General features: G+C 33.9%; 1 protein-coding gene and 1 pseudogene across 1 annotated transcript; both read left to right on the top strand.

The window, feature by feature from the left end:
• The first annotated feature begins 58326 nt into the window (after positions 1-58326).
• On the top strand, positions 58327-255009 carry COL11A1 (collagen type XI alpha 1 chain). The gene is made up of 68 exons (XM_032619652.1): positions 58327-58879; positions 79186-79353; positions 84008-84221; positions 87315-87477; positions 122370-122498; positions 128119-128235; positions 128843-128932; positions 130882-131136; positions 131890-131952; positions 133321-133362; positions 134323-134385; positions 135049-135123; positions 137967-138050; positions 140142-140198; positions 143542-143595; positions 146367-146420; positions 146539-146592; positions 146785-146838; positions 148047-148100; positions 148218-148262; positions 149453-149506; positions 149950-149994; positions 150246-150299; positions 150771-150808; positions 150879-150885; positions 155197-155250; positions 156351-156395; positions 158492-158545; positions 158626-158670; positions 162678-162731; positions 164329-164436; positions 167390-167443; positions 172678-172731; positions 172865-172909; positions 173043-173096; positions 173212-173256; positions 174763-174816; positions 181502-181555; positions 186160-186213; positions 188896-189003; positions 189397-189486; positions 189744-189797; positions 201209-201316; positions 205396-205503; positions 206432-206485; positions 207596-207649; positions 208148-208255; positions 212699-212752; positions 214226-214279; positions 215512-215565; positions 221740-221793; positions 222395-222502; positions 222796-222849; positions 223481-223534; positions 224561-224614; positions 233652-233705; positions 233843-233950; positions 234423-234476; positions 241211-241264; positions 242152-242259; positions 242752-242805; positions 242910-242945; positions 243040-243093; positions 244605-244854; positions 247759-247871; positions 249313-249381; positions 251797-252030; positions 253301-255009. The coding sequence occupies exons 1-68, from the start codon at positions 58774-58776 to the stop codon at positions 253445-253447; spliced, it is 5418 nt and encodes a 1805-aa protein (XP_032475543.1). The 5' UTR covers positions 58327-58773; the 3' UTR covers positions 253448-255009.
• LOC116758918 lies at positions 66252-66834 on the top strand (annotated as a pseudogene).
• Positions 255010-288358: the final 33349 nt, after the last annotated feature.

The following is a 288358-nucleotide window of genomic DNA, read 5'->3' as shown; positions in this document are numbered from 1 at the left end:
AGACTATAATGGAATTAAATTAAAAAATCAATAACATAAAGATATCAGGAAAAATCCCCAAATATTTGGAAAGTAATCAACATTCCAAAAAATACAAGGGTCAAAGAAGAAGTCCCAAGAAGAATTTTTAAAAGTATTTTGTATTAAATGAAAATGAAAATACAATTTATGAAAATTTGTGAGGTACAGCAGAATCACAGAATCTTTAAGGATGTGGTGCTTACAGGAAAGTTTAAGGCATTAAATGTATATTTTAGAAAATAAACTCTTACTTAAAGAATCTACAGAAAGAAGAGAAAATTAAACCTAAAACTAACAAGATAAAAGAAAATTTTAAAAAGATCGAAAATCAATGAAATTAAAACCACAAAGAAATAGAGAAAAACAACAAAACCAAAACTCATTTTTTTTTACACTCATCAGGACTTTTTATTCTTTCTGTTCAATTTCTATTTTTTAACATCTTTATTGGAGTATAATAGCCTTACAATGGTTTGTTAGTTTCTGCTTTATAACAAAGTGAATCAGCTATACATATACATATATTCCCATATCTCCTCCCTCTTGTGTCTCCCTCCGACCCTCCCTATTCCACCCATCTAAGTGGTCACACTGTGCAATGCAGCTGCTTTCCACTAGCTATCAATTTTACATTTGGTAGTGTTTATAAGTCAATGCCACTCTCTCACTTCATCCCAGCTTACCCATCTCACTTCCCATGTCCTCAAGTCCATTCTCTACATCTGTGTCTTTATTCCTGTCCTGCTGCTAGGTTCTTCAGAACCAATTTTTTTTTTGGGGGGGATTCCATATATATGTGTTAGCATATGGTATTTTTCTCTGTCTTACTTACTTCACTCTGTATGACAGACACTAGGTCTATCCACCTCACTACAAATAACTCAATTTTGTTTCTTTTTATGGCTGAGTAATATTCCATTGTATATATGTGCCACATCTTCTTTATCCATTTATCTATTGATGGACACTTAGGTTGCTTCCATGTCCTGGCTATTGTAAATAGTGCTGCAATGAACATTGTGGTACATGACTCTTTTTGAATTATGGTTTTCTCAGGATATATGCCCAGTAGTGGGATTGCTGGTTGTATGGTAGTTCAATTTTTAGTTTTTTGAGGAAGCTCCATACTGTTCTCCATAGTGGCTGTATCCATTTACATTCACACCAACAGTGCAAGAAGGTTCCCTTTTCTCCACACCCTCTCCAGCATTTATTGTTTGTAGAGATTTTGATGATGATTCTGACTGGTGTGAGGTGATACCACATTGTAGTTTTGATTCGCATTTCTCTAATGATTAGTGATGTTGAGCATCCTTTCATGTGTTTGTTGGCAATCTGTATACCTTCCCTGGAGAAATGTCTGTTTAGGTCGTCTGCCCATTTTTGGATTGGGTTGTTTGTTTTTATGATATTGAGATGCATGAGCTGCTTGTAAATTTTGGAGATTAATCCTTTGTCAGTTGCTTCATTTGCAAATATTTTCTCCCATTCTGAGGGTTGTCCTTACGTCTTGTTTATGTTTTCCTTTGCTGTGCAAAAGCTTTTAAGTTTCATTAGGTCCCATTTGTTTATTTTTGTTTTTATTTCCATTTATCTAGGAGGTGGGTCAAAAAGGATCTTGATGTGATTTATGTCATAGAGTGTTATGCCTATGCTTTCCTCTAAGAGTTTTGTAGTGTCCAATCTTACATTTAGGTCTTTAATCCTTTTTGAGTTTATTTTTGTGTATGGTGTTAGGGAGTGTTCTAATTTCATTCTTTTTCATGTAGCTGTCCAGTTTTCCCAGCACCACTTATTGAAGAGGCTGTCTTTTCTCCATTGTATATTCTTGCCTCCTTTATCAAAGATAAGGTGACCATATGTGCATGGGCTTATCCCTGGGCTTTCAATCCTGGTCCATTGATATATTTTTCTGTTTTTGTGCCAGTAACACACTGCCTTGATTACTGTAGCTTTGTGGTATAGTCTGAAGTCCAGGAGGCTGATTCCTCCAGCTCCATTTTTCTTTTTCAAAATTGCTTTGGCTATTCAGGATCTTTCATGTTTCTATACAAATTGTGAAATTTTTTGTTCTAGTTCTGTGATAAATGCCATTGGTAGTTTGATAGGAATTGCACTGAATCTGTAGATTGCTTTAGGTAGTATAGTCATTTTCACAATGTTGATTCTTCCAATCCAAGAACATGGTATATTTCTCCATCTGTTTTCTAATTTGGATACCTTTTTTTTTGTGGTACATGGACCTCTCAATGTTGTGGCCTCTCCTGTTGTGGAGCACAGGCTCTGGACGTGCAGGCTCAGCGACCATGGCTCGTGGGCCCAGCCACTCTGCGGCATGTGAGATCTTCCCAGACTGGGGCACTAACCAGTGTCCCCTTCATCGGCAGGTGGACTCTCAATGACTGCACCACCAGAGAAGCCCTGGATACCTTTTATTTCTTTTTCTTCTCTGATTGCTGTGGCCAAAACTTCCAAAATTGTGTTGAATAATAGTGGTGAGAGTGGGCAACCTTGTCTTCTTCCTGATCTTAGTGGAAATGGTTGCAGTTTATCACCATTGAGAACAATGTTAGCTGTGGGTTTCTCATACATGGCCTTTATTATGTTGAGGAAAGTTCCCTCTATGCCTACTTTCTGGAGGGATTTTATCATAAATGGGTGTTGAATTTTATCAAAAGCTTTTTCTACATCTATTAGGTTGATCATATGGTTTTTCTCCTTCAGTTTGTTAATATGGTATATCACATTGATTGACTTGCATATATTGAAGAATCCTTGCATTCTTGGGATAAACCCTACTTAATCATTGTGTATGATCCTTTTCATGTGCTATTGGATTCTGTTTGCTAGTATTTTGTTAAGGATTTTTGCATCTATGTTTATCAGTGATATTGGCCTGTAGTTTTCTTTTTTTGTGACATCTTGTCTGGTTTTGGTATCAGGGTGATGGTGGTCTTGTAGAATGAGTTTGGGAGTGTTCCTTTTTCTGCTGTATTTTGGAAGAGTTTGAGAAGGATAGGTGTTAGCTCTTCTCTAAATGTTTGACAGAATTCGTCTGTGAAGCCATCTGGTCCTGGGTTTTGTTTGTTGGAAGATTTTTAATCACAGTTTCAATTTCAGTGTTTGTGATTGGTCTGTTTATATTTTCTGTTTCTTCCTGGTTCAGTGCTTTTCTAAGAAAAAGCACAACCTTATTTTCTAAGAATTTGTCCATTTCTTCCAGGTTGTCCATTTTATTGGCATACAGTTTCTTGTAGTAATCTCTCATGATCTTTTGTATTTCTGCAGTGTCAGTTGTTCCCTCTCTGTTTTCATTTCTAATTTTATTGATTTCAGTCTTCTCCCTTTTTTTCTTGATGAGTCTGGTTAATGGTTATCAATTTTGTTTATCTTCTTAAAGAACCAGTTTTCACTTTTATTGATCTCCGCTATTGTTTCCTTCATTTATTTCTGATCTAATCTTTATGATTTCTTTCCTTCTGCTAACTTTAGGGAATTTTTGTTCTTCTTTCTCTAACTGCTTCAGTTGTAAGACTAAGTTGCTTATTTGAGATGTTTCTTGAGGTAGGATTGTATTGCTATAAACTTCCCTCTTATAACTGCTTTTGCTGCATCCCATAGGTTTTTGGTTGTGGTGTTTTTCATTGTCATTTTTCTCTAGGTGTTTTTTGATTTCCTCTTTGATTTCTTCAGTGATCTATTGGTTATTTAGTAGTGCATTGCTTAGCCTCCATGTATTTGTATTTTTTATAGACTTTTCCTGTAATTGATATCTAGTTTCATAGGGTTGTGGTCGGAAAAGATACTTGATACGATTTCAATTTTCTTAAATTTACCAAGGCTTGATTTGTCACCCAGGATATGATTTATGCTAGAGAATGTTCCATGAGCACTTGAGAAGAAAGTGTGTTCTGTTGTTTTTGGATGGAATGTACTATAAATATCAATTAAGTCCATCTTGTTTAATGTACCATCTAAAGCTTGTGTTTCCTTATTTATTTTCATTTTGGATGGTTTGTCCATTGGTGAAAGTGTGGTGTTAAAGTCCCCTACTATGATTGTGTTACTGTTGATTTCCCCTTTTATGGCGGTTAACATTTGCCTCATGTATTGAGGTGCTCCTATTTTGGGTGCATAGATATTTACAATTGTTATATCATCTTCTTGGATTGATCCCTTGATCATTATGTAGTGTCCTTCTTTGTCTTTTGTAATATTCTTTATTTTAAAGTCTATTTTGTCTGATATGAGAATTGCCATGCCAGCTTTCTTTTAATTTCCATTTGCATGGAATATCTTTTTCCATCCCCTCACTTTCACTCTGTGTGTGTCCCTAGGTTTGAACTGGGTCTCTTTTAGACAGCATATAGATGGCTCTTGTTTTTGTATCCATTCAGCCAGTCTATGTCTTTTGGTTGGAGCATTTAATCCATTTACATTTAAGGTAATTATTGATATGTATGTACCTATTATCATTTTCCTAATTGTTTTGGGTTTATTGTAGGTCTTTTCCTTGTCTTGTGTTTCCTGCCTAGAGGAGTTCCTTTAGCATTTGTTGTAAAGCTGGTATGATGGTGCTGAATTCTCTTGGGTTTTGCTTGTCCATAAAGTTTTTAATTTCTCTGTTGAATCTGAATGAGATCCTTGCTGGGTAGAGTAATCTTCTTTGTAGGTTTTTCCCTTTCATCACTTTAAATATACCCTGCTGCTCCCTTCTGGCTTGCAGAGTTTCTGCTGAAAGATCAGCTGTTTACTTTATGGGGATTCCCTTGTATATTATTTTTTTGTTTTTCCCTTGTTGCTTTTAATATTTTTTCCTTGTATTTAATTTTTGATAGTTTGATTAATATGTGTATTGGCAGGTTTCTCCTTGGATTTATCCTTTATGGGACTCTCTGCCCTTCTTGGACTTTATTGACTATTTCCTTTGCCATATTAGGGACGTTTTCAACTATAATCTGTTCAAATATTTTCTCAGACCCTTCTTTTTCTATTCTTCTTCTGGGACCCCTATAATTCGAATGTTGGTGCATTTAATGTTGTCCCAGAAGTCTCTGAGACTCCTCAATTCTTTTCATTCTTTTTTCTTTATTCTGCTCTGTGGTATTTATTTCCACTATTCTATCTTCAAGGTCATTTATTCATCCTTCTGCCTCAGTTATTCTGCTATTGATCCCTTCTACAGGATTTTTAATTTCATGTATTGTGTTATTCATCATTGTTTGTTTGCTCTTTGGTTCTTCTAGGTCCTTGTTAAATGGTTCTTGTAATTTCTCCATTCTATTTCCAAGATTTTGGATCATCTTTACTATCATTACTCTGAATTCTTTTTCAGGTAGACTGCCTATTTACTGTTCATTTGTTTGGTCTGATGGTTTTTTTACCTTGTTCCTTCATCTGCTCCGTTTTTTCTGTCTTCTCCTTTTGCTTAACTTACTGTGTTTGGGGTCTCCTTTTCACAGGTTGCAGGTCAGCCATTCCCGTTGTTTTTGGTGTCTGCCCCCAGTGGGTGGGGTTGCTTCAGTTGGTTGTGTAGGCCTCCTGGTGGAGGGGACTGGTGCCCATGTTCTGGTGGATGAGGCTGTATCTTGTCTTTCTGGTGGACAGGACTGCATCCAGAGGTGTGTTTTGGGGGTGTCTCTGACCTTATTATGATTTTAGGCAGCCTCTCTGCTAATGGGTAGGCTTGTGTTCCTGTCTTGCTAGTTGTTTGGCATAGGGTATCCAGCACTGGAGTTTGGTGTTCGTTGAGTGGAGCTGGGTCTTAGTGTTGAGATGGAGATCTATGGGAGAGCTTTTGCTGTTTGACATTACGTGGAGCCAGGAGGTCTCTGGTGGACCAATGTCCTGAACTCAGCCTTCCCACCTCAGAGGCACAGGCCTGACATGCAGCTGGAGCACCAAGACCCTGTCAGCCACATGGCTCAGAAGAAAAGGGAGGAAAAAATAAAGAAAGAAAGAAGGGAAAAAAGAAAGAAAGAGAGAGAGAGATAAAGAGAGAGAGAAGAAAGAGAGAAAGAAAGAAAATAAGTTATTAAAATTTTAAAAATTATTAAAATAAACAAATTAAAAATTAATTTTAAAAAAGAAAGAAGGAAAGAAAGAAAGAAGAGATCAATCAAACCAAAAAACAAATCCACTAATGATAGCAAGCACTAAAAACTATAGAAAAAAAAAAAAGACACACAGTCTTTAGGACAAATGGTAAAAGCAAAGCTATACAGGCAAAATACACAAAGAAGCATACACATACACACTCACAGAAAGAGAAGATGGAAAAAAAAAAATATATATATATATATATAAATGTATTTAAAAAAAGGAAGAGAGCAGCCAAGTCAATAAACAAATGTGCCAATGGTAAAAAAACTCTAAATACTAAACTAATATAAACATAAATCAAAAACAAATTAGATGCGGAAGGCAAACCCCAAGTCTACAGTTGCTCCCAAAATCCACCGCTTCAATTTTGGGATGATTCGTTGTCTATTCAGGTATTCCAGAGATGCAGGGTACATCAAGTTGATTGTGGATATTTAATCTGCTTCTCCTGAGGCTGCTGGGAGAGATTTCACTTTCTCTTCTTTGTTCGCACAGCTCCTGGGGTTCAGCTTTGGATTTGGCCCCACCTGCGTGTAGGTCGCCTGAGGGCGTCTGTTCTTTGCTCAGACAGGACGGGGTTAAAGGAGCAGCTGATTTGGGGGCTCTGGCTAACTCAGGCTGGGGGGAGGGAGGGGTACGGAATGTGGGGCAAGCCTGCGGCAGCAGAGACTAGCATAACATTGCAACAGCCTGAGACGCGTCGTGTGTTCTCCTGGGGAAGGTGTCCCTGGATCATGAGACCCTGGCAGTGGCGGGCTGCACAGGGTCTCAGGAGGGGAGCTGTGGATAGTGACCTGTGCTTGCACACAGGCTTCTTGGTGGCTGCAGCAGCAACCTTAGTGTTTCATGCTTGTCTCTGGTGTCCGCACTGATAGCCACGGCTCATGCCCTTCTCTGGAGGTCATTTAGGTGATGCTTTGAATCCCCTCTACTCGCTCACCCCGAAACAATGGTCTCTTGATTCTTCTGCATGTCCTGACATTTTCCTGGACTCCCTCCTGGCCAGCTGTGGCACACTAGCCCCCTTCAGGCTGTGTTCATGCAGCCAACCCCAGTCCTCCCCCTGGGATCTGACCTCCATTGCCAGATCCTCAGCTCCCGACCTCCATCCGCGCTGGCAGGTGAGCAGATAAGCCTCTAGGGCTGATGAGTGCTGGTCAGCACCAATCCTCTGTCAGGAATCTCTCCGCTTTGCCCTCAGCACCCCTGTTGCTGTGCTCTCCTCCATGGCTCCAAAGCTTCCCCACCACCACCCCCCCGTCTCTGCCAGTGAAGGGGCTTCCTATTGTGTGGAAACTTTTCCTCCTTCACAGCTCCCTCCCAGAGGTACAGGTCCCATCCCTGTTCTTTTGTCTATGTTTTTTCTTGGATTTTTTTGCCCTACCCAGGTACGTGGGGAATTTCTTGACTTTTGGGAAGTCTGAGATCTTCTGCCAGCATTCAGTAGGTGTTCTGTAGGAGTTGTTCCACATGTAGATGTGTTTCTTATGTATTTGTGGGGAGGAAGGTGATCTCCACGTATTACTCCTCTGCCGTCTTGAATGTCTCTCCAAAAGTCAATTTTTTGAAAAAATTAATGAAATTGATAAATTTATAGCTAGACTAACCAAGAGAAAAATACATAAATTACCAATATCAAAAATTAAAATGGGTCATCCTTACTGATCCCATGATATTAAAAGATGATAGAAGAATACTTCAAAAAATTCAATGCCCACAAATTTGATAACTTAGACAAAATAGCCTAATTTTTTATAAGACTAAATATTCACTTAAGGAGAAATAGATATGCTGAACAGCCTTATGTCTATTTTAAAAATCGAGTCAATAATATTAAATCTTTTTTTAAAAAAAGAAAATAAAAAGAAAAGCACTAGACTCAGTTGGTTTTACTGGCAAATTCAACCAAATATTTAAAAGAAAAATAATACTAATTCTCCACAATATCTTCCAGAAAATAGAAGCTATGGGACACTTCCTGACTAATTTTATGTTAATATTATCATAATACCAAAATCAGATAAAGACATAAGAATAAAAGAAAACTACAGACCAATATCCCTCAGGAACATGGAGGAAAATATCCTGAACAAAATATTATCAATTTAATCCAGCAATAAATAAAAAGGATAATAACTCATGACCAGTAGGGTCATTTCAGGAATGAAAGACTGATCTAATATTTTCACATCAATCAGTATAATTTATTATACTAACAAAGTTAATAATAACTAGTAGTTAATATTCAACACACATTCATAAAAAACAAAACTCTCAAAAAACTAGGAACTGAAGGGAGCTTGCTTTCCCTAATAAAGGGTATATTTGAAAAACCTACAGCTAACATGATACTTATTGGTTAGGACTAAACACTTTTTCCTCTAAGATCAAGCACAAAGTAACATATCTGATCTTACGAATCCTATTCAACATCATATTGGTCATTCTAGCTGGTGTGACAAAGAAATAAAAACAAAAAAATAAGAAATAAAAGAAGACAAAGAAAAAATATGCAGCTTGTAAAGAAAGAAAGAAAATTGCTGTATATATGCAGATGAGATAATTGCTTTTGTAGAATATCTACAAATATAATCCTGGAATTAGTAGCGAAAAGGCATTCAAGATTGCAGGATACAAGCTTAATATACAAATGGCAATTGTTTTCGATATACCAGCAATAAAAAATTTTACTTTGAAATTAAAATAAGCAATACCACTTACTATAGCATCTCCTCCTTCCCCGCAAAAGTACTTTTCTACAAAAATAAACTGTGTACTGAAAACTACAAAACTGTCATGAAAAACATCAAAGGAAATCTAAATAAAGATATTTCAGGTTCATGAATTACAAAAATCAATACTGTTTTGAGGCCAATTCTTCCCAAATTTAGGGTCCTGTTATGCCCTAATAGGATGTTCTATGAGATTTTGAAAACAAGTTAGTACTAAAAAATAGAGTTTTATTTTAATTCTATCAAAGCAGCATTTCATGACTTGAGTTGCAGTTATCTTTATTCTGTCTCTTGCTCCTTTTTAGAATATTGGGGATCTTGAGAATGAACTTAGCATTACCTCTTTTATTATTCTCTATTGTCACCTTGCAAACATGGCTAAGCCAGAGGTATCAGTATCAGCAAATGTGTTTTTCAATTTGGGAAGGATTCAGATGAGTTACCTTTCAATTTGGGAAGGATTCAGATGAGTTACTGTCAGTTTTTCTTTTTCCACGATTAAGTAGGCTCATTTTGTAAATGTCTCTGGATCAATGTTAAAGTCATCTTGAGGTTGGCTCAAAACAATTCCAGCTACCTCCTAACAAAGTCTTCCACTGCTGACCCTGAATCCAAATATGTTAGAAGCCAATATTTCTTTTTAAGGATTTTATTTTCTATAAAATCACCATAATGCTTCTTAAAATACTGACCTGCTTTAAAAGGCCATTAGATTTCATAATATAATTTGTGAGATGTGTGGGGTCATCCCAAATGCATGTTCCAAACAAAGTTTTCCAGGAATGATGACAATCTTACTTAAGAATATTTTGCCCTTAGGCAGGTTGCCTTCTACCAAAGGATGCCTATTTAATTGATTGATGCCAGATGATTCTTCAGAAGAAAATGAGTTGTCTTCTTGCTGGGTTAAGCACTCTGGATTTCCTAAAAGGTTCTGGGGATGACTGGTTTTAACTCCTATCAGAAAAGGAAAGTCCTGAAGTTTTGCTCTATCTTTTACTAAGGAACGAGTTATGAAAAATACCTCAATATGGGGCTTCCCTGGTGGCGCAGTGGTTGGGAGTCTGCCTGCTGATGCAGGGGACACGGGTTCGTACCCCGGTCTGGGAAGATCCCACATGCCGCAGAGTGGCTGGGCCTGTGAGCCGTGGCCGCTGAGCCTGTGCATCCGGAGCCTGTGCTCCGCAACGGGAGAGGCCACAACAGTGAGAGAGGCCCGCGTACGGCAAAAAAAAAAAAAAAAAAAACCTCAATATGGAACTCTTTTTGAAAGGAAGCCAGAGTGGAAAAGGTAATAATTTGGTTTCCCTGTACTTTGTTCATCAGTATAAGTGGGCATTTTCACCTATGGCTATTTCTTTGGGTTACAGAACAGGTACATAGAAAATACTCAGTATTATAGATATATACATGTGTGTATTGTGTGTGTCTGTGTCTGTGTGTATATATATATATATATATATATATATATATATACAACAATGAGAATAAACAAACTACAATTATATGCAATAACAATGGTGACTCACAAATACATTGTTGAGTGAAAGAAGTATATACAAATTAATATATACTGTATGATACCATTTCTATAAAGTTAAAAAATAGGTGAAAGTGATTTAGTCTTGAGGGAGGGTAATGATCAGAAGGGTCACCAGAGGGCATTCTCACAAAGGAACAATCAGTTTTCCTAATGTTACAATTTTTTTATCTGAGTTCTGGTTTCATGGATTAGCTCATTTTGTAAAAATTTTTGGAGCTGTATTTTTTTTGGTTTGTATTGTACATATGCTATATTTTAATTTTAAAGAATTACAGAAAGTTCCACCGCTTTTAAATCTACCAGTATCATTTGCTAAATGTAAAAGTTGCAAAATTCTAAATGCTTTTGTTGGCATTGTGCCAACGAGAAAATTAAGATGATTGTAAGATTATTCACATTCCCTATTTTAGCTTTACTCCAGCAATTACTAACATACACAAGAAACTTAATAAGTGGGAGAATTATTTAGAATACTAACTTAGGTTATACATTTATTGATTGTGCAAATTTGGAGGAAAACAACATGAATTAATACAACTGAAGATTTAGTGTGATTTTCTTTTCCTGTTTTGTAAAAACACAAAAACACATGAAAAATTTCTGTAAGTATTGTCTCCACGTGAAGAGTGGGAGCTCATTTGTTTAAAAAATAAATTGGTGTTTATTCCTAATGTAAAAAATCAGTGAATCTGTTAAACTTAAGCATGACAATTATCAAAAGAAAATAGTATATTATTGTTTTAGTATCTATGTAAAATGGGGTTTCAAATAAACTATTTTAAATCATACTAAAATTAACTACATTAATGTATTAAAGTAATGCCCCCTAGCATCATATTATAAGAAGTTTAGAATCTTTGGTCTTAAGAAACCTGTCTTCAAAACGTTTCTGCAATTTGTCCACTTCTCCCATTTCATTGCTATCAATGTAGTCCAAGCTTCCATAATCTTTCACCTAGATATTTACTATAGCCTCCACATCGTCTTCCCTATTTCTATCCCTACCGTCCTGGCATTCTATTCCCAACAAAGTAGCCAGAGTGATTTTGTTAAAACATAATGATGTCACTGCCCTGATCAAAATTCTCCGTGGCATTCCATCTTGCCCAGATTAAAAATCAAAGTACTTGTTATAGCCCTCGAGATCTCATGGTTCTCTCCACACCAGCCACATGGTTGATTGCCTTGCTGTTTCTCTAACCTGTGATACACATTCTTGCCTCAAGGACTTTGCACTTACTGGACTCACATTATTTGCATGCTCCCTCACTTCCTCCTTGTTTTAAATATACTTTCTCAATGAGGCTTTCCCTTACCATGCCATCTGAAATTTCATAAACATACCCCATTTCATAACTGTCTTTCCAGATTTATTTTTCCTCTGTAGTTGTTTCATTATTTAATATAATACATATCTTATTTACCTTGTTCATTTCTGTTCCCTCTTCTAGAAAGAAAACTCCAGATAGGAAGGGGCTTGTGTCAGTTTTCTTTATAACTATATCACCCGTGCCTAAGTCCTAGCCCTTAGTAGGTATTTGAATGAAATTTACAGAACATTTGAAAGGATACCTAGGAGTATTTTGTTAAATATAAACACTTTAGGCCATTTTTAACTTTTGAAAAATTATACCCAGAACTTCCAAGTACTCAGTGTAAGAAAAAAATAAAAAGAGGGCTTCCCTGGTGGCGCAGTGGTTGAGAGTCTGCCTGCCGATGCAGGGGACACGAGTTTGAGCCCCGGTCCGGGAAGATCCCTCATGCTGCAGAGCGTCTAGGCCCGTGAGCCATGGCCGCTGAGCCTGCGCGTCCGGAGCCTGTGCTCCGCAATGGGAGAGGCCACAACGGTAAGAGGCCCACGTACCAAGAAAAAGTAAATTAATTAATTAAATAAAAAGAGAACACTTCAAAAAAATACTAGAACTTAGGCTGTGAAGATAGATTTCTAGCATGAGAAAGACCACCAAAAATTAAAGTTACAGACTTCCAGTTTCCATATGTAAGGGGCTTGGAAGTCCATCCTAACAACAAGTAAGAAGTTTGAAAAACCTAAAAGTCAATAACTCTTCTTACATTCACCAGAGAAGCAAGATCGCAGGGCAAACTGCTAAGTCCCAAACTGGAGAGACAGGCGGACACAGAGAATCACAACTTGAGCAGAAACCAACGTGTAGAAACCCCAGCAGGAACCAATACCAGGATAGGAAAACCTAAACTGTAATTGATGAATTGCTGGAGGCTCAGTGTGGCAAATTCTGAGAGACAAAAACTCCAGGGGGATCCAGTCGTAAAACCCACACTTTGTGATTTTTAGCTCCAGGCGTTCTACCAGGTTCTCACCGTGAATGTCAGAAAGAAATCTACTCATGTTTCTGGGAGGGGGAGGGGAAAAGGAGCCATGCTGAAACACACATGTTTTTCTTAATAAGGTCTGCCCCCAGGAGAAACTGTATTACCAGAACCTAACCTGTTGGGGTTTTAGCAGGGCCTAACTGGCCACCCACCCGGGGGAAGAGCAATGTGTTAGATTGGTTATCCACTTGGATTTTATAATCCTTCCAGGACAATGGCAGAGGTTAAAGTGGAGAAGAAAAGACCTAAAGTAATGGCAAAATCTTTGATAATCGGGGTACATAACAGCAAAACAACAAGGAAGGGCAGAAGATCAAATAAATAAAACGTCAAATACCTCAAATGTGCATGAGTTTTTATACAATGATGGAGAAATAATAATTTCCAAGCAGTGGTTGAGAAACAAAGAGAAAATGAACATTACCTCCTGGCTCTAAAGCGTGTGGAAAGGTCTGAGACAATTTCAGTCAGGCAAAGAGAAATATATATTCTGTGGAGAGCTTGAGAATGAAGGAGGGCTCCTTTATCATGGCAATAGGGTTCATGAGAGCACAGTGTGAAGACGGTGAAGGGGAGGAGCTCTTGGAGGTCATGCAAGGACATGTTTTATGTTCATAGGTGACCTTGAGTACTGACTGGAAAATGAGGAGGGAATACAGGAATAGGAAGTGCAGACTGCCTGCAACACTTTCTAAGAAACAGTCTTTATGGTCCCTTAGTGTATGGGGGTATCAGTGGCAAGGTCTCTAAAAGTCTCAGGAAAGACAAATGCTTACTTTTTTAAAGCCTTCTTTATACTTATGGTTGATCTGTTGACCATGAGAAGTAAACACGTGTCAGCTTGGGGTGTTTGGGGAAAGCTTTTTTTTCTTGATAGAACAGAACTTGCTGACTTCCAGGCTGAGTTCCAGCACTTAATTGTGGACATGAGGGAAAGATCTTGACCTCATTCACTGAACTGTTGACCTAATGTCAATAGCCATATACCTTCAGAATTCTTACTATGTGATTAAAAACAAAACAAACAAACAAATAAAACCCACCTTTCTTTAAGGGGTTGTAGTTTGGTTTTCTTTTACTTGTAATCTGAGGCAATTCTATCTGATGTAACTTCCATGCTCTTTTCAAGAGGAATTAATTGTTCCCCTCTTTATACTTTTTCACTACATTTAATTTCTTTTCACACCTATCTTGTAATAGTTGTACAATGTGTTGTTATTTGTCTTCCTCCCACATAGACCAGACATTCTTTGAAGGCACAGAAGCCATTATATTTACATTTGTGTTGTAAGCCTATCTCACAGTATCTCATCCATGATAAGAAGTCAATAGTTATGTTGAATAATGGATGAATTGTGAATATACTGGAGACTTATAGTTTTATCTGGCCAAGAATCACTTCTGGGAACTGTCTTTGCTCTCATACATACATGGCCACTGTGAAACTCTTTCTGCTAAATAAAATAATCTTGAGCCCAGGTCACAAAGGACTGATTTAGAAATGGGGTTTTCCATACTACCGTGCCAATCACAGTCTTTTTCTGGGCATTTGGAATACAGAATTGAGAGGAAAGAACATGTGGAATCATGGAAGCAGAACCATACTATTGACAGTATCTCAGTGGAAGAACTCATGAATTTGTTTAGCTAAGTACCAGAATTTACTCTAATTCCCATGTCCCCTAATGCTTGGCTGATCAATTTCTCCTTGGCTTCAGAGAGATAATAATGAACACTTTCAAATAATTTCCTTTGTGGCCTAACCTAACCAGAGGAGATTCCTATTTCTCACAACCAAATGAAATTTAGTAATTAGGAAACAATGAGATACAGGCTGGATATTGAGGAAGGGTACAATTTCAATATCTGGTAGATATTAGGCATGGTAGATATGAGAGAACATTATTAGGACAAACCTGAAATAAAACATTTTAAGGATTATATCACAAGAGGTGGGGTCAGGTGAAAAGTGTAAAATACAAGCTTAGTTCACATTGTGTAGGGAATTGAATGCAAGTCTCTATTTAATATTACTTCTTAGGAGGGCAGAGCACTCACAACACCCAGTTCTTTGATAGATAAGCAAACTCCTATATGACCCTATAAGCAACTATCACAAAACCAGAGGGCTTGCCAGGGATTAAGCCAGAAATAGAACTCAAAAAATTGAGCTACAAGTCCCACTCTCTAACCATTAGCACCATTCCCTTCCTTCAGTACATTCAGTGTGAAATAGTTTTTTGGTTTCTTTGCATGCTTGCAGTCAACTGAAGTAGGGTGGAAAAAATTAAAAACAGGTCATGCACTAAAAATGCATTTTTTCTTCCATTTAAGGACCTTGAAATTAAAAAGAATAATTTAAGAAATTTCATGGAAATTACAAACACAAAATGTAGTTTCCTACTATCAGCTCTACTTTTTTTTTTGTCCTGGAGCTCTTAAAAAGTAAGTGTAAAGGGCTTCCCTGGTGGCATAGTGGTTGAGTCTGCCTGCCGATGCAGGGGACACGGGTTCGTGACCTGGTCCGAGAAGATCCCACATTCCGCAGAGCCACTGGGCCCGTGAGTCATGGCTGCTGAGCCTGAGCGTCCAGAGCCTGTGCTCCGCAATGGGAGAGGCTACAACAGTGAGAGGCCCGCGTACTGCAAAAAATAATTAATAATAATAAGTGTAAAAATTTTTTATCCATACATGAAATTAGACTATTTTTCATCTCTTTGAGAAATGGCACTTTTTAGAGAGGGACTATTAATAAGGAGCTATTTTCTTTAGATTCTCTGGTCAGGCAAACTTTGACAGGGCAAGATTATCAAAAAGATGAAACTGACATATTTTAAGTTATATCAGACTATTAATTTATATATATTTTTTATTTTTCCAGAGTAAAGGTAAATTAGAATTTTTACAAGCAGAGAATTCAAAGGTAAAGGCAGTTTGGTGTCTAGAGGTTTAGTAATTCATGAAAGAGCCTCTTTTTTCCCCTTTCATTTCCTGTTTTTGAACTCCTTCCACTAGCACCATTCAAGCAAAGAGTAATACTGTGCTTCAGCACAAATGGCTAAAAGTGACATTAATTATTTTATTTATTTACTTTTTGTTTGTTTGGGCGGTCTGCCTGCAGACAGTGGGACTTGGCAAGCTGTATTCCCTTGCAGATGTGCTAACTTTAATTTTTTTCTGACAAGAGATGATAGTTTTAATAACACTGACTTAAATTAGACAGGAGATTTGACTCCTGGAGCACTAATTGAAAATATGTCTGACTCAAGGCTAAGCATTCAAAATAAAATTCTCTGTGGTCATATATTTATCACATTTTGAATACTTAGGTGGAAAACAAGTGATTAAGTACATATTTTAGAATTTTAACAAAATACCAACGTACCAAAAAAATTCATTTTGTTGTTCAGAAAGATTGTTCTAGTTTAAAATACTCTTCATTACATATGGCTGCTTTTATTATTAAAATATGTATCATGTGTCTGTAAATATGTTTATACTAATACTAAATAAGATCAAGAGTTTTGTTAATAGGAAACTGTAATGAATTCACTTTTTGGAAAATAATGAAGTCATTTCAAACTAAATATTTTCATCCCAAAAGGACTTAGTATAGAACAAAAGGACTTTTGATTGAAAAATAAAGAGTATAAAATGTAAATTTAACAATCATAAATAGTAATATTCAGCAAGTCCTGAACTTGAAAAGGGTCATTCTAGGGTAAGGCCCTTGATTTCCCAGAGTTCATACCTAGAGTAATTTACGTTGGTGTTTCAAACCCCACACTCTTCCTCACCTCAGACCAGATGAGCTTTCAAACCTTTGAATTCCTCTTTCATAATTTCAGCTCTTCATGGTGCTTTGAAATGCATATTTTCCATAGATAGAGTATTAGTCACAAAGAAAGGAGTCAGTTTTGTTTCACAATCAAAATTTTTCCCCCATATTTAGGTTGTCCCATAATAACTGATCTTTGAAACAATAGAACAGGATTTCTAGATTCACTTCATCCTGGGTGGAATTTTCCATAACCCTTTACCTGCTTAGATTCTGTAGTTTTTGGTAACAACTTCTACATTGTTAATTTTAGGTCTTACGCATTCATAAGGACAGATTAAATTTTCAGATTGAATACTTTTTCCATTGAAATGTATAATTTTATAATATTTTCTTCAATGACCACTTTTTTTTTTTTTTTTTGGCAGTACGCGGGCCTCTCACTGTTGTGGCCTCTCCTGTTGCAAAGCACAGGCTCAGCGGCCATGGCTCACGGGCCCAGCCGCTCCGCAGCATGTGGGATCTTCCCGGACCGGGGCACGAACCCGTGTCCCCTGCATCGGCAGGCAGACTCTCAACCACTGCGCCACCAGGGAAGCCCCAATGATCATTTCTGTCAAGCATTTTCTGAAAATAATAAAATTAATTTGCCAAGCAGGAAATCAAGAAACTGTGAACTCGTTAATGACAAACATTTGTTTTCCCACTCTTTTTATTTCTAGGATGTAACTCAATGTGTATGGGAAACCCGCAGTCAAAGTTTGTTGAATGCATAAATAAACAACACATTTTCTTAAAGTACCTATAATTTTTTTAAATAAACATTTTAAAGAATGTAGCATTTGACCATCACTGCTCTGGTTGCTACTGAAAACATAAAAGAAAATACAATTTCACAGAACATAAAATTTCAACAAGAAAATCCACATACCAATGAAATTAATTTTGGTGTTGAAAGAGACTGATATTGTAAAATGCTCTTCACTGCATATTGTTTCACAGAACATCAGATTTAAAAAGAATATTGAAGATTTTAAAAATTCAATGAACTTATTATTATAAATGAGGAACTGAGTATAGATTAGTTAATGGTGTTACCTGAATTCAATTAGATAATAACATACATTTGTGAAGTTGGTTTAGAATCTAAATCTCTTTAAACCATGTTAGTGAACTTTCTAGAATGGGAAAAATTCTTCCCTTTCATAGAATCTAGCAAAGCAAGTATAAAATTATTTCAGATACACACATACACACACACACACAAGAAAAATAAATTCCTTTTAATTAAATTGTAATTTCCTAGTGACTGTATAAGAAAAAAACCTTTAAGGAAATATAGTTACTTTTAGTTAAATCATATTTTACTCATGTCTATAAATCAAACTTGCCAAAGCAAATATGAGAGAGAGAGCACCTTTATTCCTTAATTCCATTAAAAGATAATGATGATATTGGTGGATCCAGCTAGAAATGAATTGTACATGCATGAGTACATATCATGTCTCTCCTACCAGTCTCCAGCACCGTTTAAAGCTTGTTTTCCATTTCTCAAACAAATATTAGCAAAAGGGATGGGAGAAGTCCATGATGTCACAGTACACAGGTTAACTTCAGATTTTCCTTAAATGTAGTTAGGAAGTACTGACATCAGTTATTAACCTGGAGATGTATTCTGACCTAAAGGAAAAAGATGACCTCAAGTTACACCATTAGAATATAGTAAATCTTTAAAAATATACTCATGTAAATGACTAGTACTTTTCTGGAAAATATGATTAAAATTCCTCAGATTTGCTCGTCTTATTCAAGAAACTGTACCTCTCTTAGCCTGAATCTACAGGGGAAGACTTGACTTTGAATGAGTTCTTTGAATGTCTTATAAACATAGTTTCATTCTGCTTTGTCCCTGAAGGATTAGATGAGATTTAATCATTCCAAGTATTAATTTTCTAATAAAATTTAAAATTTTTTACCTAAAATTTATTATTTATTTAATATATAGTTGTCTATGTGTTTTCAAATCACTGGTAGTAATTTAAAGGGTGTTTGATACAGTTTATCCAGAGTCAGTATTCTTTCACATGCACTCACATTGTTAGCTCCTCATTTAAGTTGCAACTAGTATGTTCTGTCACAAAGTAGTTAATAAAAGTTGTTATGAAATAGTTTATTTTGTTTTTTTTTTTAGATTATAGAACTTTGGAGATACATAGTGATCTTGTTTTATTATGTTTGAAGCTTAACATAATCAAGATGATTTGATAACCCAAAGTTCTCAAGTCTTGCAGTAGTGATCTTATATTTAAATATTCAAAAACAAAGACAAGTACTACAATTTTCCTTGCAAGTACAATGGAAAGGTAAAACCAATTCTCCAATATCTTTGGAATGGATGGGGTGGAGTGTGGGTGGGACACTTCCTTAATCTAGTCAGTCCAGTCTTAACCTCTTTTCTGAAGTTTCTTGTATTCTCAGTCCTGTGACTTTCACCCCATCTAGCTTATTTTTCCACACTTGATACTATCTGCTTGTTTGTTATGATCAGCAATTTCCTAAGGAATACTGGGTTTTGCAAATGAAAGGTGAATAAAAGATATTCTTGTTGTTTTAAAGTTCTGGAACTAGTCTCTGCCTGCCATCATGTTGCTGAGGCCTCCACAGTTTCCTGTTTCAGGTGTCAATCCCAGCCCCAATTCTGTACCCAACAGACATCTGTGGAAGACCTCCTACCTCATTTCTGTGGATTTATTAAGGAGACCAAATTAACTCTATGCCTAATCTTCTTTGATCTAAATTATGTCCAGGGGGCCTTGCCTTTCAAAGGTAAACTTGATCTTTATTGTTTTTTTCCTTAAGAAAGGATATGTAATTTTATCAACAAACCTGTAAACTTATCAACCAGTACTTTCCTTATTAGATCATAAATATAGTTAGTTTAATGGGGGGTAGAAAGTTATGGAGAGTTTATAATAATCAGCAACTACTAATTTGAGATAATGGCAAAAATTAAAAGAAAGTAAATGTTAAAAATAACCAGAATTATAACTTAAGTACATTGAAAGAGACTGTGGTCCATTAATTTGCATTCTTTCCATACTACGTCCAAATATTTTTAGAGATACATTTGTTAAACTAGTGCTTAATGATCTCTAGCAAATCTTTCATAATTTTTGATGTATTCTAATGCTTCAAAACTCTTATGTAAAATTTCCTCTAAATTAAAATCTCTTGTTTTATCTTATAGTTGGTGAAAATGAAGAACAATTGATCACCAACATTGATTTATGGATCTATAGACCACTTAATCCTTTAGAAATTTGCATTTACTGAGTAGATTAGATTAGAAATGGGTTTCTGTTAATATTTTTTTCACATACAGACTGAAAACTTATCATTTAACCAATTACTTTCTTGTCTGTGTTTATAGAATATTCACCTGGTTTATGAATCCTGATGAATTCTGTTTAGGATGATCTGTTTATATATATATATATATATATATATATATATATATATATATTTGCTTATATTATTACCTATAGGTAGAAAATTAGAATGCTACTGTACAGGCTATCAACATTATTAAGAGTTAAACACTAACAAATATTCTACTATGTTATAAATTAAAATGGAAATTCCCCAAGGACTAGAAAATTTTGCTTTTTTTGCTCACTGATGTATCTCAAGCTCCTGGAATAATTCCTGTTACAAGTATAAATTTACCGTTATAAAGTTTCATAAATTTTAATTTATAAAAACTGCTTATAAATGAAGAGAAAGATCCAATGTCTCAGAGAAACTGGGCGATAGATGCAAGTGGGAAAAATTTCCAAATTCAAAATATAGATGATAAATATGTCAACGCCAGTGTTTATCAAATTTACTTCTAACAGAAGATTTTTAAATGAAAACAATAATGAGTTACTTTTTTTTGCCACCGATATGGTAAAGAATCTTAACAGAAGCCTGGCCATAGGCCATAGCCACTTTTGCTATATAATGAACTGGGCTCTCTCTTACACAATTGGTGGTAGTTTCCCTATTTTTCACATCTGGAGGACATTTTGGTAATAATATAACAAAAGATTATTAAATGCTCTTGCCCTTTGATCTATGACTTACCGTTTTAAAAGTGCATTTTGACGATATTTTATAAAATTGAAAAAAGAAATAATCATTACTCAATAAAATATGGATTAAATAAATCCTGACACACTGGAACAATGGAATAATATGCAGTAATTAAAATGTTATTGAAGAAAAATATGCCATGTCTTGAGAAAACATTATTTTGATAAGTTAAAAAATAGCTTAGAACAGTATGTACAACATGTTTCAAAATTTATCTAAAAATAAGTTATAGCTTGAAATATACACACGAGTAGAAACAGAATTCTAAGGAATACACTAAAAAGTTAATCGTATATAGAGTGTAAAATTATAGGTGATTTTTATTTTATTGTGTGTTTTTTCTATGATAAATAAGTATTGATTTTATAATCAGTAAACTTGTTATTTTGAGTTTTAGGATAGATGCGGGGCAACTAAATAAAAATACTATCAAAATTGGGTAAAATTTAATGCAGTGCAAAGTGTAAAAGAAAAATCATGAGCAGTCAAATTATTTTCCTTGACTATAAAGTAATAAGGGCTCTTGAATGTCCTACAAAAGAGAAAAGTGAGTTATTTTGTGGCATGAGTTTCGTCACAAGGAAAAAAGAAATTGTTGTTTCCAAATAAATCGAACATTAGTGGTTTTAGTGAAAAAAACCTAAGATCCTCAGGTTATTGGAGCACATTATTGGAGTTTATGGAGATGATAAATGTTTTCATTTTAAATTGGCATTTAAAATATCTTCATTTGTTTGAGTAAATATAGAATAAAACAAAACCTTTATTCAGATTCCTATCTGTTGAAAAGACGTATTTTGCTAAAATCAAGTTTGTTCATCATGTTACATTATCCTGACCAAATTTTGCTCTTGTTTCTTTGGAATCCTCCAGTTCCCTTTCTAGGGAAAATAGTTCACCTGAAATATTATAGCTGAGTTACACAGAGGGTGTTCCTCTTACCCCATTTTCAGAGTGACAAGCTAATCACAGCTAATTCTTAAGTAACAGTCATCTGAAAATCTTAAGTTAGCTTTATAATTCTGAGGAATTATTATTTTATCTATGGAGAGTTAATAATCACTTCCATGGTGCATAGCACTTAGTAATTTTGTATTGTTTGGCTTCTGTGCAGTTCTTGCAATTAGGGAGCATTTATTCTAGTAGGGCGATGTAAACATGGATATAGATATACAGATTACATATACATATTAAGTAAATTATTTTAGATATATTCTGAGCTATACATTTGAATGCTAATATGAATACATGGAAAACATAATGTGGATATTGGAGTCCAGTTCAGCAGAAAGGTCTCCTGAGTACCATGGATTCTGTTCTATTATAAAGTTTCTGAAGAAGCTTGTCAAAAATTTGGAATGACAGTACCTTGCTATTCCAGTGGAAAAGTCATTTTCATTTCCAGGAAATGCAGCACAAATTGTCTTTTTTCCATATGCTACAATATTTAGTATTATAACACCTAAGGACATTCTGTGGACAGATTTTAAAAAACACAATCACTTTTGCTGAAACTATCCAAAATGTAGAATTTGTCTTTTAGAAAACAATCACCTGTATAATCTCTAAATATTAATCTGATGTGAAACAACCTGGTCTTTTATCTATTTATTTTTATAAATTTATTTAGTTTTAAACTTTTGGCTGTGTTGGGTCTTCGTTGCTGTGTGCGGGCTTTCTCTAGTTGCAGCAAGCGGGGGCTACTCTTCGTTGTGGTTCACGGGCTTCTCATTGTCATGGCTTCTCTTGTTGCAGAGCATGGGCTCTAGGCACGCAGGTTTCAGTAGTTGTGACTTGCGGGCTCTAGAGCTCAGACTCAGTGGTTGTGGAGCATGGGCTCAGTTGCTCCCGGCATGTGGGATCTTCCTGGGCCAGGGGTTGAACCCGTGTCCCTTGCATTGGCAGGCAGATTCTTAACCACTGCGCCACCAGGGAAGCCCCCAACCTGGTCTTTTAAATCTGTACTTTTCAAGATGAGAAACCTATATGCTTGCTATTTCTGTGTGTGTATGTATGTCTAAGAGAAAGAGAAGAGAGTTGATTTTGTTGATGTATTTCTAATATATAGATAGGTATAATAACATTTTTTTTTTGCTTTACCAAAGGCAAATTATTTTATGTACAATTAATCACTCTTTTTTTTAATATAGCAGGTTCTTATTAGTTATCTATTTTATACATATTAGTGTATATATATCAATCCCAATCTCCCATTTCATCCCACCCCCCACACACACACTTTCTCCCCTTGGTGTCCATATGTTTGCTCTCTACTATATGTGGAATCTAGAAACATGGTACAGATGAACCAATTCGCAAGGCAGAAATAACATTTTTACCCTGAAAGTGTAAGCTAAATATATCCTTTCTGCATAAGAAGTTTTTTAAAGATTAAATATTACTTTTTAAAAAATTAAGCAGAATTTCATTATGGAAATATATACAGATGAAGTAGGTGTGAAATAATGAAATATAATATTCTGAAAAATGGAGCTTATAAATACAAAATTATAAACTAAATGTCAAAGACCTTGCTTATGTACACTTTCAGCTCTTTTTCAGATTCATTCTTTTTTATTTTTATTATCTTTACAACATATTATCAGTTACACTGATATTATGCATTTAAATAAAATTTTCATTCTCCCTAACTTCAGTGTGCATTTAAGCATACAATTTGAATGATCTTACTAAATATTTTCCAGAAGCCCTTTCTCTAGCTGTTCAAAGTTCTCTCAACTCTCCCTATATATTCCTTATAAATACCTAAATTAGTTTTTTAATCTTTGTGGATTTATTGTACCAAAAATCTGTTTTCTCTATAGTGTGAAACTTTCTCCAGGTTTGCAATATCTGCATTTCACAATTGCAACTCTAGGAAATCACTCTGACAATTGCAAAAGTTGACTCTGCTCCAGTGAATAAACTTGGGATCAAATATTATTCTGCACACCAGAAACATCCTCAAATTTGTGAGAAAATACAGTAACTGACAATCTAATTATAACATATTTATTTAGTATATAAAGCCCTAAGAGAAAAGGTATTATTTTCCTTGTGTTTTTAAAATTTATCTTCATTTACTTCATTATTATATTTCACTTGCTTTTTTGTTGTCTAAGTTTTGTTTCTAATTGGAAAATCTAGGCTTATTTTTACATGAGAGATACACAAATTCTGTGCATTTTTTTTCCCCAAGATGTATCTCATGGGGTCTTTCCTGCCTGTATCGCAAACCTGTCTACAATTTTTATCACTATTATTTGCCTAAACTTGCTGGTGGTTTTACTCTCCTCCAGATATGAATAAGCTGTGGATTTCATATCTTCAGAAAACCTAAGATATTCGATAAAAAAAACATTAGAATTCATAAAGCACTTCTGTATTGACAAAAGTTCTGTATGGAATTGAGAGAAAATCCCATTCACATGGCAACAATTCCTACCACTGCTACACTAATTCAAACTCTTAGGACTCTTGTTCCTATTCTGTTCCTACTCCTACTTCTCTTAACACCGCCACCAAGAGGCTACTACTAGTACAACCATTACTATTGGACCATGACAATAATAAACCCCAAGCGGTGGACATGTTGATAAATAGGAGAAGGCTCTATGAAGAAAACAAAACAACATCTGAAAGCTTGAGTTAAAGACGTACTATATTATTATTTAGATTAAAAAAATGAATTTTGCAAAAGAAATCTATACATGCTAAATTAATTTAAGATTTATTGAATTCTACAATTTCAATCAAACTTGAACAAAATGATCCTGAAGTTTATCTGGAAGAATAGAAAAGTTGTTTTACTTGAGGAAGTATGATGGAGACTTACTTCACATGCTATTACAATGGAGTGTTTATTCATGCATTCGTGAAATGTCTAATGAACTCCCTACTCAGTGATGGACATTCATGACACAGCAGCAGACAGGAAAAGTTTCTCCCTTCATGAAGCTTGCAATCTGATTGAAAATATCAAAAACAGACTAGTAAACACATAAGTGGATGATAACTCCTGATTATGATAATTTCTGTGAAGTATCAATATATTGTAGAACCCAAAATAGACAGAATGACCAGGAAATGTCTTTTTGAGGAAGTGACATTTGAACAGAGACTCCAAGATGAGAATCAGTCAGTGCTTTGCACAGATGAAAGAACAATATTCCTAGTTCAAGGTGCACGACTCAGGCAAGTCTTTTAATTTCTCTGTCCTGTTCTTCACCTGAAAAATGGGGATACTATAGTATCTACATTATAGAAGAATTAGGAAAATGAATTATTCTGTGTCAAGTACATAAAACAGTGCCATAAATACAGTAAATATTCAATGAATGTTGACAAGTTTTGATAATACCTGAAACTTAAGTAAAAATGAATAGAGATGAACAGAAAATCTAACCGAAAAGAAATAAGGATAATAATCATATTTTATATAAAATTTATTCTCATTAACAATCCAAAAATAAATGGGAGTCATTTAATTTTCTTCATTACACACATTTAAAATCATTCTATTTAAACAATATAAAAGAGTAGACTTACAGAACTAACAACCAATAACTTTAATTTCAAATATTGTCAGAATGACTGAATGTGTTTATCTTAAGATCTTGGGGTAATTTGTATTTTTTAAATGAATTTAATGCTTATAAAGATATAGTGGAAACCAAGGAAATCCAGTTATTGGAACATGTAGGCAGGAAATGGGAAATCTGGGTTCCATTATGAAGTTTCCCACTCAGTTTCTCTGCCTACCACCTTGACAATCATTGAGGCTTTCATTTTCTTATACATAGAAAAAAGCAACAAAAAAAGAACATTTAAAAACTGGTAGGGGCTTCCCTGGTGGCGCAGTGGTTGGGAGTCCGCCTGCCGATGCAGGGGACACGGGTTCGTGCCCCGGTCCGGGAGGATCCCACATGCCGCGGAGCGGCTGGGCCCGTGGGCCATGGCCGCTGGGCCTGCGCGTCTGGAGTCTGTGCTCCGCAACGGGAGAGGCCGCGACAGTGAGAGGCCTGCGTACCGCAAAACAAACAAACAAACAAAAAAAAACAACAAAAAAACTGGTAACATTTCTCAGTATGAAATATTTTTGAATACCTCAAATCTGCATTTGTGTCTGAGTTATCAGTAAGTGGTTTTTATGATTCTCTAAAAAGAATGATGATATGTATATTTAGGGAAACTATAATAGGCTAATGTTTTCATGTGAGTTGAACAAATAAATGCCAACATGTTACAAGGAATGCTGATATCATTGGAGACTGATTTTGATATTTTGCCTTTGAAATTTCTAAAATAATGATAATAATAGGCATATAATAATAATGATAATACTAATGATACATTTCCTCTTCTGTTACACCTGAGAAATCAAAAACACCAAAAGGAAGATACATGCAACTTCTATATCATTTGGGATTTCCAAGATTTCCTGGATTTCTAAGGATCCAGAATGAGGCCTTATTGGATCCCCTGTGAAAAATCACATGCCCTTTGCAAGATTTCTGCCAATCTAACACCCAGAAAACAGCTCCTTCTTCCCAGTGACAACCTGTATCCGATGATGCAGCCGAAGTGTAAATAACACACTCTCCCAATTCCAAGCAATTTTTAAGGTCCAGCCCAGCTCCAAAGCTCCCTGGATTGTAGTTTAACAACTCTGTTAGCCCGTCTTGCTCTCTTCACTCTTCTCTAAGTGTTTATCTTGAAGGCAGCCTTCAATGAACATTGTACAAGCAAATCTCTATTTAAATCTGTTTCCTGGAAACCTTACCTAAGAGGCCCAATGTAAGAAGTGGTTCAAGGAAGCAGGAACTATAATGGGATATTGGAATTGAATCATCAGTTGGTCATTTGGCAGGAAGACTCCATTACTGATGGAAGATAAAGCATGATTAACCTCTGGTGCCATGTAAATGTGCAATTGTTAAAACTTTCATTTGTGATAAACTGGGATGGGGTACTGATGAAAGCAAATATACTAGCAGATGCAATATCTCAGACACATCGGAAGCTCAAGGAAAATAAGAATTATGAAATTGGATGGCTGCTAATGAAGGTAGTTGATATATGAGAGAAATAAAAGGAAATTTGAAGTATGAGATGATTAGTCACCAAATAAATTCTATGTACAAAAGCCAGAAGGTCACTTTGGTAGTCAATAAAGTTCTTTTATTTTTTGCAAGTGTATTGCAGAAAAAACTGAGCATCAGGTCCAACACATAATTATAACTGAGCTCTAGAGGAGGTTGAATATTCAACCTGGAAGAGTCTGGTATACCAACCAGAGCCCTGACTGGAGAAATGTGAGGTCCTGTGACATAGGATGAGTATCTCTGACTCAATGTTTCAGAAAATCTTGAATCCTCAGGCTCCTCTGAACTTTTGGGTATATAGAATTTTCTCAGTCTGTTATGTTCTACTCTAGCATACCTCTTTTCTTGAAGATGATGCAGAGATCTCCACTTTCAAGAAAACACGCACACTGCTGTGCACCATAACATAACTCTTTTGACCCAGTCAGGAAGTGCTGGCCCTGCTAAAAGAGGAAAGAGATGATACCCTGTTGAAGTGGCTGCAAGACCTTGTACAGTCATGAGTTCCCATAGTGGAAGGGGTACAATGTAATCAACTTGTCACCAAATGGCTGGTTAGTTTCCTTGAAAGATAATTTTATATTGGAAGTTCAGCACTGACCATGCTTTTGACTGGATATCATCACTGTTGGTAATTTTATCTGTATTTTTTTCTTTTTGATCTCTTTGCATGGAGTAAGGGGAGGGTTAGGTTTTAGTGTTTGGGTCCTCAGGCTCCAGGACTGTCCAGTTCTTGGCCATTCCCTGAAACCCTGCTGCTCACTATGGCGGTGGCCAAGTGGCTTCATCCAGATCTTCTGCAGCAGCTGCCTTGTCGTCCTCAGGCACCGGTTCCGTGTCAGCTTCAACTGGCCCATGTTAGTGGGAGCCCACATTATTCGACCTATGCATGGCCTCCATTTCTGTTATTGTAGTGCTTCTGTTATTGTGTTCCTTGTGCCAACACTGGGGTAGCCAATCATAGATGTTGGCTTTTGCCAACTCGGCAAGTCATTTGTCTAATTAATTTGGTGTTCCTTTCACTGATATTCTAAAACCACAGGGACTTCTGGGTACTTGTGCTGCTTGCTCCACAGCCTAGATTTACCGAAGATAATGTTCCTACTCTAAGCCCTATCTAAAACGAGCAGTCTTTTGTATCACCCAGTAAATAGACCAGAACAGCATTCATAAGTGTGAAATATGCTACCTCTAAAACTTTAAGAGGTCTACCAAATGTTATCCTTCCTTTTTAGTGGTGGAAGGTGTAAGATGCAATATATATATATTTTCCTTTGGAGGACATGTCTAGACGTGAAACAGACAACTGGATCCCTAAAATCTTCACTGAAAGGGCAGGTCCTGAATCTTCGTATGTTTTATCTCCTATTTTCTGTAGCACATTGTGGTCATTTAGTTTAACATGATGTCATCAATATAGGGGACCAGTGTGATATTCAGCGGAATGGTCAGATGGTACAAGATCCTCTGGCTATATTATGACAGAAGGCAGGAGAGTTAACATATCCCTGGAGCTATTAATATATACTACTTTCTGTCTCAAATGAATTTGAAATGTTTCTAATCCTCTTTCCTGATAGGGATGGAAAGAATGGATTCACCAGATCAATGACTGCATACCATGTATCTGAGACCATGTTAATCTGCTGTCATAAAAATGTCACATCTTAAACAGGAGCTGCGGGAGTGGGTGAATTTGTATTCTCCTCCAGGATCTGATTACATCCTTTATGTCTTTAAGGGTGGCTCAAATATCTGCTACCACTTCACCCCCACTGCCATGATGTAGTGTTTTTGTTTTACAATCTTGACTGGGAGAGTGTTAGTTTTGGAGTCTTTGACTTAGCTTTTCCTACTATAATAGCTCTTATACCACAAATACAGATAAAATTACTGTCACTGATGATATCCAATCAAAAGCATGGTCAATGCTGAGCCTCTGATATAAAATTATCTTTCAAGGAAACCAACCAGCCACTTGGTGATAAGTTGATAATACTATACCCCTTCCATTGTGGGAGTGGCAGTGATTCATCTTGACTATGTTAAGTCATATCCATAGGAATGAGTTTGTCTTTCCTGCCTACATGGTCTCAGCTAGATTATGGAGTGTTTGATCTGCCAACAAAGTATATGTAACATTATAATAGAAATGTAAAAGGAATTCATTTTATAGCAGCAAAGGAAGTATAGCAATGAATGCATAATGGAATCCACTAGTTCTATCATGTTGCATTACTCAGAAGTCGTTGGCTTGAGAGGGTGATGGAGTCTTTTGAAGTTAACAACTGAGGAACCAACTTGGAGATGCTACTCTGCATGGATTGAGCACCATCTTTAAAAATACATTATATACACTAAGTCAACAACTAGTGTATAATTCTGTGTCACCTGTAGGTAGAATACTTGCGTATGGAATGGAAACTAAGGGCAAAAGTAGAAATGGTTCCACTTACCATTACCACTCCAATTACCACTTACTATACAGGAACCTACCTGGGAATTTGTGCTTCCTGGCCTGATAACCCTGAGCATTAGGATTAGATACCCTAGTTTCCAGAGAGGCACTGCTTCCAACAACGTTCACAGAAAAAGTCCCATAAACTAAACTACAGCTCCTGCCATGTCACTTGTCTCCTCCTTCTAAGAGACCAGAAGGTAAGAAAAGGGTTAACATTTTGTCAGAGATAAATTGATTCTTATTAAGAGAAGGTAGGGCTGCTGCTATGCAGTGGGGAAGGAAGAACATATTTGACATCAGGCGATCCACTAGGCTGTCTCTTGGCACCCCTTTGCTCTATCTCCATTATGAATAGACAAGCATATCAACCATGGCGTAAGAAGGGCATGATGCTAAGGGGATCAGAACCCACAGGGATGAGTGTCTGGATTATGACACCAGGTAAGCCACCTAGTCCAGCAAAATGGGTAGTAAAGAAAGAAGAAAATGAATTCCAACCTGAGACAATGTGCAGCACAGTAGTTTTCTCTAATAAAACATACTTAAAATGTTAAAAAGTCCTGGAGGAGCTCTTTCTAGAACTTATATAAAGAGAGTACATTTAAGTTGCTCAAGAGATGGGTTGTAGAAGATGCTATAGTGCATCACATAGGTAACCCCTTTAGGACTGAGACACTCGGTCTCTAAGTTGTGGGGAGTGCGCTCAGCTGAGTGACTGCTTAGAAATTGAACTTTGATGAGCCACACTAGTGTATATACATGTGTATAAACATTGTGCATATATAAGTCTTAGTATATACTTTTGTATTCTGTATTAAATATATTAAAATATGTAAAAATTAAATTTGGAAAAAATAGATTGAAAGAGACTAAATGTAGAGTAAATCTTATTTATTATTATTTCTTAATGATTAATTTCCTTCTTATATTTTTTCAGCTTTATTGGAGGTATACTTAATATTAAAAAAATTGCACATGTTTAATATAAACATAACCTCCAAAATAGTTCTTGTGTCCTTTTGTTTTGGTGTGTGTGTGTGTGTGTGTGTGTGTGTGTGTGTGGTTAGAACACAACATGAGATCTACCCTCTCAATAAGTTAGATGCACAAAACCATGATGGTAACTAAAGGCACTATGTTATCCAGGAGATCTCTAGAACTTATTTATCTCATATAGTTGTAATGTTATACCAATTGAACAACAACTCCCCCTTGCCCTGTTTCCCCAGTTCCTGTCAATCACCATTCTATTCTCTGCTTCTATAAGTTTGATCATTTCAGATACCTCACATAAGTGGAATCATGCAGCATTTTTCCTTCTATGACTAATTTATTTCACTTACCATAATGTCTTTTAGGTTCACCCATGTGGTCCAAATAGTAGGATATCTTTCTTTTGTTAGTGCTGAATTGTATTCCATTGTATGTATATATCACATTTTCTTTATCTATTCATCTGTCAATGGACTTTTTGTGTCGTTTCTACATCTTGGCTATTATGAGTAATGCAGCAATGAACATAAGAGGCATCTCTTTGAAATTCTAATTTGAAGTCCTTTGGATATATTCTAAGAAGAGAAATTGCTAGGTCATATGATAGTTCTATTTTTAATCTTTTGAGGAACCTCCATACTATTTTCCATAGTGGCTAAACAATTTTACATTTTCACAAATAGTGTACAAGAGTTTAAATTTCTACACATCCTTGCCAACACTTCTTATCATTTTTTTTTCTTTTCTGATAATAGCCATCCTAACAGGTGTGAGGTGAAATCTCATTGTGGTTTTGATTTGCACCTCTCTAATGATTAGTGATGTTGAGCACCATTTCTGTACCTGATAGCCATTGTATATTTTCTTTGAAGAAATGTCCATTCAAGTCCTTTGTCAAATTTTAGATCAGGATATTTGGTTTTTTGCCATTGAGTTGTAGGAAGAGTTCCATATATGTGTTGGGAATTAATTCCTTGTCAGATATACAGTTTGAAAACATTTCCTCCTATTCTGTAGGCCCTTGTGGTTCTTAGTATGATTGCAAACACTCTCAGCAATAACCATTTATTTCGTCATTGGAAATTTGAGGAAAAAATGTTTATTACTTACAAGTTCTGGAAATTACACACCACACCTTGTGCCACTTAGGGAGGTCACAGGTAGAGCGAAAGAGAGAGAAAGAGTGTGTAAGCCTGGGGTCTGCTTCTATTTGGGTCGAGGGTGGGAGCCTAGTGTTTCATGGGTTCTCTATTGATAAATTTAAAATATAAGAATGGGAATTTAAAGTGCAGGAAGAGAAAAAAAAAAAGGAGCCCAAATGTTTAGTTATCTAAACCTACCAGTATCTATTAAAAAAAAAGAGAGACCTCGGGGGTGTGGTGTTCAGCCTGGCTTTATACTTAATTTTGTGGCATAAAGGGGCTGGCATCAAGTGAACAGGCAAGAAGAATTAATGACTGGATGAAGGAGAGGAGGTGGGAGACGGTAGAGCTGAAGGATCCTCAGCAATAGGAGACGGAGGACAAGCTGCAATTTCACTCATGCCTGACATTGATGGCACAGGTTCTGGTTCCTTGCTGGATTCAGTTCTATCAACCCTTTTGAAAAAATGATCCAGTGATGTCTGGGGAGTAGCTCTTTTCTTCTCATGATAGATGACACGGTAGCACTGGATTGCATTCTGAACGGCTACTGTAACCTTCATATACCATTGTACGTTTGGGTGCTGTGCTTCAAAAACTAACAGTGCCTTCTAAATAAAGAAAATCTCCTTGCCATTTCCTGCATCATGAATTGCTTCAGTTCTTCAGTTACTGTAATTTCTCAAAGCATTTCAGGAAGTTACTGGGCAGCTATGCATCTGCACTCACTGCCTCGCCACTTACTTTTATGTTGTGCAGGTTGGCTCTAGCCTTGAACCGATGAAACTAGTCATGGCTGACATTAAAAGATGCACCCTCTGATTCTTCGCCGAGTTTCTTCTTCAAGTCTTCATAAAGGCTTTTAACTTTCTCTTGGATCAACATTAAGCTGGGAAGGACTCGACGATGATACTGATCCTGCATCCACATACTGAGAGGTTTCTCCATTTCCATCCCTTTTCCACGCTTCTTCAATATTATTGTCAACATCATTGGCACAGCAAATTTCAAATGTTCCATGATCTTGTACTTGTTCTTTAGAATCGTGCCAATGGTTGAATAATTCACGTTATAAGAATGAGTGATGTCTACCATCTTTTCGCCTCGCTCCACTTTCTCAGTTATTTTCACTTTTGTTTCCATCGTTATCGCTTGGTGCTTCTTAGCAGTACCAGCTACATCACCAGTGCTTTTATGCTTTCTTCTGGACATCCTGGGCTTAAAACAAAGATACTGTTCTACTGTTCTCTATACAGTACTGCACAGTAAAGTATGCAAAAGCACAACCACTTATAGAGAATGCACGCACGTGAAAATGTATGCTAGACACGTGAAATAACTTAATGTGATTGGACTTGCGAACATACGTTCGCATAATTGAAAGTTCACAACTTGAAGGTTCATATGTAGGGGAGTTAATGTACTGATTCAATCTCCTTACTTTGTATTGTTCTGTTCATATTTCCTATGTCAAGATTCAGTCATAGTAGGTTGTATGTTTCTAGGAATTTATCAATTCCTTCTAGGTTATACAGTTTGTTGGCATATAATTATTCATAGTGTTCTTTTATTTTTCCATATATATTTGTAGCATCAGTTGTAATTTCTCCTTTTATTTATAATTTTACTTATTTGAGTTTTTTCTTAGTCTCATTTATTTTTTCTAATGCCTTTCTAGTCTGTATGTCATTTATTTCTGCTCTAATCTTTACTATTTCTTTCTTTTTACTAACTTTGGGCTTAATTTGTTCTTTTTCTAGTTCATTGAAGTGCAAAGTTAAATTGTTTACTTAAGATCTTTTTCCTTTCTTAATGTAAGCATTTAGCATTATAAACTCTCAGTTACTTTTGCTGTTGTTTTCATCTTAATTTGTCTCAAAATATTTTTAGTTTCCCTTTTGATATTTTCTTTGACCCATTGATTTTTCAGGAATGTGTTAATTTCCACATATTTGTGATTTTTCCAATTTTCCTTCTGTTACTGATTTCTAGTTTCATGACATTGTGGTTGGAAAAAATACTTGATATGATTTCCATCTTCTTAAACTTTTTAAGACTTATTTTGTGAACTAACATGTGATCTATCCTGGAAAATGTTCTGTGTGCACTTGAGGAGAATGTGTATTATGCTGTTTTGGGGTGGAATGATCTGCATATGTGTTAGGTTCATTTGGTCTATCATGTTGCTCAAGTCTGCCATTTCCTTATTGATTTTTTTTTCTGTATGATCTATACATTGTTGAGTGTGAAATATTGAAGTCTCATTCAATAATATATATAATTCTATTACAATACAATAATACATTAAAATAATGCATTGAAAATAATACAATAATAATACTATTATTATATTACTGTTTATTTCTTCCTTCAGTTCCTTTAATATTTGCTTTATATATTTAGATGCTCTGATATTGGGTGCATATATACTTATAATTTTTATGTTTTCCCAATGAATTGACTCTGTTATCATTATATAATGATCTTCTTTGTCTCTTGTGACAGTTTTTGACTTAAAATCTACTTTGTTTGATATAAATACAGCCACCCCTGTTCTCTTTAGATTACCATTTGCATGGAATACCTTTTTCCATACCTTAACTTTAGCCTATGTGTGTCCTTAAATCTAATATGAGTCTTTTGTATACAGCATTTGGTTGAATCTTGATTTTTATCCATTCTACTACTTTACGTCTTTTGATTAGGGCATCTAATTCATTTATATTTAAAGTAATTATTGATAGCTAAGGACTAACTACTGACATTTTGTTTATTGCTTTATGTCTGTTTTGTAGTTCTTTTGGTCCTTTCTTCCACTCCTTACTGTCTTCATTTGTGATTTGGTAATGTTTTTGTAGAGATATGCTTTGATTTTTTCTCTCAATCTTTTGTGTATTTACTGTAAGTTTTTTCTTGTGATTACCATGTAAAGAGGTTCTAGACTCAACTCCAATGTGTCTGTGTGTGTCACAATTCTCTGACACCAGCTAAAAGTTCTAAAATTCAACTTAATTTTAGCACTATTTAGCCAGAGATTGCATCAAATTCCACAGGTTAAGAGCTGAGTCCTACAAGACTGCCCCCTCCCTTATGCCAGTTGAGATGCTAGTCATAACTCCAGGTTATCACCTATGCTTTTGATAACAGGCTATAGATTGAGGGTTCCAGTGACCCCCATCCTTGGGTTTAATTAATTTGCTAGAGAGGCTCACAGAACTTACAGAAACATACTGCTTACTGGATCACTGGCTTATTATAAAATAATACTCAGGAATAGCAATGGAAGAGGTGCACAAGGTATAGGGAAAGAGTGTGAAGCTTTTATGCCCTATCTGGATGTACCACTTTCCCAGGTTCTCCACATGTTCACCAACCTGGAAGCTCTGCACACCTTATCCTTTTGGGTTTTTATGGAGCTTCATTACATAGACATGGTTGATTAAATCATTGGCTATTGGTGATTGAACTCAACCTTCAGCCTCTCCCCATCTCTGCAGGTTAGGGGTGGGACTGAAAGTTCCAACCCTTAAATCACTTGATTGTCTCCACTGGCAATCAACCCCATCCTTAAGTGAGTTCCAAAAGTCACCTCATGAACATAGCAAAAAACACCTTTATGGTGCTCGTCCCTTAGGAAATTCCAAGATATTTAGAAGCCCTGTGCCAGAAATAGGGATGAAGACCAAATATATGTTTTTTTGATATAAATCACAATATTACACATGGGAGTTAAATAAATCATCTTATATTTAGAACAGTCTTTTTTTAAATCAATAGCAACTTAATTTTACTCACATACAAAACTCCAGATTTCTATTCCCCAAACATACTTTATGTTACTGATGTCACTATTTACATATTTTTATATTGTGTATCCATTAACTAGTTCTTGTTGTTATAGATTTTCTTTTTTAAAAAAAATATTTATTTATTTATTTGGCTGCATTGGGTCTTAGTTGCAGCATGCAAGATCTTTAGTTGCGGCATGTGAACTCTTAGTTGCAGCATGTGGGATCTAGTTGACCAGGGTTTGAACCCAGACCCCCTGCATTGGGAGCATAGAGTCTTAATCACTGGACCACCAGGGAAGTTCCTATAGTTATTCTTAATCATTTTTCTTTTAACTTTTAACTTTTATACTAGGGTTAAAAGTGATTTAAGTGACACCATTAAAATCTTAGAGCATTATGAATTAATTATAAATTTTACCAGTGAGTTTATTCTTTCATATGTTTTCATGTTAATAAGTAATGTTATTTGTTACAACTTGGAGAAATCCCTAGTATTTTATGTTAGGCAGGTCTAGTGGTAACGAATTCCCTCAGCTGTTGTTCATCTGGGAAAGTCTTTATCTATTTTGCATTTCTGAAGAACAGCTTTTTTGGGTATAGTAACTTTGGTTGGCAGTTTTTCTTTCAACACTTTGAATATATCATTCCATTTTCTCCTGGCCTGCAAAGTTTGTGCTGAGAAATCTGCTGATAAGCTTACAGGTGGACTTTCTTGTATACAATGTCACTTTTCTCTTGCTGCTTAAAAAATTCCTTCTCTTTTGTTTTTGACAATTTGATTTAATGTGTTTTCAAGGACACCTCTTTAAATTTAGTCTATTTGAGCTTCATGAATCTGGATGTTTATTTCCCTTCCCAGATTTGAAAAGTGTCATCTATTATTTCTTTAAATAGGCTTTCCCTTTCTCTTTCTCTCTTTTGTTTCTAGGAGTCCTATAATGTATATATTAGTTGTCTTGATTAATCCCATAAACCTTTAGGCTTTGTTAATTTTTTTTTATTATATTTTTTCTTTTTCATCCTCTGACTAGGTAATTTCAAACAACCTGTCTTCATGCTTGCTGATTCATTCTTCTGCTTGCCCCAGTCTGTTATTGAACTCCTGAAGTAAATTTTTCAGTTCAATTATTGAATTTTGGGGCTCTAATATATTTATTTGGTTCTTTATAATAATTTACATCTCTTTGTTGGTATTCTCATTTTGTTCATGTATCATTTTCCTGATTTCATTTAATTGTCTATCAGCATTCTCTTATAACTCACTGGGATACTGTTAGGTGACTAATTTGAATTGTTTATAATCTAATTCATAAATCTCCATTTATTTGGAGTCCATTATTGGAGATTTTGGGGGAGGTCAGTCACTGCAGATGTATTTTTTTTTCTTTTGATTGTGGCATATTTTCTTGATTCTTCATGTTCCTCATAGAGTTGCACTGGTGCTTGCTCATTTGAAAAAATAGCACATTTTCCCAGTCTCAGAGAACAGTGCCAGTTGTAGGAGAACACCTGTTTCCTTTCCATTGTTGCTAGCTGTCCCAAGTGCCCAGGCTATGCCAGTCCTTAAGCACTTGCTATGAGGTGAAATCAAAACTGACCCCTTGGGGCTTCCCTGGTGGCACAGTGGTTGAGAGTCCGCCTGCCGATGCAGGGGACACGGGTTCGTGCCCTGGTCCGGGAGGATCCCACATGCCGCGGAGCGGCTGCGTCCGTGAGCCGTGGCCGCTGGGCCTGCGCGTCTGGAGCCTGTGCTCCGCAACGGGAGAGGCCACAACAGTGAGAGGCCCGCATACCGCAAAAAAAAAAAAAAAAAAAAAAAAAAGAAAAACTGACCCCTCAAGGAACACAATGAAAGCCTGAGACAAGTCTCACTTTGCTTTCTCCCTTCCTCTAATAGGAAGAGCCTCAATTATGCAGCTTTTCCTAATCGCACAGAGCAGTGTTTGCTGTTTGGGTAAATCTACCCCTTTCCCTTTGTTCTTAGCTGTTCCAGGCATCTAGGCTGTGTTGGTCTTTCAGTGCTTAGTATGAGATGAGATAGAAATCAACCCTTCAGAGGAGCACACCACAAGTCCAGGAGGTCAGGCAGCCAGGCTCTCACTTCACCCTCTTTTCTCCCTGAGGGGGAAGTCATAGGCCAAAGTAATCTTTTTGGCACTGAGCTAACTGATTTGGGAGAGGGGTTAATTCAGCCTTATGTTCTTCTGAGATTGCTGCAACTTCATAACTGTATTCTGGATTTCACCTGAAGGTTTTTTGGTCCAAATATGATTGTTATATCAGTGTTTCTGTGGAGGAATGAGGGCTAGGTCTTCTTATTCTGCTACCTTGCTGATGTCACCTCCTTCCTACTGTATTGGTATTTGGTCTCTCTAAAATATAAAAATATTAACAATATTTTCAGTGAGATATATATGATAGAAATATATTCATAATTTCAAAATTTTTGACTTTACTAGTTGTTATAAAAAATATGGTTCTACATTTAATTTATCTTGATACTTCATGTCAGTTGCTGTAAGTGAAAAGAGTCTACTCTTAGTAATAAATACTGATATTCACCGTTCAATCCTATCCATGACTTAGGTAACTGTTTTTCTTCAACTTAGTAATATTCATGCAAATTTCAGGAAGTGTTCTGTGTCAATATATTTTTTGCAATGGCTTTAAATTCACTGAAAATCTTTATTTGAAAGGTATTTTTCCATTTCCAATGAGTGCAGATATGGAAGTCTTGTAGGTAAGACAGGCGCTTTTTAGCATTGATCATATAATGACAGTAACATTTCCATACGTATGTTTTCAAAACACTTTCCATAGCGTAATTTTCCACTTTAACGCAATTTCTTTCTTAGTCATTGCTAAAATGTCAGCTTTACTTTAAAGTGATATTTCAGTCTGAAAAATTGATTAAATTATTTACTAGTATGAACAATAGTGACAGCTGCTCTTATCAAGAAAAAAGTTCAGTAAATTTTGAAGATTTTGGGGAGGGTGGGAAATAACAAAAAGATGTGTGATTTTAATTTTGTTCACTACTGCATTAAATACTTTGTCACCAGATATTTTTGTGGTAACAAGAAACAATATTGTGAAAATGACTATACTACCCAAAGCAATCTGCAGATTCAATGCAATCCCTATCAAACTACCAATGGCATTCTTCACAGAGTCAGAACAAAAAATTTTGCAATTCGTGTGGAAACAAAAAAGACCCTGAATAGCCAAAGCAATCTTGAGAAAGTAAAACAGAGTTGGAGGAATCAGGCTCCCTGACTTCAAAGTATACCACAAAGCTACAGTAATCAAGACAATATGGTACTGGCACAAAAACAGAAATATAGATCAATGGTACAGGATAGAATGCCCAGAGATAAACCCATGAACATATGGTCATCTAATTTATGACAAAGGAGACAAGAATATACAATGGAGAAAAGACAGCATCTTCAATAATTGGTGCTTGGAAAACTGGACAGCTACATGTAAAAGAATGAAATTGGAACACTACCTAACACCATATGGAAAATAAACTCCAACTGGATTAAAGACCTAAATGTAAGACCAACACGATTAAACTCTTTGAGGACAGCATAGGAAAAACACACTTTGACATAAACCACAGCAAGATCTTTTTTACCCACCTCCTAGAGTAACAGAAATAAAAACAAAAATAAGCAAATGGGACTTAGTTAAATTTAAAAGCTTTTGCATGGCAAAGGAAACCATAAACGAGACGAAAAGACAATCCTCAGAATGGGAGAAAATATTTGCAAATGAAACAACAGACAAAGGATTAATCTCCAAAATATGGTGGTATAGTTTGAAACAGCTCATTGAGCTGAATGTCAAAAACACAAACAATCCAATTAAAAACTGGGCAGAAGACCTAAATAGACATTTCACCAAGTAAGACATACAGATTGTCAAGAGGCACACGAAAAGATGCTCAGCATCACTAATTATTAGAGAAATGCAAATCAAAACTACAATGAGGTATCACCTTACACCAGTAAGAATGGCCATCATCAAAAAATATCTACAAACAATAAATGCTGGAAAGGGTGTGGTGAAAAGGGAACCCTCCTGCACTGTTGGTGGGAATGTAAATTGATACAACCACTATGGAAAACAGTATGGAGATTCCTTAAAAAACTAAAAATAGAACTACCATATAACCCAGCAATCCCACTACTGGACATACACCCTGAGAAAACCATAATTCAAAAAGAGTCATGTACCACAATGTTCAGTGCAGCTCTATTTACAATAGCCAGGACATGGAAGCAACCTAAGTGTCCATCAACAGATGAATGGATAAAGAAGATGTGGCACATATATACAATGGAATATTACTCAGCCATAAAAAGAGATGAAATTGAGTTATTTGTAGTGAGGTGGATGGACATAGAGACTGTCATACAGAGTGAAGTCAGAAAGAGAAAAACAAATACCATATGTTAACACATATATATGGAATCTAAAAAAGAAAAAAAAATGGTACTGATGAACCTAGTTGCAGGACAGGAATAAAGAGGTAGACATAGAGAATGGACTTGAGGACACGGGGTGGGAGGCGGAAGCTGGGGCAAAGTGAGAGTAGTATTGACATATATACACCACCGAATGTAAAATAGTTAGCTAGTGGGAAGGAGCAGCATAGCACAGGGAGATCAGCTTGGTGCTTTGCAATGACCTAGAGGGGTGAGATAGGGAGGTTGGGAGGGAGGCTCAAGAGGGAATGGATATGGGGACGTATGTATGCATATGGCTGATTCACTTTAGTGTACAACAGAAACTAACAGAGTATTGTAAAGCAATTATATTCCAATAAAGATCTATTAACAACAAAAAAAAGAAACTTGGACGGGAATTTTCATTGAAGATTTATTAATAGCCACACTGGAAACTACAGAAATGTCCTTCAATGGATGAATGGTTAAACAAACTGTGGTAACATCTATACCACAGAATAGTACTCAGCAACGAAAAGGAATGAACTACTGATATATACAACTTGGATAAGCCTCAAGGAAATTATGCTGTATTTTAAAAAAAGCCAATTCCAAAAGGATACACACAATATTATTCCATTTATAAAACACTTGTGAAATCATAATTATAGAAACAGAGTGGTTGCCAGAAGTTGGGGGTGTTCATGTGGGGAGAATGGGGGTGAACGTGGCTAAGGAGGGGTAACACAATAGAGTCTTATGGTGATGGGACAGTTCTGTATATTGACTGTAGTGGTGGTTACCTGAAGCTGCACATGTGATAAAATTGCATAGAGCAACATACACACACACGAATGTATAACTGGTGAAATCTGAATAAGCTCTATGGTTTGTATTATCAATTTCCTGATTTTGGTATTTCACTATAGAGCAATAGTTTTGTAAGATGTTAACATATGGGAAGGCTGGGTGAAGGGTGCACAGGACCTGCTTGTGTATTTCTTTGTGACTTCCTTTGAATCTATCGTTATCTCAAAATAAAAAGTTTTAAAAATACCAATAAAAAAAGTTTAAAAAATCACAATATATATAAAAAAATAAAGTGAGTCTTTTTTAGACAGCATATTGTTGAATCTTTTTTAAAAAATTCATTCTGTCAATTTCTGTGTTTTGGTAGGAGAGTTTAATCATTCACATTTAATTACTCATAAAGAAGAGTTTACAACAATGTAGTTTGAAATGATACCAAGTTAGCTTCAATAGCATACAAAATTCTGTTCCTATACAGCTTTGTTCCACACTCCCTTATGTTGTTGTTGTTATGAATTGCATCTTTATACACTGTGCACCCATTTACATTTCATAAGTTTGCTAGGGCCATCATAAAAAGTACCCCAGATCAGCTGGTTTAAACAATAGAAATTTATTTGCTAACAACTGTAGAAACTGGAAGTCTAAGATCAAGGTAGCAGTAGGTTTGCTTTTCTGAGGCAACGCTTTTTGCTTTACAGATGGCTGCCTTCTCACTGTATCCTCACATGAACTTTCTCTGCGTGAGTGCGAGACAAGTATCTCTTCTTCTTATAAGGACACCATTCCCATTGGATTAGGGCCCCATTCTTATAACCTTATTTAACCTTAATTACTGTCTTAAAGACCCTATCTCCAAATGCAGTCACATTGGAGGTTAAAGCTGGTACATATAAATTTAGGGGGAACAAAATTCAGTCCATAACAAACATAGATTTACAATTATTTTATGCCTTTTATTTTAAATTATGTAAAAAATCAAAAAGAGTGGTTGCAAACCAAAACTAAAGCCACGCTGGATTTTATATTTTCCTATGTAGTTACCACTGTCAAAGTTCTTTATTTCTTCATATGGCTCTGAGTTACTGTCTAGTGTTTTGTTATTTGAGTTTGATGGATTCCATTTAACATTTCATAAATAAAAAAAAAGAAAACAAAAACAACAAAAACAGGTCTATTCGCAACAAACTCAATGTTTGTTTATTTGGAAATGGTCTTAATTTCTCCTTCATCTTTGAAAGATAATTTTGCCGTTGGATATAGAATTCTTGGTTGAAAGTTTTTTCTTTCAGCACTTTAAAAAATTTAAACCTATTTTCATCTGGCCTCCATGATTTCAGATGATAAGTGTGCTGTTTACACTGTATTTTTTTTAATTCGGTGTTTTTTTTTTTTAATTACAGTAAGTATTTTTTTCTAGAGTTTTAACAGAGTTGATTCTGACCACTTTTGCTTGGTTTTTCAGTATTGCTGTAGAAAGATAGTTGCTTGGATTTGCTTACTCTGTCATTTTTTGCTGACAGCCTCTGATCACTCTATGAATATTTGTCTTTGATAATTAAATTTAAAATGTCAAAAATAGTTTCTAAACATAAGATCTGTTGAACTTTTGATAATTACATAATTCATATGAAGTTAAACATCCCTAACAAAACTCGAGATTTGTCTACCAGTTATAGAGGAGTTAATTTACCATTTCTTGATAACTGAAATAACTTAAGCTTATCATTAGTGAGGGTCACCATTTAAAAGCAGCAAACACAGATTTCAATTGATTTGCTTAATACATATCTTACAGGATATTTTGCATAAGAACCAGGAGATGACTAATTTACATTGCTATCTGATAAGTACAATGAATGACATTTGCTGTGACAGAATGTTTTATTCCCACCAGAATTCATATATTAAAATCTCATCCCCAATGTGATGGTATTTGAAGGTGGGGCTGTTGTGAGGTGATTATGTTATGAGGGTGGAGCCTTCATGAATGCAATTAGTGCCCTTATAAAAGTGGTCTCAAAGAGCTACATTGCCTCTTCTGCCATGTAAGTTTACAGTTAAAAGACTTTCATCATCTATGAAACAGAAAGTAGGTTCTCACCAGGTATTGAAGCTGCTGGTACCTTGATCTTAGACTTCCCAGCCTCCTGAACTGTGAGAAATAAAGTTCTACTGTTTATAAGCCACCCAGTGTATGGTGTTTTAGTTATAACAGCCAAAACAGACTAAAACAACATTTTTCTTTTGAAATTATCTTAAATCCTTATCAATAAAACTAAAGCAGATTGTTGCTGTCCGACTTGAAATTATGTACAAATCCTTGCCTCTTATATTTGTAAGTTTGTTCCTAAGCTTGGCTTATTGTTACTTCTTTTGTTAGTGATGGAAAGACAATCATCATTTATGAGATTTGTCTTTAGGTTATCATCATCTATGAGATTTGCAAACCAAATATATAATATAGCTGGGTATATATATATAATATATATATTATATATATTATTATATATGATATATATATATATTATATTATATATTAATATATATATTAATATAATATTAATATATATAATACAGCTGGGTATAATTCCTAAAATGTTGTTTAGAGAATAGAAGATCAGTTTGTACCAAATTTGCCCATGTAGTAAATTTTTTTCTGGATTCTACTGTCGTTATGGTTTAATTGTATATGGAGGAATAATAATTTAATGATTCTAATGCTTCTTGTATAAGTATTGATTTCTCTACATGTGCTCTTTAATTCATTTTTTATATCATTTAACAAATATTGTTTATATTTAGCAGTCTTTTTAAAAGCAAATATTTTGGAGAGTATGGAGAAAGGAATACTATTAAATATTTCTGAAATACTATAGGAATTTCTATTATAGGAATACTATTAAATATTTCTGAAAGAGCTTCCAAAGCAGTTGAGTACTCCATTTTAAAATGAAATCAAAAGTAGTTCAAAAAAAATGGTGTATTAGTCAGGTTTCCCCAGAGAAATAGAACCAATAAAACCTATATATATAAGGTGATTTATTATGAGGAATTGGCTCATGCGGTTATAGAAGCTGAGAGGTCCCATGATCTGCCTTATGCAAGATGGGGGTCCAAATGGTACAATTCAGTTGTAATCCAAAGATCTGATAGTCAGGGAAGCCAATAGGTAAATCCTAGCCAATAGGTAAATCCTAGTCCAAGGACAAGAGAAGATGATAGATGAGATGTCCCATCTAAATAGAATATGCAAGAAAATGTATCATAGAGCAGCACTTCTTAAAACATTTTCTGAGACAACTCTTTCTTCAACACTTCTCATTTATAAAGTCTGTTAAGAGTCTCTCTTTTTTTTTCTCTGTTTCCATGTGCTCTCCATATCTCTTTCTCTTACTATTGCCCTGGCCTTCTCCCTTAGGATAAGTAATTTTCTCCCATGCTAATTGCTTTTCTTGCAAAAATACTCAAACTTTTATCCCTATCCTAGCCCCTGAGATTCTGAGGCATAAACTTTTCTGGCAATCCAAGTTTAGGAAAATGTCTTAGTAATAGATTTGAAAATGTCTCAAAGATGTCCATAAGCTATGAGAATATAAGGTTGGATAGGCATTCCCTGTGAATTTCCCCCAGGCATATTTCTAAAAACTAGGGTGAAGCAAAGACAGACCCAGGTTTTTAATAAATAGCAAGGAGTATATTTTCTGTTCTGTCATGAGACAAAATAAGCCACTATACATTTGTCAGAAAACTATTTCTGATTATTATGTTATTACTTTTTGTTATAATCTCAAAGATCTATTTAAGACAGTACTAAAGAAAGTAGACTTTAAAAAAATCACTTTCTGTAAGAAATAACATTTACTTCCAAGGTAGGGTGCCTGATTTACTAGGCAACTAATTAACTCATTAATAGATTTTTATTTCTTTAATATGAGCAAAGTTATAGGATTTAGGCCAATGCCCCATTTAAATATTTATGGAATCACTCTCCATATTTATGACATATTTTTGAGGATAACTCATGGCACTACTTTTGCTGTTATATGTTTGCTGTATGATATGAATGTGTTTACATATAAAATAAAAAATGTATTTGTAACCCAATGATTTGAAATCCTTATATGAATTCCTTGACATCTTCATCTTCCATTCTTACCCATTCATCAAAATTTACTCAGTTACCCTGCTTCAGAATCACTGGGTAGAATCAACAAGAGAAGACAGTGGAGACTACAGGAAGAAGTGCTGGTTAGTTGTCAGTATCAATGTTCATGGGAGCTTAGACACAAACCATGAGGGATTCTTATTAACATGAGATGGTGGAGATGAGAAGAAGACCTGAACTTGGTGGGACCTCTATCAGCAGAACTGATCCTTCTGAAGTTTTGAACCCTATTTTAGTTAAATATTCCAATAAACTGTGCCTCATGGAGTATGTCAAACTTTGTCTTGACTGTCCAGACCTCAAAAGCTAGTTTCATAGGTAGTGCTGTGTTTAATCTTCCTTCCAGTTTGGTCAGAGCTCCATGGTACTGTCAGTAGCTTCCAGGGGGTCCAATCTCAGATTGGGTCTCAGGAATATAGTGACTCATGTCTAAAGTTCCAGTGCTTTAAAATAATGGACAAAATTACATAAACAGACTCTTTTGTGTTTTAAAGAAGAATTAAAATGCACAATTAAGGTAGGTGTCAACAAAAGCATTCAAAGCTCAATAAGAATGGAGAAGTAAGATAATGAAGATACAGTATAGAATGAGGGTTTCTGCCCTCAAGGAATTTAGACTCTAGAAGAAAATACTTATCTAAGGCTTGATATATACTCTACTCCAAAGTTTAAAGCTTGAATTATCAGTTCTTGTATAGTACTTGACAACTTTTAAGATGTTCCATGCATTTACAAAATATTGATGTAGCTATAATTGCATTTCTTCTCTTTAACATATTGAATGTTTTCTTCTTAGGAAGTGTGAAATGACTTGAGGTTCACTTCAGTAGTGTTTTCTGTTTGCAGATGCATATAAAGTTATAAAATAGTTTAGTAATCCCAGAAGAGATTGAAACCTAAGGGTTGGTATTGGAATAAAAATAACTCATCTTCATTTATCTTTAAAAAGAGGTTCTTTGAATGTATTCAAAGATGTAACTCTTTTTATTTATAGATTAATAAGGCTATGGTCACTGACATTACCTTTCCTTATTTTAAGATTTGTATTACTGGGGATCTCATTCATTTTAATAATTAATCTATAAGGAAACAACGTGCTCATTATAAGATACAAAAATATGCTCTAAAAATGCGTTATTTATAAGGAAAGAATTGATAATGAGAGCAGAAGTGTGAAAATAAAATGTTTTTCACATATTCTGCTTCTGTATCCCTAGTTTGAACTTTGAGTGTCCCTAACCTCATCCTTAAAATGAAACTATTGAAATTGCCACATTCCTACCTCATGAAGATACTATGAAGACTAACAACAACAACAACAAAACTATTAAGTATTTTAAATTAAAAAGTTTGTATTTTAGTGACAAAAGTATTTTGCCTTCAAAACTATACCTTCATAGTAAATATTGCTTGTTTTGCAACAATTTGAATCCATATGTGATTTTCCAGCCTTATAGAGTAGATTGGGGAAACTTTTGAAATAAGATCTATTGTTTGTCCAGCATTTGAATGTGCAATAATTTGACCATACCAGTTCTGGCAGAACATATAATATTGGGAGGGTTATTAAACACTGAGAATCTGCAAAACAAATTAAGTTGGAGTTATTCATCACAGATGTTTTAAAAATCAGATCTGTTTCAACATTTAACCATACTTACCAACCTTAAATCTTATATTTGGCATTCGTTTTGGCATCAAGAGAATGTATGACTGTCATATAAAAATAACAGAAATATTTTTTTATAATTCAGAAATCTGTTTTGTGTGAGTCTTCAGATTTCTGAAGCATATGCATTTGATTTCAGGATTAAATGAATTGGTACAAATGGTAGAGGCACAAAACAGATTACAAATGGAAATAATATTCATTTAAGTCAAAAGTACTGACAAATATCATTGGGATGGGTAAATCTATGAAGACATGATTGAGGTGAAAAAGAGGATTCACTTATTTTGGAAAGTGCACTGATATATTTGGTCATTTTTATTATTTATATTAGGAGATAATAAGTGTCAAAGGAAAACTATTTGCATATTCTCATTTTACTACCAAAATTAAATTTAAAAATTCATGAAATTGTTATGAGTAGATTTTTAAGAGTAAATAATCCCTATAAAGAATGTAAAATCCTTATCTCCAGCAACCTTATTTTATTAGGAACAGCCAATGTGAATCAAGACAATTACTACCCAACGATAGTTAGGAAGCCATATACAGTGAAATATCATTGGGATATGTTATTGGTGTGGTAACTTCCTTTGGCCATGGTATGTATTTCACTAAAATGTTTAAAATCCCATCTTCAGGAGCTTCAAGATGGCAGAAGAGTAAGAGGTGAAGATCACCTTTCTCTGCACAAATACATCAGAAGTACATCTACATGTGGAACAACTCCTACAAAACACCTACTGAACGCTGGCAGAAGACTTCAGGCAAAGCTATACAGACATACTCCCAAAAGGCAAGAAACTCCCCCATGTACCTGGGTAGGGCAAAAGAAAAAAGAAAAAACAGAGACAAAAGAATAGGGACGGGGCCTGCACCACTGGGAGGGGGCTGTGAAGGTGGAAAGGTTTCCACACACTAGGAAGCCCCTTCGCAGGTGGAGACTGTGGGTGGCGGAGGGGGGAAGCTTTGGAGCTGCAGAGGAGAGCACAGCAACGGGGGTGCGGAGGGCAAAGCAGAGAAATTCCCACACAGAGGATGGGTGTCGACCAGCACTCACCAGCCCGAGAGGCTTATCTGCTCACCCGCCGGGATGGGAGGAGGCTGGGAGCTGAGGCTGGGGCTTCAGAGGTTGGATCCCAGGGAGAGGACTGGGGTTGGCTGCGTGAACACAGCCTGAAGGGGGCTAGTGCGCCACAGCTAGCTGGAAGAGAGTCCGAGAAAAAGTCTGGAGCTGCCAAAGAGGCAAGAGGCTTTTTCTTGCCTCTTTGTTTCCTGGTGCACTGGGAGGGGGGATTAAGAGCGCTGCTTAAAGGAGCTCCAGAGAAGGGCACGAGCTGCGGCTATCAGCGCGGACCCCAGAGATGGGCATGAGATGCTAAGGCTGCTGCTGCAGCCACCAAGGATCCTGTGTGCGAGCACAGGTCACTATCCACACCCCCCTCCCAGGAGCCTGTGCAGCCCGCCACTGCCAGGGTCCTGTGATCCAGGGACAACTTCCCCGGGAGAACACACGGCACCTCAGGCTGGTGCAACGTCACGGTGGCCTCTGCCGCCACAGGCTCGCCCCACACTCTGTGCCCCTCCCTCCCCCCGGCCTGAGTGAGTCAGAGCCCCCAGATCAGTGGCTCCTTTAACCCCATCCTGTCTGAGCGAAGAACAGACGCCCTCAGGCGACCTACATGCAGAGATGGGGCCAAATCCAAAGCTGAACCCCGGGAGCTGTGTGAACAAAGAAGAGAAAGGGAAATCTTTCCCAGCAGGCTCAGGAGCAGCAGATTAAATCCCCACAATCAACGTAATGTACCCTGCATCTGTGTAATACCTGAATAGACAACAAATCATCCCAAATTGAGGAGGTGGACGTTGGGAGCAACTATATATATATATATATATATATATATATATATATATATAATTTATTTATTTATTTATTTATTTATTTATTTATTTATTTTCCCTTTTCTTTTTTTGTGAGTGTGTATGTGTATGCTTCTGTGTGTAATTTTGTCTGTATAGCTTTGCTTTTACCATTTATCCTAGGATTCTGTCTGTCCGTTTTTTTTTTTTTTTTCTCTAGTATAGTTTTTATTGCTTGTTATCATTGGTAGATTTAGTTTTTGGTTTGGTTGCTCTCTTGTTTCTTTCTGTTTTTTTATGACATATTTTTTTAATAATTATTTTTTATTTTAATAACTTTTTAATTTAATTTAATTTTATCTTCTTTCTTCATTTTTCTCCCTTTTATTCCAAGCCGTGTGGATGACAGGCTCTTGGTGCTCCAGCCAGGCATTAGGGCTGTGCCTCCAAGGTGGGAGAGCGAAGTTCAGAATATTGGTCCAGAAGAGACATCCCAGCTCCATGTAATATCAAACAGCGAAATTCTCCCAGAGATCTCCATCTCAATGCCAAGACCCAGTTCCACTCAATGACCAGCAAACTCCAGTGCTAGACACCCTATGTCAAACAACTAGCAAGACAGTAACACAACCCCATCCATTAACAGAGATGCTGCCTAAAATCATAAAAAGGCCACAGACACCCCAGAACACACCACCAGACGTGGACCTGCCCACCAGAAAGACAAGATGCAGGCTCATCCACCAAAACACAGGCACTAGTCCCCTCTTCCAGGAAGCCTACATAACCCACTGAACCAAACTTACCCACTGGGGGCAGACATCAAAAACAATGGTAAGTACGAACATGCAGCCTGCAAAAAGGAGACCCCAAACACAGTAAGTTAAGCAAAATGAGATGACAGAGAAACACACAGCAGATGAAGGAGCAAGGTAAAAACCCACCAGACCTAACAACTGAAGCAGAAATAGGCAGTCTACCTGAAAAAGTATTCAGAATAATGATAGTAAAGATGATCCAAAATCTTGGAAATAGAATGGAGAAAATACAAGAAATGCTTAACAAGGACCTAGAAGAACTAAAGAGAAAACAAACAGTAATGAACAACACAATAAATGAAATTAAATATTCTCTAGAAGGGATCAATAGCAGAATAACTGAGGCAGAAGAATTGATATGTGATCTGGAAGATAAAATAGTGGAAATAACTACTGCAGAGCAGAATAAAGGAAAAAAAAAAAAAGAATTGAGGACAGTCTCAGAGACCTCTTGGACAAGATTAAACACACCAACATTCGAACTATAGGGGTTCCAGAAGAAGAAGAGAAAAAGAAAGGGATGAGAAAATATTTGAAGAGTTTATAATGGAAAACTTCCTAATATGGGAAAGGAAATAGTTAATCAAGTCCAGGAAGCACAGAGAGTCCCTTAACAGGATAAATCCAAGGAGAAACACGCCAAGACACATATTAATCAAACTATCAAAAATTAAATACAAAGAAAAAATATTAAAAGCAGCAAGGGAAAAGCAGCAAATAACATACAAGGGAATCCCCATAAGGTTGACAGCTGATCTTTCAGCAGAAACTCTCCAAGCCAGAAGGGAGTGGCAGGACATATTTAAAGTGATGAAAGGGAAAAACCTACAACCAAGATTACTCTACCCAGCAAAATCCTCATTTAGATTTGGCAGAGAAATGAAAACCTTTACAGACAAGCAAAAGCTAAGAGAATTCAGCACCACCAAACCAGCTTTACAACAAATGTTAAAGGAACTTCTCTAGGCAGGAAAGACAAGAGAAGGAAAAGACCTAAATTAACAAACCCAAAACAATTAAGAAAATGGTAATAGGAACATACATATCGATAATTACCTTAAATGTAAATGGATTAAATGCTCCAACCAAAAGACATAGACTGGATGAATGGATACAAAAAGAAGACGCGTGTATATGCTGTCTACAAGAGACCCACTTCAGACCTAGGGACACATACAGACTGAAAGTGAGGGGATGGAAAAAGATATTCCATGCAAATGGGAATCAAAAGAAAGCTGGAGTAGCAATTCTTATATCAGAAAAAATAGACTTTAAAACAAAGACTATTACAAGAGACAAAGAAGGACACTACATAATGATAAAGGGATCAATCCAAGAAGAAGATATAACAATTGTAAATATTTTTTCACCCAACATAGGAGCACCTCAATACATAAGGCAAATACTAATAGCCACACAAGGGCTACAAAATCGACAGTGACACAATCATAGTAGGGGGCTTTAACACCCCACTTTCACCTATTGACAGATCATCCAAAATGAAAATAAATAAGGAAACACAAGCTTTAAATGACACATTAAACAAGATGGACTTAATTGATATTTACAGAACATTCCATCCAAAAACAATGGAATACACTTTCTTCTCAAGTGCTCATGGAACATTCTCCAGGATAGATCATATCTTGGGTGACAAATCAAGCCTTTGTAAATTTAAGAAAATTGAAATCATATGAAGTATCTTTTCCAACCACAATGTTATGAGACTAGATATCAATTACAGAAAAAGATCTGTAAAAAATACAAACACATGGAGGCTAAACAACACACTACTTAATAACCAAGAGATCACTGAAGAAATCAAAGAGGAAATCAAAAAATACCTAAAAACAAATGACATGAAAACACGATGACACAAAACCTGTGGGATGCAGCAAAAGCAGTTCTAAGAGGGAAGTTTATAGCAATACAATCCTACCTTAAGAAACAGGAAACATTTCAAATAAACAACCTAACCTTGCACCTAAAGCAATTAGAGAAAGAACAAAAATCCCCAAATTTAGCAGAAGGAAAGAAATCATAAAGATCAGATCAGAAATAAATGGAAAAGAAATGAAGGAAACTATAGAAAAGATCAATAAAACTAAAAGCTGGTTCTTTGAAAAGATAAACAAAATTGATAAACCATTAGCCAGACTCATCAGGAAAAAAAGAGAGAAGACTCAAATCAATAAAATTAGAAATGAAAAAGGAGAAGTAACAACTGACACTGTAGAAATACAAAGGATCATGAGAGATTACTATAAGCAACTATATGCCAATGAAATGGGCAACCTGGAAGAAATGAACAAATTCTTAGAAATGCACAACCTTCCAAGACTGAATGAGGAAGAAATAGAGAATATGAACAGAGAGGGAACAACTGACACTGCAGAAATACAAAAGATCATGAGAGATTACTACAAGAAACTGTATGCCAATAAAATGGACAACCTGGAAGAAATGGACAAATTCTTAGAAAAGAAGGTTGTGCTTCTTCTTAGAAAAGCACTGAACCAGGAAGAAACAGAAAATATAAACTGACCAATCACAAGCACTGAAATTGACACTGTGATTAAAAATCTTCCCACAAATAAAAGCCCAGGACCAGATGGCTTCACAGACGAATTCTATCAAACATTTAGAGAAGGGTTAACATCTATCCTTCTCATACTCTTCCAAAATATTGCAGAGGGAAGAACACTCACAAACTCATTCAACGAGGCCACCATCATGGTTATACCAAAACCAGACAAAGATGTCCCACAGAAAGAAAACTACAGGCCAATATCACTGATGAACAGAGATGCAAAAATCCTCAACAAAATACTGGCAAGCAGAATCCAACAGCACATTAAAAGGATCATACACCCTGATCAAGTGGGTTTTATCCCAGGAATGCAAGGATTCTTCAATATACGGAAATCAATCAATATGATACACCATATTAACAAACTGAAGGAGAAAAACCGTATGATCATCTCAATAGATGCAGAGAAGGCTTTCAAAAAATGTAACATCCATTTATGATAAAAACCCTCCAGATAGTAGGCATAGAGGGAAGTTACCTCAACAATAATAAAGGCCATATATGACAAACCCACAGCCAACATCATCCTCAATGGTGAAAAACTGAAACCATTTCCACTAAGATCAGGATCAAGGCAAGGTTGCCCACTTTCACCAATATTATTCAACATAGTTTTGGAAGTTTTAGCCACAGCAATCAGAGAAGAAAAAGAAATAAGAAGAATCCAAGTCAGAAAAGAATTAAAGCTGTCACTGTTTGCAGATGACATGATACTATACATAGAGAATCCTAACGGTGTTACCAGAAAACTACTAGAGCTAATCAATGAACTTGGTAAAGTAGCAGGATACAAAATTAAAGCACAGAAATCTCTTGCATTCCTATACACTACTGATGAAAAATCTGAAAGTGAAATTAAAACACTCCCATTTACCACTGGAACAAAAAGAATAAAATATCTAGGAATAAACCTACCTAAGGAGACAAAAGACCTGTATGTAGAAAATTATGACACTGATGAAAGAAATTAAAGATGATACAAATAGATGGAGAGATATACCATGTTCTTGGATTTGAAGAATCAACATTGTGAAAATGACTCTACTACCCAGAGCAATCTACAGATTTGATGCAATCCCTATCAAAATACCACTGGCATTTTTCACAGAACTAGAACAAAAAATTTCACAATTTGTATGGAAACACAAAAGACCCTGAATAGCAAAAGCAATCTTGAGAAAGAAAAACGGAACTGGAGAAATCAGGCTGCCTGACTTCAGAATATACTACAAAGCTATAGTGATCAAACAGTAGGGTAGTGGCACAAAAACAGAAATATAGATCAATGGAACAGGATAGAAAACCCAGAGAGAAACCCACGCACATATGGTCACCTTGTCTTTGATAAAGGAGGCCAGAATATACAGTGGAGAAAAGACAGCCCCTTCAATAAGTGGTGCTGGGAAAACTGGACAGCTACATGAAAAAGAATGAATTTACAACACTCCCTAACACCATACACAAAAATAAACGCAAAATGGATTAAAGACCTAAATGTAAGACTGGACACTATAAGACTCTTAGAGGAAAACATAGGCAGAACACTCCATGACATAAATCACAGCAAGATCCTTTTTGACCCACCTCCTAGAGAAATGGAAATAAAAACAAAAGTAAACAAATGGGACCTAATGAAACTTAAAAGCTTTTGCACAGCAAAGGAAACCATAAACAAGACGAAAAGACAACCCTCAGAATGGGAGAAAATATTTGCAAAAAAAGCAACTGACAAAGGATTAATCTCCAAAATTTACAAGCAGCTCATGTAGCTCAATCTCATAAAAGCAAACAACCTAATCCAAAAATGGGCAGAAGACCTAAATAGACATTTATCCAAAGAAGATCTACAGATTGCCAATAAACACGTGAAAGGATGCTCAACATTACTAATCATTAGAGAAGTGCAAATCAAAACTACAATGAGGTGTCACCTCACACCAGTCAGAATCGTCATCAAAATCTCTACAAACAATAAATGCTGGAGGGAGTGTGGAGAAAAGGGAAACGTCTTGCATTGTTGGTGGGAATATAAATTGATACAGCCACTATGGAGAAGAGTATGGAGGTTCCTTAAAAAACTAAAAATAGAATTATCATATGACCCAGCAATGCCACTACTGGGCATATACACTGACAAAACCATAATTCAAAAAGAGACATGTACCACAGAGTTCATTTCAGCTCTGTTTACAATAGCCAGGACATGGAAGCAACCTAAGTGTCCATCAACAGATGAATGGATAAAGAAGATGTGGCACATATATACAATGGAATATTACTCAGCCATAAAAAGAAACGAAATTGAGTTATTTGTAGTGAGGTGGATGGACCTATAGTCTGTCATACAGAGTGAAGTAAGTCAGAAAGAGAAAAAACAAATATTGTATGCTAACACATATATATGGAATCTAAGAAAAAAAAAGTTCATGAAGAACCTAGGTGCAAGATGGGAATAAAGATGCAGACCTACTAGAGAATGGACTTGAGGACATGAGGAGGGGGAAGGGTAAGCTGGGACGAAGTGAGAGAGTGGCATGGACTTATATATACTACCAAATGTAAAATAGATAGCTAGTGGGAAGCAGCTGCATAGCACAGGGAGATCATCTCTGTGCTTTGTGACCACCTAGAGGGATGGGATAGGGAGTGTGGGAGGGAGAGAGATGCAAGAGGGAAGAGCTATGGGGATATACGTATATGTATAACTGATTCACTTCGTTATAAAGCAGAAACTAACACATCATTGTAAAGCAATTATACTCCAATAAAGATGTTTAAAAAAATCCCCCCTTCTTCTTCTATTGATAGAGATGTTGATGTTTTCCTATAACACTTTGTAGAAAGTCTTGTTTAATATTTGCTGACACACAGGAGCTTCATAAATGCCAAATCCATTCAATTAAGAAGAAAGAAGATAACAGAGTGTAAAAATATCTTGACAAAGGTCCAACAAATATTTAAGGTTTTGCCCTGAGTCATTCTGTTCTCTGTTCCTCTCTTCTATGTTTGGATAATTATGAAAAAGAACTATGATATCTTCCTGTGAGTATAGCTAACTAAAGGATATTTTTAAGAGAGATGTACATGAATGTATAAGGCAATAGGTCTTGCTTGTTTGGGGTTCATTTAGATTTGATTTTACGTTCTTTTAAACAGCATGGGTCTGTCATCTCTGAATTGACTCCTTCAACACCCTAACAGACCAAACTTTTCATTTGAAGATTGTTTTATCATTAAAATTGCACTAAATTTAGATTCCTCTCAAGTTCTGTATGTTATTTCACAGTAAATGTGCAGAAAAATACCCAATCATCACTGTGGGGTAATTGTGAGCTAGGCTGACTATGAAAATAAACTTCTCTATCCCTTCCCCACCCCCCCACTTTCTATAATACAATGGTCCATCTGTGAGGTAGGAGGGACCAACTCCACTTTAAAACAGAAAATATTTTTTAGCCACTCATGTATTAGAAAAAAAAAAAGCTGTAAAATAAATGTCAAACTTCTTAGTCATTTCTTTCTTAAAATAATTGACCTAAAGTTCAGAAAAGGGCAAGAAAGACAAACTATTAGGCACAGTAAGAGAGGGATTACATTCAACAGCAATTTTCTTTTAAACATTTTAAGTATTTCTGATATGTGCAAGAGTTTCCCACCCCCATAATAATTTCTCATTCAATAAGTCAAATTTGATGGTTTTAGTTATTGTACAGTATTTGGAGAAAATGTTCATATATATATATATATCTTCTCTCTCTCTCTTTCTCCCTTTCTGTTTTGAATACCAAATCATTTCAAAGATGATGCATCTTTTCAAAACTCTACTTCTTTCACCTAATTCTACCTGTAGTAATTTAAGTCTTAGTGTAGAGTTCCCTCTACCTCAAATAATCTATTACTGTTTGCATTAGGGACATCTAGCTATGGACAAGGTTTCTTTAGTTCCAGTTTGGTTATTGAGGTCTCAATATTTAAAGCATTGCTTCTGAATCTGCATCCCCTCATTCCTAGGGATTTTTGACAATATTAAGGGAGAGTTATGAGCATTACACAATGTTTAATAAAGCTCTGTGAACTCTGAAGATTGTCTAGAACATTTAAGTTCCCCTAATATGACCTCTAATCAATTATCAGATTACTCTCTAAGTTTCCCAGACAAGCCAATATGGACAAATGGTCAATCTAAAATACTGCCACAAAGGATGTGACTATTTTTTCTCTAAACTGTTTTCATCTTGTTTTTGAAAGACTTGTGATGAGATCAAATTCTACAAAGCTGAATAAATATAACAAGATAGGAAATGTCCTACAGCTAATTGTGCTCCAAATAAAAGACATATGTCAAGAAAATTGTCACATTCTATTACATTTTTAAAGCCCTATATAACAGTTAGCAAGGACTGGCTGAAAGATGGCCTAGGAAACAACGTCCCTGGAAGTCACCCCTGTGAAGTTGAAGGTAGTGAGGTGGGTCTCTTCTAGCTTCCCTTTATGCACTTTACTATTTAGCATTATACTTCCTCCTGTTGACTCCACCTCCTGCAAATCCATGAGCAAGTTCCTAGGAGGTTCTTAACCTGGCAGCTAGCTATAGGCTAGAGGGGTTAGGCATAATTAACTATTCCGTACTATGAATCCACTATATTTCCTTCCAGAGCATTAATTCAGACCCAGGTTATATCCCTCTGGGTAGTGGCCAGAAGAATTCAGACCACAGAATACAGAGAGCATAAGGTAGTAATAACTATTCACCCAAGCCACTTTGCCTGAAAGGACCCATTCACTGCACTGAGAAGGCCTGAGATGTGACCAGAAGGTGGGGCTTGCTGGACTGGCTACAACATTTCTCACCTCCTAGAACAGTATCAGGCTATGGAATTCTCTATAAATCTGGAGAGTTACTGAGAAACAGTTTGGAACACCATTTCTACATGTTGCTGCAAGCACTGTAACTCTCTCTAGCTCTTGAGTTGATTTAGGATTCTGGTAGCTTCATAAATAATGTGTTTCTAAACTTTGTATTCATTTCACTGTTTTACATTTAAGAGAAGACCTAGAAAATAAGTTTAAAAATATACCAAGAATTGGACAAAAAATTCAGATTTCAAAAAATTGTGTTAACTGAAAATTCACACAAATTTTTCACTTTGAGAAGATGAAGGATAATGAAGGTGATAAATTTAGGTATATTTTTACCTTAAGGTTCTTAATTTTTAATTATACATTTCAAATTCAAACACAGTACGATATTTATTTTATTAAATTATATTAACACTTTGAGGTTATAATCAGAAAAACTAGTTGGTGATATTTCTCTGCAGCTGATATAAGTCATCTCAAACATTCCGCAAGCAACATTATTAATACAAAGTATTTTTTGACCTATTATCTAAGAGGTAAATTTCTTGATGTGGGAATGGTTCTTTGTCACAGTCTTGTTGAAAGTATGTTTTAGTTGCTTTCCTCATTTTACATGCCTCTTATACATGTCCTTATACAATTCCATCTTGGGCCTCAGTATAGTCTCTGAACAGCTTCCTTCCAACTCTTAAACCACATAGCTAGAATATCTGATTAATCTCATGGGTCATGAGGTATATTTTGGTAACTAATAGAAAATTAGATTTCTAAAAATTAGTGGACATATGCACCTCATAAACTTATACTCAGCATAGGTCTTGGCCAAAGCTTCCAGTCTTTACCAACAGGAAAGTGTATTCATTCACTCAGCCCATCTCTATTGAATGGCTAATGTATGCTGGCACCTTGTTTGGCTCTGTTCCAGAAAATTTTTGAGAGATGTCTTAAGAAATATTAAGGAACAAAAAGGAGCCAATAAGAGGGAATAATTTAAACGTGGAAAAAATGACCAGAGAATCGATACTCCAGGTTTAAGTGGATTACTTTGAGGAGGGGTAAGTAGAAGGAATTTAGAAACCTGCCCCCTTCTTATTATTTTCGCTGTGGAGTGACCGTATTTTCAGCTCCTGAGGCCCTTTATGAGGAGCTGTGGGCCTAGACGCTTGGAGATCTCTGTGAGTTGCTTTCCCTGTCTTTTCTCCTCCCCCTCTGCCCCCTCATCCGGGTTCAGGACGGAATCAGCTGGAACATTTAATTACTCACCCCCTTAATGTCAGCTCCCATACATTTCCTTCTCCTCCCGCCTCAGAGTACAGTTCAGCTATTTAAGAGACAAGCCTCTGAATGAAGCTAGCGTAGAATTTAAACATTCAAGAGAGAAACCTGTCAGTTTCAGACCTCGACGGAGAGCTTCCCTGTAAGATCATGGGTTTTGACCTCTTGGGTCCCTCCATCTCACCTTCATCCCTTTCTTTTAGTTCTCGGTTTAAAAAAAATATTAAAAATTCTTTTCGGAGCAGGCAAAGCAATGAGTCCGCTGGTTCCACGACTGCTATAAGAAGCCGACTTTTGCACAAGGATAAGGTTACGGCTGGCAGCCCAGAACTCCAGCGGTGTGGCGGATCAGACGCTGGGCTCCTCCCCTCCCCCGCCGACGAACGAGAGGCTAACAGACGGGTGCAAGAAGACAAGTAGCTGTTTTTATTGAACACAGAAGCTCCTTGAAAACTCTGTGGACTCCGGGGCTCTCCTGCAATTCCTTTCATTCCCAAAGTGCTGGAGCCAAGCACGCGTCCCCCGTAACTCCCTCCCATTTCTTCTCGGGGATTTGGGTAGGAGAAGAGGGAGGGGAGGAGGGGGGAGATGGGGAGGGGGGTGGTTGGTGGGCTGGGCTTGCAGGGAGACCTGATTCTTGGGCAAAAGAGAGGGGGGCGGGCTCGGGGCTGCCCGCGAGGCGTGTGATTGGGTCTGACCTTCAGCGGGCTTGTCAGTTTCGCCCGGGGTAAGGGGGGCGCCGGAGGGGAGTGGGCGGAGGAGGGGGCTGCCCAGAGCCTCTCGTCCGGCCCACAGACGGCATGAAGCCTTTAGGGGCACGCAGTCCTCACAGATTTTTGGTTGAAGCCCCTCATCTGCCTTCAGTCTGAAGGCAGGGCCCCGCAGAGGACGGATCGGAGGGTCCCGACCAGCGGGGCCGACCGAGAGGGAGAGGAGGGGGCAAGAGACAGGAAGGAAGCAAACCATCAAATTTAAAGAAAAAGCCCTTTGACTTTTTCCCCCTCTCCCTCTCCAATGGCTGTGTAGCAAACATCCCCGACGATACCTTGGAAAGGAGTTGGTCTACAGTCGCGTTTTCGTGGGTTGAGCTCACAGTTGTGAGTGCGGGGCTCGGAGATGGAGCGGTGGTCCTCTAGGTGGAAAACGAAACGGTGGCTCTGGGATTTCACCATAACAACTCTCGCACTGACTTTCCTCTTCCAGGCTAGAGAGGTCAGAGGAGGTAAGAAAAAATGGTTTTGGGGAGGTGGGAGATTGCTGTCTTTCTCATTCTGTGCCCCTCCCCCCTTCCTTCTTCCAACCCTCCCCCCACCCCCCCAAAGAAGCAATTCTCTTAAATCCAGATTGTAGCTGCCATCAGGTTGGAAGTGAAGACTGGAGAGAGAGATGGATGTAGGCGGGACAGTAATGGGAGAAGAGGTAGCAGGAAAAAAAGATCTGTCAGGCACAGAGCCTGCTGAAATGCCCTTCACCACTTTCCAGGGGCTTTGAAAAGAGGAAAAGTATTACCTTGAACAGAAGGGCAGTTGTACAAAGCTTTTGTTTGAGGAACAGTCCTTAGACTGCCCTTTGAACACATATTCTGGTTTCTTCAGATTCTAACTAATGGAAATGCTTTTTTAAAAGTGAGCTGAGGAGAAAATATAGAGAAAGTGTATAAAATGAACCTTGATGAAGTTCTCAAGCTGTTTTACTTTTAAGGGATATGAGAGGAAGCAGGGGGCCTGAATCTTGAAGACTGAGAACAGTGTGTGTGTGTGTGTGTGTGTGTGTGTGTGTGTGTGTGTGTGGCATTTTGAGGAGATGTTAAGAGGAAAAAATGAGAGATTATAAGAAATGGATAAAGATAGGAAGAACTTTTTTCCCGGGATTTCAGCCCCCTCCTCCTCCTGTGACCCCTCCCACCCCCAACTTCTTGCAGGTTGGACGTGCAGCTCTCTTGGAGAATGATGAAACTCGCCAAGCAAATGGGGTGGGGGTGGAGGAATAGGGATTGCAGGGAAGGGGAGGGGGCGTGGGGTGGGATGGGAGGAGAGAGGTAAGGAAAAGTTCCTACGTGGCACCACCAAATATTCAATGACCAGACCTGCTCGGGAGACTGCAACCCTGTCAGTACCCAAGGAGGGAGAGCGACTTCACTCCTCCCCTCCGCCTCCTCCCTCCCCTTCCCCCGCCCTTTCCCGCAAAGGCATCTGGCTGGAGCGGTCCGTTAGGTGCTGTAGACACGGCTGGCGGGAGGACTCCTTTGGAGTTAAGGGAGCCCAAACAGCTTAGAGTAAAAAAGCAAGCTTTGTCAGGAGTGCGCAGAGAAGTGGAGGGGTAAGAAGGAGGGTGGCGATGATTGGCTGAGGGAGAAAGAAACTGTCAACCCCAAATGCGCAGGCTTTAGCGGAAACCTGAGTCTGACCCTGTGGGTGCCAAGATCTGAGTTCTCCCTAATGGGAGTTAGCGCTCCCGGAGGCCGAACTCTGCGAAACCAGGTCTGTATTTCTTCCCCACACTTTGTGATGTTCACCTTCCTGAGTAGCGGGCAGTGGTGGATTATTCCTCTGTGACTTTTCCTGAAGAATACAGTCAGAGCCTCATTAGGACTATATTTGAATTTTGAAGTAAGTTATGCTAATTACGTGGATTCATTCATTTCTACATTTTAAAAGATAAATAGTAGAGTCTTGAAAGTGGAATCCATCAAAAATTTGTATTTTACCTTTGGTACCTGGTCACCAGCTGGATTGGTCAGTTCTGTCAGCAGGTCTGCCCTCTGCTGGTTTTATTATTTGGAATTCAAGCAACTGTGTTAGTAAATGAGGCCTGTTAAAATCCTTCTAAGGATATACAGTGATGCTGAAAAGGGACACTCGATTAAGGAAGAACAGATATGCTGTTTCTTTTTGAGCTTTTTCAGCTATTTCTTTTGTTCAAACGTAGGAAAAAGTATCATAGTGGCAGCTATTTTTTTTTTTTTAATATGTAAACTAAGACTTTCTTCAATGAAGACAGATGCACTATAAACTCAAGAGACGTTATCATAGGCATTCAGGGGTTATTTCACTGAAGATGTTTCATTTCCACACTGGGACTCCCTTAAAGCTCTAAGGAGATCAGAAAGATCAAATTTCTACACTTGTGATGCATAACTTTTTCATTTAAATGTAGCTGCATACCTAAAACCCTTTTAAACAAACATCTCAGTACCACATCAAATAAATGGTGGAAAAAGAACCTTCTCTATTATTATAAAGCCATCTAATGTGAGAAAGAGCAAACTTTAAGGATAATATGTTGTTTCTGTTTGTCATTTTTGAAGAAATGTCTCGAAAGTTATATGGTTATTTGGATCTTCATATTGTAAGATTTGGTATTTGTTTCACCAAGTTACTAGGTGCTTATTGCTTAGTGGGAAGCTACACATTTTAAACCTACTCTTGTAGTCATTCTTTGGCCCTTAATGAACTTCAAAAAGGAAATAGTATATTATATATTAATGCTTAAAAAGGAAACACTAGCCTGAATCATCTCACAACGGGAAAATTAACTCAATGTCTAGCTCTCATACTAGCCTTCAGATTTGCAATTGATGTAACAATGAATAAGTTCCTAAATAAGGTATTATGTACTAGCATTATACTATAATTTATTGATTTCACTGAGGCACACTGGTGTGATTTGGTTGCTAAACCAAAAGATAATTTAAAACAGCCTATTTTCATCTAAAATTTGTATTTCTTGGATTAAAAACACTAAAGCCTTAAAAAGTTCTGAGTCATAATAAATTGGATTCTAAAAATGTGTAGTTAGGATCCTGAAACATCTAATCTTACAGAGAAAAGTTCTTGGAGTGAATGAATTAAAAGAAAATTTATGAACAAACACAGAGTTATATTATTTTACCTTGCAAATCCAAACTCTGTAACTTGGTAATCTTTAACTTACTTATTTAAAATTTTAGTATTTATTATGATTTAGCATAAAAGAGTAAGCATTATTTTTTATAATATATTTATTTGCATTAACTTCAATTTCATGATTCATATATTTGCTTATGGTTAATATAAATGTTTTATCTCATGAATTTATTAATTTCATTTTCAATTAATTCACTACTTATTATAGGTAGAACCTGAGATTTACCTGGAATTTATAGTGACTATAGCCTGTGATTGTGTTAAGATAGAGAGTTTTAAATAGATGGTTTTAAGCGGTTTTTAAAGGAGTTAAGCTAAATTGAGTACGAAGGGAAAAAAATATCTAATTGAATCATTTTTCACTAATTAACATGGTATTCAACCTTTGGTGGTTGAGCCAGTACTGTGCCTTGCAAAAAGTTGATTAATTTTATGAAGAACTTTCAAAGCTTGTCAGCAATTGGTAGTGAGCCCTGCTGGAGTGTTTTGAGTGCCTGGGATCAGCAGGTGAAATGGTGCTGGCTTCCAGAGTATGTGCTAATCCAACTTTGCAAAGAGATCAAGTTTGTCCCTGTGATTACTTAATCAGAAATCAGTTAAAAGATCAGATATGCTTCTGATGACAAATGCAATGTCTTCTATGATTATTAATAATATTGCCTTTCCATTTGTTTTTTAAATCAAAATGGACAAAGCCTGTAATAAACAATAAAGAAAAATAGGTATCTTATGAGAAGCATCTTCCTGAATCTTTTATACAGATAACCTTAGTTTAGGTGACACATATATATTCAGTTAATTATAGACACTTTCACAAAATTGTCTATTAGTTTTGAAATTAATTTTATCAATATCTTAATATGACAATTCACTTTATAATTAATACTTAACTAGAATCTACTTTATAAAAATCACTCTCTAAGAGGTACTCTCAGAGTTTTAAATAAAGTTACGAAGTTGAAAAACAAGAAATGTATATACCTAGATAGTACGATTGCTTATGATTTATTTAATTAATTTTTAGCTTCTGTATTTGCCTCAATTTGTGACTAAAATTGAAGGAGCACATTATTCAAGTTATCACTAAAATATAGCAAGGCAAATATGAGCCTCTTTTCATATTTGTGGATAGGATTTCTTACAAAAAACCTAAGTAGTCACCTTTCTTTTCTAAAATTTTTCTTCTTTTCTGAGACAAATTTCTCTTCACTCTGGTTAATTTATAGAAGTACTACCTATGTAATGATAATGAATGGACTTGAATCAAACTTGGGTGAGAGTGTGTAACAAAAAGCTGAATCTTTTCAAAGGAAGAAAAGGTGTTTAGATTTTTTAAAGAGAATGCTTGAGATAGAAATTCTTATAAAAATTGCATATCTATACTACCTTCTCACTTTACTAACGAGGAAACTAAGGCACAGAAAATTTATTAGCTGAGTCCTCTTTCTCAAAAAAATATATTCTTATAATAGTCATGGTTTTTCTAATGAGTAAGGTGAAGATTTGCAATAGTGATAAAAATATCTTTAAATAACAGTAGTCTGAGACAATGGAATAAACAATTATTACTTAATGTATACGTATTTATAGAATATGGAATGACCAAATATTACTTAAATGTGCATGCTAGAGTTTAAATTAGTGAAAAGATAGATTAAGTGAAAATGACTGATTTAAAGAAAAACAGGAAATTATAGAAAGCATTTAAAAATTCCTCAAAGTCCCAAGTTTAGAGATAGGTAATTTGTAATGTTAATATACCTAATTATATGATTCTATAAGATTATCTGTATCAAAGTATAAAGCACAACACTTTGTAAAATATTTTTTGTATACATATCTTGCTGAATTAAGAACATAGTTTCTTATCCTCTCTAAAGTTATTAATGGAGGACCCAGTACAGCTTTGAATTTTCAAGAAGCTAAGAAAATTATATATTTATTTCAAATAAGGCAAATAGTGTCAAATTTCTATGCTTTTCATGTTAATTTTAGATTGATTGAGTGATATATATTATATATAATAGTCTGGCTTTTATTAATAAGTCAGACAATAAATTAATTTTTACTTGATATGGGTTATTTGTTTAACAGATAATTTTTTCCAAACAAGTGGTCAACTTTGGTAAAAAATAAGAGAGCACTTAGTAGTGCAAATTCTAATTCAAATTTTTCTTTTGGATTGTCAAAGTGTCTGAAATCACATAAATACCTTTTACTTCAGGGATAAATGGACAGTTAATTTGTAGGGAAGTACTCCCTCTTAATGGGCTACTATGATATGTTGTGCTGGCAACCACTATGGTAGAGCTAGTATTTCAACCAAATGAAGTTTTTTTCCTCTCTTTTGGGAAATGCAGTATATGTCCTTAGGGTCCTGAAGAAGAAACTATGGAAGTTAATATTTATACTCATGGCTAACTCTAACAATTTATATAAGTATAGGGTTTTATAAATATCAAGCCAGTCCTATCATTTTATATAATTATTAGTGATGATATTTAAGTATTTGAAAGCCAGAATCATATTGTATCCTAAATACACTTTCCTTTCCCATCTACCTTTGGAGAAATAATTAAGTGCAGTTGGTCTGTGATCATTAGGAATTCAGGGCAATTGCAGAGTGGGAGCTGAGGGCTGATTTGCATTTCTGCTTTTACTCCTCCATTTCCTTCATTTAATAGTGGGGAAATGTGGCCTGAGCTGGGTGTGGTGAGAGGGAACCAAACTTTTTTTGTCTGTTGAAGTTTTGTTCCTTAGCAAAGAAGAAAGAGAGGTATGCACAGGTGCTATAAAAAGTTGCAGCGCTCCCTAAGTCGTCTCACTGAAGAGTCCATTTTAAATTCAGTTTTCAGGTATACTAAAAGTATACTATAAAAAATTTCCTAAATTTGGACTTTTTCTACTCATTTCTTTTGCAATTTAATTCAGAAACTAAGGGGTTTTGTTTTTCATTTAACTGCCTTCTATATTCTAATGCATCTAATATATTTATTTCTCCTTTCAAAACCCTAATATGATTTTATTTTTATAGATAATCTTGTTTTTTTTTTTCTACTTTCAGTAGTGTCAGAACTCAACATGAATAATACTATCTGGTAGAGAAGATGAAAGTCAATTTTAAAGTGATTTAGTGAGTAGTATCTATCAGTTGCAGTCTTTGGCTTACTACTGACTTGGCTAGTGGTTCTTTAGACATTGGCTGATCACCAGACCTACTGTTATCTGGTAAAATAAACTCTTTGCTTGCTGCGCATGGAATTAGAGACAGTGCTATTAATTTAGGAGAAAGAACTCAGAGAAAAGAAAGGTTATCATATTTCAGAGTAAGAGACCAGCTTAAATACGACTTGACAATTGAGAACTAAAACAAACCTGTGTAAAAGTGCTTTAGCACAATCAACTTTTGCAATTCCCTCAAACCTTCTTTTTTTTCCTTAAAAAGCATTTCTTTCTTATTTTAACCAAATTTAATTGCTCTTGAATGGCCCTGTACTGTACAGGCAAATGAAGGTCCCTATTCATAGAACTTGAGCGCATAGGGTGTCAGTGGAAGCTTCCTTCCTCTGTCTGACTGGTAAACTCACATCCGGGCTTAAACGAGCGAACCTTAGATGGTATGAGGTGGTTGGTTTTCCTTCCTCAGATTTTCACAAAAAACTTCCCGAAAGGATGCCTGCCAGAAAGAGCAGTAGCTGCAATTCCTGACAAAACTAATGAGAAGCTCTAGCGCACTTTCCTACTTTGTGCTCTTGGATAGCTCTGCAGAGAAAGAGCCATAAATATTAGAGTGGTGTTTGCCCTTAATTCTCTTTTTAGACTAATTGTGGAGGACAACCTACTACTTGCTGTCACTCTTTGAACGCTGATGAATCTTCAAAATACTTCACTGGTTTTGAAGACAAAAGTGTTGTCCAAATGGCCTAGCGTGGTGTAGAGTGCCCTTCAGGATGTGGCCCTTGTGTATGTCCAGGCTCAGGATCAGCCTTTTTCCACCTGCTGCCACCCTACTCCCATTCACCCTGCACTTGTTGAGCCATGTTGAACCTCTTGCCCATATTCTCCCCTATCTTTGAACACACTATTCTTTGTACCTAGAATGCATGTTTCCTTCTCATCCATCTCACAGATGCCTTCTCATACTTCAAGATTTAGCTCAAGCTTCATACTCCAGGCAGATATAATAACAAGCTCTCACACTGAATGCATGCCCATTATGTACCGGGTCCTGTTGTAAGCACTTTTTGTATAAAATATCATTTCATTCTGACAATTGTCCTGGAAGTAAGCTAATACTAAAATCTCCATTTTACCCGTAAGGAAATTGAAAAACAGAGAAGTTAATTATCTTTTTTTTTTTTGGCGGTACGTGGGCCTCTCACTGTTGTGGCCTCTCTCGTTGCGGAGTACAAGCTCCAGACGCGCAGGCTCAGTGGCCATGGCTCATGGGCCCAGCCACTCAGCGGTATGTGGGATCTTCCCGGAGAGGGACACGAACCCGTGTCCCCTGCATCGGGAGGCAGATTCTCAACCACTGCGCCACCAGGGAAGCCACAGAAGTTAATTATCTTGCTTAAGACCATACAACTACTATGTGATAGACTTGGGATTTGAACCGAGGCAATCATGCTCCAGAGACCTTGCTTTTGATCACTTGTGCATGTTTACTGTGTATTCTTAATGCTTTTACACAGCCTTCGTGACTTTGCTTATGATTATGGTGCCCTGGGGCCTAACATTAATGCACAAATCATGCAGCTGCACCATAGTGAATATCGTAAATTGTGTGAATAACTTGAATGCCACCAAGGAAAAATATAAAGAGACTCTCATTAAAGATGATGTTATAATTCAGGTAGCTCTTCAGCCTGCACTAAAGTTCAGTGTTGGAGGACCTGTCACCCTTCCCATTTTAGGGACAAACTTCAGCCCTAATGATGCTGGAGAACCCAAAGGGGAGTGGATGGAATCTAGTAAATGTTACTTTATTTCCTTTGACTGATTGAAGGAGAAGTTGACAGCTGTATCTCTTGGCATTCAAGGTTCAGATTGGGGTTGGCCTGGTTTCATTAAATTACAAGGACACTTACAAATTGCTGCCTGTTCTAATCAGGATCCATTACAGGGAAGAACAGGTCTTTTCCACTTTGGGGGATTGGTATGGTAGTATGCTTACTACCTTCAGTATAAAAGTGTCAGATCTGATTATCTAAAAGCTGTTTGGAATGTAATCAACTGGGAGAATGTAACTGAAAGATACATGGTTTGCAAACAAACGAACAAACAAACGTGCACACACACATTATAATTATTTTAAAAATTTCTCATTTATATGTTAGCCTTTCTCTAGTAGTTGCTGGAGGGTAATGACTATGATTTAGTTTTATTTCTTCCCCTGGTGTCTACCAACATGCCAGAATGCACAGGATATGATATAGTCACTATTTAGATTACTAATTGTCTTCTTACTTTGCTCAGCAGACTGGAACAAGGTTAAAACCTAGTTAACTTGGAGTGGTGTGAAGTGACCTCCTCATGTCATGTTGTTAGCAGTAATTAGATCTCTCCTCCCCCCCTTTTTTTACTCATTCTCTGAAAGTGAATGAGTTGCGACTTCTTCCTAGCTTTCTTCATCTGGAAAATAGTTTTGCACATTCTCTCCAAAGATATCTTTAAATATTTGAAGCTCTTGATTGACCATATTACCTGTAAAACTGTAGTTTGCTTTAACATAGGAATCTGATCGAGAAAAATACCATATGAAGTCGTGTTTTTGCTTTGACAGCAACATAAATCATCATTTCATTTGTCTACATGATTTCAATTTGTAAAAGTAATAATTGGGAAATTTCCTCTCATATATTCATTTTTGAAACCTTTATTTCAGTTTTGCATCCTATTAAGGATTGTCTGATTTTGCTTAATGACTATTAGGAAGGTTAGCCTATCTATATTTATTGCTTTATGATTATTTTACTAAGCTAGTTCTTTTAAAGAGCAGTTTGCATATTCCACACGTAATTATGATATTAGGAAGTACCATCTTTAAGCAAGGAGTATGTAAAATTTCAAGGGCTTAATAAGGTCAATAATCTGTAGATGTAGAATTGTTTTTGATGAAAATTATGTTTTTAATATTCCATTCCTATCCATTGTATGTTTTAGTTCCACTAAAATCATTAGGATGGATGTCTTTATCTGCTTTATTTAGTGTGTCTTAAGCACATAGATCGGAACTTAACACATAGTAAACATTTGGAAATTTTTTGTTGAAATAGGTAAAGGTGTTGATTACAGCTCTAATGAATTGCTCTTCAATAACTTAACTGATGATCTGAGATGGGATATAGGGTTATGTAGATCAGTTATTGCCAGTGTCTACAGAAGTATATTGAACAAATTTTTGCGATACTATTGTGATTTCCTGAAGATAGCACTCTCTGTTTTTCCTCCAAGCAAGCTATGATCTTCACCCTGAACACTCTCTCAATCTGCTTAGCATTGAGAGAGTGTTAGATATTACAGAATTTAGATACAGAATTTAGATATTATCTCCTCTAGGAATACCTCTCCTTAACCATCCAGACTAGGATAATTGACCTTGTATAACATCCTAAAGCACACTGTACTAACTCCAGCTTGAATACTTATCATAGAATATTTTTGATGCTAAAATGAAAGCAGGGACTGCATCTTTTTCATCTATGTAAAAATTTCTGGCATCTAGGTCTAGCACCATACCTAGAGCATAATAGATGGCCAGTAAATATTCATTGAATGAATTAATGAACTCATAAGCAAGACATTTTCACTAAAGTCAAGAAGACAGGTGTACTCAGTCCTGGCTTGATATCACAATCATTTTCAGTTACATCCCTATAGATAGTAATTGAGTAGATTTTGTGCAGAATCCAAGCACAGCTGCTTTATAAGGCTCTACATATAATTTTGATGCACAACCAAGGGTTCATAAACCTTCTGTAGTAGGAAATAAATTTATACAAAGATAAGGATGTGCCTAGCTTGTGTAAGAAGGTACTGGAAGTCAAGTGAAAGGTTATCTGCTATGTGGAAATCAGTTGATACATACCTTATTGCCAGACAGAAGTGGCTCTGCAAAAAACTGATTTAAATAGATCAACTGATTATGATATTGATAATGCTTTTTTAAAAAAATCCTCCTCTCCATAGCATGTGATAAACTAAATGCCAATAAATATTGCTCTTCTCAACATTAAAGTCAAGTTGTTGTAATGAAAATATAATTTTAGTTTTATAATAAACATATTTTAATAGCTGTGACCACTTATAAATCAGAAATGCCATACTTTTCAAATATCCCACTCTCAAATGGTGTTTGTTCTTCCCTCACCATTCTCAGAGTTGTGATACTATTTCTACTTTCGACTTTCAGTTCATATATGCTTTTTATGATATGAGAAAGTTCAAGATTGAGGTTGTTTAATAACAGAAAATTAAATGACTCTCTTCTATGTGCAGTCACTATGTTAGATGCCAGGACTACAAAGATGGTTTGCCAGCCTCCATTCTCATGGAGTACATGTGTTACTAGGAGAGTGCTGGAGTTGGGGATGTGGGCAGGGCCACATAACACAAGACCATATGGGTATATTTTTCTGGATAGAATGGATTCATGTGACTAATTTAAAAGTCCAGGGAGGCTGCTAAGATGGCATGGTCAGTGCATACTTTGATATCTGTACTTACTAGGTGGTTCCTAGTAAGTCTTCCAACCACAGTCTTCTGAAAAATTAGTTGGTTGATGTTCTTCCTCTCCCCTTAACTGCCAATGGCTTTCCATCTCATTTGGAACAAAATCCAAGCTTGTTGAAGATCCCACAGGACCTATACAAGCTGCCTTCAACATGCCCTCACCCTTACTTCTCTGACCTCATCTCTTATACCCCTTTTATTTCCTTTGCAGGAGATATATTTGTCTCCTTGCATTTCCACCAATGTCTTGGGTCAACTCCTATCTCAGGTTCTTTGTACTTACTATTCCCTTTGCTTACAATGCCATTCTGTAAAAATATCAGGATAGAGGAACATCTTATGCCTTTCTAGAATTTACTCAAGCATCATCTTCTTATTGAGGCTTTTCCTTTCTTATTTTATATTAAAATCCATGTCTCCTTAACCCTCCCTATACTCATTCACTGATTTATTTTTCTTCTTGGTACTATTCAAATATTTGTCATTTATAAAAAGTTATGACATTTAAATTAAAGGTTGAGATTTTATTTTAAGGCTTTATAAATAATGTAGAATTGGATAATTTTGGAGTACAAATATTGCCTTAAATTTTTTGGGCAGCTTCTAATCTGTATTTATCCAAATAATTCCCATGGCTTTTCATTTCATTTTACCTATTTAGATATAGTCAATATGACAGTCAAAGTCCACACAGTAAAGCATTTTACTTATTTGATAGACAACATACACATTGATCCAGTTGTCTTAGGTTATAGTCTAGAAATGGTAATGGGAGTTTGCACTTTATTTTACTGGTTTAACAGAGCAATGAGGCAAGACTTTTAGTTACCTAGAAAGTAAAGGGGAGATGTTCTCAACTGAAGACCTAGACAGCAATTACAGATTAGATATTATCAAGGAAATGTAAACACATGTTACTATTCAAAGCAAATTCATTTATTATTCCTAATCAACATTAAATCTAGGATTCTGTGTTTTATGGATTTCTAACCACTAGATAGGTCATAATTAGAATAAATCATGAACATTTGGATGTGAATACAATTGATTTTGATGGGAGTCATATTTTTCCATTAGTTCCACTTCAGAGTATTTTACTATGTATTTTTTTTCCCTGATCTTTCCAATTTTGAACTTCACTGTGTAACTGATTTAAAAAAAAAACAACAAAACAAAACAGGGCTTCCCTGGTGGCGCAGTGGTTGGGAGTCCGCCTGCCGATGCAGGGGGACGTGGGTTCGTGCCCCGGTCGAGGAATGATCCCACATGCCGTGGAGCCGCTGGCCCGCCCGTGTGCCATGGCCACTGGGCATGCGCGTCTGGAGCCTGTGCTCCGCAACGAGAGACCACAACAGTTAGAGGCCCGCCTACCGCAAAAAACAAAACAAAACAAAAAAACAAAACTGGTATTTTTACGGAGCTGTAAGGAAGTACATTTACATTTGATCATTGAGTTTTTATTTTCTGAAATGGTAGTACCGATAGGTTTGTAGGTATTTGGATTGGTAAAATTAACCGTAAAATTCCTGAAACTCTAGGCTACTGTTTTGTTTTTTTTGCGGTATGCGGGCCTCTCACTGTTGTGGCCTCTGCCGTTGCAGAGCACAGGCTCCGGACGCGCAGGCTCAGCGGCTATGGCTCACGGGCCTAGCCGCTCTGCAGCATGTGGGATCTTCGCGGACCGGGGTACGAACCCGTGTCCCCTGCATCGGCAGGCAGACTCTCAACCACTGTGCCACCAGAGATGCCTTAGGCTCCTGTTTTATATTGTCTTCTTTGTCCATGTCTTTCTCAATTTGATGTTTTTCTTTGTTTGAATATCAAATAGTGATTTTTTCCAAGAAGCATAAGAGACTGCTTCTCAAAAACTTGAGCCTTGAGATGCTTATATTTATTTTATTCTTTTTTTTTTTCTGTAGGAAAATATATACTCTAAACATAGGCTTAAAATGGCAAGACATTTAAGTTTATTATAGAACCCCTTGGGGGAAAATGTAGTCTAAAACCTTCCCATACCCAGGAATATTTAATGTAAACTATATATCTATAATCTTATATACTTACAATTTACTGATGTAGTCAAGCAGTTCATTTCTCCCATTTTGCACTTGTTTTGACTGCAACGGTTAGATCGCAAAATACAGACAAAAAGTCTCGTAATTTAAGCCAAAAATAGTTGTGTAGAGACTTAAGACACTTATGTGATTTATATCGACATTATTTGTGCCATATAGGCATTTAAAGATGAGCTTTCACACCCTTTTAAATATGAGAGAATTTAGGTCGATATGTTTTATTTTCTAATACTTCATGTTAGTTTATAATACAAGATTTGTATGTGGCATATGTGGGCTCGAAATAAATGAAGGAATAGTATCAGAGGAAAGACAATAAAATATTAGTTTTTAAAAAACCTTTTAATAAATAGCATGTCAGGGTTAATCTATAGTTATATCAATGTCTATGAGATGTAAAGAAAAAATTATTGAAAAGGAAAAAATTTCAATGATATCAGTGTATTAATGTCAAGTTGTGCTACAGGGTGGTAATGGAACAGTGAACATGACAGCTTAAGCTGTCGAAGTTCCAGGAAGCCTCCTGGGGTTGTATGTCCTCAGAATAACATAAAATCATGCTGGAGAGATTGCTAAGCATTGCATAATCTTCATGGATGATATCTAATGGATCTTTAGAGACAGAAAACTGTTCAGTCTTCTACTTGACTATAAAGAGATTTCCCAAGGTAGTCAGAGGAAATGGATGACAGGAATCTAGTGAATTATAGCTCTGGGAAAACACTGGTGGCACTCACTGAGACTGTTAAAGATGTTCAGAAAGGTTAAAATTTTGATGAAATAGTGCTTTCAGGTATTATTTTTATTGAGTGCTTAGACACTATCCTCAGAGATTAAAATGCCTTATCTCATTTAATTCTCAAAATTTGGTTAAGTTGAAAAACCTAACTCTTAGAGAAGTAAGTAGCTTACCCAAAGTTATACAAATAATAAATACCAAACTTGGGTTAGAAGTTGGGCTGTTCCAACTGCAGAAACTGAGTTGTTAATTGTCGTTTATATACTTGTCATATCCTACATTTTAGATTCTTTATTAAGGGCTCTTATGATTTTGAAATATAGCAGGGTGTTGGTAGTAGTTAAATTATAACAGTCACTTCTCTCTCATTTTTTCTTTTCCCAGACCTGCATCCCACTACTACATAAACACAGTAGCACTCCTGGTTATTTTATACTATCTAGAGCAGCAAAGCATTTCATAACTGGGTGGGAGATGACTTATAATTCTGTGCTTTATTTTGTTTTTACTTCTGTCTATAATGATATGCTTCAGGTATGACCTGTAATGTGAGGTACAAGGTGAGGATAAGTGACTCCCTAGTAGTGGGGATAGCATCTAGCATACTTTAGGAAGGTCTCTTCAGACCTGTGTTCTTGCCATACCTGAATCAAATGGAAACAACCAGACTTGTCAAGCTCTTCAGGGTGCTGTTTGTAAAGGCCACTTTCAACCCTTTTTTTTCTGAGACTAATAAGAAAGAAGCTTCAACTCTGAGGCAGTATGTGGCTGCCCATTTACTCACTTATTCATTCATTCATTAACCATATTTCTCTTGATTATTTATTGTGTGTCAGCTGCTATGTTATTTATGAATACTGCAGTGAACATCAATAGTGCTGATGTTTGCTGTCAGAGGGTTTACAATCTATCAGGGGAGGCAGACATTAACCAATAAATTACAAGCTTAGCAAAAAGAGAGAAAGAGAAAGAAATTAGTGGCATAAGTATGTAACAGGGAAATCAGAACCATAATTTAGACATACACTGTGGCTGAGAGCACACAGCCTAGAGTGAAAATGAGATAATTAAGCAAACAAACAAAATAGAGCATGGAGTTAACCAAGGGGGTATATGGGGCACTTGGGGATCATATGAAAGGGTCACATAACCCAGCCTGGGAGGGATAAGAAATGATTTCCTGAAGAAAGTCATGGCTAGGTTGATATCAAAAGATTGATTAGGTCTGAGTTCACCAGGTTTCAACCCCAGCTACCCGTTAGGCTCATCTGGGAAATGTTTAAAACATGTGAATGCCTGGGCCCTATGCCAACCCAGACATCTATATGTTTTAAAAGCTTGCCAGGAGATTCTACTGACAGCTTAGGGTTGAAAAAAAGCACTCAACTATCCTTAGTCAATTGATGAAGGATTGAAAAAAATCTCCAACAAAGGGAATACAGTAAATTTTAGAAGCTGAAAGAAGTTTATTTCAGCTGGACCATAAAATTTGGGGTTGAGGGAGCACATAGGAGTTAGTGTAGATGTCTCACTTGGAGTTTGTGGCTGTGGGTGTTCATGGCAGAGATGTGATTTTTCTCAAGAACTCCTCAGCAGCCATGATGCCCCCAAGGAGACTTTGAACATCTAAATTTATTCCATATTGATGTCTTGTCAGGACATGACTAGTTCCATTTTCTTGAACTCTGTACTGTCTTGTATCTGTGCTGTCATATTTGATATTTCGATCACCTTCCTCTTCATTGATGAATCTATCATTCAAGACTCAGCTTAAAAAAACCACATGGTAGATATTTTAGCCTTTGTGGGCCACACGGTCTCTATCAGCTACAGAGCTCTGTCCTTGTAGTGCAAAAGCAGCTATGGACAATATATAGATGAATGGCTGTAGCTGTATTTACAATGTAAACCTTATTTGTGGAGACTGAAATTTAAATTTCATGTAATTTTCATGTGTCATAAAATATGCTGCTTTTAGTTTTTTTTCAACCGTGCAAAAATATAGAAACATTCTTATTTCGTGTACCATACAAAAATAGACAGCAGGAGATCTTAAACCATAAGCATAGTTTTCCCAGCCACTGTTCTAAGGCATTGTTACAAATACCAACTTAGTTCTCACAAAAACTCTAATAGGTAGATACCTTTTGTTATTCTCATTATACAGATGTGGAAACTGAGGCACAAAACAGTAAAGTAGTGTGTCCAAATCACACAGATGCTAAGTGCCAGAGGTGGGTTCCAAACCAGTTTGGCTTTCCAACACTGTGCATTGCTGCTTTATCCTACTTACTGGTCACGGGAGTATGTGAAGAAGTTTAAAGGAGGAATTAATTAGATACTAAGCAGTCAAAACGTTGTGTGACCTTAGAACAGTAATTTAAGTAGACACTGGAGACATGAAGGAGAAAGGATTAAAGACCTGGGATAGACTAATCAATGAATGAATGGAGGTGTTTAAGAGATCAACAGAACACAATAGGAAAGACATATTAGGCCCTCACAAATTTTCGTTTCAAGACCAGAGAGCCCCATGGACTTCAGAGGAAGTTGCTTTTATATGTTTCACATGATTGTGTTTCACATTTAAATGATATTTTATATAGCCCGCGTGTGTGTGTGTGTGTGTGTGTGTACCTGTTCTCTTCTAGTTTTGGAAAAAAGTCAAGTGTAGGCAAATAATTAAAACCAAGTGTGAAAAGCACTATCACAGAGGTGAGTATTTCTAACCCAGCTTTGGGAGATAGGGAATGCTTTCAGGAAGAGATTGCACATTAATTATATCCTACTTATTCCTCAGAAATGGATTTATAAAAGCTCAGAGACAGGAGGAGGAACATAGTAGGTAGTCTGTGAAGTCTGAGTCCAGTATGGCTAGAGCACTGAGTGAGGAAGGAATTAAGGGGTAATGAGATACAAGGACGGAGATGCAGTAGCATGGAACTGGAAGAATACATGGGTGTGTCCAGATCATTAAGATTTTATATGCAAGGTATGTGCGTACCATCTGGAAGTTAGTTGGGTTCTCGGAAGGAATTTAAGCAAAAGGACTTGAGGCATGGAGTTTTGGAAGCTCATTCAAGCTGTGGTATGCAGATTGATGAGAAAAGGCATTGAAACCAGTTAAATGGCTATTGTAGTAATGCACTGAGTCTGCTATCCTATTTTCCCATTTAATAAACAAAAAAATATACAATAAAAGGCAGGAAAAATATTATTGAACAAATATTGTGCTGACTGGATACTTCTGAAATGAGAATCATAATCTGTGCCATAAGGATTAGCAACATAGAAACAATTAAAATATTAGGGACATTTAGGAATTGCTTTGAATATCAAAATTACAGTTTTTTAGATATATCGAGTTAAGCTATAATAAATTACTGCTTTTAATCTTTAAACTGTTGAAGTTCAGTTAATAAAATATGAAGAATAGTTTCCCCCCGTGTGTGTGTGTGTGTGCGCACGCATAAAAACCCATCGAACCCATGTTATGAGAATTTGTTAAATGCTATAATTATGATATCAAATAAGAGGCAGATTTCAAAGTGGCTTAATTTATTATTTAGTTTACTTGAAAGGAAAAATCTTTAAGACTGGATTAACTGAGTTTTACATTTTTGTAATTAGATGACTTTTTAGAATAAAAACTATTTGCAATCTTTATTATATATCCCTATTTTTTGATTGTTTTTTTGTACAGTGAATTTTTATTTCATATCATATGTCTCTACATAGAACTTTAGTCTTTAAAAATAGAGCCCTTATTTTGAATCCTGTAGAGGGAGTGTGTTTTTATCTCATTGTTTTCAAAGTAGGAACTAACAAAGGTGACAAAACCTGTGCTCTTGGAAAAGGTCATCCTGTTAAAAGATAGTTTGGAGAGAAGGAAAGTTGTGGTCCATTTTATGTATTATTTACTGATATGCAGTTGGGACTGTGACCATGGGCTGCAACCTTTTCTTCACAGAAGGATTACAGCCTTCATAGCTGAGTTCTTGTCGATCCTGGAGTCTTTCCCCTATTCAGATGTACTTTTACTAATGGCTTCAGAGCAAGAAGATAAGATAAAATAAGCAGATAAGATGCTGTGCTTTTAGAAACAGTCTCCTTCAGAGTAATTTATACCCTGAAGCGTGAATTGAGTTTAATTTAAAGCAAATATAAACATTAGGGATCAATGAACTGGCTCAAGATTATCTTAATATATTTATGTTTTAAGTTACTTTCCACAGTGTTTTTATTTATGGGCTATAGCAATGAAGGTGATGAAGTGGAATGAACGTAGATTTGATTTTGCACTATAGGAGTATCCATAGTTTGCTTTCTGGTTCTCAATTCTTTCATCTGCACAATGGGGATAAGAACACATAGCTTGCAAAGTTTTTTGACGGTTAATGCTAGGAAGAACTTAGCCCAAGGACTGTCACATGTTAGGCTCTCTGGGCCTGGCAGTTAATATAGTTGTTATTTTCTTAGCTTTATGATAAGAGAAAAAAAGAATGTAAAAGTAGTCAGGTATACTATTGGCCTAAAAAAGTTGGCCATTGAAAGCAGGAGTCCTGCAAAAAATGTTCTTGAAAGTTGTTATTATTCTTTTAAATATTCCAAGTCTAAATTAAAGGGGATCATATTTGATAGGGTTAATGATCCCTTCAGTATGTCTGATTTCCATAAAAAAAAGTTTTATTTTCTTTTTAATAATTTGGAACAATGTGTAGTCTACTGGAAAATATGTTGATTTTCATTCAGAAGGTTGGTGAAATAGGTAGACAGTCATTATTAAAGTACATTTGTTATAAGGTAAAAGGCAAATTATATTAAGCTTCATTCACATATGTTTGTACATATAGAAGTTAATATACCTAAAATTTAATTAACTAAGGAAGTGACCAGATGCACGTTTCTCACGTACTCATTCCATCATCCATTCATACATTCTATAACTAACTCTAATTATTATAAAAAAAGTATTAATTGACATTGTAATTTTCGAAGAACACCACTCTATTGCAGGTCACTGTCTATTTTGTGGAGTGTGATAAACTGTGCTGATGGTATTTCCTGATTTTACACTCAGTCCCTTTTTCATTCTAAGTCCTCCCAGAAATAGTGTACTTATAAAACCCAACATATTTTGAAATTAGATGGCAATTCTATTTTTTTTTTAACAAAGAACTGAAACTTTTCAAATCAATAATATTGGTCTCACTTTCAGCCAGAAGTGATCTCTTCCTTCTAAACAAAAGAGTACTGTGTGCATCTCTATAAAACTATAAATACTGCCTCCTACGTAATTATTGGGCCCTCCTTAATTAGAATCTAAATACTTGCAGGCAGGACTATGTTTCAGACATGCTCAGTGATGCATTAGCTAACAAATGGCCTTCTCTGAATATTTTTATTTTTAAATAAAATAGAAATTCAATAGAATATAGGTATATTGAGTAATATGGAGTCCTAAGTCTATTTTTATAACAATACTTACACCACATAATTCATTTATTGACTTGCTTAGTGAATTAGGCAGTTGTGGACCAGGGAATTCGAGGGTCTAAAAAATTGTTTGTCCTTTTATGTCTGGTTTATTTAATGTAGCATAATGTTTCAAAGGTTCCATGTGGTAGCATGTATCAGAACTTCATTCCTTTTTTGGTTGAATCATATTCTATTGTATGTATATTATCACATTTTGTTAATCTGTTCACATACTGATGGAAACTTGGGTTGTTTTCACCTTTTGGCTATTGTGAATAATGTTGCAATGATGTTACAGGTGCCTGTTTTAAGCCCCGACTTTCCATTTGCTTAAGTATATACCTAGGAGTGGCATTGCTTGGGTATATGGTACTTCTGTGTTTAGCACTTTGACAGATATTATCTGATTCCCATTATATGAAATTTCTAGAATAGGAAACTTCATAGAGATGGAGAGTAGATTATCAGTCACCAGAGCCAGGGCAGAGGAGGGGAATAGGGAGTTATCACCTAATGGTTAAACAGTTTCTATTTGGGGTAATGAAAGTTTTGGAAAAAGATTTTGGTAATGGTTACATAGCATTGTGAATGTAATTATGCTACTAAATTGTATACTTTAAAATGGCAACATTTATGTTGTGTATATTTTACCACAATTAGAAAATGAATAGTTTAAGAAGTATAATATACCAGAACTAATAAATTACACACTTGAAATGGGTGAAATGCATGGTATGTGAATTATATTCCAGTAAAGCTGTTTGAAACATCAAGTTTATCCAAAAGGATTATACTTGCAAAGGGAAAGTTTAAGGTTCCAAACTTATTTTATGTTGACTACTTCATGGTAGCAGGAGGTAGCTGGAATGGATTGGAATGGAAAATTTATGCTTCTGCCAATAAACGGCCCTGTGTTAGACACCCTAGGGCTACATAAAAGGGGGAAAAAATTACTTATCTCCAGGGACTTTCAATCTAAATCATAAGGCATGAAGCAGTGTACATGAAGTTACTCTGGAGGATTAAAAACAACAAATTATGCATAGACATACTTGCATGCACACTTACAAAGGCACACACAAATACACAGATATATACATATACTTTGTAAATAACTAACATAGGAAAGCACTCAAAACTAGAGCATTATATTTGTTACCTATTCTTTTAAACATCTTTTAACTTATCTTTGGGTATACAATATGGCTTAGTAACTGCACATTTTACAATATTTATATATAACATTTATTGTGAATTTGAATCTTCAGAATCATCTTTGTTTAGATTATGAATAGTTGAAGAGTAAATCTATTATAAATTAATGGAATATATACAGATACTGGCTTTTTCAACATCTCTTTGCTTCTCTGTAATTTGATTTCTGATTTGAGATATTTTGACTTTGAGAATGTTACAGTTTATATTTTACTTGCTGCTCCACTCCTTAGCCCCCCACCTAAATGTTAGAGAAGCATGGCAAAAGATAAATAGATTTGAGGAGTAGGACTATAAACTATTTCCTCTGTTTAAAAAATACTAATTTTTATATTAGATTATTTGTTCAATTACATTTTCCTATTTTTAACTTATTTTTCAGCTGCTCCAGTTGATGTACTAAAAGCTCTAGATTTTCACAGTTCTCCAGAGGGAATATCAAAAACAATGGGCTTTTGCACAAACAGAAAGAATTCAAAAGGTTCAGATACTGCTTACAGAGTTTCAAAGCAAGCACAACTCAGTGCCCCAACAAAACAGTTATTTTCAGGTATGTTCTTTTTATTACTACGACTACTGCTGCTTTGCTAATTATTATTTTCCCTTTTTATTATGCTATATAATGCACAATTATGGGGGGATTTTTCATAATGGTTTGAAAAATACTCAGTGAATATTTTCTTTCTGTCCATGAAAACACTAAATGACCTAATAGTACTAATTATCTAGAAATCATGATAATGTAGGGAAAGGGAGTTGAGTAGTGAAAAGACAATTTCTGAGTGTCACATTTTCTAAGCAGGTAACTTGTTATGAGTACTTGCCTGCTATTGGATACATGTTGATTATTTTTTGTTACAACTTCACTAAGTTGAGTGGCCTTGCTCCTATTTAACAGAAGAAATTGAGTTTCACTGAGGCTCTCTGATTTGTCCAAATTACAGGAGGCCAATATTTAATGCAGGGTTTGTCTGTTGCCAAGGCCAATATTGTCTGTATTATCAAGTATCCCTTTTTGGTGTTTTGGGATCTTTTCAGAAACAATTTATCATTTAAATTCTTCATATTATCCTCTACTGTCTTCACCTGAAGGAATTTGAGTTCCCTATTTTCACATAAAACTGTTTTCTAACAACAGAAAAATTATAAATCAAGGTACTAAAAATTAACAAAACAAGAAAGCATATTTTTTGGGAAAGAACATTTTAAAGTATTTTTGAAAATACATTTATTTTGATAAATCATTGTTTCTTCCAAAATATTTCCTGTTTTGCAATTATTTGTGGTGGACAAAAGTAACAAACTGCAAATATAAAGACTATTAATGCATAATTTTTCCGACAAACTAAAATTAAAATGGTTATTAAATCCACGAAATATTTTTCAAATCAAATGTGAAAGTTTTAAACAGTAAAAACTAAGCTGCTTTTCTATTTATTTGCACTCTAATGCAGAAATAGGAAAAGGATGGGAATTTTCAAGAGAGAAAAAAATAGATTACTGGAAATGCTGTAGAAATACTGAAGAAGTTAGTTTATAATTTTTTATATCTGGCTTATCATCTCAGGGCAGTTTTTATGCCCTCCAGTGTGATAGCTATTTTGATTATTTCTGTTGTTTTATCTTGGAAAAAGAATACAACCTATGTCTCTAGGATCTCCTTCCATGTCAGTTAACAGAATATATCAACATTTCTCCCTCTTCTCAAAACATTGTGTCTTAGGTATGTGATTCTAATAATGAGTAGTTCAGATAGGAAGAGATATCTATGGTAAAGACCTCATTTTTTCCCCGTGCAAATGACTATAGGCTTATCTTCCTAGAGGATAGAGCTTCTTGTCAAATAATACTAAACGGCATTTAATAAAAATTACCAATGACGCATTCACCATTAAAAAAATCTGAACAGTGAAAATGTGAATAGTATTCTCTATAAAAAATAGTAAAAAAGATCTTTGAAAATTTATTTGGAATATTTTTTCTTCCATTACGAAAACACAAAATAGCAGCTTCTTTCCAATGAATAAAGTAAGCAGTATTATTGGAAACTTCAATATTGGAGTGGGGGTAAGAGTTTTTAGATTGTCATAATACTCTGTAGAATTAAGGTATATGTCCTCCAAAGTCCCAATTTGAGACCTTGAATTTAAATATCTGGGAGCTCTGTGCCTGTGAACTGAATAGAAGCTGTAATTTACAAATTCTTTCTGGCCTCTTTAGAACACCTGCTGTAGGACAGATGCTATGCAAGAAACTGTGTATATTGATCTTTATGTTCATAACCACCTGGAAAGGGAAATATTTAAACCCAAATTATAGATTAGGAGTTAGAAAAGTGAAGTATTTGAATATAATCACAGAACCTGTGGATGATATGAAGCTGAGAGACAGTTTGGGGTTTTTTAGACTAAAGTGGGCTTTTCCCACTATGCCAAATGACCTTCACTCCTCATTTAAAAAACCCTACCAACCACTAAGCTACATCAGAAAGAGATTTTATTTAAACAGAGACATATTCTGCATGGAAATATATTGACCACAAGTTAAAAATTAAAATCAAATAATAAAGTTATTGTGCTTTCTTCATATCGAATGTATTCATGGATGCAGTATCTGTTTGAGGTTAAAAGCCCATTTTAAGAATCACTATTGAATCTGATATACTCATCGTGAATTATGATTATTGTCACATGTATAGGATTTATGTATACACACTTATTAAAGGTAGTAATAACATTTTTTTCTTTAACAGCAGTCATTTAACAGAGAGGATGCTTTATTGTTAGTTTGTATTTATAGATTTCAAAACATATTATTTAAGTTGCAAAATTCCACATTTTATCTGGATCATATATACTGATCACTACTATTTTAGATAAAATTTCACATCTTAAGTGGTTGACTTTGTATTGTTGAACTTATCTCATAGTGAATTCTCTCTGATAAATTTAGTTGGTTATGAACAACTTTGATTAGTATCTAATAGGGAGGAATCTAAGGTAGGTGTCTAGGTTATACTGTGAACATTTTGACATCAAGTCATGATTTTTTAGACAACTAAATTTTCTTTTTTAAAGGTCATAGTGTAAAGATTATAATTAAAACCTTATTGCTTAATTTTAAATTGGGAAATACTTCCGTAATTGAAAGATTTTACTCAGTGTAGTTTGAAGTTGACAATTTTCAAAAGTTGTGTTATATAAACTGGATGATTAATTAAAATTTGTTACAACTTATGTAGCCTTATATGAATATACTATTTTCTGAAATTCCTCTTTTTCTAAATGTCTCTATGTAGATCTTATATCATAATGTTTTTGCAAAAATGAAAAAGATATTGTTTTCTCCACCTCATAATATTTCAGCATCATTTTTCAATGTATGAGATATTTGAAAATTGAGGTATTTAGGGAAAGAAGTCCTATAATTCTCAACATTTTGAGCTATTCATTTGAAGAAAAAACTTATTTGCTATGGAGCTTCCTCAATAATAAGCTGAATTACCTAGATTTTTATTTGTAGTATAAGCAGCTAAAAGGTGTTTTTGTTAATTGATGTGTTTTATTACCTTTCAATTTTATACACATGATTATTTTTCTCTATTGATTTTCATGAATATAAAATTGGATATATCTGTGACACAAATCTAATCAAACAAAACTTTCTCTCTCTCTCTCTTCCTTTCTCTCTCTCTATATATTATATCTTTTTTTTTTTTCTGCCATGAAAGCAAGGCTTTTATGATATATTTGTGATATAGTGAAGTTGTATTATTGGTAAGTTATTTTAAAAATTAAAATTGAGAATTTTAAATAAACACTTTTTAGTTTGGTGATATCTATCTAGATTCTAGATAGATAGATTAGAACCAAATAGTTAACATTAATTGGCTGTTTTTTTTGTGACATATTCTTATTTACTTTCCACAACATTTTAAATAATTTCCACTTCATAAGACATCTTTCCACGACATTAAGTGTCTGCATAGATTTCCACTATATAAATGTTTCGTATTTTATTTATCCAGTCCCAACCATTGCAGGTGACTTTAACATTTTATCATTATTCATAGTGTTCTGATGAATTGACTTAACAAAATATCTTTACATATAAGCATCCCTATCACCTCTGTAAATTCTTAGAAGTAAAATTGCTAGTCTCCTACAGTTTTTTGAATTTGAATCCATGGCAGTCATATTCATTTATTTTTATTATTTTATACTACTATACATAATAGAATATGGAATGAATGGACTGAATATGGAATCTCTTGGTGTTGGCCCAGATATCATTGATTACATATGCACATATACACCAGTTTTGCATATGGAAAACTTTTTAATTTAAATAATCTCATCCTTCAGATAACAATGTCTGCTTTACTTTTGTCCCAGGGTAGTAAAAAGATTAAATAAGATATATATGTAAAACTATTTTTGAAAAATAGAACCCAAAATTTTATATGCAGTGTTTTTATAAAAAAATATACAATAGTCATTGCTAAACTACCTGAGATATACTTGTGGTAACCATTTAATTTATATATTTATTTAATAAATACTTACTAAGAACTTATGTAGATATGGCCCAATGCTGGATATTTGGGATATGATGATGAGAGGGAAAAGAAAAAAAAAAAAAATTCCTTCTTGAATTTAGAATCAAATTAACCAAGTATCTAAAAGTTCTGACTTACAATGACATAAGCTTTTTATTAGTGAAACTTCATTGTATGTTAGGAAAAACTGCTCAGAAACGCTTTAGCTTTTGAAGAGATGACTAAAAGTGTACCTTCATAGGTTGTGTCCTTACAATGCCACTTTAAAGAGAGGATAGATGGCCACAGATTAGATAAGGGCAGAAAATACAAATCTTACACCAGAATTTCTACTTAAGTGTTTTAAAAGTGCTTATTGTGTGTTTGATATTGAACTGACAGTATGATCTTGTTTCCTAACCATGAATTCAATTTTACATAATACTTGCGCTTTAAATGAGTGGTGGTAAAGTTTGAATACAGCTTCAACAATTGTTTCAGACAAAGATTAATAGAATCCCTTCTCCATTGGTTTTTAAATCTGTATTGTTATTACTGTTTGAACTTTGGTTACTTGTTAAGGCCACTTAGTAAGCTCAAAAAGAATAAGGTGATCAAGGAATAATTTGGAAATTTAGAATTTTTGACTCTGGCATTTTCTTCCCAGGAGGAACTTTTCCAGAGGATTTTTCAATATTATTTACAGTAAAACCCAAAAAAGGAATTCAGTCTTTCCTTTTATCTATATATAATGAGCATGGTATTCAGCAAATTGGTGTGGAGGTTGGGAGATCACCTGTTTTCCTGTATGAAGACCACACTGGGAAACCTGCCCCAGAAGACTACCCCCTCTTTAGAACTGTTAACATCGCAGATGGAAAGTAAGTAGCACAATAATCCAATGTTTCAGCTGTGTTGAAAAAATTCTTTCATTTGATCATTCAACAAATATTTATAAAGTGTGATGCAGGTTTTCTAGGGAGTGGTGATATAGAAATGAACAAAACAATAAAACACCTAATCATACATAGTTTACAGTCTGGGTAGACACATAATGAACAATAAAAACTTACTAATAAATAGTTTATCAGGTGGTGATAAGTGAGAGAGAGAGAGAAATATAGCAGTGAAGAGAATAGGGGATGATGGTGGAGAGTGCAGTTTTAAGGAGTGAGGTCAGGGATAGTCTCACTAAGAAGGTGACATGTGAAGGAGGCTGGGTGCATGCCATGCTGATAATTAAAAGCATACTATTCCAGATGGAGGAAAAGCAAATACACAACCTCTGATTCTGGGTGTGGCTGATTTGGTCTAAGCAACATCAAGGATGCTAGTGTGGCAGAAACAGTGTGGGATGATGAGGATGGAGAATCAGTGGGAGGCCAAATGGTATAACACATTGTAGGTGATTGTAAACACTTTGGATTTTATTCTAAGTGAAATTGAAAGTCACTGTAGACTTTTTGAGCTGAAGAATGACCTGATTTGACTTCCTTTACCAATCATGTTAATATTGACAATCATAGGAAACTTTATATAGCATCGATATGTGCTACGTACTGTTCTGAACACTTTATACACAGTCAACTCATTTAATTTTTCACGACTCTTGGAAGAAAATAATATTAATAAACCCATTTTACAGATAAGGGAAGTGAGGCACTGGGAGTTTAAGTAACATATATTTGAAAAGTGGCAGAGATAGGGTTTGAACTCAGGTAGGTGCACTTTCCAGTAACAACCACACTCTTCTCCAAATCATGCTGAATTCTGAATTCTGTGTTGTGAATATTGCCTATCACTTAGGGAGCAGCTAAAGACAAATAAATGTTTATTAAATTTACTCGGTATTTTATTGCTGAATTCAGACTACTAAAAAAATATTTATCGGAAATATGACATTTGGTTGTAGACATAAGAAAGAAATAGCTGTTCAGGTGGAAAAAAGATTCACACTCAGATTATCATTGTCAGGACCATGGAAAAACCTTCATCTCTGTGCAGGGAAAACTGGGCTTTCATGAGTAATTTACATCATTATCCTTAACAATTCATATGAAAAGTGATGATAGTTCTATGAATGAAAATACATCAGGGGCAGGAATGTAGAGTGTACTGTTTTAGACAGAGCAGTCCTCATTGGCATAGTTGCATTGAGCAAAGACATATTGGAAGTGAGAGAGTGGGCATGTGGGGATATAGAGGAGAACACTCCCTACAGAGTGAAGAATATGTGAAAGGAACAAGAAAGAGGCAGCGGTAGCTGGGATACTGGGAATCAGAAAGCAAACATTTGGACATGAGATCAGAGACTGACAGGGCGAGGCAAAGTAAGGACTTCAGTTTTTATTGAGAGTATTATATTAGTTTTTAGCAAGACAGAAACTTGATCTGACTTATTTTTTTAAATGGTCACTCTGGTTGCATCAGAGTAGAAGCAGGGACCAGTTAGGAGTCTAGGTGAGAGGCATGGGTACTTGGACAAAGTTGTGAGCCTTTGAATTCTGTGTATACTGTGAATATAGGATTGACAGATTTTCTGATGATATGAATGTGTAGTATGAGAGAAAAAGAATAATTAAGAATGACTCCAAAACTTAGGGTTAATTTAATATTTTGAATATTATATGTGATACCATGATTATGACATTATTATCAGAGCTTAAATTAATTCAACAAAAATATCAAGTTTAGAGTCCTAATCAGCTTTCAACAATTGAAAGAATTCATTTTTATTTTCTGTTAATGAAAAGCACATACCCACAATAGTAGAGATGGTTTAATTTAAGACACAGGCTTCTTGGCAGAAACATGTGTAAATTTTACTCTCACAGTATTAAGTGCCTCCTCATATAAATCTTTGCTCAAGTCAAACCAAGCAGATGCCTATGCTAGTTGAAAGTGCTACGGAAAGACCAAAGATTAAGTGTACATGGAAATATACTTGGTCCTCATCAGTAGCCATGCCAAGTCACATGAAACAGATATTTTAGAAAGCCTCCTGCAACTTTTTGGGTACTTTATTTTATGGATCTAGTCCTAGAAACTTCTGGAATATTAATTTAGCACTTTTCGTTTGGAAAAAAAATAGAGTGGCTTGCAAAATCCAAGTGCGTTCCACTTAGTTGTTTATGTTAGCACCAGATACTGTTAATAAAACCCACCATTTTACAGTATGATTAGGGTATTTATGTTTCCAAAGGGCTGGCCACGTCTCCCCCCAGGTCTGTCATCACTGCCCTGAATTAGCTAGAGCAGTAGCTTCAGAGTGAATTGAGACTCACTCCACACATGCGTTGACTATGCTTTCTTTCAATGTCCCCACTTCCTGCCAACCCTGGAAAGAAGGAGAGATATTGTGTCTCAGTCTTGGATCCTGCCCACAGTAGTGATCTATAACTGTCTTGAAATTGAAGTGGAAAAAGAAAATGAAAGCACTTGAAATAAATGTGCCTAAAGACAGAGAAGCACATTGTGTCTTACAATTAGAATGTTCAGTTGTTCCAGATGGAGCGTTCATTCAATTAGCAGACATACCCTTTTACAGTCTATCTCAGGGGATCTCTCCAGCAGAATTTTTTAAAGTGGAATTCCATTTTGGAAGAAAGCATTTACGTACATAGAAACTATTAATTACTCCATATCCCGCCCCTAATCTCTATCAAATACCGTCATCAGGACATGGTGAGATTAAGCTTTTGTTACAACACAAAGTGAAGCAAAGGATGGTCACTTTCTTATCAACATAGACAGCCAATCCTGCTGTGCATCTTACAGTGCTGGTGTGTCTTTTTGAGTACCTAGCACTGTTCTGGGTTAATAGTAAGTAGTCACCTGTTAACTGATTAATAAATGAGCCTACATTTTGTATACTTTCAGATTATGTGTATAATTTAAAATACATTGTATTTTAATGTGAATAATGGTTTGGCAACGTCTTTGGAACTTACAAAAGAATTACTTGGCTTTTTAAGGTGGCACCGGGTAGCAATCAGCGTGGAGAAGAAAACTGTGACAATGATTGTTGATTGTAAGATGAAAACCACAAAACCACTTGACAGAAGTGAGAGAGCAATCGTTGACACCAGTGGAATTACAGTTTTTGGAACAAGAATTTTGGATGAAGAAGTTTTTGAGGTAAATCAAACTTTATTTTAAGCTGAATATTATTAAATCAGATGAACTGAGTTAACAGTAACAATCAATATATGCTATAAAGCAAAGTTGTAAACTCTAAAGGGTGACCTACTTTCTTCCCCCGTGGGTGTAGCAGTGATGTTTTCTATTGTTCAGTAAGAGAATGAGTAGACAATGGTGACTGTAACGCCTGGGAAACTTTAACAGAGATTGGTTGATTTAAACACAGGCATTCTATTCTCCTGGGAAGAGCAAATGACTTTCCTCTTAGTACTTTGTATTTTTTTCTTTGGAGAAAAGAACATTTTCTTCACTTCCTCCTCTCAGATATTAATTTAATGAAATGTACAAGTCTGATATTTTGCCTTTCTCTGTTCTTTGTGAATGTTTCTGAGGTAAAATAGAGATACTGCAAAAGATGACCTGTAATTTTTAAAAATCACTATTTTAATAATGTGAAGGTCATGGTAAAAAGCTCCTTTCCAATTATAATTTGCCAGTTATGATAATCACATTCTTTCTTTTAATTCTTCAATCATTGGAAACTCTTGCTTTAATTTTCATTTAGTCAGTCATTAACAGAACAAACAGACCAGACCCCATAAAGGGATGCACTCCTGAGATATTAGTCATTACTGAGATGATTGTTTTTATATAATTTCTGAATAATTTATTTTTCAAAGTGTAACGAAGTAAAGCTGTGTAATATATTATGGATTAATAGATAAGTTTTACATGGAAGATTTTCTGTATTCTGTTGAAATGTGTGTGTATATATATATATTTATATACACACACACAGATATGTACACATAGAGATGTACACACACACACACACACACACACACACACAGTATGTATTTTCAAAAAAAGCAATGTAAATTCAGAGGGTCAGTAGAATATTGTGTCCCTGTACTTAGTTATATAATCTATGGCATAATTTTAAATATAATTAATATTTGTGACATTTTCAGATTATTTGGGATTCTTTTTGTTTTTGAGTTTCTGCATTAGTATGTACCTAAGCCTTTGACTCTAAACAAAATGTTTTAACACATCATATCATACTAAATTAATGACAGACTGATTCAGGCAATGTATAATAATATAGTCTCAGATCTCTGATATCAGGCATTGATTGCACACAACTGATAAATCAGTATTTATTTATTAGATGAATGAATATTATAAACAAATTAAATTTTAGGCTTACAAAGTTCTATTTTAAAATTAAACTCTTCATGAACATCAGTTTCACAAACTAAACTTATTTTTGTAATATCCAAATCCTTATTTTCCTGGAACATAAATGAGTAATATGGAAGAAATATATCAGTGGATGGTTTCATTTCATACATTAGTTTAATCTATTGCTGTACGTATTCACAGAGCCCATGGAAGTTAAACAACAGAAATTAAAAGTAGAATTTTTTTGTCATAAGTGATTAGAACATATAAAGAGGAAATATAGAAGAGAAAATATACAAATTAATATTAATTAATTAATCCTCAAAATTTACTGGCCCTGAAATATAATATTTGATGTATGTACATGTTGATTAGATTTTTTTCATACAGTTTCGTAGCATTGAGACTTCTATTTTTACCTGAACTTACTTCTAGGTGAATATCATTTAATTTTTATTTTTTACTCCACTCCAACACACATACCAAACCAGACTATACTCCACCTTCTTTCCCATATACTACGCTCGGGCTCACTGGGGTCCAGTTCAGAGTTTTCAAGTATATTTACAGACTATCACAGTAAGTTCTTTTTTCAAAATAAATAAGTGAACCTGATGGTTGCATATTAAAAAATATGTAATAAATTCCTCTGTGTTTCAGAGGCTGATTATGGTATCAACAACTAAAACATGTAAACATGATTTCCTTAAAATATTTCCATGTTTTCTTTTTTTTACATCTTTGCTGGAGCACAACTGCCCTACAATGGTGTGTTACCTTCTGCTTTACAACAAAGTGAATCAGCCATACATACACACACATCCCCATATCTCTTTCCTCCTGCATCTCCCTCCCTCCCACCCTCCCCATCCCACCCCTCGAGGTAGTCACAAAGCACCAAGCTGATCTCCCTGTGCCATGTGGCTGCCCCCCACCAGCTATCGATTCTACACCTGGTAGGTTATATATGTCCATGCCACTCTCTCACTTTGTCCCAGCTTACCCTTCCCCCTCCCCATGTCTTCAAGTCCATTCTCTACTAGGTCTGCGTCCTTATTCCCGTCCTGCCCCTAGGTTCTTCATAACCATTTTTTTTTTTTTTTTAGATTCCATATATATGTGTTAGCATACAGTATTTGTTTTTCTCTTTCTGACTTACTTCACTCTGTATGACAGACTCTAGGTCCATCCACCTCACTACAAATAACTCAATTTCATTTCTTTTTATGGCTGAGTAATATTCCATTGTATATATGTGCCACATCTTCTTTATCCATTCATCTGTCGATTCCATGTGTTTTCAACCACTGCTAACCCAAATACCTCTAGCCAAGAGGCATCTAGTAAATAACCAAAGACAAAGGTACTGGAAGCAAAGATTATTATTATTCTCTTTGATTAATTCTTAACTTTCTAATATATAAACTATATTCTAAATCTTGAAGTAACTTCAGCTGTTTATTTCGAAAACGTCTATTAAACCACTAGAAAAATAATCTTTAAAAGACTCATTAATGAAACCTTTAGTGAGTATGACAGTGGGTAGCAAAAATAAGTTTATTAAGCTGCTTCACATCTTGGAGTTTCATGAAAACCTCTGGAACTTTAAATATAACATTTATTTTATATGAAGTGCAGTTAGTTTTAAAAAAGCAAATGCAGAACCTTCACTTTTAGGTTTACTATCTTTGATCAATTAAATAGGGAAACTATTTTTACTTAATAAAATATTGGGAAGGCTTTAGAATAAGAATGTTTGAATTGGATGAAAATTTGTATTTATCTAATCCACATATCAGAATAGTCATCATACATAAATTCAGGTCTTACTTCCTAAAGTGTATTATTGTATGGCTATATAAAATTTTAAAAACAATGTAGTCTTCTCCACTTGATAAAATGCTATGAAGAAAGTAAATGATTCAGACACACAGATTTTTAAATCGGAATAAAATTTTCTGACTCCTTTTGTGAAATTAGTTCATCTTATCTGAATATGTTTTTAATGTATCTTTCCCTAAAATTTACTCAAATATTTTTCCTTTCATTTTGGTTTGTGTTATGGTACCTATCTAGATTTTTGAATCTTTGCAACTAAATGTTTAAAAATCGAACTAAATATGGCAGGAGATAGGAATGGTACCATGTTTGCATTATTTTAGTGTTTGATAAACAGTTGTAGTGATGAAGATGACATAAAAACACCAGTGATTTATTAATCTGAAAACTGGAAATATTACTTCTTTGGAAATAGTATCATTCCACTTTAGATGAAAATTTGTTTAGTGTATCTAATTTTGTCTGTATGCGACCCTACATTTATGCAATGGTAATGTTAATGGCAATAAATGCTAAAAATGTCCATATTTGAATTGCAATCTGAAGAGTTTAAAAAATTCATCAATAAACAGATGAAAGCAAAACTGGAAATATTTTAAAAAGTATGATGAAGTGGGCTTCCCTGGTGGTGCAGTGGTTGAGAGCCCGCCTGCCGATGCAGAGGACATGGGTTCGTGTCCCGGTCCGGGAGGATCCCACATGCCGCGGAGCGGCTGGGCCCGTGAGCCATGGCCGCTGGGCCTGCGCGTCCAGAGCCTGTGCTCTGTGGCAGGAGAGGCCGCAGGGGTGAGAGGCCCGCGTACCACAAAAAAAAAAAAAAAAAAGTATGATGAAGTTAGTTTATATGAAAATGTCAAAATGAATATATAGGCCCATAATTCAGATTATATAATTTCAGCATAGCAGAGTGAATCTAAGAATTGATCCTGGAATGAGAAAAATCTGATTTTGAATGCCGGTACCTAGCTTAATTATGTTTGTCTGTGCAATAAATTTTGCTGGTTTTAATTTCTCAGTCTTCAGATGGGAATAGTAATATAATCTCTCTCAAGTATTTATAAAAAATTGAATTTATGTATATAAAGTGCTTAAAATACTAGTATTTCATTTATATATATGGTTATATGTTATGTGTTAATTTACTTATGCACTAATATGTAGTTTTCTTCATTATAATAACTTCTTTTTTATCTTACAACTCTGACTTTTTAAATATTCTTATACATTTTGATACGAGTGAGCAACAATGATCCATATATCACAAGTCCTTAGTGGTCTGACTTGTAAACGAAGTGCTTCTTTCTAGGCTACTGCTTGTTTACAAGGTACCCTGTGGGAATTAGATAAATTTGCCCTTTCTAGACAGAGGTAGCACCTGGATATGGACCTTAGTGAGTGGAACATGGTCTGAGGGGATGAATATTTTCATGCAGGCACAAAATATCCAACCAACCGTAGTCGACAGCCTTGGTTTGTTCTAGTTTAATAATACACTTCAAAAATGTGAAGTAAAGCTAAATTAGAAGAAGAGCCACACGGTCTATATTGATTATTAATAAAATTACTTTTGGAGTCTTATAAAGAGGACATTTTTTTACTAAATATCAAGTTGTAGCCATTATAACTCCAGTTTTCAAAGCATTGCTATTTCCATCTTATTTTTCTTTTTTAATGAATTAAAGTGGGTTATTCCAAGTCTTTTATATTTTTAACAATTATCTATCTTTGGGCAGATTGTTTCTTTCTTTTGAAGCAATAAGAAAAATATGATGGAAATTTGAGTGGAAAAGCTTGTTGATGAAATTTTTCATTTTTTTCAAACTTCTCAGAAGAGATTTTTGCATTCAATTTTCTTTGGAGAAATTAATGAATAATAATTTATAGAAGCTATACTATTTCAGTAGTTCTTCAAGGCCTGAAAACTTACCTTAAAGTAATAATAGCCATCTCAAATATTTTGTTAAGAATTTGATTACTGACTTGTGATGTCCATGTGTCTTTTTACTGCATATATTTTCCAAGGTACATACTTAAAAAAAAAATTGTGTGCTAGTAGACATAGTTTTTGTATAGAACAGCGTGATAGAATGCAGGTAGCTTTCCCATTTACCTACCTTTCCCAGTCTAGATGCATTTAGGTCATAGTCCTTGAGACATTTTTCTCTATTTATCAAGGTATAATTGAAGTACAATAAGTTGCAAACATCAAAAGTGTACCATTTACTCAGTTGCGGCATATGTATATACCTCTGAAATCAACATCATAATCAAGAAAATAAACATTGCCATCACACCCAGAGGAAGTGTCCTCCTGCATTTTTATGATCCATCTCTTCTCCCACCCTAACCCCAGGCAATCACTAATTTGCTTTTTATCACTATAGCTTATTTGTTCTAGAATTTTTATAAATGGAATTGTGTTGAATGCACTCTTTAGCTTGGCTTTTTTTCTGTCAGCATACCATTTTTGAGATTTATCCATGTCTTCATATGTATCTTTATTTTGCTTATTTTTCTGAACAGTATTCCAATGTATGAATAAACCACAATTTCTTCATCCACCTATTCTGTTAGAAGGCATTTGGATTATTTCCAGATTTTGGCTACTGCATATAAATCTCCTGTGAACAATCATGTATAAATTTCGTGTTGGCGTTTATTTTTATACCTAGCAGTGGAATGCTTGAGTTATTTGGCAGGTGCATGTTTAACTTAAGTAAAAAAAAAAAAAACAACTGAACTGTCAAATTGTGTTCCAAAGTGACATTAATCATTTTACACTCCTTCCAGCAGTGAATGAGAGTTCCACTTATTCTGCATCCTTGTCAACCCTTTATCTGGTCAGTCCTTTAAATTTTAGCCATTCTAAGTGGTTATGTACTAGTGTTTCATTGTGGTTTTAACTGGCATTTCCCTGATGGCAGATGATGATAAGCATATTTTCAGGTTCTTATTGGCCATTTATGCATCTTCTTTTGTGAGGTGTTTTGCCCATTAAAAAAAATGTCTGCTATATTCTGATTATGACATTTTAAGAGTTCTTTATGTACCATGCATACACTTTAAAAAAATAATTAATTGATTAATATATTTATTTTTGGCTGCGTTGGGTCTTTGTTGCTCTCTAGTTTCAGTGCACGGGCGTCTCATTGCTGTGGCTTCTTTTGTAGCAGCATGGGCTCTAGGTGCACAGGCTTCGGTAGTTGTGGCACATGGGCTCAGTAGTTGTAGCTCACAGGCTCTAGAGCTCAGGCTAAGTAGCTGTGACACACAGGTTTAGTTGCTCCACGGCATGTGAGATCTTCCTGGATCAGGGCTCGAACACGTGTCCCCTGCATTGGCAGGCAGATTCTTAACCACTGCACCACCAGGGAAGTCCCATGCATGCACTTGGACGGGTATGTGCAAATAATTTTTCCAGCATGTGGCTTGCCTTTTTATTTTCTTAATGATGTCTTTCAAAGTGTGAATACTTTTCATTTTGATAAAGTGCAGTTTATCAATTTTGTTTTTCATGTTTTATACTTTTTGTGTTCTAAGAAACCTTTACCTACACCAAAATCACAAGATCTCCTGCTATTAGACATGTTGAAGTTTTACGTTTTACACATAGGTCATGCCTCATTTTGAGTTAATATTTGTGTATGGCATGAGGTAAATGTCAGCACTGATTGTTTTTACATAAGGATATCCACTTCATCTAGCATCCTTTATTAAAAAAATGTTTCCTTTTATTCAATGGATTATCTTGGTTTCTGTGTTAGAAATCAGTTGACTACATATGAGTAAAACTCTTACTGAACTCTCAACTATCCCATTCCATTGATTTATTTGTCTCTCTTTTCACTGATACCAAATCATCTTGATTACAGTAATTTTATAGGATGTTGGAAATCAGGTGAGGTAACTGCTCCAACTTTTACTCTTTGTAAACATTGCTTTATTTAATTTAGGTTATCTGCACTCTGCATAAGTTTTAGAATAAGCTTGTCAATTTCTAAAATAAAATTAAGGTTTTAATTGGGATTGCATTTAAGCGATAGAGCAAAATGAAGAGAATTGATATTTTAACAAACATTGAGTTTTCCGTTTTCTGAGCGTGGTGTGACTTTTCATTAATTTTGGTCTTTAATTCCACTCACAATGTTTCCTAGTTTTCAGTGTAGACATTGTGGACATCTTTTATTCATTTTGTTCTTAGGCTGTTTTTATTTTTATTTTGTTGATGCTATAGTAAATAAAATCATTTTTAATTTTATCTTTCAATATCTTGTTGCTATTATATAAAAACACAGTAGGTTTTAAAAATATTAACATTGTATCCTCCAAACTTGTTAGATTCATTTTAATAAATGAGTTAGTTCAGGTATTTTTTAAATGCAAATAATCATGCAATCTGCAAACAGGGACCTTTCACTACTTTCTATTTTTACACCTTTTATTTATTTTTCCTATGACAATGGATAGGACCTCCACCAAAATGTTGAATGGAAGTGATGAAACAGGCATTCTTATTTTTTGTTTTTCTGTTCTCATGTAAATAAATATTTAGTCTTCAATTATTAAGTATGATGTTGGTTGTAAGTGTTCAATGTAAACTTATCAGTTTGAAAATGTTCACTACTTGTCTTAGTTCCCTAAAAGTTTTTTATCATGAATGTATATTGAATTTTGTTAAATGCTTTTTATGTTTTTATCACAATGATAATTTTCTTTTCTGTTAGCATATTGAATTTTATTGATTGATTTTCAAATGTTTAAAATCAACTTTTCATTCCTTAGATAGACTCCACTTGGACATGATATATTATTCTTTTTATATAGTGTTGGATTTGATTTGCTAAAAAATCTTTAGGATTTTGAGCCTTTATTAATGAGAGGTATTATTGGTATATGATGCTCTATATTTGTAATGTCTTTGTCAAGTTTCGGTGTTAGGATAATATTGGCCTCATAAAATGATTTAGAAAGTGATCTCATCTGTTTTCTGAAAAATTTTTTTGTATGGTTGATGTTATTTCTTTCTTAAATGCTGCATAGAATTCACCAGTGAAAATGTCAGGTGTCAGAGTTTGCTTTTTAGAAACTTTTAAAACATATTTAATTTCATTCCTAGATATAGGTTAATTAATTTTTTCTGATTTTTAAAACATCAATCTTGATAAATTTTACATTTAAAGAAATTTTTCTAGGTCAGTAAGTTGTTGAATTTGTTGGCATAAAGTTGCTTGTAGTATTTTCTTGTCTACATTTAATGTCTGTAAGATTACTGGTGGTAACTACTTTTCATTCCGGATAATAATGATCTGTATTCTCTCTTTTTTTTTTCCTAGATCAATCAGTTTAAGTAGGCCCTTGAAAATTTTGTTGATATTTTTAACAAATCATATTTGGCTCTTTTTATTATCTCTCTTAACTGACCTCTTTTCTATTCCATTATAGTTGTTCTCTCTATCCTAAATTTGGAAGAGGAAAATCTTTTTTCTGGTCTTGCAAAGCAGAAAGTCATTATTTTCAGATCCATTATTTGCCAGTATAAACATTTAAAGCTATACATTTCTCTTTAAACAGTTTTAGCTTCATCCCATAAATGTGTTATACACATTTTTTTATGATCATTCAGTTAAAATAGTTCCTAATTTCTAGTGTCTAGATACCTGTTTTTCTTAGATTGCTTATTATTATTGATGTTTAATTTAATTCTATTTCTGTCTTACAGTAAACTTGCTGTGATCTCATTCCATTCAGATTTATTTACAGTCGCTTGATGGCCCAGCTTGTAGTCAGTCTATCTTGGTGAATGTAGCACATGTCTTTAACAAAAAATGTGTTGTGAAATTGTTGGACTGAGTGCTTTATAGTTTCAATTAGCTGTTTTGAAGTCTCTTTTTTAGAGTTTTAACAACTGGGTTATCTCAGAGTTGGCATTTGTTTATTATCTTTTAAAAATGATTTATTAATATATTTTATTTCTTTAGAGCTCTTTTAGGTTCACAGAAAAATTGAGTGAAAATTATAGGGAGTTTTCATATAGCCTTGTGTGCACACACACGCAGCTTCCCCCACTAGCAACATCCCTACCAAAGTGGCACATTTGTGGCAGTGGATGAATGTATATCAACACATCATTATCAGCCAAAATCCATAGTTTATATTAGGGTTTGGTACGTTCTGCCTGTTTTGCAAATGTATAATGACATGTATTCACCCATACATGTACACAGTAGTATCTTACGAAATGGTTTCATGCCCTAAAAATTCTCTGTGCTCCACCTATTCATTGCCTCCTCTCCCCTAAGCTCTTCCGTTTAGGGGAGTTTTTACTGGCTGCTTAGTTTTGCTTTTTCCAGGATGTCATATAGTTGGAATCATACAGTTTTTAGTCTTTTCATGTCAGCTCCTTTCACTTAGTAACATGCGCTTACATTCCCTCCATGTCCTTCATGGCTTGATAGCTCATCTCTTTTTAGTAGTGAATAATATTCCACTGTTTGAATGTATCTCAGTTTATTTATCCATTCATCTACTGAAGGACCTACTGATTGTTTCCAAATTTTGGTAACTATGAATAAATCTGCTGTAAACAACTGTGTACAGGTTTTCGTGTGGATATGTTTTCAATCTCTTAGGGTAAATACCATGGAGCATAATTGCTGGATCATATGGTATGGGTATGCTTCGTTGTATAAGAAATTGGCAAACTGCCTTCCAAAGGGACTGTACTATCTTGCATTATCACCACAATGAATGAAAGTTATTGCTTCAGTTTTGGCACTATTTGGATGTTGTCCATTCTGATAGGTGCATAGTAGTATCTCATTTTAGTTTGCATTTCCCTGATGACATGTTGAACACCTTTTCATATATGCTTACTTGCCATCTGTATATCTTCTTTGCTGATGTGTCTGTGAAGGTCTTTTGCTTATTTTTTAAGCGGGTTATAGTTGAATTTTAAATGTTCTTTGTATATTTTGGAGAAGAGTTCTTTATCATTTGTGTCTTTTGCAGATACTTTCTCACAGTTTGGCTAGTCTTCTCATTCCCTTGACATTGTATTTCATGGAGTAAAAGTTTTTAATTTTAATGAAGTGCAGCTTATCAATTATTTCTTTCATGCATCATGCCTTTGATGTGATAGCTAAAGAGTCATTGCCATACCCAAGGTCATCTAACCTTTCTTATATGTTATCTTCTAGGAGTTTTATAGTTTTGCATTTTACATTTAGATCAATGATATATTTTGAGTTAATTTTTGTGAAGGGTGTGAGGTTTGTGTTTAGATTCAGTTTTTTGCATGTGGATTTCCAGTTGTTCTAGTAACATTTGTTGAAACGACTGTCTTTACTCCATTGTATTGTCTTTGTTTGCTCCTTTGTCAAAGATAAGTTGACTGTACTTATATGGGTCTACTTCAGGGCTCTGTATACTGTTCCATTGATCTATTTGTCTGTTCTCTCACGAATACCACATTGTCTTGAATACTGTAGCTTTATAGTAAGTCTTGAAGTCAGGTGGTGTCAGTTCTCCACCTTTGTTTTACTCGTTCAGTACTGAGTTGGCTATTCTGGGCCTTTTGCCTCTTATTATAAATTTTAGAATCAGTTTGACAATATTCACAAAATAATTTCCTGGAATTTCTTTTAATTTATTTTTTTGGCTACATTGGGTTTTCATTGCTGCGAACGGGCTTTCTCTGGTTGAGGTGAGCGGGGGCTACTCTTTGTTGCTTCTCATTGCGGTGGCTTCTCTTGCTGTGGAGCACGGGCTCTAGGCACACAGGCTTCAGTAGTTGTGTCACGCAGGCTCAGCAGTTGTGGCTTGCGGGCTCTAGAGCACAGGCTCAGTAGTTGTGGCACACGGGCTTAGTTGCCCTGCAGTATGTGGGATCTTCCCGACCAGGACTCAAACCCATGTCCCCTGCATTGGCAGGCGGATTCTTAACCACTGCGCCACCAGGGAAGTCCATTTCCTGGGATTTTATCTGGGAGAGTTGATCAAGTTGGGACAACCTTACATCTTGGCAATACTGAGTCTTTCTATCTGTGAAAATGGAATATTTCCCGATTATTTAGTACTTCTTTGATATTTCATCAGCACTTTGTAGTTTTCCTCATGTAAATCTTCTTCATATTTTGTTATTGTTTTCAGTTTCACTCATTTCAGCTCTAATTTTTATCATTCTTTTCTTCTGCTTATTTTGGAATTAACTTGCTCTTCCTTTTCTAGTTTTCTAAGGTGGAAACTTAGATGATTGATTTTCAATTTTTCTTCTTTTCTAGTATTTGCATTCGATGTTAGAAATTTCTCTGTGACAACTGCTTTTGCTGCAACCAACACATTTTGATAAGTTGTGTTTTTATTTTCATTTAGTTCAAAAATATTTTAAAACTTTCTTTGAGATAGCACCATTGACTCGTGTTATTTGGAAGTTGTAGTTTATTCTCCAAGTTTTTTTAAACTTTACAGACATCTTTCTGTTATTGATTTCTAGTTTAATTTCACTGTGTTCTAAGGGCTGATATCATATGATTCTATTCTTTTAAATTGATTAAAGTGTGTTTTATGGCCCAGAATGTGGTCTGTTTTTGTGAATGTTCCATGTCAGCTTGAGAAAAATGTGTAATCTGATGTTGTGGATAAAGAAGTGTATACATGTCAATTATATCCACTTGACTGATAGTGCTGTTGAGTTCAACTATGTTCTTACTAGTTTTCTGTAGCTGGATCTGTTGATTTCTGGTAGAAGGGTGTTAAACTTTCCAACTATGATATTAGATTACTCTATATCTTCTTGCAGTTATATCAGTTTTTGCCTCATTTTTTATACTTTGATATTCTGTTGTTAGACACATACACATTAAGGACTATTATTCTTGGATTATTGACTCCTTTATCAGTATGTAATATCTCTATCTCTGATAACTTTTCTTGTTTTGAAGTCTACTGTGACTAAATTAATATAGCTATTCTTACTTTCTTTTGATTAGTGATAATATGGTATATCTTTTCCATCCCTATACTTTTTTCTTTTTTTTTTTGGAGTATAGTTGCTTTACTGTATTGTGTTAGTTTCTGCTGGACAGCAAAGTGAATCAGCCACACATATACATATATCCTCTCTTCCTTGGATTTCTTTCCCATTTAGGTCACCACAGAGCATTGAGTAGAGTTCCCTGTGCTATACAGTCTGTTCCCATTAGTTATCTATTTTATACATAGTAGTGTATATATGTCAATCTCAATTTCCCAGTCCATCTCACCCCCTTCCCCTCTTGGTATCCATATGTTTGTTCTCTACATTGTGTCTCTATTTCTGCTTTGCATATAAGTTCATCTATACCATTTTTCTAGATTCCACATATATGCATTCATATATGGTATTTGTTTTTCTCTTTCTGACTTACTTAACTCTGTATGACAGTCTCTAGGTCCATCCACGTCTCTACAAATGACCCAATTTCATTCCTTTTTATGGCTGAGTAATATTTCATTGTATAAATGTACCACATCTTCTTTATGCATTTCTCTGTTGATGGTCATTTAGGTTGCTTCCATGTCCTGGCTATTGTAAACAGTGCTGCAATGAACATTGGGGTGCATGTATCTTTTTGAATTATGGTGTCTCCATCCCTATACTTTTAATCTATATGTGTCTTTATATTGAAAGTAGGTTTCTTATAAACAAAATATTGGGCCTTGTTTTTTGATCCACTCTGACAATCTCTGTCTTTTAGTGGGTATATTTGGACCACTGATGTTTAAAATGATTATTGATATAGATGAATTTACATCTACCATATTTGCTACTGTTTTCTATTTGCTGCCCTTTATTTTTGTTCATATTTGTCTTCTATTACTTTTCTGCCTTCTTTTTTGGTTTAAATTGAGCATTTTCTAATGATTCCATTTTCACTATTTTCTTGGCATATCAATTATACTTCTTTTATTACTTATTTTAGTGGTTACCCTATCAATTGCAGTATACATTTACAACTAATCCAAGTCCACTTTCAAATAATACTATACTATTTCACAGGTAGTACAAGTACATTATAATAATAATGTAATCCTTATTCCTCCCTGCTATCTTCCTGTACACTTTAAATCTTCTATAAGTTACTTATAATACCTAGTACAGTGTAAATGTTATGTAAATAGCTGTAAGTACAATGAAAATGTTATGTAAGTAGTTGCACGCATGCAGCAAATTCAAATTTTGCTTTTTGAAACTTTCTGGAATTTTTTTCTAAATGTTCTTGATCCACAATTGGTTGAATTCATGGATGAGGAGACTCTGGATACAGAGGGGCAACTGTGGGTGTGTGTGCGTTTTATATATATATATATATATATATATATATATATTATTTTGAACAAACTGAAACATATCAATTAAGAATAAGAAAAATAAAAATTTCTGTTTTACCTTTATTCTTTCTCCCATTCTTTTTTTCATTATCTGGTTTCTCTGAATTATATCATCTTTCTTTTCTCTGAAGAACTTCTTTTTAAATTGCTTGAGAGACAGGTCTACTGCCAGCAGATTCCCTCAGTGTCTGGCCGAGAAAGTATTGTGCTTTCACTTTTGAAGGGTAATTTTGCAGGGTACAGAATTGTAGCTTGTTGTTTTTTTTTTTTTCTCTCAAGACTTCAAATGTTTCACTCTACTCTCTTTTTGCTTGTATAGTTTCTAAAGAGAAGTCAGATGTAATTACTGTTGATACCTTTGTATCTCTGTAGGTAAGGTGTTTTTTTCATCTGATTTTTTGAAAACTTTTTTATTATTGATTTTCTGAATTTTGGATATAACGTGCCTAGGTGTCAGAGGTTTTTTGGGCATGTATGCAGCTCCTGGTTCTCTGTTCTTCCTGGATCTTTGAAGGGTGTCTGACATTAATTTGTGCAAATTTTCAGTCATTATTGCTTCAAATGTTACTCTGTTTCTTTCTCTTTCTTTTTCTGGTGTTCCCATTATGTGTATGTTATATCATTTGTAGTTGTCCCACAGTTCTTGGATAGTCTGTTCTGTTCTGTTTGATTTTTTTTTAATCTTTTTCTTTTTTGCTTTTCAGTTTTGGAAGCTTCTATTGTTATATCCTCAATCTCAGAGATCTTTTCTGAGCCATGTCTGGTCAACCAATAAACCCATCAAAGACATTCTTGTTCCTATTACCATTTTCTTAATTATTATGGGTTTCTTTTTGTAGGTCCTTTTCTTCTCTTGTGTTTCCCACTTAGAGAAGTTCCTTTAGCATTTGTTGTAGAGCTAGTTTGGTGGTGCTGAATTCTCTTAGCTTTTGCTTGTCTGTAAAGCTTTTGATTTCTCCATCGAATCTGAATCAGATCCTTGCTGGCTAGAGTGATCTTGGTTGTAGGTTCTTCCCTTTCATCACTTTAAATATATCATGCCACTTCCTTCTGGCTTGTAGAGTTTCTGCTGAGAAATCAGCTGCTAACCTTATGGGAGTTCCCTTGTATGTTATTTGTTGTTTTTCCCTTGTTGCTTTCAGTAATTTTTCTTTGTCTTTAATTTTTGTCAATTTGATTACTATGTGTCTCGGCTTTTTATCCTTGGGTTTATCCTGCCTGGGACTCTGTGCTTCCTGGGCTTGGATGGCTATTTCATTTCCCATGTTAGGGAAGTTTTCAACTATAATCTCTTCAAATATTTTTCTTGGGTCCTTTCTCTCTCTCTTCTCCTTCTGGGACCCTATAATGCGAATGTTGGTGCGTTTAATGTTGTCCCAGAGGTCTCTTAGGCTGTCTTCATTTCTTTTCATTCTTTTTTCTTTATTCTATTCCATGGCAGTGAATCCCACCATTCTGTCTTCCAGGTCACTTATCCGTTCTTCTGCCTCAGTTATTCTGCTACTGATTCCTTCTAGTGTATTTTTCATTTCAGTTATTGTATTGTTCATCTCTGTTTGTTTGTTCTTTAATTCTTCTAGGTCTTTGTTAAACATTTCTTGCATCTTCTCAATCTTTGCCTCAATTCTTTTTCCGAGGTCCTGGATCATCTTCACTGTCAATATTCTGAATTCTTTTTCTGGAAGGTTGCCTATCTCCACTTCATTTAGTTATTTTCTGGGGTTTTATCTTGTTTCTTCATCTGGTACATAGCTCTCTGCCTTTTCATCTTGTCTATCTTTCTGTGAATGTGGTTTTCGTTCCACAGCCTGTAGAATTGTAGTTCTTCTTGCTTCTGCTGTCTGCCCTGTTGGATGAGGCTATCTAAGAGACTTGTGCAAGCTTCCTGATGGGAGGGACTGGTGGTGGGTAGAGGGGTGGGCAGAGCTCAGTAGAATTTTAATCCAATTGTCTGCTGATGGGTGGGGCTGGGTTCCCTCCCTTTGGCTGTTTGGCCTGAGGTGACCCAGCACTGGAGCCTACCCAGCTCTTTGGTGGGGCTAATGGCGGGCTCTGGGAGGGCTCATGCCAAGGAATACTTCCTAGAACTTCTGCTGCCAGTATCCTTGTCTGCATGGTGAGCCACAGCCACCCCCCCGCCTCTGCAGGAGACCCTCCAACACTTGCAGGTAGGTCTGGTTCAGTCTGCTACGGGGTCACTGCTCCTTCCCCTGGGTCCTGATGCACACACTATTTTGTGTGTGCCCCCAAGAGTGGAGTCTCTGTTTCCCCCAGTCCTGTTGAAGTGCTGCAGTCAAATTCTGATAGCCTTCAAAGTTTGATTCTCTAGGAATTCCTCCTCCCATTGCCAGACCCCCAGGTTGGGAAGCCTGACATGGGGTTCAGAACCTTCACTCCAGTGGGTGGACTTCGGTGGTATGTGTTCTCCTGTTTGTGAGTCACCCACCCAGCAGTTATGGGGCTTGATTTTATTGTGATTGTGCCACTCCTGCCATCTCATTGTGGCTTCTCTTTTGTCTTTGGATGTAAGGTATCTTTTTTGGTGAGTTCCAGTGTCTTCCTGTCAATGATTGTTCAGCAGTTAGTTGTGATTCTGGTGCTCTTGCAAGAGGGAGTGAGCACACGTCCTTCTACTCCACCATATTGAACCAATCTCCAAAGACTTTCTTAATTTCTGTGATCTCTAGCATTTCTTTTTGATCTTTGAAATTCCATTTCTCAACTTACATTATCCATCTATTCTTGTAGGTTGTCTATTTTTTCTATTAACGTTCTTAGAATATTAATAATAGTTTCAAGAAACATTCCTAGTCTGACAATTCCAACATCCTGCCATATCTGTCTCTGATTCTGATGCTTGTTCTGTCTCTTCAAACTTTGTTTTTAGCCTTTTCGTATGCCTTGTAACTTTTTGTTGGAAGACAGACATTATATACTGGGTAAAGGATGCAGGGGGAGGGGAAACATTCTATAGTCCTATGATTAGATCTCAGTATTTTGGTTAGCCTATGCCCCTTCATTGTGAAGTTCACCAGTGTTTTTCAGTTGTTTTTCCTCCTGTCCGCGGGACAGGAAGTAGATGAAGATGTATTTTTCTTCTCCCACATGGAAGGCTAAAGGGGCTGGATTGGGGTATTTTCCTTTCTCTGGTTAGGTTAGGTTCTAATAAAACCCCCACAGGTTAGAATCTGGGTAAATTGTTTCTGCCTAAGGGCAGGTCTTGCTAAGAAGAACAGAATGCCCTGGTATATTTCAAAATGGTTTCTTTTCCTCTTCTGGAAGCATGAGGGGATTTTTCTCCAGTATTCACTGTGAAGCCTGGTAGAGCTCCTGGTGGTAAAACTCAGAAGGTGAGTGGCTCCTTTATGACTGGTTTCACTGGAGCTTTGAACTCTCAGTTTTGTTTTGTTTGTGTGTGTTCAGGAGCTATTGTGAGACTGGTATTGATAGTTTTAATCTCAGTTCTGTTCTCTCAGTTTTAACTAAATTGGTTTGAGTTCATTACACATGTGTAGTTCTGGAGGTAATTTTATATTTTTGTGGTTTATACACAAAGGTAGGTGATTTCCTGTTTCCATGTATTCACTTCAGATTCCCTCCATGTCTTCTAACATGCATTTTTTTTTTTTTTTTAGCTTGTTCCTTTGCCCAGAAACAGGGTTTCTGTCAAAGTTCTAGCCACAGCACTGTTGCAGTGCTCAGCTACTGGCTTCCACTGTAGGGACAAAACCTCAAGGGAAACGCCACCCGCCTCCCAAAACACACACAGATAACTTATCATATGTGGGTTTACTTCTTCAAGGTCTAACCCTCCTTCATGACCTACCTGCTTTTCAGAGTTCTCAGGGAATTGTTCATTGCATTTTGTTCAGTGTTTGTAGTCATCATCAGCATGAACATTGGGCTGTAATGGCTTTACACTGTTATAGGAGCACTACAACTTCCAAAATATAAACATTTAAAAGTGTTAATTCCTTATTATGAAAAAATTTATATTGCTGTGAAGGTTTATGCCTGGTACTTGGCTGTGTCTCATCTTCAAAATCTCTAAAATTGGTAAAATTCTAGTATCACAAAATTTATCTCTAAAACCTTCTTGCCCTGGCTTCTCTGCATCTTCTTTAATTAAGGGAAAAAAGCAGGCTATCACTGTATTTAAAAATTATCATTATGTGATTTCAATCTAGATTCTAAACTGAAAAATATAATCACTAATTATTTATTTATTTATTTTTTCTTTATAAATATTTAAGATCTTTCATAAAATATGAACTTTAGGAGCAAAAATGTAGAAGTGAGTGAACACAGATGATAAAGTCATTTCCATTGTTTCACTTGGGAAATGAAAGATGAAGACAAAGGTATCTTTCAGTCTAATAAGTAAAGAAGTAGTTAAATGAAAAAATGTTATGATAATGATTACTAAGCTTTTTTAAATTAAGCTTTTGCCTTTTTTAACCATATGCATGGTAGTTAGCAGCATTGACTCGAGTCAGGCAGCCAGGGTTTGATTTTTGAATTTGGAACTTAATCAGCTTGAAGATCATGGGCAAGATACTCAACCTCTCTCTGTCTTTTTCCTCATCTGTAAGATGGGATAGCTGCGGTAGTTAACTCATAGAGTTATTTGAAGATTAAATGAGTTAACATTTATAAAATATTTATATGTGTGTCGTGCAGTACTGAATGTTTTATAAGTGTGTGTTTGAAAAAAAGCTTTCTTCTGTTGATTATTTCTGAAACTAGGGTAAAACAACAGATATGGCTAACATAGGAGCCACATTTGGCTTTGTAAAAGACACTATAGTTTATTTTAAAGAAGGCTTCAATAGCTAAAAGAAAAAATAAAATGTCATTCTGGAATGGGATTTTATTACTTACTCTGTCAAAGTAACATAGAACCTGCAAAACAGAAAAACAAGAAAGCTTTGAGTTTACCATGGCTACTCAGTTTTGTCCTTGTCCTGTAAATCTTTGGTTAAGATGTACATTTGGGAATGTAGCTATGGTTCTTTTTGTAATTTTTGAAACATTGTCTGGAATCAGTTTTGTGATTCATGTTTTATGGAATGTAGTAAGACATCAAAATTATTTATTTATAAATTTCAGGAAATAATGTACAATTTTAAGAGAAGTAACAAATGTGGATACCAAACATGAGGTACAAATTTGATAGAGTTGATGTTCAAATATAGTCCAAGTACACATTGATTGTAACAAACACAACTTCAATGAAAATTAGAGTTAAAATCCAAAGGCACACCACACACCCATGTAATATTAGGGTTCAGCAACAACACTGCTTTACAGACTCACTGGATTCATGGACATGTTGAATTTCTCTAATATACAGAACAATGATGCATATGTGTAGTTATTTCTAAAAGAGGATCTTATGGCTTTTATGCAGAAATAGTCCAATGTATCTACATGACAGTATCTTGTAGTAGTAGTTTTGTAGAACATAGTTTTTCTTCCTGACAGTAACAAATTTAGAAGTTGTCAGATTTCATTTAGAGTCGGTGTTAATAATCAATTATTTACAAAGTTGTGATGACAAATATAATTTTTCCCTGTGGCTTTTTCTGTTTTGGGGAGATATTTGTTTTCCTACAGATCACATGCATGAGTAGATCAAGATACAGCATTAGTTTAATCCTTTTATGAGAGTTATTTTTAGCCAAGTCTGAAAGGAGCTTCTGCTTTTGCCTTCTAGATGTGTAATTACATTCCTTATTATTGCACACCAAGTTGGTATGACAATTGTGGTGAGGGAAAACACACAAGAATGTGCTGCATTATTTATGACCAAGCTTCAGTGATGCTGTAGGACTTTTCCTCAGTTCTCCATTCTAGACATCACTGTACTTTATTATATAACAGCCACATGCTATCCTGTTGTCATTCAGACTATGATCGAATCTGCGCCACTGTAGTGTGATATGCAGATAACAGCTTTTATTTTGTGACTCTACTGATAATTTACTGTAATTTCATATTTAGTAAGATTTATGGTTGGAATTGTTTCAAGAAACTCAATATAGCACTTGAGGTGGATTCAGATTTCAGAACTCAATAGAAGATCCAAAGTACCACTTATACAAGATATTACTTGTCCTCTAATAGGATCATTGCCTTGTTTGGTTTGTTGTCTATTTTTTGATTAGTGCATGATTAGGTTATCTGCTGCCAGCAGTGCACAATAAAGTGTCACACATTTTGTTTTGTCCCTTTTATAAGTCTTATCTCTGATTACTTGTCTTCTTTTTTCCCATTTAAGGTTTATTATTAGTTTGTGGCATTTTATTAACTTCTCCCCCAAAAAAGCCATCTTGCATTGCATTCCTGTTGTCACTGTCTATTACCATGTAGTTTTATAATTATCTATTAATATTTAGCTTTCTCATTAGACTATAAATTTATTGAGAGCAGGATTTATATCCCCTTAATTTAGGTACTCCAGCAGTGGCATCAAACACAAAGTTTGCACAGTGTTTATAGCCAATGAAGATTAGTAAATATGTGAATGAGTGCTGTATATGCAAGTGGTTAAGGCTTAGTTAGAAGTGTCTGGGAGGAGAAGGGTCAGGGAGAGGTATAGGATAGCATATGTCATTTGAAAGTCAGGTGTTTATTAAGTAGCTGACTATTCTCTGTTGAAACAGAATAAATATTATACGACAAATATTGTGCTTAAATAATTGATGTAGCGATACAAATAAATATGATTCTGCCCATAATAAAGATATAGATATGTTCAAGGGAGAAAATAACAACTGTATCCAAAATGATGAAAAATAAAAGGGTATTTAAAGATGAGGGCACCTGTGCAAAAGATGAAAGTTTGGAATGAGCTCAGCACATCTGAGAATGCAATTTGCTTCGGGGGTATTTGGGAGACGATCTGGTAGGATGAGTTAGGGCCTGTGTGTGGACTGCATTTTATAACATGCTGAGGGGATTGAACTTTAAACCATAGGTCATAAGAAGTTTCTTTAAGTAGAGGAATTAAACATTGAGATTTGTTTTTTAAAAATTCTTTTTGTGGCAGTGAAGGAGTTAGTCTAGAATCAGAAGAACCTGATGGAAAAAAACACCAAAACTGATATGCTGAAACATTAGTTGAAATAAAAGGTTACTTACAGTAGAGACAAGGCCATGACAGAAGAAATGGAGAGAAGGGTCTTGCTTCAGAATGCTAATGTGGGATAGAATTGACAGGTCTTAGGGGCTGATTAGGTATGTGGGGTTAAGGGAGAGAGGAACTTAATACTTTATGCTTTACATAGAGTATTAAATAGTCAATGTTTCCTTCTTAAAAACATGAACTGTTTGGAATTTTAGCTAAATTCAAAAGTCTTTAGTTCTCATTTTTACGATTGATGAGCTACATGCTTTTAATGAAGCTTTAAAAGGCCATAGGATTATCCTGGACCAAATAATCTTATTTCACCATGTTTCTATATACTTCTGAGCTTTACAGTAAAAACATAGGTAGTGTGAAATTATTATTAGCTCAAAGAAGTAGAATAAGAATATGATAAATTATTTAAATTATTTTATAATTTTTTAGGAAGTTTTTTTTAAGGCATGACCTAGTTCATTTTGGTTTACAATACGACTATATAAAGTTCTTAGAAGAGCGGCAGGAATACAGTAAGTGCCAGTTAAGTATTATTTATTATTATAATTATTAGCGTTATCTATTTCTTGGAAAATTGCAGGAGGCTTTTAATTGATCTCCCTGTGTCTGTCTGCCCATCTGCTAGTCTGTTCTCTAAGCAGCAAGCCTAGACTAGCAGGCATATTCCTGTCAAATAGCACCTGGCTGAAAGAAGGAATGAGTCAGTAAAGAATGTCACTTCCTTGTTTATAACTGTCTGGTGGCTTTTCATGTCATTTAGAGTACGTTAAAGTTCTTTCAATATTCCGTCATCTCCTAAGCGATTCATCCACACCCTCTGCCCCTTTTCTCTGACTTCATCAATGATTCCTTTACCCCCTTGCTCCCTCTGATCCACAAGGCGTCCCGTTTTGAACACATCAATCATGCTCCAGCCTTGGGGTCTGAGCATCCACTCGTCCTTCTGCCTGGAAGGCTTTTCCTTAGATATTTCTATGAATTTCTTACTTCCTTAGTTCCTCAGTTGTCTCTGTCTCAGTGTCCCTTTATCAGCAAAATCTTTCATGATCACAGTTTGTAATATAGTATCTTACTTTCTACAATCTCTCCTATCCTGCTTTATATTCTTTACAGCACCTATTACTCTGATACTATATTTTGCTATTTTCTCTTTCCTTCTCTGGAATGTAAGCTCCAAGAGAGCAGAAGCTTTGTATTGTATCCGTAGTGTCTACAGCACTGCCTGAAAATATTTTTTAAATGGATGAAATAAATATGCTTTCTAGCACTTATTAATTCAAGGAGTATAGATCATCTTGGCCAACAAGGAAGCAGGAAGAAAGATATGTTACCTTTTTCCTAATCATTTTTTCTTTCCTCGTTTTCTTTTATTATTTTTTTTTGTGGAATAGAGCCACATTGATAGTTCTCTTTCAGTAGAAATGTTTGTTAGAAAGTATAAGATAAATGTGCCCTTTTTGTGGTAGTGTTTTATACAACTTTAAAGTTTTAAAAGTATTGCATTTTTTGTAATACTTGGTAAATAGTTGTTGAATTAGTAGTACATTCAAGTAACATATGATCACTACTCATTTTCTTAAAACTGATTTCTTAAGCTGATTTTGGGACACAGTGAAATATAAGGACTGTGTGGGTAGCAGTTCTGTCTGTGATTATGTGGTTTTTTTCATTTTTTCCTTTGAATTATAGTTCAGATGCAATCTCTGATGCATTTTTCAATTAAACTAAAATTTGAAGCATTTTGGCAGCTTTCCTTTTCCACACAAAATAGTTGAGAAAGAATCATTAACCATATAGAATGTCTGAAAAAAAAACTATGATGTGAGTTAATGCCTTGGCAAATTCAGAAGTCTTAGTAGGCAAGAAGCATATTTTTTCAATTAGTCTTCTGATAATCTCTACTTTTTTGTTCATTTTATGCCATGTTTAAGATTTAATGTCAATCTTGTTCCTGGATATATAATCAAAAACCTCTTCCAAGACCCACCATACTTTTCAACAAAGCTCTAATATCAAATGTGAGCAGAAGTTTTAGTGTCCAGGGAATATCTTATGGAAACATTGTAGAATTTTTTTAAGCTATTGCTTTTACAGTGGTACATGCTGGAAACTGTTTATCTGAATGTATTTTTCTTTCTCTTCTATTATACTTTTTCCTTATGGGCTTTACTTATAGAATAATGGCTTTAAGTCTTCTGAAACTCAATTTTTTTGGAATTTATTTATGGAACAAATAAAAATGTATTCTCCAGCAGCATTTCTTAAATTTTACAGTCTATAAGCACATCTAGAAGTTTAAGCTCAAAGGTGTGTTCTCCTTTAATTGGCTTCAAGTACTATAATAATTATACCTTACGTCTGTGTACACTTACACTTTAAACATTGCTTAAGTAGGTATTAATTTTTAAAGAATCTGTAGGAAATACAAGACAAATAATAGTATTCTTAATTTACAGTTGTTGAAATTGAGTCTTATAATGGTGAATAAATTAATTGCCTGGATATCTATTTACCGAACAAACTTTTAGTACATACTCACTACGTGCAGGCCTATTCCAGGAATTGTGGAAACCTGGGAGAACAAAACAGACAGGTCCTTACTCTCATGAAGTTTATATTCCAGTGAGTTTAGCTGAATAATGTAGATTGGCTTATCAAGAAGAGGAGCCCCTGGGAGTTCCCTGATAGCCTAGTGGTTAGGATTCCAGGCTTTCACTGCCATGGCCCGGGTTCAGTTCCAGGTCAGGGAACTGAGATCCTGCAAACCGCGTGGCATGGCCAAAAAAAAAAAAAAAAAAAGAGAAGCCCCAACCACAAACTGTGTGTATTCTAGTAGATACAGTGTACTTTCCTGGAAAGTGATATATACTGATTATTTGAATCCTTAAACTTAATATATATATAAAATGAAGATACCAATTACTATTTTAGGGCCTTCAACTATGGGGTCTTTCTCTAACTTCTCATACTCTCTGTGAGTGAGTTCAGTGTGGGTTCCAGCAGGAAACTGAATTTCTACTCAGGTGATTTCAGAGGTTTGAACAAGGCGAGTTACCTGGCAAGGAGTATTACCTTTCCAAGGGTTAAATGGGCAAGGGGCAGAAATAGCAGTACAGTGAAAGCTGGAGCCCTGCACTAGTGCTTTCTGACAGTGGCACTAGTGGTCAAGGTATCAGACTGCCGTGACAGACAGGAAAGTGTCTGGCGAAACTACCCAACCTCCTCCTCTTCCCACCTTCCTAACTCCTAACTCTTGGTGGTCACTTCCATTGTGTGTACTGGAAACCGACCTGCCAAGACAGTCTGATGATGTGGGCTATGGGGTCATATTCTTTAGGCACAGGGTAAGAGAGAGCAATGATTAGGATTCTGGGAGCCAACAAAGAATACCAAGTATCTTTATATTTAAAAGAAAAACTAGATACTTTCTCATTAATTATCTCATTTATGCCAGTTCCTTCTAGATTATTCCTTTGATTTTCCGAGATGAAAATTGTGTCATTACCCCACCCTTGCCACCCCAATTTATTTTTTTTCATAATTGGAATATAGTAAGTACAAAAGAAATATGTTTCTTATATATCATGTCTGTGTATAATTAATCTCCCTTACCAGGTTATATGCTATCTGAGAGTAGGATCTGGGTCTGATTTCCCTCTTTATTTTTCTTTTGCCTATCTATAGTGTCAGCATGTTACTTTGCCTCAATAAATATGTGTTGACTAAATGGATAGATGACTGATTGATAGACAACCAGGGGAAAGGATTCTGAAAGTTATCTGGCTGTCAAATTTCTGTGTAAGTTACCACTAAAAGTTATAGAAGAAATACATTTATTATCTGACTTATAATGTATCTGTGCCTGTTAATAAAATTATGTGTTACTTCTGCTGTTTTCTTTTTTAAGAAAATATTTTGTTTGGGGGAAAAATATAGCTTGTCTTAAAATTGTAAGGCATGAAGTGCCTCCCGGAATTAGGAATGCTGTGTAACAGGTTTGCTTTTTTTTTTTTCCTTCAAAAGTATAGTTCTTTGCAAATACTCCCATTTCAATAGGGAATTCTGGCTTTCAAATTTGAGAGCATGACCCCCATTTTTCACTGTTCAGTAGACATATATACAGTTTGACTACATTCTGTAGTGAGCAAAGAAGTTTTCACATTGGTACTAAAAAAACATTTTTTTCAAAATTAAAAAAAGAGTAAAAGGTATATCAGTTACTTTATAATGTATATGCATACTTTTAAAATCCTCTTAGGCTTATTATATATTTCATAAAATGGCCAAATTTTGATTTAATAAAACTTCAATTCACTAAAGAAATGTATCATTTATTATAGTAGAGGAGTGCAACAGAGTAGAAATAAGGAAGTATTTAAAAATATTATTTCTAGGACCTATTACTGGGACAGTAATTACTGGACAATATTACTTCTGGGACAGTATCATTGCATGTAGAACTAGAATAATAAATGTATAAAAGTGCTACTACCAATGACTTCTTTTCATCCACTGATATTTTCTCTAGACTTAAAAATAGGCAATAACGGGCTTCCCTGGTGGCGCAGTGGTTGAGAGTCCGCCTGCCGATGCAGGGGACACGGGTTTGTGCCCTGGTCCGGGAAGATCCCACATGCCGCGGAGCGGCTTGGCCCGTGAGCCATGGCCGCTGAGCCTGCGCCTCTGGAGCCCGTGCTCCGCAACGGGAGAGGCCACACAATGAGAGGCCCGCGTACAGCAAAAAAAAAAAAAAAAAAAAAAGGCAATAAAAATGATGATGCTAAACAGATATGTGGAAAGAAATGATACAGTTTATTTGCTTGTGTTAAAAGAGTAAATGTGCCAGTTCAACTGTTAAACTCTATGAAATGATGAAGAGTCTATCACTTCTTTTCATATTCAAAAGATGATAATTACTTTAAAATAAATTCAAAATTTACTGTCAAGTCAAGGCTATGAAATATAAAGTAAATGTCAAATTCTGCAGTTAACTTTGTGTGACAGGCAGTGAAAGTCATACCTGCTTGCAAAGGTCATATTTGACCTTTATGCTGATATTACTTATATGAATTTGTTCTTTGAGTCTGTGTTAAAATACAAGCTTAAAATATTAAATGATACATAATATTTTTTTCATACAAATAATATTTTTTTCTCAAGTTAATTTTTAAAGATAAGGTCTCAAATGATTTCCATTTTGTTTTAAAATCCTCTTTTTAGATTTTAAATGTTATCTTCAGTTATATTATTTTGAACAACAGATGTTTGTAAAAAGTATCAGATGACTTTATTTTGGGAGGAAAATCAAATTTTGATTATTCATATTTTAAATGTTCATTATTTAATGAACATTTGAAATGAAGAGTCTTTTTGTAATCTGAGGATCATCTCAGTATTTTTTTATGATTTGTAATTTAATTTTGCATGTCTTTTCTTAAATCAAGAAAGAACCAAGTATGTTGTTTTACTTTTGATTTATATTACTATGAATAGATAAAATGAAGTATAGAATCCAAAAAATGTATTATTCTGATTATATATATATTTTTATATGATATATAAAAATGATAAAACACTTTTCTATTCCTATTTTCTTTTCATTGTTGAAATGAAGTAGAATTAGGATATAATTTCATTAATATGGAGTTGATACAACAAGGAATTGTTTTAACTTTTTTACTAGTGTAATGAAATTGCATTTTTAAAAAAATCATATAAATTGTTGTTTAAACTCACTATGACCTCTAGCATAATTTAATTTGATAAAGATCTTTAAAACTCTGGTAAGTTTACTTAAAAATTTGTTCCCTTCAAATTCTTTATTTATACTTGGAGACAAATATTTATTTATCATTCTCACTTTCTACTACCTCTAATGCCTGAGGGATATTTACACATGATGATACTGTCGGGTGTATGATTACCCTGAGTTCTAGCTGCTTGCCAAATTAAATCAGTCAATATTTCCACAGCATCTACTTAATATCAGATCCTGGACATAGTTAGAGATTACTCATGTTACAAACAAACAAAAATACTTGTTTTGAAGTGCTCTTCTTTATTCTGCTATAAAGATAATACTTGCAAGATATAAATAAAAACAAACTAGTATTTATCAGTCTGTACTTGTTTGCTAGGGCTGCCATAACCAAATACCACACACTGTGTCTTAAACAACAGAAATTAATATTTTCACAGTTCCAGATGCTTGAAGTCTGAGAGCAAGATGTTAGCAAGGTTGATTTCTTTTGAGGCCTTTCACCTTAGCTTGTAGATAGTCATCTTCTCCTTGTGTCTTCACATGACCTTCGCATTGTGGTGTCTGTGTCCTAATCTCCTCTTCTTATAAAAAGACCAGTCATATTGGATTAGGGCCCTCCATAAAGATTTCATTTAATCTTACTTCTGTCTTTATAGGTCCCATCTCCAAATATAGTCAGGTTCTGAGGCTAAGAACTTAAACATAAGAATTTGGGGCACACAGGTCATCCCATAACACTAAGTCTAGACAAGTTCATTTTGTCTTTGATTACCAGTGAAAAAATGGGTATAAATTGCTACAGAAAGAGGTATGGGCTGTCCAGCTAAAGGGAAAATTTCTGCTGATTCTTATTGATGCTTATAACTTAGTTTGGTCTCAGTGATATAACCTGACAGTTGGCACATAGAGGAGTACAATTCAAAAGTAAATAAAGGCAAGTTTCTTAAAAAAAAAAAAAGATTTTTCTAGAAAAAAATTAGTTATCATTTCACTTCATAGGCTTAAAAGGTTGATCCCCAATTTTTCCTTTTTATTGTTTCTCAACTGAGTAAATAGATTTTCCGTCTTACCCTTGCTTATACCAGAAACTACTTCCACTCTTCTTCCACCTTTGCTCATACCAGAAACTACTTCCACTCTTCTCTAATGCACTTCCTCCCTCTCTCCTTGCCATTCCCATCCCACTCCATCATCATTACCTAGTCAGTTCTCAAATCTCACATGTTTTTCTCTAATAAACTCTATGTATCCTCTACTCCGTTCCTGCTGTTGCTGAGTTAAATTTCCCAATGCTTAACTGTGATGGATTCCTAAGCAAGATTCTCATGCTTCCAAACTAGCTGCTTTCAAATCATCCTTCCCTATGTAGTCATAGCAATTTTGTTAAAATACGTCATTGATCGATTTGCTCCATGGTTCAAAGTCCTTGAATGACATTCTGTAACTTTTAGAATTCAGTTCACACACAAAGCTTTTCTCAGATTGGTTCCTTGCTTGGTTCTTTTTCTTTCTTCTACTTTATCTCTTTCATCCCTCAACCCTCACTGCTCATTATCACCATATAGGGCCTTCCTTCCAACTATAGAGCACTATATGTACTTTTCCAACTTTGTCAGTTTCATGCATCCAGAGTTCTGTTTAAGAGGTTTCCTGTTTTTTTTCTTTTAATTAATTAATTAATTAATTTATTTTGGGCTGTGTTGGGTCTTCGTTTCTGTGCAAGGGCTTTCTCTAGTTGTGGCAAGTGGGGGCCACTCTTCATCACAGTGCACGGGCCTCTCACTGTCGCAGCCTCTCTTGTTGTGGAGCACAGGCTCCAGACGCGCAGGCTCAGCAGTTGTGGCTCACAGACCTAGTTGCTCCGCGGCATGTGGGATCTTCCCAGACCAGGGCTCAAACCCGTGTCCCCTACATTAGCAGGCAGATTCTCAACCACTGTGCCACCAGGGAAGCCCCGTTTTCCTGTTTAATACTATTTCCCTCTCCATCTTCTTCATCAACCTAACTCCTATTTGCTTATAACATACAGTCAAGATTTTAACAAGAAGCATTTTATAAAAGCATTCATTCCCGTTGAGATTCCTGCATGTTAAAGTTAATGGAGGTAAGAATGTGCTTCGGGAAATTTGGAGGCTAGCTGATTTTATAGAATGCAATTGCAGCATGTGATTTACAACAGGTTTAGGGGAGATGAAATTTCTAACTCTAGAAAGCATTGAAATTCAGTGAGACATAGTCAATAAATACTTGGAGTCTTCTTTTCCAGATATTACTAAAAGTAAGTTATTCTCCTAGAATATAACTAACACCCAAGTTTTAATATTAAAAGTTTAAATTTTCCAAGATTCATAGTGGAATTAGAAGCCTTATAGGATTGTAGAGTTACTAATTGCCAGGTTGATATTAGAGAGAGTGTTTATAAATAAGCTGTTTAAAAACAAACTGTTTATTGAACAATTATAGTTGTATATTGATCCAGCCTCTGCTTTAACTGTTTTGGTTATGTCTGAATTTCCTCTGTCATTCTTGGGATCTTATTATGCTTGAAGCACATAATTCATTCACAGGTTACCTTATTCAGGCACATGGAATTGAACATGACAGCTGATCAAAACCCAGTTTTTCATTGCTCATTCTCAGGAATCAGCTGCTGTTGCTGTACAGTTCAGTGGATGCTCAGGCTGGGAACTGACTTCAACCAAGCACTGGTTGACTTCATAGGATGCAGAATTGAATCTGAAAATTCAGACACTTAGCATTGACACATTGACATGTGACCTTAGATATACCAATTTCTTGTACAACACTTTTTCAATAAATGTGATTTCTTGTACATGCAAAAAAGCTAAATGTGTATTAACTTGTGTATTTCCTGAATTATAATATAATTACGTTCATAGCAGAGAAAACGGAAATAGCTAGGCCTTATAGAGAGTTACTATATATATGCATATACAAACAAAAATAACAAACAAAAATTATTAGAATATGTGAATTATATTTTAGTTTTGAGAGGAGGATATGCTATTATTTATATAATTGGTCTTGAAAAAAATGTGGCTGGATCCTTTTGCAATGCATGTGACATTCAGAAGAACCTCATCTTTATATATAGTTTCTGTTCAGTTTTCTTGCATTTGTTTTGCTTCCCTCCTCTAGACTCATTCTGTCTATAGAAAAATACTATAGTATAGACCTAGTTGACACAGCTGTAGATAGCAAGGTAATTATTTCAGCTCTACTTTAATTTTGGCTTTGTAGAGCATTAGAGGAGGAGGATGTCTTTTTCATATGTTGTGTACAGCAGATGCCAATTTTACTTGGTAACTTCACCCTTTTCCAGCTGTACAAATTTTTATGACTGTTGAATCTAAATATTTATAGTTCATTCAAGCTGTCAGGATGCTTTGTTTGTCTACAGACTGTCTCATAACATGTCATATGATTAACATAAAACACAATAAAATGTCTTCCGGGGAAAATAGTACTGTAGGTTTTTAACACAATTTTCCAGTTTCTTTCCAGTAGTACTATATTTAATGGCTGAATATCAAACACCTGAAAAAAGAATTTATTGTGGAAAGGTTGGCAGGCTTCCATTTAATGAAGTGAAGTGCCTTGACTAGTAGAATAGTTAAGTACTCAGGAAACCAGTATTCTTCTAAAAGATATACTGTTAAAAATACTATATGTAATAAGATAGGCAATTTTTTGTGTTTCAGCAAAAGCTTCATTTGGTTTATTATATTATCTATAAGTTAAGTGTGGAACTCTATAATTTTTAGTTCTGAAGAGGACCTTAGATACGATCTCTAAAGGCATTCATTTTGGGCTTCCCTGGTGGCACAGTGGTTGAGAGTCTGCCTGCCGATGCAGGGACACGGGTTCGTGCCCCGGTCCGGGAAGATCCCACATGCTGCAGAGCGGCTGGGCCCTTGAGCCATGACCGCTGAGCCTGTGTGTCCGGAGCCTGCGCTCCGCAACGGGAGAGGCCACAATAGTGAGAGGCCCGCATACCGCAAAAATAAATAAATAAATGCATTCATTTTACAAATGATGAATTAGGGTAAGTGACTTGCATAATTCCAAGTAATTAATGGCAAGGCTGTGATTCAAGAATCAGAATTTCTGATTGAAACCCTCAGTGATGACAGTACACAAGAGGTACTGAATGATGCATTTTTTTAAACAACAGAATGAAGAATATTCAAATTTCTCTGTTACTAGTTATTACTCATTTATAGTAATTCAATTGTGGCTACTCAGTGTTCTAAACTCATAAGTTAGTGTTTGAGAAACGTTATCAATAAATTTTATGAACTTATGTTCATTTGCTGTGAGAATGTTTAAAATCAGTAGGCATAAGCTAAATATTAGAGTCTATTCTAGCTATTTACAAAAAAGAATAAAAGAAAATCTCAGAGACAATCTAATTTGTTTGATTGTACTGCCTCATAACATATAAAAATAAATAATTTTGATGCTGGAAACACTAATAATAGTATGACCATTATACGCCATATAATTTTGTGAGTGGGTATTTGCTGATTCTGCTTTATTTCATGTTTTACTGGGAAATAAAATAGGTGTTTCCTTATTTGGGTGTTATCTGAACATATTAACATGCTACATGCACTTTCAAAGCACTTTTTGAATGAATGGTTGAATGAAATGACTAAATAACTGAAGAAATACAGTTAAATCTGATTGTAGAGAAATTTCTGAATTCAACAAAATTTATCTCAAGGATTACTAAACATTGTAATGTATCATGTCAATGAAATTTTTATTGGCAGATGTGTGTTTTTGACATTTTAATTTTAGTCATTTTTCTGTTACTAATGAGACATTCTAGATGCAGATCTTTAGCAAGTAGTTGGCGGTGTTCATTTAACTGTTAGGATATTGAGCAAACAAGGATCAGACAAAGACACTAAAAATAAAAAGTTTGGAAATGAGATGTCTATAAAGGTCACTGAGGAACTTCAATATATTCTTGGAGATCTAGGAGGCCTGTGTGCATGTCCAGGAAAGACCTGAAGAGACCCTAATATCTCAAATATTACTGACCTTGAGGATCTGCATAGCAAGAAATGAGATCTAAGGCAGAGTTGTAAACTGTTGGAATATTATAGGCATGCTCACACACAAATACATACTCAAAGTCTCTTGGCAAATAGTGAGAGATTTTTAAGGAATTCTCTGCCCAATCATTTGCTCATCACTAATCTAACTGAGCAGATACCTCAGTGTTCACAGGAAACAAAGAAAATTGACTTATATAATTACTTCAACAGGTCACCAGACAAGCAGCATTGAGGGGAGGGGGCAATGGAATCCAGTCTCCACAGGTGACATTTAAGATGTGCAGCTGTCAACAAAAAATTATGAGACAGGCAAAGAATCAGGAAATTATGTACCATACAAAGGAAAAACAAATCTATAGGAACTGTCCTTGAAGACATGCAGACATTGGACTTACCAGACAAAGACTTTAAATCAGCAATTATGAGTATGTTAAAAAAAAACAAAAAAACAAAACTAAAGGAAGCCACAGCTTAACAACTACATGAATGTATGAGAATGATGCCTTATCAAATAGAGATAAATAAATGTAGAATGTCTTAAAAAAGAACAAAATAGATTGGGAGTTGAAAATCAATTGAGATTACTCAGTATGAAGAAAAGAAAGAATAAACTTGCAAAAAGTTTACAGAGCATCAAAGACCTGTGGGACACCATCAAGCATAGCAACATAGACATAATAATGAGTCCCAAAAAGAGTGGAAAGGAAGGAGGTACAAAGCATATTCCAAAAATAATTACCAAAACCTTCCCAATTTTGATGAAACACATTAATCTATATATCTGAGAATCTCAAGAAACTGCAAGATAAACTTGTAAAGTATTATAATCAGTCAAAAGACAAAGAAAGAATCTTCAAAGCATCAATAATAAAATAACTCATAATATAAAAGACAGTCTTATTAAGATTAACAGCTAATTTTTTGTCAGATTTCATAGAGGCCAGAAAACAGTGGTTGACATATTCCAAGTTCTGGAAGAAAAAGATTGTCAACCAAAAATGCTATATCCTGCAAAACTATCTTTCAAAAAACAAAGAAGAAATTGACATTCCCAGATTTATGAAAAACAGATAACGTATCAAAAGTAGAGCTGCCTTACCAGAAATAAAAAGGAATCTTTTAGATTGAAATGAAAGGACATTGGACAGTAACTCAAATTCACACAGAGAAATAAAAAAACACTGGTAAAATTACCAACATAAGTATATATAAAAACAGTACAAATTTTTGTTGTTGTTGTTTATAGCACTTTCCTTCTCTTATCTGTTTTAAAATACAATTGCATAAAGCAAAATTTATAGAACTGTGTTGATGGCTTATATTGTATAAAGATGTAATTTGTATAACTATATTATTACAAAGCAGGGGAAAAGGGAATAGAATTATACAGAAACAAATTTTTGTATAGTGCTGATATTAAGTTGATATTAATCTGAAAAATGTTATAAATTAAGATAATTGTAATCCCCAAGGTAATCACTAAAACAAGAACTCTAAAGTATAGTAAAAGAAACAAAATCATTAAAATTGTTCACTAGTAAATATCTATTTAGCACAAAAGAAGATAGCACAAAATAAGAGAGTAAGAGTAACAAAAAAGGAATGACATATAAAAAACAAATAGCAAAATATCTACTAAGTTGAGACAACTCAAATAGCTAGTAACAGCTGACTAGATAGACAAAATGTATTCAATAGTAGGTTCATACAGAAAGTTGTTATTTCAAAAAAGGAATGCAGTACTGATACATGTTAAAACATGGGTAAACTTTGAAAACACGACAAATGAAAAAAACTAGTCACAAAAGGCCTCATGATGTATGATTCCATTTATATGAAATGTTTAGTGGTTACCAGGGGCTAGCAAAGGAAGAGATAAGGTGTGACTGCCATTGGTTATGGTGTTTCTTTTAGGAGTGACAACAATTTCCTGAAATTAGATATTGGTGATAGATGGAAAACTCTGTGAATGAACTAAGAAACACTGAATTGTCCACTTTAAAGGAATAAATTCTATATGTAAATTATATCTCAGTAAAGTGATATGAATGAAAATATAGATTTATGATCCATTAGCATAAATGCTAATTTTAAGAGTAAGAATATACAGTGCTTTTTAGACAGAAGAAAGAGCAATGCAAATAGGAATAACTATCACACCAAAGATAGGAACCACAGTATTCAATAAAGGATTGCCAGCTAGAACTAAATAATTTATTTCTTTTCTTGGCACTTTTCACAAGAGTCTGCTATATCTTTTCAAGTTATAAATTTTATTCTCCATTTTATTACAGTTTTAAATCTTAACCACTATATTGCACTCTCCAAGGGCAAGGATTACATCAAATTTATGTTTCCATCTCCAGTGATACTATGTTCAATGTCTTGTGTATAGTACTTTCTCAATCCACATTTGTTGATGAATAAATGAATAAATGAATATTGTGGTATAAAAGTGCTATGAATTCTTTCCTGCTCTCTAACTCAATGTTAGAGACTTCTAAAATTTTCATAAGGCTCTAAATAGCTTATGTTAATCAGACGTAGAGAAAGCTGAAGTAACTTTGAAATTATTCAAAATGATATCAGGAGTTCTGTGAATCAGACTCATGAGCTCAGACTTACAGGGACTTGAATCACCAAGTCAAATGGATATTAACCCAGACATTCTTCTAGGACTGAATATAATTCTGAATTAATATGGTCATGACCCATAGATTTATATCAAACTAGTTTCATGTCAAATTAGACCCATGTGGAAATATTCAGATGGGTTTGAGAGCAAAATATTTGATCTTCCTCTTGTTTACACAGTTTCCAGAACCTCCTGGAACTAAAACTCTTTAGATAACCCTATTAATTATTTCTAATGTTTATTTTTTATTAAAATTATTCAGATTTCTAAATAAGTGAGTTTGATGTATGCTTAGATGCTCCATTTTTAACAAAAATATGCCAAACTCGCTTTTTAATTTGGATTTTTCTGGTCTCTGCATTTCTCATTCATATTTGTAAGTAGAAATTTCTTTTGATATTCAGTTCTCTAACAGAACTCAATAGTTGGATCTATATTTTCATTTAAAAATTCTTGTATAAACTTGCTTAAAAAATAATTCAATCGAACTCTTCCATTATTTAATATTGGAAATACATTACAGTTTTATATATTTATAGTTTTAAAATCTTATTTACTTTTTTATTAGCTTATTATTCACATTTCATTTGTCTATTCCACACAGAGTAAACTGTGAATGCAGTAAAACCAAGTTTTAGCAAACAGATGAATATACTGTAGATTCTCTGAACCACAATATAGCAGAAGATCTGATTTGTTAAACAGGTGTGAATTTCTCTCTCAATCCTATAGGACTGTTTTTAACATTGAAATATAAGCGATTTATTCTCATATTTAAAGATGAACTACACTGTGTCTTGGATAAATCTTGTTCTGGATATATGTGTATTCAAATATACTGACTACATAACCATGTTTGTTTCTTGGCAGGGGGACATCCAGCAGTTGTTGATCATAGGTGACCCCAAAGCAGCGTATGACTACTGTGAGCATTACAGTCCAGACTGTGATTCCTCAGCACCCAAGGCTTCTCAGGCTCAGGAACCCCAGATCGATGAGGTGAGGACCGTAAGGTCAAGGGCAGGTTTTCTCATTCCAATGGTAAGGACATAGGTTTGCAGTTTGGAGGCTCACCTCCATTTATTCACTTTTAATTAAACTTTACCTTGTATTTATAGTGTTTTAATATTTCTAAGAATATGTGATTTGAAGAAGATTTTTGGTGTTTGTTTCCATCTTAAGTATTTTGTTACATAATTTCTTAAAAATACAGATACTTCACATATACTGTGTAGAGGAGCATATTTCATTTGGGGGGAGATGAGAAAAAAGATAATTTCTCAAAGATATATTTTGTCCTTAGCATTTCATTAATTAAAACAGCCTCAAGACAAGGGTAACTATTTTCTGGCGTACTTGCCATATCCTCAGGCCTTTGGCAATTCATGCAGATGAGAAAGGGACTTTAGTGCTATTTTAAAGTTGTCAGGCTGAGTTGAATATTTAGAGGGATTTTTTTTTTCCATTTCTGTAAGGCTATGCTATATTGATATGTAAGTTTTCTTTTTCTTGCATAAGATTTGATACAGAGAACAATGAAATGAAAAGCATTATGAACTGATTGCCATAACTAAATATTCATATTCTTTGATTAATATTATGTCACTTTTATTTGAAACTTGGATGTGAAACCATTCTTCCATGCTATTTTTGCAAGAAAATTCACCATAATGAAATTTGACTCTATTCTCTCTCAGACCAAAAATAAGTACATTTAAGTTAGCCATAGCAATTTTGTCAGACTTGAATATCCCAAAAAGCAAAAAAATATAGTACAGTGTATGCTTTATGCAGATTTTTAGGTAAAATTCTTTAATGTGAATATTCTGGAAATTAGAAAGCAAATACTGGAAGGAATTGAGTCTTTAGTTAGCAGCAAAGCTATATTTTTATTTTTTTCTCAAGGTGAAGAGTTCTAAATTTTAGAAGGTGAGGGTGGAAGTTTAAAGACATCAAGACTGTCCTTATGTTTGAAAATAACTCAAATAGCTTTCTTCTTGACTATTAAAATACTATTAGATACCATCTTTTGAGTTCTACTATTTATAATAGGTTAGGATCTTATCTCTTAATTTTAATTTACTGTTATTTCTGCATGATAATTCAATTTGGATTTTACCATTTAAGTGCTTGAAATATATTTTTTGACATTACTTTCCTTTTTAAGGTATGATAGTGAATTCTGTTGCACTGATCTTTTCCATGACTTAATATTAATGTTTTTTTAAAACAGGATAAAGTCTTAAGAAGCTAACAGGAAAGCAAATATGAGAGAAAAAAGAGAAATTACTTGGATATTTGTGTTTGCTTCTTTCACAGTTCTCAAGCGCTTCATTCTTTTTATTACCTCATGATTTATCAAAACAGTCTGTGAATTCCCTCATGATTTATTAAAACAGTCTGTGAATTCCAAGAAGATAGGTAAAATATCCATCAGGTTTTAGTGTTTTTATATCTTAGGGATTATGTGGTGATTCAATATTAAAATTTATAACATTTAGTATGGGTGTTCAAGATGGGTGAGATTTATTTTGCTCTTGTTTTAAGAAAGATAAGTCTTGTTCTTTTTAGTAACAGATATGGCTCTGATCTTTGGAAGAAGGAAGGTATGCATTCTTATTATATCACCTTGAGGTGTTTTATTCCCATGTTTTAATGCTATTACATCAGGTAAGCAGAGTTATTTTAAAGCAAAATAATATTTTTAACCATTTTTGTCTTAAATTCATTTAGAAGTAGACTTTCCCTTTTTGACCTTAGTTGTTGGTTCATAAATTTAACATTCTGTTGATAAATCAAACTTGTTTTTACTGGAAGCAACTGATAAGGAAAAGAGCATGCTGCTATAATAAAAGCTTCATGAAAATCTGGTTGGGTGATGCAATAATAGCATTTCTTACAGTTTCTATGTTGAGTATGTCACAATGAAAAGTTTTTTTGAGGAATCAGCTCTCACTTTTTCCCCCAGTACTAAATTACATTGATACTTCAATAATAAGATAACTATTATATACTAGTATGAAAAACACCTGGTTAACAGAATTAGCAAGCCATCCTTATATTACTTTTGAACTATAGCCATTAATACATCATTATATTACAAATATGCATTTTAATAATTGTACTACAGATGTTTTACCTATACAAAATAGGAATGCAATGTTACCAGTGAATAAAGAACATAAAGTGCAAAATAGAGCATCAAACATACATGTTGCACTTTATATTACTTAATTTATAATTAATAAATTTGCAAAATTGCATATTTATTATTCTGATTTGGATTAATAAATATGTCAATTTATTTTATAAATTAACTCAAATGTGTTTTATTCAACTTGTGATTTTGTATAGTTCATAGCCTCTAAATAACATATTTTAATTCATTGTTAAAATTACATTTTTTATGTGTTTGGCACAGTATCGCATCATCATCATAGAGTGAAATGTAAAATGAAGATAGATTTAAACATAGTGGTAATATCAAACTGTTATTCTATGTGAACCTCCACAATACCATTTATATAGCAAAGTAACTAATATTAAAATTATGATGGTTTTGTATTAAACCATCGTGTTAAATTATCCTTATATCTTAATAAGAAATTAGATGTTAAATCTACATATGGTTCTTTCTTAATGTGCTACACAGACTACAATGCCCTTTATACACTAGGCAATTGATGTTCTTCTTTTTAAATATATATATAAAGGATGGAAAAAGAGAAGCAAGGGAAAAACAATATTTTATAAAGAAATTTCTTACCTTAATATTTTTTTGCACTCAATATTTATCATATATTCTAGTTCTCAAAGACGTTCATGTATTTATTATGCCACTATTTTTCTAACAAACTGAATAAGAAAAGACGACATTTCTAGAAGACCCTTTTCTCCTCACATACTATAACTTTATGCTAGGCACTCACAGATCATAGGTGAAATCTTTCCATCACTGCACGTCTTTTTGCATATATACATTGATTGATTACAAGTAGTCTCCTTCTTACCTGTCTTTGAGACACCCCCAAATTCCATAGTAAGAAGGGAGAATCATCTCCAAAAATAGGTTGTAAAGCTTCGTGTAGACCAGCAAAGTCCTAAGTATATCAATACCCACCAGAAGGGGCATGTTGTTTAGATAAAGAAATAAGAAGAGAAGCAGTGATTCTTTTCACTGACTCCTGAATGGCTCTAAGAAAAAGATGTGCTTTAGTGCCTAAGCAGGTAAGCATGTTACTGCCTTCATTATTCCACGACCACAGCTAGTCTGGTTGATCTCCATGTGGAAAAAGTTTAGAGGAGAGAATTATGGAGGTTGGAAAAGGTTTCCTCCTATAAGGAAAAAAAACATGATATAAAGATAGTAAAGGTAATTGGTGCTTTGAATACCAGGCCTCATTTAAGATGCATTTAAATTGTCCATTTTTACAGTCCTTCATGCCTTTATATATTGTCTTATGTTTTTACAATTCATCATAGATGCGTAGGATTCTGAAAAGTCTGCTTAATTTTAAAACTCTAAAGCATAAATTAGCCTGGCTAATCTTTTTTCATGTTTTAATTTCAAGCTGCCAGCTAGTAATTATATAAATCCACTATTTCTTATTCCAACATGTGTGACTATAACTACGGAAAAAAACTATTCATTAGACAATATTCAGTTTCCATTAATTATTTTAATATGTATCTAAATTCAGTATTTAATTGTTTTATTTAATGATGCTATTGATTAATACATACTTTACCTTTACTAGAGATAGTTGGCATTATATCTTGCTTGCAGAGTCATGAAGAAACACAAATGTTCAAAAAGTTATGTATGCATTCTTCTATTTTAACAAATTCTACTCAAATTCTAACTAGAATGAAGATTTGTTGAAGTCTTTGAAATGTATATTCAATGATAAACTATTACTGGATAGGTAAAATTATGAATCAATTTCAATTAATTTAATCAAATTGAAGTTTTGACAATCATAAACACTGAAAGTATGTCTATATATATCGATATGACCTTCAGCTGAACCATCTAGAAAAGTGTCCTCTAGTGAGGGTATTTCATTAAGGGCCAGATATACAATATTGCCAGGGGGTCAGTTTTGAACATGTCTCATTATATGTCTTTGTGAAATTTGCACTCATTTGCATTGCTATATCTAATAGAGCTTTAAAATTAGAAAGCACAGTGATCACAGTTCTCCAAAAGACATGTGGTGAAGAGTTATTTTTCTGGCACATTAAAAGAGATATTTTGTCAATTTGAAAATACCAAGAGAGGTCCAGTTGGGATATAATGAAAATGTGACCAAATATAATACTTAGGGAATTTCAAATAGGTTGCTTTTGGCATATATATATATATATATATATATATATATACACACACACACACACACACATAGGTATATATGTAATATACACACATAAATATGTATTATACATAATAAATATATGTATACATATATATAAATGTATATTATACATAATAAATATATGTGTGTATATACATAAATATATATATACCTATACATAAATATATATTATAAATAATATATAAATATGTATGAGTTTTAGCTTGTTGAGTTTGCTGCTTAATATCTTTTGTTATATATGATTTTAATGGATTACAGTTATTTTAATTAAAACCAATAATTAATATATGTTTCACAATACCTATGTTGGTGATTAAAAATTAAAATTTTGATAGAGGTGTTTGGCTCTGAAGGTGAGCAAGCATGTTATTTACAATATTAATGATTGTATTGCACATCCCTCTACTGAGAACATACCTCTTTCTCCTAAATTTTTTTTAAAATACAGAATAATCTAGTATTCCATTTTTCAGTTTGAATTACATTTACATGGTTTAGGGTATCTAAGTGTTATGCTCTTTTTTCAATAGAAAAAATGCAGTATTTGTAAAACTGAAATGTATTAATTATAAACAGATCTAATTTTGAATCTTTTAATGGTTCACAAGTATTCTGTGCTCATTTTGATCTTAAGTAAGTCTATAGCAAATTAGTTATTTCTGAATAAACTTTAGATTGTATTTTTACATCGGTTCCAGTATTCCAAATAAAATATAGACTCATTTCATGTTCCTCTGTCCCTTTCGTTTCTCTCCCCTTTCCATCTCATAATAGATATGAAAATTCTTTCATACTTGGGAAGACTACTTTCCATACATTTATTTTTAAACATGTAGTTTAATGGGAAAAAAAAGTACCCATTGAAATTGCTGTAAGATAAAGGAGGCTTATGTAGCAATTTTTACAAATCAAAATTAACGTGACTATTTAACAACTATGTCCAAGTATGTAATTGCTATGTTTGAATTAATATTCAACAATTAAAAGTTTGAATTAATATTCTAAACTTTTAATTTCCTCACAATCCTAACCACTATTCTGCTCTTAGAAAACCTGCTTTGTCACTGTTATTATACTCTGTATAAGACAGTATTACTTCTTGTAACACGAAGTAATATTTAAATAACAGTATTTACTTGTCTCTTAACTTTTACTAGTAAAAGTTAAGAACATGATTACCACTTTGTTAATAGTATTACCTGCAACTAACAAAATTGCCTGATATTTTTTCCTTTGCGATGTAGTATGCACCTGAGGATATAATGGAATATGACTATGAGTATGGGGAAGCAGAATATAAAGAGGCTGAAAGTGTAACAGAGATTCCCACTGTAACTGAAGAGACAGTAGTGCAAACCGAGGTAAAAGCAAAGTAGCGCCTTTGTGTATGGTGTCCTGCTGTTTGTCATCCTGTGGTTCCTTATGTCCACTTTTCCTCAAACTTATCATAAGTCTTTCATTCATCTGATTTCTATGACCTGATAACTGTGATTTTTATTTGACAGTAGCTGTCCTGAAGGAATGATGCCTGGTTTGCTTTGCTTATCCTTCCTTTCATCCATGCTCTTTATTTCCCTTTTCATTTTATTTATGTTTTCCATTCCATCTTTCACCACATTTTACAGAAAAAGAAATTCAATTTCAAAATGAAGACGAAGACAGTGGCCACTAACTCAAAGAAAAAGTCCAAAAAGTTTACACCCCCTAAATCTGAAAAATTTGCAACCAAGAAGAAGAAAAGTTATCAAGCAGCAGCAAAAGCCAAGCTAGGGGTAAATGTAGCAAAGAAAAAGCAATCAAGATCTCTCCTAGATAAGCTGGAAGATCTCTGATCATGAGTCATTGTCCTAACCCAACTAGATAAATACTCATTTGGCTAATACGATACCCCAGTTAAATCATGATTTCCATAGATTTTGGATTACCTTACATTTTCACTAATTGCTTTTCTTTTGAATTTACCATTAGGCAAATATTGTTGATGATTTTCAAGAATACAACTATGGAACAGAAAGTTACCAAACAGAAGCTCCTAGGCGTGTATCTGGACCAAATGAGGTAATGCTCATAGACAGCATTAAATTTTTAAAATGTGTAATATTTCTTGGTATATTTCACTCTGGAAGAATCTATAACCTCTGAAAAGTTTGACATTTTTATTATTTTACTGAGGTAAGAGAAACAATAGAATTGGCTCACTATTACTAAAAACAGTTCATTTAAAATTAATGTCAATTCAGGTTTTGCATGACTCTTTGCTTCATGCAAATGCTAAATTGATCAAACTGAATTGGCTGCTATCATTTTCTTGATTCCTCCTGGGATTGAGCAAGCTTCTCAAAATGTTGTGATTAAGGGTATTCACAACATGACCCTTCTGTGAGGAGGAGAATCCTCTAAAGTAACAACTGTATCATCAAATGATACAATTAGAATTTACTCCATCTGACCAATAATCATGCATTTTTATGACACAAATATTTTGAGAAAATATAGTCTTAGTTGGTTTAGTGGCTATTTACATTTTCAAACTTAATTATGGTTAAAATATTATATCTTAACCTTTTCCAGTCCTTTCTATGAAAATGTTTAAGTACATACAGGTACAAATAGAACAATCTTCCTGAATTTCATACTATGCATATATTCTGATTATGAAAAAATAAGTATACAATTCAGTTTAACTGTTAAATTCCTGTTACACCTGGTATGAGGAATACCTGAATCATTTTAGTTATTAAAAATTTATATAACATGTGTCCCAGTGAGGCAAATTAACTGAGTGAGACTTTACATGCAAATACATAATTTAGAATAATAACATTTTAGGGTAGGAACCGATTTCATGTTTCATCTAGTCCAAAATAATCATTTTCCAAAAATGGTTATCTTGATTCAAGATGTTTATTTATATACCCAAATTCATTCATCTTTTGCTCAGATCTATGAACATAGTAATATTCTGATCCCAGATTATATGCACCCCCTAATGATAGTATATACTCATTGTTTAAGAACACAAAAAAATTATGGTTATTGGACATTTTATTTTAGTTAACAATCACTAAATTAATCATTTAGCCACATTTTTCCTTCACATGACTTTATGTAACACTACTTATTATTCAATATTGTTCTATCATCTAGATTCACTATGTTATAGCAAACAAGTTATTTATGAAATTCAAAAGTAGCAAGATAAAATATTTAATTGAACCTTGTCAAAATCATATGGCCCAAAATTACCTAATAAATATCATTCAGATTTATGCTATTAATGAGAATTATTTATGAAAAAAGGAAATTATACTAGCTTTATTTTTCTATATCTCTGAGATAGTATTTTTGATGTAATTTTTACTTTTAAGTGAATAATCTCATACTTTTTATGAGACTACACAATGATATATTCTATTGTATTAAATTCTGAGGACTATAATTTACATTTTATTTGCCATAAAGAACTCTTTGGTGATATAATACTTCCCTATATTCTAGATACTCTGCATAAATATTGCAATGATAAATCTCAATATTGACATTAATATTTTATTTTTCGGATTGAGAGTCAAACTTACATGGCTTTTCTGGTAGCCTTTATATTTCATTATGAGGTTCTGTGAGATTTGAAAATTAAGCAAATCTTTAACTATATATTTTCTATATATACATATATATATTATTCAAGTCAAACTATAAAGTAAATATCAAATTGCATAACAAGTTTTTTCCAATGGAACAAGCAAATACACATGTTGAATCTATGTGAATATTTGCAGTTTATTGGCAAAAGTTCTTTGAAAGCAATATTTCCTTGTACATACCAATGTACAAAAATATTTCTTTCAATAATGCTGAAAGGCTGTCTTTCCCAGCTTTCAGACTTGCTTGAGTAGTATTCAGACCACTTCCTGTCACATTCCATCAAACTGTAATTGCAAATGCTTACCTTGCTTTACTAACAGTAAACTTCATGTTCTCCAATTCCTTGCAACTTAAATTAATAGCCAAATCCAGTTGAAGAAGTATTTACTGAAGAATATCTAACTGGAGAGGATTATGATTCCCAGAGGAGAAATTCTGAGGATATGCTATATGAAAACAAAGAAATAGACGGCAGGGACTCTGATCTTCTGGTAGATGGAGATTTAGGCGAATATGATTTTTATGAATATAAAGAATATGAAGATAAACCAACAAGCCCCACTAATGAAGAATTTGGTCCAGGTGTTCCAGCAGAAACAGATATCACAGAAACAAGTGTAAGTCAGTATTTTGCTCTGTGTCATTGTATGTCTTATTTTGGGATTATTTTCATATTCATCTTGATGTCTTTTCAGGTTTAAAATGTAGGTTATGTTCTTATATAAATTATGAATATTTATCACTACTAGGTTACCTTGATAGATTCTTCCTCATGGGGATCTTCAGCAGTTGTATCTCAGGCCACACTACTGGAGTCTTCATTTGAAAGAATAATCTTTAATAGAGTTGTATCCAAGTTTTCTTGGCATTGATAAGATTAAATTACAGTCATTGTCATTCTGGGTACTAAGACTGTTTCCTAATTTTTAGACTGTTTTATTTATTTTTCTTTTCTGGTGATGCTCAGGAATGCACCATATTAATTATCATTTTATCATTATAATTATTATTATTTAACCTTTTAACCCCTTTACCCATTTCTTCCCTCCACCTCTATTTTATTGAATTTAATTTGATGACACTTTTTGCTTAGTACCTTGGGATAATAATGAGGTCGACAGATATCTTTATCATTTTATAATGTGTCTTTAAGAAACAATTGTTCAATCTCATTCAAGATTTAGCATTAATGTTCATTGTGTTTCCCTTTGTATATTTTCAGAATTTAAAACTTTAATAGGTTTCTATGTTAAAAAAACACATTTTAATAGATTGTTTTAAATGCACTTAGATGATTAAATGATCTTTTAAAAATACTTAAATGGCCTTATTTACTTAAAGACAGGCTGCTTGAATTTTTCACTCAACAGATAAATGGCCATGGTGCATATGGAGAAAAAGGACAGAAAGGAGAACCAGCAGTAGTTGAACCAGTAAGTACTGGTATGAATATATTGTAATAGTACCATTGAAAGTTCTAATGTCCGAATGTTTATAATGCCACAAGTAATGAGTTAGTAAGGCCAGTTCTGGCAAGTAGAATTTCAATAAACCAAAAAAATATAAAGATACAGAATTTTGGAATTTGAAACTAGCCAACAATGTTTTAGTCTAATTCTCTCATTTAAAAACTAAGAAGCCTAAGACCTAAAGGGTTCAAATGTTTGGTGATTGAGATATGACCAGACTTTACCTCTTCTATTTTCCAGTCCAGTGATTTTCTCCTCTAATTTCTATAACTTAACATTATTAGAAATATATTATTTGACATAGTACTTATTTGTTTCATATTCAAATCACATCATGTAATAATATGAAAACGTTCTTTTTAAAATTTGCTTGCTTTTCTTCCATGGAAAAAATCTTCAAATCACTTCAAAAGTGACTTGAAGATTTATGTTAATGTTACTACCACTCAAGATATTGGTAAGAAGCAAATTCTTACTGGAAGTCAATTTTACTGTTGTTCTCCCTAATCAGCAATTTGGGAAAAGTATTGCATTAGAACTAAAGGAAGTATGTTTAACTATTTGCCTCAAGCTAATGAAAATCATTTCAGGAGCTGCAAGGACATAAAATTTCTATAAAAGATGGAGGAGATAAAACTATAAAAGATGCATCTCTAAGAACATTGTTGTCTGGTTATTACTCCAAAATCTGAGAAAGCACGTCATATGCTCACCAAAGGCTTTAAAAATAATTTTTCAGAATAAATTTGTCCTTGTTATGAAAATTTACAACCAACTTTTTAAATGACAAGACAGTTTTCAGCAGTAGAATCATAAACTTTCTAGAATTGGGTTCTTAGCCTGAAATAGTGTTCTATTCTCTTGTCTTTTTAAGAACTTATATTTATGTCCAGTTCTTTAACATGGATCTTTCTCCCCTTTCCTTGAGTTAAAGTGCTTAGGTGCTGCTTTCTTCCATCCTTTCATTCACACAGCAAATATTTATCAGGTTCTTGCTTTGTGCCCGGCATTATTCTGGGTGCTAGGGAAAACTTGGTTAAATGTCTTTGCCCTTTTGGGGAGCACTTAGCATATTCTCTTTGTAATATTACTTACCTGAATATTTATTTCCTTGCTAATTAGTTCACAGATTTTCTCAGGACAGGGATTATGTCTTCTACCATTTTTAATTTCCTCCCTTCCCCATGCAAAAATGCTTGTAATTGTTTTATATGTAGGAACAGATAATTTACCTTTTAAAATGTAATGATGTGGTGCTTTCTAAGAGCCAATTAGATAAGAGGTTAGGGGTTACATTGCCCTAGTAATGACTCTATCTTTCTTTAACTGTAGGGCATGCTTATTGAAGGACCACCAGGGCCAGCAGGACCTGCGGTATGTAAATGTTTTAAGATTATTTTTGTCTTGATTTTTTAAATAATCAGATATAAGATTTCTATTACACTGTTGAATTTATACATTTTAGACTAATTTGAGTATTGAATTATAGAGGCAAATACTTGGTCAGAGGACCCGGTGGCCTTCAATCGCTTTCTGATTTGGCTATCCAAATGATATTCTTTTGAGAGCTAAGAAATTAAATTTTGTTTTAAATATTTTTGTTGCTTAAATATCTCTGACTTTTCTAACCTCATCTTCAACTTTGTGCCTGAAAGTTATAAAATTTAAAAAAATACCCTCTTTTTTTTTTTTTAAGAGGTATAGATATATCTCAAAGAAGAGAGCTGAGAATTCTAAGTGGACTGTAGCTGCCTTATCTGTACTTCTGAACGGAGTGACTATCAGCTTCCATTGTCATTTCCTAATAAGGCTAATGTTACTCATCAGGGTGTCTTTATTGTCAGGTAGTTGTACTGATCTGACTTTGTAAGAAATCCTCTTTCTTTTGTGGAATTAATTAAATTCTTGTCATGTGAAATAAATATATTATACTGATGCCTTTAAATACTTTTACCCATAAAGAATATAAATGATTTCTACATTTCAACTTCACTGTCACATTTTTGCAGTCTAATTAAATGAGTATACCATTTCTTCAGTAAGAACTGGGAACCAACTTCCACCTCAGGGACTGTACATTGGCAGGATTTCCTTTCCTGTCTTCCTTGGAATGTCTGTCTCTACCCTGAGAGCAGCCTCGTAGAGGAAGAGTTGAGCTAACTACAAAGTGGTCCCTATATGTTCTCTTTTTATGGGAAGATAAATAGGGCAATTGTTTGGGAGAAGAGTGTTTATTTATGAATATGAGTTCTTCTTTGATTTTGGTAGGATGAATTTGCCTGAATACTAACAAAATCAGGAATCTAACTCAGATTATGGTTTATTTCTCTGTAGGGTCTTATGGGTCCTCCAGGTCTACAAGGCCCCACTGGACCCCCTGGTGACCCTGGTGAGAGGGTAAGTGAAGGGACTCATAACAAAAGAATGCAACATAAATGAAAAGAATTAAAATATATTCTACAGGTTTAACATATTATTCTCACTTGGATAACATATGAATTCAGTGTTGTGCAAAATTTTGTTTAACTTTTCTAACTATAATTTTAAAAGTGAGGTGAAAGAATGTGCATTTATCTATGTTATAACTAGTAAGAAAATTTTTTATTTTTAATCAATTTCCATTTTGATATGAACCCAATACATTAGATTAAGTTCTTCCTTTTGAGTTCAGAAATATTTACCAGGAACTCCCATGACTATTTAGTTGAATACTGATAGAATGAATTAATAAGGCTACATCCTAATTTGAAGATCACATCCTGGGTCACATGGTGAAATAGACCATTTGCATTAAGTCTACTGAAACTCTTCTTGTAAAATCCCATTTTTTCTCCTTCCTTGAGTAGGCAATAAATTTGTGCATTATTTAAATTATATAAAACTACTGCAATGAAATACAATCCTCTCTAGGTATACTTACTAAAAGGAGATTAACCAAGGAGTAGAGGACAAACACAAAGTAGATAATGTAGTCTTATGGTATTCAAAGTTATTCTGTTTCTAATACATTTAATTATTTTGTTTATTGATTAATTTTGATGATTTTATTTACTTCCCTAGGGTCCCCCAGGACGTCCTGGTCTACCAGGAGCTGATGGTTTACCTGGTCCTCCTGGTACCATGTTAGTGCTACCGGTATGTTTTTTATAGTTATAAAGATGACCCCATGTTTTGTCATCCTACTGCTGAAAAATATTGCTTAACCATATTATAGATCAATCAAAAAAACATTGTATGAGGTAGAGATACTTGAAATGAAGCAGCCTTCAGAAATTGTGATAAATTTTGCTAAAGCAAAATTCTGGTAAATATTTATTTCTGCAGTAGAACTGAGGCTTTATTATTTCATTATATTTTTGACAACAAATCTTAGAGGATTTTCTTAATACTTGTAATCATGTGCTTTATCCTGAGTCATATGAGTAACATGCATTTCATGTATTAACATAAAGTTAATATGCTATTTACTACCATATAGACGCTAGCTAATACTTTTTAAATACGATATATCTATAGTGTTATTATTCATTGTCCAAAAATTATTTGTTTTACCTTAAGATTGCTTTTTAAAGTTGGCTGAAAGAATTAATATTGTTAAAATGGCCATACTACCCAAAGCAATCTACAGATTTAATGCAACCTCTATCAAATTAACCTTGACATTTTTCACAGAACTAGAACAAAAAAATCCTAAAATGTGTATGGAACCATAAAAGACCCAGAATTGCCAAAGCAATCCTTAGGAAAAAGAACAAAGCTAGAGGCATAACCCTCCCAGACTTCAGACAATATTACAAAGCCACGGTAATCAAAGCAGCATGGTACTGGCACAAAAACAGACATATGGATCAATGGAACAGAGTAGAGAGCCCAGAAATAAACCCACACACCTATGGTCAATTAATCTTTGACAAAGGAGGCAAGAATATACAATGGGGAAAAGATGATCTTTTTAGCAAGGGATGTTGGGAAAGTTGGAGAGCCCCATGTAAATCAATGAACTTAGAACACACCCTCACACCATACACAAAAATAAACTCAAAATGGCTTAAAGACTTAAATATAAGACACGACACCTAAAACTTCTAGAAGAGAACATAGGCAAAACATTCTTTGACATAAATCATAGCAAAGTTTTCTTGGGCCAGTCTTCCAAGGTACTAGAAATAAAAGCAAAACTGAACAAATGGGACCTAATCAAATTTATAAGCTTTTGCACAGCAAAGGGAACCATAAACAAAACAAAAAGACAACCAACAGACTGGGAGAAAATACTTTCAAAAGATGCGACCGTCAAGGGCTTAATTTCCAAAATATACAAACATCTCATACAGCTCAGTAACAACAACAACAAAAAAAAAAAAAATCAAAAAATGGGCAGAAGACCTAAATAAACATTTCTCCAAAGAAGACATACAGATGGTCAATAGGCACAAGAAGAGATGCTAAACATTTCTAATTATTAGAGAAGTGTAAATCCAATCTACAATGAGGTATCAACTCACGCCAGTCAGAATGGCCATCATTAAAACGACTACAAATAATAAATGCTGGAGAGGGTGTGGAGAAAAGGGAACCCTCCTACACTGTTAGTGGGAATATAAATTGAGTCAGCTACTATGGAAAACAATATGGAGGTTCCTCAAAAAACTAAAAAATAGAGTTAACATATGATCCAGCAGTTCCACTCCTGGGCATGTATCCACAGAATACTCAAATTTAAAAAGATACATGCACCCCAGTGTTCATAGCAGCTCTATTTACAACAGCCAAGACATAGAAGCAACCTAAATGTCCAGTAACAGATGAATGGATAAAGAAGATGTGGCATATATATATATATATATATATATATATATTATATATAATGGGATACTATTAAGCCATTAAAAAGAATGAAATTATGTCATTTGCAGAAACATGGATGAAACTAGAGATTATCATACTGGGTGAAGTAAGTCAGACAGAGAAAGACAAATATCATATGGTATCACTTATATGTGGAATATAAATATGATACAAATGAACATATTTACAAGATAGAAACAGAGTCACAGACTTAGAAAACAAATTTATGCTTACCAAAGGGGAAGGGAGGGGGAAGGGATAAATTAGGAGTTTGGGATTAGCAGATACAAACTACTAAATATAAAATAGATAAACAACAAGGTCCCTCTGTATAGCACAGAGAACTGTATTCAATATCTTATAATAAACCATAATGGAAAGAATAAGAATATAAAACACATATTTTATATATATATATAATAATTGAATCACTTTGCTGTACAACAGAAACTAATACAACTTTGTAAATCAACTATACTTCAATAAAAAAAAATTTTAAAATAAAGTTGCCCAAGTTCTTGTGGAAAAAATTTATTTGTTTAAATGTAATAAAGATTGAAGTAATAATAACATAGAGAGAAATTTATTCATGCTGCATTTTGAGTTAAAATGCAAAAGGAGCTTTACCATTTTATAGAGGGATACAGAAAGGATCAGTTTCCTAGTATAGTTACTTAAGAAAAGGTAAACAAACTGAATCTATCTCAAGGAAGATTTCCTCTGTGTTAACAGAGATTCCAGAAGTTTTGCTCAACAAAATAGCAGTTGATCTATAACACTACCGAACTTAGTGCATTTAGAATTTTTACAAATGAGTGAGTAGAATGGGTAGCGTTTGTGCAGGTAAAGAAATGGATGATAGCTTATTCCATAGTTTTCAAAAATTATGGAATTTAAAATTGTAAAGGAGTCTGTAGTCTCTTCTACAAGTGGTAAAGCATGGTCTAGAAAACTTCTATAATGGACAGAAAGGAAATTTTTTTAAAAATCTAGGTATCATGATTCATGATGGAGTTACCTTGGACTTTTGTAAAATCCCACCATTTTAAGTAAGTAGTTTTAAATCTAGTAATTAAGGCACCTATTTGAGAAATTCTTATTTTGAGCTTCTGTATGTTATCTTTTCTTAGTTTCGTTATGGTGGTGATGGTTCCAAAGGACCAGTCATCTCTGCTCAGGAAGCTCAGGCCCAGGCCATTCTTCAGCAGGCTCGGGTAAGAAAGGATCAACATGTAGTTCCATAACCTGATTCTGTGCCAAATTATGCAAGAGAGAGAAAGTGTGTGTGTGTGTGTGTGTGTGTGTGAGCGTGTGCGTGTGTGTGTGTGTGTGTATCTGGAGGGTGCTACTATTATGAACAAAATACTTCTGAATAGTATGTTGAATTTAGAGGGAGAAGATACTAAGATAATATCTATTTTTCCAATAGGAATATTTTCTTTAATTTAATATTTAATTTAAATGACTGACCCTTGCAGTATTGCCATACATAATTCTGGCAAAAACATGCAAACCATAATACACAAATTTTCTAATTTTTTTCAAAGAGTACTGATGGATTTATATGTATCACCCTTTATCTTTCACATCCAGTTTTCCCTGCTAAGGCATATGTCAATGATCAATAAATAAAGAGGATAAAGTTTAAAATAATTTTTCCACCCAATCTTATAGATTATTCAGGATATCCCAAATAATCCAGAAAATTAAATTTCTTAGGCATTCTTGTGGAGGAAAGAAACCTTCAAATAGGTATTCTAAGCTCAAATCATTGTAATCTATATTTTAAACCAAATCCATTCAGTTCATATTTGTTTGTCAGCTAAAAGCTTTCCACTATCTGTATACTTATATAATATAAAATTGTTTGCTTTTTAAGTTAGCTCCAGTGCAGTTAAAATATAGATAAGAAAATCAAAAGAATGGATCAGGAAAGGGTTGAAAGTCATATAACACTTTTATTCATAATATAGTCTTTTTTTCTTTTCAAGGAAAAAGGAAATAAAGGGCTTATAGTTGGCATGGATATGGGTACCTGCTTCCTAAGTGATATAAATCATTTTGGTGATAACTATTTATCACCATAAATTTATGAGTGCATAAATTATCTGAGAGTGTAAGTCTATTAATCTGAAAAGATGCCATTGTTTTGTTACATCATTTATAAAGACAATGAAACTTAAATATTTGTTTATTAGAACTTGGCATAATACAAATCTAAAAATATTTAATTGATTTACTAATGATACCTACAACTTATAAATTTTATTACTTTGAACAGATTTTAGGTAATTATTTGAGCTTAAATAGTTTATTAGGCCATTGAATTCCTGATTTTATTAGTCCTTTTAACCTACTTGGAAATAGGTAGCAAGCATTATAATTCCAATTTTTCAGATATTTAATCTCAAGGATTAAGAAGTGTATTGTCAAAAATCTCATGGTGAGTCAGTAGTGAAATTTTGGAGATATTACTGTTTTCATCTCATGCACTTTTCTAATTTGGTTTTACATTATTTGTATTACAATATTATTTTTTATATCTGTTTTGGCAATCTAAATATTCATCTTTTGGAATCACTAATATTAAAAAATAGCACACCATACTAATTTAACATCTGTCAAATATTTATCCTTTTACTCTACTTGTTCTAGCTTTCCAAGTGCTAATTTCACATTTCTAATATTCAGTGTCAATAGTGCATGTAATCAGTCTATCATGCCTATGATTCTACAAAATAAATGTATTTTTCTATAAAGCATTAAATTTGAGATTTGTTAAAATAACTGTATTATCTAAGCACTTTCTGATCAATTTTGCTTTTTACTATCTGGCTTGAATTGTCATAGTTTTTTTTTCCTAAAATACTGCTAGAAAACTTTCACTTAAAGCACTTCAAATTGTTCACAACTAAAAGTATTGTCAATGAGAATTACACCTACATATTTAAGAGAAGCCTACACAATATTCTCAATGCACTTTTGAGTAGAAAAATCATCAGATATTAAATTTCTTATTAGATGTTAAAATCTATTTTAACTTTTGCCATTGAATAAATCATAATATATATGGTACAAGATTGTATATAAGTAACAACAGCTTAAAAAATGTCTGATACTTATTAGGTCAATTTGTCATTCTAAAAACTTGTGATTCTTCAGTAATCAGGCACTCTTTCTACTATGTAGCTATTATACCTCTGTTGATGAGCTGCTACTTAAGGGTAACTTGTGCAAATGATTATTGTGGTTTAATATGCTCATCCAGGGAGGCATTCCTGAATTTGCTATATTTTATTTTCTAGATTGCTCTGAGAGGTCCACCTGGCCCAATGGGTCTAACTGGAAGACCGGGTCCTGTGGTAGGTTACCCAAAAAGATAATATATGTTTAAATTCCTGTATTAGTAGTTCCTTGTGCAACTTTGGCCAGGCAGTTTTCATATCTCTGGCTGGTGAAAGTAGGGTAAATATACTGACTTATACTTGGATTTGGTTTCCATTTAAGAAATCTCTCTGAATTCAGTCCTCAGTAAATTTTAATGAAAAGTTTACAATGGAAAATTCTCAAATCAAACAAATACAGTGAAAAATATAATTGAATCACATATCCAATTATTAACTTTTCAAACTACAATTTATTTGCATAATAGTTTGAGTTGTTGAAGTTCAAGTGTACAGTAAGTTCTTGAGATTTAATTTTATGTTAAACAGAATTTATTAAAAAAGAAAAAATATTTGAGGCCAATGAAGATTTTTCCATAATCTTAGGAGAAAGCAGGAGACTTGGCTTAAACTTTAAGTTGCCTCTAGTATTCCATTAACTGCTTCAGATATTAGAGAAATTATTTTGTCTTTTAGAGACTCTTGGCAAATAAGTGTTTTATTTTCCTTACAAGCTTACTGGCAAGCTAATATTCTATATATTTTTTAAAATATTTTGAAACTTACCAAATGCTAAGCAGTGTAGCAATTCACACACACACAAAACAAAGATTCTTTTTAAATCATATTTTTTTCTTAAGGGAAGAGAACATTGTATAATTCCAACCTGAGTTCTCATTGATTTTAAAATGAATGGAATAATTTCTATTTTAAGTATTTTTTTGATATAAAAAGCTGTAGTATACTTTCAATATGATCTTATATGCTCACAATGTTTTATTGAAATAATAGTATTTATAGAAATTATTACTCTGAACATTCAAAGTTTATCTTTGGTTTACTTAGTAGACAGCAAAATGATTTTATTCAAATTTGAATCGATTAAATAGTTTTACTGATCTTATTAGGAGGAAAAATAGTTTTCTTCATGTAGTTTATTCAAGATTTTGTTATCTACTTTTCCATAAATTTATGGTTCTCTTCAGTCTTGAAATTTTATAACATTTCATATATCTTGGAGGGCTGTATACTCAATCATATGAGCTCATGTGGAATATGTGTTCTGGCAATATGTTCCACAGAATTTAAATTATACACATTTCTAAATGCATTATTATGTATTTATTATGTAGTTTTACTCTTCTGCCTTTCAAAATATAGTAGGGAAGATGAAAGATTCCATGTCATTTAATAAAGGAAGAAATAGAGTTAATATGTAATTGCTTGTTAACACATTTACATGACTGAGGAAAATCAGCAGTATGCTAGTGTTTTACAAATTTGGGGGCAGAAGAATTACCCATATATTTTATCCAAAGTGAAAGTTCCTGGGGCCTTGAACTTGAGGCTCTAATGTTGCATATTCAGGGTCGGAACTGGCAAACTATATTTTCAACGAGTGCAGCAGTCTGATTCTTACAGTCAAGCGTGTTTGGGAAACACTGCCTTTTGCTTAAATTAAAAATATCAGCCTAGCATCTGTAAGTTCTTGAGATTTTTTATTATCCTACTTATTCCTTATTATCCCCAAAGGAATTTTCCTGCTTATCATCCTGACAAACACAAGTCAGTGGATCTGTAGAGGGTAAGAACAGTGATGAAGCAGAACAGTGAAAGCTTGTTACATTAAGCTGTTCCTGTTTTCACCAGTCCTTAAGGGTCAGACATTCACAGCATGTTGGCAAAGAGAAAACATTGACAACCATGTTATTACATTACCATTCTCAATGTAATATCCAAGATTAATTGATTTTATTACTTAAGTCTTTGTTATAGAAAGTTTTAGCTTCCTAAATATTAAAGGTTGATATTGGAGAAAAAAATCACATTGTTGTTTTTACATTTTCTCTTCTCTTATTCTTTGCTCCAAAACATAAAATTATAACAGACTTTAAAAATCTTAATTCTAGAGTCTAACGTATTTTATATATTAAGATTTAAAAAAGAACAATATTTTAATACATAAAATGTTCATTCTTTCAGTGAAATATTCCTTTTTTCAATTATTTGTTTCCAATTGATTTTATAGACTAAAAGAGATCTATATTTTAAAATATTCAGGAAATATAGAAATGTTCTTTACCCTACTCTGTTACTGTCAATTATTACATGGCGATTTTTAGAATAAGTGTTTGGCAAAGTAATTATAATCTGTTGAGTAGGTTGTGCTTATATACAGAAGATATAATGCAGTAAAGTAATTAAAAATAGACTGTCCCTTTAATTGCATTCAATTCTATGCTAATAATCTGATTTAATGTAGAACCCCAGTTTCTCTCTTGAAGAAATTTAGTTGCAAGAATTCTTAATTAGACACTTGGAAGTCATCATTCTTGTAATTTTCAGGATTGGAATATTCATGTTACTTGACTTGTCATATTTTTTGGCAGTCATATTAATAGTTATTTTACTTTGGAGCCACAGGAGGCTCTAGATACCTAGCATTTTCAGGCTAGCATAATTTTAACCTTTTGCACTTGATTCAATGTAGTATTTAATTGAATCTCTATTGATTTAAATAAATCAGAAACTTCTTAAACACACAAAGTATACTTCTTCAGATGAAGTAACTATTACCACTATGTTCAATTTTAGTGTTCTAAAGCTTTTTAGGAAGATGAATGGCCTAGTATTTATTTTTTAAAACTCACAGCACTTTTATAAAGTGGTTTTATACTTTTTTCCAGTTACTATGCCAGGCTTTTGTTGCACTTTGTGAATTATGTAAATATTTGGAAGAGGCATTTGTCATAAGGACTTATTCTCCTAAGGAAAAATAGACCAATCTAGGAAAAAATGCTTTGACATTATTTCAGGACAATTATAATAACAACAATAGCATCTGTTCTTGACATTTTATTGCTATAGAATTCAGTGTCTGAGAAGTTTCTGAGTATAACAGCATTAATATTTGCCAAGTTTCATAAATGAATTCAATGTGTGCCGATTCTGTAAAAATGTATTTCCTCTAGTACTCCACAACAGTGTAATGATAAATAACGCCTGTGTATCATCGTAAGTGCTCTGATGGCACACACATTAAAGAACATTTCAATGTGATTTCATGAAATTTGCTTCTGTGTAGTTATCAGTAAAATATAGACTTTTAAATATAGTTCACACACTGGAATACAGTCAAAATCTGAGAAAGATGTATTTCAATCAGAGGACTTGAAAATTTTGTTGTATTAACTAATAAAATCATACTATTTGAAGAAATGTATTTTGAATAATGTTTAATTATTTCAAGTGAAAATGGTAGAAAAAAACTGGTTAGGGAATTACAAGATTAAATGATTATGTCTTCACCTTTTCTCTACAGGGGGGGCCTGGTTCCTCTGGGGCCAAAGGTGAGAGGGGTGATCCAGGTCCTCAGGTAAAAATTAACCTATTTCACTTATTTTATTTTTGAGTTTATTTTATCTATTAGGGTGATTGAAGTGTCTACCATCTGTTTTATGAGTAAAGAAATTACTTACATTACCTTTAAGCTCACATCACGTTCTTCAATTGAAACATCTCTAATGGTCAGTTGACTGCCAATAACTTTATTAATTTAAACAATATTAAAAGAAGATAATAAGCTAGAATGGGAAAGTCTTGAGAGTAATAGGTCTTCAGAACATTAAATTGGCTTGAGATTGTACAGAACAGAGAAGTACTATTACAATTGTATTTATAGTGGCCCTGCCACAAGCCTAACATATTTCCTGTGGAGAATAAAATCTAGTAAATTCTCTCAGAAAGAATATTTAATATACCTAAAAGAAGCTAATTTGAAGCCCTTTGTAGAGCTGAGGAAATTAAGAGAAATTGAGAACATCTGACCTGAAATTCTTAAAAAGATCTTACATTATATTTACATGGTGCCAAATTAAAAGTATTATTTTTCCTTGAATGATAAGTAGATAGAGACATTCACTATAAGCACATTATGAATTATACTTATTCTAGAAAACTGTAAAAGCAAAATGTGATGTATTTTTAAAATTCATTTTTTTTTAATTATTTTTTAAAATTTATTTATTCATTTATTTATTTTTGGCTGTGTTGGGTCTTCATTTCTGTGCGAGGGCCTTCTCTAGTTGTGGCAAGCGGGGGCCACTCTTCATCACGGTGCACGGGCCTCTCACTGTCGCGGCCTCTCTTGCTGCAGAGCACAGGCTCCAGACGCGCAGAGCTCAGTATTTGTAGCTCACGGGCCCAGCTGCTCCGCGGCACGTGGGATCTTCCCAGACCAGGGCTTGAACCCTTGTCCCCTGCATTGGCAGGCAGACTCCCAACCACTGCGCCACCAGGGAAGCCCTAAAATTCATTTTTAATGAAAATGCTTTCTGATATACTCAATAACATATAAACTCAGATTGGGCTACAGGAGCTCTCAAGTGGCCATCCAACTAATTTTTTTCTATTTTTAAAATTAGTTTTATTTTAACAATATTATAATGTAAACTTGAATGTGAACACCTATATGTATTCTTTGTCACCACCACCACAGTCATAACCCCAAGCAATTTCTTGGTGCCACTTTACAGTCACAACTTCCTAATACCCGACAAGCACTGATCTGTTCTTCATCACTACAGTTTCATGTTTCCAAGAATATTACATAAATGAAATCATACATTATGTAATCTTTGAGACTGGTTTCTTTCACTTAGCATAATGCCTTTGGGGTTTGTTGCAGTTGATGAGTGCATCAATAGTTTATTCCTTTTTGTTGCTGTATAATATGCCCCTGTTTGGATGCACCACAGTTTATTTTGAAATGAGAAAAAATCCCCCCAAAATTTAGAAAGATATTTGGGTGGCACAGAATGTGGCAACCTTCTTTTTCGTGCTTGTTAAATGTTGCCATAAAGAAATGGAAAACATTTGTACCTTAACTGAGAATTGTATAAAAATATTGATATATCTTTTGCAAAGTTTATGAACTTTTGGGTCAGACTCACCTCTTTACAAAATGGATGAATCTGAAAACATGCTGCAGTAGTTTTCACGGTCTTTGCAGTTTTCCTTAACTCCAATGAGATGCAATATCAAATGAAGGATCATTTTCATTGAAAACTAACAAGATTTGTCCTGTTATTATTGCTCCTTGCCTTCCAGCTGGGGTATAGGATAGAGTTTTCTTGCTGCAATAGTTTTTTAAAAGCTATATTCTTTTAACCTCTAATTATTAGGCAACCTTAATTTCATATTTCTATAATCAACATTTCACAGTAATCATAAGAATTATTTGTAATTTCAAATATGTGTTGCATTTTCTACCTCACTCATTATATGCATATTGTTTAAACTTAAAAAGGGTATAGTTAATTAAATACAAAGGCCTATATACTATTTTTACTGGATCTATATTGGATCTATTATTAGCTGTGTAATTTTATTTTAAAAATCACATATATTAATTCACAAGTAAGACATTGTATATTGATATAACATTGTATTATACTGCTTCAAGAAAGATATTGAGAATCTTTAAACTTTAATCTGACATGGCATGGTGCCAGTCAATAATTTGAATTAAGGTTTGCCAAGTGATCCTCCAGGATTTTGTAGATGATTGAAAGAAATATGTACCAGCACTGTGCTAAATTATAGGAGTATAACAGAGAAAAAGATTTAGTCCAAAATCACAGTAGTTAACAATTTAATGGGAGATTGAACTATGAAAAAAAGACAATTATAATTCAATGTGATACCTGCAATAAAAGAATAAATATCCAGAATAGGATCTCCAAAAAATGAAGAGAAAGGTGAAGGCGAAGAGAAGAGGAATAAAATGGAAGTGTTTTCAGTCAAGTGAAATGTAAAACTGCAAGGTTTTGAGAATATATTTAGTAATTGAGGATTTTTTTAAAGCTTAAAATATCAGTTTATATGACTTTTGTTTAAACGTAATTGCATGTCTATATAAACTTAATAAAATAGCCTGACTCTTTTTTGGCAAGAAACCATTTAGAAAAATCGATTCTCTTGTCTTTTTGCTTTATCTAGAATTTTACATAAGAAATTATTTTCTTGTGTTAAAATGATTAAGGTAAAGCTAAGAAGGTATAAATTTCTAAAGCCCTTTCTCTTGATGTGATTAAGTTTATTGATCAGGAATTCTATAAAATTAATTAATTATGATGTTTTGTATAGGGCCCTCGTGGTGTCCAAGGTCCTCCTGGTCCAATAGGAAAATCTGGAAAAAGGGTATGGTTAGTTTTCATTGTACATTTTGAGGGCATCTGAAATCATCAGTTATTTTGTTTTCTTTTATTCTGTGCTATTTGGAATCCCTTTTGCTTAGTCATGTTCTTGGTATTATCAGGGTCGTCCGGGTGCTGATGGAGGAAGAGGAATGCCAGGAGAACCCGGGGCCAAGGTCGGGAGCTCATCTCATACATTTGTATTTTCAGATCTCGTATCTCAGTTCACCCCTGAAATTTTTATATTTTAAAATAGAGTTTATTGATATGAAAGAACGTTTCACACTCAAATTACAGTACAGAAATAAGCTGGAAATGTGATGATAATGATGACGGTGATGATGATGATGATGATGGTGATTTTACAGGGGGATCGAGGATTTGATGGACTTCCAGGTCTGCCAGGTGACAAGGGTCACAGGGTAAGATATACCATTCTGTACATTGTATACTTTTTATATTGGGATAATACAGGAATACTACGAAATATTGATACACTAAGATATAAGAAGAAAATTAATTTAAGTATTTGTGAACTCATATAAATTAGTACATCTACTAGATACTTGAAGAAAGATAAGTAGAATTATATGTGTGATACTCATATAAGTTCTTTAATTTCTTTTAGACATTAAAATACTCAGTTTACACAAACATAAGTTGATGTGGAATCTTTATGTACACGTATATGGAAAATACATTTATAGAACAAGTGTGGAGATTTAATTTTGCCTCTAATTTTTTGATAATTGCCTCAATTTCCTTATTACATTTTGTCTGTGGAAATATACTCAAAAGAGGACATCTATAGGCAGTTTGTCATTAATATAACAATATACTGGGCACTGTATTTTATTATACTAATTAGATGGCTCCAGTAGATTGAGACACCACAGGCTACTTCTTTATGATAATATTAGTTTGCAGTCCAGTGCAAGAGCTTATAATTCACTAAGGCTAAACAAAATACAATGTTGAACAACAATCCAGTCAATATTTTTAGTGGGAAATTAAGCAAAGATGTGGTCTTTCGAAAAAAGATCAGAATTGGATCTTCACATTTTTTTTCTCCAAAAGTTAAGAAGGAAGATGAGACAACCATTAGGAAATTGGAGAATATAAAAAAAATAGAAAGATAAAGAAAAGAGAGCACTATGAATGTCTAGCAAGACATTTAGTGTGTGCCTATCACATGTTGAGAAAAATATATAATTTTGTTTTTTAAAAAATCCAAAAATTTCTTTAGTCTTCTAGAACTGTGCTGATTTAATAAGAATTATTTTAGAAGCAGAAAAAATGTAAATAAAAATCAGCAAAGTGTATCCATGTTTAAGACAGTCTTCAGCAAAATACTTTTCTATTTGTTTGTAATAATTAAATGTCTGAAAATTATTTGGGAATTTCATTTAAACCTTTTTGTTTTCAAAATTGAGGGAACATTTTTTCCTAGCATACTAATATATAATGCCAGTTAATGTAAAATTATGATTTATCTTTGAAGTGTTTTGAGGAGGAAAATAGAGCATAAGTTTTTCTGCAAATGTTCCGTTATATTTGGTAGGATAGCTGTAGGATAGACAAACATTCTAGTTTATTTTGTGTTCTACTTATACTTGGATTTATTTAATAGGGTGAACGAGGTCCCCAAGGTCCTCCTGGTCCTCCTGGCGAAGATGGAATGCGGGTATATTAAACTTCATTTCTTTTAAGAAATATTTAAAATTAAAACATAGAACAAAATCATGCTGAAATGTTACATTGTCTGATTGCATCACTCTCCCATTCATTTTGTCCATGACAGGGAGAAGATGGAGAAATAGGACCAAGGGGTCTTCCAGGTGAAGCTGTAAGCAACTTTCTTTTTTTCTTTTTAAATAATACCCCGTTTTGAAGGAATAGTGATTGGTGTTACATATATAAAGTCAATAATAAACTCAGATGACTATTGCTGTCTTGCCTAAGCTAAGCAGGTAATTGTTATGTGAAAAAAACATTTAAAAATGTTACTGAGAGCTCTTCTTTTGTTAAAGATAAAGTCTCAGAAAGTCAAGAGAAAAAATTGTGGGATATAACATCTTTTCAGGCAAAAACCTTACCTAGTTTTTGTTGCTGTTTTTTGTTTTGTTTCAGTTTTTATATCATCAATAGCTCTAGAATCTAGTTATGTGTTTAGGATAAATTAATCTTATTATCCGAAGAAATACAAAAGTGAGGTGCTTAGTATATACCAGATAGAACTATAAAATTTACTAGATTATATCCTTTTTTCCACTGATTTTTACAAATGAGGAAACTGAATTGGAAAGGTTTACCCAAAGCTAGTTAATCAAAGAACCAGATGAGAAGCAGGCCTCCTAGTTTTAGTCCTAGTTTTCCACATTATAGAGCCTGTCAACTAAAAGGCATAGTAGCTCAAGTGAATATGACAGTAAGTCATTGTATTCACTTCTCTAAAGAAGGAAAAGAAGGAGGAACAAATAGAGGAGAGGGAAGAAGAAGAGAAGAAATTAATTAAGTCATAATAATTTTAAAAATCAAGCAAATGGTTTCTATAATCTTGCTAACATAGTTATCCAGCTGTTTGTTTCTTTCTCTCAGTAGAATATTCTTTCATGATGGAATTTACTTAACTGTAAAATAAATGAGAATCAGGACTCTTCTATTTGTGTAGTCTATCTTATTGAATAATAAGATTTAATAAGATTCAGTGTTGCTATTCAAATTGGAAAATGACACAAAAGTGACTTATTTAAAGCATTAAAATATTTCCTATTTTTAAAATTTCCCAAGTGATTCATATGTAAATTTATAAAAATCAAAGATACGGCTTCTGTATTAAAGACTTTCTTGTCCATCTTGGCTTTTGGATCAATATAAACACTAGATATTTGTGTCATGTAAAAATGGCATTTTTAAACACCATTAAAAGAAGATGAACAAATATTTTAATCTAAACATTACATTAATATTTATTTAAAGGAAGAGGCATGTTTTGAAGGCATTTCTTATGAGAATGTGTTTTTCTTTTCCTCCTAGGGTCCACGAGGTTTGCTAGGACCAAGGGGAACTCCAGGACCTACAGGACAGCCTGTATGTATTGTTGAAAACATTCAAGATTTCCTAGGGAAAGCTTGTTACCAGACTTTTTAAAGCCAGGAGGCTGTGAAAGCTTTCAGTAGACAGCCAAGGGTTTACTGCTCTGTTATATTCTAAGACCTAATGATGCTGCCTATCAGTTTAACTGAGCGTACCCTACTCCACTGGCTTCTCTCTTTTCTCTTCCTTTTAGTTTACCTATTTTATTGTTTCGTGTCAAATTCCGAACTCGCAGTGGAAAATGCTGTTAGGTTGTCTCCATGGGCATGGAGAGGAGAGTATAGACCTTGCTTTTTCCCTCATTTCCATTAAGTTCTAAAATGATTTTTTAGTCAACCTAGGCTACTGGGTGTCATATTATTAGGTTAGTCTTCTAAATTTTCCATTGTAGCATCTGAACTTGTTAACACTCAAGCATATTTTTTTCGTCATTGAAGGGTATCGCAGGTGTGGATGGCCCCACAGGACCAAAAGGGAACATGGTATGTAGAAAATATCCATAAGATAACTCATTTCTGTAATCTAAGTACTAACAAACCACTTTTGTTGCTAAATCTAAAATTAAGATTTCTTACAATGTGTTGCCAAGTGCTTCTGCCAGCATTAATATTTTGCAAGATTTTCCGGATTCTCTATAGGGAAACATGATTTGGGGACTATTTTTCAACTGAAAAGAAAAAACCTATTATTTGAAATAGTTTTATTAAAGACTCTTTATATTTTCCTATGGCAGGGTCCCCAAGGGGAGCCTGGACCTCCAGGTCAGCAAGGGAATCCAGGACCTCAAGTAAGTCTAAACCGTCACAGCTTTTTTGAGCTAATGGGATAAGATGGTATCTTTATACAAGAAAATTGACAGCCTCAGAATTTTCTATGTAGGGCTAAGAGTTTTTATTGTGAATGTAGGAAGATGATTCTTTTTTTTTTTCTTTTTAAAAAAATTTGAGCAAATTTGCAGAGGCCTCTTTCTTCCAAGAGAAAAATGAGTCATTTGGTGTTCATGGAATGCCAGGACACCTGCAGGAGGGTTCTGAATAGGATCACATTACATATCCGTTGCCAGAAGAGTAGCTTATGTAAAATCCCTCATAGTGTTGCAAAACTTTCTGGGGAATGTGGGGGGATATATATATATATATAATATAGATAGATTCTCATAAATCATTTCATGTAAATTAGAGGGCTAATCATTTACTATTTTAAAAGTGTATTCTTGTGATGTGATTCTTGACATATGAAATGAATTCTTTTAAAATAGGGTCTTCCTGGTCCACAAGGTCCAATTGGTCCTCCCGGGTGAAAAAGTAAGTATTCTGTTGTTCTAGTAATGTCTGGTAAACAAGCTTGTGTTGTCAACTTTAGGGAGGTATAAGGTCTGCCTTCTGTTTTTGATAAGGTATTTAAATGTCCCAGCATATAAAGAATTAATCTGGAGTTTAAATTATGAAAGCACAGGGTGAGCAGCAGTCATTCATATGTCTCTGAACTGTAAATGATAAAATTTCACAAAGTTTCCATTTGGATAACTTCCAAATGTGACATTCTCAGATATATTAATTCAGAAACGTACTGATATGAGTGTTTTCTCTTTATTTTGGTTCTTTTATTTCTCATTATTTAAAAAATGTAATTAGGTTTGCTTGTGACAAAAGGCTTTTAGCAAGGTCTAATTAAGGGAAAATTGTGACATTATTGCCACAGTTTCTCATGTATAAATGGCAAATGATGTTCTTTTTAATAACTCAATGTCTGGATCAAAACAAGAATAAGTTTTTAATTAAAGAGATGTCTTTGTCCCTATCTCCTCTGACAAATTCCCGAAGTAATATTTCCTGTCCCCTATAGTTACAGCACAGTGTTACCTAATTCTTCTAATATATTTTTTCTTATTTTGTTGATTTCTATGAATATGTAATTTTTTTTAAATTAACAACTTTATTGGGGTTAATTTCATACCCTAAAAATTTACTCATTTTAAGTGTACAAGTCGATGATTTTTAGTAAATTTATAGAGTTGTGCCACAATCACATTTTTAGAATACTTATACCACCCTAGAAAGAAACCTTGTGTCAATTTGCACTCCCATTTCACCCACAAAGCTAGACAACCATTGATCTACTTTCTATCTTTATAGATTTACCTTATCTGAACATCTCATGTGAACAAGATATAGGAATGAAAATTAATATTTTTAATTTAATCATATGAATGAATATAATATGTGACATTTGTGTCTGGCTTCATTTGGCATAATGTTTTTGAGGTTTATCCATATTGCAGCCTGTATCAGCACTTTGCTCCTTTTTGTTGCCAAATAGTATTCCATTGATTGAATATACCACATTTTGTTTACTTATTCAGCAGTTGAGGGACATATGAGTTATGTAACTTTTCAGCTATTATGAATAGTGCTGCTGTGAATATTTGTAAAAAGGTATTTGTGTAGACATGTTTTCATTTATTTTTGGTAGATACTTAGAAGTGGAATTGCTGGGTTATATGGTAAATTTATATTTAACATTTTAAGAAGTTTCCAATTGTTTTTCAAAGTGGTTGTACCATATTTCCTTCCTATCAGCAATTTATGAGGATTCTAGTTTCTCTAGATTCTCAACAATACTAATATTGCTTCTCTTTTTGATTATGGTCATTTTTGTTGGTGTGAAATAGTATCTTATTGTGGTTTTAACTGACATTTCCCTAATCACTAGTGATGCTGAACATATTTTTATGTGCTTATTGACCTTTTCTATATATTCTTTGATAAAATATATATTCAAGTCCTTTGGTAACATTCTTACCAAGTTACTTATTATTAATGTTAAGAATTAGCATATCAAACTTAAATGATCTTTAAAGTACTTTTTCTCTGTGCATATTTTCCATATGTTTACAGTATTAGAGTGCTATGGAAAATGGTTTATTTATTTAAGATGTTAGGTACCAAAGGTGATTTAAAATCTTTGCTTTAGATCAGAGATCTTAATCTGGACATATATTCTTAACATATTTGGATTAGCTCATCATAACCATAAATTGCACTTGAGGCATGTGCCTATTGAATTTTCTACAATAATGTTTATCATCTCTGAACTGGATTCCTAGGAAGAATTGCTTTAAGGAAAGCTGTTATATCTGAATTCCCTTTGTTGAGTCACAGGTAAAATATAGAATCTGATTCACTGCACTTCTTGTGGTAGGAAGAGAGCTGTCTTTAAGCACAAGCCGCTTCTTTCTCTGCTTTGAACATATCCAGCTCTTGAGTCCAAAGACAGCCTCTTTCCATCAAAAGGAGAAAGAAACTCAAGAACATGAAGAAAATGCATTTTATTTGTATTGCATTTACGGTATATAGTTTATTTTGGATCTATATTACTTTTATTTTCTTTATGATATACTGTGTTCTGTTTATTCTGGCTCAAGAGCCTTGTCTTTCAAAACTTGGTGAATAATGTTTTCAGTTGGATCATGCTATAATCTCACAATTAAATATAATTTAAGTAATGTCATATATTTTTAATTCCCAATAACTTTTATATTTTTGTCCTAAGTTATCATAGCCTATGCTGTTATTATATTTGTGATAAAAGATTTTATAAAGTTCAAGCTAATTAACTAAAATGGATGACAACTATATTGCTTTTCTGACACGTTGATAACTTAAATATACTGTTAAGTCCTGTGATTTAATTTATGGCTTCAGAATTTACATCACATATGTTAATGGCTTTACAGAAAACAAATGGTATTGTATAACTATATGAGCTAAAGAAGAAAAAGCAAGACACGAAATATATATTAGTTAAAGGCAAGGACTTTGACGGTATGGCTACAGATCTGGATTCATTTATATTGCAATTCTGTGATGTATTAACATTAGTTAATTACTCAAGCTCTTTGATGCTGATATTTCATGGAATTGCTTGAGACTTAAAATGGATACTATACATATAAATATATGCTTAACATAGTGCATAGAGACACTTATAAATATATGCATATAGACACTTAGAGACATATGCATATAGACACATAGAGACACATAAATATATGCATATAGACACTTAGAGACATATGCATATAGACACTTAGAGACATATGCATAAAGACACATAGAGACACTTATAAATATATGCTTAACATAGTGCATAGAGACACAATAAATTTTAACTATTTTATTAAAATCTAAAATATGGCATTCATTCATTTAACTTTGTCCCCATTCCTGTAGGGAGACACCAAGCAGTTAAGAAAGCAGACAAAATATTGTACTGTCATGGAGCTTCCATTTTAAAAAAGATGGATTGATTTTAACTTGATTAAAAAAATCATCCTATAGTACAAGAGTTTTAGTATTTTTCATCTACCCTTAAATATATAGCAACAACATAAAATCCATGTAGTATTGTACACAAGGTCATTGTCTTAGAAATATATCTGCTGATAATAATAATTACTGGAATAGTTTTGCCTTTGTAATCTACATTTTGTTTTGAAGAAATAAGACTATTTACTGAGAGAGAAAAAATGATTTGAGTGAAAGGCAAAATACTGCCATTAAAAAAAAACAGGTTTTATAACAATTGTTTCATAATGTTAGATTACTTAACTGTATATGACTTTGCAGAGTGGTGAAGGGAATTAAATCTTTTAAATCCTGTAAATGAGATGCAATTAAATTCAGTTATAAAGTCCAGATTGTTCAATTTAAAGATTACCTTTATTTTTGTGTGTTGTTCCATAGTGATTTAAGTGAGACTTTCTTGTTAAGTGATTTAAGTGAGGATTTCTAGTTAAATTCTGTACTATTCATGTATATGAATACAATGCTTTTTCTAAATACTTTCTAAGAATGGAAAAATCCTCCTACATCCAGCATCTAGGATTGCTGATATATCCTTGCCCTTTTAATTGTTTCTAAATTCTGGCTAATGACTTGACCAGTAAGCAATAATGGCTTAGGCTCTGAAGACTTGATAAAATTAATTATTCTAAGCAGAAAGCCAATTTTTCTCCCAGTGAAGGGTCTACTTCTTGTAATAGTCATTCTTAGCATGTTCCAACCTTACCAATGATCAAATTAAATGAGAATTGAAATCTCCTGTGATTAAACACAGATTAATCTGTTGAATAAATAGTTACTGAAGTACAGTTGATTTACAATGTTGTATTAATTTCTACTGTACAGCAAAGTGATTTAGTTCATTCTTTTTCATATTCTTTTCCATTATGGTTTATCACAAGGTATTGAATATAGTTCCCTGTGAATTGGCACTTATTAACATCATTGATGGAAATAGCCAATATTTGCTTTTTCAATGATATAAATCAATGTATATTGATTGTATATTGACCTATATTGTTTTCCTTTTTATTCTATAAGTTCCAGTTTATTGTGGTATGCAAAAACTAACTTGTTAATTTAAAAAGACACATTTAGGACTATTAAGCAGTATGAAAACTAGCATGTCTCTGACAGATGTTAAATTTGGTTTTCATCTATCTTTATATACCATTTCTTCTACATAATATGTTAAAAAGTATTCAGATGTTTGTTGCTTATAGATGAAAGCCAGTGACTCAAGTTAAGAATTTTATTGGGTGTATATCACTATGTACAAAGTCAGACTTTTCATTATTTTCAATTTTTAAATGAAAATATTATTTTTCTCTATTTGATTAGGGACCACAAGGAAAACCAGGACTTGGAGGACTCCCTGGTGCTGATGGGCCTCCTGTAAGTAATAGTTACCTGGTCATTAAAATTTCTATATGTTATTTGCAAAAATAGATTTTACATGTGCTTTAGAAGTGATTGTAAGAATTCAGTAATAAAAGCAGTAGAGCCAATAATTAAACATTGATCTCTCTAAAATGCTATTTCATCATGCCACTTCCATATTGCAAACTCTTTAAGGAGCTCCCAGTGGGCTTTGGACCACCCTAGGCCAGAATCTCATATTTTCCTACCACTCACTTTTCTCTTAGCATGCTTTACATTTTCTATTGCTATACCTTTTGTTATGTCCTTTTCTTTTCATAGAAAACACTTTTCCATTCTCTCTTCCTTTTCAAAGAACATGTTTCTTGAGAGTCCAGGTGAAATTCCTCACCTTTTGTAAGTTTCCTCAGACATCTTACATGAAAATTCCTCTGCCTTCAGGGATTTCCTACTTTTCTAGAAATATAGCAGTGTTTATTATATCTTATCACATAGTAATAAATAATGTAATTATGTAATCTCCACAATTGTTATTTTTTTCTCTTCAAACTACTTACTCAGAGCTAGGGTACAAAAATTTTCATTCTGCAACTAGTTGTTTTCATTGAGTATAGTTGTTGTGGAGCTGTATGTTTTTATACAAAATTTAGTGACTCTCGATAACTTGATTACAAACACCATTAGTGTTTATGATGTTGCTATATTTTAAAATATATATCCACATATTTTAGTTGCTTTTTAAAGATGTGTGTATGATTATTTGATCAATATGCAAAATAAAAGTTAGATTGAAACACCTTTATGTAAGACTCTAAATGAGACTGGGGTTGAATTGTTGATGAATAATATGTGTTATGTGCTTTTCCCAAGCTCTCGCTCAAGTATATTATGTGGTTGATGAAACTTATACCCATGCAATATAAACTTACTATGTTTCTTTCCAAATGCCACAGTTTCCAGTGTTATTTAAAGCCATATACACTGATGCAAAATGTGCAATATATTTTGAAACATAAAGAGTAAAACCTCAACAGATGGGAAAAAAGGGAACAATTTCATAATATAAATTACCATTAATATTGCATCTCACCAGTCTATATTTTTGATAAATGTAGGGTCATCCTGGAAAAGAAGGCCAGTCTGGAGAAAAGGGTTCTCTGGTATGTTACAAAGTATCCATTTAAATATTGTCACCTTATCCTCTAGAGAAAATGCCTTACTTTGATCATTTCTACAATATATATATATGTGTGTGTGTGTGTGTGTGTGTATATATATATATATACATCATATTCTTCGATGATCATTTAGGGATATGAATATTGGAAACTAAGTGCCAGAAAATAGTTATTCTCTACCTGTAATATGTCTTTACTTTCAAAAGAATTTTTGCTAGCATTTAGATGTAAATCATGTTTCTATAGTTGCTTTTTATTTAGGGTATTAAAAAAGATGTGTCTTAGATAACTTTTAATTTTGCATTGGCAATTTGATCAATTAGACTAGCATTCTCTGTTTTTTAAAAAATATTCTCATGATAAGAAATAAATCCACATTCTGCCTATGTAATATATGTGGAATAAATGACCATAAGTAATAATAATGAAATTGGACAAGAACTACTGAATATCATTAAAGTGTTTATGTCACTTGAATTTTATTTATACTTATTACTTTCTGATAACCTTTACATAAGAGGAGACTAAATTGTAAGAGCAACGATTAGCAAAATATCTAAATAAAATATCAAAATAAAAGCTTTCAATGTTAATACTATTTTGGATTACAGTAGCAGGGTAAGATCATTTTTATTTAGAGTAGCTAATTTTGGATTCTTATTAAAATAGTCAACATTACTATTGTATAATATATATTATTGTATATTATACATTATTTCCTTTAGGTAGACTAGTGAAATGAAGCCAGCCATGGAAAATATATAATTTTGATCATATTCTTGATGATGTGAATGCAATAAATTTTTTGAACAACCTTTATTGGAGTATAATTGCTTTACAATGGTGTGTTAGTTTCTGCTGTATAACAAAGTGAATCAGTTATACATATACATACATATATCCCCATATCTCTTCCATCTTGCATCTCCCTCCTTCCCAACCTCCCTATCCCAGTCTTCTAGGTGGTCACAAAGCACCGAGCTGATCTCCCTGTGCTATGCGGCTGCTTCCCACTAGCTATCTATTTTACATTTGGTAGTGTATATATGTCCATGCCACTCTCTCACTTTGTCCCAGCTTACCCTTCCCCCTCCCTATGTCCTCAAGTCCATTCTCTACGTCTGTGTCTTTATTCCTGTCCTACCCCTAGGTTCTTCAGAACCTTTTCTTTTTTTTTTTAGATTCCATATATATGTGTTAGCATATGGTATTTATTTTTCTCTTTCTGACTTACTTCACTCTGTATGACAGACTCTAGGTCCATCCACCGCACTACAAATAACTCAATTTCTTTTCTTTTTATGGCTGAGTAATATTCCATTGTATATATGTGCCACATCTTCTTTATCCATTCATCTGTCTATGGACACTTAGGTTGCTTCCATGTCCTGGCTATTGTAAATAGAGCTGCAATGAACATTGTGGTGCATGACTCTTTTTGAATTATGGTTTTCTCAGAGTGTATGCCCAGTAGTGGGATTGCTGGGTCATATGGTAGTTCTATTTTTAGTTTTTTAAGGAACCTCCATACTGTTCTCCATAGTGGCTGTATCAATTTACATTCCCACCAACAGTGCAAGAGGGTTCCCTTTTCTCCACACCCTCTCCAGCATTTATTGTTTGTAGATTTTTTTATGATAGCCATTCTGACTGGTGTGAGGTGATACTTCATTGTAGTTTTGATTTGGAATGTAATAAATTTAATGCTAGTTTTTGGTTAGAAATTATTTATCCTTTTGGCTAGTCTATAATTGTTTATTGTAGACATTGAAAACATCAGATTTTTTCAGGCTTAGAAAAGCAGTTATTAATTATATAATTACTTATATTATTTCACATATTCATAATATTTATCTTACTTTTTGCATGAATATATAAGTTTGGAGTAGGTAAGTCTCGTCACATGATTTGTTCATGATATCTGACTTTAGACACAAATGATAAAGTACCAAAGAAATCTTCACCAGAAGTAGAAAAATACCATGTTCTTATAGATTATTTGGTAAAATTATAGTATGTTGTGAGTGAGGGGCACTTTCAGTGCATTATGTATTTAAATTGCAATGGGTCTTTTTCAGGGTCCTCCTGGTCCACAGGGTCCCATTGGCTACCCTGGTCCCCGAGGAGTAAAGGTAAATATTATTTTTTCCTACATTATTTAATTTCAATGTAAAATATTATAGTTATTTAATCCTTCTAATTTATTCCATAGGGAGCAGATGGTGTCAGAGGTCTCAAGGGCTCTAAAGGTGAAAAGGTAAAACATAATTTATTTAGGTGATTTTAATTGCTATATACCTATTGTATAAAAAATTTAAGTTTATTGAACAGATATTCCATTTCTCAAATATATTGAGTGATTAGTTATGTATCAAACAATGCAAGTCTAATTTTGTACTCTATATCCTGGAAATTTTAGAAGTCTTTTATCCTCAGGTGACGACTACATTATTTAAAAAGAAAAAAAAAAAAGCTATGTCATAAACAGAATCAATCCTGCATCTCTTTTTTTCTTACATGTGTTTAACTTTTCTAAATTATAAGGTTGGCCTTATGATTGGTTTGTTATGCTTGGATTGGATCCAGTTATATGTATAACAGAGGAATGTTTATTCTATTTTTTTCTCTACTAAAATCCCCAAATTTTATAAATTAAAATGAAGTGCAAAATATGAAAGTTAGAAGTAACATGAATCAACTGGGGGAACAGGAAGACTTCATATGTGATACTGCATGCACAACAAAAGCTTTAATAAGAAGGAAATTAAGATTAAAGCCAAGTAAAGGTGGCTGAAAGAATGTACATTCTTTTAAAGAGTGCTTATAGTTTAATTTGATGAAGAAAACAAAATTGAGATTTTTTTCATGTAAATGTTTAACATTAAATGTAGAGCTCCCAAATCCTTCGATGATTGTGTTGAAATGGAATAACATTACTCAGAATCACTATTGCATTAATTCTTACTATATTTCATTTTATAAAACAAAGTTAAATATAAAATGTTGGTAGATTTGGTGAGAAATATATGCAATACACATTTTGATTTCAAGGATAACTGTTTATTCCCACAGTCATAATATTATCAAAAACACCTTGAATAGATTTGATATCAGTAAGGAATAGATAACAAGAAGGGATGGACTTATTATATACATTATATTTTATTTTTCTGAAAAGAATAAATAGGTTACATACTGAGGCACTGTCAAAGTATGCAACTATATTGACAATTCTACTGTGTGAAAAAATGTCATGCATTTTAAATTAACTCAGCTACTTTGATTTGAATCCCAATTCATCTTGGTCATCACAGATGAACTTCAGGGTATAGTGTCTTACTGAGCTAGCACAGTGGTAGTTTGGACAGTGTTGAACTTGTAATTACTTGCAAGTTGCCTATGCAAAAAAATATATTGTCTCAGTTTGGAATTTGGAATCTCAATTTTTATTGGTAATACATTTAAATATCAATTCAAATTGTTTCTCTGGAATTAGTGCCCATGAAGGATTTTTAGGGAGGGCAGTGTTTAAAGGAAAGGCATTTAATTGGGGTGGGAAAGTTGTGAACTTTTTGGAAAGGGGGGTAGTAGCAAATGACAAAGGAAAATAAAATTATAGATGATGAGATATATGAGGAAAAACCTACTCAGGAAAAAATAATATATATTGCTTATATGTAGGAAAACAATTTGAGATTATTGGTTATTTTGTTTTTCTGAGTATATATTATAATTGACCATTTATCTCATAAGAGATGAAGAAGGAAGTTGAAATTATTTTCTTTTATGAATAACAATATTAATTAATTAACCAAAGGTGAAATACCAAGTTAGTACCCTAACTAGAATAAAATTCTCCATTGTTTAGACTCAGATTTGTTCCTTAGAACTTAAGCAACATAATCCAGTTAACCAAGTGGCACAGGTGAATTCCTTTTTTACATGTTTTCTAAAAATCTATCTACTTTTAAAAAATGTTAATTCAGACTTGATAATTTAAGGACTGGAAATCTTAGTAGCTTGAAAGTATTATTTGTTTAAAAAATGTCACTTATTGTAAGGATATTCTTAATAACTTGAGTCATCTAATTTATTTTTAAATTGCAAATGTATTGAAAACAAAGTTTTGACAGAAATATCTTCTAGTCCACTATATGCTCTCTTAAAAAACAAATCTCTCCTGGACAAAATATCCTAAAAACTGTTGCTGATTTTAGACATAAAGTGCAGTATTTTTTTAAACTAAACTTGGCAACTGTGTAATTACCTTTCTCTCTAGGGAGAAAGTATTGAAGACACCAGTCAATAGGAAGTTAAGTGGTCATTTTCAGCTTTTAAGCCTCTGCTATTGCACAATTGCATTAGGTGCAGAGAGAATCCTAATTCCACAAGGCTACTTTGTGGCCAGAAAGCTGAAAACATTATGCTTGTGTCAAAACTTTTAGACCTGTCAGAATTCTTATGTTTAGATAGGATATCAGATTGGATTCCTTTTCCAAGTCTAAGTTTCATATATCCATCATAACCTGATATTTTCTGGACCTTAGCATACCTTACCAAACTAGCACTGAGGCGAGGATGATTCCAAATATACATTCAATAAATGTTTATTAAATATCATGATTTTTAAGGGTCAAAATGTACTAGGCACTGGAGATTCAGAGGTTAATTAAGCATGATTCTTGGTTTTGACCATTTAATAGAAAGAAAGAGACCTATGATCTATTAAGTGCAGGATGTTATCTTATAATGCTAAATGTTCAGTTGGGCACACAGAACAAAGAGGTTAACTTTAAGGGGGAAATATTGAGGTCATGGAAAACTTCATAGCATAATCATGAACTAAATCCTAAAAGAAGAGGAAAGTATCACCAGGTAGACAGAGAAGGTAAAGGATTTGCAGATGTGTGTGTATGTGTAAGTAGTTAACCAATGCAAGAATTACAAATGGAAATACAGGTAATTCAGTTTTTCTAAAATCAGTGTGTTGGATGGAAGTAGAGAGGAGATTTAAGACCAAAGATAAGACTATAGAGGTGAACAAAGCCTAGATCATGGTAGGAAGGAGAGGGGGGATGGCAGCTTATATTCATCATTAGCACTTTGGAACCATTGAAGTATTTTAAAGCAAAACTGACGTGATCAGTTTAATGTTTTGTAGAGCTCATTTGGTAGCAGGATGTGGAAGTGTAGGAACTAATCTTCTCAGCTCTGTTCTCAGACTTGGCCTGACATGCCTTTTTCTCAAACTCTGCAAGTCAATTAGTGCTATTGAATACATGAATGCTTATTCTCCAACTACTAATTAAGGTACCAACTGCCCCCTCAAATCTCCAGATTCACTTCTTGCCTCACCAGAACCAGCACCAGCACAGCACATCATCATCATCATCCTCATGTCTTTCTTTTCTAAACACCCATTCTATTCCACCTGTACCAAAATTAATACAAATTATTGGTAAAACAAAAACTTCAAACTACTCCACAATACTCTGAACAGAGTTATTGCTCAATTAATGCTATTGAATACATGAATGATTATTCCTTAGGAATTAAATTTTTTTTCTTGAAATTAAGAGACAGGAAGGTTATTGATGAAGCTTATTTCTTAAAAGTCTGCATATAGTAAAAATGACAGTAAATATTTTCATAGTCAAAATTTCTCCTCTCTTTGCTAAAGGATGCCCAGTTTTCAGCATCATTTGTTTGTGCATATGATGTGATGATAAGCAATCTCTATTTACATGTTAAGGATAATATTAATTTGCTTATTCTTCACCTGAAGAGAGATTGTAATTAGAGAACAAGTTGAGTCAGAAGACATTTATCTAAAGCATAGGAGACAAAATGAATGATATAAAATTCTTAGTTATATATCAGTAAATTAAAGACATTTTATTTGGTTGTCCAGAGTTATTGTAATCCAAAGTTAATATAGTTAATTAAATTTTTACTTTTTCTTTGTTCAAATAACATAGGATACATTTTGTTATAAGAAAATGGTTATTCCCCCCTATAAGATAGAGAAGATTCAATGGACACATTTGTGAAAACTTTTCTGTTAACTTAGAGGCATTAATTATGGGAAAATGGGAGGATACTGGGGATAAAGGGTTAAAATAGGGAAGAGGAGGTTTCACAACTAAGGTACTTATTTCTCAGAACAATTTTTCCTAATTACCAGTACTCATAATTTGCATAGCCATATTTTAGATTCATAGAAACAATTGATTAAACACTTGTTTTATTACTTATACATTTTAGGGTGAAGATGGTTTTCCAGGATTCAAAGGGGACATGGGTCTTAAAGGTGACAGAGTAAGTAGAAAGAAATTTGCACTAATACATACATTTGTGTGTTTCTTCTTATAATTAAATATTGCAAACACAGGATAAATAAAAATGTACTACCCGTGATATTTTTCACTTCCATTTTTATATGAAGATTAGGTGTTTAATTTTTGTAGAGATAATATAGTATCAGTTGTTTTTTAGATGTTATGTTAAATCTCTATATGTCCCAGAACATCCATAGTTTTATATATATATATATACATAATATATAGTATATTATATATATGGTATTATTGTTTACAGATATTTTCTAAAATGATGATCAAATTGTTTTATATAATTAATTCAATAGATTTGTTTTAAATTTTGTTCACACATAGTGAGCTATGCTGCCTGGAAACTGTATCTGCAACTTTTATGAATGTTCACTATATAGTTGTCTTGAATTTTTGAATGTAGAAATAGTACACTGTTTTTCTGTTAATGAGTACCTTGAAAACAAAATTGTGTCACCTAAAATAAATTAAATTTTATTGGGAAGATTTATTTTATAACTAGTATAATAGTATCTAATAAATTTAAGCAAAAAAGGATACTATAGAATATTGATTTTCCTAAAATGCACAGAAAGCCTGTGTCCGGGATAGGGGCAATAACTTACACATCCCAGTTCCTAATACCTTAAATGCGAAAGCCAAGTTTAAAACAGAGACATTTTTCTTGTGTTCCAAACGGTGATTTCTAAAGTCGCTATCATCTGGGAGGAGCAATTATTTTCCCTATTACCCTGATAGGTTCTCAGGCTGGTGCCCTGTAAAATTAGACTGACAGATGAACAAGAGAAAAGTAAACGGAAGTTTGCTAGCATATGTATCATGATTATACATGGGAACACTCAGTGACGAGTAACTAAATAGAGTGGTTACAACTGGGGCTTGTATAGCATTTTAGCAAAGGAACAATAAATTTTGAGCAGGAAAAGGACTTCGAATTTCTAATACTGTAAATTGTGGGAAGGCAGATATATGGGAAACTAATGGTATATAAAGGCTAGTTGTAAAGTTTGTTGCATAGGTAGATTCCACTGGTACCTGCTTCTGACTCTGGACTGGTAAGTGTCTAGTTATCACTACTGATTAATTTTTGTCCTTTCTAGTAGAGAGGGGAGGAAAGACACCTTTGCAAATTTGTGCCTTGCTTTTAAGCAGGTATGGGGTGGGTAGAGAACCTTTTTTTGTATCTGCTTTTTTTCAATTGCCTTCAGTTCAAAATAATCCTTATGCCACAGTGGCATATTTTGGTGTAGCATATTCAGCCAACCTACGGTGTCTAATTTTGATTCTTATTTATTTTTTTCTGTCTCTCTTTCTGCAACACAATGTATTAAAATTAATTTAATGTAGGGCTTCTGTAGTTTTTCAACTTTCAGACAGCATTGAGTAGTTTATTTATTAATTGAAAGATTGATGAAATCAAATACTTTCAAGCCTCTTTGTCATATGTAATATGTGAGTAAACAAACCAAGAGTTGAAGAATATAAGTTTTTGATAGACTATAATTTCTGCCATTCAGTCTCCAAGATATTTTAAATTACAAGAATGTTGTTACTCTGTGTTTCAGGGGGAAGTTGGTCAAGTAGGTCCAAGAGGAGAAGATGGCCCTGAAGGCCCCAAAGGTCGAGCAGGTCCGACCGGAGACCCTGGTCCTGCTGGTCAAGCAGGAGAGAAGGTTAGGGAGCAACTTTAAATTCACAGGTCCTCTTGTAGATGATGCTTCACTGTGATTTTAGGGTGTTTTTAATCACCTGTGATGTAAATCTAGAGGGTTTTATTGAATTTCAATTTTTTGAATTTCAGTTTCATATCCATATTACTACTTAGAAGTATAATCATGAGACGGGCACATTTATCCTCTTTCACGCTTCCTTATTTTCTAGTCCCTTCTGCTTCCATTGGCCATGTAGAATCAACCACTCTTAATGCTGTTCTATATTAAAAGTGCAGAATTTGAGCGTGATTAATGAAGGCTGAAAGAACCAATCAAAGATGGTCTACTTATTATTTTTGAACAACTTGAATCATCTTTGGCCCTCAAACCAAAATGTCCTTTTTCCACTCTTTCCACATTAACATATATTTTTACAGGATAAATGTTTTAAAAACTACTGATGTTCAGGCCAAAGTTGAAAAGGTTTTAATTTTAATCTGGGGTTAACTCAAGCATCACTATGTTTTAAAATATCCCCAGATAATATTAATATTAATTGCTTTAAGAGCCACTGGGCTATATGCATAATGTCAAAAAATATTTGCAATCATTATACTTACATTTAGATAGGATATTAGGCAACATTAAAATTATACCTTCGTAGAATATTTAGTGATATTGTAAACGTCTTATAATGAACCTGAAGTTAAATTAAGACAAAACTAGAAATATCTATGACAAATGCTTTCTGATTATATACACTGAAGGAAAATATAAATAATAATCTCTAGGTGATATAAATCAAATGATTTCCATTTTTTTTGTAAATATGACTATTCTCCAATTTTTATAGTGGGCATGCCATTATTCTATAAATATGGAAATTCCATGCTATGTAAGAAAATTGTCATCTCTGCCCCTTACCATCCTATCCCAGAAGGAAAATATATAAGGATTATATAAGAATTGTGACTAGACAAATAAAAAATCATTTCCTCATGTCATTATGAGTCATCTGATATAGTAGTTCTTCTACAGTTTCATACTCTCAGTTGTGGTTTGTAAACTGATTAATAATGTCATTGTGTTTAGGCAATGGAGGGAAAAGATAGGATTGGGGAAATAAGGGCTTACAAGGCCTACGACCCTTCTACTTAAAGTGCTCACTTGCCAATAGTTAACGATACTCTAGGACCTTCCTCTTTTCTCAACCCCACTATATTCTGTGTAAACGGTCCCACAAACCATTCTGAGGCATCAGGACTTTACCCCGCAGTGCTTCAGCTTTCACCTTTCATTAGAATTTTCCCTTTTATTGAAGTTGCTTATCACCACACTGAAAATACAAAGAAATTTTCTGTCTGGATTTATTTTTAAATGACTCTAAAATGAATGAATTTACATTCTAATGTAGTATTAGCATAGACTACAAAAGTTTTCTGATAATAATTAGAGAATTTCATTAACCTTGAAATCAGTAGCATAAAACAAGCTGTGATAACTTACTCTGTCCAAGGGGACATCATTATAAGTATGCTTCTTAAGGCTTGTTTGAATGTTTTCCATCTGAAGACTGCTTACCTATGCAGTGTTGATCATGAATCAGACAACTGTTTAGTTCAACCTATAATAACAAGGTCATAAACTATATTCCTAATTTCTTGCCTTGCTTCATCCAGTAAAATATTTATTTTTTCATAAAATCCTGCTCATCTATTAATGTTATATATATAGTAATTTGAACTTGTTTGTTTTTATTCTTATTTCATTTAAATGCACATGGGAAATAATGATACTGTGTGTCTGTTAATGTTTAAGACTTTGATAAATAATATTTTATATATGAAATGTGCTTTCATAAGATCTTAAGGAAAATGTCACAGTAAAATTCCACAAACATTTTATTCAATTCATTTATTTTAATTTTATTTTCTCTCTACTCATGTTTTTAATTTAATGCTTTGCTCAAGGGGCCAATTTTGTTAGTTTAGCATTTTAAACCTCTTAGGATTTGTTATACATCTTTGGGCTTCACTGTAATTTATCATGTTTCAGCACTATCAGATTGAGAGGTAACCTCATTGCACTGGAAGAAAATAGCTGCATATTCAAGTTCCCACCTGTAGGAATTAATACTCCACAAAAATCATTATTTAGCTATATCTGTCACCATTTGGTATTTATTAACCCAATTTATTCAGACATTTGAATAAAAGAAGAAACTTTGCTTGAAAATCAGGTTCAGGGCTTCCCTGGTGGCGCAGTGGTTGAGAGTCCACCTGCCGATGCAGGGGACACAGGTTCGTGCCCCCGTCCGGGAAGATCCCACATGCTGTGGAGCGGCTGTGCCCGTGAGCCATGGCCGCTGAGCCTGCGTGTCCGGAGCCTGTGCTCTATAACGGGAGAGGCCACAACAGTGAGAGGCCCGCATACCACAAAAAAAAAAAAAAAAATCAGGTTCAAATTTCTTAGTATAGTTATTTAAACTTTCCTTACTTACCAAAAAAAAAATGTTAACTTATGATTGCTTGCTTTATATTTACAGTGAGAAATGAAATAATTTTATCAAATAGATTACCTTTAGTTGGAATGGTAAGATCTACTTGCAGTTCTAACTACATCCATTAATTTTAAATAGTATTTAATGTTCATAAATCTTAGGTGATTTCTTAGCATATTCTTTAGCTCACAAACAGTCCTAGAATTCTTTTTACTCAGTGTTCTATGTCACTAAAGAAGGCACTGTCACTTAGACAACAGAGGTTAAGTTAGTGAACATTATAGCATTAGCAACATTTTTTTCCCTATTCAAATTAAGAAATATAATGAAAGTAAAGAATAGCAAAAACTTGCAAATCTTCCTTTCAAATGTGCAAATATGTGGTTCTAACTTCTAGAAAAATGACTAAAAGCATCATTTAAACTTAATTCATCTTAGAATTGATTATTATTATTATTATTATTTTAACTTTAGGGGAAACTTGGTGTTCCAGGATTACCGGGATATCCAGGAAGACAAGGTCCAAAGGTAAAATAATTAGCTTGATTTTTACAGTTTATCAGCCTTTTGTAGATACACTTAAAATTAATCATCTATGGTTACCCTTCAGTTTGTAATATAGAGATGATGAATCCTTAAAATATAATCTTATAAGGGAAAGTCAGAGGCAGTGTGGGCACCTGGAGTGCAGAGAGTTCAGAGATCTTAGGTGATTTTGGATTGGAGTATTTTAGAGACAGACTCATGAAAGGAAGGCACAGTCAGCCACTTCCTTGTAAGTGGAATAAGGACTATTCCAGGGCAGTATATTAATATATATAGAAGCTTTAAGTAGATGACAGGTGATGGATAATAGCTTTTGATTTCCTTTCTGGTACCCTGAAGGTTTGAATGACCACTTACATTTTTTTTAAAGGAAGAATGACTCTTCTTTCATCCTCTTTATTTTCCCTCATTTCCACAGAACTTGTTTCCTAGGGCTACTGTAACAAATCACCACAAACTTGGTGACTTAAAACAATGGAAACTGACTTTGTTACAGTTCTAGAGGCCAGAAGTCTAAAATCGAGGTGTCAGCAGGCCCATGCTCCCTCCAAAAGTCCTGTGGGAGAATCTGTCCTTGCCCCTTCCATCTTCTGGTGGCCCCAGGCACTTTTTGGCTTGTGTGCAATCTCCGACCCCTTCTCCACACGGATTTTTTTCTGTGTCTGTATCTTCTCTTCTTATAAAGACACTTGTCATTGGATTTAAAGACCACTTGGATAATTCAGGATATTCTCATTTCAAGATCCTTAACTTAATCACATCTACAAAGACCCCTTTTTCCAAATAAAGTAATATTTGCAGATTCTAGAACACTTGGATATTAGATATATCTTTTGCAGGGGCACCATTCAACCCATGCACTCAATGCACTCAAATTCTACTTTTGACTATTTGAAATATACATATTTTAAGCAAAAAGAAGTTTTAAAAATACATGTTTACTTTGGTGTACTAATTTTCCTCGAGCTAATTATAAAACTTTGCTAAGGCTGCATTTGATGTATTGACTAGTTACATTAAACGGTTAAATGATTTAATATGTAAATTTTGGTTCTTAATATTAAGGTAATTATATGCACATGAGATTATCTATCTATTTATCTATTATTTATCTACCTATATCTTTGTCATCTATCTATCCCTGTTTGATCCATTCAGGCTAGACAGGTTTAGTATATAAGAATACATCCTGGGGGGTTTCCCTGGTGGCGCAGTGGTTGGGACTCTGCCTGCTGATGCAGGGGACACGGGCTCGTGCCCCGGTCCGGGAGGATCCCAAGTGCCGCGGAGCGGCTGGGCCCGTGAGCCATGGCCGCTGGGCCTGCGCATCCGGAGCCTGTGCTCGACAACGGGAGAGGCCGCAGCAGTGAGGGGCCCATGTGCCGCAAAAAAAAATAAATAAATAAAAAGGATACATCCTGGGCTTCCCTGGTTGCGCAGTGGTTGAGAGCCCTCCTGGCGATTCAGGGGACACGGGTTCGTTCCCCGGTCCGGAAAGATCCCACATGCCGCGGAGCGGCTAGGCCCGTGAGCCATGGCCGCTGACCCTGCGCATCCAGAGCCTGTGCTCCTCAACGGGAGAGGCCACAACAGTGAGAGGCCCGCGTACTGCGCAAAAAAAAAAAAAAAAAGAAAGAAAACATCCTGGCTGGGGATAATAATCCCCAAATATATATTTATTAATAAGTTTCACAGATAAACAATGAGAGACAAAAATATCCTCCCTCCTGACTAATGTGAACTGCATGAACTTGTGACTCATCATAATGTGGCAACGGTATTTTAGGCTTGCTATGTGGTTTTGTCCTATAATATTTCACTGAATTTCTAGAATATATTTCCTGTATGCTAGGAGGTAATTGAGCCTTTCTAAAATAAGATTCATTTAATCTATGATTTTAAAATAATGCAAGCATCATTTATATGTTTCTGCCTACATTTAGAACACTGATTAATAATTTTTACCTTTTAAATACTGTCTCTAATACATTGTCCTGTCACCTAGTTACCTGCCTTTCAAATGTCAAGCATTTTAACAAGTGCTTTGAGTAAAAGAAGATATTTACTTCATAACCCACAACTTTAAACTATTCGTAGATTATTTGGTAAATTTTTTATCTAATTACTAAATTGAATTGCAATGTGGTAGTGTTTAGATTCAAAAGTGGAAAACTTTTTTTACATGTTACATGAATGAGTACAATTTTCTATTAAGTGTTTATTTGACATTTTTATCTTTTTCTGTTTTTCCTAAGTCAATCCCCTATTCAATATTCATTGACTTATTTTTATTTACAAGATGGGCCAGAATGACTAGAGAGAAATATTTCTTCCTAGAGGAATCAAACATTTTATTTTTACCCTTTAACCTAAATGTCTGAAATTTTGGTCTTTATTTTTTTCTATTACTTTTCTTCATAACTTTTTTCTATGGTCAAAAACATTTATGTTTCTCAGTTCTAAAACAAAAAAATGATGGATGCATCAAAGATCAAAGATAGTTTCATATTTTTTCCTATGTGGAAGCCAATGAATTTTGAATAGATTTAAGTCATTTTGTACTAAAAATGAAATTCGGCTGCTAATCCCCTTCAAGCAATTTAAGGACTATAATTAGGCAATATAATTTATCCAATATCTTACTAGTAATATAAACCATACTGAGTATTTAAAAGATGCACTGCCATATGCACTATAAAATGATAGCTATTTCAAAAAGTAAAATCTATTTTAAGGTAGGATTCATTTATATTTAAAACAATTTAAAATAATTTTGAAATTTTCAGTTCACTGAAAGAGCCAATTTCACTATTAACCTTTTACTTTTTGGCCTTTTGTTGGCTGTTTATTTTTTCCATTTAAAAGCAGATAACATCTTTTCATGGAAACTGTATATTTTGGTGATAATTTTTATGTGAGAAAAGAAGAAGAATATGCCCATATATTACAAACTGTTTAGTTGGTGGATTGGACATTTTTGCCTATTTCCCATAAATTTCTAAGAGCAGAAACCATGTAAGAAAATAAATTTATTAAACGTGAAATTGATGCATAAGAGCAATTTATTTGAATGGAGTCTCTATAAATGTGTTTGTGTTCTACTCAGGACAGATGAATATTTGTCCTCAAATTGAATTTGATAGAAGTGAATTACTTTCATATTGGATTATAGTCACTTGTCAAATTCCTAGAGTAGTCACATAGTAATATTCTACCAGGTATAACTATCTGATTCTCTCTCGAGAAAGAGAAAAGGCTTTGAAAACCCTTCAAAAAATGTCATTTGCAGACATTTTCCCCCATTGTGTATTACATGTCCTAAAAATTGTTCTCAGGTTGATCACATAGTGGTCTCTATAAGCATGAATTAGAATATATTGCTAAACAGGTCCTAAAATGAAGTTTAGCAGCTCATACTAAGTTTTGTCCATCAAATCCCATAAGGCTTCGTATAAAATTTTCCTGACTTGTGGAGGAAATATAAATTATGACATCCATTCTGTATGTATCACCTGGGGAAATTGCAGGGTCCAGGAATGCAATGCCAGAGAGTCTGTCTCAGTATGTCTGCAGTGGGATTTGACAGTCCACACTTTTAGCAGTCACTCCAGATTATTCTGATACAGAGGAAGCATTTATCACTTGGAGAAAGATTACTTTAAGTTAGTTCAATCCAAGTGAGTGTAAACTGAAATAGACTCACAGGCATAGAAAATAAACTTATGGTTACCAAAGGTGAAACGGAGAGGGAGGGATAAATCAGGAGTTTGGGATTAAGAGGTACACACTACTACATGTAAAATAGATAAACAACAAGAACCTACTGTATAGCACAGGGAACTATGTTCAATATCGTGTAAAAACCTGTAATGAAAAGAATCTGAATAAAGAATACAGATATACATATGTGTAACTGATTCACTTTATACCTGAAACTAATACAACATTGTAAATCAAAAGCAAACAAACAAACAAAACAAAACACAAAGATGTATTCAAGTCAAAGAAGGCTTTGTTACATCTTCCTCAATGCATGGGGAAGTGTGTAAAATCTGCATGTCTACTACTCTTTGCTAGACATTTTACACATTATTGCATTTAATCCATGCACTGGTTGGAATAGGAAAATAGTGTTTGGAAGCCCCCCCAGCCCACCCCTCCCAGGGTCTCATAGTTATTGGTATGTTGAGGAGCAAGGATTGAACCCTAATCTGCTCTATTTCATGATACAATGACAAGGCAAACCAATCACAGTCATGTTCAAAGAGATCTCTCAGCAGATGAAAATCTGGACATAGGTACATAGGTACAAGGTTACGTATTCCATTTGTAAAATGTAGCTGCTTGTGGATTAAATTACATAATGCTTTTACAGTGCTTATTACATCTTTAAATAATCATTACTTATTGTTAGCTATCGTTATCATTTTTATACCTTGCTTTCCTTTATTCCAATTTCCTATAAATTTCAAAGTACCTGTAAGATGCAGATGATTGCTCTCATTTTGTAGAAGAAAAAACTGTACTCATTATTATACTATAGTAATGTATCCAATTACTTAAGTGAATGCGTGACAAACATAAGTCTTGAATTTATGTCTTCAGAATCCCACAAACAGATTCTAATGCTGAACTGTCTGACTTAGTCTCAGTTAGATCTAACCACATTCAAACATCAAACAGAAAAGATGGAAGAAGATTTTTAGTCTTTATGGTTTGACCCAGTCCTAAAGGTGTAAAATACTCAACTAAAAAGTGATAAGTATAAGAATACAATAATGTTAATTCAGGAAAAATACTTTATAAAATTCCTATTTTAATATTTGATTATTCATGCTTGTGAAAAATAAATTTTTTTTCAGAGTTGAAGCAAGTATGTAGAATTATGTCAAAAATTTATTTAAAAATTTATTTTATATGAAATGCCCTTGACTTGCTGTTTACTAATATGAGAAATGATATATTTGATTAATTAATTTCCTTAAAGTTAAAAACTAAAATGTTTTATCAATTCATGTTTTCAATGCTTCCAGGATTTCAGGTGTCACTGTAAGTTCATTTTTAAATACATAAATGGAGGTTGTATGGTATCTTAAATTATATTTTTGATTTGAATGCTACCAGCTTGTAAGAATCATTGTGTTCCAAAAGACTTTCAGCTTGTGGCTAAAAATGTTAGTTACTGTACTCATTGTTTATTATTTTTATTTTTGTAGGGTTCCACTGGATTTCCTGGGTTTCCAGGTGCCAATGGAGAGAAAGGTGCCCGGGTATGATATACAAGTATATTGTTCTGGACTATCTAATATAAATGTTCTTACATGAGTACCTATCTCTCAGCACCAGACTCACAATTTACTGTGATATACTGCGTATTGAAACTGTTTGAACTGTCTTTGGCAGGGTGTAGCTGGCAAACCAGGCCCTCGGGGTCAGCGTGGTCCAACGGTAAGTACCTTGATTTAAAATATGATTTTCATTTTTCATCTAACTCTCCTATTTTCTTCAAAAATAAAAACTGATCCCATGCCTTTAGATCTACTTGGAACTAGATCAATTTCATCTTTGCTCTTATGTGCAGGGTCCTCGAGGTTCAAGAGGTGCGAGAGGTCCCACTGGGAAACCTGGTCCAAAGGTATCATCAGCACTTGTTCCATTTGGGCTTTCCTGTAAGTTCCTCTTCTAGAGGATGGATGTTAACAGAAGGAATCTAAACTGATTTTTTCCGGTTTTTGTGTTGTTGTTGCCAGGGCACTTCAGGCGGTGATGGCCCTCCTGGCCCTCCTGGTGAAAGAGTAAGTATGATACAGTCATATCATATAAAGTAAATATTAGTATGCTGCAAATGTTTAAATTTCTGGGAAAAGTTACAGTTACATGTTTCTGCAAATACATGTACACAGTCATCCATAAAATCTAGTCAGAGTTTAAAAAATTCCTATTCTTTAATTTACTTTCCTACAAAAAGCTTAATCAGTTATGTGCTATTAATTTTGTTATAGAAATGAGAGAAATTATATGTCTAATTGGCCTATGATATCAACTTTTAAACAAAAATAATTGTTTTCTTTTAAATACACATGTAACACCTATGCCTTCTCCTCCACTCTTCTTGCTTTCCATACTGATACTCACTTTGTTCCTGGAGCTGGCAGCAGCTTTATGCTGCTAAAATGCAAGCTACCAGTAGCCATTAAGTCACAATCAATATACATTCAAATCAAGATAAAACATCTATTCCAGTAAATAGGAAATCTATTTAGTAATTTGATTTTCAATTGGTATAAAATAAAGCTAAATATACATAAGTAAGCATGCCCTTTATTTGTTTGGTTGGGTTTTTTTTTTTTGGCAAAATATAGCATTTTTTGTAGCCAGATTTTTTAAAAGCTATCCTCTTGATAGTAAATTTATTAACTTTATTTTTTATTTAAGTATAAATAAATCCTAACCTAATTGTATTACTTAAGAAATTTTATTTATACTATGTTCCATTTTATATATATTCCTTTTAGGAATATAATTATCATGTTCTGGTCATATAAAGGATTATCTTTCACCATCCTTTTGCTGCGACCAAGATAGTCTTTGTAATAGGGTCTACTTTATGCCTTTTAAAGATATGTAAATCTAAGTGTTGAATAATATAGTTAATTAAGCATCAAGTCAAGAGCAATATTATAAATGTATATTTGGATTTAATGTTAATGAGAATAATTATATAATAATGTTCTTTTCATCTTATCTACAAAAGAAGTTTATACATGAGTAAAATGATAGTGACATCCTCAGAAATAAATACGTTTTAAATATAGAGATTAGCTAAAGGTATCCTCTATGGTCTTTTTGAGATAGTCATTTTTTTCTTTTAATTTTGTATGTCTGTAGAGTCAGAACATTTATAGAATCAATTTTAAAAATAATTTTTCTTTTTGGGGGCTGTGGACTTGAAATATCCTCCATTTATGGATGTTTGTACCCAGTGTTTAAAGTAGATTATCTACAGGGTTCCTGATACATCCATGTTCTATTCATTTTTAATATGAATTCTAAATATTTACAGTGTTCTTCAGCTAAGACCATTGATGTGATGTGCAGTTTTGAGTAGTGAATAGTGTGGAAGATCATCCATTTTGCTTTTAAATTACCATAGACTATCTTGTTGTAATGCAATAGTTCTCCCATTATGTTAAAGAAGCTGTATTTTATATTGTTCTTTATCTGTGGAAATAAACTGCAATGTATAAAGATGTGCCTTATAAGATATATTCTTAAATTTCCCCACTGCTTTTTCTCTTCAGGGTCCTCAAGGACCTCAAGGTCCAGTTGGATTCCCTGGACCAAAAGGCCCACCTGTAAGTGTCATGGTTTTTCTTTCTCTTTCTTCATTTGACAGTGTTTTCAAATTTTGAAAGTCATAGCTTTTATATTAAATAATATCTAGGTACAAATATGAGTAAAAATTCCTATAAAAACAAAATTGTGCTTAATAATGCCAGAGTATGTATTTTCAGCCTATGAAGTTTATCAAATGTTTCTGAATCTAATTTAAATATATCTTACTAAATATTCCTTCAAAGTATATCAAAACTAGAACAACATGAATATTATTCTCTCAACTACTCTTCTACTGCAATGGTTTTTTTTTTTGGTTTTGTTTTGTTTTGTTTTTTTTGTTTTTTTTTGTGGTATGTGGGCCTCTCACTGTTGTGGCCTCTCCCGTTGCGGAGCATAGGCTCCGGACACGCAGGCTCAGTGACCATGGCTCACAGGCCCAGCCACTCCACGGCATGTTGGATCTTCCTGGACCAGGCCATGAACCCATGACCCTGCACCGGCAGGCGTACCCTCAACCACTGCACCACCAGGGAAGCCCTGCAATGAGTATTATTGACAGCATTAAAAATCATTACTGAATCTTAAATATTTGGTATATCAATTTCTTTTTTAGCTTCCATTATCCAATGTATCCTTCTTCAAAATGTCACTTCCTAAACATCCTCCAACATTCTGACATTACTTATATCACATTGAGATCTGTTTATTTGTATTTACTATTTTTGCCTCTATAATGTATTTTTCTTAGAAAATGTAATGATAACCCTTCCTGAATCATTTCCTTTTTATAAAATTTGTTTAGAACCACAGTCTGTAGAATATCTCCATCAAATATTTTCACAAAGTTAATTGAAATCTTTTACTTTCACACAAATATTTGTGGGAGTATAGGACATGCTCAGTGCTCAGCTGCTTTTTTCTCTCTCTCTCTTTTTTCTGGCAACCTATTCAGTTTATTTATGAGTTAGAATCAACTTACTGTCTTAGTCCATACCGGCTGCTATAACAAAAAAGCACAGATTGTGTAGTGTATAAACAGTAGAATCTACTTGTTAGAGTTCTGAAGGCTGGAAGTCCAAGATCCTCATCCCAGAATGGTGAGGTGAAGACCCTCTTTCAGGTAGCAGACTTTTCACTGTCTACTCTCTGGATCCTCTTTTATAAGCCACTAGTTCCATTCATTAAGGTTCCATGAAGGTGGCATAAGCACTGCCCAAAAGTCCCATCTACTAATAACATCACCTTCGAGGGTTAGGATTTCAACATCTGAATTTCAAGGAGACACAGACTTTCAAACCATAGCACCCACCTGTCTAAGGAAATTGTTCTCACAGTGTGGTCCCTGGACCAGAAGATCAGCAGTACTTGCAATTTATTAGAAATGCAACGTCTTGTCTCCACCTCACTCACCTAATCAGAACTCTAGGAGGGGCCCAGTCTGTGTCTTAATGAACTCTCTAGATAGTTCTGATGCATGCTAATGTTTGTGAACCACTGTTCTAGTCCAGAGTAGACAATGCTATTCAAACTTTAATGTGAATGTAAATCATGCTGGTATTTTTTAAAAAATGTAGATTTTAACTCAGTAGGTCTGGGATGGGTCTTGAGACTTGACGTTACTGGCAAATGTCTAGATGATGCCAATGCCAGTGGTCAATGGACCGTACTTTGAATAGCAAAGTTCAAAAAAGTTTTGGCTGAGAATAAGACCAACATAGTTTGAATATTATCTATGCTGTAGGAAACTAAGTATAGTTAAAATTTGCAGTTAGTGATTTGAGAACCAAATGTTTTCTCAATGTAATAATACCAATAACTAACTCCTAGTGGCAGTTTTACTCACATCCTGGTTATTTTCACTTAGTGGCACATTGATATAGATTTTTGGCTGAATATTTTAAACTGATTTTTGAACTGAATCTTTTTTTAAAACTTTTATTGGAGAATAGTTGATTTACAATGTTGTGTTAGTTTCAGGTGTACAGCAAAGTGAATCAGTTATACATATACATATATCCAATCTTTTTTAGATTCTTTTCCCATATAGACCATTACTGAGTATTGAGTAGAGTTCCCTGTGCTATATAGTAAGTGCTCATTAGTTATCTATTTTATGTATAGTAGTGTGTATATGTCAATGCCACTCTTCCAGTTTAATCCTCCCTCCTCCTTCTCCCCTGGTAACCATAAGTTTGTTTTCTACATCTGTTGAACTGAATCTTTTTGGCAAAACCACAACAACATGCACCTTGTGAGAGGAAGTTATGTGAGGATTTTTATATATGCCAATATTTCAAAAATTATACATCCCAATGTTCTTATTTCTAATAATTATATATAATATAAATAATTATAGTTAGTCAAATATAGTCCAGTAACAATCTTGCATAAATAACGATTCAGAAAATTATAAATTAAGATGTTATAAATTTAAATAAATGTTACAAATGGTTACATTTTTAAATATGTTGAAAATCATTTATAAGTAAATAAATATATTCTCCAATTTTTAAAAATTAATTAATTAATTAATTTTTTGCTGCATTTGGTCTTCATTGCTGCGTGCAGGCTTTCTCTAGTTGTGGCCAGCGGGGTCTACTTTTCATTGCGGTGCACGGGCTTCTCATTGCGTTGGTTTCTCTTGTTGCAGAGCATGGGCTCTAGGTGTGAGGGCTTCAGTAGTTGTGGCTCACGGGCACAAAGTGCAGGCTTGGTAGTTGTGGCGCACGGGCTTAGTTACTCCACAGCATGTGGGATCTTCCCGGCCCAGGATGGAACCCGTGTCCTCTGCATTGGCAGGCGGATTCTTAACCACTGCGCCACCAGGGAACTCTTGTTTTCCAATATTTTTATATTGAGTTTGAATAACCCCCTCTTTCTCTGATTAGTTTCAAATGTGATTTTAGCTGACATATTTGAAAAATGAATTATTTATTGTGAAATACTGACTGAAATGCTGAAACTCTCTTACTTTCTAAAATAATTTTAGACACTGTGTTTAAAATATTATTTTTATCACAACAGTCTTGCTCTAGTACAGCAAACATATCAAGAAAACTTATTATCTATATTATTGTGTTATGAAAGGATTAATACAAATAGCTTGTATTAAACAAAGGATAATATAGATACTGTCTGCTTATAATATTGTTTGCTCACTATTTCAGTTTTGTTCCAAATGTAATATTAAGTCATGTAAAGTTGCACATACAGAGAAGTGAAAATACTGTTGCAAAAATGATTTTGCACACAAGATTCTTTCATAAGTATTTTGAAGCCATGTGCATAGATCATTGTTTAGCAACATAAAATCCAGTGATATGTGTAACTTCAACATTATCACACCATTTATATTTGTACAAATTGTTAAGAAGTTTCTCTCATGTAATATAATTTTATTGTCAAGAAAGCCATTTTTTCCTCAAACTTTTTCAGTCCATTCTGTCACATATCTTTCAACAAGTTTTGAGCCATTGATCATGCATGCATTTTGTCTCTAAGGAGTATTAGAAGTATAATAAATGCCTACACTTGAGAAACATGTAGTCTGCTTGGACAGACATGACACTGTTAAGGAACATTGCTTTCACTGCTAAACAAAATGAATTTTATACTCTATCTCTCTGACAAATGAAACATTAGTGCATGAAATAAGAGTACCTATCATTTCTCTGCTATGTAGTTGTATAACATATAGGAAAGAACTGTCTTCATTTCTTTGATATTTAGAAGGAGGGATTCAGGTAGAGAGATAGAACCAAGCTCCTCTTCCTTCAAATTAATTGATTCATTTTCATTGTAATCAGGAAATATATATATACACACACACATACATATGTTAGATATATACATGAAAAATAAATGAAAAAATATATATATTCACACAGACACATGTGGAGTATGGATTAAGCACTTAGAATGTTCATGTTTAGAGTCTGTTAATCTCATGCCAGTGTCAGCATATAGTTATCCCAATTAAAAAAATTAATTTAGGTGATTAGGATTTATAGCATGACTACTATAAGATACATTCTATTTAGAGAAAAGTCAAAACTCAGTGCCAGTGTGAAGTGAAAAACATCTTAACATTTATAAGTGTCGTTTCTCGGATTGCTTTGCTGTATATGCACCCTCCCACCATTTAGATGAATTTGTTGTCACTACTCTTCACCAACAATACTAAAGGGGCAGTCTACTTTGATCAATAAAATTATTATATTTAAATTAACGCCATGAAATTATTTGGTAATTAATATGCTTATTTTATTGGATAGTAGTGTGAGGCCATTAAAATTACTTAGGATTGGGCTTCCCTGGTGGTCCAGTGGTTGAGAGTCCGCCTGCCGATGCAGGGAACATGGGTTCATGCCCCGGTCCGGGAAGATCGCACATGCCGCGGAGCGGCTGCGCCTGTGAGCCACGGCCTCTGAGCCTGCGTGTCCGGAGCCTGTGCTCCACAACGGGAGAGGCCACAACAGTGAGAGGCTCGCGTACAGGAAAAAAAAAAAAAAAATTACTTAGGATTAATCACTTAATATTAGGAATAAATACTTAAGAAAAATGATGATGGTATGAATTCTTTATATAGTCTATTTACACTGCTTCCATACGATATCTAGGAAAGCCATTAAAAATCATGTTGCATTCATCCCATGTGACATTTTTTAGATGTAAGATCACTGTTTTAAAGAGTTATAATATTTTGCAATAAAAGTGTAATCTATACTTTTCACACCAGCAAATATAACAAGATATTTAACTTTTATATTTACAGATTTGCTAAAAGACATGTAAATGCCTTATACTGATTGCAAAACTCATCATTTGAGATACACTTTAGCGTGGTGGAAAAAAAAAACCTGACTCATGTTTATTATCCTTTAGCTGTCGCCCTCTATAATTTTAGTTAAAACTTTTACTACTGCCCTCAATTAATGGCATATTTATTCCCATATGTATCAAAATAGTGATAGAGCACAGGATTTGTTTTTATTTACTATTTTGAAATACGGAACCTAGATGAGGTCCACTAGCAATCAACTACTTATAGATGTGTCTCACCTCTAAACCGAGAATGATACACCTAATGCCTAATACATAGATAGGTAATATATGTTTTTGAAAAAGGGATGGGTAGATGATATCCAAGAACATTTGGGGGACTTGGTTAAAAACATTCCAGCTTTGGTCCTTTGGGTGGATGGGAATAGAATCACTGAGATGATCATGGAAAATATGAACAAATCACTGAGGAAGCTATGATCTTGTGAAATATCATAACAGGCTTTACTTAGAGCTGGTAATTTAACCAGTGTGTCAATAAAGATGCAATCAGGAAGCAGAGCTGGTACTAGTTACTGTCGGGAAGGCTTTCCACTGAAACGTTATAACCAAGCTAGAAAAAGTCTTATTCCAGTGGGAAAAAAGCTATCTGTGAAAATGATCTTATTTTGAAATACCTTTTCTCAAACTCAATTTACAAAGAATTGATATTTGAAAATAGCTTTATGTAAATAATGTATTTTTAAATAAATAAGTAGGTTTATTCAAATAATTAACATACTGTGAAAGGTATACCTGTTATCGTTAAAAATGTTATTACAGTGATCATTTCTCTTCATTTATCCAGACATTCTCACCTAAGAATATCTCTGCCTATACGTATTATACATGTTTTGAAAATTGAACTTGGTGCTTAATGGTTTCTGAGTAGTATGAATAATCCATAATGCAGTCTAAAGAAGCAATCTATTTCTACTAAGTATCTAAAACATAAGAACCTCACAGAGTTGTTTACTTTAAGTACTTAGTTAATGGCTTCATTTATTTTTTCAGTCATGACAAAGACAGCATCCTTTACTGAAAGTGATAACATAGTAGATGTGCTCTCCAGTGTTTAATAAACATTATGCTTCCAAGAGGGTATTTAAGAAAACCTGCTGGGAAAAATTTGTCCTGATGACTTCTAAAATTGAGCCTTGCACCTTGTTTCCTTTACTTGAAGCAACTGGGAAGTAAAATGCCATTGTTTTTAAGTTTGTATTTCTTTCACATTCTTAGTTAGAGCTCAGACCACCACTAGAGGACACTATCTATCTCTGGTATCCAAGTCTCAGTGCACAAGAAATTGTATTAGGAACACATCACCAAAAAGAGGGAAAAATATTCATTTGTCAAGTACTGAGGAGCTAACATTTTTACAAAAACAAAAATACAAACCAATATGAATATGCTTTTTGAAAAGAAAGATGCTAATGAAATTTAAATGTAAAATATTCAGATGACAGTTGTACAATTTTCTCCTGGTCTCATTTATAGCTATAGACATGCTAAAAAGATATATACAGGGGCTTCCCTGGTGGCGCAGTGGTTGGGAGTCCGCCTGCCGATGCAGGGGACACGGGTTCGTGACCCGGTCCGGGAAGATCCCACATGCCGCGGAGCAGCTGGGCCCGTAAGCCATGGCCGCTGAGCCTGCGCGTCCGGAGCCTGTGCTCCGCAACGGGAGGGGCCACAACAGTGAGACGCCCGCGTACCGCAAAAAAAAAAAAAAAAAATACACATTCTACCGTATATGAAGTCAATAGAACATCAAAATAAGATATCTAATGAAGATATAAGAAAATTGCCTAACATGTATTTAGATTATAAATAATTCAAGAAATATTTATGACGTTTGATGTTTAATATTTGTGATTTCAGGGACCACCTGGAAAGGATGGCCTGCCAGGACACCCGGGGCAACGTGGAGAGACTGTAAGTGACCCCAGTCTTCTGATTCAAATTTTCTATCTCAAGCACTTCATCATTTCACAGAAAGATACTTTATTATTAACAAGTCAATTATCAGGTTAAGGACAATGGTGAAATTAATTCCATTTAATCTTTTAAAAATATATTTGCAATACATAAATAGACCTATGTTTGTATCTAAACATTTAAATAAATATACTTGAGGACATGGATGTTACTTAATTTTCCTTATTTTCAATAACAACATTTTAGGGATAAGCTGATGGAAAAGACCTCATTGTCTTTTGGATACCTCCACAAGGTTGTCAGCCTTGACCCTTTCACATAAGTCTTTGTTACAGATATATTCCACCCTACCCTTTCACCTTTCCACTCTCTAAAGGAGACACATTACAATAAACTGCAGATAATATACTCTTCTATCCAGAATTAAGGGATGAAATATTTCCTGCTATTGGAACTGTAAGGCTGTAATTGGTCTAGAACTATGTCAAATGCATTCTCTCCTCTCAAGTAGGAAAATGGAAATGGAAAAAAATGTAACTTAAATGATGGGGAATATAACATTAAATACATTCTCTGAATAACTTATGTGTATAACAGAGGTGGACAGAGGGGAAACTGGCAGCTCAACTGTGGTTTAAGAATCCTGGCGGTTTTGTTTATTTACTCTGCCACTGTTAACAAAACTTTGTATCTGACTGTTGCAGTGGGATGGTAGTCTAATATGAAATCACCATGGATTAGCATGTTTCCTTGGAATCAATTCTTGGTTCCTAACATTGATTAATTTTATCCGGATTTCTTAAGGAAGCCACAACACAGACTACCTTTGACCGTGTGGCTCAAAATTATCTTAGGGTATTCTGCCAGCATGAACACATATTTGGGGTTCAATAGAAATACTGGATAACAGATTTGAAAACATGATGATTTTCTACATAGGATAAACAATCTGGCAGCAGCAGCCAATTCCTGTTTTGCTCACCAAATGACAATTCTTAGTGTAATGACTTCTTAGTTTTAGTCAGATTGTAAACTTCAAAGTCTTGGATTACAAAAGCAAATTCAAGAATGATTTTAGTGAGACCAAAGAGTAAAATTGTTTGGGTTTCCTCTTGGGAAAGACATCTCCATGATGAGCAAGAAATAAACTCTCTAAAGGATAATCCACATTCAAATTTGCAAATGCTTTCTCATTCAAATATTGCAGTCAATCATTTTTAACTAAGTCATGGTATAGCTTCTTGGGAATACCTCTCAAATATTTCCAAAATGTCTTTTGAGAAAGGGGTACCTAGAGAATTTTTTTTTTTTTTAATATTTATTTATTTATTTACTTGGCTGTGCTGGGTCTTAGTCACGGCGGCCTCTTAGTTGTGGCATGTGGGATCTAGTTCCCTGACCAGGGATCAAACCCAGGCCCCCTGCAATGGGAGTGAGGAGTCTTAACCACTGGACCACCAGGGAAGTCCCGGTACCTAGAGAATTATCATTATAAAATCCCTTTTGACTTTAATTTAATAAAGAGCTTCTGCTTCTATCCAAAGTAACCATATTATATATAACCTTTAAAGTGAAAGTGGAAAACTAGCGTATTAACTAATGTTTCTAGGATGGATATTCTCATCTAGTAGTTTTTTGTAAACCACAACTAGAATTATGTCTGGAAAATTGTATTCCTGATTTCAAATCCACTTTAAGAACAATAGTGAGTCACCCTATCACCAGGAACCTTTCTTTCTCACCTTGTTCTGTGTTGACTGTGATTCAAAAGATTGTCTTGTCCAAGAGTCAGAATTTGGGCATCTATATTTTGATATATATGTTTCCTTTTTTTAAAGAAGAAAGTATTTTATTATATTTGAGCTTTGTTCCCATTCAGAAATCCTTGAATTGAAGGTTCATTATGACATCTTACAATTTAAAGCTTTTTAAGACTACTAGGAATAGAGATAGTCTTTATTATACTGAAACAACCCACGTTTGTCTCAGAAACACAGTGCCAAATCATGCTTTGACTGTAGAGGTAATCAGAATAGGAGTTCCATTTTTATTACTCATGTATCAAATTAACTTCTGTTTTTCAGGATTTTGAAAAACATAATTTAACTTATTATCCTAAAATTAAATGGCAAGGAAAGTCTTATTACATGACAGTATTAGACTAATCGCACTCCATTCTGATCTATAAAAGTTTTCTTGTACATAGCTCATTTGTAAGATCCTCAGTGTCAGATTTATAAGATACTTGCAAAACTCTGAATCTGAATCTCTTCCAAATCTGTTTCTCACTCAGAGGTACTAGCACCCTCTTAGAACATATGAGTACAAGTCTGGGTGGCAAATTTTTCACAGAATTTCCTCAGTTAAGCATTTATTTTTAATCAGTTAATTTTCATAATTAATTATTATTGTGATCAATTTCATCTGCTATTCTTGCTCTCACAGTTACTAAGGAAAAAACTTTATAAGACTAATTTTTTTAAAGTCCTGATTGCACTTACATCTTTATGTCAAACTCTGTGATTAGAAATTGAGCAAAAGGTGATCCAGACATAGGGAACAGATTATGCAACCAGGTGGTGCATGGTTGTTTAGGGAAAGTTGAGATTGTGTACACTTGGTAATGGATATTTCATGACATATGCTTAGCAATGAGTTGAATAGATTTGCTTTTGTGGCATGATAACAAGCGGACAGGTGAGTGAACCTGACTTGAAAAACTGTAGTGGTCAAGGAAAGTGGAGAGTATAGTTCAAATAAGACAGGTCTGTCTACTCGACAAGAGAGAAGAAGCTGTATTTGCGAGTTTCTGAGATGACATGGTAGGATTAAATGACTGAGCTTGAGGACCTGAGGAAAGTCTGGGATCTGAAGTCACTGTTAATAAAGGGAGAGAACAGAGGTGGAAAATCAAAGGAGAGGATTCATTTAGTGAGAACAATTTTGAGAATGTTAAGTTGAGGAAAAAGCATAAGAAGGCATTGATAACAATTGTGATCATGGAAGTTATTGAGATCATCTAAGGAGTAGCTAGGATGTGGGACTAAATGCTGTAAACAAATGATAAGAGTAACAGCACTAAGAGCTGTTAGCTCTCAGTGAAAAAGAAAAAAAAAAATACTATGTATATATATGCTTACATATGTGGGTACAAATTTCCACACCATTAAGTTCCTGAAAAGTTAAAATTAAGCAGTCAAGCTAAGTAAGTGCTATAATATATTTCCCTTGAATTGATTCACTTTGCTGTTGTTATTGATAACTCAAGTGGAAACCTGATGGTCTTAAGAATTAATGTATTTTTTTAACAGATCTTTACTGGAGTATAATTGCTTCACAATACTGTGTTAGTTTCTGCTGTACACCAAAGTAAATCAGCCATATGCATACATATGTCTCCACATCCCCTCCCTCTTGAGCCTCCCTATCCCACCTCTCTAGGTCATCGCAAAGCACCGAGCTGATCTCCCTGTGCTATGCTGCTGCTTCCCGCATGTCAATGCTACTCTCACTTCGCCCCAGCTTCCCCCTCTCACCCCGTGTCCTCAAGTCCAAAAAAAAAAGAATTAGTGTACTTTAAAAATAGGAGAAATTTGTTTTCTTTCCCCATGGCATCAATTAAAATAATTACAGATTCTTTTCCTGCTTTTAAGTTTTGTTTTTATAAATAATGTAATCACAATTATCTGGAAGTTCATGATACAAGTGTGGGGCTAGTTTCTGCTCTTTGCTTTCTAACTTTCTTATTTCCAATCTGATGTTATAATGAATAAAACTTTTGCAAATACTATTTGCTTTAATTCAGTTCTTTGGCAGGTTTGTCAGTATTTTGAATCTTTATCCAACTGTTAAGTGTCAATTAACTCACATGAGAAGGAAATTTGCTAATCATAATACAGTCATGCAGAATACAGTCATGCAGACCCAGGAGTCTAGAGAAATATAGACACCAGAATATATGCCCAAAGGCCTTGTTTAGTGAGTACATGTGCTCACATCTACTGGATTTTATTCTAATGACTGCATTATATGCAAGGTACATTTGTAAGTATATTCTTTTGGGTTTTAAGAAAGAACACTGATAAAATGTTGAAATAATGACAAAGCATGCAAAGCTTTCTTTTTATAAATTTATTTTTATATCTTGTTTATTTTATGAGATTGTTGGAATGCAGGAAAGAGAAATGCATTAATATGACAGACTGTAGATTTATCTCTGTATAAAGAACCAGTGGACTGTTTCAAAGAATGTCTAAATCCTCATTTATTTCATCCATAAACGTTTCTCCATTAAAATTTCTGTGTTGTCTGACTCAGTGAAAGAGGGCTAAGAACACATTTTTGCTCCAGCTTCATCCCATTTTCTTGTTTTCTTTTTTAAGCTTATTGAAAGTAATCATAGGACTACAGTGTACAATAGTGAAGATGTTAAATTTTCAATATAAAAAGAACTGGAATGTAATAATTCATAGACATTTAAAAATAAGTATTTTTAGCCAAAAGATGACTTTCTTTTAATGTGAATTATTCAACTGTCTCAGAGAATTTTAATTTATGCTTTGTGTCATGGATAGCTTTTATAGATTTTTTTTTTACCTTAGGGGTTTCAAGGCAAGACCGGCCCTCCTGGGCCAGGGGGTGTTGTTGGACCACAGGTACGTTCCATTTTACTTTATTTTCTTAACAAGATATATTTTCTTGTTTATATTTTCACCTTTGCTAAGTTGTGTAAAATTTGCTCATTTTATTGTGAAAAGTTTTTAATTGAAATTTATGTATTTTTACATTTTGGATGGCATTTAAATATATAATTTGCCTGTATCAAATGAACTTCAGCAAACCATCAGTTAGTTAAAGCGATTTTTCAATTGCCTGAATGAATAAAAGAAAAGAATAAAATAAATGACATTAAGTCAGAAAGTTCACAATGAAGGTGACACGAAAGCCTGATCATGGCATCATCTGCTAAAAACACCACATAATTTTTAAATAGATTGGCCATAATCTTTTTTGGGGATTTCAAATTATAAAATGACTTTAGTTTTCTAAGTATAAATTAGATTTAGAGGTATAATATATTAGAAATATAAAGCTTCTAACACAATTCTTCTAAAATGTTAATATTTGCATTATATTACATGTTTCTTAAAATTTTTGTCTTCATAACAATGATTTCCATCAGTGATAAAATATTAGTGTGTAATCTTTGAGTATATAGAAATAATGGCAAAGACAAGTAGCTTTTTCAAGGGAGGTGGCAGAAAGAATCTCAAAACTTGATGCAGTGTATCCTGAATTATAGTATTAACTACTTATAGAAAATAATTCACAGGGATAGAAAACAATGTTTTTATTCTGGTATAGCCTATTGAATGGACACGACACATCTAGTTTACTCAGCTGGAATTTTATCCCTGCTAATAACAAATTATAGCAAAAGAGCAGTTGATTGAGTGTTTTAATTATTTAATTGCTTTAAGTAGTCTTTTCTCAGCCTACAATTAGCTCTTAATACTTTGTAACTCAATCACACACCACACACACAGAGAGAAACGAAAATGCGTCTTCTTTCTAGAAATATGTGTGATAGAAGCAAAAACGAAGAATTCTTGGATTGGTTGATCCCTTCTATTTCAGAGATCACTTTGAGCCAAGGGAATTTCTGTTTGCTACTTTATAAAGAAGAAAACAGTGTGCATGATGCTCTTTTTGCAGATTTCTGTGTGTGTGCTGAGCCTTCCTTTTAACTGCTTATCAGTTTTAATTTTTAAAAAACCCTCTAAATAATTATTTTCTTCTTTATTCCAAACAACTTCACAGCAATTTTCTGTGGAAAAATCTAACTGAAAGAATCATTCCTATTATGTTATTTATCTCTGAACAGAAATAGAATTAGGGCCCCAACTAGAATGTAAACATCTTGGGGCTTAACTGAACATTTCAGGTCCTCACGATTTTGAAAAGTCATCTCTGCCTAATGCACACATCCGGTTTCTGAGCCCCGTGTTCTTTTTTGTCTCCCTACTTTAAGGCATAAAAATAACAGGTGTGTTATTGAATATGCCTCTTCATTGGATTATTTTTCTTTATTGGTCCTTTTAAGAAAGAAAATTCTATAGCCTATTTCAAATGTAACCGTATTTTCATGTTAGGACAAAGGAAGTGATTTAATAGGAGCAATATTGATTGCAATACTTGATACTCCTTTTTTTGTGCGGTCATGTGAATCACCACTCATTTTTGTCTCAGTGGTGATAGCCATTAAATTAGGATCAGTTCTACATTCCTTACTATTGAAATTCTGACCAGATGTTTAAGGAAACATTCCTATGGGAAGAAATGTTTATGCATTAATGATAAGTTCGGGACCTTCAGCAATACACAATTAAAGGAATTTAAACCTAGAAATGTACACTCAAATTCGGGATAGATGTATTTTTTATCCAAGACCAAAAAGTAAGAATCTGTTGCATTTTTAGAAAAATAACAGAGAATGATATTCCATAAGCAACTTCAGTAACACATTCCACTGTTTAACAATCTTAGCATCTGGAAACTTTCCCTTTATATATGTTTAAACTTAAATCCTTCATTTTACTTTTCTCTAAGTGGAGATAGAGAGCAACTGGTCACCATTCTCTATTTACACTTGAAATAGCACCACAAACCAGCACCACTCAGGGGACACATAAGTGACCTGACATTTTTCACTTTGGCATTTGTAGCAGTTTAAGGCAGTGGGCTATTTGTTATAGTCTTTGGCCGAAAGGAACTGCCAACCCAAACTCGTGATCTTCAGGGTCCCCCTGCCACATTGTCTAGACTTTGTCAAATGAACGTAGATTAACAATTGGAAGGTCTCCAATCATGGAAATTCCAAGGAGGACCACTTTGGTTGTTTGGGTTCCAGGGGACCTGAGCTTATTATCAAGCAGTGATTAATTGAGTAGTGGTACCAGTGCCTCTTTTGCTCCTAAACTCATTTGACACCTAATATAAAAAGAGGGGAGGGTATGAAATTATAGTGAAAAAACAGTTTTTAACAATACTTGGCCTCACTCTGAAACAATCTGAAACAATTAAATAAAGAAAACAGCTCTTTGAATTTATCTATATATTTCCCTTATACACTCAGATTTTAATAAAGATTACACATAATCTTTCAGACTTCTACCAGGTAATTTACTTTCACTGCTTTATATGCAGTTTTGTAGGACATCATGAAAATAATTGAAAATGATAAAACTTTGTGAAAGGGAGTGATATTTGTTTTGAGTTTGTGTTATCTTTGCCAAAAATAAAAGAGCAATCTAATGAAGTTTGTTTATCCAATTTAGGGACCAACTGGTGAGACTGGTCCCATAGGTGAACGTGGACATCCTGGTCCTCCTGGCCCTCCTGGGGAGCAAGGTCTTCCCGGTGCTGCAGGAAAAGAAGGTGCAAAGGTACACCATGCTCAAGGAATTTTCTTGGCTGAAAATATCCATTTACTTTTTACTGTAGTTTCTCATTACTTGTCCATAGATTCTCTAAATGCTGGTGTAGTATTTAAATGAATGTCAGAAAGATATGTCAGTAAAATATTCAGTTTATTGTATCTCAAGGCATGACTGGACAATATATAAGAACAGTTAGTTCTATTGACCATAAAACCATCCATTTATATACACTCAACTGTGAATAGTAGCTCATTTTAATGTATATGACATTCCACGCAATACTCTCATCATTAAATGGTATTCAGGCTTTACTCACAGTAGTTTAGAGGTAATTACAATTTTGTTTCTGGAAACATGTAGAGTTTACCCTCTATGATAGATGTTTTTTATGTTCTTTAGGGTGACCCAGGTCCTCAAGGTGTCTCAGGGAAAGACGGACCAGCAGGACTACGTGGTTTCCCAGGTGAAAGAGGACTTTCTGGAGCTCAGGTATAATTAACATATTAATGAAATATGTGAATAAAATTGCTTATTAGAAGCATTTTTTTAGGTCTCAACTAAATAAATATTCATGAGTAATTAAAGGGAAATATGTAAGCATATGCATTGGTTGTCATAATACATATAGCAATATACATTAGTGTCTGGAAACACTTCCTAATATTCTCATTTTGTCAATCATACATCTCCTCCTATTTATATTCAATTCACATCAATTCATTATCTTTGCTTTTCACTTTTCCCAGGGTGCACCTGGACTGAAAGGAGGAGAAGGTCCCCAGGGCCCACCAGGTCCAGTTGTAAGTATGATTATAATAAATAGCCATGCTATCCATGATTGCAAATTACAGCTCTTCTTTCATTACTCTCATGCTGTGATCCCACAGTGTGTGGAAGAGAAAATAAACACATGTCAATCAAATCAGTCAGTCAGTGCCTGGTTTCTACCAGTTGCATGCTCTAATGAGTGCAGAAACAAAAGAGTTTAGATGATTGAAAATATTTATTTTACCACTGCTGTCAGGAGGTAAAAGGAGCTATCTTGCTTCTTACAATACCTGAGGAAATAAATCATAATTTGTCTGATTCTGAGTACTTGAAATTTATCAATGCTCATTAAAAAAAATCCCGTAAGTGTGAAAGGCATATATCCATTTTGTATATTATCTAGATTGCTTTATTTAGTCAATGTAACCTTATGAAATAATCGGCGAATGAGTAAATATCAGATTTTTATTTACTTGAGATACATATAACCCCCCAGAAAGCATTAGAATGCAGCCTTCATTTTTTTCCATTAATTTACCTTCATTCTTAGCTGTACTGTGTGAAGTTACCAATAAGAGCCAAACTACCAATTTTAGCGGTTTCTTCTCATTCTCCATTTTATTTCACCAATCTAAAAAGCTGAAAGTTGCCTTAACTTGCATCTCAACTTCTTTATATAACATATTGAAGTCATACTAGTTCCACCTCCAAAATATTCCTTTAATTTGTCCCCTTTTCTTCATTTCCACTACCACCACATTTGTTCAGACTCTTTCCTTTCCCTCTTTGCTTAATAGTGTCTTATCTCCTTGACTCTCTTTCTTACCCTCTTCTGTTAGTTTTGTCCACTGATTGTAGAATTTTAGCTTAATACACAACCTTAACTCTTCCATTGCTTTGCTTATACATATCTCATGGTTCCACGCTGTCTTTGGAAACCAAACTCCTTATAAGTTTCTTCAAAATTTGATCCCAATCACTATAGTCTATTTTATTTTTCTCAAGGCCTACATTCTAATTCTACCCAATTTAATGCACTGAATTTTTTGCTTATCATACTACCACAATCTTTATACTTTGCAGAGAATATAGTTTATACTATTCTTCTTCCAGGAAACCCCATTTTTCCTTTCTCTATTTGAAAAAAATCCTACTCATCCGTAGAGATCAAGCTTAAATGTTAAAATCTCTATAAGGTCATCTTTGGACAATTTGCTTCCATTTCATATATTAGTGAAATTTCTCTGCTCTTTGTGCTCTTTGTTATGATTTGCATTTTAGAAATTGCATTGGAATATATTTGGTTGTCTGTCTCTTTCATTAGACTGTGAGTCCCTTATGTTACTTTGGTTATATTCACAGCACAGTGCTGTCAATATAATCATTCCATATTTACCTATTTAAATTTATCGTACATCCTGATATTGGAGTAAAGTGTATATAGCATAAATAATACTGAGAACATAGCAATATAATCTTTGGTAGATTGATTAACATTATATTTAATCTGTAGATCATACAAATGTCATTACAATGATTATGGTGGGTATGGATATCTGATAAAGATTTTTTAAAAAGAAAAGTAAGACTTTTCAATAACTATATTTGGTATTCATAAAATTATATAGAACATTTTAAGATACCCAGCTAAGTTAGTGGTGGTAGCATGAGTAGGAAAAAATAGTTGAATAAGACAGAAGTGCTTATTTGAGCATAGATAGAATCTTCAAAATTTTCAGTGCAATGCAATCTATTTATCCAGAACTTCAGGTTCTAAAGTGAATTTTATTTTGGAATATGGATGCATTTTTTGAGATCAATAGTTATTGCATCTGTGAAACCTGAATCATGAGCACAACATTTAAATTGTTTAAAGTTATTTTTTAGGACCCAAGCAAACAATGTTATCTGAGGTCTTTGGACAGTTGAAATCAATATATTTGTAGGGTACATAATATGCCCAGGAGATACAGATATACTTTAATAGAATATTACTCAACAATTATCCGGTTACATGTGAAAGAACAAAGTAAATATGATCAAAAAGATCTAATATTTATTCATTTAGCATCAAGAACCACTTATTTGGCAATTACTACTTACTTCCCTGTATACAATTAAGCTCCACAGAAGATATACCTCTGAAAGACTTAAAATAAGTGAAACAATTTTGAAAAGAAACACACCAAAGACCAAATAGCACTATAAGACAGTCAGTGATTAAATGCCTAATGATATACAAACAACAAATATTAATTATTCAAGGGCAGGGGAAGAGAAGAGAATCAGTAAAAGGGTCATGCAGGAGGTGGCCCTTGAACTTGGCTTCAAAGAGTATAGAGGATTACAAAATCATTAAGATCTAGAGAATGATACTAGGAAAGGGATAAGGTGTTTAGGGAACATCTGGTCTTATCAAAGTGTGACACCTTGGGAGAGGGACTAAAGTGTGATGAATTCTTGCTAGGATCCAGGTACTCTGCTATGTATTTACATAATATAATGCTAAAGCAGAAATATATTGTGCCATATGATTATTGAAGCTCTAAAATGCCAAGTTGAAGTAATTTGAAGATTTGAAGTTTTTAGAGTAAATGGAGTAAAAAAACAAAGTTTTTTGGAGCAAACAAATTTAATAAAGTTTTAGGGAAAAAGTTATCATTAGTGTGTAATACATATCAGAGATGGGAGAGACTCATTGAGCATAAAAGGTCAGTGATCAATGTCATAATGTGAGTGAGCCAATGATAGTGCAGTGGGAAGTCAAAGGCCGGTGCAGATGGAACAAACACTAGGAAGGCAGGATAATAGGATTTATTTCTAAGATTGGATATGGGCAGTGAGGAAAGATGAAAACTGAATGATGACTTCAAGCTTGTGTCCTTGGGGGAATGACAATTTAGTGGTGCCTGGTCAGTTTTACCTGGTCAGGAACAATGACAAACACAAAACACTCTCACACGAAAGCTCAAAGCCTCTTAGTAGTCACAAAAGATTTTAAAAGGCTTTTATACCTTTGTTAATAGAAATGTTCCACAGATGCTGACTGTGAGTTTATTTATTTGGAATTAGAATCTATTCTTACAATAAATTAACATACCCAATTCAGTAGACATCAACCAATTAAAATTCTTCCTCAAAGTTGTTGGAAAAGGAACCACTAAAAGGAAAGACATCATCCACATTTATTAGTTCTTTATGCTATTGCTGTAATTGCTGTAAAATATAATAAAGAGGTTCATGATGATGACTCCCACTCCATAACAAGTGCTAAACAAGCCTCAGTTTACTCCAGTTAAAGCAATTACATGCATGTGAAATTTGATTTTGAGATTTTTTTAATTCCAAATTACCAAGATTAAAACAAAAGTTGTTGATTTTCTAGATGTAAACTATAATTTATTCAGAAAATTTGTTCATGTTAATTGTCATTTTTTTAAATTAAAGACTTAGGGGGATTATCTTGCAACTGAGAGTAAAAACAAAGAATAAGGAGTGCTGACTTCTTTGGCAAGAAAGATAACATGTTCCATTTTGCAATGTTGATCAAAGATGTGACAGCGAAATATCAGAGGAAAATATCTGGTCAGTTGCTGAGAGACAATGAAATTGTAATGCATAAGGATAAAGGTGTAAGCATATCCTGTAGAACTCCTGAGTCTGTATCAATCTCATATTAACTTTACCTTAGGGATATTTACCAAGTATTGGTAAGTGCAGGACTAAAATTCACAGGAACAGAGAGTGATAGATAGAGATTCAGCACTTATGCATACGAAGGAAAAACTATTAAAGTGATGAGTTCTCTAAGGAAAAAATGTAAAGAAAGATGTGGATGGTAAAGGAAGTAGAAAAGGGAAAGGAAATTATTAAGAGTATTTAGTCTTTCAACTCATGCTAAGAACTTTATAATTATTATCTTATTTGATTCTTGCAACCTGGCCCAGTAGATACTATCTTTCCATTTTTAAAGGCAAGGGATCTGAGACTTAGAGAAGGCAAACAACTTGCCCAAGTTCATAGTCCTTTGAAAACGAAACACCACAGCACATTACATAGACCCATTTCCAGACATGTGTATCTCTTACTCTGTAGACATTGGCCTAACGTTCTCTCTCTCTCCCTCTCTCTCTGTCTCTCTCAGTTGCAGTTTTCCAAGTCCTCTTCATCCTTCTCTATTTTGGTGAAAAATTTGTCAATAGGAAAAGAGTTAGAGGAGCTAATATTACAGCTAACTAGGCTTTAATATTCCTATATGTGCTCTTTATAATCATTCTTAACTTGAATGAATTGAAGATTAAACTGCTTAAACAGATGTACAAGTTAGATCCTTAATGACCATAAATATTTTCCAGTATACTATTGAATCCTTAATATTTTTCCTTAGAATACAATTCTTAAGGAGAGTAGTTGTGCTGTCTTTCTGGAATACTAGAGAAATAATAAATACCCTCATTGCATAGGATGTCACAGTGAGATTTGTAAAGTGTGTACATGTCACAGTTATGCACGTCAGACACTATACCCTTTCAATATATTCTGGCCCATACAGAGCAAAATATATTTAATAGTCATCCATCTATACCTGTGTACATGTATACATTTATAAATATATTTAACATCTATTCTTTTTATTCATAATTTATTCAGTTGGAAACATAGGCCAGACTGTTTGTATCACATTGTTATGACAGCCTATAGAAGTGGGTTTATTGAACTCTGATAGGTCTAGCTATGATGCCATTGGCTTGTATTTAGAGAAACTATAACGTGTAGAGTTGAATCAACCAAAAGTATCTATTTGAGGATATGGGAGATTTATATGCAAGGCTCCTATTATGAGTATCCTCAGAAGAAATCTCTTACTAATAATAGCATTAGAAATGTTTGTAGTTTCTTGAGCAGTTAGCTGGGTTTCTTTTTTCTTTCAACTGTTACGAAAATTAAATTTCTCTTTTTGTCATGGCTTACGGAAATAATGGAGTCAAATTTGGGACACAGTAGAGAAGATAACTCCTTGCTTTTTGACTGTTTTTGTAACTTTTTGCATTCAACTCTATACAAAAAGTACATATAATGTACTTTAATATTATCTGCTTTATTTTATTAGAGTTACTTTTTAAAAATGCTGTACAAGACCCATTGCATTGACTTCATAAACCATCAATGGATCATGACCTGCATTTGGGAAAAGCCTTGGTCTCTAGTATGCATTTTTAGATTACTAATATTGTTAGTCCTATTTTTTGCCAATAAAAAAGTTACTTGCTTCTTTACATTTCTTACCTAACATTTCTTATTTATATTACCTTTTATTTATGTCTTCCCTGCAAGCTGCTGTAAGTCTTTTTTTATGGAAAACTATAATTAAATAAATATCTGAATACGCCAGACAATCTATTAAGCTGGAGTTTTATAGATTCATTAAATGGACATTTCCTGCATAGAGCTTATGGTTTACTGAGGATGATGGATGTGGAATAGATAAAATAACATATTAAATAATGAGTAATATATTAAAAGATAGAACAAAGAAGTCGAAGTGAAAACAATGTATTTTCCCTGAAGGAATTAGTTTGGAGTTAAAGATATAAATAAAAATCAATTTGATCTATGAAAAGCAAGTTTTTCATGGGTTAGACTTAGTCTTGAAGTCTTCATCACTGTCTTAGTCCTCTTAGCAAAGAATTGGTATCTCAATGTCATAGTTCTCTGAAGGTCTAGCTACCCGGAGTGAATGTATATTGAGAAACAGTTTTTAGTGCTCCTGCTGAAGACAAACAAAATTATCCCAACAGGATACTGTGACTTTGGGCTTCTAAAATCTGGCAAAAACCAAGCGTTCTCTGTATGCGTGATGATGTACAAAAAAGCTGGTAATAGATGCCCATCAAAGCAGGGCATGTTTTCTCATCTCAGGGGGTTTACTCGCTAAGTGGGTGTCTTGATGCACACATGCAAGGCAGGAAGAAGCAAGGGGCTGAACAGCAAGAGAGGAAGGCAACACAGCGTTTTTCTCATATGTTGAACACAAACTGAGTAAACATTTTATATTTATGTTAACACAGTATATACAAATATATTATGCAAACGAGTTCTCAGATTGCATTTACCACCTATATTTTCATAAAACAAAATCAAGGAAAATGTATTCCCTGAATAATCTCTCCCTCATATGCTTTTTCTGATAAAAAAAAAAAAGGCCCCTCGGGGACTTCCCTGGCAGTCCAGTGGTTAAGACTCCGTGCTGCCAGTGCAGGGGGCATGGATTCGATCTCTGGTGGGGGAACTAACATCCCACATGCTACCCGGTGTGACCAAAAGATAAAATAATAATAATAATAATTTTTTAAAATCTCCTCATTGCCAACAGTTATTTCTCTAAAAATAAGGAGATTTAAAAAAATAAAATAGTGTGCTGGTAAAGGCCCTCTATCCTTACAACCACATTTCTTCCCCGTCCCCAGGAGTGGAAGTTAATATGGTGAATGTATATGGGGAGGGGGCAGGCACATAGCTGCTAAAAGGTAAAAGTCCAAGATTTCACAACTGTGCAACGTATCAGTCTTTATTCCTTTCCTATGACTCCTATTTCATGATTGTCCCCTGATGATTCTCTCTTTTCCTCCTTATGTGCTATTATTTCTTCCTGTTGTTGTCTCTCCCTTAGGATTTTATATGCCCTTCTTATCATAATTCCTATTTCTTCTAATTATTTGTCCACATCCCATTCCAGAGAACCTTCTTTTCACTGGCTTTTTTCTTATTTCTCAAACAAGGAGCTGGAAAAGTTTTTAGAAGGATTATACTTACTAACTGGGTCATATTCTATTCTTTTTAAAATTAAAGCACACTTTCTCTATTGGAATCCGGTTAGACCTCAGGGGGCTATTATGACATCCAATCAGGATGAATCATGTAGAGAGATTGGTGGTGGGATCAGTGACCGAAGACTGAAATATTGTAGGACTTTAACTTAATCATTCAGAATTTATGTTTTAAACTCTGGTAATGCTTGATATTTTATCTGAATTTTCAGCTTATCTGATCTCAAATACATGTAATCTGCAGAGTGAGAATTACCTCAAACTAGTTTTGCCACGAAGGTCAACTTGGCTTTACAAAGAGAGGGGCAGACTTTTTTCTTTTTTTGCTTTCTACTTGTATAGCTCTGTTCATAAGGACTTGTGTTTATGTTTCTTTTCCTCTCTCTAGTGGGCTGCCTTCTAATTGAAAGCTGATGAGATGATTTCTCTGTTTACCTCTTTCCTTTACTTTACAAATGCTTCTCAGAATATGAAACACCCAGTGAATATAACAGAAAATATTTATCTGGGGTTCTCCTGTGTGTGAAGAGTTAGAGAAATAACCACTATTCTCATTGCTTCAAGGAAATAAACTGAGGCTATTGACTTGTGTTTTATTACCATTGCAAGGTGTAGGGAAAAGGGCTACAGAAGAGGATAAAGCTAACATAAACTTAAAGAGAGGTCACTAACTATAAAAATGTAAATTCCTCTCTTTTAAAAATAAGTAAATGTCCAAACTTCAGTTGAAAATAAGTGACCTATCGTGGTTGCTGTTTAGTATTAAAATAACAGAATAATTCATGATATTATGATTGTTATAATTCCTGTAATTCCATACATACCTTTAGAAAACTTTTAATTTACCTAGTGTCCATTGCTATTTAAATCATAACTTGGGGAAATATTTTTATAGTTTTTAGCCTCTTTTTCTCTGAGTTCTTTCCAGTTAAGCACTTTTGATAGGTAAAATATTTATCATTGCTATAGAGATGAGTATGTAAACAGTTTAAATTAGGATTAAAAATACTGTTTTGTGGGAAAAGCTCTACTCTTTAACGGCATGGCCTTAGATATACCATACACATTCTGGATCTTAATTTTCTCTCCTATAAAATTTAACTTCTGCAATCATTTGAGATTGCATATCTACTTTTAAAGTATGTAGCTGTTCATGTACAGTACTCCAACATCTGTTGCATTCATATTTTAGGACAGACTTTAGATGTATCAACACAATAATATCAGAAAAAAACAGAGGGCAAATTATTTCTGTTCCTATTTTGTTGGCGAGAAAATAGAGCCAAATAGAAGTTAATCAGTTTGTTCAAAATGGGAAAGCTACTGGTTTCAGTGCTGAGAAGGAAAAGATCACACATACAGTTCACACTTTTACGTAGGGCTTGCTATGTGCCAGTAAGTACTCAGAGGGCTGAAGATCAATTTAAAAAACAAGCAAAAATTTTACCTTTGTGAGCCTACTATTATCCATTTAACCTATGTTTAAACCCAAACAGGTTCATCTTAGATGTAATTGTTCACTTATCTGACAAATATAAAGCCCTGTGTTCTTCACTATAGCCAGTTATAGGACAATGCAATAAATTCTATAACTATAACTATCTAGCCTTTATGGAAAAAAATGTATCTGCAGTGTGAGCTTCTTAAGGCTGCTGCCATAATACATTTTGTATTCCCAATCAGTGTCACAAGAGATTAGTCTCACTATATTTTTGTTAAATGTGTTCTCTTTTTAATATCGGGTTTAAATTTTCATTTTTAATGGAATTTCTTCAGTGATTCAATTGGGATTAAAGGATTCATAAGACTTACTCTTAAAAGTTGACCTGGGAATATTTAAATAAGTTCTGTATGTTGATAACAGCATGTGCTTAATCAGTAGGTATCATCAGAGATTTTCACTTTTCATTTATAGATGTATAAAATAAAATCACTGCAGAGCATGCTGTTATCAAAAATATCTAGACTGTATGAATGTCAGAGAATGACTGTTTGGACAAAGAAGATAAGCATTGCCATTAATTCTTTTAAGTTTTCTCATTTTAGAAAGTGTTCAACCAATGTGAGCTTGTTCTGGTAGAAGTGGTCTTAAATGGCTTCTATTTCTTCTACTTATTAAAATTTAGCATAATATATGTGAATTATTGTGGTACAAACAACCAGGGAATATTTTCTTCACCATTTATGAAGTACTCTGTATTGCAGGAAGAAACTTTGTGTGAATCAGGGCACATGAGCTAGACACTGGGCCTTATGGCCGCCTTTACCTGAAAAGTAAACAAGTCGTACAGGAATTAAATTATATTGCATTTGTAAAGTACTTAGCACAATAGTTATTTAGTAGACTCAATAGTTGGAAAATAATAAATTTTCTTAATATACACATCTGTTTTCTAGTGAATTTCCTCTTTTATCATTCTGGTCTCATAGCTGTCAAGCTCAACACAGTCTAAAATGATATCTTCCTCAGGTAGTCTTTGAAAAGTTGGGGTTTAAATTTAAAACAGGATCAAAGAGAAAGGTTTCATGGCCTGACATATCAAAATTGCATCTCCTTTTGTGTCATCAATTACAAATAAAATATTTCAGCCCTTAAATTGGATGCTTAGTTTAGATTTGATAACACTAATGGGTAGTAATGCTTTTGTGAGATTTTACAAGTAAAATATTAAAATGTAACACACCCACCTTGTATGCACACTGATCCTCAAGAAATCAGATTTTCAGATATTAGAGATTTATCTTTAGGGATGATAGTGTTTACCCGAATAAAACAGAATCACCCTAGTCACACTGTATATTGTTTTCTGTTTATACTTACACCAAAAAAGAGTGCTTTCATTACTGAACTTTTTCTTTCTCTCTTTTCTGTAATTCAGAATTCTTTGCATTCCTCTCAATTTCAGGATCCTTGCTCTCCTTCTCCTCCTTTTAATCCTTGTCTTCCTCCTCTGTTCTCTCTCTCTCTTTCTCTCTCTCATTGTCCATCTTCCTCCCTCCCCTGCCCTCCTCCTCAACCTCCAGGCTTCCTTTCTTTCTTTGCTGTCTCTGCTAAGTAGAGACAAATCTTTGCATGCCTTCAACTTTTAGGGCTGCACTTCTTGAATGCACCCAGAGGACTCTATTCTCATTTTTAATTTCTGCATTGGCCTCTGGAATCATTCATCCAAAGTCTGCCATCTGGTTAACAGTCACACTACTTGTGGTTGACTCTTTTGCATAAAATATTTTAATATTATTAAATTAAAAATAACATTTTGACAGAGGACAGATGTTTATTATTTTAAAAATACTAACTGAAGTTTTCCTTTGTAATCTCTTCTTCTTTAGTATTTGAATTATGATTGGTAAAAATTTATTTTTCACACAACTCTTAAGCACTACATCAATACAAATTGTCATTATCATTGTTCTTGTGTTCATATTTAGTTCTCTAGCTAATAAAAATAGAAATTAGAACAAAGTCAATAATTCATATTTGTATAATAAAATGACTTCTAATTACATAGGGAAAGTAATATTAGAAGATAAATGTGACAGTACTATATTTTCCAGCTTTTATAAATCATTTCTTTGAGTTTTAAAATGATGATGTTATTATTTAGACTTCTTAATTATTAAGGAAAGCTGCTAATAATCATATTTTCTAATATTTCACATTAGTTCAATCCTGAAAGAAAATAAATTAAAACTTAGCCACCCATCTAGGAATCTAATGCAAAGACAATATTCTTGTTATCTTTCAATAAATAAAATTGGAAATGGTAAATAGGTTATCTTTGACCTATACATGACTTAGTAAATCTACATTTGCATTTCTTTTATTCTTGCTTTAAATAATGTTTTCTTAAATTGTTGATAGAGATAACTAATATGAAGGCAGTATCCACACTTTTTAAAATTTTACATATTAGGTATTTTTTAAGCAAACTAATTGAAAATATATAGCCTCTATTTTGAAGCTCAATTGGACGTACCTAGTCAAATGTGAATTATCTAGTTAGTGTTCATAATAAAACCCAATGGTCCCTACAAAATTCTAAGATAAATTTAAGGACTTATTTTCAGGAAAAAGTCCAAGCTCTGGGATAGTGATTATTGAACTTTATTATGTAAAAAATTATATTTGTACCTCAAAGCAATGACAATTTCTGAACTCATTTTTAGGACTTTGAAATTGTGATTCAGCAAGTTTGAGGTGAAGTCCAGAAATCACTTTGAAAAATGCCAGTCTAGACAGTGTATCATGCCAATCCAGAATAATACAGGGAGAAAATTGTATAGGAAGGTACTCTTGGATTTATGTCTTATAAAACATCGTGAACAATTGTGAACACTTAAATGAAAAGAGAAAACATCTGTAAAATATTAAAGATATAAAATTTTGAAATATTTTTCTTCTTATCAGTATTTCTTAACTTTAGCATCTGTGCTTAATATTGGGGCTAGAACTTAATCTTTTAAATTGTGGGTACTGTTCCTGTCTGAGATCTTAAAATTGCCTAAAAGTGACTTTTATGTTATGTAAACTGTAAGATTTCACAACTAAATAAGTGATTCTTAAGTGTAACTTTTCCCATCATTAATAACAAAATACCTTTTTTCCCCTGTGCTAGGGCTCACCAGGAGAACGTGGGTCAGCAGGAACAGCTGGTCCAATTGGTTTGCCAGGGCGACCAGGACCTCAGGGTCCCCCTGGTCCAGCTGGAGAGAAAGGTGCTCCTGTAAGTAATTTCAAGGAGGAATATATTATACTGTCATCCTGCATAAGTTATTACTTTTTATTCAAGGATATTAGTTCTTCATAGTCCACTGCATTCTTTCTGCATATGTGCCTGGCATATAAACACACTTATTTTTATATTTATAATACAGAAAATTTCAAATTCGTTAAATGAGATGACATTTTTCCACATTTTATGAAACCCTAATATCTGTGGGGGAGTTGGATATTATTAATGTGAAAGGCTTCTGAGTTTGTTCCTTTTGAAAGATAAAATTGGACTTTTGATTAAAACCATACTTTGCTGCTTTATATTAGAAAAGTGTTCACTTTTCACTCCTCTTGTAGTACAACTTAATTTCCAATCACTTTCATGGTCTGTAAGTGAAACGCATAGAGGCTGCACTTCTCATGTGATTTGAGTTTTGATCTACAGTGAAAGAGGTGGAAAACATCTGGTCAATTATTTTATCTTATATTTATTTAATAATTATGGATATATTCTGTTCATTAGGTTTAAGTTTCATCATCAAGATTTCTCCCCTAATTTTGTTCCTGCTTTTCACTTAATCATATTAATTTTCTAAAACAACTAAAGCATTCTCTCATCCTCCAAGGTTAAAACACAAACTTGTTCAGTAAATATATATAAAAATTGCTGATCATTGTATGCAAAAAATACAAGTTCAATACTTTTGTGTATATGTAAGTTCTGACATATATTATCTAGTTTAAGCCTATAATCTTCAGAATACCTTTTAATCACTAAGGACCTAGTTTTAGCAAGTTGAGTGAGATTTAGCAAGTTGCTTTCATTGTCCATTGACATTACTGTTTGTGATCTTGTTTAAGTATTTCCAAATTAAAGTGACTGTTTTTCTGTAATCTACTATCTTTTAGACACATTTGGAATATTAGAATAGGACCATATCACCTGTGGTTAGAATCTTTTGGTGACAGAGAAAGCATTTTTAATTGCTGAGAAGTTTTTAAAGCAATGTATTTCCAGCTTAGTAAATTTGTTGAAAATTTAGACATTATTTTCTGAGATGTTAAAAGACAACTATAAAAAATTGTTCTTTGGCTCCTTCTTACAATTTCTATAATTTCCAACCAATCTCAGACACTAAAGATTTGTCCATAAAACTTTTATAGTGTACTGTGCACTGGGAGGGGATATAAAACATATAGATTCAGGCCCTTTCATACAAGTTCATTCAAAAATTCAGGGCACCGGTTTATTGGCACAACACAATGAAGAATGTATACAGAGAAAACAGATATGCATTGCTTTAGCATACCAATTGAGAATATACTTATTAGAGAAGCCAAGAATTCTCTGAAGATAATAAATTGAAGGCTGGGTTTTAAATGCCTTGACTTTATGAAGAAAAAGTAAAATATTGAAACAAAGACAAGAATATGGAAAAGTATTGAAAATGATAATAAATTACTTTGGTGATATAGAGGAGAAATTATTGACAGAAGCCCTTTTCAGAGATAAGATTTGGCCCAGGTTTTGTTGGTGATTGGTGGTATTATGAGGAGGGAGGGAGAGGAGAATGTTCTGCCCACCCGTTCTCTCTGTTATTCCCACCAACAACAAAAACTCCAAGGTGTTCATTCCACTGTTCTTTTATTCAACAAATAGTTATTGAGAGCAACTAAGTGCTGGACACAGTATTAGGTAGTACTTTTGAAGAAGTTATCTATCTAGGGATGGTAGCACCAAATGGTTATAGAAATGTTGGGTGAAAATACCCATAACCCTCCATGCAGACGTTTAGTAAAAACTGATGGAGACGTTGGCTAAGATGTTAAGCAAAGTCTTTTACCTCTTCCTAAACCCAAATATAAATCTGCTATATTGGTATAGATTCCACACAGACCAAGATCAGAAGAAATAAACAGCAGGTGATTCCTGGCTAGAGATTATGTGTACTGTAATGAAGGCAGTTAAGAATTAATCTGTCTTATTTACAGATACTCTCATATAAAAGGATTGATTTTTGGAGTTCAGTCTCTCAAGGAAATCCAAATTAAGGAGAAATATCTGAATCAGCTCATGTATTCAAAATAGTGACATTCACTGTGAATAGCACAGCACATTTTATGAGTGGAGATAGTTTTGAGACATTGCAATATTTAATTTGAAGGAAATAAAAGGTCTCCAGTGTGACATCAGAGGTATGTGTTAAATGATAATTATGGCATAGTTTTGAAAAATACAATAAGATCGTATGGAACCCAATGAAGTAATAAACTTGTTAACTTTGTTTTATAGACATTTTGTTATTTTTGTTGTCATTAAGCAATTAACTAACTAGCCTTAAGTGGCTACTCTGGGCCACAGGCCAGCAAGGTACAATGGAATACAAAATCAGACAACTTCTACGCTCACACAATTTATTGTCTGATGGGGCTTTAGATAATAAGCAAAGAATCACTAAGTACCTGTATAATTACAAACTCTGGCTAATGATATAAGGAAATGTACTGGTGTATGTCAGCTTATAACAGAGGGACCTAAGCTGGAATCAGAGCCTTTCCTTGGGTAGGACGTTGATGATGGAATGTAAAAGACAAGGAGGAATTAACTAAGTGGAGGGTCCTCCTAGGGGCATTCCAGGCTAAGTGAACAACATGTGCTCAGGCCAAGTGACAGGAAGGGTATGGCATCAAGTTGAACTAAAAAAGATCTACATGGGTTGAAATATAGAGACCAAGGGCAAGGGAGGCTGGAGGCTGTTCCATAGGTAGTAGGAGCCAGGTAATGGTAGACCACACTAGCAGCTTGGTCTTTACCTTAAGAATGGTAAACAAGTAAATTGACTATAAAGAATGTTGGTAAGATGATTGTCTCTCTGATTGCAGCACAGAGGATAGCTTAGAAGTAAGAATAGATGTGAGATAAGAAGGAAACATTACAATAGTTGAGAGGAAGTCTACTAGTATTTTGGGGTAAGATGTTAATGGTGGAGATAAAGAGAAGTAAATATATTCAAGAGATAAAACTTAGTCATCGTAAAGGGACAGGAGGTGGTGAGGGACAGAGGGGTGGGGAGCAGGATAATGTAAATGCAGGAACTAATGACATGGATTCCCAATTTGTGTAATGGGAGAAAAGATAGAACCACCAACTGCAATCAGGAATAACTTTGTACAGAACTGATGAAGTCTTGACTTTTAGGAAATCACTTATTTAAGCTCTGAAAGGATTTTTTGCCATCTTTATTATCAAGCCTATACTTTTTTTTAATATTATTTTTTATTTATTTTTATTTTTTGCGGTACGCGGGCCCCTCACTGTTGTGGCCTCTCCCGTTGTGGAGCACAGGCTCCGGACGTGCAGGCTCAGCGGCCATGGCTCATGGCCCCAGCCGCTCCGCAGCTGGTGGGATCCTGTCCCCTGCATCGACAGGTGGACTCTCAACCACTGCACCACCAGGGAAGCCCTCAAGCCTATACTTTTTAAACTACACAATATAGTTAAATTTTAAAAAGAGGAAAATAATGTCATTGTCTAAAAGTAAACAAAAATTTTTAAAAAGCTAACAGCCTTGTCATTTTGAATCAGTAAAAGCAGCAATGAAAGAAAATATCAAAATCTAGAAAAATTCATGAAACATCGTTAAAAAATAGAAAAAGTCTACACATAAAGCATATTATAAAGTTGGGTATACAAGTAGCACAGAAAGAGTAACGGGTCAGTGAGTTCTCACAAACATCGAGCATCTGATTTATCAATATATAATGCTTGATTTGAAAATGTGTGATTGAAAGAAAAATTCCAAGTTGAGTCTTAATTGTTTTTGTGACCCATAACTTGAGATTCATAAATTGTTAACCAGTGTTAGTATTCTTAGTCACGAAAGAATATAGAGATCTTTTGTGTTATCATTTGCTACTAGGAAATAGCAATATATTGGGAAAATATACTTTGGGGGAAAATCAAAGCAATTTCCTTGTCAGATATGGAAGCCAGAGTATGACTGTTGTAGCTGTACTTAAAAATTGTAACAATAGCTAATTTATAGGTTTCTTATAGCAAAGTAATGACCTGCTGGATTTTCAATGCAGGGAGAAAAAGGTCCCCAAGGCCCCGCAGGGAGAGATGGAGTACAAGGCCCTGTGGGTCTCCCAGGGCCTGCTGGGCCTGCTGGCTCCCCGGGAGAGGATGGAGACAAGGTGAGTGCTCTTTATTCATATTAGTGCGTCCTGTGAAAAATAATTTTTTTCTTAAGAATCCTGGATATAATCTCTTTTAAGATTAGATGTCAAATCTAAAGATATCTTTTCCAAAGTTTCAATACAGCTTCCTTGTGCTCAAAAGTTTTATTTTAGAGGTTGAGAATTATCATTATCCCAGGAAATAGTATGTAGGATATAAACAAGACAAGAACAATGGTAGTGAGAAAAAATAACAGATGCCAAAGTTGCTTATCTATTTTTAAATATATATGTTTCTGAAATAAATGTGAAATTAATTTAATTACTTGTATACATTTAGCTGTGGTGTCTTGAATATTGCAGAATTAAAATTTAAGAATGAGCTGCATACATATTTGATAATCCTATACTTCCCTATTTTTTACTAACTTGTAAATAAACATTCTAAGCTCTTGATTTTGAATGTATAGCTGTGTTGTGTTTGAACTGAATATATTTTCTAATATTATTGTGAAATTATATAACAAAATTTGTTAACCAGTGCTCTGATAATGTGCAACATTTTAGCAGTTGGAAAACTAGGAGGAAAAATAACTGATTTTTGATTAATGTGCAATTACACTTTTATATAAATTAATGTATTTTCATTATTAGTTTATACTGGTAATATTTCAGACAAAATTGATTTTGTGAATTAAAAATCCATCTGCAGTATTCCTCAAAGTCCAGTTGACTTTTGTTTGTCTATATACTAATCAATATTAGAAATCAATATTAGTCAATACTAGAAAGTGAGAAGCAGGCTTTTCCAATTTAAACTGTGACCTTAAATGTTAGCACATAATTACATTAAAGTAAAATTTAATCATACAATGATAGTGATGACAATGCAATGGCAGGTATGACATATTAGAGATAAACTTTAACTCAAATCTTTCAAATACAGGGTGAAATCGGTGAACCAGGACAAAAAGGCAGCAAGGGTGACAAAGGAGAAAATGTAAGTTTCCTACTTCTTATTGAGGGGGCATTATTCATTTAACTCCTTTTGGTGTTAACCATGGATATTTTTTCATATTACTATTCCCTTACCTCTCCGAAGATTATAATATTACTACTATATTACCTCTGTGGGAACTATTCAGTTTGAGATTCAGTCAATTTTAATAAAACCTCTTTTCAAATTATATGTTAAGAAATGCAGTAATTCCAACCCTAAAAGCCACAGAATGAGACTAAATCGTCAGCAATTTTACCTTCCATTGTTTTTGCACCATTAGTTTGAATACCATATGGTTTAAAGACAAATAATACCTTAAAGTTGTTATGAAAAGGATTTTTGACCTAGTGGAAACCTGACAGGGACTCAGGTACCCCAATGGTCCCTGAACCACACATACCTCCAGAACCTATGCTTTAAGCACTCTTCCCACTGTGTGGCAGTTTTAAGAAAAAGAGCAATCCAATCCAATGACTCTTTAATGTCTGGATCTTTTATAGTGCCTGATCAGTTATTTATGTTGGAAAAAAGGACAGTTAAGAAGTAATATTTATGTATGTAAGACTCATAAAGCCATTGAAATCTACTGCTCAAAATAAGGAGTTCCAGTATACTTAATATATAATACTGAGTTTGCATGTGTTTACATATAAAGAAAATTCTGAGGTTTCATATATCATTACTTTCTGTCATATAGAATTCCCCACATCCTATTTTTCATTTAGAAGATAGCATATGGATGCTATTTTCATGTGCTCTTTCTGACACATACATATCTCATTAAAGAAATCTGGTATTTTGAAATTTTTCAAGTGTGAAACTTCAACATGATTTATATTAGCATAGAAATCCATTTTTAAATATCCACAACATTATAGTTGAGAATGCTTTCAATAACTGCCAATTTAAAATTGATTGCAAGTAGGCAAGTCTGAGTCTCAAGGAGTAAAATAAATAATGGTTGACTGCACTGAATGCCAAAACCTTTTTATTTTTCCCCAAGAAATGTAGAGATGATTAATAGATTTTGATCAACCAAGTGCTCTGCACTACATAGCTTAGGCTCCTCTGGCTTCAGTTTCAAAATTACAGACTTTTATCTCACCACAGGGTCCTCCTGGTCCCCCAGGTCTTCAAGGTCCAGTTGGTGCCCCTGGAATTGCTGTAAGTATTCCTCTTTGTTCAGCAAATCTAAAGCCTTACCATTCTCTGATCAGATTTATGAACTGTCACCTAACCAGTCTATTTCATGTGGTAATAAGTTTGTATGCTTAACATTAAATCAAGTTTAAATTATCTAATGTAGCTAACCAAGCTGATCTTTATAAACAAAAAACACTGTGACTTCATTTGAAGATAGATAATAAACAGTTGAGAAGTACTTCATAGACAATTTTGAACATTATTTTCCCTTTTTAAATAACTTTTACTTCACTTGATATACATGAGAAAATCAAAATCAGTCATATTTCAGAATCAAATAATGTAAGCAAAACTAACAATAGTATATTTGCAGCGGATAATGGAAATGTAACTTACTTTGTACTTGGTAACATAAATAGACTGTCTTTGATTAAATTAGAAATGGCTACATTTTTATGATGGCTTGTAGCAGAATCATGATTCTTCCAGTTTGTGATCATTTCTATTGGTCTTTTCTAGGGAGGTGATGGTGAGCCAGGTCCCAGAGGTCAGCAGGGGATGTTTGGACAAAAAGGTGATGAAGGTGCCAGAGGTTTCCCAGGACCTCCGGGTCCCATAGGTCTTCAGGTAAGACGTTCTCTGAGTTGCACACCCTTGTCATTCCCACTTACTTTTCATACCAGGTTTTCTGGAAGTTGTAAAACAAAACAGCTTTCCTTCTTTCTATCTGGGAACTAGGGTACAAAGTTTAAGTATAATGACTGATTTACTTAAATGTGTATCTGAACTTTAACTGCTTTTAATCAATTATTATTAATTTTTCTGAAGCTGCATCAGCCCTGGTTTCTGTTTCTGGAGTTTATTTAGCCCCACCATAGGTATAACACCCCTTTTCTTCATCCTCATTGTATTTGGAAAATGAATGACAACCTTCTTTAAGTGTGACAGAAGCAAGATGTTAGAAGCGTTCTTTCACACATCTCACAGCAAGAAAATTAGTACTCCAGATGGCTAGCAAAAATTAAAAGCCTTTTGATAAATAGCAAACTGTCAATCGCAACTATTAACAGAAACTAACAACAAGAAATGTTAAACAATAATAGGTAAAATAAACAAATTAACAGTAAATTTGTCATTTAAAATAACTTCTTAAATTTAGAATTATAATTTGTATTTTATGAAACACTTTCAGGGAAGGAAATATTAAATTGTAAAACATTGTAGGCTAAAACATTTTCATTCAAATATGGCTTACAACTGGGTTCTTAGGCAAAACATTGCATAGTAGACATCTGTTCTGAGTTGTTTTTCCACTCTTCCCTGTGAGGTTAACTGCTTCCTACAAACTTTGGAAACATCTGACTTTCTTCTCCCACTTGCTTATTCAATACCTACCTAGTGATCCTCTAAAAGATTATAAAATTTTGTTTTAAATGCTATTTGGGTGCCATGTGAATATTAGTTATGCCACATTAGCAATTTTAGAAATGATTAAATTAAATCATCTAGTTCATTGTACTCAAAATTTTGTGAAGATGTGGAAAAGTAAGTAAAAGTTGAATTTGTATAAATTTAATTTTTATCTCTATTTTCATAAGTAAAGCCATAGAATATTAGTTTTTAATATTAACTAGCTTATTATATATATAATTGTACAAATTATATTGTAAAAATATAATTAGATTATCATAACAATTGTTGTTAAAACACTCAATGGATGTCTACCAGTGAACATGATGTTATAATTTTCTACTTTTTTTAATGCCAAAATAATTATTTTTCAACTTGGAAAATGTAAAAACTTCATTTCATATTTGTGTTTAGCCCTTTTATACTTGTTAGACAATAATAAATAAGCATTCCTGAGTAGTATATATCAGTATGTATGAGAAGTACACGTATTTGAAAACAACAAGGCATTAAAAATTAGATTGCTAGTGGATATATTACCACTCATTTTCTGCTTTTTCAGTTAACTGATTATTCTGAATCCAAAAGGTTGTAATTTAGAAATTTAGTTATCATGATTAAAAAAGATGCCTTGTAGCTTATATTTATAACATATTAACATAAAACATAAAAAAGTCTTCATTTCCGCAGAGTAAGAAATGTCCTCTTTGATGAGGATGACTCAAGAAATCAGTTCCCTGAAAAATTGATTATATTTTTCCCACAGCTACCTCTTTAAATCAGGAATCTGAAAAGATGCGAATGTAATTAACATGTTCACAATCACATCTGCATACTTTAATTGAATCTTCATGGCAGAATAGATATTAGCAATTATAATAGACAGAAATAATAATAATCTAATATTCTGTTTAAATGACTTGATTTTTCATTTCTATGTTTACTATTTGTCTGCATATGAAGGAGACATATAGAATGAGAGTTCTTGGCCTGAATTCATTTTTTTATTTCATCACTTATGTAGTAAATGATTTTAAATTGACAGACCTTAAAACAGAGTCGCTCCATGCATAAATTACTCCCTAGGAAAGAGGTAGGACATGTGAAAACTGATTAAAACTGGAGTGCAATTTTGCACGTTTAGTTCCTGCAACAAGAGAATTTGACTCATTATGTTTCTATTAATTTTAATAAGAAGAATATTCTGTCTTAACTCGAACTATAATCAAACTTCATAAAAAATAAATATTTAAATATTTTTCTATTGGAAGGTTTCTATTGAACTAATATTAGGAATAATCATATGTGTAAATAAAAGATGGAAATGCAGACTGGGCTTGTTATAGAAGTAAAAGACAACTATGAGCGAATATTTTATACCATTCAATTTGGGGATCCCAAATCAGATGCGCTCTGTACTAAAAGTGGTGGAAACCTGTACAGAAGATAAGGAATGTGATTGTTAATTTATACAGTGTTTATAAGAACTTAATTATGTTTAAGCTGTAATGCTTACTACTTAAGGAAATGGACTTAAACTGAAATGTTTATTTCATCTGTGTTAAAAATCTACTTGTCTGTTAAGAATTTGAGTTCATGTGCTCCATCAATGAATTAGAATCTCTTAGGTTGTAGATCTGGGAATCTAAAATTTTAGGGATCTCTTTCAAATAATTTTTAAGCAGGCTAAAATCAGAAACAGTACCTGGCTCTTTCCTCCCAGGAAACTTACTAGGAACTTCTCTAGTAATTCTAGAAGCTAGCATCAGATGATGATAACTGTTTGGGAAGTACATATGATAGGCTATTTTCCTAGACATCTGAATGATATATGAGAAAAAAATAAATGACATTCTGGTATACGTTGTTCATTATAAATCAGTAATTAATATTTCCTCTAAAAATGGATATATGGAACATTAGAAAATGTTTACAAATACACTCGGTAAAGTACCCTCTCTCCAAACTGAGAGTCATATGGAATTAGTAGGTCACAAAAACAATTTAGTGGGTTATTACCAGCATTAAAAAATGAAATATAACAGGATAAGGTAAAATAGAATAAAAATATCAAAGATCATCATCTATCCATTCAAGGTAAGTATTACTTTTTGAAACCTATGTTTCAACTATTTTACATGTGCATGTTTACTAGGTAATAAGTATATTTATTAGTGTGGGTTTTGGTCAAATACTTTGTAGCCACTGTGTGTAGGACCAAGTCAATAACTTTACTAAAATATCAGTAGAAATGTAGAGCTTATGTAGTGTGTATTTTTTATTTCTTAAATAGATTATATCTGAAATACTATTGTAAAAATGTTTAAATATGTATAAAATGTATGATTTATATACATAATGATAAACCCAAAAACATTTTAAAAATTAAAACAATCCATAATTCTACCATATTAAAACCTATTACCACTTTTACTATTTCTGTCCAATAGTCATCATACTTATTTTAATACATATTTCACAGTTAAATTTATAGTATACATTCATTTATATTTGTATTTAATACTTATCATAAACATTATTCATATTTAGAATATTAGTATCATAATTATAGTCTTATAATATTCCATTAGTTTATACAACCAAATTTATTTAACTATGTTTTCTTATGATTAAACATCTGGAATAATTGAGAATTTTAACTATCATAGCTAGTGTTACAAGAAACGTCTTATTGCATGTAGCATTTCCTGTTGATTTATTTTCTTAGAATTCATTCATTCATCATAAATTCAACATTTTATTAAAATCTCAGTTTTTCCCTGGCCTTCTGCTTATTGTTAGAGATAAAAAATTGACACCTGAAAGAGCACTGCCCAGTGAGGATAAGTATGTAAACAACTGGTATAATTGTGTTTTTAAGTGTACATTCAAATATGTACAAAGTATCATTGTGATATGAAAGAGGAAATATAAACAGCTCTGCATGGGGGAACTAGTTAGGAAGAGCAAGAGGAAGTAAAATAATTTTTCCATAAAGAAAGAGCCAGGTGAAATTTGTGTGCAGCTGCTCTGAGTTTATTCAGTAGCACAAAACCTCTCCTAAAGCACTTACACTGCAAATGAATGTAAAGGAAAAGTATTGAGAGAATAAAGGAAGTGTAATATATCAGATCTCATGGCCTATGAGTTTTTAAGATTCAGAAGTGGAATTAACAGATTAAAAGTTCAGAAGATATTTGTAACCCTGGATATATATTGGATGGAATATTTATTTTTGAAAGAGTTTTGACTATACCTAGCTATAAAATCCTCCCCTGGATAAGGTGTTCTAAAATAATTTGGGACAAGATTTTTCCAAAAAAGTTTTACAATGGTAGTTCCATATACTACTCATAAAAGATGGAGAAAATGATTTAGTATTCATAAATTCCCAGACCAAATAATGTGCTTAGTTCTTGTAACTGAAATCAAACAGTATATTAGGCAAAGCATAAATTTTATTAGTGAATGTAGATATAAGATTCCATCATATATAGTCAATATTTGCATTATAAGTATTTTGACAAATGATAGTTTGACTCAATTTCCATGTTCTTATTTAACTTATAGTTAATTTTTAATTCTATATTAGAAATTGGCCAAATATATATATTTTAAATACATGAATGACTTTTATTATTTTCTACTATATTTTCTTAGGGTCTGCCAGGCCCACCTGGTGAAAAAGGTGAAAATGGGGATGTTGGTCCCATGGTAAGTTTTTATGTTTTAGAATTGATGTATGCTGTAAATTTCTACATTACTAGCATCTTTCTTAAGGTTTATTAGTATGAACAAAGTAGCCCTAAAGGCTATGATTTTTCAGATTGATGCCTCCCTGATTCTCACCCAAACTTGCATCTGCCGCTATTGAAGTCTCCCCCCACAGTCTTGACTAATTCTCTATCTTTTCTCTTTCTCATTTTGGAGTAGTGTTTTATATATATATGGTATTCTTTGGTTGATGTATTGTTATATATTTTTTATTTCTATGTGTATTTATTGTTGAAGTGTATATAAACTGACATGCTTCAGTTATTTATTAGTCTTTAGCTCTGGACTTTGATGTGAAACAGGTAAATAATAGATAATAGTTACCCAGGATTTAGATAATTAGCAAATGTTAACACAGTATTAAAAATTAATTGTACTTTGAAACAAATTCTTAATTTAATAAGGAATTCTGTCTTAATCAGAATGCTATAACAAAAATTTGCATTTATTGATTCTGGCTTTCTCCTCTGAGTTTAAGTCTAATAATTCAACTAAAAACTTGAAATACATATATTTGCTGATTAAGGACTACCTTGGTTAAGGAAACAATTAGCCAAGGTCATTGAAATCTATGAAATGTAATGAATACATTTCCTAATTGCTCTTTCCCTTCAATAAACATTGCCCCCAATTTTTGCTTCCTTCAGAATACATATTTTGATATTTTTATATTTGCATATTAGATTTCATTTTATTCAAATAAATTATTCTTATTAAAATAAACTTAAAAACTGAGAACATAAATATTGCTGATTCAAATAACTAAGTAATACCTCAAACAGCATCATTACATAGCTAACTCCTCTCTAAATATGCTTGCTATGGTTCCCTGAATCATTAATACATTCTTGAAGTAAGGGGTTCTGGTCACCAGTATTTTATAAAAAGTGACCCAAGGTAATCTTAAAGCACAACCAAGAGAGAGACCCTTTGTTTGAGGAAGACAACTAAATAGTTAATCTTATTCCAATTCTAGCATATGTAACATGAGAGCTGACATAAAAACAAAGCAAAAATATACAAATAAAAATATAGAATTAATGAATTCTAAATCTACTCAAGCACCATTTCCTCTTCAAAGTTTATGTTCCTTTTATACTCTAGCATTCTAGCATATTCTAGCCTAAAATATTTCTAGCTGTATGACTTCATTGTACCAGATAGTAACAATAGACTTTTCTAATTTTTAAGTAAATTGTTCTTCCTGCAGTTCTAATTTCCCCATAGCTATGTGTAAATAATCATTTGCTAACATGATGTTGTATCCATCACAAATGACTTATAACCATGATATGCTTCACTGACTATGATTTTGCAGGCTGAAACTTCTTTTAGTTTTCTTAATCACAAAATGAAATATCAGAAATGCATTTGAGTTTAGACTTCATAGACCTTAATATTCATCTCTTACAGGGTCCACCTGGTCCTCCAGGCCCCAGAGGTCCTCAAGGTCCCAATGGAGCTGATGTAAGACTGTGAAATATGTTAATTATTTTGAAGTTATATAGATATTATTTAATAGCAGGTAGTGTCAAGATATAATGGAGACAATTACACTCCTGTTAAATGTTTAAGAGAACAAGAGCTCAAGGATCATTTACTCACTCCATTTTATTTTACAGGAAAAGAAAGGCTTTGTAGGGAGCTAGTCCTCACAAATATAATATAGGTACAAAATTTACAGTCAATATATATTAATATTTATTGGTGAATTAGAAATACTAGCTCTAAGAACTGCATTGTTCAGTTCAACATACTGTCTTGCACATAATAACTGTACAATGTTGCTGAATTGTTTCCAATTTAACCTTTATCTTTTACTATTGCTTGAGGAGATGGTTGTAATTGGCTTGATTGTACTAGCCTAGGTCTGTACTCCAAACAGCCTTTATTTATGCATCTACTATCTAAAAGTTTTGTATTTTCCTTCTATAAAATATGTCAGAGTAATATGTGCATGATAATATGTGCACCTCTTACCATGTAAAAAATGTTTCCTGTCAACTGTATAAAGCTTTCCTCCCCCAAGCTTAATTGTTGACTGACTGTTCCAATATTACAGGAATGTAATGCCATATTTATCTTACTGTTACCATTAACAAATTTATAGGCTTTGATGTTCTGTTTCCATTTGACTTTCCCTTTTCACAAAGAACAAGTCATTTATTCTTGTCTTTATTGCTCTTCTGTTATTCCTGCTTTTAATTTTGGCAGACCAGAACTGGGTAAAATAGATTAGGCACAGATGTACTAAAAATGCTTTTAGGTTTTAATTCACCCTATGTAATTTAAAGTTTAAGAGATGGTTTATATTGCTTTTTGCATGGATTACATAATTCTTAACCAGAGTCATATCTTGATCCACTAAAAAAATTTACAAAATCATCCTCTAAATCTGATCTCTTCAATAGACAGAGAGATTGAAATTATGTTTCAAGTATCAACTGACATGACTAGAGTTGGAAAGTCTCCTACCTTATCTTCAAAATTCTGTGAATTTGAAAATCAATTTAGTATAATTAAATTATTTGCTATCCAGTAAATTTGACAACTCAATAAAATTCATCATGTTGTCTCATCTTTCAAATGACTTGGAATATTCTTGCATAATATTTCTCTCCCTTTCGAACTGGACTTATATTTATAATTTTATATTTTATTTTAAGAACAAGGATAACTGTATTCTTTTTCCACTACAGGGACCACAAGGACCCCCTGGATCCATTGGTTCAGTTGGTGGTGTTGGAGAAAAGGTAAGGAAGGCAGTGATATAGACAGTTTGAAACAGCGAGAATTGAGGAATTTGACAATATTAGCTAGTATTATAAGTGCTTTTAATAGTTCTGTCTTTCTAAGTATTTTACACATAGTTATATGAACTACAGCTCATCTGCTCTAATAATTAAAGAAAAAGTGATTTAGAGATATCACATTTTTGATTGACAGGTATTGTGCTGAGTGGTGGATTATTTCCTTTAATCAACACAGCCCCTCCATGATGATGGTATTATTATTATTACCCACATTTTTAGGCTAAGTGAGCTGAATCGTAGAGGATTTCAGTAATTTCATTAAGGTTTTGTTATTAGAAAGGGACTAAATCAGGATCCACTCTAACCCATGTAAGTTTGACTAGACTGTGGCTCTAGTACCCATTCATTATTGAAAACAGAAGAGATTGGTAACTGACTTAAAAGCAAAAAATATGTAGTTGACTTAAAAGCTAGAAAAGAATCCTTCATATTACAAAAGAATGAATCATTCAGTTCATCATATTTGGAGTTATATTTTCATTACTAATACTATGACCTGTCTTTGGTACTTTTCAAAATAGTTGGCATGTGCCATAATATCTGGGCTCAGAATAGCTTCTTTTTTTCATGAACATGATTTTATTTAAAATATCTGCTCTTCCTTTTCATGAAAATGTCAAAATGATCCTATGATTTGTTATTTATGCATTCATTCTCATTTCTTAAAATAATTTTCAAGAAAATTAACATTGTTATTTGCTTATTTAAAAAATAATTTACCAGTTTTGAGGGATGAAAATTAAATTTCATACGATAAAATATTATGCAGTGAAAAAAAACTTAGAAATTTCCTGAGTTTGCTTCAGTTTTGTTAATAAATATCAAAAGTATAGACTTATCCTAATCATAAAAATGATTCTGTTGTTTAGTCTCAAAAATTTTGACATAGCATATCTTATACTCATTCATTTATCTTAAAGTATTTGGCCCTCAGAAAAAGAAAGGTAGTAGGTTGAGAACCTAGTACTTTGGTGTTTATTTCTTCTCAACACCCACATTCTAGTATTTTGGCTATAATTAATTTTATATGATTAACTATTATATAGTTTCTTAATTACTAAATTAGAAATATTTGAAAGTTATTATCTAATTCTTACTGCATAAACAGTGTAGTTTTTTTTTTTTTTTTTTTTTTTTTTTTTTTTTTATGCGTTACGCGGGCCTCTCACTGCTGTGGCCCCCCCCGTTGCGGAGGACAGGCTCCGGACGCGCAGGCCCAGCGGCCATGGCCCACGGGCCCAGCCGCTCCGCGGCACGTGGGATCCTCCCAGACCGGGGCACGAACCCGTGTCCCCTGCATCGGCAGGCAGACTCCCAACCACTGCGCCACCAGGGAAGCCCAGTGTAGTTTTTTTGATTGATCAACTCTTGGTTTATATTCTTAAATTTAAAGCTTTGTGTTGAAAAATGCAGATAAGTTGAGAGTGTAATTGAAAGAACTTTTTTTTGTTGAATTCAGTTGTCATAGAAAGAATAGCAGAAGAGAGGACTGGTGTTTAATGGTATCATAGCAGTAGACTGATGAAGATGGCCCACACCTTTCCTCTTTCTTCCCTTTGCATCATCCTCTTTCGGCTCTAATACTGACCAGATAGTTGTGAGAACTATCCTCTAATTTTAGTTTTTTGCCGATATAGCAAATTCTAAAACCATTTAATAGCCTTTTCAGCCTATTTTACTTGTTTCCTAAAGCTTTTGTGTGCAGTGGGAAAAGTTTTAAGTGCTTTAGTTGCTTCTTTTATGGTTTTATCCTCTGTGCTACCCTTGAAGATAAACATGGATGCCAGATGTTTGGATTTTTGGATAACTTATTTTCCATACTGTTTCCATTTGTTTAAAGCCTATCTGGTAATACTTGGCCAATTTTGAATCTTCACAGAATGGTTCAGTCAATCAGGATAGCGTTCAACTTCTTACAATTAAAACATACCTGAATCTAAATTTGTTATACTAAAAAAACAGAGTTTTATTTTTTCTCTGTTTAAAAAAGTTTCTATGTGATAGCAGGATAGAAATGAAACCCTAATTTTATTTTTTTCTTCATAATCTAGGGTAATATACTATTATGTGGATTACAGATATTTGACATCAACTCTGATTTGGTTTGAATTCTTCCCCGTTTCTATTTTGGAAAATTTATTCCCAGTCACTAATTCAATGAAAAAAAGGAAAGAGAAACAAAGATACTTTAGTCATGCTGCACTTTGCTTAAATAAGTTTAACTTGTTTTCCATATAATATATATTGATAGATTTTGTACTTTAGTGTTTTCTTCAAAGCAAGGAGACAGAACAGGATATTACCTTAAGAATGAATACATCTGTTATGACTTTAGGCATACAGAGTAATTTGCTGTCTCTTCTGAAGGGGGCTTTAATCTTAACATGGGATAAAATAGTTACATGATAACTAATAATAAATGTATAAACTAGCACCTCTTTTATATGCCAATACTCTTCATAGAATTTATATTATTGTATTTAAATCAATTATTATTACTTAGAATAAACATGGTAGAGCCTCATTGATACTAGAGATATTTAATTTGTATAATGTAGTCTTGTTACAGTGTTTTATTTCTTTCCTTGTGATTTTGTCCTATCCCCTTTCCAAAGATTTTAAATGGGACCTTTATAGATTTAATATTAATTTCATCTTAAGTAATTGCTATTTATATTGTGCACACTTATCTCTAATACTCAAAAAAGGTAATTTTCATATATATATATTAGAGAATTTAATATTAATGCATTGCTCTCAAAATGAAGAGACTTTGTAGAAAAAATTTGTCTTTAAATCTTTTTAATGTTTTTTATCGTGGTAAAAGTCACATAATATAAAACATACTATTTTAACCATATTTAACTGTACAGTTCAGTGACACTAAGTATGTTCACATTGTTGTGCAGCTCTCACCGTCATCCATCACCCGAATTTTTCACCTTCCTAAACTGAAACTCTGTCCCCTTTAAACACTAGGTCCCCTTACCCCCTGACCTACTCCCCTTACCCCCTGACCCTTGGCATCTACCAATGTACTTTCTGATTCTATGAATTTGACTATTCTAGGTGCCTCGTACAAGTGGAATCAAACAGTATTTGTCTGCACCTAGTGTATATTGGAATGCATTTTTAAGATTAATTTAATATATGTCCTACAAATAGATTGTACCTTCTTTTTTTTTCCCCTGTGCTATACAGTAGGTTCTCATTAGTTATTTGTTTTATACATAGTAGTTTATATATGTCAATCCCAATCTCCCAATTTATCCCACCCCCTCTTTTTCCCCCCTTGGTGTCCATACATTTGTTCTCCAGGTCTGTGTCTCTATTACTGCTTTGCAAATAGGTTCATCTGTACTATTTTTTGACAATTATTTAATCCTGTCTCTTCACCGCCTATTATTTCCCTCATAAAAAAAAAATAAACAAATGGAATCATTTCAGAATCTAGTTTAACTTTATAGTGGACAGGGATTAAAGGGGAACAACAAAATGCACAGATTAATAAAAAACACAAAATATGCAGTTATTTCCCTTCTAGTTCTAACTCTTATGATATCACTATGAGTTAATGTGGTACATGTGAAAACATTTTGTACATAGTCAATAGATTTCCTGTATTTCCTTTTTCCCTAGCTTTATTGAGGTATAGTTGACAAATAAAAATTGTGTATTTTTGTGCCACATCTTCTTTATCCATTCATCTGATGATGGACACTTAGGTTGTTTCCATCTCCAGGCTACTGTAAATAGAGCTGCAATGAACTTTTTGGTACATGACTCTTTTTGAATTATGGTTTTCTCAGGGTATATGCCCAGTAGTGGGATTGCTGGGTCATATGGTAGTTCTATTTGTAGTTTTTTAAGGAACGTCCATACTGGCACATATATACAATGGAATATTACTCAGCCATAAAAAGAAACGAAATTGAGCTATTTGTAATGAGGTGGATAGACCTAGAGACTGTCATACAGAGTGAAGTAAGTCTGAAAGAGAAAAACAAATACCGTATGCTAACACATATATATGGAATCTAAAAAAGAAAAAAGAAAATTATCTGAAGAACCTAGGGGCAAGACGGGAATAAAGATGCAGACCTACTAGAGAATGGACTTGAGGATATGGGGAGGGGGAAGGGTAAGCTGTGACAAAGTGAGAGAGAGGCATGGACATATATACACTACCAAATGTAAGGTAGATAGCTAGTGGGAAGCAGCTGCATAGCACAGGGAGATCAGCTCAGTGCTTTGTGACCGTCTGGAGGGCTGGGATAGGGAGGGTGGGAGAGAGGGATACGCAGGAGGGAAGAGATATGGGAACGTATGTATATGTATAACTGATTCACTTTGTCATAAAGCAGAAACTAACACACCATTGTAAAGCAATTATACTCCAATAAAGATGTAAAAAATATTGTGTATTTTTAAGGCATATAATTGATATTTCGATACATGTCACATTGTGAAATAATGCCCACACTCAAGGTAATTAACATATTCATCACCTCACAGTTACCATTTTCTGGTTGTGTGATGAGAAAAGTTAAGATCTACCCTGTTAGCAAATTTCAAGCACACAATACAATATTGTTAATTATAGTCATATTGCTATATACTAGATCTCCAGAACTTATTCATCTTGAGTATCTGAAATTTTGTACACTTTAACCAACATCTCCCCATGGCCCCCACTCTCCAACCCCTGGTGACCACCATTCTACTCTCTGCTTTTGTGAGTTTGTCTATTTTAAATTTCACATATAACTGAGGTTATGCAGTATACTGTATATATTCCATATATAAAGAATTTAATATGGACATTTTACAGTTGATTTGAGTGGCAAACTGCTTAAGTTTTTTTCAAAGATGTGAATAATGACTCATAAAAATATCACTTGCATATTTTTCCATCATACTGGGATAGATGAATGATTCATTGCTTTGAAAATAATGTAAATGCAATATTTTACTTGTAAAGTTTATTCAAGATAATTGGAAATATTTGCTACCTACTTGAGAGAGAAAATAATTTACACATAATAATACTAATGAATTCTTAGAAAGTACTTGATATCTTCACTCATTATGCAGATATTTCAAGAAGTTAAAATATGTGCATATGCTCAAAGAATAAGAAATTATGTACACAAAATAGTCTCTCCCCTGTAATTATGTTTATATTTAATATAATACATTTCAAACCAATTTATGAGCAGTGGATCTGTGCCAGGAATATTGGAAATAGCTGAGTTAAAAAATAAAGAAAATTCAGGCCTCACATTTTTAAAAAATTTAGAACAATTTTCACTTCAGAGTTTCTAGTACTACTGATTTTGTATAGAAACATGGTACATGAATGTATTGTATTACTTCACTTGGATGATTACTTGAACCGAATATTATATTTGTATGCATTTCTAAGTGCGAAGAGTTAGTAACAGACTTTCATAAGGGAAGCCTACTAGGTTAGGAGGTTTATTCATTATTGCACTGAGCCATAAAATAGCCATCCACATCTATACATGGAGATCATAAAGACTACCAATATATATCCTCAAACAGAGCAGTTTTAATTAGTATCTAAGTATCTATGTGTATCTTATAAATAGTTTTTTTGTATTTATTTATAGCTCTACTTTAGACCTCTTTAGACCTCTACTAACTAAATTTTATAGGATTATCAAAATACTACGAAATTGTTTGATTAGTACAGTAAATTCATATTTTAGTAAAAAACATTTTAAATTGTTTAATCCATAAACTTAATTATAATATGAATATTGATGCAACACAAATACACAATTTTTAGGAAACATGCAAATGTCTGTTTTGTATGGTTTGGTGGTAACTTGGGTTAATGCTCTGGGTATTAACTAACTGATGAGAATTGTAGCATCCAGCTTATCCAGTTCTATCTCCCCACTTGAGAAATAAAAGTATTAAGGTCAGTAATAGGAAAAGTTTTTTCTTTTTATCAAAGTTGTCCACTGCCTTTTAAATAATATAATGAGTTAAGGGGTAGTTTAAAGTGTCATGGTCATCATTGAGGGAAGTTTTACAAATGTGAAACTGTTTCTGTGCTATGATACTCTTTTGATCTCTTATTTATAGGGTGAGCCTGGAGAAGCAGGGAACCCAGGGCCTCCTGGGGAAGCAGGCACAGGCGTAAGTGCTGGCTTATTTTCAATGTAGTGTGTTATGGATCAGATATTTCCTTCAGAGTATTTTAAACATGTAGCTTAACTACTAGCTGTGATTCAGTTCCTTTCACTTTCCAACCCGTTAAGAATCATCACAAATGCAGAGCCTTTTTGTTCAATAATTTTGCCTATCCTCTGCATATTTTGATTCACACAGAAACTGAAAAAAAATTACATTAGCATAAGTTAGAACATTAGAACTATAAGCTGCTTATTGCATATATCTTTAGTGGACTGTCCACAAAAGAAACCAGCAAACTCTGCTACATCGAGTAAACATTTATGAACTGTATTAGCATTACATTTTTCTAATTTAGATTGGTTTAAACTGAGAGTGAATTTCACTCCCAGGAAACATTTGGCAATGTCTGGCGACGTTTTTGGTTATCACACTTGGAGGAATGGTAACTGCTGGCATCCAAGTAAAAGAGACCTGAATGCTGTTAAACATCTTGCAACGCATGAGACAAGCTCCCACAGCAGAGTATTGTCTGACCTCGTATGCTAAGGTTAAGAAACTGATTTAAAGCTTGTAAGATAATCATTCTCTTTCTTACATTGTGTAGGGTCCCAAAGGAGAAAGAGGAGAGAAAGGAGAAGCTGGTCCACCTGGTGCTGCTGGGCCGCCTGGTGCTAAAGGACCATCAGGTGACGATGGCCCTAAGGGTAACCCGGTAAGTGACCTTGCTTCTCTTTAAAGTGGCATCTATGTCAAAGCCACTTGAAGCTTTTCGTAGAAAGACTAGAAATCATGAGACTTTGGCCCATAGCTGGTGAATTTGACTTTTCATTGTTTGATGTATTCAAAAGCATTCTCAAATCATTTCATTTTTTAAAAAAATTCTAGCAGAAGAAGAGAGATATTCTCATATGGTTTTACCATGACTTTTACCTCTTAAATTTCAGAATATCATGACTTTATAAAAATTTTTCATTTATTTCCTTTCCTTTAAAAACATTATTTTAGGGTCCTGTTGGTTTTCCTGGAGATCCTGGTCCCCCTGGGGAACCTGGCCCTGCAGTAAGTATCATAGAAAAACAAAGGAATTATTTTGCTGGGGATTGTTCCCAGTTAATAATTAAAGTCTTAATTACTTCAGTGGATCCCCAAAAACAGCAATAAAAGGAAGATGTAAACTGTAATCACAACTCCCAGAATAAAAATTCATATATTTGGAGACTACCAGACTTGTGTTGCATGATTATTATCTCTTCATTGGGTTAATTTTCCAGACTTTGTTGAATTGTACATACTAATTATCTGAGTAGCTGCATTACTATCATTTCAAAGTTACAAGACTTTTGCTTTTACCTCAGTCCATTCTAAAATGCAAATTCTATCTCAAACTGCACCATATTTGTTCATGGTTAAAGGATGCACTGTCTTTCTATACTAATTACATCCTCCCCTTTCCTTATATTAAGAGCATACTATATTTTAAGTTTGATATCATAGCAATTTCATATATTTTATGGAAAGAGAGATACCATAATCCTTAAAAAAAACAACTGAAAGAATATAATAATACTTTTATTTGTTGATCTGGTAATAATTTTTCTTAAAGACTAAGATGATACATCATATCTTTTTTTTCTGATAAAATTAATTAATAGTGAGAAATACTGGGTTCATTTTCTATTGCCCATTATAGGGTCAGGATGGTGTTGGTGGTGACAAGGGTGAAGATGGAGATCCTGGACAACCGGTAAGTAAGCACACTATTTTTATTCAATCTTTGCATAGTCTCAAGCTATTTTAAATAAATAATCAGAAATAATTATACTTCCAAATGCATAGCTATGTGTGTACACATTCAGGTATATTTGAATTCCAGTTTAAAGTCAGTCTTACATGGAACAGTTCTTACTTGATGTGATTTAAGAAATATAAGCAAAGCCTTCATAATAAAAACTGTAGTCATATCATACTAGTGATTTTGTCATATATTACATTGAACTATCTCTCCAACTGTGTTAAGTGGAAAGTCATTTTAAAAACACAAATAAGGATTAAATGAAGAAAACTAGGTTATCAGCCTATTATTAGCATGAATTACTTCAATTACTAACCAGAATGAACTCAGCATTTTTGCACTCATGTTTTATTTTTAATTTGGGAAATGCAGTAGGGGGCTTTGACTACATAAGGTTATTTAGGGAGGAAGTAAAGGAGGGCACTAACTTAAGTAGGAGTCAAAGACAAACTGCACTCTTAACATAACTTTGTCTCTAGAGCCATACCCACTGGATACTTGGAGTCAAAGAGATACAGACTTATTCTGTGTAGATAAGAATTGTGGGTCATATCCCAGCATGTTGCGTGCTCCTTGGAATAAAAATGCTAGTGTTGCACAAGATGAAATTTGAGGTAATAGATTTATGGTTCACAGTTGTATGTGATATACATAGAATTATTAACCATATAATTCTATTAATTAGTACATCTATTGGATGCTTGTCAGATATAAATTAGCACTTTAAAAAAAGTTTTAAATAGAAGGAATTCGATTCACTTTTTTCCAGCTGTGAAGAAGTTTTCCATATGAATTTACCAGCTCGAATTATAGATATCTGGAGGAAGTTTAGGTATCTGAAATAGGGCTAAGATTTTCCAGGAAAGATAGATGTGGAGAAATGAAGAAAGCAGGTTGGCTTCAGTCCAGAGTTTGAACAGTGCTGGGAGCCATAAAATAATACCCAATTGCTTAAAAGGTATTTTTCACATTTTTTAGGGTCCTCCTGGCCCATCTGGTGAGGCTGGCCCACCAGGTCCTCCTGGAAAGAGAGTAAGTTTTTTAAATTCTTTATTTGAAACACCAACTCATTATCTATTGTGTGTATAAGTTTATATTATATTTGTAAGCTGTAGGCAGCGCATTATAATGGTGCTGAGAAACATATGTCCTAGAGAGTGATTTCTTAAATTTGTCAAAATACTCATTAAAGTAGAATCCAGTTTAATTGACAGGTTTAATCTGTCACAATGAAAAATAGTTTCCCACTTCTCTGCACTTAGGTCTCCTCTGTACAAATGCCATAGGCTCTTATAAAAGACTCTGCTGATACCCTGAATTTCAGCTCATGGTATCCTACAGGGAGATGAGTTGTCCAAACTCCAGTGCTTGTTGAAAACGTTATAGAAACTTGCATACAGTATCAGTAGAACGAGCTCAGGAATCAGCATATAATGTTAGATTGCTTTACACTGTCAAACAACTCTGATAGGATTTTAAGAAAGAGGTATAGTAAAATATAAAGGTCTTGTTCAAAATATTGGCTACAGTGGACCCTAGGAGATTTGCTTTACTGCCTTTTTCCCACTATTATACTGTTTTTATAATAAAACAATCCTGTTGACCTGCCTCTTGCAGCACTTCTATTAATACACAGTGTTCTCCTGAACCTCTAGTCTATTTTCCAACCTATCCATGAACAAAATATTTGGTCAAAATTAAAATATATTTCTTAAGCTCATTTCCCTTTCAGTAATCCAAAGACACAGAGCAATTGGGGCCACTCTGGTTTTCTAATGGTAGCTTTATCTTAGGAGAATTTTCACACTACACATCTTCCTATACACAGAGTGTGACAGGTTTTAATTCTATCTCTCAGGACATAAGTTGAGTCAACATTTACAAGCAAACATTTCTCTTTGCTGGAAATGAACTTAGTTTATAGTAAATATTTTCTCTGAATACAATTTTCTTCTCACTGACCCAAGTGCCTTTTTTACCTTTCTCCTCCTCTTCCTCTTTCTCATTATTATTATTTTGTTTGTTTTCTTTTTGTCAGCAGCCCAAAAGCATAATCTTGATAGAAAAAGAAATATATCCCAAAACAACCATTGGGCAGTTATTCTTAGAAAGTAATTACAAAGTGTAACATGATGTTGAGCTCTGTTGCCTGTTTTTGCCTATCGTCTGAATGTTCTTAAAACTTTCCAAATGGATGAATATCTGTTCTATTACTTCAGACCTTTCAGAAGAATACTTATATAAAATATCTTTGAAAATTGGTAGAAATCTTTCCTGAGAAAACAGGAAATCATTTTTTTTCTTTCTCCCAGTCAAATGATGGAAGGCTATTTAATGCAGTGGTTAGTAAGTCAGTGAAGTCACACTACCTGACTTTTAACCCAGCTCTACCATTTATTACCTGTATTTCCTTAGGCAAGTTACTTATATTGCTTCTCAGGGAGGGCCTACTATACCTAGGATTTATAAGATAACTCATAAAGAACAAAAATAATATGTATTCACATAATAATGTTAGTGTGTTAGCCTTTAGTTATGAAACAGTTATTGAATAGCTATAATAAGCACAAAATTATCTTATATAGGTATAGGTTATTATGCTTTTGATGCAGAGGGAATTATACCTTCCTTCAAATTATAACTACTGGAAAAGGAGGGACTATATAAAAATATATTTTGAATATTTTATTAACATCCATTGGCAGCTTCTCAGCTCATTCCATTATCCAAAGCAAATTCTCAGCAAGTGCTATATAGTTCAGTTTTATTTTAAAATATGTTAAAACAGATTGTTCACTTACAATCTTTGATAAGTTCAACTAAGTACGATTTGCTATGTGGGATGTATTCTTTTAATATGTGACAGAGTTAGGGAATGAATTAATTTCTTTAGCGAGACAGTAGTGGATCATGTGGCTTACTCATTTTGAAAACTGAATGATTTTGAAATTAAAAAAATAAATAAATATAAACAATTTACTAGCATCAAACAGTAGAAAAATACCAACAAAAGGCATGAAAAGGTGTTTTACACAAATGTTCCACAAACACGTAAAAGGATGTGTAGAAGTTAGGGAAACGTGTTAAAAATGACGTAGAGATGCCACTTACATCTATAAATTGATGAAAATTTAAGTCTGACAAACCAAATGTTGGAAACGATGTTTTTCAAAAAGAAAATAATGGGGATTATCATAAACAGCTATTGTGAGCTAACTGGTACAACTACTTTAGGAATTGTTCATTATTACCTAGCAGAATTTAACAATGAACTTTCCCTACTATCTCATAATTCCATACCTAGGTACATGCTCTGGATGATATCTTATACATCTTTACCAAGATACACATATAGAAAAAATAAGTGTACTGAGATAGGCATAAACTGAAATTTTGTTTGGCAATGAAAATATTGTATTGCAGATGTGTGAATCAACAAAGATGAATCTCAAACACTTGATGTTAAGAAGAAAATATATGTAGTGTTGAGCTGGAGAAGATATATAATCTCATTTATATAATATGTAAAAAAATAAAAACGTTGTTTAGCATTCAAACATAAGTGGTAAAAGTGATTAAATAAATAAAGGCAATGATTCATTAAATTCAGAATGGTAGTTATTTCTCTGGGAGAAAGAGGGTTACAGTAGTTGCAAGTGACATTTAGGAAGTTATACATTTTTATGCTGAGACTCTTAGATATTAAAGTAATTAACTGATACATTCCCTGTATCATCCTTTTCATTATTAGAAAATTCTATAGTGGAGTGCTGCCTTTCTGATTTTTGATGAGATTAGTTAAAAATAATCTCATCAAAAATTTTAGAGATGTTCTAGCCTCCCATTTTAAAAAACAATTTTTACGAATATAATACGCTATTTTTATTCCGCTCTAGTCATTTTGAAACAAAATTAGAAGACTTTGTATCTATGAATTTTTAATGATATGAGATTGTGATGACTATGCATGGCTTATAAAGCTATTTACATCCATTTTGATTTAGCAGAAGAATCAACCTTAGGTCAGCCCAACTGAACAGTATTATGCAAGTTTTCTTCTTTTAAAATGTGGCATCATTAAATCTAACCTGAACGATATTTAATGTAATGTGTTAAATTGTGTTCTGTATTAGGATTGGATAGATTGGCAGGTTTAATTGGCTTTCTCTGTTTTACACAATAATCTTTTTTCTTTAGCAGAGTAAAATATATTTTAATGCTGTAAAGATTAGTGTCAACAATCTTATTACTGAAATTATAATTTGCTCTGATTTAACAGTAGCAATTAATGCTTTCATTCTTTTGAATTACAACCAACCAAACTAGTCAAGAGTTCTACCTTAACCTAAAAAAAAAAAAAAAAAAAAAAAAAAAGATGGCTAAGATGAAAAAATAAAAATACAGATTATTTACTTAGGTCTTTCTCAGCCTGTAAACTGACACTCTTCATAGCTAACTATCAGCACAAACTAGTCCCGAATTTGATTCTAATGCTGTTGCATTAGAATCAAATAGACCTGGTTTCAAATTCTTGCTTTGCTACTTATAAATACAACTTAGAATAAGTTAATTTCTTTGAGACTCAGTTTTCTCATTTATAAAGTAGTCAAAATAACTAATATTCCATGCTGGAGTGAAGACTAAATTAATAAAATGTATATTTAAACCACTACATCTAATATATGGATTTACCAAGAGTTCAAAGAGTGGATGCTCTTCTTAAGGAGTTAAATACAGGTTTTGAATTATGCCATCATTTATAAACAAAACAAACATATTAAATAAAATACACAGATAAGATAAAGACATTTTCTTCTAATTTTTGAGTTATATAAATTGAGATGAACGTTTATTAGCAATAAATTCATAGTAACTTCATAATTAATTGCATTTTTGAAGTATAGAATACTGTGATTCTGTTGAGATGGATACAAATTTGTATTATTTAATTGGTGTAAGTTGATGTAAAATCATGTAGCGTAAATTGTAAAGAAATTTCCTATGAGAACTGTTGCCAAAAAACAGAGCATTAAATTCATGATGACTGCATATAATTTTAATAAAATGGATTTGACAAGCAACAGGGATTTAGAACTAGTTTGAGAGATAATGATGTGATTAAAATGAGTTAAAAGGAAGTACTTGGGAACTTTATTGTATGTCTGTGAGGTCACTTTGTTTATGCACTGGGTGAACACAAAGCTCCTGAGAGTAAAGGGATATGATGCAGAGTGAATTTTGTGAATTGTAGCTGATGAGGAGAATTCTGTCTTCACCAACCTTTGCATTCAGCCAACAGGCAGCAATGTCTTTGATGCAGGAATCAATTTAATATCACCCTTGTGGAAACAGCAAAAAACATTCCTATACAATAATTATAATATCTGATCTACACACTTATGACTTAATTGAATACAGAATTGCCTTACCATTTATTTCCCTTTAGTTCATCTAGAAAGCATAATTTTAAGTAAGCTTTGTATGTATTTTGTGGAAATTAACATTTCTTTTATCCTTTGTTTTGCTACATTGGAACAACAGAAAAGGACCAATAACAATTTTGCTATAGCATCTCATAGCAGAAGTAGCAATGAATAGAAATGTATTTTTCCTTGAATGACTCTTACAAATAAATGATAATAAACCCTCCCAATAGAATATTGGTCAGAATGTTGCGAGTGGCAGTGATACTGAGAAACAACATTCTAACAGTTATTGAACAAGTAGGGAAATTAAGATGACATTTGTAGTACATGTACATTCTCTCATGCATTTTAATACTTGAGAATAAATGTATATTTCCTTGAGGCACTAGAAGATTGTACAGTTTATATCAGTAAGCCATGGAATTTTAATACTCAGGTTATCATAGCGGTTTGAAACCAAGAACTAGTTCAAAGCCCTTTTACTGAAAAAAAATCTAGAGATGATTTAAAAAAAGATTTAAAAAATCTTAAAAAAAGATTTAAACCTAACCTGAAAATGCATATATTAAATGGAATTTTAAGAAGTCCCATCTCATTTGCCAAAGGAAAATTTACAATAAAAATTAAAACAATAACTAATATTATTAAGTAATAGAAATACAAAGGAAGCTTTAACCTACTATATATGCCCATATATACAATATATGTATTCTTTCCATCCCTATGCCTTTATGCATGAATGTGGGTGGTCAGATTAGAAGGAAACATCCCTCCCATATCTCCCCACACTAAGATTAAGATCAGATATTAGGTTGTTAGGAAAGCTTTCCCTACTGCCTAACTAGATCAGTGTACTTATTTTGTACACCTACTTCATCTTTGTGTGTTTTACAATGTACTGTATTTGTTAATTTTGTTGTCTGCCTTCATAACTAAACTTTGTGAACTCCTTAGGGTTTCACTTTTTTTTTTTTTTTTTTTGTATTCTCCATGCACAGCACATTTCTGGCATATAAGGAAGACTTAACTATTTGCAACATGTATGGAAGAATGGGTAAATTGTAGAATAATATTATAAAATGTGAATAGTGGAGAGAGGATTATACTGTGTATTTTATATAAAGTATATTTCTCATAGCAAGGAAAATCTCATGTAACAGTGATTACTGGTGGAAAATTAACCAAGGCTTATTTTATTTTCATGTTTTGCAAGGCATTTTCCAATCAGAACACTCATTACTTCATGATAGTACAGGAAGTAATTCACTATATTAAGTCCTTGCCTCTCTGCTTATGCAGATATATGAGAAAGAAATGACTAAAACAAGAATTTGTCCATAGGCGTTGTTTAGTTTTTTTTAAAGGGAACTTCCTATTCTCTTAAAAAAAATTGTGTCACCTGTTTTCATCCTGTTTTTCTTAAAAAAATCTGTGCCATCTGGAAAAAATATAAGGAATAAATGAAAATGGGAAAAATGAGATAAAGAACAGAGTAAAACCATTTAATGTGGATTTCCAGCATGATAAACATCAGGCATTCATTCAAAGAGGGAAGAAATCCTTTTGTGATGAAGAAACTTTTTATTGAATTACAATTTTGTGGCCATGTTATAGTTTACTTGTGTTTAATTCTCTAGGCTTTTCAAACTCAGATTTTCTTTTCTCCCTTGCAGTAAAAGCAATATTTTTATTACATTTTAGACAGTTGATGACTTGTTTTTCCTAAAGCTAGATATTTATAAATCTTCTCTACAATGAAGTTCATATGTGTAATTGCAATCTTGAAGTTAATACCCCATACCTTTATGTCATTTGTTTACAGAAAAATCTTCATAGAATAAAGAAAAACCCATTATTCAGTTGAATCTCATAATTTCTATTCCCCAAATTATAGTCATTATGGCTGTTTTACCCAGTTTGAATAAGAATACTTTAACCATCACACCAAAAATGTATTTTTTATACATTACAAAATAATCACCACAATAAGTATAGTTACCATCTGCACACCAAAATGACTCAACTCTTTAACGCTAAGAAATATTTGAAGCTTATGCTTCTCTACAGAAATCCTCTTGCATAAATAGTATGAAATTCAACAGATACACTTAAGTTTTAATGCCTATATTATTGTTAATAAATTGTTGCTGCCTCAAGAGACTGCTTACAGGATTTATGCACTTCTTATCTTAGGGTCGAGGCACAATGAATGCCTAATATATGAAGTTATAGTGATGATATTGAGAAAATAATTACTAATGATATATTCATTGACCCTCTATGAAATAAATGAGTTCACAGAACTCTGAGTTTGATGAAGTGCCTGATACCCATTTCAAATGTGGATTTAAAAGACCATATGAAAGACTAACATGTATCCACCATTAGAATATTAATATAGCATCTGAAAGAGAGAAAGTCATCCTGTCTCTCCTTATTTTCACCAATTAACACTGTTTCTGCTACTCTCCCCAAATTCCAACCTCAATCTCAGTTGATGATTTTGAGCACAATTCATAACAAAAATTGAAGTAAACAAGTGGAAAACAAGAGAGTCTAGGGAAAAATGAAATACAATTTCCTAGAGATCATTGTTTCTTTTTTAAACTTTCTATACTTATGTCTGAACTTGTGTAGAAATTTTCAGCACAGTTAAGATTCAGATTGAATCTTAATGTTTGTTAAGTAATAATAAAAATCAATTAAGTAGTGAAATTAAATAAATATTTTATAATACAATTATAAATTTTTTATGTCGTAGAATGAATTTATTATATATATTGTGTAGCCCACCACAGTAAGAGGCCAAAAGCACTCTTATTGTATTGGACTATCAAACAAAGTGCCCTGCTTGTGTTGATCTGAGACGCCATAAGTGAAAATATCAATGACCTAGTATAATGAGTAGGAACAAAATTTAGACACAGTGGGAATTATAGCATATTTCTAGCTTGAAAAATAGTTGTTTTCTTTGATACCTTGAATATTATATGTTATGTAATGTAAATGATTCCTTTCTACGTTTATTACAAAGATTAGAAATGTCAAGTTTTATATTTCACAAATGACTAAGAGAATGTAAGAAGGAAATTTGAATGTCAGATTTCAAGATCTGACTATATATTACGGGATCGTTTAGCTGACTTTCAATTTTCTAGTTAAAACAAGTAGTTTCATACATGGAGTTCATATTTTTCAGGTGTTATAAACAGGATGTGTGGAAAAAAGTAAGTTGTTGACATGGTGTCTATAAATGTATTTTGAAAGTCAGTTTTGTTTGACCTGACTCTTAGGTTGCCAACATGGTGAAAAGTATTGGTAAAATAATAGAATTTATATAGAATAACAATATCTAATAATTTTAGTAACAATAATAAAATAACTAACATTTGTAGTGTTCTTTATGTCTCAGGTACTTTTATACACCATTTACATTTACCAACTCATTGAATTCTCATGATGATGCTGGGAGATAGCTACTGTTATAATACACATTTTGCAGAGAAGTAAACTGAATCACTCACAGGGTGTGTAACTTGCCAAAGATCACAAAGCTTGTTGATGGCAGAGCCAGGATTTGAATCCAGGAAGTCTGAATCCTGGCTTTAGGCTCTTAAGCTTCAGATTCCATTCCTGTATTTGATACTGATCTACTGGAAGTTCACGAAATATTTTTTCATGTGTTACATTATTTAAATTTAACAACAATTCTATAGCAAGAGAATTCTTATTAATAACATTTTATGGATGAAAGAACTGAAGTTCAAAAATACTAATAATTGATTAATTATTTATTAATCATTAATTATTTATTTAGCTAAATTATTTAGCTAAAACTAAAGAGAAATAAGGAGACAGATACCTCACAAAGATGGGGAAAAATATATATATATACAAAGAGCAGTATTATGAAAAGCTTTAAATATATATAATTTATATATAATAATTAGCATTTCTCCATAGCAATTCATGCAGATATACAAAAGTTATGCAAATACCAGAATATCTTAAGTTTTTGAATGACATGGAGTGTGAAGATTTTTTCCTGCTTTTTCTCTAATACTAGGTTTTAAAAAGTCATACGATTTTTTATACCAGTTAATTATGTGAATTACACAGTTCCAGAGAATGAAAATATAATATCTGTTGACCAACAAGATTTTAAATTTTGTACTTTTCCAGTTTGAACATGATCTTATGAAAATGTATAATATATGGATCTTCTAAGATTAAGAAAGGAGCCAATCTTAAAAACACATATAATGATGGAAGTGAAATCTGAAACCTTCAATTACTTCCTAATTATACAACAAAATAAATGATATCTGAGTATTTAACACACTAAGAGTGACTGAATCATCAGCATTTCTTTAACATTTTTATCTTTATTGTTTCCTTACATTGATATGATGTGATTCTCTGTATTCTGCTCAATCTGTGCTTCATTTGTTTTTAATATTCTAACTAAAATTTGTACATAAAAAGAGTTTTGAGTTTTCTCAGTGTTTTAAACTAAATTGTATAGAAATTCACAATTTATTAGACTCTGTTACAAATTAAACTGGGGTATTTGTAAATAAGTCTTCAGTTGCATTACTTTTATATGTTATATATATATTTTAAATGCAATTTTATGTTTACAGGGTCCTCCTGGAGCTGCAGGTGCAGAAGGAAGACAGGGTGAAAAAGGTGCTAAGGTAAAATATACATAACAGGTATTATGCTTGAAAAACTCAATGTGTACGCTGGACAACATCTATTTCAGTACTTTTAATAAAATAATAAAATGTCTTTTTTCATTATTAATGCATTCACATATTTTATTTTCTAACAGGGAGAAGCAGGAGCTGAAGGTCCTCCAGGAAAAACTGGCCCAGTTGGTCCTCAGGGACCTGCCGGAAAGCCTGGTCCAGAGGGTCTTCGGGGCATCCCTGGCCCTGTGGTGAGCATCTGTGCTGAAAGATGTCATTTTGAAAATAATGTCTTATTTCTAAGAAAAATTATGAATGAAAATATTTATGTCAGCATTATTTTATAAATTGTGTGCAGTAAATATTATGTAATAAAGTCAGAGACCCTTAGAATATTTAAGTATGTCATTTATTTAATAAGTTCATGGTGAAATTCTAACTTCTAAAGGTAGAATAGAAAACTAAACCCTAAGATCTCAAAGACGTATAATTTTTATACACGCATCCATCCATCCATGTGTATGTATGTATGTGCATGTAGACACATATACAGAAAGTAAAAAGACTCCAAAATTGCTTACAATATTTGTAGATGTCCTCCATGTGATGGAATTCATAGGTGATGTTTGCTTTCTTTCTTTTTCGTATTACCAAAATTAAAATAAAGAAAAAAATGTCTGCTTTTGTTAATTAAAAAAATCAATCATGTTTCTTCTTCCTTAGGGAGAACAAGGTCTCCCTGGAGCTGCAGGCCAAGATGGGCCACCTGGTCCTATGGTGAGTAGCACCTTTTTCTGCTGTTTAGAATTCCAGAAATGAAATTATTTATAAGCTAGAATTCCTGAAATTTTGTCTTATAAATTGGTTTATATTCTGTACAGTATTCAAGGAAGCGTATTATTCAGACCTAAAAAGAGAAAAGTAATCCTAACTGATAAGTTATTTGGAAAATATGCCCTTGATCAGAAGATCTTTCCTTTCTTATGTCCAATGGATGAAAAAAAAATTTCCATTCTGAATAAAATGCCACTAATGGCCCAGACAGTTCTTTTCCAAATGTGGACAGTTCCCCCAAATGCATGCAATTACACTTAGTTTCCTGGCACTTCATTTAAAAGAATAACATTGGCACAGGCATACAGTGATTCTTTCACCAAATAAATTTGAGTCATATGGGCTGAAAGATAAAGCATTTACCCCCGTGAATGAAGAGAGGTATAATTGTTACAACACCAAAGCTTGGTTACTCTCATAAACTGTGTATGCAAACAACACACTTGAGCAATGCAATAAAGCATTTAGTTGACCAGCATATGGCTCATAGATAGAGTTTATTATAGGAGCCAAGGCTATTCTTGCTACAAAATTAGGGCAGAAAGTGAGAATCAAAGTCTTGCCTTTAAAATTATTGCTTACTAAGTAACAGATTCTATTTCATGGTGGAGATATTTGAACTTCATTGTCCAAAATAGTAATATGTAAAGGGATTAATTAAAACAAGAACCAATACATATAGCACTATTCAAGTGTAATATTTATCGGTTTAAATAGTCAGATTTGTCCATACAGAAATTTAAATTTTACAAAATTGCCTCTTTTTATGAGTATATCAACTACCTCAGAGGTATGTATGTGCTCAGAAAGCCATCGAAACTAGGATTTGCAATCTTAATCATTCAGGAGAACTTGACCAATTCTTTTAGGAAAAATGTCACAAAAATTTCCTCTAACATTCCAGATATTTCATAAGTGTTACAGAGATTATTTTTTTAACTTGCCCTGAAAAGTTAAAGATCACTTATTTTAATAAGTGGATAAAAGTTATCAAATTTTGAGGAGATTATCAAATCTGCACATTTCCCCATTGACATAGGAACAGGGACTTGACAAAAGTAGGATCATCGGTTCCATGTCTGCATCACTATTTAGGGAATATTCTTCTTAGATATGTTAAATTCCTAACTGTACAAAGTCATAGCCTAGGGAAAAAAAATACTTCACCTTACTATCACCCTAAAATTTGCCAAAGATTTTTTTTCTTGTTATTACATATTTTTCCAATAAGTATTCTGACCTTTCTCCAGATGAAATAAAAAGAAAGCATCAAGCTGGAGACTTCCTTCAGCTAATATTAAAAATAAAACCATCAGACATACCACCTGATTCTGGTTTGCAAAAGTTTATATTTCTGAATCTTAGGTAGATGTGGGTTTACAGAGCAAGAAGCTAAATAAACAACTCACATCCTTTTCCACAGTGAAATGGAAAGCATCAGAATTGAGCAACATGGGTGCCATTTCTTTCTCTGGCTGCTTGTTTTATCAGAGAGTACTTAGAATGCAAATCTATTGTAGTTTTTTCATACTATCAAATAGCTTGATTGTGCTGTCTAATTTTAATGAAAATGCTACTTGGTCTACAGGAGATGAGGTTTGGTGGAGAAATCATCTTCAGGATGCATTTATGGCAATTTAGTGAACTTTTCAGCTCAGCTAAGAAATACTGGTACTTATTTTAGTAGGCAATTTTGTATTAGAGTGAGAAGTAGCATATCGTGATTACTGGTTAAGGTCATCACCTCTCAACCCAAGAACCCTGGTTTCAAAAATGAGCACTACTACCTGCTTGCTGAATAAGTTTTAAGTAAGTTATTCAATTTTTTTAAGCCTTAGGTTTCTCATCTGTAAAATGAGAATTTGAATAGCATCGATCTTATAGAATATTATGAAGTTAAAATGAATTAAATGGGGATATTAATATCTTTTACCCCATGGGGTTCATATGTTAATTAGATGAGCTATGTCTAAAAAACAAAACAAACAAACAAAAGAACAACTTAGACCATTTGCTATATAAGTAACAGTTTAACAACTTTATATTAACATTTGGATTAGAAATTCTTTGGGCTAGAGGGAAACAAACACCGGTTAAAACTCTAAAGGTGATATTTGGTGTCTGACCACTCTATATGATCAACTCTGCTAGAGTTTAGATATGGTACAATATTTACTTTTTAATTCAAAATTTAGATATTTCTCATGGCAAAAATTAAACTTCTACATATGCATGAATTTTATATACAGATAAATATTCAGAATCATATGGAACTGAGAATAAAACAGTACGTGTGAAATCTAAAAGAAAGCTAAGGACAATGATGAGATTGTATAAAGAATTTTATATGAGGATTTTTAAAGTTGAACTGCTGGGGTGTTTTTTTTTTTAGGAAATAGCAAAAATCAGATGGGAATAAAATTGAGTGTTTTAAAGAGAACGGTAATGGTTGCTACATTCTCTCCTCTGCTGCATAGTCAAAATAAGCATGATTTAATCATTTAAAATTAATTTTTATTTTATTTTTTGAAGACACAATTAGCATCTATTTTAGTTTTAAGCTTTTATTTTGTTTTGTTTCATAATCTTTCATTTTAAGAACCTATTTGTTCCAATGTAGCTGAAAAATTGTTCAGTATTTATCTTCAGACAATTTTACCTTACTATTATCATACATTAATTCTTTTCACATACTGATAAGTAAAATATCTGATAACATTATTTGTTAAACCATAAGTGTGTGAATAAATGGTAGGATGGGTTACTGAATTATATTTTGATTTTTTAAATGCTACATTTAACTTACCTGTAAAAAGATTTGAGATGTGTAGCATTCCATAATGATTAAGCAGGTTTAAACTACAAAGCATTTGTCTTTCACCAAATTAAACGTTATTTTACAATACTACATTCTAAATAAACAGTAGGATCTGCATTTTCTTTAAACTTCAATGCATTAGAATTTTGAGATGCATTGCAAAGCAAATATTCTGTACAGCATAATACAGCAGGGGAACATATTTGATTGTGTATTCTAGACACTTATGAATGTATCATCCCTGTTTTCCTTTTCACTTTATTACTTATGAATTATGTATTTCCGTAGGGTTTTTCAATTTACAATATCCTAAGAGGAAATAGAAAATATGTATACCTGAAATAATATTTTTATATGCAGAGTTGATATTTTTGATATGGTCCAGGTTCAGAGGGTTATTTATAACTGCTGTCAACATCATAGCTTTACCAATTTCTATTTCTAACTGATGAAAATGATAATAAACTGATTTCACTTGGCTAATGCCTCCTTAGATATAGTTCACAATTTTATGAGATTATTAGCTTAGAGGAATTAACACTCTTTTCCTTTAACTCCTTCCTGAATAATATTTATAGAAATGATTTTAAATGCATTACAAACACAAAAAATGTCTAGTATGTTTCCCATTACCCCCGAGCAATTAGAATCCACATTATTTCTTCTTTTTTGCCATTTTAGCTTTTACTATTAGAATGTGATGAGAAAGCTGATTAATAACTATCTGTGGCACATCAGAAACAAATAACAATAATTTACATTACACTTCACTATATGCAGTACTTTTGTAAGCCTGGTTTTTCTTCCATTATCACGATTCTCTGACACAGTTATTATTAGAACACCTTTATAAATAAAGCTCTGAGATAAAAAGGAACAGATCCAAGATTACCCAACTAATGAGTGGTAGACCTGAGACGCTGAATGAAACAGTATTTGGAATATTGATGCCCAGCAAATGACATTCCTATTAGTTCTCCCACTTAACAGCAAAATTTCTGTAAAGTGTATCACATACCAGAAAGAGTTTGAATGTAAAATAAGAAGTAAGGAAAGAAAAAAAATCTGCCCTCTTTAATAGTTTTGTGTTTTCAATCTAAAGAATGTATTTACTTTTAACTGACATATGTCAATTTTAACCAATATTTTTAAATGGTTTTTGCTACTGGTACAGGTATATGGTTCTTTCATGCAATTACATATTTATTAGAACTATCTTTTCATGCTTTTTTATGCCCACTTGTTCTAACATATAGAATGTTTGGCATCTATCCTGATGGTCACATGACCTCAAGGAATTATTTTATTATTTCTATTATTCATTTATATTATTCCTTTAAAATTGTGCTATCAGACAGCATTATTTTCCTAACCAATAATTCACCAAACCTTTCTGATGAGATGAGAAAAAGTAGGTGAAAAATATACTTACTTAATTTTAAAATTATTAAACAAATAATACTAAATAGGTAATGTTTTTATTTTAAAATAAATGACATCCTTTATGCTGTTCTGATTTTCATATTGATTTAACAGATATGGGACTTAATGCCACAGAGCCATGTTTCTCAGACCTTAATGAGTAACAAACCTGTGAAACAGATTTCTGATCTGTAACTCCAGAATTTCAGATTCAGTTAGTCTGGATGATGCCTATGAATTTGCTTTGCTAATATGTTCACAAATGATGCTAAGGCTGCTGGTCTGAGGATCAAACTTTGAGATCATCCACTCTGATATAGTGTTAGCAAATGAGATGAAAGTCCAGTGTTAAAACCTAGCCTTAGGGGCTTCCCTGGTGGCGCAGTGGTTGAGCGTCTACCTGCCAATGCAGGGGACGCGGGTTCGTGCCCCGGTCCGGGAGGATCCCACGTGCCGCGGAGCGGCTGGGCCCGTGAGCCATGGCCGCTGAGTCTGTGCGTCTGGAGCCTGTGCCCCGCAATGGGAGAGGCCACAGCAGTGAGAGGCCCGCGTACCGCAAAAAAAAAAAAAAAAAAAAAAAAAAAAAACCTAGCCTTAGAATGTTCCTGAAAGTAAATTTGGTAATTTCTTTGTAGTCTCCTTTTTGTCTACAAGAGATTTAACAAAGTGACAGGATTGTTTATATTTATACAAAAGAGAATCTAAACTGAATTGATATAAACTTATATCTGAGGATTAATAATTTTCTTCTTACTAGAATATTATTAGGCACATTTACATTTAAATTGCACATAATTTCTACAAAAATAATTTATCTATTGTTAATAGAATGATGTAGGGAAATTGTTCACTTTTATATCAATATTTATAGAATTTCAAATTCATTCATGAATTAAAACAAATATAAATATTTCTGGTAACAGTCCAAAATACTATTGATACACAGGACTAACTTATACTAACACTATTCTTACCTTCCTCTGATATTAAGGACTTCAGTTTGAGGAGTAGACTTGAGAAACTAAGGAATGGAAAGCGCTCATCTACACAATCTCACAGTAGCCCCTTGAGACAGGAATTATAATCCTTTGTTTACAGATGAGAGAACTGAAGTTCTCTTTGGTTAGCTAATTTAAATTGCTGATAAGAGAAGCAGGCTTCTACCCCAATCTATTGTATTCTGAACCCATACTTTTAAAATTACATCATGCTTCTTGGATTAATCCATGGCTTTTAATATATTAAATTCACAAAAATGATGGACTGAGACTCAATATGCTCTTTCACACTGAAGACTCAAAAGTGTCTAGGTAGAGGGGGAAAAAATTACTTGTGGTAGCCTTGTGGAACATACTATAGTAAAGACTAATCATATAGCTTGGTAAAAATTAAAACAATTTGATTACTAAGTGCCATGTTAAAATCATTATTAAAATTATAATTCAAATAGTTCAATTCAGTCTATATAATTCAAACTCATAGAGAAAACTCATATTTTGTCTTTGTTTCTTGATGCGGTACTTGTTGTAGGCAGTAGTGACTCATGTGTGGTGGTATTATCTGGGCCCTGTTTTCATCAGTCACAATCTTATAAACCATCTGTCAGTTACATTTTTTCTGACTGAATCTGTTGCCTGCATAGCAACTTGTTGTAATTTCAGAATAAGGATCTTATTTTGTGTTGCCTTCAATTTGGAGTACACTAGTTTTTATATTTAGAAGTCTGTTTAAAAGTCATCATTATGAATATTTTCATGAGTAGGGACCAAGACTAAGAGTTAGTTGCTAAAATCATGCCATAATTTTCATTAAAATATAATTTAGCCTAAATGGATAAATGCCTTATCCTTGGAATATAAAAAGGATTAAATAATTAAAATACAGGTCCAATAATATGAGAAAAGTAAATTATCTTATCTTTACATTTACAAATCATTTAGTTAAGAGATTCAATTCAGAAATTACAGCTAAAAATAGTATCTTGGGAGTTTATTTAAGAAAAATGATTAACAATGGTCAGTTGACGGTCAAAAGTTTATTGAGCTTTTTTCCTTTAAATTTTACTGGAAATATTGTAACCTTTGAATGTGTTTAACAGAGAAATATTCAATTAAATGAATGTATAACTTGGAAACCTCTTCTTCTAAAATTAGTGTAATTAAAAATGCATCTTTTCTTTCAACTGAAAAACCATATAAATCATGCCCTATTTCTAACTTCATATTTATTTAATCAAACTTATCAATATTATGTTTTATTATTATGGTTAACTATCAAACTGTAGAGTTTTAAACACATAAAATTATTTAGAATACTGAAAAATAAACAGTGGTCATTATTAATTTTGAACCCTATCATACTATCGAAACCAACTTGCCCAGTGGATAATAATATGATTCTCTAATTTGTAACTACTCTATGTATGTTTATTATTTAGGGACCTCCTGGCTTACCTGGTCTCAAAGGTGACCCTGGCTCCAAGGGTGAGAAGGTGAGAATAAAAGAATGTGTTATTACAATGTTGATTTCTTAATAGCAGAGACAATAATGTTGCAGACTAATATCACTCAAAAGGAAATTTCAAGGAATACCTTTATCATCCTAACCAAGGAAAAAGTTATCAGTCCTTAGCTTCCAAGATGAATTTAGAAAAGAGAAAATATACAAAGTAATAGTGAAAAATGTACCAGAATTCAGTGTTATATTTCTCAATGTTCCTTTGTAGGAACCATATGGAGAAAGCATATGGTTATACTAAAATAACTATTCAGAAAATAAACAGAATAAAAAAAGGTCATTTTTTATGTTTTTAAACATGAAAAGAAAAGTTTAAACTAGACTATCTTTCAGATGATTTGAAAGATATGTATGCTCTGTTGCACCAAATAATTAAAGAAAATAAAACATTTTTAGAATGGCATTAATATTTTTAAAACTACTTTTAAAGCTTTAAATGTGCTGCAAAATGCTGCAAAATTTGTGAAGGATAGAAATAATTTCATATAAAATAAGATGCTTTTTAAAATAATGAATTTTCAGTTGTTTGTTTCACCAATATTATATGTAGTCATTATTAATCTTTTAGTTGAAGGAATTCCCTTTAAGTAAATGTAACACTGAAGGGGATATTTTTAGAAAAAATTTTTTCAATAATATTCCCAACCCTTAATAAAGGTCTCACTTAATGTAATCAGTAAATGATCCTGTTAGGTGAGGGGAAAGAGGTTCTAAATCCTATATTTCATTCAGAAAGGGTTAAAGTTTTTATCTAATTTTTTACTCTTATGTTTCATAAATTTAACATGCAATTATTTTATGACTATAATTTAATATATGTTTGTAATTTATATGTTGTTAAAATTTCTTTGCCTTTCAAAGGGACATCCTGGTTTAATTGGCCTGATTGGTCCTCCAGGAGAACAAGGTGAAAAGGGTGACAGAGGACTGCCTGGAACTCAAGGCTCTCCAGGAGTAAAAGGGGATGGAGTGAGTAAAGATATAAATTATTTTCCTACTCCTTTCCAATCATACACTCACACACCTGCAGACATTCCTTTAAACATGACCTAGGAAGTAATTTAGAGCCTCTTAATCTCCTTAAGTCAATGGTGTTTTCAAAAAGAAATTTATTTAACCTTAGAGTAAATAAATAAAAATATGACTTAAGTTAGAAACCATAAAAATTATAGTTCAATATGTAATTACACAAACATTTATTGAATCCCCAACACATACAAATCATTATTCTGAAGGCTGCAGGAATGTAAAGACATATGCGTAGAGAGGGAGACATTGCAGCAAAATGGACAAAAATACAGCTCATCTTGCAAAAGTTATTTCTTAGATTCACGATGGAAAATTTTAGGCCATTCTTATGTATTTTTTCATTGTCTAAATTTTGCAATGTGTGTTGTTATGCAACATATGAAAATGGAATCGCTGAGAAAAACTCTTTAATTTGGATGATTCTCTCTGTAGGGTATTCCAGGCCCTGCTGGTCCCATAGGTCCACCTGGTCCTCCAGGCTTACCAGTAAGTACAAAACAAAAGAATTTTATAAAGTAAACTTATAAATATACCAAAGAGATGCTCATTATCCAGATTTTTATGTGTACTTTTGCCTTTGCATTTTCCAGGGTCCTCAAGGTTCAAAGGGTACCAAAGGCTCTACCGTAAGTACCTTTCTCTTTGGCATCTAAATTTTTCAGTGACACCTACTCAAATGCTTTGTTCTCTATTTATGTTGTTCCTTATTCTTTCTAACAGGGACCTGCTGGCCAGAAGGGTGACAGTGGTCTTCCAGGGCCTCCTGGGCCTCCGGTAAGTGCATGGTAAAAAGCGTGATATTCTGACAGCTAGCATCCTGAGACTGCCAGTGATTTCTCTGAATTTAGAAGAAGGATTAAAAAGCATATTCTGTCAAAGTGCTGATTTTCTAGGAAATAGCAACTACCTTAAGTACTCAGGTCTACATGCCAACACTTGTCTTTTAATTGGCTTCACTCTTTGAATGTAAAGATACCTTAACTATTGTAATAATCTTGCCTTTATTAGTTTTTCAAGAAAATCATATATTTTTCATGTCACATTTTCATGAAAGCAACTGGTTGTATGCCACAAAGATACATTAATACCTGACTAGGAATAAAAACAAAAGTTCAGATGCTTGACATTTTTTTCCTACTGCATATAATGATAATAATAAAAGCAATGATAATAGTTACTACTTTTTTTAGCACTGACATTTTCCAGGCTTCACACAAGCCTGTTAGATCCATGTGAAAAAATTTGAGGCTTCCTTCTTGAACTTGTTTCCAAGTTATATGTGTATTAGTTTGCTAGGATGGCAATAACAAAGTACCACATGGCTCAAATAATAGAAATGTATTATCTAATAGTTCTAGAAGCCAGAAGTCTTAGATCAAAGTGTCAGCTGCATTGGTTTCTTCTGAGGGGTGTGGGGTAAACATCTGTTTGAGACTTCTCTCCTTGGCTTGTAGATGGCTCTCTTCTCCTTGTGTCTCCACACATGGTCTTCTGTCTATGTGTATCTCTGTGCCCAGATTTTTTTATTTTAGAAGGATACCTGTCATATTGGAAGAGGACCCACCCTTATGCCCTCATTTCACTTTATTAATTATATCTACACCCACCTCATTTCTAAATAAGGTCTTCCTCTGAGTTACTGCAGCTTAGGACTTCCACATATGGATTTTTATGGGACACAGTTCAATCCATAAAAATACAGATTAACTATTTGGTGTAGTTCTACTCTTACACATATATAAATTCAAGTATGATTGCACTTCCTTTAATTTTGTTTATTTATAAAGTTATAGATGTTTGGAACCAGCTAATGTGTATTTTTAAACATGATATGAATTATTTTCAAGCACGATAGACAACTCATTATATAGCACAAGAACTTTAAATTATTGTTTTAAGCTTCAGAGATTAAAATCTAGTTGCAGAGATAGGACATGTGAATAAGGACTAATTAATATATAAGAAAGTAATGGATATAACATATGTACACACAAATCTGTGCTATGTTACATGTATATAAAAAGGTCCAGAAATCATCTGAATTTTGTGCCTACCTCAATATCTCCACTAGATTGTTTTTAAAAGAATTCACAAAGTTTATGTATAAAGAGATATATGTACATAATACATGTATTTTAGCAATTAGAGAAAACATCGAAACTAGGGAAAACAGTGAAAAGTTAAACAAACTATAAGTTCTTATAACAATAACAACAGTAATAACTAATATCTGCAGAATATTTTACCTTAGGAAACAGTTACATGCACATCCATCTCTTTTACAGGGTCCACCGGGTGAAGTCATACAGCCTTTACCAATCTTGTCACCCAAAAAAACAAGAAGACATACAGAAAGCATCCAATCAGATGCAGGTGATAATATTCTGGATTACACTGATGGAATGGAGGAAATATTTGGTTCCCTCAATTCCTTGAAACAAGACATTGAGCATATGAAGTTTCCAATGGGTACACAGACCAACCCAGCCCGAACTTGCAAAGATCTGCAGCTCAGCCATCCTGACTTCCCAGATGGTATGTTAATAATGCATGACCAAGCAAATGCACTGAGCCTCTAAGTTACCAAGGTGCATTGTCAGCTCATTAATCCTAGTTAAATGTTTAATATAGTCTCTAAATAAAACGAGAGTGAACGATTATTAATTCCAATCTTGTAGACAGAAAAAGTTATTTACACTGTTAAAACAAGGTCTGCTCTGGAAAATCTTTGTCTTGTTAAGCAAGGTTTCATTAAATTATGACAAGTTCATTTTGGATGATTATAGATAACACAAATGTAATTTGCCTTGTAATAACCATCACAGAATGGGTTTGATATGTGTACACATATGTGCATGCTACTATATTTATATCCTATATCCTAACTTACTTTGCATTAATGATTAAATAGCATAACTGAATCATATGTGACCTATCAGTTTAGCAATGATTTGAACAGAATATTTAAGAATTAGGATAGTTTGAGGCAAAAATTTATTTCACTGATCCATGAATACCAGAACAACTGTGAACAATTTATTTGTAATAATAATCAGGATAATTTTCTATACCTATTATTTGACAAAACTTTTACATACCTATTCTGAGAAGGAAAGAGTTCCAAGTATCCTAAGTTAAGTGACTAACTCACACAATACTAAACTAACGGGGCAGATCTATATCTGATTTTAAATCTCCCACTTTATGTGGAAACACTTTGCCACTCTGTTTACTTGTGGGACTACATTATTTCCCACTATCGATCACATAATGAATGTTGTAACTGAGATCTAAATAACTCAGTATAGATAGAAAAGTTTCACGCAATTCAGGAAGAGACATTTTTTATGACAAAGAATGTCTTAAAGTCTCCTATCTTGGGCTTCCCTGGTGATGCAGTGGTTGAGAGTCCGCCTGCCGGTGCAGGGGACAAGGGTTCTTGCCCCGGTCTGGGAAGATCCCACATTTCGCGGAGCAGCTAGGCCTGTGAGCCATGGCCGCTGAGCCTGCGCGTCTGGCTGTGCTCCGCAACAGGAGAGGCCACAACAGTGAGAGGCCCACGTACCGGGGAAAAAAAAGAAAAGAAAAAGAAAAAATCTCCTATCTTAAGCACGGTCCGTTAAAAGGAAAACACAGTTAATTATTAAGGGTGCTTTACAAACTGCTATCAAATGTATTCAAATTTATAATATATTTATTTGAAAAAGATACATTTAGTTTCACAGTAATTCAGTGAGTTATAGGGAGAATGACCCAAACTTCTGATCTAGCTAATATAGTCATACATATGTGACTGAAAATCAAATGTAAAAGATGACAGCCTGTACTGACAATATAAAACAACATGTGATTAATTAGAACCTGAGCAGTCAAGAAAAAAATTTTGTAAATTTTGGGGATGGAAAGCTCACTATGGACTATAGTTCCCTGTGTTTTCCATATATTAACTAGCTTTATTAATTCTTTAATTAATTAAATTTTAATTAATTACAATTAAATGTTTATTTATTAACTTATTGGTGCCAGGCACTGTTATTCATGCAGAGATTCACAGATAAATATAAAGAATAATGCCCTCGGGCTACTATTGTGTAATGATGCAGACAGGTAAACCATAAATATTTATAATAGCAAATTATGACAGATACAGATTTCCTCTGCTCTCCAAAATTAGAGGGTTCCTATGAAATCTTTTGCAAGCTGAAATGGCATGAAGCCATAAAGGTATCTTAGTAATTAAGTGTATGTTATTTGAAAGAATATTTAGTAACAATGTTGACTGAATAAGACAAGATAAAAATAATGCTTACCATATAATTAAAAATTATATATTCTTTAAAACCCTAAGAAATATCAAAGATTAAGAATGGCTATTCCAGTTGGTAAAATCTTTGATGATTTTTATTTTCTTTTATAAATTTTTCCTGTGAATTTCAATTTGTTCCAGATGTGAACTTATAAGTGGCGCGATCAGAAAAAGTGTAAATTTTTTGTTAAAGAATTTATTTCAAAAAGCAAACTGGCATTAGATTTTCAGGAGTTCCAGTACTAAGCTAAGCACTTGGAGCTTTTAAGTTGTTCAAAGTTCACAATCAGTGGATTGACATAATTCAAATTCATATTTGAAATGAAGTGGCAGCATGAAAAATGGTAAGAGGAAAGCAAAGTAATCATCACATGTATATCAAGTCTGTATCCCAATAATTCTTGTTTAATAAAAGCTCCATTGTCTATTACTTAAGGGATAACATTTTGTCAGCCCACTACTTACCATCTTTACTCACCTAACACCAAATTAATCGTCATGGTCATTCACATGATAAAATTTGTTCTGTACCATTTAGATAATAGAATTAATAGCAAACTGCATTTAAATATATAAAATAGACTTTCTTCTTAGGAGCCCATTCAAAGGGGGAGTGCACTTACTGCATGAAGTTTTTCCTGTAAAGTAATGCAAAATTATGATACTTGAGGCTAAGTGGATACTCTCACCTCCATCATTACAGATAAATAAATCAAGGAAAAATATATTGATTATTATACTCAGATTACCTAAGTAGTAAATAATACATATGGTATTTAGAGTCAGGTGTATCTCATCCTAATGTACTTGCAATTTATTACACATGGATAAGAGAATGTTAATATTTGAGGAGGTGGCATTTAAGCTGAAACCTAAAAGTAATAGGCATGCTAAGATTTAAAAAAAAGGAAGTTCCAGGCAGAGCGTATGGGAGCATTTGGCAAAGACAAAGGGTTGCTCTTTAAGTATTCAAACATGTACCTCAATATGACCAAAAACATAAAAGTGATTCATGTGGAAAAAGATGAATGTATATTCATTTTTCCTTATTTCTCTAATAAAATTTGGTATATAATGTATTCAGTTTTGGGTATAAATGTATTTGTATATGACATATTCTTTCCTACTTGCAGGTGAATATTGGATTGATCCTAACCAAGGTTGCTCAGGAGATTCCTTCAAAGTTTACTGTAATTTCACTTCTGGTGGTGAGACTTGCATTTATCCAGACAGAAAGTCAGAGGGAGTAAGTACCAATCTGTTTTGGTGGTGACTGTTGACAGTTCCTGCCATGTTTTTGCAATATTGAACTAAACAGGAAAATTTTACTGTCATATTTTCATTTATCTGCTTTTCTTACAGGGTAATTAGAGCATTTCATTTGCATAAATATGAGTAAGACACCAAAGTGACAGAGTTGACAAATACTTCTTTTCTTATTTTTTACCCAGATGTATTCTTTATGCACCTGTTTGCTCTCTAAAATTCTATGGCTTTCCATGACACAGCACAGCTGATTCTCAGATTTTAGTGCATGCGTAGTATTCTTTCCAATTACCACGTGGTAGAACTCACAGCTGTATATTATGCTCAAAATACACAATTTTATAAAGAATGATTCTTTCACATAAAATAAGAGTATTCCCTGCACTTTTGTACGTTTTAAATGTTTAGTTTCTTCAAACACATTCCTTGATTTTCACCTAGCAGTATTAATACATGTGAGCTCTATCTTTAAAGCTACAGGCAAATTATTAATATAAGGAAAGATTTTTCACTAGTATAATTACATTCTCCAAACATTTTATAGGTGGGAAATTTTGACGTTATTTGTATTGTTTTAGTAAATCACATTCTTCTTAGGAAGTGGCGTAGGCATGCAGAGGCACGGAAACTCCTTAAGACGAAGTAGCTTTAAGTGTGTAGTCTCTTTAGGAGAGACATTTAGTTTGTAAGTGAAGGATGGGTAGTAGGGGCAGGAGACAAAGCAATTTCTGTTTCCCAACCACACTTTGCATTTGGGGAAGCAGAATAAAGCTCCTCTAACCCACAAAGAAATGTGGGAAAATGGAAATGCTTCCCCTTACAGGATTACTCAAATTCCCTATAGTGAGGCCTATATACCTAGTGAGGCTTATATACCTTTATTTTTGCTGATCTTTGTAAAGCAAAACAATAATTTCAGATCTATAAAAGATTCTAAACATTTTCTCCAGCAGGGAATAATGGGCTTGCTTCCTGCCAATGACTTTTCCATAGCATCCCACCCTGAGTTACTAGCTGGATGCTTCAGGATGCCTCCCTTGGTTGTGAAATACTCAAGGTATCTGCCTTGATGGCAGATGCCAACTGGCACTGTGAGGGTTTCCTTTGCAAGGGGTTACCTAAGAGTTCCATCCATGTCCCCTACAGCCAACCCTTAGTATGCCTTTACCAAGTTATTTCCCACCCCCTTCTTTTTGAGCAATTAAAGAAAACAGGAAAAAAAAATGACTCAGTCTTCACTAAACTGGAATTCACAACATCTATCTCAAGTTTTGCTTTTTACCTTATCTTGTATAATCCAGGATAGACCATTTTAAAAACACTTTAGCATCCTAGTCTTACTGAAAATTACTGATATATACATAAACAATACAGTTCATAATTTTAACCTACTTTCAAATTTTCCTGTTCCTTTGCAACAGGTAAGAATTTCATCATGGCCAAAGGAGAAACCAAGAAGCTGGTTTAGTGAATTTAAGAGAGGAAAACTGGTATGTTATTACCTCAGCATGAAGTGGTTTATTTTGAAGCTCTTACATAATACAAGTTCAAATTATATAATCTCTAGACCCTTACTGTGAACGTCTAAATTATACAAAGCAGGATTCCATGTATTCCCTAGTTTGCTCTATCTAAATCTTAGACCACTTTGTGTTTCTTTGGCTGTTTTTTTGTTTTTTTTAATTTTTATTGGAGTATAGCTGCTTTACAATGTTGTGTCAGTTTCTACTGTACAGCAAAGTGAATCAGCTATATGTATACATATATCCCCTCTTTTTTTGGATTTCCTTCCCATTTGGGTCACCACAGAGCAGTGAGTGGAGTTCCCTATGCTATACAGTAGGTTCTCATAGTTATCTATTGTATACATAGTATCAGTAGTGTATATATGTCAATTCCAATCTCCCAATTCCTCCCACCTCCCTCTTAGACCACTTTGGTATTTTAGAGAGAAGTCTAAAATTTTTGTATCAAAATAAATGGAAATATATTAAATTTACTAAAATATTAAGATCAAATAAAGTATGCATTTCCCTAAGTACCTGAGATAGATATCATAAAAATGGATTATGTTAGAAATATCAGATATAGAAAATATAATGTCTATTTAGTATCTCTGACCCTATTTCACTTCTGCTATACTTGAAAACTAATTTATTCTTTGTTTGCAATTTCAGTAAGAACTTTTGGAATGTGAAATGTTTTTTCCGATAGTTACATCTGGAAATAAAGTTAACTGACTGACCTGACCTTTTACGTATTGTAGCACAAGTTTACTTAAATATTTCCATACGATTACCAGTTCGTGATCAATCATTCTATAGAGATTTTAAAATTGGATGCCAAAACTAAATTTGCATTTAAAAGCTGTTTAAAAATATATATGTGTTTAAAATGTTAATTATAATGTATTTAAATGAATGTTTTTCAGTTATTCAGATAATTATTCAATAGCTTAACATTATTTAAAAAAGGTATTATTTTCCATTGATGACTATTTACACAGTTATTATCCTATAAGAACCTACTCATATTAGTGAAGTTCTCCACTTGACGTAACTGTCTAGTTCAGTCTTCCAGTCACATATTAAATATCCATGTTACATTTGTATCTTTGTATGAGATAAAGATACATGCACAGATAGAACTCTGTGTGTGGTTTTATTTTTTGCTGTTTTGTTTTGTTTTCCTTAGAGTGGATTTCCCAGTTGTTGTTGTTTTTTTTTTTTTCTCCAACCTCTCAAGGATCCTCATCATCTGAACTGTTAATCAGTAAGAATTAAGTAGAATCAACAAAAAGGAGGAAAGTCACAGATAACTGCCTTTATATTGAGTGAATCTATAATCTGGGCGAATTTCTTAATTTTTTTTTAAATATAGGTTTATGTTTCAGCTGATCCCAGATAGTTTATTTATATCCAATAAAACAAATTATGAGTTTGACAAATGAGTTCTTAATAATTTGCAGTTAAGACTGTTTTCCTGCTCTAAATACAAAATAAGTATTTCCTGAACAACAAATATTCACTTGCGTGTCTTGGGCAATATGCTTGGTGCTGGTGATACAATGATGAATATAAGTACATCATCCGAGAACAGACAAACAAGCAGGTCTGTGCTGAAAATTAGAAGACCAAAAACCTCTTTGAAGACTGTGCCGCCAAAATGAAAAATTCAAGAACATGTTGAAAAATTTGTCAAGTAGATACATTAGGAAAATAGGTGAAATCAAACAACATAAAAATAGAACATTTGCATTGCACTGAGATTCCTCAGTTTTCATTTTTACTATATTACCACTCTATTATTTAAAAAGTTACACAAGTAGGGCTTCCCTGGTGGCACAGCGGTTGAGAGTCCACCTGCCGATGCAGGGGACACGGGTTTATGCCCCGGTCTGGGAAGATCCCACATGCCGCGGAGCGGCTGGGCCCGTGAGCCATGGCCGCTGGGCCTGCGCGTCTGGAGCCTGTGCTCCGCAATAGGAGAGGCCACAACAGTGAGAGGCCCGTGTACCACAAAAACAAACAAACAACAACAACAAAAAAAACAGACAAAAAAAAAGTTACACAAATATAATGATAGATTTCTTGGAAACAAAGGCATTTTTTGTAATACTTACTGACTGATTAGGAAACTGAAGTATATACAGAAGTAAAGTGATTTTTTTCCAAAATAAGTATTGCTGACAGTACCTAAGGTGGGAGTACATCCTGATTTCATAAAGTCCTATATCTGGGTCTTCTAACTCTCAATGCATACTTTCTTTCATTAAGTGAAAATGGGTCTATTGATGCATCCACATGCTTCTGGGATCACAGTTCACTGTTGACAGTGATTTTATTCTTTTACAACAGAAAAGAGTAAAAGAGTCTTTATGTGTCTCTTTATTCTCTTATTCCCAGCTTTCATATTTAGATGTGGAAGGCAATTCCATTAATATGGTGCAAATGACATTCCTGAAACTGCTGACTGCTTCTGCTCGGCAAAATTTCACCTACAGCTGTCATCAGTCAGCAGCCTGGTACGATGTGTCATCAGGAAGCTATGACAAAGCACTTCGGTTCCTGGGATCGAATGATGAGGAGATGTCCTATGACAACAACCCTTACATCAAAGCCTTATATGATGGCTGTGCGGTGAGTATAACCTCTGCTTGCCTTCTTTCACAGAGGTGAGAAGCAGTGTGTAACCATTCCACTTTGGCCCTAGGTCAGATTTCTGTCATGAAGTGGATGTCAATTGTTATTAAGATTTGATGCTTAACACTGACATATTAAAGTACAGTATATTAGAGACCACTAATATTCACACACAAACACACACAGAGACACAGAATCTCTGAAACATACATATAGACACATTTTAAAAGTCATAACAGAAGGTAGTCTCGGATCGTATGTTATTTTTATGGAATTATTCCTGATATTTGAATACTATTACAGCTAGATACTCCTGAAATGAAAAAAAAGAAAAAAATCAAGAGCCTTATTTCATTTGCCTCCTTAGTTCATGACTCTAACATGACAGATAAAGGAATCATCATTATACTGTTTATACCATAGATAATTCTTACCTCTGTATTTTGCTTATAGGGGCATGCTTATTGGTACTATGTTACAACAATTTGGTCAGTTATTATCATTTTGCTATTTTTATCCTCTGGAACTGTCTTTCTCACACATATGGTAATTTCGTAAGAGTAAATGACCAATAGAGCATCCTAAAAAGCTTATTGTCTTAGCTGATGAGTGAAGAGAAGTCACAATTACAAATAAACAAAGTGAGTAGGTTACACATAGATCAAAGAAGAGACCATAATGCATGTAAAAGGAGAAAGCGTTTAGGATTTCCCAATATAATGTATTGATAATTATTCATAAAATTAATACATAGCAATAGAAATGCTTCAGCTTTAGACTTCTTGCATTATAATTCCTATACTGCGTTCAAATTTTTCTTAGCAAATTTGTCTGTGTGTATATATACATATATATTTATGTGTGTGTATATATACATATAGAATTATTATAATAATGGTAAGGATATATTATTTATGTAAGGGTATGACCCACTACCAATATCAGTTTTCATGTTAAAATGTATTTTTCAGTTTAGTAAGATTCCCTCCAACTGTGCAGTATATTAGAGCGTTATCTTGAGTAATTATGGCTAAGTATTAAATAGGTCAACTTTCAAAACTTAAAACTACATATGACATCAGTGATAACAAGATTACTTGAAGATTGATTACAAGAAGATTGTAATTACTACAAAGATAATGGCAAATTTGTTTTCCACTCTCTTCTTTCTTACCTTCTTATGTCCACTCAGAAGCTTAAGAAAAAATAACATATCTTAAAAATATAAAATGATTGTATAACTTTTTATTTCTGCTTAACTTTACAGTCCAGAAAAGGCTATGAAAAGACTGTGATTGAAATCAATACACCAAAAATTGACCAAGTACCTATCGTTGATGTAATGATCAATGACTTTGGTGATCAGAATCAGAAGTTTGGATTTGAAGTTGGTCCTGTTTGTTTTCTTGGCTAAGATTAGGACAAAGAACATATGAAATCAACAGAAAATATACCTTGGTGCCACCAACCCATTTTATGCCACATGCAAGTTTTGAATAAGAATGGTGTAGAAAATAACTTGCTACGTATATATGTACCAATTAGGAAATATCGATGCCCTTGTGGGAGCAGAATCACATGAAAAAAGCTTTGAAAATCATAAAAGTATAAGATAGTGTGGCTAAGATGGAAACAGACCTTATTCTTGATTCCCGATTTTCATCTCTTCTTTTCCTATTTGGATTTCTTTGGTGCTGTAGAAAAAAAAAAGAGAAAAATATATATTCATAAAAGACATGGTGCTCATTCCCATCCATCAAGGATGTGCTAAAACAGTGTGTTTAATAAATTGTAATTATTTTATGTACAGTTCTATACTGTTATCTATGTGTCCATTTCCAAAACTTGCATGTGTCTCTGAATTCCATCTGACTCTAATTTTATGACAACTGCAGAACTATGATGGCAATAAATGCATGTATCATGAAAAAATAAAGTTGCAATTTCTGATGACTCTAATTCCCTTTCTTTGATGAATAATAAAATGCCTTTGTATATATTGATGTTGAAGAGTTCAATTATTTGATGTCGCCAACAAATTTCTCAGAGGGCAAAACCTGGAAGACTTTTGGAAGCACACTCCGATCAACTCTTCTCTACTGTTCGTAATTTTGCTGAATTTCAGCCAAAAACATCATACATTTTGATGCTTTATTCAATGCTATACCTCAACCTTTTTCTTTTCAGAGTCCAGGATTTCACAGGATACTTGTATATGTGGAAAATAAGCAAGTTTATATTTTTGGACAGGAAAATATGTATGAGAAGCTGTTTTAACAAATTGATGCCTCCATCAAGCAATCAATCAGATGTACAGTTTTTTTACTACCTTATCTTATTGTCTTCAGTGTGCTTCAACCAGTGAGGTTAATATTAAAAGATGGAAACTAAACAATTATTTATGAATTTGTTCAATGTTATATTTTAATCAATTTCTTGAATTTGATTCTAAGTTGCATATTATAATAGTCTCCAAATATTATTTGACCTGCACCTGCCCAACAACTATTATTTCTTTTCTTTCAAGATAATATCATGCATTATTTGACCTACCTAATTGCTAAATAACATATGGGTGGACTGTTACTAACAGTGCTTGTTTTAAAAGTCATACTTAGTAAAAACAATCAAAACATTTTTTTCCACTAAAGCATTTTCTTTCAGGTAGCTTGAAATAGCAGTGAAATTTTTAAATTACACACTGAACTTTGTATCTATTTTAAGTAATATATGTAAGACTTGAAAATAAATGTTTTATTATTTCTTATATGAAGTGTTAAGTTAATTGATAGCAGATTTCACTGGAACATTTTCAACTGATAATTTATCACAAAAGAACATACCTGTAATATTGAAATTAAAACGTGAACATTTGTCATTCAGAAGTTCTTTTATTTTTGAAGTCAAGTTTGTAAATGTCCTTTCAAGAAGGGAGATATGAATCGTATAAATAAACTCAAGTCTTGTCTACCTGGATTGGTCATTCTCTTTCTTAAACATGTTTTAAATTACTCTCTATTGCAGAAAAGGCTTTCAGTTTTGTTTCTTGACCATCCAGGTTAGAATAGTTTTACACTTTTGAAAAAGAATATTATCCTTCAGAGATTAGCTGTTTAAATTCTCCACATTTCTAAAATAAAAACACCACATGGTAATACTTTATTAACAAAATAAAGATAGGGTATATTTAAAATTTCAAAGAAATGTCTTTCATAATTAAATGTTTTACAAAGTCTCAAACATATGTTCACAATTTCAGCATTAAAAGAATTTCCAGAACTTTTATTTGAAATATAATTTCTACATCATACATAAAATAATATTGTCTATCAAGAGGAGTCCCATACAACAGAGTATTTACTTTAACGAATGCATAAAAATGAGAGAATATTTTGCATATTGACCTGCATTGGGGAGGCTGCATTTGTCCATTTAAAAAAATGGCTTCAAATTTGGCACTCAGTAGAATTAATGCATAAATAACTAAATCACCGATCCTTTTCTATACCCTTCATGTATAGTATCAAATTTTTTTCTCTCTCTTATACTTGATTTAATCTGGACAAAAGGAACCTAGTGGAAAGGAAAAAGCATATTATACAACATTCTAGTCTTGGCCCAGCATGTATAAGTTATTCATGTGTAAATTATGGAGAGTATTATTGACCTTGCAGGCATGGGTAAGTCCTGGGCCTGATGCACGTAAAGTTTGGTACAATTCTCTTTAAAAAAATAATACAAAATTACAAATAAAAAATACAAAAATTACTATTTAGAAGAAGTAAAGATATTATAACAAATCATTAAATTAAAAACTGGACCTATACCAAAAATATCAGAACATCCAAGAAAATATTGTTTTTATTAATTAATTCTCTGAAGTACTTCTGTAACACTTTTATCCAAGAAAATATTGTTTTTATTAATTAATTCTCTGAAGTACTTCTGTAACACTTTTATCCATGTGGTTATTTGTTTACTTATTTATTTATGTATTTTGGCTGCAATCTCTGAGTGCCTCTTCAAATGAGAATTTTATAATTTAAATTTCTTATAGAAATAATAAGTTTCTCTAACGTGTTAGGTTAAAAATTCTTATTATCAATAGCTTAGAGATGTTTCAGTGTCACATTCTGTTATTGGTATTTTTTAATTTTAGATTATTTAAAATTCAGGAAAAGCTCTTTTATATTTCCTTCATACTATATTTCACAGTATAAATTTGTGAGGCTTTTCCACAGAATAGCCTCTGATTCTATACATTTTTTACCTTGTTGCTCCTCCACTATCACTAGATTTCAGATTCTGGGCACCATAATACACATGCATACTAGGGTATAAATTCTGTTTCATTATCATAACACAGTGGGTGATAGGGTTATTCCAGAAAGCCATTTCTATACTGGGAATACTGGCATTAATTATAAGTAAATAATAACCGCAAGCCACATAATTATATTCCTTCATGTAAGTATATTCCACAAACCCCATGTAAAAGAATCCCTAATTAAATTTCCTCGTTACAGTTTCCTTCCACACCACCCAATACAAGAAAGAATGCCAAGGGGAAGTTGGAGTGGATAGACTATGTTCTTAGCTGATCATGGTTAAAGAATCTTTGGCAAATTTTACCAATCATATGACCACATGAGCATATTTCTAGGAGCTCTCTAAGGTCATAGATGGTGCCTGTGAAAGAGGATTATGAAGCTTAAGCTTTATTAGTTTCAAGTAAATAGTCCTCTGCATGCTGGATAGCTGCAAAATAAATGAGTTAATTAAGGGCCTAGCACACTGATAATATACTAAGAGCTAAATAAAATAGTTGCTACTGCTCTAGATTTCCTCCTCTACTATCATCACCTTAGCATGTTCCTTTATAAAACGTGGCTAATGATATGTTCTACCTACCCCACAAGACTTTTATAAAGATTTAATTTTCAAAAAGTAAAACACTGTACAAATTGCATCACAGATGTCCAAATCAGCAAACAGACTCACATAAAATACAAGCCTTGCAGAGATTCACAAAGGATACAAAAAATAAGCAGTAGCATATACCATATCCAAGAATCCCGAATTCATCAGACAGAGCTTCTCAAGTCCCCGGGATGTATTTTGCTCTCGAGAAGGATGAGTTTAGTTGGCTTTAGGGTCTCTCAAATTTTATGTTTTGCTGGTCTCATGTCTCTGTAGTGGTCATACAACTAATGATTCCTCAATGCAGCTGCAGCCCAGAGATCCAGAGATATCAGAATTATTCACAATTTAAAATCTTTCAGAATATATCCTGCTAAAACATTCCACGTTCAGTTATCAGTGCATAGGCAACACCTGCAGTATCCTCATTTCTTTTCTTTTTTTCTCTTTTTTTCTTTTTGCCGTGCTGTGCGGTTTGGGGGAATCTTATTTCCCCGACCAGGGATTGAACCTGGGCCACCTGCAGTGAAAGAGCAGAAGGGGGGCAGCTGTAGGCTGGGCAGAATTTTGAAGTTAATATTTTCTAAAGATGGAGGCAAGTGGTTTTGAATCATTGAATCATAGAACATCAATGCCAGAAAACTTGGTCACTTATCAGTTAATCCATGACCGAGGATATGATTTAGCACCATCACTATTAAAAACTCAACTTTACAAAATAATTAGGTCAGAAAGTGTCTTTGCTATATCCTTAATCACAGATTAATAGAAGAGATAAAACCATCACATCTAAATGAACAGTTTGGACTTCCCAGGTGGCGCAGTAGTTAAGAATCCACCTGCCAATTCAGGGGACACAGGTTCAAGCCCTGGTCCTGGAAGATCCCACATGCCACGGAGCAACTAAGTCTGTGCACCACAACTGCTGAGCCTGGGCTCTGGAGCCTGCATGCCACAATTACTGGAACCCGTGCTCTGCAACAAGAGAAGCCACCGCAATGAGAAGCCTGTGTACCGCAATGACAAGTAGCCCCCGCTTGCTGCAACTAGAGAAAGCCTGCGTGCAGCAACAAAGGCCCAATGCAGCCAAAAATAAATAAATAATTAATTTTAATAAATAAATAAAATCTATTAAAAAATAAAATAAAAACAGTTTATTGTCAAGGTTCTGACTATACAGATGTTTGTTTGGAGAACTGAAAGAGCAATTAATACTGGTTTGTGAGTGTGTTTTGTGAAGAGATGGCACATCTGCAAATATCTGTAGAGTTTGGATGGGTGTGTATGGAGGTGAGAAGGAAGACCACTTTAAGGAGGAAACCCAGGAAAGAATTCCAGTGGTACAGGTGGGTGTGGCACCTGAAGAAAAGGAGGAGTCTGATAAAGCCCCAGTCATGAGAGGGCATGGCCTGGTGTGAGGCCAAGGCCTGTGTTTAGGGTTGGGTTGTAATAGCTTGAAAATCATGCAAAAGAGCATGGATATTATAATTTTAAATGAATGTTGGTTCTTGAGTAAGACAGTCACAATGAAAGTTGTGTTTAGAATGACTATTTTTGGCAGTTTTTACAGAAACGACCTAGTAGGCATTCTATGCTGGATGGATCTGTAAGATGAGTCAGATAATGGGGACCAAGTATCATGAAACTGTTGTGGAAATTTAAGTGAGTGATAATACAGATTTTGATTACAGTAATTACACCTCCATGATTTAAGAGGAAGGGACACGTATAAGACAATTTGAAAGAAGAAATGACTGTATCATAACAATATTTAAAATATTCCAGAGGCTTTCACTGGATATATCCACAAATAAGTTATAGTTGCCTAGCCTTTAAGAACATATATCATAACATAACAGAAAAGAAACCTTGAATCTACTAAAAATCTGAAAAGCCAACAGATCTCAGTAAAATAAAATGACATCTGACACAATCTTATCAATTGGCTTTGTATCTCCCATTGTATCTCATACATTATTGTAAAGATTACATATGAAAATAATTTGTGATTGCTTAAACAATACATACTTACGACATTATGGGCAAGTGCCTATCTCCTATATAAATAAAAGTTCATGTACATTATCAACCACAGAAGACATACATTTATAGAAAGAAAAATTAACTGCTAAAGCTTAGTTATAGTTTTGTCTGTTGATACTGAAACTTTCATAAGTAAAAATTGGAACATAAAGAATAAGTAAATAGATGGGAAGTCTTGGAAATAATTCTATATTACTAATATGAAAAAATATGATCTCTGTGTGTGTGTGTATGTGTGTGTGTGTGTGTGTGTGTGTGTGTGTCTGTTAATCATCACATATTATTGGGAACAAGCTTTACAAATATATCAGTCCTTTCATCAGCAAAAGTCATGGCAATTAGTCCTTTCCATATAAAGTTCTCATCTGTAACAAAAAAGAAATGGTGGATCATAAAATAAACCACCAAAATAAACACAAGTCAAAAACAGAAGATCTTCAAGCTACTTCTAGTAACTTAATTCAAATAAAGCATACAAAGGCAGATCCAATGATAGGTTAGTGTTGTATACTGGTATCAGTTATTAATTATGTAAGGCTTCTCAGCAAGAATCCTTCACACTGATGCAGAACTGTGTGAAAGTTATATGCATTATCATCTGACTCTGATGTCTCCACATTGTCGTCTTTAAACAGCACATCCGTTGAACAAAATAAAAGCTGATGTATAGATGTAGATCTTTGGAGAATCACAAGAACTAAAGAACCAAAAGGAGACAAAGATGACATCATTTCTACTTTATCTGTTCCTCTTCACTCGTTAATTTTTACCTAAATTTATTGATTTTTATTTTATTTTTATTTTTTCTTCCAGTTTTATTGAAATACAATTGACATACAGTACTTCATAAATTTAAGATGTACAGCATGATGATCTGACTTACATACATCATGAAATGATTATCACAATAAGTTTAGTGAATAGCCATCATCTCATATAGATACGAAAGAAAAGAAAAAGAGAAAGATATTTGTCCTTGTAATAAGAACTCTTAGGATTTACTCTCCTACAACTTTCATATATAAGCTAGCGCAGTGTTAATGATATTTATTGTATTGTACATTACATCCCTAGCACTTATTTATCTTATAGGTAGAAGTCTGTACCTTTTGACCACCTTCATCCAATTCCCCTTCTCCCCATCACCACTTCACAAATCTGATTTCCTTTTCTATGAGTTTCTTTATTTGTTTGTTTACTTTTTAAGTTTAATTGACCTACAACACTATGATAGCTCCTGGTGCACAACATAGTGATTCAACATTTCTATACAGTAAAAAAGGATCACCGTGATACATTTTTTAGTTGTCATCTGTCACCATTCAAAGACGTTACAAATTATTGACTATATTCCCCATGCTGTATGTTTCATCCCCATGACATTTATTTTGTAACTGGGACTTTGTACCTCCTAATCTCCCTCACCTATTTCACTTTTCACCTCACCGCTCCCCTCTGGCAACCACTTGTTTGTTCTCTGTTTTAATGGATGCTTTGCCTGAGAGGAGTTTTTATGAACAAGACATCATAAGTTTTCTAAGATTTGGTGAAAGAAAGTTATATTATATATATTAACATAGACCTAAATAATGTAAAATTACCTAATTACTTGATGAGATATGTTTTAAAATAACGTTTTAAAAAAGATTGCCCTTTTATCCTTGACACATATGTTCATGAACATTAAACTATCCAAATATTCAAAATTTTGTCTTCACTTCTTATTACCCTTGACCATTAAAGAAAAAAAAACAGTACATGTTCTCATTGTTGTTATGTATGTGGCTGTGCTTCCTATGCTTGTTTTATAAGATCCTTCCCTCTTAGGATATCACATTCTTTAAAACAGTTGTAGGAAGGATTTAGCTTATGTTAGAAGACAGGTATGAGGAAGCACTATGATTTTGGCAGAAAGCCAAGGAAGTGGACAGAAAATGGTTTAATCTTGCTTTATCCTTGACATAATCTGGAACTGGAGCATGTGGAAATTCTACTAACTGAAAGACCGAAGTTTTCTTATGTAACCTCTTAGCTTTTACGGTAACAAAAATCCACCTGCTTTCCCTGACAGTGGAGTATCTTTGGTGTGTATATTTTAAACAAATCATCCCAAGCAAAGACTTTATTTTTGTAAAATATTTTACTGTGGCCACATATTTTGTAGAATGTGGTAAAATTTTTATCCTTGGAACCCCAAAACCACTAGGTATATTTTGACGAACTGATGAAAGAAACGGCTTAAGGAAAGTTCTCATTTGAGCCATTAAAAAATCACTTTAGAAATGTCTCTAAAGGAAATAGCAAAAGTTTATCTACAAAACTTGGCAAAAAGAAAAATAAAGTTCCTTAATTCTTACCTACCATTTTTTTAATTCACAAGCTTTGTCAGTCTTCTCAAAATGCTTTTCATGACTGCCTTACTATGTACCTCAATTACTAGTGTCCTAGTTGGAGCTCTTTCTTAGGTCAGTTTCTTAACTATTACACCTTACTTTAATTGTCCACCTCTACTTCTTACCTACGCACACAAACACTCCAATCCATACTATATTTGCTGCCTGATTCATCCTTCTTTAATTAATCAAATGTCACCATTTGAGTTTTCTATTACAATAATACTGCCTAATGAACAACAGCAAAACTTAATGTTTTAAATATTAAGTTTTTCTTATTGCTCATGATTCTGTGCGTAGATGGAAGGCCTTTCTAGCCTACATCTGACTAGGCTGATCTTGCTTGGGCTCACTCATGTGTCTGCTGTCTGCAGGCAAATGAATGGCCTGCTGGGGACTAGTCATCAAGAATGACCCTGCCTGTGGTGGATTTCTTTCACATCGTTCCTCATCCTCTTGCAAGTTATACCAGGCTTCTTCAAATGGTGATAAAACGCAAGAGAGAGAGAGACATAGATAGAGACAGAGAGGCAGAGAGAGACAGAGGGAGAGAAAGTATACACAACCATTAATTTTAGACCAGGGTCAAAACTGCTGTGGTGTTAATTAGGCCACATTCTATTGGCCAGAATAAGTCACTGGACTAGCAGAGTCCAGTGAAAAAGAAACTAGTCTCCACCCTCTAATGGGGTGGGGGGCTGCAAAGTCACATTACAAAGTATATGGTTGTGGGGAGAAGTAAAAGATTGTGAAGATTTCTACATTCTACCACACTCACTGTCAATCTCCTGCTCAAAACCTTTCAAGAACTACCTATTTCATATTCTCATAAAACGTAAACTCTGCTCCCAAGATTTCAAATCCCAAAACAGCTTCCATCTAGCGTAACCTTCATTTTTAATCTAATTTAACCTCCCTTCCTATTTTTCCTCAACATACTTCCTCTACCTGAGCCAGATCATCTACTCACTCTGACATGAATATGTCTTACATTTTTAATCATTCATATCTCTATGCTTTCACCCATATCTCCTATATTATATGCCTTTTTCCATCTTTTATACTTAACTAAACTCTATTTTTATTAAAATCCAGCTTTATTTTTACTAAGCTTTTATTTTTATTAGTCTCAGATGCTTCCTGATTACTCCAGTGCACACAGCTATTTTTATTTTTAATTTCTGAACTCCTCTAGTATAAACATATGTTCTACACAATTTCAGCTCTTGGATGTATAGTTCTTTGTATCATATACTTCTCTTTAATGAGCATTAGTTTGGTCTACCCAAACTAAAAATGTAAAATATGAATTCCCTAGAGTCTAAACATTAGTTCTAAAGATATAATATGTATGTTATGACTTAAAATGTGTCCTCTAAAAATACATATGTCGGACTCCTAACCCCAGTCCATCACAATATAATCTTATTTGGAGATATCTTTACAGAGGTAATCAAGTTAATATGAAGCTGTTAGGGTGGACCTTAAACTAATATACTGATGTCCTTATAAAAAAGAGAAATTTGAACACAGAGACAAACACATATAGAAGGAAGACAATGTGAGGAGGCATAGGGAAAGACAGCCATCTACAAGCCAAGGAGAGATGCCTGGAACAGATCTTTTCCTCAGAGCTATCAAAAGGAACCACTACCTCAACTTTGGACTTCTCTCCTCCAGAATTGTGAGATAAGAAGTTTCTGTTATTTCAACCGCTCAGTTTGTAGAACTCTGTTAGAATAGCCTTAGCAAACTAATATTAAGTATTAAATAAATATTTATTTTTGTTTGATTAATTGAATAGATGAAAGACTCATGAGTATAAATTAATAATCCTATGTTCTTAGATGAGAGAAATTTTGGCTGAATTGCTAGAAACTTAAAACTTCTGGATCACACATTCACAATATATAAAACAAGCTTTTAGTGTTTACCAATATTAAAACTATTGACCAATAGAATAATTAAATTCTCTACATTATATGTTAGATATGAGATGAAGAAACATATGTGGATGGAAACAGAAAAGATGACCAACAAGTACTGCACATAGGGAGTAAAGTGGGCTGTTTTGCTCTGTGCAGCTATAAAATAGTGGTTGGCAAAGAGGCGCTAAATGTTAATGAACTATATGAAATTAAAAATCAAATATGAAGAGGGGTGTATAAAAGTGTAATCAGTTCAGCTGAGACATACATTACTTATTTGTTCTCCTGGGGACACAATGGTGAATAAGACAGACATAGCCTCCTCACCTTTGAGACTTTAAGGGTAGATATATTAAAAAAGTGAATAATTGATAACAACGACAATAATAATAAGTAAGTAATTTTACGTCAGGTAAAATATAGGAAGCTGAAGTAATCTATGGCAGGGGTTCTAACCTTAACGAGGAACCCAGTTAGGTATCTGTGAGTGAATGACCTTTAGTATGAGACCCAAAGCATGTTTAGAAATTTTCTTCCTCAACAACAGTGAAAGAGACAAAGTATGTTAAGTAAAGGAAAGATAATGATTGTTTGATGAATATAGGCCAAAAAAAATCTTGGAAGACAAAAACACTGAGTATTATTCTCTTTCTTTTAGAGGGTGGTTAAAAAGGTTTTTCACTTTTCTTCTTTCTTTGGCTACATCAGCCCGTAGAACTTGCGTAGTTCTGAAACTTTCCCTGAAACAAGCTGTACCCCCGCAGGCTGCTGCCTAACCTAGCCTGACACATTAGAAACAAGGAATAAAGTAGCAAGACATGCCTCAGAGACTTGCTTAAACTTCCGCAGTGAAGAGCAACACAGGTCTGACTAGCAAAATTGAAAACCCAAAGCAGTACTTCAGAGATAAAACGGTGCCAGAAATAGAAACAAGCAATCATCAAGAGAACGATTTAAAGCACCAGCTCATGATTCCATCTCACAGCCCAAGTCAGGCAGAAGAAAATTCAATATTGTTCAATGACGTAAATAAAGTATTGAGGAAAATAAAATCCTAGTGCCTAAGGTAACAATAGTATTGATGTCTGCAGATTCTGCGTGACAGATGGTCTCAGCCGCCACTGCAGAGGTGGATACAGAGCTATATACCAGCTTGTGGCATCATAAACTATTCAGCTTAGACAGACTCATCCCCAGGACAGAGTGATTGGCGCAATTATCCTGTGTTCTGTTCTTTGTGGGAGCCCTGCTCTGCTGCTAGCAGTCAGCTGGGCAACAATTCTTTGAGCCAGGGGGAGCTGTTTGCCAGACAGAGCTGAAAAAAGACATGAGACATGTTTCCACCATAAGCAGGCTTTAAATTGGCCTGATCTCCAAAGCCATCTAGGGGATATCAATAAGAGCCACCTGCAGAACTGCTTCCATAATAACTCCTAGCACTCCTGGGAGAAATCATTAAAGAGATTATAGTAGAGATCCTAAACTGGGGACCAAAGAGCCACATCTAGCCCTCATACCTATATTTTTTGGTCTGAATAATGCTGGCTTGCATACATTCTTTTTGAATCCTTTAAATTAGTTGCTAACCTTTAAAAATTAGAATTTCTGGCTTCTCTTGAAAATTTGGAGGATCTAACACAATGTGAATATGTGCCCATTGCACATTTTTGGGGAGTATGTGTTCTCTAATTTGCTGTACCCCCAGCACCCCCCATTGTTTTGCTTATATCTCATTTGCTTCATTATTTTTTTTCATGTGGGTTGGTCCTTCTAGGCATTTAAGTCCTAAACCCAGGACTAAGGAGGCAAAGGAGGATGGAGATTAGGAAATATTGATGAGACAGGGAATTCATTGTCTAGAAAAAAAACAAAGGCCTAAAAGAGTTATATTGATAAATTCAGAAGTAATTGGGAAGATCACCCACATATCAGGGAAATGAATTCAGATTTCATGAGAGGTAATAGACAAAACAAGGAAATAAAACAGGCTATATTATGAGATGGTTTACACTCTTTCAATCAGAATAGTGAAGGCAGCCAAGGACCCAGAAAGATTTGATCAAAGTAAAAGTCTCTGTATTAGTTTGCTCTGGCTGCCAAAACAAAATACCCTAGACTTTGTGGCTTAAACAACTGAAATTTATTTTCTCACAGTTCTGGAGGCAGGGTGCCACCAGGGTTGGCTTCATGTGAGGGACCTCTTTCTGCCTTGCTACCTTCTTACTGTGTCCTCACATGGTGGAGAAAGAGAGCAAACTCTCTGGTGTTTCTTCTTATAAGGACACTAGTCCCATCACGAGGGCCCCACTAACATAACATCAGCTCTTGTTATTTACCTCCAAAAGGCCCCATCTCCAAATGCACATTGGGGGTTAAGATGTCAACATATGAATTTAGAGCAGGGGAACGTTCTGTTTAATGACAATCTCCATTAAAGCTACCCTGTACAAAGATACCCTGTCCCACTTGACCGATAATGGCATCATAAGGAAAATTGAAGTAGTCAGGGTTCCCTAGAAAAATAGAACCAATATGAAGAACCAGGAGAACCAATGGTGTAAATTCTTCCCTAAGTCCAAAAGTTTGAGAAGCAGGAACTTAGATGGTGAAGGTCCTAGTCCTAGGCCAGGAGAAGATTGATGCTTCAGCTCATGCAAAGCAAAAGTCAGGCAAAGAGAATTTATTTTCCTCTGCTTTGTGTTCTACTCAGGACCTCAACAGATTAAATGATCTCCACCCATGTTGGGGTGGACAATCTGCTTTACTCAGTCTACCACCAGTTCAATACTAATCTCTTCCAGAAACATCCTCACAGACACACCCAGAGAAATAACGCTTAACCATACATCTGCATACCTGTAATCTGATCAAGATAGACACAATATTAACCATCACAAAAATACATCTTGCAAATCAAGTGACTGGTAAATTGAGACTGGACCATCCCTGGTTTAGTTAGCTCTACATTAAATGTTTAAGAAAGACTTTGGGAAGAGTTTATACCAGAGACAAAGAACAACATATGAAGGAGAAAATATTACTTAGTGCATAAGTGGTAGCCTGAGTCTCCGTACTTCAGATACTGCTAAATGGTTGTTACTTCTTCAGATTCAGATAAAGTCAGTATACATTTATTTAAAAATCACTGCTGTTTATAAAGCAACCTTAGAAATCTGAAATTCTGGACTGAAAGAAAGCAGAGAGATACTCTTATGGGTTCCTGTGTAAGAATTTGGAGCAATACAGATACAACTGCTTGCACTACTCTCTCCATCCTGGAAGTCTGGACAGCTTAAGAAGAAAAGAGCACAGACAGCAGCCTGGTATATAAACTGACCTTCCCTGTAATCTGAGAAAGCAAGCTCCATTGACCGGCACTGAGCACTACGCACCTAGATTGGTACTGTGCTCTACATGAACACCTGTGCTTAGGGTCTGTCTATATTTTTATTTATTTTACTTTTTCCTATGACTTTCATTAAAATTTACTGAGGAAGTTAAACAGCAAAATTATCTAAAACTCCTCTTAAAATATGGAGTGATTTGTGCAGCTGGGATGATGGAGTATATTTACTTTCTTTTACTCTTCCCACTAAGTATAACTGAAAAACCCTGTACATTTTATATAAAACAAATATAAGGAGATTCTGAAAGGTCAAAAAAATACAGCAGATCATCTAGGGTGTCACAGTTTGTTACAGAGAGTTCAGGGTCCCTTTCCCTGAATCTCCACTGATACCCCAAAGCAGTGGTCTCATTACTGCTGGGCAATGGTGAAAGGCTTCACTTTCAGCTAGGCTGCCTCTGACACCACCTCAGTGGAGAGAGTTGGGTGACTCTTTATTGTCAGTTGGAAATGGAAATTTAGGCTTCCCATGGGTTTCCACTGACAACATAGAGGAAGCAGGGGGTTGGTGAAGGGAAGGGTTCATTACCAACCAGTAGAGACAAAAGTTTCAGCTTCCTATTTGCCTTCTCAGACACCACTCCAGTAGGAATACTGGGGAGCCTTGTTACAGCCTAATAAGGGTAAAAGATTATGTTCCTTACTTGAATTTTCCTGGTATCAATGGATACAGCACCACAAGGTTTGGGTTGGAGAAAAGCAGTTACTATCTCAAAGTTTTCTAACTTACTGGACTTCCCCTTTCATAGTTTTTTTGGTAGAGCAGGGAGGGGGGTTTAAGTCTATGCCTGTTGAATTCCAACTTTAGCTTCAAGTCTGGTATACATGAGGCTAAAAGAAAACACAGGTGTACTGGGTTGAATTGTATCCCATTTAAATCCAGTTCAATGTAGAACCTTGGAATATGCCCTTGTTTGGTAACAGGGTATTTGTAGATGTAATCAAGTTAAGATGAGTTCATACTGGATTAAGGTGGACTTTAATCCAATATGACTGGTGTCCTATAAGAAGAGGAGAACACACATGGATACGGGGAGACACAGATTAGAAAGGAAGAAGTACAACTGTCCTTCTTGACAGATAGGATGATTGCCTATATAGAAATTCCAAAAGAATCTACAAAATCAGAACTAATAAATGAGTTCAGTGAAGTTGAAGGACACAGATTCCTGTACACTAGCAAGGAACACATGGACACTGGAATTAAAAATACAATACCACTTAACATGCCTTAAAAAATGAAATACTTAGGTGTGTAATTCTAACAAAACATGTACAGGATTTCTAAGCCCAAACTATACAACACTGATGAAAGAAATCAAATAAAATCTAAACAAATGGAGAGACATACAGTGTTTATGGATTGAAGCAGCAATACAGTGAAGTTGCCAAACTTCCCCAAGTTGATATATAGGTTTAATTCAATTCCTATCATAATGCAAGCAAGACATGTTGCAGTTATGCACAAGATAATTCTAACATTCATACTGAAAATCAAGGCAACTAGAATAGTTAAAACAATTTTGAAAAAGAAGAATAAAGTGGAAGAATTGATCTACCTGGTTATTATGTAGCTACAGTAATCAACACTCTATGGTACAGGCAGAAGAATAGACAAATAGATCAATAGACAAATAGACTGATCAATGGAAAAGAATAGAGAGCCCAGAAATAGACACAAATAATGTCCAACTAATTTTGATAAAAGTGCAAAAGTAATTCAATGGAGGAAAGATAGCCTTTTCAACACATAATGACAAAGCAATTGGACATTCATAGGCAAAACAAATGAATGTCACACCTTATACAAAAATAACTCACCATGGATCGTGGACTAAAATATAAAATAAAAATCTTTTAGGAAAAAAGATAGGAGGAAATCTTTGAGACTCAAGGCTAATGAGTTCTTAGACATGACACCAAAAGAAGCACGATCCATAGAAAATGAAAAATTGAACTATATAACTTCATAAAAATTACATACATTTGTTCTGAGAAAGGTATTGTTAAGGGGATGAAAAGACAAGTCACTGAGTGGGAGAAAAAAAATTTCAAGTCGTATGTTTGACAAAGGACTAGTATTTAGAATATATAAAGTACTCTGAAATCTCAACAAAAATAAACAGCCCAATTAGATAAAGTGAACAATCCAATTAGAAAGTGGGCAAAAGAAAGGAAGAGACAACTCACCAGAGAGGATATACAGCTGAAAATATGCACTTGAATATACGTTCAAACATCAATAGCCGTTGGTGAAATGCAAATTAAAACCATATGTGATAGTCCTACACACCCATTAGAATGGCGAAAAAAAAAAAAGTGACAACATCAAATGCTGTCAAGGATTCAGATAAACTGGATGATTCATATATTGCTGATGGTAATGCAAAATGTTACATTCTGGAAAACAGTTTGAGAGTTTCTTAAAAACAAAAATAAGCATTGGACTACCATAGAACCCAGCAATTTCACCCTTAGGCATTTATACCAGCGAAATTAAGACTTACTTTCACAAAAAACCTGTAAATAAATGTTCATAGCAGCTTTTTCCATAATAGGCAAAAACTGGAAACAACCCAGATTTCCAGCAGGTGAAGATTCAAACAAACTTTAATCCATCCACACCATGAAATACTCTAGCTATAAAACAAACTATTGATATACACAATACTCTGGATGAATCTTCAGCAAATTATGCTGAGTGAAGAAAAGCTAATCCAAAAGTCACATACCGTATGGTTGCATTTATATAATAGCCTTGAAATGACAAAATTACAGAAAAGGAGAACAAATTAGTCATTGCCGGGAGTCAAGGAGGGAGTGGGTATGTATGGGAGGAAAGTGGATGTGACTATAAAAGGACAACCTGAGGGATATTTGTAGTGATGGAAATGTTCTGGTTCTAGTTATTGTAGTATATATTCACACGTTACTATTGACGAAAATGACGTAAAGGGTTTCACTGTATTGTTTCTTACAGTAGCATGTGAATTTACAATTATATCAGAATAAGCAGTTAAATTCAAATTTGAAATATGTCCTATAAAATAGAATAACATAGAAAATAGGATACTTAAATACCCACATTCAGATTAAATACATGTGGTCCCTTCATAAAATAGAGAAATAAAAAGCTATGGGGCTTCCCTGGTGGCGCAGCGGTTGAGAGTCCACCTGCCGATGCAGGGGACACGGGTTCGTGCCCCGGTCCGGGAAGATCCCACATGCCGCGGAGCGGCTGGGCCCGTGAGCCATGGCCGCTGAGCCTGCGCGTCCGGACCTTGTGCTCCGCAACGGGAGAGGCCACGACAGTGAGAGGCCCTCGTACCGCAAAAAAAAAAAAAAAAAAAAAAAAAAAAAGCTATGGATAACTGCAAAGGGCATGTCCCCTCCTCCCATTCCTCACCCTTCCTAAGTTGGTAATATGTTTCCCATACTTGTAAGGATACATTTATCTATAAATAAAGGTAACTACAAGCCATATATAGTATTATTCATGTGATCAACTTTGAGGAAGTATAACATATACACAGTAAAAAGTTTTTAAATATGAAGTTAGATGAGCAAGTAAGCCTAAGTAACCACCAATGCAATCAAGATATGAAACACATCTAATTCCTCCAAAATTCATTCACCCCTTCTACAATCCATCCCCTCCAACCCTGGACCCACAGAAACATGTGTCATATTGTTTTAAGTATTATAAATATCTACATAAATTTACCATTCAATATACTAGTATATCTTTTTTTTTTTACAACTTCATTGGAGTATAATTGCTTTACAATGGTGTGTTAGTTTCTGCTTTATAACAAAGTGAATCAGTTATACATATACATATGTTCCCATATCTCTTCCCTCTTGCGTCTCCCTCCCTCCCACGCTCCCTATCCCACTGCTCCAGGCGGTAACAAAGCACCGAGCTGATCTCCCTGTGCTATGCGTCTGCTTCCCACTAGCTATCTACCCTACGTTTGGTAGTGTATAGATGTCCATGCCTCTCTCTCGCTTTGTCACAGCTTACCCTTCCCCCTCCCCATATCCTCAAGTCTGTTCTCTAGTAGGTCTGTGTCTTTATTCCTGTCTTACTGCTAGGTTCTTCATGACATTTTTTTTCTTAAATTCCATATATATGTGTTAGCATACGGTATTTGTCTTTCTCTTTCTGACCCTAGAGTCTGTCATACAGAGTGTAGTATATCTTTTGGCAACTCGGTTTGCTCTAAGCACTCCCCTTCTCGTATCAGCTGTTTCTCAACCTCTCTCTCTCTCTCTCCTTCTCATTTTCTGATTCAAAATGTCTGTGTACTTTGAAATTCCTACAGAGCTCACTGATATCGGAGGGAGAAACTTCTCTTTTCCTGAAGAAAATTTAATGTAAGGGTTTTCACTAGAGGTACAGAAAATACTTATCTCTAGGAAAGAGGAAATAGCTCACAAACTGGGGTACCAGGACAGAGGGTCCTTCTGCAAGATTTTGTTTAAAGGACAGGAGCTTGATGCCTGACCAAGTTTTTAGACAGCATTTTACCAAGTTTATGGTCAAAATATTGTAATAATTAGAATAGAACAAAGAGCACCACTTTAGCCATCCATCACTGAGGCATCTTTGCCCAGGCAATTCTGGCAGTGGGAATGAAAGTGAAGCTGCTAATATAGTTAGAGTGAAATGTTTGATAAGTCCACAAGGAACTCTGTGAAGACAGGAAGAAAGGAGGCCTCATCTTGCTCTGTCATTAACAGACAAAGGGACTGTGAATCTTATGGGGGTTATACAAATTGGGGGAAGATCCCTTATATTACCACAACCAATTCCACAATTTGGTTATCAGAAAATGATGAGACATACATTAGCAAGGAATGTACAAGCCTGAAAGTAAAAATATCTAGCACGTGACCTGCGTCCTGCTTACAGTCCTCAGTTGAGAAACTCATTGTGGTTAGACAGACAAAGGGGATGGAAGGGAAATTAGGAAACAAAATGGCACTTCTACTAGCAGTTCTACCTTCCAAGATAAAAGAAATCACTGGAAAAGATTAGATCTCTAGGACCTCCAAACCGAGGGGAAGTAAATAAATAACAAACATTTCCAATGTAAGAGGGGATGCCATCGCAAAAGTTTGGCCATCACTGTATGCCCATGAAAAATTGGCCAAGGGGAAAGACTGGCCCTAAGTTAAATTTTAAAAGTGAAAACTCTTCTAAAATAGCCTTGCTAGATCAATTTCTTTGCAGGCAAAGCCTTTGGGTTTTATTGTTTGTGAAAATACAGCCTGATCAAATGGGTCAAAATTTGTATTTAGAAATTTCAGAGTTTACTTAAGTTGGAATACAACCTTTCTACTGGTACAATTATAAGCAAATATATATATTTAATTCATCCTTGATATGACCTATGCAAGAGGAATTGATGGAATATTAGAAAAGTGTGGTAGAGGGAATTCTAAGGTGACTTCATGAGCTCCACCTCCTGCTGCCAAGCCTGTATAATCTCATCCCCTTGAGTGTGGACAGGATTTCTCTTTTGCTTGTAGAAGGTAAAATACAGGCAAAAGTGATGGGATATCACATGCTTGACTAGGTTATTTTATATGGCAAAGGTGATGTCTTATCATGATTACATCATGTTATACGAAAATCCATCTTAGCAGATTGATGAACAAGAAATTCTCCTGCTGAGCCATTTGTGAACTGCCTATGAATAGGGCCACATGGCAGTAAACTGCAGTGGCATCTAGGACCTGAGGCTAGACCCCTGCCGAAAGCCAGTAAAAAGCCGGGGCCCTCAGTCATAGAGTCGCACAGAAATAGAGTGTTCCAACAACTGAATGAGTGTGGAAGTGGATTCCTCTCCAGGCAGGTCTCCAGATGATAATGCAGTCTACTTGCCACCTTGATTGCAGCATGTGAGACCCAGAGCAGAAGACCCAGTTGAGCTGTGCCTGGACTTGAACCACTGAAATTGTGAGATAATAAATGTATGTTGTTTTAACCTGTTAAGTTTGTATCTGTTAGTTGTGCATCACTATTTCTAGGATGAGCCATAATTTCTGAGAATTCAGAATGGTATCAGTCTAGATAAAATTAGATTAAAGTATTATTATAAAATGGGCTGTTTTAAGCATTGTTTTCTTTTTTGGCATAAAATTAATTAGTGAGAGATGTTTTTTCTATAGACTGTGGAGATCTGTTAGAGTGGAGTAGGACCCTGTATTCACACATCAATATAATCTGAAAAATAATTATCAAGTAGTTCTTTCCCAGTGCTAAATGTTTTCAATTTTTTTTATTAGAATTTTTATCATGATGCCACATGATAGGTCTTGACATGCTGTTTTCCATTTTTCTAACAGAGGGTATTTTTGCAGAGTTACAATTGAAATTGGCTATATTTTCTGTTTGAGAAATCATATATATATTTAAATGTTCTAGGAAAAGATGATGGAGATACATCACATAACTCAGAAAATAATAGGATATAAAATGTTGCAAAATGAATGGAGAAAAACAATTTTAGTGAACTAGGTTGTCTTCTGATAACTCTAATCTCTTGAGTAAATATAGGTTTTTATCTATATGGTGATCATTCCATTACAACCAATGCAAAACTGAAAGAGCCCGCCATATTTTATTTTATTTGAATATTTAACAATTTACACTAAATCCTGCTTTGGCTATAATTTTATGAATTTTCTGTGTTTGTTTTATGTAAAAATGTGAAAATTTGATTTACAAGAAAAATATATATTTGGTTATTCACATGACCAAAATGTGTTTTGGTCAAATATTTGTCAAATATTTGAAATTTGTCCAAATATTTGATCTTTGTCCTGACTCACAGTTCCCCCAACACTTAGAATTTCCCAAATGTTTAGAGTGTAAAGGTGTCTCTTTTTATGTCAATGAGGTGACTTTTGGAAATCACCTAAGGATGGGGAACCAACCTTGCCAGTGGAACCAATCAGGTGATTAGAGGATTGGAACTTTCAGTCCCACCTCTGACTTCCAGGGAGGGAAGAGAGGCTGGAGGTTGAAAAATTGCCAATGGCCAATGATTTAATCAACCATGCCTATGTACTAAAGTCTCTGTAAAAACCCAGGACTGGATTCAGAGAGCTTCCAGGTTGTTGAAGGCAAGCAGGTTCTGGAAGAGTAGCAGGCCTGGAAAAGGCATGGAAGCTCTGCACCCTTTCCTGTCCTTGCCATATGCATCTCTTCCATCTGACTGTTCCTGAGCTACATCCTTTTATAATAAACCTGTAATCTAGTGAGTAAACAGATCTTCCTGAGTTCTGTGAGCCATCCTAGAAAATTAATTGAACTCAAGGCAGTGGTGGTAGGAATCTCTGATTTATAGCTATTTAGTCAGAAATAACCTGTAACAACCTGGACTTACTGTTGGCATCCTGAGTTGAAGCGGGTTGTTGGAATCTCCAATTTGTAGCCAGGCTGTCAGAATACAGGTAATAGCCTGGGTGTGTGTTGGGGGTGGGAGGTGGGATCTGTCTTGTGGGACTGAGCCCTCAACCTGTGGAATCTGATGCTATTTCCAAGTAAATAGTGTCAGAATTGAGTTGAATTATAAGACACCCAGCTGGTGTCAAAGCATTGCTTGTTGGAGGGGTGCAGAACCTCCCTCTGTCCCCCTCTCCTCACACGTTGGAATTGGGTCCAGGAACCTAACTGAGAAATCTCTAAGACCTGCTAAAAATATGAGGAGACTATCTGAAAGTTAAGTGCTTACAGAATTGTAACATATATGTGCTAAATTTGATAGGGTTTTTATAATATACCGGTCTGCTCTTAAGGAGCAGGGCCATATGTAGTGTAAGTCACATAGAGGTTGTTTTATATATAAACATTCTGAGTGAACTTAAAGTCATAATACATGATATTTTTAATGGTTCTGAAAATTATTTGTTCTGCTTTCTGATACTTTTGATAGATTAGGAGGAATTAGCTCGGGAAAACCTGAAGTTTTATATATATATATATATATATATATATATATATATATATATATATATACAAGAATATTATAGCTAGCAATAAAATTGCTAGTGACAAAGCAGGAAACAATGGTCCTAGTTAAGGATAACAAAGAATGTAATGCGGAAAATAGGAATAAATTAAATAAGTGCAGTTCAAATGGAAGAAGGCAGAGGAGAAGTTTAAATAAAATTTAAGAGTTTACTAAGTATTTGAGGGCTCTGTGACACTGGATTCTCTCGTTAGTAGAGAAGAACAATTTTGTTGGTAGGGAGGGTAGAGCTTCTCTTTCTTTCACTTTCAAGTGATTAGGGTGCCTTCTTGTTCTTCAGACTCTAAAGCCAATTGAAGAACAGGTGGGATAGTTTTCAAAAAGAGGAAAGGGGAATAGTAGTTTTCAAAATCTTGAAGAACAAAATTCAAAAATGCTCTTTGATTTGACAGTATATAGCCACCTGGGAATGTTAAAAGTACCGACTAAATTGTGGTTTGTAAATGTTCGTATGAAAGCCAAATAAAATGGGGCCTAATAACCAAGGCGATTACTTAGATTTATCATTAATTCATGGCTTAAAAAAAGTTAAAAGTTGCCTTTGTCCCTACTGAGATGACATAATTAGAGAAGGAAAATTCTTCCACTTGAGTTTGAAAAACAGTAGGTTGAATTCAGTATCGTAGGGAGTAATGGAAAAGAATGGGCAGCAGGATAGCAGGATAGAGAGGTGAAGGATTTGAAAATAGCAAGAGTAACCACTGTGGCCCAAAACATGAGTCTAGGGGCTTCCCTGGCATCCAGTGGTTGGAGCTTTGCCTTCCAATGTGTGTGTGGGTAGGTGCGGGTTTGATCCCTGGTGAGGGAGCTAAGATCCCACATGCCTCGGGGCCAAAAAAAAAACAAAACATAAAACCAAGGCAGTATTTTAACAAATTCAATGGCGACTTTGAAAATGGTCCACATCAAAAAAATGTTAAGACAAACAAACAAACAAAAAACCCGAGTCCACAGCAAATCCGAAGAGCAAGGCTTCAGCAGCACTAAAGGAGACAACATCCTGATGGGACCAGAAGCAGTGGTGTGGCCACTTGGGATCCATGAAGCAGTCCTACCGGGGTATTCCCATCCAGTCATTCACATCTTCAAGTAAGGCAGATTAGGGAAGGTTTTCTGCCTGTTAATAAGTGGCAGGCTGGGGGCGATGTATCAATAGTTCCAATGACAAGCCTGAAGGCAGAAATGGCCCAAACCAAAAAATCCAAATGGGAATGATAAAATATGAAGAGAAGAGAGATATGCATATTTGTGCATATGGTTTACCTATGCTAAGCTATATATTATCAATATATTATTTCAGAAATAAATGCATTACAAATTATTTTAAGAAGTCTTGCTTACTTAATTATACAGTCTCCATCCTGCCTCACATTGGTACTTCCATTCTTACTTTGCACTCTAGTTTGAAACTGTGCTGCATTGCAAAGTCTTTGTTTCTTTTTGGGGCATAATATATGCCATCTATTTTTTTTGAAGTCCTGCATTCACAATAACTAGCACTTGTTCTGTGCCCAGTATATGCTCATTGATAACTTGAATAAACAAATGGCTAGATTGTTCAATCTATCAAGAAATTAACATTTGAAAACGAGAAAATTGACATGTAATGAATGCTCACTTGTAAAGCAGCATTTATAAATTTTCTATGGTATCAAATATAATGTATTTTTCATTTATGCTTTATTTGAACCATAAAGGAAATTATATATTGTCAAAATAACCACTTTTGATCTATCAACTTGTTCATCTTCATCACCTTAAAATAAGGTTTTATATGGACTATGATTCCAACTAATATATTTTACTGACAGACTATTTTGTTCAAATGCGGGTGGCAAGAAAGCTAAATTTTCTTGTCTTAATAGTTCTTTCATTTATTTGTAAAGGAATTCTTATCTGGTTTTACAATATTAACATACATTATTACTAACATAGGCTTAACAATGTTGCATTTACTCTTCAGGATGCAACAGTATCCCATTCACACAGATTATGATTTAGTGATTTAAGTCACATTTTCCCAAATATAATATGATTATGTCACATCTCAGCTTGCAACCTACTATGATCTCATTACATATAGAAGAAATCAATACAGGCTTCTTAGAATGGACTGCACCGTCTTTCATAATCTCATTCTAACTCATTTCCAGCCTAATCTCCTAAAACTCCTATCACTAACCTGTGCAATCACCACCCTGAACTTCCCACTGTTCTCTCTACCTGTGTCAGACTCTTCAAAAAAGGAATCTTCTTTCCATATCCACTCCTATTTCCCTAGTTCAAGAATTCATCCTGTTCTACCTGGACTTCTGCAGTAGTTTCCAATAGGTTTGCCCACATGATTTTAAATTAGTTTTCCAGAGTGAATCCAAGGTAAATATTTCAAAACAAAATTCTGAAAATAGTTTGCAATACATCAAGGAATTCTTATCACTCATAGGATAAGAAGTAAACAAGGTCTAGGCATGATGTGATCTGCCCTCTCTCCAGTCTTTCCCAGTTTCACCTTTATATTCATTATCAATGCTCAGCCATACTGCTTCCATTGCTCCATTTTTATTTGTTTGAGAATATCTTGCTTCCTCATAACACTGCCATGATGTTTCCTTTACCTGGGAATTCTCTTCTGGCATGCTCCATTTCACTTAGTGAACTCTGATTCACTTTTCAAACATCAATTTAAAAATTATGGCTTTGGGCTTTCAGTTTCTTCTTGGAATAAAGAGAGATGGAAAGAGTGCCACTGTCACCCTCAAAAAAAAAATGCATCAAATTACAAATTCATGACTTTTCTTGAACCAAAGAACTGAGCTTGTGGCCCAAGCAACTAATCCAAAACCTAAGAAGAGATAGAGCCTTGAGGAAACAAAAGAAAGGGGGGAACGTGAGCACTTCTTCACCTGGGATGATGGAGCCGGGCACTGACAAGAAGAATGCAGCTATAGTTGCTAACAAATTGGCAGCTGATTATGTGTTAGTGTGAGAGTTTTTTTTGTTTGTTTGTGTTTTGGGTTTTTTTTTTTTTTTTGCGTTACGCGGGCCTCTCACTGTTGTGGCCTCTCCAGTTGCGGAGCACAGGCTCCGGACGCGCAGGCTCAGCAGCCATGGCTCACGGGCCTAGCCGCTCCGCAGCATGTGGGATCTTCCCAGACCGGGGCACGAACCCACATCCCCTGCATCGGCAGGTGGACTCTCAACCACTGCGCCACCAGGGAAGCCCTAGTGTGAGAGTTTTGAGACCTCAGGTGGTGCCTGTATTCGGGAGGAGTTCACACCCACTTGTAGGTTTTTAAACATGGACCTCATAAGGTAGTCACAAAAAGATCAGTGAAAGTTCAGAGGAGAGCTCCTTCACAGTGCAGGGTTGGGGGAGGGAAATGGCAATGGCTGCAAGAGGAGCATAGGGTCCCTAAATAGGAAAGATCTAAATGATATTTCTTCCCTACCTGCCCTACAGAACTTACTGTGGTAGAAAATCAATAAACACCATAGCCTTTAGGGCATTAATAAAGACTGCTGAAGGAACTGGAGGGGCAGAATCAGAATACATGCTTGTCCAGGGTTACAGCTGGAGTAGGGGTAATTATATTTTACCACCAGACTAAAAAATAAAGAGTGACTGGTGAACAATTCTGGCAGAGGTTCAAAATAGTACAAGACTCTAGAGGAATGATCTCTGGGGCACATTGTAAAGAGAAGCCCTAAAACTGAGGTTGAAGCAGAAACGATAATGCCATATAAAATATTAGCCCCCAAACTAAACACAAATTATTACCAAAGGAATTAAGTGACCAAGGTGTACTGAGGGTGACAATGGCAAGAGAACAACCCAAACCTAGGCCACTCCTGTTTGGATAGCCTCAAACCCACACAGTAAAGATCTAGAAGAAGAAAAAGCATGCCAATTTCCAGACCAAAAAAATAAAGTTATTTACCTCAGTAACCACTGTCTTATTTAGGATGTCTGATTTCTTTCAACAAAACATTAAATGGTTTATAAAAAGTCAAGAAATAAACAGTGAACTCCAAGAGACAAAAATAATCAATAGAGTTGACACACATGTCAGAAATCTCTGATAAGAATGTTAAAATAAGTGTAATTAATATAATAAAGTCTCTAATGGAAAAGGGGGACATCATTCAAGATCATATGGGTAATTTTAGCAGAGAAATAAAGTATATAAGAGAGAAAAAATTAAAATGCTAGAAGCAAGCAAATTAAACAACAGTAAGAAAGATAAGTAAAGCCTTCAACATACTTATGCCCAATACAGCCAATTTAACATTCTCCATATGATCAAAAAAGAAAAAAGAAAAAAATCTGTGAACGTGAAGATAGGTCAAAAACAAAAATATATGAGAAAATAGAACTGAAGATCCAAGGGCTATTGGACAATATTAGCTGGTCTAATAAATGTATTCTTGGAATCCCAGAAAGAGAAGAGAAAGATAAGGGGAGGAAAAATATATAAAGACATAATGGCCACAAGTTTTCTAAAATTAGAGACAGATACAAGACACACACACACACACACACACACACCACCCCACCCTAGTTACTGTCAAACTCCTGAAAATAAATGAAAATGAGAAAAACGTGAAGACATCCAGAGAAGCCAGACACATTACATAAAAAGACCAAAGATAAGAATTACACCACACTTTTTATCTGAAATCATATAAGCCAGAAGACAACAAATTGTCATATTTAAAGTGCTAAAAGAAAAAAAAAAAGACTCTGCCTGTATAGAATTCTATACCCTAAAATATCTTTCAAAGTAAAGGAGAAATAACTACTTTCACACACACAGAGATAATTTATGTCTAGTAGACTTATACCACAAGAGATATTAAGAAAAGCTCTTTAAGCATAAAGAATATGAAACCAGACAGAAACTTGGACATACTAAAAAGGATGAACCCTTGATATAAAATAAATGAAGGAAAACATAAAATTCAGTTTTTTCCTTACTTTTAATACCTCTAACAGCTCTGTCTAAAGAAAAATAGTGATATATTATATGTTTAAAGGATATGTTAATGTAAAATTTATGACAAAAATAGCACCAAAGATTGGAGGGAAGAACTGGTATGTTGCATTGTAAGCATCTTACACTTCATATTAAGTGATACAACATTGTATAAGTAGACAACATTATCATAACATAACACATAATGTAATATTATACCTAAGGGTTTACACCCTAGGAACAACCATTCAGTTTTCAAAAGTTATAAATAATGCATAGTAGAGAAAAATTAGGATTGTAAAACATGTTGAACTAACTTAGGAGAAGGCATTAATTATCTTTTATATACACTTATTTTGCTTTATACACTTATTTCAGCTTATAGAAACACATTTTTTGAGTGATTTATTAGCTGGACACCTTTTTTGCATAAATTGCAAGCTCTATGAGAGTTGGGACCACATATGTTTTTGCATCAGATTACATCCCAACAGCCTAGTATGTATAATAGGCTCAATAAATATTTATTGAATAAATGAATAAAATCTACTTGCCTGTACAAACAAATTTCTTTGTCTCCAATGCCCTTGGTCCATTTCACTGCCCAGAAGAGTTTCTAGTCTTTCGAGATATGATTCACTACCTCCTTTTGTTTCCTTAATTCCCCATTTGTGCCATACTCTTATTTAGTACTTAATTTCTGTCAGCACTTAACAAGTCAGTGGGGGTGGGGGAGTCCAATTATGAGCTAAATTTGATCCCTACCTAACAGAGTGCAGCATAGTTTATTGACATGATAATTAGGCAAACAATATTTACAATGCAATGAAAATAGTGTAAATATAGTTAAGGGCTTTTGAGGACATCCAGAATGTGAGAGGATACAGAAAACAACTACTGTATAACACTTTACTAATTATTAAGCAATCACAAGTAGAGATTCCACTTGTTGCAAGTATATCATTTGATATTTTTGTTTCCCTGATTCTTTTTAGAAACAGAAATTACCTAGCTTTTTAAAAAAACATTAAATGGCATTTGTATAATCAAGTACACAATAAGTTTTTCACATGCTCATTTGGTGTGTTTAGTATAATTTATAAATACAAGGTACACAAGTGTACCCTGTAGAAGCAGCTGAGATCTGGTGTAGTTACACATTAGCTCTAATTATTATGTTAAAATTAGCTACAAAAAAGAGTAATGCAGGTGTTAGACTCTTCCTTGAAATCATAAGCTAAAAGATTTAAGCATATGTATGGAAAACTAGTGTTAGTATGCAATTTATGATAGTTTATAATTTGATATCTCCTTTAATGTTGGGAAGTGTAACACTATACCCACTATTGGACTATTGTAGAGCAGACCTTCTTCCTTTGGCCTCTCTTCTCAGTTTCTAAAGTATGTGAACAATTATATATGGAAATTTTAGCTTGCTAGTGCCTCTTAGGTTCCAGGTATAGACGTGACTGGGAGTGCCCTTTAAGTGAAGAAGTCTAAGATCTAAAGATGAGATGACTCTTATGGAAATGAAAAACAAAATGTGCTCCTTACTCCTGATCTTTAGTTTTTTTCTTGCATATCATGGAGGTTACAACTGCTCCCCAATATACTTCAAAATTTCAACTCTACTAGCTTGTCACCTACCACTTTTTCTTAATTCACTCCTATTTAACAAGTAGATATCTATATTCACATATATGGATTCATTTTATGAAAGAAATAATGCAAATTATAAAGGTTTCTAATAAATATAAAATTATTATTGCCCTGATGAATTTAAAATTTTGTCATTTTCAAGTAATTCACTTTATCTCTAGAATGTTCTCAGTCCAAATCAAAAAATATCTTGAGACAAATTAAAATGGAAATACATTGTGACAAAACTTATGAGATGCAGCAAAAGCGGTTCCAAAAGGGAAATTTACAGTGATAAACATGGACTCTAAGAAAATGGAAAGCTCTCAAATAAACAACCTAATTGTACACTTCAAGGAACTAGATAAAGAAGAAATTAAGCCCAAAGTTAGTAGAAGAAAGGAAATAACAAAAATCAGAGCAGAAATAAATGAAATAAAGACTAGAAAGCCAATAGAAAAGATCAATAAAACTAAGAGCTGGTTTTTTGAAAAGCTAACCAAAATAGACAAAACTTTAGCTAGATTGACTAGCAAAAAAGGAGAGAAGGGTAAAAAAAATTAGAAGTGAAAGAGAAGACATTACAACTGATAACTCACAAATACAAATGATTATAAAAGACTACTATGAAAAATAATATGTCACAAATTAGACAAACTAGAAGAAATGGATAAATTCCTAGACACATACAACCTACCAGAACTGAGTCATAAAGAAATAGAAAGGCTGAACAGACCAATTACTAGTAAGGAGATTGAATCAGTAATCAAAAGCCTTCCAACAAACAAAAGTTCAGGAACAAATGATTTCATTGGTAAATTCTACTAAACATTTAGAAAAGAATTAATACCAATCCTTCTCAAACTCTTCCAAAAATTAGAAGAAAAGGAACATTTCCAAATTCATTTTACAAAATCAGCATTTGGTCTTACGCTGATACCAAATCAGACAAGGACATGACAAGAAAAGGAAATTACAGACCAATATCTCTGATGAACATAGATGCAAAAAACCTCAACAATTTATTAGCACACCAAAATCAACAGTGCACTACTGTATAACTGAAATTTGCTAAGAGAGTAGAACTTAAATGTTCAATCCCCTCCTTGGATTCAATAATATTCTAGAACGGCTCACAGAACTCAAGGAAACACTTACAGTCACTGGCTTATTATAAGGGCTATAATAAAGGATACTGATGAACAGCCAGATGAAAAACATACATAGAGAGAGGTTCAGAAGGGTCCTGAGCTTGGGAGCTTCTGTCCTTGTGGAGTTGGGGTGCTCTACCCTCCTGGCATGTGGATGTGTTCATCAATGTGGAAGCTGTCAGAACCCCATACTTTGGGGAATTTATGGAGGCTTCATCACATAGGAATGATGGTTAATTAACTTGGTTTCCATCTCTTTGCCCTTCTCCAGAAAACTGAGGTGGTCTGAAAGTTTCAAGCTTCTATTCATGGTTTGGTCTTTCTGGTGACCAGTCCCCATTCAGGATCCCACCAAGTGTTGCCTCAAAGCAAAAGGCATTCCTATCACTTAGGATTCCAAGGGATTTAGGAGCTCTGTGTCAGATGCTATCACTCAGGAAATTATCAATACAAAGGTCTTAGGAGCTCTGTGTCAGGAATTGGGGGCATATATATATAAGTATTTGATTTTTTCTCACTCCATTAAAACAAAATTCAGTTCTTTAAAAATGACTGAAGAGTTGCTAAGAATGGAATGAATGTTGCATAACCTATCAAAGAATATATACAATACAATTTATTCTTGTACTGGAATTCCTCAGCTGAGCAGCAAGGACAAATTAAAGAAATAATTGGTTGAATGAACAAATGGACTAACGAGCTATAAATTTTATTATCTCGAGTGATATAATTTTATGCTTAGACAATCAAATGAATCCACAGTTTAATTATTATAATAGGTTACTCATCATACAAAATAATATACAAAAATCATATATTTCATATAGTGGCAACAATTAAAAATAAAATACAAAGTATTCTGTTTAAAAATAATGTAACAACAATAAATGTAACAACAGAAGTGGAAATATCTATGGAAAATATACAATTTTGTTAAGAATTAAATTAATCCTCAACAAATTGGAAACTATAACATGTTAATCGATGAGTCATGCTTTAAATTTTAAAGAATTTTAAAGAACTATTCAATGTTTCAAAATTCCTCAACTCTCAATAAACTAATGTATAATTTAACAAATTCCCATTTAAAATCCCAACTTATTTTGCATGTGGAAATTAGCAATATCTATCTACATTTACAGAGCAATTTATTTAAGAATAGCCAAAATCTGATTCAGTAGAACAAGGTAGGAAAATTTGTCCTAGTAGAGATCAAGGCTTACAATAAAGAGTATAATAAATAGGATTATGTGATTTTGGCATCTTCGTTCAATATAAAGCTTTGTTTTGTGTCTACATTGAAAATCTGTTGTTTAGTGTAGACACCTTCATTAATGATCTTAGCTAGATCTTCTGGATACCCTGCTGCAGCTTCAAAATCAGTACTTGCTGTTTTACCTCACACTTTCATGTTACAGAGATGGCTTCTTTCCTTAAACCTCCTGAACTTTCAAACTTTCCTTTGTGTTTTCACTTCTCTCAGCATTCATAGAATTGAAGAAAGTTAGGCTTTGACTTAAGGAAATGTGGCTGATTTGATCTTCTACCCATATCACTAAAACTTTCTCCATATCAGCAATACGCCTATTTCACTTTGTTATTATTCATGTGTTCTCTGGAGTCGCACATTTAATTTCCTTCAAGGACAATTCCTTCAAATTCACATCTTGGCTAACTGGTGCAAGAGGTCTCATTTTCAGCCTGTCTTGGCTTTTGACAGGTCTTCTTCGCTAAGCTTGATCATTTCTAACTTTTGGTTTAAAGTGAGAGATGTGCAACTCTTCTTTTCATATGAACAGTTAGAGGCCATTGTAGGGTTATTAACTGGCCTGATTTCAATATTGCTGTATCTCAGGGAATAGAGAAGCCCAGGGAGAGGGAGAGAAATAGGGAGTGGCTGGTCGGTGGAGCAGTCAGAACACTCACATTTATTGATTAACTTCATTGCTTTATATGGGCAAGTTTCATGGCATCCCAAAACAATTACAATAGTAACATCAAAGATCACTGATTGTAAGTCACCATAACAAATATAATCACAATTTTAAAAAGTTTGAAATATTGTGATAATTACCAAAATGTGACACAGACACAGAATGAGCAAAAGCTGTTGGAAAAATAGCACCTATCGACTTGCTCAAGGCACGATTGTCACAAACCTTCAATTTGTAAAAAACACAATATCTATGAGGCACAATAAAGCAAAGTGCAATGAAATGAGGTGTGCCTGTAACTTAATTAAAAAATAGGCAAAGCATAAATATTTCTCCAAAGAAGACATATAGATGGCCAACAGGTACATTAAAAGATGCTCAATATTACTCACTAATCATCAGGGAAATGCAAATCAAAACCCCAATGAGATATCACCTCACAATTACTAGGTTAACTATTAAAAAACAAAAGCTAATGAGCGTTGGTGAGAATGAAGAGAAATTTGAACTTTTGTATGGGGCTTCCTCAAAAAACTAAAAAATAGAACTACCAATGATTCAGCAATCCTGCTTTGAGTAGCTATCCAAAAGAATTGAAATCAGGATCTCAGAGAGACACCTGCACTCCCATGTTCATTGCAGCATTATCCACAATAGCCGAGATATGGAAATAACCCAAGTGTTCATCAACAGATGAATGTATAAATAAAACATATTGTGCATTTTCCCCTGTTAGTATCAAATTTGATGTGTCTTTAAAATAGTAACACTGTTTTAATGTTCACTTGGGATCAGGCGATGGAACCTTGGGCCTGCATGAGTTTGGGATTTAGAATTGAGATCACCACATAAAGTTAGAACTCGTGAAATGCTACAGTTTCTGTGAAAATCAGACTGTTAAAAAATTTCCCACTGTCAAAGGAATACCACAAGAAAGTTTTCTGTCTTGGCTTGGGCTCTGGTTGCATTAAAAAAAAAGTCTTATGAGCCTTTTTAATCATGGACCTCCCCTACTACAAATTTATTAACATCAAGTTTCTCCATGCCAATAATTCACCTGTCCTGACAGAAGCAAAAGCAAAAACAAATGCAGCAGGGACTTCCCTGGTGGCGCAGTGGTTAAGAATCCACCTGCCAATGCAGGGGACACAGGTTCAAGCCCTGGTGGGGGAAGATCCCACATGCTGCGAAGCAACAAAGCCCGTGCACCACAACTACTGAGTCTGCACTCTAGAGCCCACAAGCCACAACTACTGAGGCCTGCATGCCTAGAGCCCATGCTCCGCAACAAGAGAAGCCACCACAATGAGAAGCCCATGCACTGCAACAAAGAGCAACCCCCACTCGCTGCAACTAGAGAAAGCCCACACACAGCAGCGAAGACCCAATGCAGCCAAAAATAAATAAATTTTAGAAAATAAAAATACAGTAGTTGGTCTAAGGGACACATTCTCAATTCGACATACAGGATTCTACAAGCAAGACCTGCTGCAGATGACTTGTCAGTTCAAAGTTAGAAAAATGCCCTGAAGAAATCAAGATGAATGAGACAGAACTGAAAGTAAACAGCAGAATTAGTGTCACAGAATTAAAGATGGTGTGACTGTTTTAAAAAGTAAAATAAAGTCAAAAAAGAAAGGTAGAAGAAAGAACAAGATATAACAAAAGTGATTTGGGAAAAAATTTATAAAACTTCTAGAAACACACACAGTTAGTAGAATTAAATATATCACTTAAAATAACTATATAATTACATATATTTACACAGAGATAGATATGGAATCAGGCAGATACAGCTTAAAAAAAGAATTGTTGGTGGCTTCCCTGGTGGCACAGTGGTTGAGAGTCCGTCTGCCGATGCAGGGGACATGGGTTCAGGAAGTTCCCACATGCCACGGAGCGGCTGGGCCCGTGAGCCATGGCCGCTGGGCCTGCACGTGCAGAGCCTATGCTCTGCAACAGGAGAGGCCACAACAGTGAGAGGCCCACATACCGCAAACAACAAACAAACAAACAAAAAAGAATTGATGAACCAGAAAGTGTGTCGATAATATTACACTGAATAAAGAATAGAGAAATAAAATGATGAGAAAAAAGAAAAGAATGAGATCTCATATATGTCTTATAGGCAATTTAGGAGAGGAGGCTAGAAAAGCAAGCAAAACAACAATGTACAGAGACATAGTGACCAAATGGTGATAGGACAATTTATTATTTCTATGCAAAGAAAAATTAGAAAGACATCTTACATCATGCATAATATCAACTCTCAGTGTGTGAAAAATTGTAATGAGTAAAAACAAATGTTGAAACATTTAGAAGAAAATATACAAGACTAGATGGAAGGCCTCGGATCTGGAAAAAAATTAAAAAGCACAACCCACAAAAAAAAGCCTAATAAAATTTACAATGTCAAAAGTTTAAAATATCTATTCAGAAAGGACTGCTGTTGAATAGTTGTAAAACAAATCATAGCCTGTCAGAAGGTATTTGCAACAACAAAAGATTAGTATCCAAACTGCATAAAGAATGTCTACAAACCAATTCTTAATAAAGCAATGGTAAAATGGGCAAGACGTAGAAAAAGATCATAGAATAGGAAACATGAATAAACAAGAAATATGTAACTAAATGGATCACTGACAATTTTAAGAAGTCACTTTACAATCTCTGAACTATTTAACTCTAGACTTCTTTTACCCTGTTAATATAATTTATTGTTATTTTGTGTTTTTTTAAATGTATACAGGAAATGTTTACTTCAATTTGATAACATAGAAAACTTCGTAACAAAAATTTAAAGGATGCATGGAATTGATCAGACTGTAGTTATCCCTCCCATTTATTCCGGGTAAGATTCAATGGAATCTATAATGCTCCAGTTCTTTTAAAAAAAGTTCTAGTAAACAGAACACAATACAAGATTTGTCAAAGTAGGCAGTAAGTGTGGTAGGTACACTTTTGTTTGCTTTATCACACTATAGTTTTCTGTATTCTTGAAACTAATCATAATAAATTAATGACATTTTCAAATTAAGATTTTGAAAAAATAAGTCTAGAGGAAGATAAATGTGCTGTTGCAATTTTACCATTGGCAAATTCTGATTAAAGTAGCTATGTAAGTTCAAATGTGTCAAAAAGTAAAGTTATAATTAGTATTCATATCTGTTCTTCACAACTCTTTAGCAGAGCCTGCTATTTTAACAGTTGTATTTGTAATGCAGTCTGTGCCTTGACAAAAGTAAATCAACAAAATGATTCTCCCTCTTCTTCCACCCTCAGGCTCTGGGCAATCACAGAAACTATGAACATCTGCTTGAATTCTGATTACCATGTTCACTGATTCAGTGCACCCAAATAAGCAACAATTAGTCTGTTCAGCACGTGTCAAAAGATCCGTCAAGTTAATTCAAATTAAGACAGGATAAATTGAGTCCAGTTGGCATCATGCATATTTGTATGCAAAATTTAAACAAGCATCAACTGTGCTATGTTATCTTTTTTTTTTACAAGCAAAACAAGAATATATGTTACATAATTTCAGAAATAACTATTTCTCATAATTTTACTAAGATCATTGCCTGGATATATTTTCTCAGGGTGGAAAAATTTTCTGATATATTTGAGTGGACTTCTGTATTGCATTAGATTAAAATAGTGCCATTTTTTCTGGAACTCATTTATCTTAGTGTCATTAATTATCTCCTAGGTACACAAATGGATTTCAAAGCTTGAAATGCATGAATCTCTATAAATTATGCTTCCAAAGGTGGGCACTTTTTAGATATAAACCTGACATTTATTTCTTAAATTTTAAGCATTCCACAAAATGTTAATGTCTTTAAGAGGTCAGGTGATAGATTTCCATCTCATTTATTGGATAGCAATCTGTGGTAT

The sequence above is a fragment of the Phocoena sinus genome, chromosome 1 (assembly GCF_008692025.1).
Source record: "Phocoena sinus isolate mPhoSin1 chromosome 1, mPhoSin1.pri, whole genome shotgun sequence".
Taxonomy (NCBI): Eukaryota; Metazoa; Chordata; class Mammalia; order Artiodactyla; family Phocoenidae; genus Phocoena; species Phocoena sinus.
The sequence above is the reverse complement of the archived record's forward strand: the minus strand, read 5'-3'. Positions and strand labels throughout refer to the sequence as shown.

What these genes read in the sequence shown, in the direction of transcription:
- COL11A1 (XM_032619652.1), top strand. Translation starts at nt 58,774, where the DNA reads ATGGAGCGGTGGTCCTCTAGGTGGAAAACGAAACGGTGGCTCTGGGAT. An exon ending in CTGGAAGACCGGGTCCTGTG is followed by an intron (nt 140,199 to 143,541) that starts GTAGGTTACCCA and finishes TTTTCTCTACAG; the next exon opens with GGGGGGCCTGGTTCCTCTGG. An exon ending in CTGGCTCCAAGGGTGAGAAG is followed by an intron (nt 241,265 to 242,151) that starts GTGAGAATAAAA and finishes TGCCTTTCAAAG; the next exon opens with GGACATCCTGGTTTAATTGG.